Source organism: Pan paniscus, chromosome 1 (genome assembly GCF_029289425.2).
Source record: "Pan paniscus chromosome 1, NHGRI_mPanPan1-v2.0_pri, whole genome shotgun sequence".
NCBI lineage: Eukaryota > Metazoa > Chordata > Mammalia > Primates > Hominidae > Pan > Pan paniscus.
In genome coordinates, this window is record NC_073249.2 from 27,407,942 (window position 1) to 27,656,336 (window position 248,395).

Genomic DNA, 248,395 nt, shown 5'->3' on the forward strand with positions numbered 1-248,395 from the left:
CCTTTAGAATTAGCTACATGATTCCAGAATGAAAGGCATGAATAAGGGAGGAAGGGGAGTGAGAACCAAGAAGATGAAAGTGACTTTTTTCCCTTCTCTACTTAAACTATATATTTATAGGAAGCCTAAGTGTCAGGGGAAGGTGAGAGAATCCTGGGATTGTATATTTAAGTGGTTTCCCACATGAGCCAAGGCCACACATTTGCAGTCGCCATATGACATTGGTATTGGTGGCCAGTAATGCCTGCATAACTAGCAATTGCTGATAAGGTGAGCTCAGTGTTTCTGTTCCTATTGAATAACTTCTGATTCTCACAGAGAAGACCAGAAAGACAATGTCCTATTTAATAACAGTACTGGAAGGTTATTGTCAACATATTTTTACAACAGAGAAAACCAAGCCTCTCAGGGGGGCAAATAAATTGCTTGGGTCACTCAGCTGATCAGTGGCTAAACTAGAAATGAAAGTTAGCAGAGGTCGGCCCCCATGTCCATTCTTTCCTCACCATCAGTGGTTCTCAAAGTGTGGTCTCTGGACCAGCAGCCTTTATATCATCTGGGAATTTGTTAGAAAAGCAAAGTTGTGGGCTCTAACTCAGATTTAGAAATAGAACCTTGAGGATTGGGGTTCAGCGATCAGTTTCAACAAGCCTTCCAAAGGCTTCCGGTGCAAGCTTAAGTTGGAGAAGCACTACTCTCCACCATGGTGTCTTGGGAAGCAGGAACATCAGAATGGAGGTTAGCATGGATGAGGGTGGCAGGAAGAGGGGCAGGGATCAGCCTGGGCAGAACAGTGTGTCACCAGCAAAGAGAGGGCAGGTGCAGATGAGCCCCTTCCCTGCTATACTGTTGGAAACAGCAGCAACTAAAGAGCATCACAATGAAGGTGCAATGGAGGGCCCCTGAGGGAGCCCTGGTGGGAGGGCATTAAAATAGAGCAGTGGCAAAAACAACTTCCTTAATATTATGCTGACCAGCCCTGCAAATATCATAGAGGCTAATAGGAAGCAGAGAAAGGGGAAAGAATAAAAAAACAGAGGGAGGATTAAAGCAAAGCAGGGAAAGAAGAAAGAAAACATGGTATTGAGAGTAGCAAAATATTAATGGGTAACATAATGGGTAATCTGGAAGCCTCTTGTGGATCGAATGCTCCTGCCCTGCATGGAAGAGTTCTGGATTACTTTAACTTTCTGCTTCTAAACAAACTGGGGGTAGGCAGAGATGGCTTTGCTGATATTCTTTCACTGGTTCTCTCTGCTGCCTGGGGAGTCTCATGAATCAAAGTCTCAAAGAATTGAACTCTTTTTCCAAAGACTTACATCCAGACCTCTCAACAGAATTATTGAATTAGAACCTTCGTGTTTTAGGAACGGGTAGAGGAAAGGTCAACTATGTTTAGTTTAGCAAAGCTTTCAAAGTGATTCAACACCATCTTTCACTACCATTACACACAAACACACACCCTATATACATATATCACTACTATTTTTATCTTTAAAAACTAAACAAACCACAACTAGAAGCTCCCTGCCAAAAACCCAAGAAGACCTCTCACCCTTCAATTTATACTTCTGTAGAATCCCAGACCTGTGGGGGTAAGAGAGAAGAGAAGCACCCCATGCACCCTGGTGCTGAGCACCTGCAGACCCGATTCTCCACAGCACACCCAGGGCTTGGCCATCCCCTTTGGTCTGGAGGTGCTGCCTGGTGCTTTGTAGCCTCCCAGACTTTTTTCTACAATTGCTCTGAAACTCAGATATTTTTCACCAAAATTGGCTGGACCAATTTTTTTTTTTTCATTTTTGAGGGGCTTTTGGATGTTTTGTCCTGGGTTTCCAAGCTGGTGTGTGTGCATGTGTGTGTGTGTGTGGACATCTCTCAGAGAGCCCCTCCCCACACCCACCTGTTCATTGTCACAGTGCCGGTGGAATCTGTGCTCTCTAGGAGTGCTATTGCCAGATGAGGTGGAGGGCAGGTGGTAGGTGTTTAGAATGGGCTTCTCTGTTACCAAGACAAGAGCAAGACCTCTAAAACTGTTTTGTTCCTCTACCTTCCCTTTAACTTTCCCTATTACTTCTGGGAGAAAGAGTAGAATTAGATCATAACCAAGATAGTTAAAAGGTGGATCTTCTAGCTAACAGCTTTTGAGTACATGCTACTACATGATAAAAACCTTGTTGAGCACATTATACACATTCTTTGATTGAAACTTTTCATTGACCACCATCTGAGATAGGGGCTGTTATCCCATTGTACAGAGGAGAAAACTGAGGCTAAGTACATTAATTACCAACAGTCACACATCCAATAAATTGTGAAGTGTAGACTTGAACCCAACCTGGGCCTACTGGAAGCTTAGGCACTTTTTAATTAGCATGACACAATGATATAGTTTATAATTTCCAGGGCATTTTCTAATGCATTGTCTTTTTGGTTTTGAGGCAGTTTTTGACACTCAGATAGGCTTCTCTCTTACTGAAGAAGGGAAGACAGGAGGAAGGGAAAGAAATCAATATTTGCTGAGCCTGGGTCAGAAGATTTCATTTAAGTCTGTTCATTTAATTATCATGACAATCCTTTAAATTGAGTAATATTATTTCTATTTTTACAAAAGATGGTCCAGAATTTCAGGGGAGGTAAATTCTTAGCTTAAGTTTTCAAGGCAGATCTGTGGCAGAGTTGATCCTGAAACCCTGATCTGCCTCATCCAAAGCCCAGCAGCCCACGTTTCACTTTCATGTGATAAAGGTTTTTATGTAAGCACCGGACATTGATCATTTATCTCTTTGATGTGACATTTCCTGTGGTCCTAGACACTTCTTTGGGATTCTATAGGATGTCAATTCCTGGACCTAGGGAACTAAAATGTATGCCAAGGCAAGGTAAACAGAGGGTATTGTATTTTTGTTTTAAACTGTGAAGATACCACCAGGTATCCACTTGAAACACTGCTGTGGGCCTCAGTAAGAGTTCAGAGGATGGCTCAGGAATCAGGTTGTATTAATATCTCTTTTTTATCCAGACAAAAATGAAAGTCGAATCTGAGCATTCAGTCTCATCTGGAATGTTTTCTTCTTCTCTAAATGTTTTAAATCAGAAAGTTTCAAATTCTTTAGTTCATGATGCTATAGTCTCACACACACGTACATACACACACACCCCTACACACAGGGCCCTAAAAAGCAAGGTCATCTCAACGCAAATCCATACCGTCTTTAGAGATCCAATGTGACAGATGTCATGGTGACTCATACCCATGAATCACTTATCTCAGCTCATTGAGGAATGGCATGACACAGCCCACTTGACAGGGCCCATTTGTTCTTTTTGGTAAATCCCTAAAATTCTGAACAGCTGCTTTATTCCTTACATGTTCAATCATGATAATAGGAAGAAAAAAAAAGTGACTAGTGTGTATTTTGGCTGGTGGTTAAATAGTGCATCGTAGTCCTTTAGCCCTCCGTCCACTCTTAGAACATATCTTGCTTTTCCAGGTTCAGGGCTTGTTCCTCATCACCTCTTGCCTTTCCCTTGGGCAACATCAATGTCTGTGTGCATAACCCATCTAACACTGGGTTTCACAGGTATTTAAACTCCTCAACTCTGAAGTTCTTCAGCTCCATTTGTACCAGATAAGCAAACCCATAGCTACACCCTCAAAGCTGTCATGAACCAGAATGACTTAACTTCTGAGAGCTTAAAGTCTTTGATAATTTTCTGTTCATACAGCTCTCACATTCCCTTATTCCCTAAAATTATTCTTTGATTGAATCAAGACCTCCATTTTCTCGCTCAAAATAACACAGCCCTTTTCTTGTTTCTTCCTCCATGGTAGATACTATGCCCCATTAGTAATCAAAACTGCTCTTGTCAAGGCCATCTATGACCTCCATGTATCCAAACCCAAGGGTCGGTTTTTAGTTGCGACCATACTTGACTTTTGCTAGCATTTGTCACTACTGATCTCTCTCTCCTCTTGGAAATATTTTCTTGGTTTCACTTCTAAGACACCACACCTTCTTGATTATTTTCCTATTTACTCGTCAACATCTTTAGTCCCCTTTGCTGGATTTTCTTCTTCTCTCAACCTCTTAATGTCGGAGTGTCCTAGAATGCAGAGCCAGTCCCTCTTCTCTTCATTATCTGTACCCATTCCCTAGATGACAGCATCCAATCTGATGGCTTTAAAATCCATCTATATTCTGAGAACCCCTCAAGTGCAGCTACAGCCTGGATCTCAACCGTGAACTCCAGATTCTAACATCCAACTGCTTAGCCCACATCTCCAATTGGATGTCTGATAAACATCTTTAACTTAGTAAGTCCAGACTGTAATTCAAGACTTTTGCTAGTCAAAACAGACTCTAAAAAATAAATAGGCCACAATCTCAAGCCACAGATTGAGAAATATATTCGTAACACATATATCTGACAAATGATGTGCATTTAGAATATACAAATCACTCATAACTCAGTAATAAAAAGATTAAAATCCAATTAAAATGACAGGCATTCACAAAAGAATAAAACATGGCCAATAAGTAATGAAAAGTGCTCTACATCATTAATAATGAGGGAAATGCAAATATTTTCCCACAGCTGGTGTCTTGTCTCTTCGTTTTTTAAATAAGTGTTTCACACAGAGCAAGTTTTAAATTTTGATAAACTCTTGTTTATCTTTTTCAATGTTTTAACTATTTGGTTAGTATTTTTTGTATTCACCATTACACCTAAGAACCCACTTGCAGAATTTTTTGCTTCTTTTTCTGCTATTTGTGAGATCTGCTTGTTTGGAAGTTTTAGGACCTAGAGAGAAAATATTTCCACCAGGGGATACAACAATAATTCCAATAAATTGGAAGATGAGGTTGCCACGTGGCCACTTTAGGATCCTTGTGCCACTGAACCAACAGGCAGAAAAAGAGGTCATCCTACTGGCTGAAAGAACTGGTCCCAATTTACCAAGGGAAACAGGCCACTGCTCACAGCAGAGGCAAGGAGAATTCTCCTGGGTACCTTTTAATACCATTATGCACAGTAGTAAAGGTTAATGAAAAGCTATAGCAAAAAAAAAAAAAAAAAAAAAAAAAAAAAAAAAGGCAGAAAAAGCAGAACAACAAGTGAGCCCTTAAAGAATGAAGGTTTGGATCACTCTACCAGGTAAAGAACCCCAAACAGCTGAAGTTCTGACTGAGAAAGGTGAAAATATAAAATGGATTATGGAAAAAGAAAATCATAGATATCAATTGTGAATAGCATTTTAACCATAGATGTCAATTATGAATCGCATCTTAACCAATTATAGAAATGAAGACCGTGGTCACTTTGCATATTTATCTTATTGTATGTACAAGGGACTTCCAAATTCGTGGAAAACTAAAATTAACAAGTAAAAATATAAAATATAAACTTTATTTTTCAATATGAGTTCCGTTAAGTTCAAGTCACTTTTATAAACAATGACACCAGCCATTTGGTTCATTCATAAAGAACTGAGGGTCTTGGGAATTTAGCTATGTCAGTGCAATCTTTTTCATATTATCAACTGAAGAAAAATTTTTTTAAGATTGGGAAATCTTAAATAGCTATATAGTTTAACTTAAGGTAAAAAGTTTCTTAAGATTAGGAAACAAAAAGAAGTTAGAAGGAACCAAACCAGGACTATAAGGTGGAAGCCTAATGATTTCTCATGGAAAATCTCACAGAATTGCCCTTGTTTGATGAGAAAAATGAGTAGGAACATTGTCATGGTGAAGAAGGACTCTCTGGTGAAACTTTCCTGGGTGTTTTTCTGCTAAAGCTTTGACGGACTTTCTCAAAATACTCTCATAATTAGTAGATGTTATTGTTTTTTGGCCCTCCAGAAAGTCAACAAGTAAAACACCTTGAACATCACCAAAAAACTTTGCCATGACCTTTGCTCATTGCTCATCTGCTTTTGTTGTGACTTGACCATTTCCACCTCTTGGCAGTCATTGCTTTGATTATGCTTTGATTATGTCTTTGGGATCATATTGTAAAGTCATGTTTCATCTCCTGTTACAATTCTTCAAGGAACTGCTACAGGATCTTGATCCCACTTGTTTAAAATTTCAACTGAAAGTTCTGCTGTTATTTGCAGCTAACCTGGGTACAACAGTTTTGGCACTCATTGAGTGGAAAGTTTGCTCAATTTTAATTTTTCACTCAGAATTGTGTAAGGTGAACCAGCTGTCTACATTGTTGGCTATTGTCAGTGCTGTTAATTGTCAGTCTTCCTCCGTTAGGGCATGAACAAGATTACTTTTTTCCTTCCAAATTGATGTAGATGGTCTGCCGTTGCAGGCTTCATCTTCAACATCATCTTGTTTCTTCTTAAAATAAGTTATCCATTTTTAAACTGCTGATTCATTTGGGGTATTGTCCCAATAAACTTTTTATAAAGCATCACTAATTTCATCGTTCTTCTACCCAAACTTCATCATAAATTTGATGTTTGTTCTTGCTTCAATTTTAGCAGAATTCATGTTGCAATATAGGAGTCCTTTTCAAATGGATGCCTTATCCTTCTCAGTGCTTCAAATTAGATTCTGTTCAGGCATGTTATAACAAGTTAGCACGAGTTTACTTTTGTGCCGAAAATGTTTGAAATCCACACATCTATTTTTATATATATATAAAATACACATTTTCCGTGAACTTTTTGAAGACCCCTCATATAAGCTAACATTTTCTTATTATTTTTATTTTACATATAAGTTCTTAGGAGTTAATTTTACAAATTTATTTTTAGGTAACAGAGACTGTGACAGGATTTTAGAAATATTTAATATATAGCCAATGATGGAAATAATGACAACGGAGACTGTGCATCTCCTCATTGTAAAGCAAAGCTGAGGACTTCTTTACATTTTAAGACAGCTGTATCTTTTTAGGTGAAATATAGAGTTGTTTCACTGTTGCACAGAAGTGTAAATATGTATAGAAGGGTGTACGTAGAGATGGTGGAGCCAAATACTTTACTGTGCCAGTTGTCAGCTTATTTTCTTTCAGCTCCAACTCCATCCTTCATTCACTATTCTGTGGATAATGCAGCTGGACCCTGCAAATATTTCTTCTAAGTCAGGTGACATAATGTTAAGCTTTGTCAGTAGAAGGTATTGGTGGAATACTGCAGGAGGAAGGGGATTCTCTTTCTGATTCCAGTGTGTTTGTTTCATCAACCTCCTTCAGCATACCTGGTTTCTCCAGCACCCAGTTCTAGCAGCCCAGGAGCTTCTCCAGAACTTGGTTCCTACAATACAGGTAGCTTTTCTAGTATACAGATTTCACTGCAAATGGCAGCCAGCAGCACCTAGCAGCCAGCAGCTTTCCTTGACACCTCTTCAGGCAGCTTTGTAGCAAAGTATTGCCAGCAAGATGCATCCTGCAGACAGTTTCCTGAGTTTGGAATTCCCTACTCTTTACCTCCAAATATTCCTATCCTTTAATTCCCACCACAAAAGTCACCTCCACAAAGTCTTTCCTGATCCTTCCAGTTAGAGTTCATTCCCTTCTTTTCTGAATGGCCACAGCTTTTTCATGTATGTTCACTTTCTAGTCTATGTCATACTTATTTGTCTACTTATCTGCTTGAGCACAGTAAAAACTGAGAATTTAGCAGAATTATTTGGAAATGGCTGGCAACCACTAAATAGTGGTTAATGAATGAATCAGTTAATATGGAATGATGCTGTGTTGGCACAATAAAGGAGTAGCTCTGAATACAGAGGGACTTTTTCGAAATAGATATGTGAGGACTGGAATAATACAAGGAAGTTTTTCTGGCGGAAGGATATATGGGATTTGGGGAGGCAGAGGGGAGGGAGGGCTGGGATACGATCCCTGGTGTAGACACAGCATGAGCAAAGGCATGGAGGTGGTGTGGTAGAGAGTTGTCATGTGTTCCAGGGACAAGGAGGAGACTGGCTTAGCTGGAGTGAATGTTGGGGATAGTGAAAGTTTAGATATGGAGGAAGTGTACACCTTGGAGGATGATGTGGAATGTTTTATGAGCTGAATAATCCAAATCTTCCCTAGCTGCTCATATATTTTACCTGAAGTGTGCATTCTTTACATCACACACACACACACACACACACACGGAAGGAAAAGGAAGAAGGGATTGCCACTACTTTACCTACCATTCTCCCATTTCAGGGTAGGGAAAATTTCATAAAATGGATTATCTCTCAGGTTCTTCCAGATGGATGTGGTCAAAGGCAGATGCTGTGTTTACAGGTCTCACTGAATGATGATGCAAATGTCTTGGACCCTCTTGCAAAGGTCTTTATTCAGGGAGAGAGTTCAAGAATATTGGTTGTGGTCTTCAAACAAAATTTGTAAAATTTTTGCTTATTGTATGAGAAAAATATAACTGTAAAGCCATCCAAGCCAGTAACTGGGGTCACCTTTTTCCACGCATGCATGCAAAGCTGGCTCAAGACTGACCCACCTTGTCCTATGCTATGACATCAGGACGGTGGGGTCATCAGTTGGCTCATTCCCTAGTATCAGCAGATGGATAGGGGATGGAAGGTAATAACATTGTCTCATTTGCTTTATCTTATGTGAGATACACACAAATTGAAACAGATGTCTCCTAGGATCTTACAGGCCATAACAGACCCTTCTCTAATTGGTCATACGTTGTTTGTAAAATTATATTCAATATCTAACCCTGAACATAATGCCTGTGACTTCCTTTTATTTTCCAAGGGCAGATTCTTATAAGAAAATTCTGTGGAAAATCATCTCCCAACATTGGCAATACCTGCTTCCCCCCTTTCCTCACCCTCTCAAAATGTGAAAATCATAAACATCTTTAGGATATCCCTTTAGGGAGACTGCCTTTAGAAGTTGAGGAGTCCAGAATCAATTACTGGATCACTGGTTTTCAAATTTGTCAGATTACAGAGAACCTGAGAGTCATGTTAGTATTAGGGATTACTAATGTAGATACTTTTAGTTCCTTATGAAGTGTAAAAATTTTCTCAGCTGAAAATATGACTATAGTATTCATATATTTATCTAGTAGGAAACTATACACATATTTTTATTAACAAAATAAATAGCTATGATGACAGTGGCAAAAACCCCAAGCTGCCCAACTAGATATGATTAATGACTTCCGAGCTTTTCAATTAATTTCATATATATATATATATATATATATATATATATATATATATATATATATTCTTATAATGTTATCTGCCAGGAGCTGCCACCAATCAAACAATGGCAAGTGTAGAAGACTAAATAAATAAAAGTAGGAGAAAAGCCTAAAATTGAAAAGAAATTAGCCGTGAATTTAATTTTTCTATGATTTAGAAAAAGGCTACCATTACTTAATTTTATCAACAGAATACTTCTGCTTTGGGGAAGACAAACATTCCATGGGAGACAAATCTAAGAACCTCTGGAGTATGCAATAGTTATCACAATTTCTTCATTACACTAATTTCAGAATAAATGTGGTATATTAAAGACAGATTAATTTGGCAGCAGTGTTCAAGATGAATAGGAGTTGGTAGAGAAAAATAAGTCATGGTGCATAGGAAGCCATTGCAGTGTCTAAGTGTGAGGAAATAGCTTCTGGATGAGGTAGGTGACAGCCCAAGTGGGGGAAAATGTGTGTAAGAATCATCACAAAAACAGAAATGTGAGGACTTGAAGAGTCATTCAGTATAATAGATGATGAAAATGATGGTCAAGTTTCTAGTCTGAGTAAGCAAGAAATGAACTAAAAATACGTAATTTGGGAGAGGAAATTTGAGGAATTAAAGTGAATGCATTCAAAAATACTTTTTATTTGAAGTGATGGTGTTAAAACTAAATATAAAACTTTAAAAATATAGTAATGTTTAACAACCACATAAAAAGATGCTCAACATCACAAAGCATTAGGGAAATGCAGATCAAAACCACAGTGAGACTTCTTCATACTCATTAGGATTGCTACTATTAAAAAAAAAAAAGAAAGAAAGAAAAAGAAAACAAGTGCCGGCAGGGATGTAGAAAATAGGAACCCTTGCGCACTATTGGTGGAAATGCAAAATGGCACAGCTTCTACAGGAAAGAGTATGACCATTCCCCCAAACATTAAATGTTGAATTACCATATAATTCAGCAATTCCACTTCTGGGTATATACCCAAAATAATTGAAAGTAGGGTCTCAAAGAGATTAGTTTTATTTTTATTTTTTCAGTTAGGGTCTCATTGTGTCACCCAGGCTGGAGTGTAGTGGTGTGACCTCTTCTGGTCAAACTATCCTCCCACCTCAGCCTTCCTAGTAATTGCGATATGCCAACATGCCAAGCTATTTATTATTATTATTATTATTATTATTATTATTATTATTATTATTATTTGTAGAGATAGGGTCTCACTTTGTTGCCTAGGCTGGTCTCAAACTCCTGTGCTCAAGGAATCCTTCTGCCTCCCAAATTGCTAGGATTGCAGGTGTGAGCCACTGCACCTGGCTCTCAAAAGGTTTGTACACCTGTGTTCATAACAGCATTATTCGCAACAGTCAAAAGATGGAAGCAACCCAAATATCCAATGAAGATGAATGGATAAACAAAATGTGGTCTATGCATACAGACAGAATATTATTCAGCCTTAAAAAGGAAGGAAATTCTGACACATGCTACAACAAGAATCAACCTTAAGGACATTATGCTTAGTGAAATATGTCAGTTACAAAAAGACAAAAGTTATGTAAATTGGCTTACATGAGGTACCTAGAGTAGTCAAATTCATAGAAACAGAAAGTAGAATGGTGGTTGCCAAAGCCTTGGAGTTGGTGGGGGAGAATAGGAAATTGTTATTTTCTTAGTATGGAGTTTCAGATTTGCAACATGAAAAAGTTCTGGAGCTTGGTTGCTCACCAATGTAAATATACTTAACACTACTGAACTGCACACTTAAAAATGGTTAAGATGGGCCAGGCATGGTGACTCATGCCTGTAATCCCAGCACTTTGGGAGGCCGAGGCAGGAGGATCGCGAGGTCAAGAGATCGAGACCATCCTGGCCAACATGGTGAAACCCCATCTCTACTAAAAAATACAAAAATTAGCTGGGCATGGTGGCATGTGCCTATAGTTCCAGCTACTCAGGAGACTGAGGCAGGAGAATCGCTTGAACCTAGGAGGCAGAGGTTGCAGTGAGCTGAGATCACACCACTGCACTCCAGCCTGGTGACAGAGTGAGACTCCGTCTCAAAAAAAAAAAAAAAAAAAAAAAAAAAGATTAAGATGGTAAATTTTATGTTATGTGTAGTTTATCACAGTTAAAAAAGTAAAAATACAATACTGTAGTGTTGTGAAAGGAAGGAAAAATTATACTTAAGGTTAGCAAAGGGTTTTAGATGAAGGGATTAAAGGCTTATTGATACCTAGGGCTCTATTTTAGGAAGCAGCCACCTGGCGGCAGGAATTTTAGAAGGACTATCTCTAAACTTCATTAAAACCTTTTAAGGTAGGTATTATTTTACTCATTTTAAAAGATGGGACAGGTGACACTCAGAGAGACTTAATAACTTGACTAGAACCCACAGCTGGCCAATGATAACACCAAGCTTTGGGCTGCATAGGATATGGTGTCTCCGGGTACCATGTCTCTACTGAAGGAAAAAAAGAGCTGAAGCCTGAGCTCAGAAAAGCTACAAAAATGTATAGGCACAGGAGGGAGACAAAAGTCAGAAAATATTTAGCAGAAAAGTTAGGTTAGGGAGAGAGAGAGGCTGGGGAGCAGAAAAGTGCAAGGTAGTAGGAGTCTGAGAAAGAATTCTGGGGAAGCAATTTTGGTCTGTACCTGCCTATTTTCATGTAATTTCTTATCATACTACCTTTGTACTTAATTACTCCAATTTTGTTGAGAAAAGCAAGCTAGATGAGCCTCATTTGCTTTAATTCTGCTTTACTATGTTGTTCACTGTTTCAAAGGCATGTTTTAAAAAATCACTCTGTGCTGCTATTTAATTCTTTATTTGATTGTTTGATCCCACTGCAAATACTCACTGTAGGTGTCACTCAAAATATGTTCTCACTGAATTATCTGCTGGACTACCTTAGAAAAAAACAAATTTACCCAAGTTGGATTCTGCATCTCCCTTTCCCATGACCTGTCCCTTCCATTACCCAATAAGCGTATGTGCATATACTTAACCACCCACACTCCCAACCATACACACACACACACACACACACACACACACACACACACACGCCATGATGTATCAGATGTCTCCATGTCTATTACTCCTTAGTAATAAAGGACATCAATTCTTCCAAACCCTTGGCTTTCATTTAGAGATTTCAATTATTATATAGTAGATATTGAATAAGATGCCATCATCATCATAGGTGTCAGGCCTCTGAGCCCAAGCCAAGCCATCACATCCCCTGTGACTTGCACTTATACGCCCAGATGGTCTGAAGTAACTGAAGAATCACAAAAGAAGTGAATACGCCCTGTCCCCACCTTAACTGATGACATTCCACCACAAAAGAAGTGTAAATGGCCGGTCCTTGCCTTAACTGATGACATTACCTTGAAGTCCTTTTCCTGGCTCATCCTGGCTCAAAAAGCACCCCCACTGAGCTCCTTGCGACCCCCACTCCTGCCCGCCAGAGAACAAACCCCCTTTGACTATAATTTTCCTTTACCTACCCAAATCCTATAAAATGGCCCCACCCTTATCTCCCTTCATTGACTCTCTTTTCGGACTCAGCCCGCCTGCACCCAGGTGAAATAAACAGCCATGTTGCTCACACAAAGCCTATTTGGTGGTCTCTTCACACAGACGCACATGAAATTTGGTGCCGTGACTTGGATTGGGGGACCTCCCTTGGGAGATCAATCCCCTGTACTCCTGTTCTTTGCTCCTTGAGAAAGATCCACCTATGACCCTCAGGTCCTCAGACCGACTAGCCCAAGGAACATCTCACCAATTTTAAATCAGGTAAGCAGACTCTTCTTACTCTCTTCTCCAAGCTCTCTCACTGTCCCTCAACCACTTTATCCTTTCCACTCTTCAATCTTTCCCTTCTCTTAATTTCAATTCCTTTCATTTTCTGGGAGAGACAAAGGAGACACGTTTTATCCGTGGACCCAAAACTCCGGAACCGGTCACGGACTGGGAAGGCAGCCTTCCCTTGGTGTTTAATCATTGCAGGGACGCCTCTCTGATTATACACCCACGTTTCAAGGGTGTCAGAGCATGCAGGGACACCTGCCTTGGTCCTTCACCCTTAGTGGCAAGTCCCACTTTTCTGGGGAAGGGGCAAGTACCCCAGCCCCTTCTCTCCATGTCTCTACCCCTTCTCTGCTTTTCTGGGAGAGGGGCAAGTACCCCTCAACCCCTTCTCCTTCACCCTTAGCGGCAAGTCCCGCTTTTCTATGGGGCAAGAACCCCCAATCCTTTATTTCCATGCCCCAACCTCTTATCTCTGTGCCCCAATCCCTTATTCCCGTGCCCCAACCTATCTCTGCACCCCAATCCCTTATTTCCACGCCCCAACCTCTTATATCTTTGTACCCCAATCCCTTATTTCTGCACCCTGACCTCTTATCTCTGCACCCCAACCCCTTTTCCCATTTTTCTGGAAGGTAAGAACCCCCAAACCCCTTCCCTCCGTTTCTCTACTCTCTCTTTTCTCTAGGCTTGCTTCCTTCACTATGGGCAACCTTCCACCCTCCATTCCTCCTTCTACTCCCTTGGCCTGTATTCTCAAAAACTTAAAACCTCTTCAACTCACACCTGACCTAAAACCTAAATGCCTTATTCTTCTGCAATGCCGCTTGACCCCAATGCAAACTCGACAGTAGTTCCAAATAGCCAGATAATGGCACTTTGAATTTTTCCATCCTGCAAAATCTAAATAATTCTTGTAAAATAGGCAAATGGTCTGAGGTGCCTGACGTCCAGGCATTCTTTTAAACATCAGTCCCTTCCTAGTCTCTGTGCCCAGTGCAACTCATCCCAAATCTTCCTTCTTTCCCTCCCGCCTGCCCCCTCAGTACCAACCCCAAGCGTCACTGAGTCTTTCTAATCTTCCTTTTCTACAGACCCATCTGACCTCTCCCTTCCTCCCCAGGCTGCTCCTCACCAGGCCGAGCTAGGTCCCAATTCTTCCTCAGCCTCTGCTCCTCCACCCTATAATCTTTTTATCACCTCCCCTCCTCACACCTGGTCTGGCTTACAGTTTTGTTCCGTGAATAGCCCTCCCCCACCTGCCCAGCAATTTACTCTTAAAAATGTGACTGGAGCCAAAGGCATAGTCAACATTAATGCTCCTTTTTCTTTATCCCAAATCAAAAGCGTTTAGGCTCTTTTTCATCAAATATAAAAATCCAGCCCAGTTCATGGCTCGTTTGGCAGCAACCCTGAGATGCTTTACAGCCCTAGACCCTAAAAGGTCAAAAGGCCGTCTTATTCTCAATATACATTTTATTACCCAATCTGCTCCTGACATTAAATAAAACTCCAAAAATTGGAATCTGACCCTCAAACCCCACAACAGGACTTAATTAACCTCACCTTCAAGGTGTGCAATAACAGAAAAAAGTTGCAATTCCTTGCCTCCACTGTGAGACAAACCCCAGCCACATCTCCAGCACACAAGAACTTCCAAACGCCTGAACCGCAGCAGCCAGGCGTTCCTCCAGAACCTCCTCCCCTAGGAGCTTGCTACAAGTGCCAGAAATCTGGCCACTGGGCCAAGGAATGCCCGCAGCCCAGGATTCCTCCTAAGCCGCGTCCCATCTGTGCGGGACCCCACTGGAAATCGGACTGTTCAACTCACCTGGCAGCCACTCCCAGAGCCCCTGGAACTCTGGCCCAAGGCTTTCTGACTGACTCCTTCCCAGATCTTCTCGGCTTAGCGGCTGAAGACTGACACTGCCCAATCGCCTCGGAAACGCCGTAGACCATCACGGACGCCGAGCTTCAGGTAACTCTCACAGTGGAAGGTAAGCCCGTCCCCTTCTTAATCAATATGGAGGCTACCCACTCCACATTACCTTCTTTTCAAGGGCCTGTTTCCTTTGCCTTCATAACTGTTGTGGGTGTTGACAGCTAGGCTTCTAAACCTCTTAAAACTCCCCAACTCTGGTGCTAACTTTGACAATACTCTTTTAAGCACTCCTTTTTAGTTATCCCCACCTGCCCAGTTCTCTTATTAGGCTGAGACACTTTAACTAAATTATCTGCTTCCCTGACTATTCCTGGACTACAGCTATATCTCATTGCCGCCCTTCTTCCCAATCCAAAGCCTCCTTTGCGTCCTCCTCTTGTATCCCCCCACCTTAACCCACAAGTATAAGATACCTCTACTCCCTCCTTGGTGACCGATCATGCACCCCTTACCATCTCATTAAAACCTAATCACCCTTACCCCACTCAATGCCAATATCCTATCCCGCAGCAAGCTTTAAAAAGATTAACACCTGTTATCACTCGCCTGCTACAGCATGGCCTTTTAAAGCCTATAAACTCTCCTTACGATTCCCCCATTTTACCTGTCCTAAAACCAGAGAAGGCTTACAAGTTAGTTCAGGATCTGCGCCTTATCAACCAAATTGTTTTGCCTATCCCCCCTGTGGTGCCCAACCCCGTACACTCTTTTGTCCTCAATAACTTCCTCCACAACTCACTATTCCGTGCTTGATCTTAAAGATGCTTTTTTCACTATTCCCCTGCACCCCTTGTCCCAGCCTCTCTTTGCTTTCACTTAGACTGACCCTGAGACCCATTAGGCTCAGCAAATTACCTAGGCTGTACTGCTGCAAGGCTTCACAGACAGACCCCATTACTTTAGTCAAGCCCAAATTTCATCCTCATCTGTTACCTATTTTGGTATAATTCTCATAAAAACGTACATGCTTTCCCTGCTGATCGTGTCCGATTAATCTCCCAAACCTCAATCCTTACAAAACAACAACTCCTTTCCTTCCTAGGCATAGTTAGTGCGGTCAGAATTCTTACACAAGAGCCAGGACCACACCCTGTAGCCTTTCTGTCCAAACAACTTGACCTTACTCTTTTAGCCTAGCCCTCATGTCTGCGTGCAGTGGCTGCCACTGCTTTAATACTTTTAGAGGCCCTCAAAATCACAAACTATGCTCAACTCACTCTCTACAGTTCACATAACTTCCAAAATCTATTTTCTTCCTCATACCTGATGCATATACTTTCTGCTTCCCGGCTCCTTCAGCTATACTCACTCTTTGTTGAGTCTCCCACAATTACCATTGTTCCTGGCCCGGACTTCAATCCAGCCTCCCACATTATTCCTGATACCACACCTGACCCCCATGACTGTATCTCTCTGATCCACCTGACATTCACCCCATTTCCCCAAATTTCCTTCTTTCTTGTTCCTCACTCTGATCACGCTTGATTTATTGCTGGCAGTTCCACCAGGCCTAATCGCCACACACCAGCAAAGGCAGGCTATGCTATAGTACAAGCCACTAGCCCACCTCTTAGAACCTCTCATTTCCTTTCCATCATGGAAATCTGTCCTCAAGGAAATAACTTCTCAGTGTTCCATCTGCTATTCTACTACTCCTCAGGGATTATTCAGGCCCCCTCCCTTCACTACACATCAATCTCGAGGATTTGCCCCCACCCAGGACTGGCAAATTAGCTTTACTCAACATGCCTGAGTCAGGAAACTAAAATACCTCTTAGTCTAAATAGACACTTTCACTGAATAAGTAAAGGCCTTTCCTACAGGGTCTGAGAAGGCCACCACAGTCATTTCTTCCCTTCTGTCAGACATAATTTCTCAGTTTAGCCTTCCCACCTCAATACAGTCTGATAACAGATGAGTCTTTATTAGTCAAATCAGCCAAGCAGTTTTTCAGGCTCTTAGTATTCAGTGAAACCTTTATATCCCTTATGGTCCTCTGTCTTCAAGAAAAGTAGAATGGACTAAAGGTCTTTTAAAAACACACCTCACCGAGCTCAGCCACCAACTTAAAAAGGACTAGACAATACTTTTACCACTTCCCCTTCTCAGAATTCTGGCCTGTCCTTGGAATGCTACAGGGTACAGCCCATTTAAGCTCCTGTATAGACGCTCCTATTTATTAGGCCCCAGTCTCATTCCAGACACCAGACCAACTTAGACTGTGCCCCCCCGCAAAAAAAACTTGTCATCCCTACTATTTTCTGTCTAGTCATACTCCTATTCACCGTTCTCAGCTACTCATACATGCCCTGCTCTTGTTTACACTGCCGGTTTACACTGTTTTTCCAAGCCATCACAGCTGATATCTCCTGGTGCTATCCCCAAACTGCCACTCTTAACTCTTGAAGTAAATAAATAATCATTGCTGGCAGGACTATGACGAATCTCCTTAAGCACTCTCTAATCAGATATCCTGAGTCGCCCCAATTCTTAGACCTTTTATACCTGTTTTTCTCCTTGTCTTATTCCATTTAGTTTTTCAATTCATACAAAACCGTATCCAGGCCATCACCAATCATTCTATACGACAAATGTTTCTTCTAACATCCCCACAATATCACCCCTTACCACAAGACCTCCCTTCAGCTTAATCTCTCCCACTCTAGATTCCCACACCGCCCCTAATCCCGCTTGAAGCAGCCCTGAGAAACATCACCCATTCTCTCTCCATACCACCCCCCAAAAATTTTTGCCGCCCCAAAACTTCAACACTATTTTATTTTTCTTATTAATATAAGAAGGCAGGAATGTCAGGCCTCTGAGCCCAAGCCAAGCCATCACATCCCCTGTGACTTGCACTTATACGCCCAGATGTCCTGAAGTAACTGAAGAATCACAAAAGAAGTGAATATGCCCTGCCCCACCTTAACTGGTGACATTCCACCACAAAAGAAGTGTAAATGGCCCATCCTTGCCCTAACTGATGACATTACCTTGTGAAAGTCCTTTTCCTGGCTCAAAAAGCACCCCCACTGAGCACCTTGCAACCCCCACTCCTGCCCACCAGAGAACAAACCCCCTTTGACTGTAATTTTCCTTTACCTACCCAAATCCTATAAAACGGCCCCACCCTTATCTCCCTTCGCTGACTCTCTTTTCAGACTCAGCCCGCCTGTACCCAGGTGAAATAAACAGCCATGTTGCTCACACAAAGCCTGTTTGGTGGTCTCTTCACACAGATGCGCATGAAAATAGGTACTAGTAAAAATGAAAAGATGCTGCCAATTATAATTATGACATCATCAAGAGATGTTAAAATATAAGCACTTCGTATGTAAAGTCAGTGAAATATGCTTGTATAAAACTTTACTCTAATAACAAATATATTAAAATACGTTCACCAATTGCTTAATATAGATTCACAGATGGACTAAAAGATCCAACATTGTATTTTGCATTCAAAGATAGGAGCTCCAGTTTTGCTCTAGGCCACAAACCACCCCCTCTCTGCTCTCCTCTCCTCTCCAACCAATGCTTCCTGGCCCTCCACAAAAACTTGGAGAGGCCAGCTCTAGGTGGGAGACGATCTACAGGGTGTTGACGAAAAGAGTAGAACTCTGTAAAGTATTTGAAGAGGTTTATTCTGAGCCAAATATGAATGACCATGGACTGAGACACAGCCCTCAGGAGGTCCTGAGAACCTGTGCCCAAGGTAGTCTGGGCGCAGCTTGTTTGTATACATTTTAGAGAGGCATGAGACATCAATCAAATACATTTAAGAAATGCATTGGTTTGGTCCATCGAGGTGGAAGAGCTCAAAGGTGGGGGGCCTCCAGGCTATAGGTGAATTTAAATATTTTCTGGTTGAGGATTGAGTTTGTCTGAAGACCTGGGATAGATAGAAAGGGAATGTTCTGGTTAAGATAAAGACTGTGGAGACCAAAGTCTTTTTGAAGTGTTATAGTGGCTGTCCTTAGAGACAATAGGTGACAAATGTTTCCTATTCAGATTTTAGTTAATCTCTTTAGGATTGGGAGAGTCTGGAAGAAAAAGATGTAGCTATGTCAATAGAGATTCTTTACAGATGCAAATTTTCCCCTACAAAGAAAAGTTTTGCAGGGCCATTTCAAAATATGGCAAAGAAACATGTTTTGGGGTAAAATATTTTGATTTTATCTTTGTCTCCTAATGTTATGCCAGAGTCAGGTTGGAAAGTAAATCATTATATATGGGGTTAAATAAAACTCATCTAATGAGAATTTATGATTTGTAGGGCATGACTCCCCAGACCCCTTAGATAGGAATTCGGGCAAGATAAAAAAAAAAAAATCAGAGTTTAGTCCTCAAGGGCTAGAGATCACTTACCTTACTCTCACCATCCTGGTTTAGATCAGTGATTTCCAGCTACCCACGTGGATTTCCAGAAATATTTACTTAATTCTTCCATACCACCCTGAACATTTTAGCTCTTTTCTTGCCTGATCATAAACATTTCTGACCCCCTCATCCATGTTAATTTGTGTTGTTAATTTATTTTTCGCTTAAGAAGATAAATTTTACTTTAGAGTCAGATGTTTAATGGAGGCACAGAGCCCTGATACTCCCATTATAAGCCTTTTCTCATTTACAAATGACCTCATTTACAAGTTTCATTTATAAATTACAAGTTTTTATTTATAAATTTCCTCCTTTATAAGTTTCTTGCGCATCCATGTGAAGAGACCACCAAACAGGCTTTGTGTGAGCAACATGGCTGTTTATTTCACCTGGGTGCAGGCGGGCTGAGTCCGAAAAGAGTCAGCGAAGGGAGATAGGGGTGGGGCCGTTTTATAGGATTTGGGAAGGTAATGGAAAATTACAGTCAAAGGGGGTTTGTTCTCTGGTGGGCAGGGGCGGAGGTCACAAGCTGATCAGTGGGGGAGCTTCTGAGCCAGGAGAAGGAAATTCACAGGGTTAATCACTCAGTTAAGGTGGGGCAGGAACAAATCACAATGGTGGAATGTCATCAGTTAAGGCGGGGCAGGGCCTTTTCACTTCTTTTGTGATTCTTCAGTAACTTCAGGCCATCTGGGTGCATACGTGCAAGTCACAGGGGATGTGATGGCTTGGCTTGGGTTCAGAGGCCTGACATTCCTGCCTTCTTATATTAATAAGAAAAATAAAACAAAATAGTGTTGAAGTGTTGGGGCGGTGAAAATTTTGGGGGGGTGGTATGGAGAGAGAATGGGTGATGTTTCTCAGGGCTGCTTCAAGCAGGATTGGGGCGGCGTGGGAACTTAGAGTGGGAGAGATTAAGCTGAAGGGAGGTCTTGTGGTAAGGGGTGATATTGTGGGGTTGTTAGAAGAAACATTTGTCATATAGAGTGATGGGTGATGGCCTGGATACGGTTTTGTATGAATTGAAAAACTAAATGGAATAAGAGAAGGAGAAAAACAGGTATAAAAGGACTAAGAATTGGGAGGACCTAGGACATCTAATTAGAGAGTGCCTAAGGAGGTTCAGCATAGTCCTGCCAGCAAAGATTATTTATTTACTTCAAGAGTTAAGAGTGGCAGTTTGGGGATAGCACCAGGAGATATCAGCTGTGATGGCTTGGAGAAACAGTGTAAACCGGCAGTGTAAACAAGAGCAGGGCATGTATGAGTAGTTGAGAACAGTGAATAGGAGTATGACTAGATAGAAGATAGTATGGATGACAAGTTATTTGGGGGCACAGTCTAAGTTGGTCTGGTGTCTGGAATGAGACTGGGGCCTAATAAAAAGGAGCGTCTATACAGGAGCTTAAATGGGCTGTACCTTGTAGCATTCTGAGGACAGGTCTGACTTCTGAGAAGGGAAAGTGGTAAAAGTATTGTCCAGTTCTTTTTAAGTTGGTGGCTGAGCTTGGTGAGGTGTGTTTTTAATAGACCATTAGTCTGTCACTGAATACTAAGAGCCTGAGAAAATGCTTGGCTGATTTGACTAATAAAGGCTGGTCTGTTATCAGACTGTATAGAGGTGGGAAGGCTAAACTGAGGAATTATGTCTGACAGAAGGGAAGAAATGACTGTGGTGGCCTTCTCAGACCCTGTAGGAAAGGCCTCTACCTAACTAGTGAAACTGTCTACTTAGAATAAGAGGTATTTTAGTTTTTGTGACTCGGGGCATGTTGAGTAAAGCTAATTTGCCAGTCCTGGCTGGGGGCAAATCCTCGAGCTTGATGTGTAGAGAAGGTAGTGGGCCTGAATAATCATTGAGGAGTAGTAGAATAGCAGATGGAACACTGAGAAGTTATTTCCTTGAGGATAGATTTCTACAATGGAAAGGAAATGAAAGGTTCTAAGAGGCGGGCTAGTGGCTTGTACTATAGCATAGCCTGCCTTTGCTGGTGTGTGGTGATTAGGCCTGGTGGAACTGCCATCAATAAATCAAGCGTGATCAGGGTGAGAAACAGGGAAGAAGGAAATGTGGGGAAATGGGATGAACATCAGGTGGATCAGAGAGATGCAGTCATGAGGGTCAGGTGTGGTATCTAGAATACTGTGGGAGGCCGGATTGAAGTCTGGGCCAGGAACAATGGTAATTGTGGGACTTAACAAAATGTGAGTACAGCTGAAGGAGCCAGGGAGCAGAAAGTATATGCGTCAGGTATGAGGAAGAAAATAGATTTTGGAAGTTATGAGAACTGTAGAGAGTGAGTTGAGCATAGTCTGTGATTTTGAGGGCCTCTAAAATTATGAAAGCAGTGGCAGCTGCTGCACACAGACATGAGGGCTAGGCTAAAAGAGTAAGGTCAAGTTGTTTGGACAGAAAGCTACAGGGTGTGGTCCTGGCTCTTGTGTAAGAATTCTGACCGCACTAACCATGCCTAGGAAGGAAAGGAGTTGTTGTTTTGTAAGGGATTGAGGTTTGGGAGATTAATCGGACAAGATCAGCAGGGAGAGCAAGTGTGTTTTTACGAGAATTATGCCGAGATAGGTAACAGATGAGGATGAAATTTGGGCTTGATTGAAATGGGGTCTGTCTGTGAAGCCTTGCGGCAGTACAGCCCAGGTAATTGCTGAGCCTAATGGGTGTCAGGGTCAGTCTAAGTGAAAGCAAAGAGAGGCTGGGATGAAGGGTGCAAAGGAATAGTAAAGAAAGCATGTTTGAGATCCAGAACAGAATAATGGGTAGTGGAGGGAGGTATTGAGGATAGGAGAGTATATGGGTTTGGCACCACAGGGGGGATAGGCAAAACAATTTGGTTGATAAGGTGCAGATCCTGAACTAACTTTTAAGGTTTATCTGGTTTTAGGACAGGTAAAATGGGGGAATTGTAAGGAGAGTTTATAGGCTTTAAAAGGTCATGCTATAGCAGGCGAGTGATAACAGGTGTTAATCTTTTTAAAGCGTGCTGCGGGATGGGATATTGGCGTTGAGTGGGGTAAGGGTGATTAGGTTTTAATGAGATGGTAAGGGGTGCATGATCGGTCACCAAGGAGGGAGTAGAAGTATCTTATACTTGTGGGTTAAGGTGGGGGGACACAAGAGGAGGACGCAAAGGAGGCTTTGGATTGGGAAGAAGGGCGGCAATGAGATATAGCTGTAGTCCAGGAATAGTCAGGGAAGCAGATAATTTAAAGTGTCTCAGCCTAATAAGGGAACTGGGCAGGTGGGGGGATAACTAAAAAAGGAGTGCTTAAAAGAGTATTGTCTAAGTTGGCACCAGAGTTGGGGAGTTTTAAGAGGTTTAGAAGCCTGGCCGTCAATACCCACAACAGTAATGGAAGCAAGGGAAACAGGCCCTTGAAAAGAAGGTAATGTGGAGTGGGTAGCCTCCGTATTGATTAAGAAGGGGACGGGCTTACCTTCCACTGTGAGAGTTACCCGAAGCTCGGCATCCGTGATGGTCTACGGGGTTTCTGAGGCGATCGGGCAGTGTCATTCTTCAGCCTGTAAGCCAAGAAGGAGTCAGTCAGAGAGCCTTGGGCCAGAGTTCCAGGGGCTCTGGGAGTGGCTGCCAGGTGAGATGAACAGTCCGATTTCCAGTGGGGTCCCGCAGAGATGGGACACGGCTTAGCAAGAATCCTGGGCTCCAGGCATTCCTTGGCCTGGTGGTCAGATTTCTGGCACTTGTAGCAAACTCCTGGGGGAGGAGGTTTTGGAGGAACCCCTGGCCACTGCGGTTCAGGTGTTTGGAAGTTCTTGTGTGCTGGAGATGTGGCTGGGGTTTGTCTCACAGTGGAGGCAAGGAGTTGCAACTTTTTTCTGTTATTGTACACCTTGAAAGTGAGGTTAATTAAGTCCTGTTGTGGGGTTTGAGGGCCAGATTCCAATTTTTGGAGTTTTATTTAATGTCGGGAGCAGATTGGGTAATAAAATGTATACTGAGAATAAGACGGCCTTTTGACCTTTTAGGGTCTAGGGCTGTAAAGCATCTAAGGGTTCCTGCCGAATGAGCCATGAACTGGGCTCGGTTTTTATATTTGATGAAAAAGAGCCTAAATGCTTCTGATTTGGGATAAAGAAAAAGGAGCATTCACCTTGACTATGCCTTTGGCTCCAGCCACCTTTTTAAGAGTAAATTGCTGGGCAGGTGGGGGAGGGGTAGTCACTGAATGAAACTGTAAGCCGGACCAGGTGTGAGGAGGGGAGGTGATAAAAAGATTATAGGGTGGAAGAGCGGAGGCTTAGGAAGAATTGGGACCTAGCTCGGCCTGGCGAGGAGGGGAGAGGTCAGATGGGTCTGTAGAAAAGGAAGATTAGAAAGACTCAGCGATGCTTGGGGTTGGTACTGAGGGGACAGGCGGGAGGGAAAGAAGGAAGATTTGGGACGAGTTGCACTGGGCACAGAGACTAGGAAGGGACTGATGTGTAAAAGAATGCCTGGACATAAGGCACCTCAGACCATTTGCCCATTTTATGACAAGAATTATTTAGACCTTGTAGGATGGAAAAATTGAAAGTGCCATTTTCTGGCTATTTGTAACTACTGTCAAGTTTGTACTGGGGTCAAGTGGCATTGTGGAAGAAAATAAGATGCTTAGATTTTAGGTCAGGTGAGAGTTGAAGAGGTTTTAAGTTCTTAAGAATACAGGCTAAGGGAGAAGAAGGAGGAATGGAAGGTGGAAGCTTGCCCATAGTGAAGGAGGCAAGCCCAGAGAAAAGAGTAGAGACACAGAGAAGGGGTAGGGGTTTCTTGCTCTCCAGAAAAGCAGAGAAAGGGTTGGGGCATGGAAATAAGGGATTGGGGCACAGAGATAAGAGGTCAGGGTGCAGAAATAAGGGATTGGGGCACAGAGATAAGAGGTCAGGGTGTTGGAAGAAGGGATTGGGTGTTCTTGCCCCTTAGAAAAGTGGGACTTACCGCTAAGGGTGAAGGAGAATGGGTTGACGGGTACTTGCCCCTCCCCCAGAAAAGCGGGACTTGCTGCTAAGGGTGAAGGAGAAGGGGTTGAGGGGTTCTTGCCCCTGCCCCAGAAAATCAGAGAAGGGGTAGAGACATGGAGAGAAGGGGTTGGGGTACTTGCCCTTCCCCCAGAAAAGTGGGACTTGCCGCTAAGGGTGAAGGACCAAGGCAGGCGTCCCTGCATGGTCTGACACCTTTGAAACGTGGGTGAACAATCAGAGAGGCGTCCCTGCAATGATTAAACACTAAGGGAAGGCTGCCTTCCCAGTCCGTGACCGGTTCCGGAGTTTTGGGTCCACAGATAAAACGTGTCTCCTTTGTCTCTACCAGAAAATGAAAGGAATTGAAATTAACAGAAGGGAGAGATTGAAGTGTGGCACCAAGATTGAAAGGAGAAAGAGGTTGAGGGATAGTGAGGAAGGTTGGAGAACACAGTAAAAAGAGGCCGCTTACCAGATTTGAAATTGGTGAGATGTTTCTTGGGCTAGTCGGTCTGAGGACCTGAGGTCGTAGGTGGATCTTTCTCACGGAGCAAAGAGCAGGAGGACAGGGGATTGATTTCTTAAGGCAGGTCCCCCGATCCGAGTCACCGCACCAAATTTCATGCACATCTGTGTGAAGAGACCACCAAACAGGCTTTGTGTGAGCAACATGGCTGTTTATTTCACCTGGGTGCAGGCGGGCTGAGTCCGAAAAGAGAGTCAGCGAAGGGAGATAGAGGTGGGGCCGTTTTATAGGATTTGGGAAGGTAATGGAAAATTACAGTCAAAGGGGGTTGTTCTCTGGTGGGCTGGGGGGGGGAGTGGGGGCACAAGCTGCTCAGTGGGGGAGCTTCTGAGCCAGGAGAAGGAAATTCACAGGGTTAATCACTCAGTTAAGGTGGGGCAGGAACAAATCACAATGGTGGAATGTCATCAGTTAAGGTCGGGCAGGGTCTTTCCCTTCTTTTGTGATTATTCAGTTACTTCAGGCCATCTGGGCACAAGTCACAGGGGATGCGATGGCTTGGCTTGGGCTCAGAGGCCTGACAATAAGTTGTCTCATTGTAAAATAAGGTTAATAATAAATAATAATAATAATTCACATTGTAATTACAAGCATTCAATGAAATGGTACATATAAAGCGCTTAGCACAGTGCTAGGTGCATGTGGCTAACACTCAATTAGTGGTAGAGATGATTAATAATATTGTTACCCTGAAAGTAACAGAACTAAACAGAAAACTGGGGAAACATTTTCAGGGCGGTCATGCTTGTGATGTCTCCTTGACTTGTGTAAAATATGAAGACGTTTCCTCTGCGTTCCTGAACTGTTGGGGTTTTGTTTTCTGTGCCCCAATAGGAATATTGCCTATTTCTCAGTGTTGTGCAGATTTTAAAAGATAACACAGGCAAAGAGCCTGACAAAGAATAGGTGCTCAGAACACATTATTTTATCCTTATTTCCTCATTGGATTTGCCCTTTGAGCTGCCTGCTCAAATCATGGTATTGACAAAATGAGTCAAACTCTGTAAAATATTTCAAGAGTTTTATTCTGAGCCAAATATGAGTTTCCATGGCCCATGAAAGAGCCGTAAGAGATCTTGAGAACATGTACCAAAGGTAGTCAGGCTACAGTTTGGTTTTATACATTTTAGGGAGACACAATACATTAGATGTCGATCTAATTTATTAATTAATATACATTAGATGTCGATCACTACTTTTAAGATGACATGGGTTGCGTCTGGAAAGGTGGACAAATCAAAGGTGTGGGGGGACTTCCAGGTCTTAGGTGGATTCAAAGATTTTCTGATTGGCAATTGGTTGAGTTTATCAAAAGGCCTGGAATCAATAGAAGGGAGTGACTGAGTTAAGATAAGGGGTTGAGGAGACCAAGGTTTTTATTATGCAGATGAAACCTCTAGGTAGCAGGCTTCAGAGATAATAGTAAATGTTTCTTATAAGACTTAAAAAGGTGCCAGACTCTTAATTCTCTCCTGGATCAGGAAAAAGACCTGGAAAGGGAAGGGGATTCTCTATAGAATGTAGATTTTTCCCACAAGAAACAACTTTGCAGGGTCATTTCAAAATATGTCAAAGAAATATATTTTGGGATAAAATACTTCTATTTATTTCAGGGCCTGCCATCTGTCATGTTGATATCTTACTGCTACAAAGAGTCTGTTTTGTCAGTCTTAAAGTTGCTGTTTGAATGTAAATGCTGGTCAGATGTGCCTGAATTCCACAGGGAGGAAAGTGTAATGTGACATGCCTGACCACCTATTCCCATCATGGCCTGAACTAGTGTTTCAGGTTTAGTGTTTTAGAAGGCCCTTGGCTGAGAGAAGGGGGTCCATTCCGTTGGTTGAGGGACTTAGAATTTTGTATTTGGTTTAATGATGGCAATTTGATTTCTATGTCCTAATTTGTTCTCTGAGATGGGGTTTCCACTTGGCTTCTTAATAAGATTCATTTAGTAGTCTCTAATTTGGTTGGAGACATTTCTTTCATTTTAACTCTCAGGAGCATTCTTTCTAGACTATTGGGTATCTCAAATGGCTTAAAATGTCAGGTTTGGGCCACAGGAATGTATTCTCTGTTTTTTTATCAGAAAGTGGATGACACGTGTTTGCATGTCAGCAAACTCTCATTATTAAAAAGTTCCCTCTATCCTTTAGTCTTTGACTGTCATGAGCAAGGAGACCTTTGGCCAGGGTAATAAAGATGACTAATGATGGGGCTCAGGACATACTACCCCAAATACGCCTTTTTGGCCTAAGGATTATTTTGAGCTATTTTGGGAAATAGCAAACACAGAGAAGCTTTGAAAACAAATTAGTTTTGAAAACAGTTACGATTTCATAAGATAAATTTACATCTGTAAAGAAAACCTCCATTGTAAGGGTGTCTCCTTTCTGCATCAGAAAGAAAAGAAGAACTAATTCCCTAGAGAAGGCATCAACTTAAATCTAGTTATCAAATATTATGCTTCTTTAACGGTGCTTTTCCTGGCCAACTTTTCTTTTTCTTTTCTTTTTTTCTTTTTTGAGACAGAGTCTTACTGTGTCACCCAGGCCAGAATGCAGTGGCATGATCTTGGCCCACTGCAACCTCTGCCTCCTGGGTTCAAGCAATTCTCCTGCCTCAGCCTCCTGAATAGCTGGGATTACAGGCAACCACCACCACGCCTGGCTAATTTTTGTATTTTTAGTAGAGATGGAGTTTCAACATGTTGGCCAGACTGGTCTCGAACTCCTGACCTTGTGATCTGCCTGCCTCAGCCTCTCAAAGTGCCAGGATTACAGGTGTGAGCCACCATGCCCAGCCATGGCCAACATTTCTTAATTGCATCATTCCCCTCAGCCTTCTCTCTTTGTTTCAGAGAAGGATAGTACTTAATGGTGAGGACTAGGATAATTCTTTGAGATCTGCTGCAGAGATTTACTCATTTCTCTGGGTTGTCTGCCATAGGTACACATTTTATCAGAATTCTGTTTGTTTTTCTCTTGTTAATTTGTCTTTTTTACAGAGAAGCTCAGAAAAAACTCATCAAGGTGAAAGAGAAAATTTATTGTTTTCTCCCCTACACTTTCTGGAACTTGGGCTCTGAGGCTGCTCTGGCTTAATCAGTCAAGCATCTGGGTGCTGGGTCTGAGTTCAAATCCTGATCCTTCTTGCTGTGCAAGCTTGGGAGAACGATCTCACCAACCTTGCACAGGTACTGCCCATTTAAGATGTAGACCATAGTCCCTTTATTACAGGACCTTGTATGGATTAAATGAGTTACTGGGTGAAAAGCACTGAGAAGAGTGCCTGTCACAGAGTAACTGCTGTTATTGCAAGTAAAGAATCAGAACAATGCTAAATTCACAGTCAGCCTGGGAAAAATGTCAAAAGGAGTGCACATGAATGGTCAATGGACCAAAGACCCTTAGATTTGATAAAGATGTGAGCTTTGTGTCTTATTTCCTAATGTTAAGTAAAAATTATGAAAGGCTATTGTTTCGTATTAGGCCCCAACAGACCAGACTAAAAATCAAAATGGAGTCACCCATGCCAAAGTTCCATATCACCAAACTGAAAATAAGTTGTTATTTCATCTTCCCCAAAATCAGGACAGCAATAACAGCCAATGTTCCAAGCAGACCAGTTTCTGTCTTTAATGAGCAGGATAACGAAGTTCCCTCTGTTTTAATCCTTATAACAAAAGTAACCCGACATAACCTAATGCTAACAAATCTGTTATTTCTCTATTGTTCTGTTTCCTTGTTCTCACCTTGTAAGGGAGGTAACTTTCAAAGGACCAGTCCACATTTTGTTCTTTGCTTCTGGTTTCTTCAACCCCCTCTGTCTATAAAATGAATCCCCTCTGCTCAACTCTTGGGACACTTATTCTATTTTATGGAATGAGACATTGCCCAATCCTAGAATTGCAATAAAGCTAGTCGAGATCTTCAAACTAAACGTGTAATTTTGTCCTTTGGCAAATCTGGTGACCACAAAGGAAACTGAAGGAGACTGCTGAAAACCCTGAGACCTTCTGAGAAACATAGGAAAAATGCTGTAGTCCCTTTTGGAGGGGCGGGGGTGAAGGGGTTCCTCTGTCTTTCTCATGGAGCTCCAGGAGTCATAAGTAAGTTCCTCTCAGGTTGGAGCTCTGTTGTCTTTTGCATTTGAGCTCCCTAATATCTTTGGCCTTTGGGGTACAAAGGGTTAGTTTATATAGTGAAAGAGCACTTGACTGTGTGTTACCAAGGGTTGCTTTGTGCTGTGGCAGGGCACATGACCTTTCGGTTTGTGGTGACTGATGAGTCACTGGCAAAAAAGCTGCAGTTTTTAAGGTAACCGATGGCAGTTACAATAAGTAGTTATTACTGAAGGTGGGCTGTTTATTTTTTTCTCTTCTTATATGCTGAGGTCTTATAGCTAAAGCCATGTCAGCTCTAAGAGACCCAAGATCATACATAAAAATGGGATCCTTAATTTATAAATATCTGAGTACTTCGCCTTCTGGTGTACTTGCCTTTTTCATGTCTAGGAGCTATGACCTTGGAAGCTGCAAATATTTACGAAAGTGGCAAAATCTTACTAAAGATAATTCAGAATTACAGGGCCATTATACGGAACATTCCAGATGAATAAGGCTGTTCATTTAACAAGCATACTTGAATCTCAAGTCTCTCAAATTTAGCAGAGAGAATGTCATTCTAATTATTAATAGCATTCAGAAGCCTCAAAGAGACAGAATTCTAACATTTTTAAAAATTAATTGTGAAGAACTAATAAAAAGCTAAAAAGGCTGGGTGCAGTGGCTCATGCCTGTAATCCCAGCACTTTGGGAGGCCGAGGTGGGCGGATCACGAGGTCAGGAGTTTGAGACAAGCCTGGCCAATATGGTGAAACCCTGTCTCTACTAAAAATACAAAAATTAGCTGGGCATAGTGACATGCGCCTGTAGTCCCTGCTACTCAGGAGGCTGAGGCAGGAGAATCACTTGAACCCGGGAGGCAGAGGTTGCAGTGAGCCAAGATCGCACCACTTCACTCCTGCCTGGGCGACAGCGCGAGACGCCATCACACACATACAAAAAAGCTAAAAATGCAAGATATCATCCACATCAAGAACAGTAAAACTGACAGAATTCCTACTGCTCCTCTCTATCCCACTTTGCCTGAGTATTTAGTCTACTAACTCTCAGTCTGACTTGGCTTTCTTCTCTGAAAACAAAACAAAACAAAACAAAATAAAACCACAATTAAACAGTTTGCTTAAAGCCACTCAAAAATTCAGGAAATAATCCCAGAGTGACTTACACTCCCTAGGTGATAATAGAACTCAGCGCCATAGTTAAAAATTTTGCTAAATCTAGGGAAGGCCTTCAAAAGGTTTCTGAAGAATTCAAGGTCTTAATTGAAATTTATGACCTCAAGATATTTGATCTTTACCAATTAATTCACATACTGGTGAAAACTGGTGAAGCCCAGAAATGGATAAAAGAGGCAGAATGGTATTACCGGACAAGATCCTACCTGGTCCATGTATAGGCCTAACAAAACCTTAAAAATCACAATTGAGCATTTGAAAGCCATTTCCAATGTGTTTCAGCTCCATGCCAACCAACAACCTAGAATGGCCTTTGGGTCTACTCCAGAGAACTTCTTCAACAAGCAACCCCTAAAACAGCAGTTGCTATTGGCGCAAACAACCAGGACATTAGAAAAGAGGCTACTCCCAAAATTTCAAGGAAAGTCCCTAAAAACAGCCTTTTCACTCCCTGATAATTTCCATGTTAACTATCAGGATTGATGGGCCTTAGAGGGAGCTGCTCTAACCTTCTACCAGTTGTTATCCAATCTAGGTAGACACCAGAGCCACTATTTCCATTTTCAACCCCACTATTATAGGACAACCACTCCTTTGGATAAAGAAGAAAATTTATATTGTAGGGAATATGAAATCAAGTTCTATTCTTGAATCCAGGCATAGAAAATGCCTCTTTGCCATGTTAGTTAAAGGGCTTCATCCTGAAGTCAGTAATCTAACTAACAAGTAAGATAAATTGAAAAGACTACCTATCAACTATATGGTCAAAAAAATTCAACTTTTGACATTTGACTGGCTATTTTGAAACTTTTTGTAAAAGAGATTTATCTCTATAATGAAAACCTCCATTTGTAAGGGCCTGTCCCTCTATTCACCTAAACCCCTAAAAACTTTACAATGGTGAAGACATGGGTATAAAGTTTACATAATAAACCTTACCTTTAAGGTGATTTTCCTGGCCATTTTGTCTCAACTGGACCTATATCTATGCTGTTCTTTGTCTGAGCAAGTAATGGTGTTGAGATCTAAGTTCTGTGCCTTTGAGATGTAAATTTTCTACTTTGTTTTACCTAAGAGTCGTGTCTTCAAAAGTGCAAATTTAGGGTTGCCTAATTATTATTTAGGGGAATGAAACAGATGATTGGGAGATTTATAGTATAAAATGGTGAGAGAAACTATTTTAACATTGACAAATAAATAATCTTATAAAAGCTATAAGACCTGCTTCTGTCTGTGTGTCTGTATGTTCATATGCATTATGTGTATGTGATATTTCTCTTCGAAAATATATTAACGAGCTGTAATTAATAGCTTAAAGAAAAAAGTAAGCACTTTAAAATATTTTATCAGAAAAGTAGAAATTATCTCAGATGCCTTTTAGTGCATGTGACTTGGGTAAATCTGACTAGTTTAATACTTTTGCTTTAACAAAAACAGCTGTGTCTTCTGATCAACAAAATAGCCATGTATTTAACTTTAGGGCACTTGCTTAGGTGGCTACTGCCTAACATTTGCACACTGTAAAAATAGTTGACAGGGAAATAACTTGAGATGATGGCTAGTTTTCTTCAATGTCTCCTACAATTTTTATAAACAGTTCAAACATAAGTTTTAAAGATGAGTAAATTAGATGAATGTGAATGAGGTAAAAGTTTACATATAAGCTTTTTCAATGATTATGGGCGGGCTGTGATTGCACTTTGGGAGACCACAGCAGGAAGTTTGCTTGAGCCCAGGAGTTTGAGACCAGCCTGGGCAACATAGTGAGACCATTCTCTACAAAAAAATTAAAAATTATTTGGGCATGGTGGTGAACATCTGTGGTCCTAGTTACTTGAGAGGCTGAGATGGGAGGATCACTTAGGCCTGGGAGTTTGAGGCTGCAGTGAGCTGTGATCACCCCATTCAACTCCAGCCTAGGTAACATAGCAAGATCCCATCTCAGATTTAAAAAAAAAGGTCATGTTTTATAAAACTTCTCTCTTTAAAAATCGTCTTAAGAATCCCTTTTGTGGATAAATGAAATCTTAAATGTATGTTATATTGAATTAAGTAGTAAATATTCATTAAATGTCTGAGTCATTTCCAAAATAAGGTTAAATACTGAAACGTTAATTGTTAACAGAAGTTTATTTTTGGTTTCTTAAATTTATAAAACAACAAATTATATTTGAGCCTGATAGTAAATGTCACACATGTCTGTATAGAAGACCACCTAAAACAGGCTTTGTGTGAGCAACAAGGCTGTTTATCCACTTGAGTGCAAATGGGCTGAATCTGAAAAGAGAGTCAGCGAAGGGAGATACCAGAGGGACAGCTTTATAGGACTTGGGTAGGCAGTGGAAAGTTACAGTTGAAGGTGGTTATCTGTAGTCAGCAGGGGAGGGGGTCACAAGGTGCATGGTGGGGAGATCATGAAACCCATTGTCCAGGAGAAGAATGTCATAATGTCGATTCATCAGTTAGGGTAGAGCAGGAACAAGTCATAATGGTGGAATGTTATAGGGTTGGTTAATCAGCAAAGGCAGAAACTTGCTGTTTCACTTCTTTTGTGGTTTTTTGGCTGCTCCAGACTTCTTGGCTCCTGCAGGCCATCTGGATGTATATGTGTAGGTCACAGGGGTTACAGTGGCTTAACTCTGGCTCAAAGGGTTGACATTCTTGTCTTGTATTTATAAAATAAAAAGTCATAAGGAAAGATAATATAAGTTCCTTCTGGGTTTTTTTGGAGGGGGGTAGAGGCGATGTTTCTCAGGGCTGCTTCAGGCATGACCAGGGACTGCTTGTGGACACCTTAAAGAAAATTTAATTTTATAATGAGTTAGTCCAGTAGGTTTTGGGTCTAGAGCACATTTTTATGTGGCTACCAAGGTGCCAGTTAGCATATTTTTGAGGCTGGAACTGCCCTAATAAAATAAGTTCGCTAAAAACAGTAATCAGGCATATTAGCTATAATGTAGGTGGTGATAAGTTTTTAGGCCAGGGGAGGAAAAAGGTTTTTTTCTTTTTTTAATATATATATTATACTTTAAGTTCTATGGTACATGTGCACAATGTGCACATTTGTTACATAGGTATACATGCACCATGTTGGTTTGCTGTGCCATGTTGGTTTGCTGCACCCCGGGTCCAAGTGTTCTCATTGTTCAATTCCCACCTATGAGTGAGAACATGCGGTGTTTGGTTTTCTGTCCTTGTGATAGTTTGCTGAGAATGATGGTTTCCAGCTTCATCCATGTCCCTGCAAAGGACATGAACTCATCCTTTTTTATGGCTGCATAGTATTCCATGGTGTGTATATGTGCCACATTTTCTTAATCCAGTCTATCATTGATGGACATTTGGGTTGGTTCCAAGTTTTTGCTATTGTGAATAGTTCTTCAATAAACATGTGTGTGTATGTATCTTTACAGTAGCATGATTTATAATACTTTGTGCATATCCCCAGTAATGGGATTGCTGGGTCAAATGTTATTTCTAGTTCTAGATCCTTCAGGAATTGCGACACTGTCTTCCACAATGGTTGAACTAGTTTACCTCCCACCAACAGTGTAAAAGCGTTCCTATTTCTTCACATCCTCTCCACCATCTGTTGTTTCCTGATTTTTTAATGATCGCCATTCTAACTGGTGTGAGATGGTATCTCATTGTGGTTTTGATTTGCATTTCTTTGATGACCAGTGATGATGAGCATTTTTTCATGTGTCTGTTGGCTGCATAAATGTCTTCTTTTGAGAAGTGTCTGCTCATATCCTTTGCCCACTTTTTGATGGGGTTGTTTTTTTTTTTCTGGTAAATTTGTTTAAGTTATTTGTAGATTCTGGATATTAGCCCTTTGTCAGATGGGTAGATTGCAAAATTTTTCTCCCATTCTGTAGGTTTCCTGTTCACTCTGATGGTAGTTTCTTTCGCTGTGCAGAAGCTCTTTAGTTTAATTAGATTCCATTTGTCTATTTTGGCTTTTGTTGCCATTGCTTTTGGTGTTTTAGTCACGAAGTCCTTGCCCATGTCTGTGTCCTGATTGGTATTGCCTAGGTTTTCTTCTAGGGTTTTTATGGTTTTAGGTCTAACATTTAAGTCTTTAATCCATCTTGAATTAATTTTTGTATAAGGTGTAGGGAAGAGATCCAGTTTCAGCTTTCTACATATGGCTAGCCAGTTTTCCCAGCACCATTTATTAAATAGGGAATCCTTTCCTCATTTCTTGTTTTTGTCAGGTTTGTCAAAGATCAGATGGTGGTAGATGTGTAGTGTTATTTCTGAGGCCTCTCTTCTGTTCCATTGGTCTCTCTGTTTTGGTACAAGTACCATGCTGCTTTGGTTACTGTAGCCTTATAGTATAGTTTGAAGTCAGGTAGTGTGATGCCTCCAGCTTTGTTCGTTTTGCTTAGGATTATCTTGGCAATGTGGGCTCTTTTTTGGTTCCGTATGAACTTTAAAGTAGTTTTTTCCAATTCTGTGAAGAAAGTCTTTGGTAGCTTGATGGGGATGGCATTAAACCTATAAATTACCTTGGGCAGTATGGCCATTTTCATGATATTGATTCTTCCTATCCATGAGGATGGAATGTTTTTCCATTTGTTTTTGTTTTCTTTTATTTCATCGAGCAGTGGTTTGCAGTTCTCCTTGAAGAGGTCCTTCACATCCCTTGTAAGTTGGATTCCTAGGTATTTTATTCTCTTTGTAGCAACTGTGAATGGGAGTTCTCTCATGATTTGGCTCTCTGTTTGTCTGTTATTGGTGTATAAGAATGCTTGTGATTTTTGCACATTGATTTTGTATCCTGAGACTTTGCTGAAGTTGCTTATCAGCTTAAGGAGATTTCAGGTTGAGGCAATGGGGTTTTCTAAATATACAATCACATCATCTGCAAGCAGGGACAATTTGACTTCCTCTTTTCCTAATTGAATACCCTTTATTTCTTTTTCTTGCCTGATTGACCTGGCCAGAACTTCCAACAATATAGAAGTGGTGACAGAGGGCATCCCTGTCTTGTGCCAGTTTTCAAAGGGAATGCTTCCAGTTTTTGCCCATTCAGTATGATACTGGCTGTGGGTTTGTCATAAATAGCTCTTATTATTTTGAGATATGTTCCATCAATACCTAGTTTATTGAGAGTGTTTAGCATGAAGAGCTGTTGAATTTTGTCAAAGGCCTTTTCTGCATCTATTGAGATAATCATGTGTTTTTTTGTCATTGATTCTGTTTATGTGATGGATTAGGTTTATTGATGTGCATATGTTGAACCAGCCTTGCATCCCAGGGATGAAGCCGACTTGATCGTGGTAGATAAGCTTTTTGATGTGCTGCTGGATTCGGTTTGCCAGTATTTTATTGGGGATTTTTGCATCGATGTTCGTCAGGGCTATTGGTCTAAAATCCTCTTTTTTTGTTGTGTCTCTGCCAGGCTTTGGCATCAGGATGATGCTGGCCTCATAAAATGAGTTAGGGAGGATTCCCTCTTATTCTATTGATTGGAATAGTTTCAGAAGGAATGGTACCAGCTCCTCTTTTCACCTCTGGTAGAATTCGGCTCTGAATCTGTCTGGTCCTGGACTTTTTTTGGTTGGTAGGCTGTTAATTATTGCCTCAATTTCAGAACATGTTATTGGTCTATTCAGAGATTCAACTTCTTCCTGGTTTAGTCTTAGGAGGTTGTATGTGTCCAGGAATTTATCCATTTCTTCTAGGTTTTCCAGTTTATTTGCATAGAGGTGTTTCAAGTATTCTCTGATGGTAGTTTGTATTTCTGTGGGATTGGTGGTGATATCCCCTTTATCATTTTTTATTGCATCTATTTGATTCGTCTCTCTTTTCTTCTTTATTAGTCTGGCTAGTGGTCTATCAATTTTGTTGATCTTTTAAAAAAACAGCTCCTGGATTCATTGATTTTTTGAAGGTTTTTTTGTGTGTCTATCTCCTTCAGTTCTGCTCTGATCTTCAGTTCTCCTTGCGTTCTGCTAGTTTTTGAATTTGTTTGCTCTTGCTTCTCTAGTTGTTTTAGTTGTGATGTTAGGGCATCAGCTTTAGATATTTCCTGCTTTCTCTTGTGGGCATTTAGTGCTATAAATTTCCCTCTACACACTGCTTTAAATGTGTCCCAGAAATTCTGGTACATTGTGTCTTTGTTCTCATTGGTTTCAAATAACTTATTTATTGCTGCCTTCATTTCATTATTTACCCAGTAGTTCAGAAGCAGGTTGTTCAGTTTCCATGCAGTTGTGTGGTTTTGAGTGAGTTTCTTAATCCTGAGTTCCAATTTGATTGCACTGTGGCCTGAGAGAGAGTTTGTTGTGATTTCTGTTCTTTTACATTTGCTGAGGAGTACTTTACTTCCAACTGTGTGGTCGATTTTGGAATAAGTGTGATGTGGTCCTGAGAAGAATGTATATTCTGTTGATTTGGGATGGAGAGTTCTGTAGATGTCTATTAGGTCTGCTTGGTGCAGAGCTGAGTTCAAGTTCTGGATATCCTTGTTAACCTTCTGTCTTGTTGATCTGTCTAATATTGACTGCGGGGTGTTAAAGTCTCCCATTATTACTGTGTGGGAGTCTAAGTCTTTTTGTAGGTCTCTGAGGACTTGCTTTATGAATCTGGGTGCTCCTGTATTGGATGCATATATATTTAGGTAGTTAGCTCTTCTTGTTGAATTGATCCTTTTACCGTTATGTAATGTCCTTGTCTCTTTTGATCTTTGTTGGTTTAAAGTATGTTTATCAGAGACTAGGATTGCAACTCCTACTTTTTTATGCTTTCCATTTGCTTTGTAGATCTTCCTCCATCCCTTTATTTTGAGCCTATGTGTGTCTCTGAACGTGAAATCGATCTCCTGAATATAGCACACTGATGGGTCTTGACTCTTTATCCAATTTGCCAGTTTGTGTCTTTTAATTGGAGCATTTAGACCATTTACATTTAAGGTTAATATTGTTATGTGTGAATTCGATCCTGTCATTATGATGTTAGCTGGTTATTTTGCTCGTTAGCTGATGCAGTTTCTTCCTAGCATAGATGGTCTTTACAATTTGGCATGTGTTTGCAGTGGCTGGTACTGGTTGTTCCTTTCCATGTTTAGTACTTCCTTCAGGAGCTCCTGTAAGGCAGGCCTGGTGGTGACAAAATCTCTTAGCATGTGCTTGTCTGTAAAGGATTTTATTTCTCCTTCACTTATAAAGCTTAGTTTGGCTGGATATGAAATTCTGGGTTGAAAATTCTTTTCTTTAACAATGTTGAATATTGACCCTCTCTCTCTTCTGGCTTGTAGAGTTTCTGCCGAGAGATCAGCTGTTAGTCTGATGGGCTTCCCTTTGTGGGTAGCCCAACCTTTCTCTCTGGCTGTCCTTAACATTTTTTTCCTTCATTTCAACTTTGGTGAATCTGACAATTATGTGTCTTGGGGTTGTTCTTCTCGAGGAATATCTTTGTGGTGTTCTCTGTATTTCCTGAATTTGAATGTTGGCCTGCTTTGCTAGATTGGGGAAGTCCCCCTGGATAATATCCTAAAGAGTGTTTTCCAACTTGGTTCCATTCTCCCTGTCACTTTCAGGTACACCAATCAAATGCAGATTTGGTCTTTTCACATAGTCCCACATTTCTTGGAGGCTTTGTTCATTTCTTTTTACTCTTTTTTCTCTAAACCTCTCCTCTGGCTTTATTTCATTCATTTGATCTTCCATCACTGATACCCTTTCTTCCACTTGATCGAGTCAGCTATTGAAGCTTGTGCATGTATGACATAGTTCTCGTGCCATGGTTTTCAGCTCCATCAGTTCATTTAAGGTCTTCTCTATGCTGTTTATTCTAGTTAGCCATTCATCTAATCTTTTTTCAAGGTTTTTAACCTCCTTATGATGGGTTCGAACAAAACAGGAAGTTTGTTATTACCGACCTTCTGAAGCCTACTTCTGTCAGCTTGTCAAAGTCATTCTCTGTCCAGCTTTGTTCCATTGTTGGCAAGAAGCTGCGATCCTTTGGAGGAGAAGAGGCGCTCTGATTTTTAGAATTTTCAGCATTTCTGCTCTGGTTTCTACCCATCTTTGTGGTTTTATTTACCTTTGGTCTTTGATGTTGGTGACCTACAGAAGGGGTTTTGGTGTGGAAGTCCTTTTTGTTGATGTTGATGCTATTCCTTTCTGTTTGTTAGTTTTCCTTCTAAGAGTCAGGTCCCTCAGCTGCAGGTCTGTTGGAGTTTGCTGGAGGTCGACTCCAGACCCTGTTTGCCTGGGTATCACCAGTGGAGGCTCAGTTGGAAATGCAGAAATCACTGTCTTCTGTGTTGATTATGCTGGGAGCTGCAGACCGGAGCTGTTCCTGTCCAGCCATCTTAGGAATAATGTTTTACATACCAAAGCTTTGTGTCCCCATTTCCCATCATATGAATAGGATTTCCTGTTGTCAAGCCAATGATCTTTTATATCACCCTTTTCCCATAGGTTTGAGTGGCGGTCTGAATGGAGAAGTTCAATAGCTCTGATTGCAGATCCTATGCAGGAGAGATAATAAGTAAAATAATCTTTGTCTCCTGGATTAAGCTGTGGCTGGCAAAGGGAGAAATGTCCCAAGCCTTCTAACAACCAACGGCATACTCTATGTTGTCCTGGATGCTGGTCTGGTGGCTGAATATGTGGAACTGGCCCTGTATACCAATACTGTTGTCTATTTCTATAAGTGTAGGCTTGAGGACACCATGGGCAATAGTTACTGTTGGGGTTTCAATAAAGAGTGAATAGAGCTGGAGGAGCCGATGGGCAGAAAATAAGTGTGAAAGGTGCATGGAGGATATTAACACTTGAAGGTTTTGAGAACTGTAGAGGGTAAGTGGAGCATAGCTTGTGATTTTGAAGGCCTCTAGAAGTATTAAAGTGGCGGCTACCACCACTTGTAGATATAAGGGCCAGTCTAGAACTGTGAGGTCAAGTTGTTTGGATAGAAAAGCTATAGGTTTTGGGCCTGGCTCCTGTGTGAGAACTCCAGCAGCACAACCTTGTATTTCAGCTGTGTGTAAGGAAAAAGGTTGGGATGAGCTGGGGGAGCTGTTTCTAAGGCCTTTTTGAGAGAATGAATGAAAGAATGAGGAAAGGACTTAGGGTCTTTGGGATCAGCTAAATTGCCTTTAGTGAGCTTGTAAAGTGGTTTGGTTAGGATGGCAAAGCCTGGTATCCAGAGTTGGAAGTATCCAACAATGCCTAAGAAGGAAAGGAGTTGTTGCTTGGTGGTAGGGATTGGGGTCTGGGAGATTAACTGAACGTGGTCTGCAGGAAGAGCACATGTATGTTGATGGAGGACTATGCCAAGATATGTAACACTAGGGGAAGAAATTTGAGCCTTAGAGATGGATACTCAGTACCCCTTCAAGTAGAGATGCTGAAGAAGTAGGATAGTGTCCTGCTGGGAGGATTGGTAAGAGGGGCTGCAAAGAAGAAGGTCATCAACATATTGAATAAGGTGGGAGGTAGATGGGCAAAAAGAAAGTAAGTCATGAGAGAGAGCCTGACCAAAGTGGTATGGGCTGTCCCTAAAACCTTGGGGTAGGACAGTCCAGGTGAGTTGCTGGGACTGGTGGGTGTCAGGGTCAGTCCAAGTAAAGATGAAAAAAGGTTGGGAGGAGGGATGTAAAGGAATAGTAAAGAAGGTGTCTTAGAGGTCTATAACTGAATAATGAGTTGTGGAAGCAGGTATTGAAGACAGGAGAGTGTAAGGGTTTAGCACTATAGAATGGATGGGAATGACGATTTGATTAATAAGGTGAAGATCCTGAAACAACCTGTAAGACTTGTCTGGTTTTTGGACAGGTAGGATAGAGGAGTTGTAAGGAGGATTTGTAGGCTTTAAAAGGCCATGTTGTAGCAGGTGAGTGATAATAGGCTTCAGTCCTCTTAGAGCCTGCTGTGGGATGGGACTCTGGCAATGAGCAGGGTAAAGGTGATTAGGTTTTAATGGAATGGTAAGGGGTGCATAGTCAGTTGCCAAAGAAGGAGTAGAGGTATCCCATACTTGTGGATTAAGGTGGGGAGACACAAAGGGAGGATGCAAAAGAGGCCTTAAATTGGGCAAAAAGGCAGCAATGAAGTGTGGCTGTAGCCCAGGAATAATCAGGGAAGCAGATAATTTGGTTAAAATGTCTCAGCCTAATAAGAGAAGTAGGCAGGTGGGGATAATTTAAAAAGAGTATATAAAAGAATGTTGTCCAAGTTGACACCAGAGTGGGGGAGCTTTAAGAGGTTTAGAAGACTGGCTGTCAATAACCAAAACAGTTATGGGGGCAAGGGAAACAGGCCCTTGAAAAGAAGGTAATGCGAAGTGGGTAGCCCCCATATCGATTAAAAAGGGTTACCCTCCACTGTAAGAGCTACCTGAAGCTCAGTGTCCGTGATAGTCCAGGGGGCTTCCGAGGTGATCAGGCAGTGTCAGTGTTCAGCCACTAAGCTGAGGAGATCTGGGAAGGAGTCAGCCAGAGAACCTGAGGTTTTTGTTCCAGCATGTCTAGGAGAGGCTGTAATCCTAGTTGGACAGTCTGACTTCTAGTGGGGTCCCACACAGACAGGACAAGGCTTAGGAGGAATCCTAGGCTGCGGGCATTCCGAGGCCCTGTGGCTGAGTTTTTGGCATTTGAAGCAAGGTCCATGAGGAGATTTTAAAGAAGTGCCTGGAGACTGTGGTTTGGTAGTTCTGAAGTTTTTGTGTGCTGAAGGCATGGCCGGGGTTTGTCTTACAGTGGAGGCAAGCAGTTGCAGCTCTGAAATACATTGCTGCTTTGCTGACTCTTCTCTATTGTTGAACACCTTAAAGGCATGGTTAATTAAGTCTTGTTATGGGGTTTGAGGGCTGGAATCTAGTTTTTGGAGTTTTTTCCTAATGTCGGGAGCAGACTGGGTAATAAAATGCATATTAAGAATGAGACAGCCTTCTGGGCCTTCTGGGTCCAGCGCTGTAAAACGTCTAAGGGTAGCTGCCAAGTGGGCCATGAACTGGGCTGGGTTTTCATCCTTACCTTGGGTGGCTTCTTTAAGCTTGTCATAATTAACAGCTTTGTATGCTGCCTTTTTGAGCCCTTCAACTAGGCGACAGACCATACAATCTCACCTAGCTGTACCTCTGGAGCCTGTTTGGTATTCCCATTGGGGATCCTCTCAGGGAAATGCCCTGGTGCCTTCTTGGAGGCCTGGCTCATGACTCCAGCAGTTGTCAGCATAAGATTGGGCTAGGTTATAAACTCTTTCTCACTCATCTGGGAAGAGGGTAGAGGTCAGAATGATGTTTAAGTCACTCCAGATTAAATTGTAGGACTGAGTTAAATATTGGAATTCATGTATGTATTTAGCGGGGTCTGATGAGAAAGAGCCCAAATGCTGACTGATTTGGGAAAGGTCTGATAGAGAAAAAGGTACATGAACCCTTACTATGCCCTCAGATCCAGCCACCTCTCTAAGAGGAAATTGTTGGGCAGGTGGGCGAGAGCTAGTCATGGAATGAAACTGTAAGCTGAACTGAGTGTGAGGAGGGGAGATGATAGAAGAATTATAAGGTGGGGGAGCAGAGGCTGAGGAAGAATTGGAACTTGATTCAGCATGTTGAGGAGTGGCCTGGGGAGGGGGAGAAAGGTCAGAGGGTTCTGAAGAAAAGAAGAATTCAGAGGACTCTGAGGTTGGGGTAGAGACTGAAGAAATGGACAGGAGAGAAAGAAGAAAGATTTGGGGTGAGTCGCATTGGGGTCAGAGGTTAAGGAGGGAACAAAGTGTAAAAAACGCTTGGACGTAAGACATCTCAGACCATTTACCCAATTTTCAACAAAAATTATCTAGGTCTTACAGGATGGAGAAATCAAAAGTGCCATTTTCTGGGCATTTGAAACCATTGTTGAGTTTGTATTGGGGCCAAGCAGTATTGCAGAAGAAAAAAAGATGTTTGGGTTTTAGGTCAGGTGTTAGTTGAAGAGGTTTAAAATTTTTAAGAACACAGGCTAAGGGGGAAGAGAGAGGAATGGTGGGTGGAAGGTTGCCCATAGTGAAGGAGGTAAATTTGAAGAGAAAGGTAAAGACAGAGAAGGGGAGGTGGGCAGCTACCAGGCTTTCAGTAGGCGTCCCTGACTGAGTCCTAGGCTGCAATGTGGGTGAGCAACCAAAGCAGCTGTCCCTGCAATCGGCTTGCCACCAGGGGAGTGTGGGTGAATGATCAAGGCAGGCATCCCCACAGTGATCAGACACCAATGGAATGTGGGTCAGTGATCAAAGCAGTTGTCCCTGCAATGATCAGACACCAAGGGAAGACTGTCTTCCCGGGTCCGTGACTGACATTGGAGTTTTTGAATCCACAGACAAAATGTGTCTCCCTTGTCTCTACTAGAGAGGAAAAGGAGCTGAAATTGAAAGGAGAGAGAAATTGAAGGGTAGCAAGAGAGGCTGGAGAAGAGAGTAAAAAGGACCAGTTACCTGATTTGAAATTGGTGAGATGTTCCTTGGGCTGGTCTGAGGACCCGAGGTCATAGGTAGATCTCCTCATGGAGAGAGGGCAAGGACATGGGACAGGTCTCCTGAAGGAGTCCCCCTGTCCTCGGTTTTGGCACCAAGTGTCATGCATGTCCATATAGAAGACCACCTAAACAGGCTTTTTTGTGAGCAACAAGGCTGTTTATTCACTTGGGTGCAAGTGGGCTGAGTCCAAAAAGAGAGTCAGCGAAGGGAATATAGGAGAGGGACAGCTTTACAGGACTTGGGTAGGCAGTGGAAAGTTACAGTTGAAGGTGGTTATCTGTTGTCTAGCAGGGGAGGGGGTCATAAGGTGCATGGTGGGGAGATCATGAGACCCATTGTCCAGGAGAAGAATGTCATAACGTCGATTGATCAGTTAGGGTAGGGCAGGAACAAGTCATAATGGTGGAATGTTGTAGGTTTGGTTAATCAGTTAAGGCAGAAACTGGCTGTTTCACTTCTTTTGTGGTTTTTCGGCTGCTCCAGACTTGTTGCCTCCTGCAGGCCATCTGGATGTATACGTGCAGGTCACAGGGGTTACAATGGCTTAGCTCCGGCTTAGAGGCCTGACAGTAAATTTTGCTGTTTTACATTAATTAATTTTTCTGTGAGGAAGCATATATTACTAAAACCTACAAAATGTATTTTGCAAAATCTTGTAGATGACAGTTCAAAATCTTTTTAGATTTTCACTAAAAAGGCTACTAAGAGTTACAAATTTTAATTAATATATGTAATTCTGTATGCAAAGTACACAAAAAAGTAAGATATGTTTTGGTGATAAAAAATTTAAAAAAACTTAAAGATATATTTTTGTTGGAAAAAGTAATTTTAATTTTGAGGTTATTTAAAGGTTATTTCAAAATATAAATATAAGAAGGAAATAAAAAGGCACAAATAAACCAGTAAGTAGAAGAAAGAGATGCAAAAAGTTATGTATGAGGGTGTATTTTAGGAAAAAAATGAAAAGTGAAAGAGGGTAATTTTTTTGTATGAGAGAAGTTTGTGTGGTCAAAATAATAAGAAAAAAAGAGAAGCAAGTTTTTGTCCTAAGGTAGAATGATTTGTTGTCCCAATAGGATAAGAAAAAGAAATAGAGGACAAAACTGAAAGTCTAAGCAAATTGTAGAAAGTTTGTGAAGAATGAATCTTATAAAAAAAAATCTTGTGTGATTAAGTTGACTTAAATTAAGACAGATTCCCAAGGCCGAACAAGATGGCAAAGTAGAAGGCTCAACTGATTGTCCTTCCACAAGGACAAGTAAACAACTATCTATACAGAAAAAACACCTTCATTAGAATCAAAAGTCAAGTGAGCAGTATCACTGAAAGAGGCAACGAAGAGATAGAAAAAACAGTCAGTAATTGCCGACGTCACTCCCTTCCACCTGCAGCAGCAGTGTGGTGCGGAGAGCCTCTCAGGGTACTGGGAGAGGTAGGATACAACAATTGTGAGGCGTTGAACTCAGTTTCTGTCTTGTTAGAGCAGAAAGTAAAACTGGGCCAAACCTAGCTGACACCTCCCCATGGAGGGAACATTTAAGCCAGCTCTAGCCAAACTGGAATCATGGATCCCAGTGGTGAGAACTTGAGTGTCTGCAAACCTCACCACAGAGGGCTACAGCACTGGGTCTCCAAGTAAACTTGAAAGGCAACCTAGGCCATAAGGAAAGTAACCCTTAGGCAAGCCCTAGTGCTAAACTAGGCCCAGAGACAATGGACAAGGGGTGCACATGACATACTGAGACACCAGTTGGGGCAATCTAGGGACTGCTGGCCTCATCCCTCCCCTCCCCAAGGCTGCACAGCTCAAGGCTTCAAAAGAGACCCCTTCCTTTCACCTGAGGAGAGAAGAGGAAAGAGATGGGGAGGACTTTGCCTTACATCTTGGAAACCAGTTCAACCACAGCAGGGTAGGGCACCAGATAGAGTCATGAGGCCCCTGTTTTAGGGCCTTGCTGCCAGATGACATTTCTAGACACAACCTGGCCAGAGGGGACCTGCTGCCTTGAAGGAAAGTATCTAGTCCTGGCAGCAGCATTCATCACCTGCTAACTGAAGAGCCCTTGAGCCCTGAATAACCAGCAGCAATACCCAGGTACTACACCAAAATCCTTAAGTGAGCCTCTGAGACTTGCTGGCTTCAGGTGAGACTCAGCACATTCCCAGCTTTGGTGGCTACAGGGAAAAACCCCTTCTGCTTGAGAAAAGCAAAGGAAAATATAAAGGGGACTTTGTCTTGCACCTTAGGTACCATGATGGCCATGGGGGCAGAAAACCAAGCAAGATCTTAGGGTCCCCGATTCCAGAACTGGACTCTTGGATGGCATTTCTGGACCTGCTCTGGGATAGAAGGGAGACAACTGCCCTGAAGAATGAGTCCCATGCCAGGCAGCATTCACCACCAGCTGGCTGAAGAGCCCTTGGGCCTTACAGGAACATTGGCTGGTAGTCTGGTAGTACTCCTTGTGGCCTGGGGTGGCACTGGTTACAGGGTGCAACTCCTCTGCCTTCGGAAAGAAGCAGGAAGAGTGGGAAGGACTGCATCTTTTAGTATGAGTGCTGGCTCAGCCATAATAAAATAGAGCACCAGGTAGATTTCTAAGGTATTTGACTCTTGTCTCTAACTCTCAGACAGCACCTGTGAAACTACCTTGGGCCTGGGGGAACTTGCTGCCCTGAAGGTGAGGATACAGGCATGGCTGACATTGTCACCTGCTGATTGTAGGGCCTCAGGGCTTTGAGCAAACATAGGCAGTAGCCAGGGAATGGTTATAGCAGGCCTTGGGTTTCAGGTCTGACCTATTGCAGTCACAGTGGTGGTGGCCACAGGGGTGCTTGTGACACTTCACTCCCAGATTTATGTGGCTCAGAATAGAGAGAAGACTCCATTTGTTTGGGAGAAAGTAGGAGAAGAGAACAAGAGTCTCTATCTGGTAATACAGAGAATTCTTCCAGATCTGGTCTAAGACCATCAAGATGGTACCTCTACAAGCCTGGAAGAACCACAGTGATACTGGGCTTGGGGTGCCCCATAAAGCAGATACAGCTTAGATCACAATACCAAAGTCCTTTCAAATATCTGGAAAACCTTTGTAAGAAGGATGGCTACAAACAAGTGTAGATAGTAAGACTACAATAAATACCTAATTCCTGAATGCCCAGACACTAAAGAACATCTGTTAGCATCAACATCATCCACAAAAACATGACCTTACCAAATGAACTAAATAAGACACCAGGGACCAATCCTGGAGAAACAGATATGTGACCTTTCAGGTAGAGATTTCAAAATAGCTGTGTCAAGGTAATGCAAAGAAATTCAAGATCACACAAAGGAGTTCAGAATTCTATCAGATACATTTAACAAAGAGATTGAAATAATTAGAATCAGGCCAAAATTCTGGAGCTGAAAAATGCAATTGGCATACTGAAGAATACATCAGAATCCTTTTATAGGAGAATTGATCAAGGAGAAGAAAAGGATCCTAAAAGCAGCAAGAGAAAAAAACCAAATAATATACAATGGAACTCCAATAGTCTGGCTGCCAAAAGTCTGAGAGCAGATTTTTCAGTGGAAACCATACAGGCCAGGAGAGAATAGCCTGACATATTTAAAGTGCTAAAGAGAAAAACTTTTACCCTAGAATAATAGTATATCCAGTGAAAATGTCCTTCAAACATGAAGGATAAATATTTTCCCAGACAAACAAAAGCCGAAGGATTTCATCAACACCAGACCTGTTCTATTTTTCTCTGATATAAATATACTGACTTCTGCTCTTTTTTGGTTTCCATTGGCATGGAATATCTTTTTCCATCCCTTTATTTTCAGTCTATGTGTGTCTTTACAGGTGAAGTATGTTTCTTGTAGGCAACAAATCTATGGATCTTGTTTTTTCATCCATTCAGCCTATGTCTTTTGATTAGAGAGTTTAGTCCATTTACATTCAATGTTATTATTGATAAGTAGGAACTCACTCCTGCGATTTTGTTATTTGTTTTCTGGTTATTTCGTGGTCTTCTCTTCCTTCTTTCTTTCCTTTCTGTCTTCCTCTAGAGAAGGTGATTTTCTCTGGTGATATGATTTAACTTCTTGCTTATTATTTTTTTTGTGTGTCCATTGTATGGTTTTTGGTTTGAGGTTGCCATGAGGCTTACAAATACTCTTATAACCCATTATTTTAATATGATAACAACTTTACATTATTTGCATAAACAAACAAGCAAAAAGAAAATGAATAAAAACTCTACACCTTACTTTTGTCCCACTGCTTTTTAACTTTTTATTGTTTATATTTATATCTTGTTGTACTGATTAGGTCTTGACAAAATACACTGATGCAAAGTGACCAGTGATTGTATTTTAATCAAGCATTTTCAACCTTTGATATTTTTAACAAACTTCCCAAAATCAAATTCTAAAATTAAGAATTTTTTACCTCAAATTAACTATTAGACATTCTAGAAAACCCCCTAAATGTCCAAAAGAGAGACTTTAAGCCAATTAGGCTCCTTCAATTATGTTAAATTATATAGAAAATATTATCAAAGAAGAAATAACATTTATGCTTATTTGAGTTATATTTGTATGGCTGTTATTAATATGTTTTCCAAATTGTATATTTGTAGATATCAATTATGTTATCAATCTTGTTTGGTTATTATGTTAACATGTTGTATGCCACAGAACTAAACAAATTCCTTTGTCAATTGCATTATTATTATAACAAATTCTTATCAGGCTGTTAACCATGGCCAGTTGAAGTTATGTTGTCCTTAATTAATTGCTTTATTCCAGTGGCTTTCTGAAAGCTTTTTGCAAGTAATTCTAATTCTCAGATGTGTGCCTTTAAGGAGGTTTATAGAAAGAATGGAAAGAACACTAACAAGTACAGGTGTCTGATTGCTTTGAGATACCACTGGACTGAGTAACAATTTTGAGAACTTTAATGAAGAAACCAATGAATTTGTGAAACTGTTAACGAAGATCAAACACAGCAAGAATTAATTACATGAGACTGAATGAACTGATGAGGAAGAATTATGGGTTTTTACAACTTTTTAATTTAAAACATTGCTAGCTCTCTTAATGTTTTGCTTTCCAGACTTAAGGAAAGTATTGTATTTTTTCTTTTAAACTATCAATGGCTTACAGCAGTTTGGTAAATAATACTTTTCCAAATAAAAATGAGACATTTGCTTTTCTTTCTTACCCAATCCCTCCAATGTGCAATGGCATGATCTTGGCTCATTTCAACCACTGCCTCCCGGGTTAAAGCAATTCTCCTGACTCAGCCTCCCAAGTAGCTGGGATTACAGGCATGCACCACCACGCCCAACTAATTTTTTGTTATCTTTAGTAGAGACTGGGTTTCACCATGTTGGCCAGACTGGTCTCAAACTTCTGACCTCATGATCTGCCCACTTCAGCCTCCCAAAGTGCTGGGATTACAGGCATGAGCCACCATGTCTGGCCCCCTCAAAAATTTTTAAAATTATTTGTGAATGTTCTTATTATGATGGCAATATGGCTATTTATATAAGTTCACAAAAATTTCCTCTCTTTATAAGAGGATGCAATTGGAAACATTGGTTATATCATAGAGGCTTTGACTGGAATGTCATATTTGAAAATGTACATAAAATGCCTAGCTTTAAGTGTTCCCACCATTACAGTGAGTGAACAAAAAGTTGTCACTTTCTGGCAGGCCCAGGAACCTCAAGATATTAGATACTTCAGGCAAGGTCTGATCTGCTTTGGTTTGGCTTCCTAGTGTCAAGAGATTTTTAAAAGTCTAATTTGAGATTCCTTGTCAAAATTTCCAGCAAAGAAAATTTAAAAGGAAACTATGTGATTATGCATGCTGCAATTAGGTGAATAAATAGGCCAAGTTTAATGAAACTAAACTTAATTTGCAAACAAATTAGTCTTACTCTGATTATCTTTTATAGAAATGGTAGTGACTATAGAGAGAAAAATTACATTTTAGAAGAAAACTCTATTACATCTGTTATTCAATTGTAGCCAAGTTCATTGCTTTCAAGTTTTTATTTTCTGCCTGTAGACTGAATTTGATTCTGAATTCTAGTTTCCTCTAATATCTGGCTATGATTTTCCAACTAAGAACAAAAACTACTCTGTTCATAAAGCCCATAAGGCCAACTTAATAAATTTCAAGAGGCAAAGCTCATGCCTGATGTATGGGCCACACAAAGAATTCACCAAAATGCCTGATGCCATAATCAGAAACATACAAACTGCAAACCAGGAGAAGAAGTTGCTGACTTCATGCAGTGGAGAGCTTTTCCCAAGACTGTCAGAACAGGACTCCATGATATGAGACTTTTAACCCTCTTAATTTTCCCTTGTTTATGCCTATCTCTTTCAGTTGGCAGGATAATGCTGTAGTTAAACTTTGACAATCATTAGCTTCTACAGGTAACCTGCAAATTGCCCCTCCCTACTTTAACCAAGTCATGCAATGCTAGATAAAATAATTGATGCCTACTGGCTAGATAGGGAGAAATCTGTGCAATTGCTAACATTTCTTGTTGTACAGGAAAAAAATATATGGGGTAATTTTGAGACCCAATTACAAAAATTAACAAACAGGTTATTTGGTTAAAATGGGTCCACCCCTCATCTGGCTCATTCTTTGATCTATTCAATTTTAGTTGGTTTGATTTACTGGTACCCTAGCTAAGAAGCATATCTCAAAATCTTGATAGTATTCTCCAGATAGTCGTAATGCTAGTCTCCCTGGTGCATTGTGTCCTCTAAAAAATTTTTAAATGTTTGCACAGCCCATCAGTCAAACATCAGATGGCCTCTCTTCTATTGGAATGACAAAAACTCAAGGAAATACATGATCATGAGTACATCATAACCTATGAATGATGTGTTGAGACCAGAAACCTTGAATGATAGTAACTGAGAGTAGTGCTAATGCCTTTAGTTTTGTTCACACTGTCACGTAGGTGAAAGCTCGACCAGAAGGGGGAAATTGTTTGACACTATGCAGCTGTAGACTAGCTGGCTGCCTCCATCCACTGGAACAGAGTCTCTCGGTTTCAAGAAAACGTGGCAGATAGGGATGTTTGGGAACTATCAGACAGGAATGACTTGCCTCGGGAGTGATATGCTTCCTGAAGTTAGTGTTGCAGGTAAAACAGGGAGTGAATTGCCTCCTGAGGTTAGTGTTGCAGGTAAAACAGGGATGGAGGTTGTGGGTTCTCACACGTGCTTGCTCGGTAGTATGCGGTGCCTTGGCTCCAGGCAGATGACTAAGAGTTCAAGGGGTAAGTTTGCCCATGCTCTGCTACTGAGGTCCTGATTGTTCTTGGGTGGTGTTTTCTCTCATGGTTGACAAGATTGAGGGTCCCACTCCCTCTCTAATCAAGCCATTCATATTACATTAATTAATTAATTAATTAATTTTGAGACATGGCCTTGCTCTGTCACCTAGGAGTGCAGTGGTACAATCACAGCTCACTGCAGCCTTGACCTCCTGACCTCTTACCTCAGCCTCCTGAGTAGCTGGGGCAACGGGTGTGCAGCTGTGCTATGCCTGGCTAATTTTTGCATTTTTCATAGAGATGGGGTATTGCCATGTTGACCAGGCTGATCTCAAACTCCTGGACTCAAGCAATTCTCCTGCCTTGGCCTCCCAAAGCATTGGGACCATCAGTATGAGCCACTGCACCTGGCTACCATTCCTATTTAATAAAGAGGGATAGCATTTTCACTGGAATGTTGCTCAGAATTGAACCACATGCTGAAATTCATTTTGGGCTGGGCTTAGGGCGTGTGCTCAAAATATGTTTTAATTTAGGATGGGTCCTGCTCTGGAGAACCCCACATCTTCCAGCATCATGATTCTAACTGTAGGAATGCCAACTTCAGAAATACTGAGAACATATTTTGATTTCTGGCTAAATGTCATGATACTGAGGACTTGTGAGGAGTAAACCAAATAAACCACAAGTAGAAAGCTTGATATACTTCACTCTTTCCTTGGCCTTGCCCTTATTAAGCAATTAAATATGTGTTTATACACCTAGTCTATCAACGGACAGTGGGGAGCAACTCCAGAAGCCTGGAGAAAAAAAATATTGTTCGACCATTATATTAACATGACTTATTGACATCAGTTATCCGTAATAAGGCATATGGGATTTTGTGAGGATTGAAGGAGAATTTTTTCTTGTTATCTTCTTTAATCCTGTATTTTCCCTTGTATTATGCAGTCCTTATTTATTAAAGACTGTAGGAAGAGACTATGAGGAAATGTCATTGTTGAGATGAAGGGGCAAGTGTGTATTTTATAGATGGCGATGTGGTAAAGGAGATCTACTCATAAATAAAAGCAGTATTTTATGAAAAGAAAGTCATAGCAGTGTGCTGGCAGGCAGACTGTACAGATGGGGAGGGGACTGGGAACTGGACCAAGGCTAAGTGGCAATCTGGTTGACAACAGAGAAGAGTCTGGGGGGAAGCAACTAGCTCTCGTAGTGGTTTATGACATCAGTCACCACCAGCAGGGGCTGCCAGCTGGTGCAATACCAGGGACCCCAGCAGGTGGGTGAAGACAATAATGAGAAAGCATGCAGGAGACACTTGCAAATTCAGACCACAGGCTGGCAGCTCTTGGGTAGTGAAGCCTGCCCACTGGGTTGATATTCAGAACAAGAATTTAGAAGGTAGAATTAACACCTAAAACTGAAGCATGTGGAAGCATTTGGCGAAAGAATTGCTGTTTGAAAAGAGGCTAAACTGCAGCTGGAAACTTGGCATGGAAGCCCAAAAGCCCTGGGTCTCAAGTCTGTGTAACGTGGAGGTGGGCTGAGATGGTTTCAACACCTTCTGCTTCAAATTCCCATTTGCTGGTAACTAGGAAGGCTGTGCTATGGGAAGGTTGAAGAGGACAGCTGCAGGTGACAAGAGGTGGGGCCAGTACGGATTATGGTGGAAATCTATGTTTACCATTAAACAGAGGCTGGAACTAGTAAACTCTGAGGAAAAGTCAGGAAGTAACCACACACTTAGTCTGCATAGTTGCTGTGTTCAGATTGTTTTGGAGTGAACATAAGGCACCAAGATTTAGTGAATGAAAGATGAGACAAAGAGTCAAAATGCTGGAACTTAACAGACTCATTTCTATCAGTGGTCTTGGCATGGACAAGGCACTGAATCTCTCTAAGAGGCAGTGTCATTATCTATAAAAGTGTATCTGCCTTGTTGTCCTCAATTCCCCAAACATTAATCTGTGCCAAATGTGATGCTAGGGACAAAGATGAGGAATGAATGGCCCCTGCCTTGGGGAGGCCACAGTCTTCCAGTCTCCCAAGAGACAGCAGGAGAAATAGAAAAGGATGAGGCATTGACACGTACTGTGTTCCAGACTCGGTGCTTCACACATGTGATCTCATTTAAATATTTTATAAAGTGATTGGGCAGGTATTATTATTTCCTCTCTCAAGGATGAAGTGATGAAGTCTCAAAGAAGGATTCCAAGGTCATCATTTGGGTAAATGGGGAAGCCATGTCTCAAGCCCAGGTATGTCATCCCTTAAATCCCAGGGTTTTCCCAACATCCCCCACTGTTCAGGAGAGAGAGAGCTGGGTAAAAAACTCACCTTATATGTTTGAAGGCCAGCATTGATTGGAACCCAGGGAGGAGGCAGAAATGTTTTTTCTGAGTTTAAAAAATGTTGACATATGGGGGAGGATGAAAAAGGGCATTTAGGAAATTCAGGTAGTATGATTTGTGTGACAGTGGATTTTCTTCAGCTGCAGACAGAATCTGAGGGTGTGAAATTGCAAAGGTAACCTTCTCATCCTATATAGCCTTTCCCACTAAGGAGTCTGGGCACTTGCAAGCTGTGTGCAAAAGCATCATCTATCCCTGGGGAGATGAAAGGTTGGCCTTAATGGGACAGGAGGAAAATCAATAATGTATCACTTTGGAGCAAGGAGCTGGGTGACCAAGCACAAAATGTCAGCAGCCTGACAAGGCAAAGGCAGCCTTGGCCTGGGGCAACTGATATTGATTGTAATAAGCCCAAAACAATTAGCTTATGAATCTACCTCCCAACTACTTTGCCTTCCTTCTCAAAATATGTACTTTTAGATCCACAATGAACCATTGCCCCCTGGAAGGCTGGTTCTGCTATTTGGAAGGACATGAAGAGTCATGCCACATGGCTGTTAGCTCCTCATCACACAGGGTTTGGCAAAAGGAAGAAGGGGTTTTAGAATGTCTGAGGCCTACAGGATCACAGGCAGGGTCATACAAATGACAAACAACATCGTACTGGCATTGAACTTAAATTCTAGAGTCCTGAGTGTTAGTTCTAGAGAAGTCATTAATTTGACGTGTAACTTTGAGAAAGTCACTTTACCTCTCTGGGCCTGTTTCCTTGCCTTTAAAATGAAAGGAATAAGCTAAAAATGTTCTTTATATGGCTTGTTTTGGTAGATGCATACTTTTGGGGTGTGTTTGTGTGTCTGTGTGTTTGCATGTGTGTTCTCTCTGAGGGATCACAACTAAGAATTGTTGACTCTACCCTCCTTGGCTCATAGAATGTCCCTTGCACAATTTTGTGCGTAGGAATGTGCTGGATGCCTGAGATACAATATACACGTGATAGTTAATGTTATGTGCCAATTTGGTTGGGTGACAAGTGTGCAGATATTTGGTCAAACATTATTCTAAGTGTGTCTGTGAGGGTGTTTCTGGATGAGATTAGCACTGGAATCAGTAGATTGAGTGAAGTAGATGGGCTCCCTGTGTGGGTGGGCCACATCCAATCACTTTAAGGCCTGATGAGAACATAAAAGTTGACCCCTTTTTGAGTAAAAGGGAACTCCTACTTGACTGCCTTCTGGCTGGGACGTTATTTTTTTTTTCAGCCTTCGTACTGGCACTGCAACATTGAACATTCTAATTCTCAGACCTTCAAACTCAGACTGAAACTATACCATTGGCTTTTCTCCAGCTTGCTAACTGCAGATTTGGGGACTTTTCAGCCTCCAAAATCATGTGAGCCAACTGGTTATAGTAAATCACCTCTCTCTTTCTATGTGTATATAGATACACACACGTATATGTGTGTGTGTGTGTATGTGTCTGTATGTGCACATGTGTATTTTATTGGTTCTATTACTCTGGAGAACCCTGTTTAATACAATAAATAAGGCAACATGTCAAGAAGTGTGTTCCCTACTTGCTTCTTGGTCTGCTGCTCTCAGAAACTTCTGTGGAACAGGAGATGGAATTTTGCCATAAACAGTGGTTCCTAAACTTTGTTGCGCATAAGCGTCAGCTGGGGCGTTTAAAAAATCTCAATGCCAAGATTACACCCCAGATCAACGCAGTCAGAACGTCTGGGGTGGGGCCCAGGCATCAGTATAGTTTAAAGATTCCCAGGTCATTCAAATGTTCAACAAAGCTTGGGCACCACTGCCTTGAAATAAAATTTGAAGGTCTGATGCAACTTTTAATGATTTCAGATATACAATTGAACTTTGACTAAAATATCACGGGAAAAGCTTCATCCTTCCATATATTGAAGTGACTTCAAATAATGATAATTACCATGGATTGAGCACCTGTTATATGCCAGGCTTTAATGTAAGACTTTGAACACATTAGGCCCTTAGTACCATTTCATAGATGAGTTAACCGGGACTCAAGGAGATTAAATGACTTTTCTGAATCTACAAACATAGGAAGAATTGGGATTGGAACCAGGTCTGTCAGGAGTAAAAGGGTATGACCATAATCACCCACTGTGTCATAGTGTGCTAACCCTCCAGGTCAGGGACCCAGGCTTCACTTCACAGTTTCAGGAATAGAAATGCGGTATTGGGATCAGCTTAGTCCAGTTCCTCCATGAAGCATACCATTACTGCTGTGAAACTTAGATTTCTCCCTTCTCATCTTGAATCTACAAATTAGGTCTGATTCATATGTTTTATAATATTGGGTAATTATGTGATGTTGTCTTTACAGCAAGCTTGGGTCTTCCTTGGGATAGGGGACTGTCTCATTTTTCTCTGATATCCTCCTTTGATTCCTGGAATAGTGACGAATACATAGTAGGTGCTCACTAAATACTTGCGAATTAATTTATATATAAGCATATGGCGGGGAGTCTTCTCAACATTTAGCCATGGTGGGCAGGTAAAGTAGGCTTATGGGATTGGAAAAGGGAGGTGTAATGTGGTTGGGAAGAACAGTAATATTTGTGGACATGTTACTGCCTATTGCTGAGTTCCACTTTGCCATAGGCCTTCCAAGGTACCATCACTTGGGCTTTTTCCTAGCCCAACAGGGTCTCCATCCTCAGCTCTCCTGCAACTGAGGTATGTGTCCAGTTGTTGCAGTCTCTCTCTATCTCTCTCTCTCTCTCTCTCTCTCTCTAGAGATGAGGTCTTGCTCTCTAAACTAGGCTGGAGTGCTATGGCATGATCATATCTCACTGTTCCCCAGTTGTTGCTCTTAAGTATTTAGGGTGAATGACATTTAGGTTTGGCACCATAAAGATTTTCATACTTGGAGAACTGGTGACAGCCAGAAATATGTCATTGGGATGACAGATATTCCACCATTCTTTTTTAAAGGCAAAAATTCAGCATCATCTGATCATGGTTGGGACTCTTGTTTAGATCATTGTTCACCTGTTTTGCTTTTTACTTTTTTGGTAGGTGCATATATGGGGTACATGAAATATTTTGATACAGGCATACAAAGCATAAGAATTTCATCAGGGAAAATGGGGTATCCATCACCTTAAGCATTTATCCTTTCCTTATGTTACAGACATACCAGTTATACTCTTTTAGTTATTTTAAAATGTACAACAAATTATTGCTGGGTGTAGTCACCCTGTTGTGCTATCACAATGTAGATAATGTTTATACTATCTATATACTATACTATTTATTTATACTATACTATTTATACTATCTAACTATATACTATATTATATTTACACTACCTAACTATATTTTTGTACCCATTAACCATCCCCACTTTACCACCCTTTCACCCTTCCCAGCCTCTGGTAGCCATCATTCCCCTCTCTAGCTCCATGAGTTCAACTGTTTTAATTTTTAACTCCTACAAATGAGTGAGAACTTGTGAAGTTTGTCTTTCTGTGCCTGGCTTATTTCACTTAACATAATGACCTCCAATTCCAATCATGTTGTTGCAAATGACAGGACCTCATTCTTTTTCATGGCTGAATAGTAAGTACTCTGTTCTGTATATGTACCACATTTTTTAATCCATTCATCAGTTGATGGACACTTAGGTTGCTTCCAAATCTTGGCTACTGTGAATAGTGCTGCAATAAACATGAGACTGCAGATATCTCTTTGGAATACTGATTTCCTTTCTTTTGGGTATATACCTAGCAGTGGATTGTATGGTAGTTTTAGTTTTAGTTTTTTGGGGAACCTCCATACTGTTCTCCATAGTGGCTGTACTAATTTACATTCCCACCAGCAGTGTACAAGAGTTCTCTTTTCTATACATCCTTGCCAGCATTCTTTATTGCCTATCTTTTGGTTAAAAGCCAGTTTAATTGGGGTGAGGTGATATCTTATTATAGTTCTGCTTTGCATTTTTCCAATGATCAATAATGTTGAGCACACCTTTATATACCTGTTTGACATTTATGTCTTCTTTTAAGAGATATCCATTCAGATATTTTGCCCATTTAAAAAATGTTTTCCTATTGAGTTGTTTAAGCTCCTCATATACACTGGTTATTAGTCTTTTGTCAGATGGATAGCTTGCAAATATTTTCTCCTAATTTGTAGGTTGTCTCTTCACTTTATTAATTGTTTTCCTTTGCTGTGCAGAAGCTTTTTAACTTATGGTGAATCCATTTGTCCGTTTTTGCTTTGTCTGCCTGTGCTTGTGGGGTATTACTCAAGAAATCTTTGCCCAGACTAATATCCTGGAGAATTTCCCTAAGTTTTCTTTTAGTAGTTTTATAGTTCTAGATCTTAGATCTAAGTATTTAATTCATTTTGATTTGATTTTTGTATATGACAAGAGATAGGAATCTAGTTTCATTTTTCTGCATACGGATATCCAGTTTTCCCAACACCATTTATTAAAGAGGCTTTTTTCCCAGTGTATGTTCTTGACACCTTTGTCAAAAATGAGTTCACTGTGGGTATGTGGATTTGTTTCTGGGTTCTCTATTGTGTTCCAGTGTTCTATGTATCTGTTTTTATGCCAGTACCATGCTGTTTTGGTTAGTATAGCTCTGTAGTATAATTTAAAGCCAGGTAATGTGATTTCTCCAGTATTTATTTATTTATTTATTTATTTATTTATTTATGCTCAGAATGGCTTTGGCTTTTTTTGGGTCTGTTATGGTTTTATATAAATTTTAGGATTATTTTCTGTTTCTGTGGAGAATGTCATTGGTATTTTGAACAGGAATTGCATTGATTCTGTAGGTTGCTTTGGGTGGCACAGATATTTCCATCCATAACCGTGGAATACCTTTCCTTTTTTGTGTGTGTCCTCTCAATTTCTTGCCTCAATGTTTCATAGTTTTTATGTAGAGATCTTTCACTTCTTTGGTTAAGTTTATTTCTAGGTATCTCCTTTTATTTTATTTGTAGCTATTATAAATGGGATTACTTTATTGATTTCTTTTTCAGACTGCTTGCTGTTGCCACATGGAAATACACCTGATTTTTGTATGTTGATTTTGTATCCTGCAATACTACTAAATTTCTTTATCAGTTCTAATATTTTTTGGGTGGAGTCCAAATAAATGAGCATATCATCTGCAAACAAAGATAATTTGACTTCTTCCTTTTAAATTTGGTTGACCTCTATTTCTTTCTCTTGTCTGATAGCTCCAGCTAGGACTTCCAGTACTATGTTGAATAACAGTGTGAAAGCGGGCATCCTTGTTGTGTTCCAGATCTTAGAAGAAAGGATTTTAGTTTTACCTATTCAGTATGCTACTAACTGTGGGTCTGTAGTATATGACTTTTATTGTGTTAAGGCATGTTTCTTCTATACTCAGTTTTTGTTTTAGGGTTTTTATCATGTAGGGATGTAGAATTTTATCAGATACTTTTTCAGCATCAATTGAAATGATCATATGGTTTTTGTCTTTCATTCTTTTGGTATAATGCCTCACCTTGATTCACTTGCATATATTGAATCATCCTTGCATTCCTAGGATAAATCTTACTTGGTCATGATGGAATGATCTTTTTCATGTATTGCTGTATTCAGTTTGATAGTATTTTGTTGAGAATTTTTGCATCAATACTCATCAGAGATATTGACCTGTAGTTTTCTTTTTTTTTATGTTTTTATCTGGTTTTTGTATCAGGGCAATACTGAACTCGTAGAATGAATTTGGAAGTATTCCCTCCTTCTCTTATTTTCAGAATAGTTCAAGTAGGATTGGTATTAGTTTTTCTTTAAATATTTGGTAAAATTCATCAGGTCCCCAGCTTTTCTTTTACTTATAATTGGCCTATTCAAGTTTTGGATTTCTTCATGGTTCATTCTTGGTAGTTTTACATGTCTAGGAATTTATTCATTTCTTCTACAGGTTTTCCAGAGTCATGGCATATAGTTGTTCACATTAGCCTCTAATGAGCCTTTGAATTTCTGCAGTATCAGTTGTCGTGTCTTCTTTTTCATCTCTGATTTATTTGGGTCTTCTCTCTTTTTTCCTTAGACTTGCTAAAGATTTGTCAATTTTGCTTATCTTCTCAAAAACTAACTTTTCATTTTATTGATCTTTTGTATTTTTTGTTTCAGTCTCATTTCTGCTCTGATTTTTATTATTACCTTTCATCTAGTAATTTTGGATTTGGCTTGCTATTGCTTTTCTAGTTTTTTAAGATGCATCATTAGGTTGTTTACTTTTTTATTGTAAAATATTGTTTTTACTTTTTTATTGTAGGCACTTATTGTTATAAACTTTCCTCTTAGTACTGCTTTTCCTGCATCCTATAGATTTTGGTATTATATATATTATATATTGTGTTTCCATTTCCATTTGATTCAATAAAATTTTCTTTAATTATGAAAATCTATTTTTGAAAATTGTGACTAGAAGGTAAGGTACAATTGGGGATTTAAAAAAATATATTTTACTTTAAGTTCCAGGATACATGTGCCGAATGTGCAGGTTTGTTACGTAAGTATACATGCGCCATGGTGGTTTGCTGTACCTATTGACCTGTCCTCTAAGTTCTGTCCCTTCGACCCCACCCCCCAACAAGCCCTGGTGTGTGTTGTTCCCCTCCCTGTGTCTATGTGTTCTCATTGTTCAACTCCCAATTATGGATGAGAACATGCAGTGTTTGGTTTTATGTTCCTGAGTTAGTTTGCTGAGGATGATGGCTTCCAGTTTCATCCATGTCCCTCAAAGGACATGACCTCATTCCTTTTTATGTCTGCATAGTATTCCATGGTGTATATGTACCACATTTTCTTTATCCAGTCTATCATTGATGGGCATTGTTTCAATAAAATTTTCAATTTCTTTCTTAATGACTTCTTGACCCACTGGTCATTCAGGATCATATTGTGTAATTTCCATGTGTTACTATAGTTTCCAAAGTTTCTCTTGATATTGATTTCTAGTTTTACTTCATTGTGGTCACAGAAAGTATTTAATATAATTAATTTTTTTTTTGTTTTAAGGCTAGTTTTGTGGCCTAACATATGGTTTATCCTTTGCAGTGATTCATGTGCTGAGGAGAAGAATGTATATTCTGCAGCTCTTGGATGAAATATTCTGTAAATATCTGATAGGTCCATTTGGTCTATAGTACAGATTAAGTCTGATGTTTCTTTGTTGATTTTCTTTTTTTTTTTTTTTTTTTTTTGGAGACGGAGTTTCACTCTTGTAGCCTAGGCTGGAGTGCAATGGCATGATCTCGGCTCACTGCAACCTCCGCCTCCCGGGTTCAACCTCCACCTCCTGGGTTCAAGCGATTCTCCTGCCTCAGCCTCCCGAATAGCTGGGATTACAGGCTCGCGCCACCATGCCCGGCTAATTTTTGTATTTTTAGTACAGACGGGGTTTCACCATGTTGGCCAGGCTAGCCTCGAACTCCTGACCTCAGGCAATCCACCCGCCTCGGCCTCTCAAAGTGCTGGGATTACAGGCATGAGCCACCGCACCCGGCCTGTTGATTTTCTTTCAGAATGATCTGTCCAATACTGGAAGTAGAGTGTTGAAGTCTCTAGCTATTATTGTATTAGGGTCTATTTCTCTCTTTAGCTCTAATAACATTTGTTTTATATATCTGAGTGCTCCACTGTTGAGTGCATATATATTTACAATTATTATATCCTATTGCTGAATCGACCCTTTTACCACTATAAAATGACCTTTGTCTCTTTTTATGGGTTTTGTCCTGAAATCTGTTTTGTCTGACATAAGCAGAGCTAGTCTTGCTCCTTTTTGGTTTTCCATGGAATATCTTTCTCTATCTTTTTATTTTCACTCTATGTGTGCCTTTATAGTTGAAGTGTGTTTCTTGTAATTAACAGATCATCAATCCATTCTATGTCTTTTTATTGGAGAGTTTAGTCCCTTTACATTCAATGTTATTATTGATAAGTAGGGATTTACTCCTGCCCTTTGTTATTTGTTTTCTCATTGTCTTTCTCTTCCTTCTTTTCTTTCTTCTTGTCTTTTTTTAGTGCAGGTAATTTTATCTGGTGCTAAGTTTTAATTTTTTGCTTTTCGTTTTTTATATATTTGTAACAGGTTTTTTTTAAATTTGAGTTTTCCATGAGGATGGCAAATAACATCTTATCTTGCAAATAACAACATTATTTCAAATTGATGACAAGTTAACACTGATTGCAAAAGTGAAATAATAAGCAAAGGGAAAACTAACACAAACTCTACACTTTACTTTTTTCTCTCTGCTTTTTAACTTTTCGTTATTTCCATCTATATCTCGCTATACTATCTATTCCTTGAAAATTTGTTGTAGTTATTATTTTCAATAGGTTCATCTTTTAGTTTTTCTACTCAAGATATAAGTAGTTTGTACACCACAATTCTGGTGTTATAATAGTCTGTACTTGTCTCTGTACTTACAATTACCAATGAGTTTTGTACCTTCAGATAATTTCTTGTTGGTCATTAATGTCCTTTCCTTTCAGATTGAAGAACTCCCTTTGGCATTTCCTGTAGGACAGGTCTGGTATTGATGAAATTCCTCGGTTTTTGTTTGTCTGGGAAAGTATTTCTCCTTCATGTTTGAAGAATATTTTTGCTGGATATACTATTCTAGGATAAAAGTTTTATTCTTTCAGCACTTTAAATGTGTCACGCCACTCTCTTCTGGCCTGTAAAATTTCCACTGAGAAGTCTGCTGTTAGATGTATTGGAGCTCCATTTTGTGTTGCTTTTTCTCTCTTGCTGCTTTTTCAGATCCTTTCTTTATTCTTGACCTTTGAGAGTTTGATTATTGGATGTCTTGAGGTAGTCCTATTTGGATTAAGTCTGCTTGGTTTTCTATAGCCTTCGTGTAGCTGGATATTGATATCTTTCTCTAGGTTTGGGAAGTTATCTGTTATTATCCCTCCAAATAAAATTTCTACCCTTACTTCTCTCTTTACTTCTTCTTTATTGCCAATAACTCTTAGATTTGCCTTTCTGAGACTGTTTTCTAGATCATGTAAGCATGCTTCATTCTTTGTTTTGCTATTGTCTTCTCTGACTGTATTTTTTAATGGTGTGTCTTCATGTTCATTATTTCTTTTCTTTCATTAATTCTGCTGTTGAGAGACTCTGATGCATTCTTCCTCATGTCAATTGAATTTTTCAGCTCCACAATTTCTGATTAATTTTTAAAAATCACTTCAATCTCTTTGTTAAATTTATCTCATAGGATTCTGAATTCCTTCTCTGTGGTATCTTGAATTTCTCTGAGCTTCCTCAAAACAGCTATTTTGAATTCCCTGTCTGAAAGGTCACATATTTCTGTCATTCTGGGATTGGTTGCTAGTGCCTTATTTAGTACATTTTGTGAGGTCATGTTTTCCTGGATGGTCTTGATGCTTGTGGATGTTTGTCCATGTCTAGGCATTGAAGAGTTGGGTTTTTATTGTAGTCTTTACACTTCAGGCTTGTTTGTATCTGTCCTTTTTGGTAAAGCTTCCTAGGTATTCAAGGGGAATTGAGTGTTGTGATCTAAATCCTTGGTCATTGCTGCCCTATCTGCATTATGAGGCACCCCAAGCCTAGCAATGCTGTGACTCTTGCACACTTGTAGAGGTACCACCTTGGTGGTCTTGAGTAAGATCTGGAATAATTCTCTGGATTACTAGGCAAAGACTCTTGTTCTCCTCTTTTACTTTCCCCCAAATCAACAGAGTCTCTGTCTCCATACTAAGCTGCCTGGAGATGGCAGGGAGGATAACCAAGCACTTGTGTGGCCATCGCCACTGGGATTGTGCTGTGTCAAACCTGAAGTCAGCACAACACTGAGTCTCACCCAAGGCCTGTGGCAACCACTGCCTGGCTACTGCCAATGTTCATGCAAGGTCCAAGTGCTCTTCAGTCAGCAGGTGGCAAATCCATCCAATGTTGTGTCCTTCCCTTCAGGGTAGTATGCTCCCCTGTGGCCCAGGGCAGGTCCAGAAATGCTGCCCAGGAGCCTGGTCCTGGAGTGGGGAAACATGGGAGTCTATCTGGTGTTCTATTTTACTGTGACTTAGCTGGCACCCAAGACACAAGACAAAGTTGTTCCCACTCTTTCCTCACCTTTCCTCATGCAGAAGGAGTCTTTCCCCCAGGCCACCACCACCTCAGGCCCATGGCAAGTACTGTTTGGCACTGCCAATATTCACTCAATACCCGTGGGCTCTTCAGTCAGCTTGTGGTGAATGCTGTAAGTCTTGGGTCTTTTCCATAAGGGCAATGTGCTCCCTTCTGTCCCAGAGAAGGTCCATAAATGCCATCTAAAATGCAAGGCTTGGAATCATGGACTCCAGGAGCCCACTTGGTGCACTACCTCACTGTAGCTGCACTGGCGCCCAAGCTGCAAGACAAAGTCCCCTTTGCTCTTCCCTCTCCTTTTCTCAAGCAAAAGGAGTCTCTCCCTATGGCCACCACAGTGTAAAATGCACTGGATCACACCTGAAGCCTGCACGCCCCTGGGTCTCACCCAAGGCCTGACGCAAGTACTGCCTGGGTACCACTGATTCAAGGCACCCACTTATTCTTTAGTTAGCAGGTGATAAATCCTGCCAAAACTGGGTTCTTCCCTTCAATGCAGTAGGTTCCTTTCTGGCCCAGGGTATGTCTACAGGTGTTGTCTAGTGCCTGGAATAGGGACCCCAGGACTCTGCCTGGTACCCTATTCTGCTGTGGCTGAGCTGGCATTCAAATTACAAGACAAAGTGTTCTTTACCCTCTCCTCTCCTCAGCAGAAGGAAGGAGTCTCTCTGGGGCAGAAGCTCTGCTGCCTGGGGTTGGAGAAGGGGTGACAAAAGCACTCGCTTGGCCACTCCAGCTTGTGTTTCACTAGGTCATGTGCACCCCAGGTCCACTGCTTCCAGTCCAGCACAACACCAGGACTTGCCCAGAAATTGTAGCCCATGTGGCCTAGACTGCTTTTTAAGTTTATTTAGAACCCCAGAGTGCTTTAACACCCAGAGGTGGGGCTAGCCAGAACTCAGGTTCTTATCCCTGGGATGGATGATTCCTTTCTGGGTAGGGCTGGTCTAAATGCTCCCTCTTTGAGCACTGGCTAAATTTTGCCCTGTGTTGCTTTCTGCTGTGACAGGAAAGCATGAAGTTCCAAAGCAAAATTCCATAATCACTGCATTCTCTCTCCCCTAAGTACACAGATTATCTCACTGCACTGTGCAGCGGCTGCTGGGGGATGGGAAAGGAGGGGTGTCAGCAATTCAAGACTTTCTTTCCTATATCGTTCAGTGCCTCTTTCAGGGATATAAAGTTAAAACCATGTACTGTGATCACTCACCTGATTTTTGGTTCTTATGAAGGTGCTTCCTTGTGTGGATAGTTGTTCGATTTGGTGTTCCTGCAGTGGGGGATGATCACTGGAGGGTTCTATTTTCCCATCTTGCTTCACCTCCTCTATTGCATTCTCTTTTTTTATTGAGTGGTCCTTGGCTATATTCACAGTACCATTTGGCAAAAGGAGCCCCAGCACCTGGGAGACCAGAGGCCACTGCTCTTCTCTATCATCTGCATATGGCACTTGGCAGGGACCATTTTAGTGTTCACTGTCATAGCATCTGTACCTATAAAAGTCAAACAATCATGCTACATTGTATTAAGAAACCAACCAGTGTGATATCCCTGATTTTTCCAAACACATGTGTTATAGAAATCAAAGATGACATTAATATCTCTGTCAGAACAAGGTTTAGTTGTGCAGGCAAAGAAAGTGATCATCCTGGCGCAAGTGAATGCAAACCTGCTGCCCACCCACCCACTGCTGCAGCCTCCTTGGGGATCTTTTCCATTTTTGTTTCTATGAATCTTTAGGATGGTTGAGAAGATTTGCAGTAGAAAGAAAAAGGCTTTCAGGATTTGCAGTTCCAGCACTGAAACTCTTTCCCCACATTTAGATGTCTTCGATATTTCTTTTGTCAGGTAGGGAGTGTGTGAGGCTGTGTGTATTGGTGTGTATATATGAATTGGTGTGTGAGTGTGTGTGATGTGACGATGTGCATGATTGGGTGTGTGTGTCTATGTCCTGTGTGTGTATGTGTTTATGGATTTAGTTAAACATTCATGCCTCGTAACAAAGTGTCTCTTCCTTCACTTTCCACTTACTTGCTTCAGGCATGATGGGTTATTTAATAGATTAAATGATTTTACTTTGATTCTTATAAATGTATTCGATTATGTTTCAGCCCCCATGGGTTCAGAGTCCTTTCTTCATTCTAGTCATTTGCACCATTCCTGCATTTTTGGCTCACTTTACTGGAAAGAGCAGAGATATAATCACGGTAGTCAAGTTTAACTGCAAATTTGTTTCCCCTTGTACTTTGAGAGGAAAAGAGAGATAAAGATCCCTTGAGAGTGAGGGTCGGATTTACCAATCTTCATCTGTACTCTGCCTGTATCATGGAGAGCATCCATCTTGGCAGTAATAATGCATGCTGTTGTTCTTATTTGTCTAAATGCTGATGGGCCCCAAGGAAACAAGAACTCTGTACCATTGACTGGGCCAAGTTTAGCTGATACACGGTGAATACTCAGTAAATGTTGGCTAAATGAATGGAGTGGAGTGGAAGAGAGAGGGCTCCTTTGAAACAGTTTTATATATAATGTAAAAAATAAGCTCAAGAACCATTGTTTCATTCAACAAAAATGAAGACATTAAAACTAAAATATGGTCATTGTTATTTTTTCTAAAACTCCATTTTCTTTATATATTCCAAACTTCTTTAACAAAGAAGCTATAAAATAGCTTTGTCATGATACCATCATCTCATAAAAATAAAAACATGATTAGGTTAAATGGCATTTTTTTCTTTTTTTTCTTTTATGTTTTAAGCAAAACAAATGGCCTGGGCTCTGAAGGAGGGGGAGCTGCTCAGGGTCCACACTGTGTTGACAAACCTTCCTTCCTGGGCTTTGGAAACAGGAAGAGATGTGCTCTGTGCTCCTTCGGGTGCTGAGACTGGATCTTATACCAGCTTACCTAACCATCAGCTCTCAGTGCTAGAGAAAGGACAGTCAATGAGATTTGAAATAGTAGCAACAAGCACTCTTTTTTTTTTTTTTTTTCCGAGACAGGGTGACATCCTGTCACTCAGGATGCAATACAGTGGCACAATCAGAGCTCACTGCTACCTCCAACTTCTGGGCTCAAGAGATTCTCCCACCTCAGACTCCTGAGTAGCTAGACTACAGACATGTACCACCATGCCTGGATAATTTTTTAAACTTTTTGTAGAGATGAGGTCTCGCTATGTTGCTTAGGTTGGTCTTGGACTCCTGAACTCAAGCAATCCTTCTGTCTCAGCCTCTCAAAATGCTGGGATTACAGGAATGAGTCGCTTGCCCAGCCAATAACAAGCACTCTTGAGTGGGGCAGATCTATTCGCCCCAACTCAATTCATTGAGTGATTAATTTGTTGAATTAGGTCTTTGAGAGGAAATGAGAGATAAAGATTATTATTATTCATTGACTTACTGATTATGTTGTTTCTATTAACTACTTTATAATTCACAGTAGTTTTTTTGTTTTATCAGCATACAGTATATTTTAGGTTTTCCTGTTCTTTGGGCCTGCTGAGAATAACAATTTCCTGTGCCTTTTGAATTTTGAGCTGAATTCTATCATGAGATATATGATTAGGTGTTTTACAAATGGTAGAGTGGGTTTATTTCTTCTGTTGCATTTTCAACATACCTAACTGCCCTTTTAAATTTCCCTTAATTCACATAACTGCTTTTTTGAATGGGAAAAGAAAGAATGAAGTCACAGAGAATTTGTGGGGAGTTGTGTTTGGTTTGGGCCACATGTAGGTGTCTGTTGCCCATGGTATGTGTTGTGGTTCTCTGCCCACCCCCACCATACCCATGTGTGCACACACACAAACACATATACTCATATCCATGTATGTCAGTCCCTTCTCTATTCACATGTAAGTCCCTTCCAAAAAGCACATGATTTTCTTTGTGAATCCTGGAAATCAAACAATCTCAGCTTCTGGTTGATTTTCATGTGACAACTTAAATTTTTTTAAAAAAAGAAAGCCCATATATCTGCTTATAAGACATGGAACATTCAAAAATGGCTCAGATGTTAAAATTAAAACAAAACATAAGTAAAATTGACCTTCAACTTGGCTAGACTGGCAAAAACATGAATAAAAAAGAAGTGGTAGCAAAGAGCTAACTGGACTGAGAATGGTGAGTGTATTTTGGATTTGGTAGACAAGCCCTGAGATTCTTTATATACGACATTAATACCTCTGAATACTTGCATTTCCATTCTGAGGTTTTGAATGGATTTACCTTGTGCTGTAATTCAGATTTGAGGGGTACATGCCTAGAGCCTCACCATGTGCAAATGGCTAAGGTAGGCTAAGTTTGGAAATTGCTAAGCAAGTAGAAGTAGCAGCTTCTTCCTTCAGGGAGCCAGAAGCCAGTCACCTGCTTAAAGGGTGCAGTGGCTACTCTCATATTCAGAGTAAAAGGTAATGCTGGCTTAGGAAGGTGTGCATGATCCACAGCCTGCACCAATTCCTCGGTCTCTTCCTGTATGACACTCCCTTCTGCCTTGCATTCTCTGGCTGCCTGGCTTTTTCTCATCTCTCCAACAGGCCAGGTTCTTCCTACCTCATGACCTTACACTGGCTATTTCCCCCACTTGGAAAGCACTCACCCCAGATCTCTGCCAGGCTGCTCTTTCTTATCCTTCTGGCCTTAGGTTAACAGTCGCCTCTTCAAAACGAACTTCTTTGACCTCCAGCTCCTCACGAGCCCCTAACACTCTCTTTATTTTCATCATAGTACTCCTCCATGACATTAAAAATGGTTTTTAAGCTCAGTGACATCAGGGACCTCATCTCCCTGCTTAGCTGTATCCTTGCCACGTAGAAGAGTTCCTGACTCAGAGCAGCTCAATAAATGTTTCTTGCATGAATTATTGAAACCACACTTTATTCCTCAGAAGCACGGACATCTCATTTTTCTCAGCACTCTGTCAAAAGAGGCCGTGTTATATGTTTTATTAATTTATTTCTCTTTTAATTTGGGTTATAGTGAGTTTGCCACATAAACGTTTTGAATTCTTATGTATTCAAATTTAGCCTTCATGGTTTCTTGTTTTGGTGGCATGATGAGAAAATATTTCCATTTCAGAATTATAAAAATATCCACTTAAATTTTCTTCTAGTGTTTTCCTGTGCTTGATTTATATTTAAATATTTAATCCATCTGAATTTATTTTAGAATAAGATACATGGTAAGAATCTAAATTACATTTTATTCAAACTGCTAGCCAGTTGACCCAACATGATTTATTGTATAATTTAGCATTTTCCTACTGATTTAAAATCACAACTTAACCATACGCTAAATTCTTCTATCTGTGTCTGTCTCATGGATCTTCCAGTCTCGTTCTGCCCCAGAACCAGATTTCAGTTATTGTAGCTTCATTATAGCCCAGCTTCTTACGTGATAGAATAAGTGTCTCTTCTTCTAATCTCCACCATTATTGTCTTTTTATATATTTTTCCTGAGATTAACTTTAGAATTATTTTGTCATTTTAAAACAAAGTGTTAGTGAGATTTATCGGGATTGCCTTAATGGAATGTGTTATTATATATTATTATTTTTAGACTTGCTCATCTAAGAATTTGGCATGTTTCTTAATTTTTTTCAAACTTTTTGTGTGTTCATTATTTTTATTTTCTTCTTGTATTTGATGATCTCTGGAGAATAAAACACCTTTAAAATTTTCCACTCAGTCCTAGTTCCATATGTTTTCCATGGTTTGCTTTAAAGTGTGTCTCTCTTTCTAACCTACCCATTTTCTTTTGGAGTCAGGTAAAGTGAGAGTCACAGATAATGTTCTGAAGGTGTTGAGAGACTTCCTGTTTGAAAAAAATTACAAGAGTCTTCCATGATTGTCAACGTTGTGGAAAGCAAAGATGAGCTTGCCGTGACCCAGCCCTCAGGTCAACAATAATCCACAGAAGGTCAAGTGTTTATCATCTCCTCTCATTTTATTTAATTTTTTTTTTTTTTTTTATAGAGACAGGGTCTTGCTATGTTGCCTAGGCTGATCTTAAACTCCTGGCATCAAGTGATCCACCTTGGCCTCCCAAAGCATTGGGATTACAAGCTTATGTTAATTTTCTTGAAGCAGGTGATTTCTTTGTCACTCTTGAGTTTGCTAACATAAGAAAAACATTCATTTTGAACTCACCTTTCAGGCCAGGGCACGGTGGCTCATGCCTGTAATCCCAACACTTTGGGAGGCAGAGGCAGGTGGATCACTTGAGGTCAGGAGTTCAAGATCAGCCTGGCCAACATTTCTCTACTAAAAATACAAAACATAAAAAATAAAAATTAGCTGGGCCTGGTGGTATGCACCTATAATCTAAGCTACTCAGGAGGCTGAGGCAGGAGAATCTCCTGAACCTGGGAGATGGAGGTTGCAGTGAGCTGAGATCGTGCCACTGCACTCCAGCCTGGGCTATAGAGTAAGACTCTGTCAAAAAACAAAAAAAAAATGAATTCACTTTTCAGATGCACCAAAGGCTTGACTCTGGGGGACATAAATGATGTTGACACCTCATCAGAAAAGAGACATTTCAGTGAAAATATGGCATGGGGATAAACAAAAGCAAATGAGGTTAAGCTCTGTGGGTAAGAGCTCAGGCTCTGGACTTGTGGCCTGTCTTGTTGTTATTTCTGGCTCTGTCACTTACCAGCTTGTCCTGGGCCAGGTGCTTTACCTTTCTATCCCTCAGTGGCTTCACCTGTCAAAGGGGAACAATAATTGTCCTTCCTGCATGGTGTGCTGGGAAGATTACACGGGATATTCCCTGTAGGTGCTTAGAACCATGTCTCATTCCATTCATGATGATCAGCATTTGAGTCACTCATTCAGTTGTTATGCTAGCCTGGGAGATCCTTATGATCAAGGAGTATTCTCCTGCGTCTTATCAATGCCAATTTGGTTGGTGAGAAAACAAAATTGGTTCCTAGCCAGGGCCACTGTTTGTGTGGAGTTTGCACATTTTCCTGTGGCTTTGTGAGTTTCTTTGGGTACTCTGATTTCCTCCCACATCTCAGCACTGTGCCTGCTAAGTTCCTTGGGGTATCTCAGTGGTCCCAGTGTGAGTGAGCGTGGTTGCATGTGTGCCTGTGTTCTGTGATGGAATGGTGGCCTGGCCATGGTGGGTTTTTGCCTTGCATCCTGAGTGCTGGGATAGTCTCCAACCACCTGCAACCCTGAGCTGAAATAAGTGCATAAATGATTATCTTGTTTTCATTAATCTCTCTTTAATGTATGTATAGCTCACATTTATTTCAATGTTTAATATTAGAAGTGTTTTGGCCTTTATTTAGAAGTTTGGTGATGTTTTTGTGACAAGAAATATGCCTTAAGAACTGAACTCTTGTTTATATTAATTCTCCTATGGTAAAATTGGTTGTATTTTATGTTGTTCTATTTAAAGTAGCAGTTTCTAGGAGCCTATCTATGACATTAGTTGAGGATTTATTGTATTTACTCATGCATTGTTTATCAGTGACAGATCACTTTGTATCTTCTTCCTTTGGTCTTTAGTTTCTGTCTCTGCTGGCTCTTCCTACCTTCCTCCCTTGAATATTCTCCATAGCCATCACCCACTATGGACTGCACATTGTCCAGCTACCACCCTGTCTCGTTACTTCCCAGCTCCATGGACTCATAAACCCACTCCTGTCTGCTGTTATCCCTCTACACCATTGAATTTCCTTTTACTGAAGTCCCTAATAATTAATAAATGGTCAAACCCAATGGATCACTTTCAGTCCTTTCTTATCTTACTTCGTCTGTGTGAATTTACACTAGATCACAAACTCCATGAGGGAAAAGATATTGTCTTATTCACTGTTGAATTGCCAGTGCTTAGAATAGTCTCTGCCTATAATAGATACTCAATAAATGTTTGTTGAATGAGTAAGATTATAAATATTATTTACACTCGGTCAGCCATTCCCTTCTTAAAACATTCTTTCTGTCTTCGTCCATAGAAACATCATATTCTTACTTTCTTCTGGAAATTTCTTAGTTTCCTTCCTTTCTTTGTATATCCCTCAAATGTTAGTATTCTTCAGAGTTCAGCTCTTACCCCCCTCTCTTCTCTTAAAAGCTTCTTGGGGGACTTCTTATATCTATGTCTTCAAACATCATATATATACGTGTGTGTGTGTGTGAGTGTGTGTGTGCATTCTGATTACTTCCACATCTTCATCTCTACTCAAATTAATTTTAATATCTTTAGACAATGTAGTCAATTACCTGTAGAATGATTTGATATTTCTCTGGCGTTTAAAAATATATATCCAGGGCTGGGAGCGGTGGCTCACGCCTGTAATCCCAGCACTTGGGGAAGCCAAGGCAGGCAGATCACCTGAGGTCGGGAGTTCGAGACCAGCCTGACCAACATGGAGAAACCCCATCTCTACTAAAAATACAAAATTAGCTGGGCATGGTGGTGCATGCCTGTAGTCTCAACTGCTCAGGAGGCTGAGGCAGAAGAATCGCTTGAACCCGGGAGGCAGAGGTTGTGGTGAGCCGAGATCACGCCATTGTACTCCAGCCTGGGCAACAAGAGCAAAACTCTGACTCAAAAAAAAAAAAAAAAAAATATATATATATGTATCTCCAAAATGAAACTTTTATTTTTCTCAGAGCTTTATGTAGAAAATGTGAAATGAAAAATAATTAGTTGGAAGCCAAAATATCACCATAATTGCTTAGAAATGCTAAATTGGAGGGCACTATTTTGTGTGAGTGACAGATGAGCCCCAGAATTATACAGACCTACTTCTTCAGTTCTGAACCGAACAAGTTGAGCATGGAATATATTTAGTTGCAGAGAAACCACATTCTCTTTTTTACAGGTGTTATACAATCCTACACCAATATGACTGTGGAGCTGCTGAAGGTTAAGAAGCTGTCTCCACCGTGTGTTCTTAAGTAATCATGAACTAGCTTGAGAACATTTGGTGGTGGCTCATTCTTGAGTTTGAGAGCAAAACAACTAAACCCCAAGATTAGTTATGCCATCATTCTCTTCTTAAGGATATACAATGGAGTTTGGGGCAGCTAATACACTGTTGACAATTTTGACATTAACAATTTACTTCCCTAGTTTTCTGAGATACACGTGGATCTCAACTCTTTTGAAGTTTAAAAACAGCAAATATTGTGCCTTCCCTGAAGTCTAAAACAATGGCAGAAAGAAAATTTTATTTTTTCTATAATAGAATCCTTACCACAGCTGTGCTTACTAAGGACTCTGTGGCCTGCCAGCATCTGCTTAGTCTCTGCATGGGTCACACATGTGTACTTAGGCCATTTGCTAATTTAATGTCATGCTATAGCCACCAGCACCTCAAAAATCCTCTCCTGAGATGCCCATGCCTTTGCAGAGACCCTGTTCTTCTACACCTGTCCCTAGGAGCAGCCTCTGCTAATGCAGACAGAGCTGGAGGCTGAGAATTGTCTTTATGAATGATAAAGAATAATTTGGATAATATGACTTTTGTGTCAAAGGAGCTTGCAGGCACAACCTCAGAACTAGGAGAATTTACCTTGTGGATCAAGGCAGTGCCAGGCCACGGCAGGCCTTCCCACATGAAGGGGGTACCCAAGAGGAGAAGCACAGGTCCCTTGTTTACCACGTCAGGCTGGCTTTTTAAAGGAGAAGGATGGAGTTGCTGAGTTGGACACGCCTGGCTTATTTTCCCAAAACTATCCATAGGAAATTCACTCTACTTTTCTAGGCGAGGAGTAAGGGGTAAAGCAAGAGGCTTGGTATGTTTAGAATAAATCTCTCTGAAGCAAAATTAGGAGAGTGGGGAACAAGCATTTCCCTCTAACGCTGTGCTTCTTCTAAGACGTGGTTAAAGTATGACCATCCACTCAATCACCTGTGACCATCCACCTCAGCACTATAGCTGTGTCACTAAGCACTATAGCCATTAGGCACATGTGGCTACTGAGGTCTTAAAATGTGGCTACTACAAATTTAGCTATGTTATAATTGCAAAATATACCCTGGATTTTTATTACAAAAATGCAATATATCTCATATATATATATATATATATTTTTTTTTTTTTTTAGGTGGAGTCTGGCACTGTTGTCCTGGCTGGAATGCAGTGGTGCAAGCCGACTCACTGCAACCTCTGCCTCTTGGGTTCAAGTGATTCTCCTGCTTCAGCCTCCTGATTTGCTGGGATTGCAGGTACCCACCACCATGCTCGGCTAATTTTTTGTATTTTTAGTAGAGACTGGGTTTCACTCTGTTGGCTAGGCTGGTCTCGAACTCCTGATCTCACGATCTGGCTGTCTTGGCCTCCCAAAGTGTTGGGATTACAGGCGTGAGTCACTGCACCTGGCCTCATTAATATTTTTATATTGATTGCATGTTGAAATGTGTATTAGCCAGGGTTCTCTAGAGGAACAGAACTGATAGGATACATGTACATATGAAATGGAGTTTATTAAGGGTTATTGACTCACATGGTCACAAGGTGAAGTCCCACAATAGGCTTCTGCAAGCTGAGGAGCAAGGAAGCCAGTCTGAGTCCCAAAACCTCGAAAGTAGGGAAGCCAACAGTGCAGCCTTCAGTCTGCAGCCGAAGGCCTGAGAGCCTTTGGCAAACCACTTGTGTAAGTCCAAGAGTCCAAAAACTGAAGAACTTGGAGTCTGATGTTCAAGGGCAGGAAGCATCCAGCATGTGAGATAGATGAAGGCTGGAAGATTCGGTCAGTCTGGTCTTTCCACGTTCTTCTGCCTGCTTTTATCCTACTGCACTGGCAGCTCATTATATTGTGCCCACCCAGTTGAAGGTGGATCTGCCTCTCCCAGCCCACTGACTCAAATGTTCATCTCCTTTGGCAACACCGTCACAGACACACCCAGGAACAATACTTTGCATCCTTCAATCCAATCAAGTTGACACTCAATATTAACCATCACAAAATGAAAATACTTTGGATATATAAGGTTAAATAAAAAATAATATTAACATAAATGTCACCTATTACATACGTGGCTTGCATTGGACAGCACTGTAGTAAACCAATGGTTCTTCAACTAAAATGAGGAATCTATTGCAGATTGATACTTTCGTAAAATTCAAATTAAAATATCTTTCTATAAAACATTGTAAACCTTTACTCTGGATCCTGTACTTATTTTATTGCCCGCTGTTAAAAAAGAGTTTGGTTCTGACTCTCATCTGAAGAGCTTACTAAGAAGTATGAGTAGAAATAGTTCTAGATGTTTCTCCCTTTCATAGGACCCATAAGTAATAAAGTCCTATCAGTTCTTCCTCCTGTGTATCCTATGTGCATCCTCTCCTCTTCATTCCCATTGCATCTTCCTTGGAGAGACCTTTATTTCCTTCCAGGATTATTGTGAGTGACTAATAAAAAGTCTCATTGCCTGCACTCTCATAATCCCTTTATTTGAAACCCTGCAACTCCTCCTCATGCCTCCTGGTCAAAGTACAAAATTCTCCTGGGACCCTCAAGCCACAGATGAATTGACCCCTGCCTGCTGGTTCAGGCCACCTTTCCCCGATTCCACACTAGAGTAGCAGCCAGCAATTCCTGATCTCAACCATGTCATCCTCTATAGAAAACATGATCTCATGTAATCCTTGGAAGAACCTGAAATGCTGGCAATATTTTTCCTATGTTACCGATTTTTAAAACCAAAGATCAGTCTAGCAGAGTAAATTGTTCAAAAATACTCAGGTAGTAAGGAGCAGTGTTAGAATTTGAACTTGGGTCTGTCTAATTCAAAAGGCTATGTCCCTTCCACATGACGTGGTGCTGCTTGGAGTTCCTCTAGCCCCCTCTTGTTTCTGGCTTTAGCACATGCTATTCTCTCAGTTCTCCATCTTCTACTTCTGATCCATTTAGGCTTTTCTTGTAATACCTGAGCTAATCTTCAACCACCACCTGGTGCGTTTCTTGAGACCTCCTGACCCCCAAAGCCTAGCTTCTTCTGGGACCCTTTCAGCTCCTTCATAACACTAAACACACCACTTGGTAGTTGAAGGTCTTATTTATTTCCCCTTGTGATTCCTCCTGATGCAGAAACCATCCTCTATGCTTAGCACTATGTCTATTACGGGAGATGCTTAATAATTAATTCATTCATCTTTTCATGTATCCAACTAATAATTATTAAGACAGACAAAGGCCCTGTCTTCATGGAGCCTACCTTGTAGTGAAGGGAAATTGAAAGAATAAACTGAAAATTTAAAAATGCATGTGTGTGTGTGTGTGTGTGTCTGTGTGTGTGTGTGTTCTGCTTGCTTGTTCTTCCTCTAGGTGTTTTAGTGCACCACTTACCCTAATGATATTCACCAAGGGTGCTCAATTTGTACTGCTCCAGCCAGCTGCTGTGTGCCAGCGCAGCCATCTGCTTTCTCCCGTTGCCATCCCCAGGCGGGCAGCCTGTCAGACAGGGGCATGGTCGTTCCTTCTTTTCCCATTTGTTCAGTGTCTCTGGATTCAATTTTCTCCTTTTCATTTGGGGAATGTCTCAGGCGTGCCCAGGAAATGTCCTTCCAGCTCCTCTCCATCACCCTGTCATATGTCAGATGTGCTCAGCAAAATTGTCTGTGCTCTTGAGGACAGGCTGCTCAGTGGACCATGGAGCCTCAGCCTCATTCTCTGCATCAGCCAGACTTGGCATAAACCATGACCTGTTTCAGCCTCAGTTTTCTTGTCTGTAAAACGAGAAGATTAGACTATTCTAAAGTTGATGCTTGGCATGCTTTTCTCTTCCCAGGAGTCTTGTGTAAAAACTAAACAGATACAACAGATTTACTCATCCGTCAGCAATATTTACTGAACACCACTATGTTCCAGGCATTGTCTTGGGTGCTGATTATGAAGCAATGAACACAGCAGTCTTGATTCTCTTGAGGCTTATGCCCTGGCTGGAGGAAGCAGATGGACAAGTGAATGCATGGTTATGTCTGGTGGTGATGAGAATGTCAGAGTACTATACCCAAGGTAAAGTGGGTGGGGAGTGTCAATGGAGAAGTGGATGGAGGCTATTTCATGTAAAACAGATAAGGTGACCTTTGAGCAGAGACCTGAAGGAAATTAGCACTACTTGGAAATCTACCCCACTAGTCGTATAGAGTCCCCAACCATATGCCCTGCTACTCATGCCATACATCTCTCCCCTGTCAGTCTATTATTTCAAGCTTATGATATACATGGACATTCTTTTTCTCAGGAAAGCTCTCAGAATGACAGAAAAGTCCATCAGTTATGCTCAACACTCTTCAACATCCCCAACTCCACTGCACACCTGCTCTTTCTTTGTTCCTTGTCTTGCACAGAGAGGAGAATGACTGGTAACCAGGAGTAGCCCAAACTCATGTCACAGCCTGCTGGGACCAGGGGAAGGAGGTGCCTTCACACAGAACAACCCTTCTTGTAAACATTCTCCCCCACCATGAAGAACATTTGAGCAGTTGTTTTTAGGAGATAAATATTGACACAGAAGACTGCAGAGAAGATTTGCAACGTGCTTCATGGGGCAAATGGGTATGGTGGGCTGTCTGTCCCCTCAACCCTTCTCAGCTACGCCACCTACTCGGGGTGCTGTCTACTTCAGGAAAATCACTAAGTGACTCATGTGTCCTCATACTTACCTTTCAGACCATGTCCCACCCCTGAGGAGTTTTTCAGAGAAGGATGGTAAAGTGAATGGAACTTCTTATCATTGACTGTTTTCACTACTCCTTCTCATTAACCTATATGGAGCTTCACTGCCATTCATAATGTTCATGATGATCTTAGCACAGCCTTTCATTTGGTGAGGCTACTAGATATAGTTACCTTTTAATTCCTCAGTAGTTCAATGGCAGAGAGTTAAGCTTTGACAGGTTCCCCATCTGCTTCCTCTGTGTGCCCCCACACTAAGAACCCCAAATAAAACTGAGCAAGATAGAGCCATGTTAGGTAGAAAGAAACAGCCCGGAGTCTTTCATTCTTTTTGACAACTCTTTGACTAAACTAGTACTAGATCAATTTATTAGTTTAGCCACTAGTGGGCTTGGGGCACACAATTTACCTGCATTGAAGAGAAGCCACAGACTTAAGGCATTTTGGTCTCCCATAGGTAAAAAAAAACCATACACACACACACACACACACACACACACACATATTGAATGAGATTCTTTTGCCCACCCCCAACTCATTTTTCAGAGTAATTGTTTCAGGTCCATTTTATTTTCCTCTGCAGAGCAAACGAGTGAAAAAATGGCCTTCGCACTCCTGAGAGACCTTTCACCCGGCTTTCTACTTTTGAATTCTCTCCATAGCTGGTTTCCTCTTAGGCCCCGATAGAGCAGGTGAATATAAATGATTGTTCAGCTGAGGAGGGAGGGGACATTTCATTTTCCTGTTGTAACTGAGGAGAGGAGAGAAGAGGTGATGTGCAATGTAAAGAATCGGGTTTAAGCTAAGGTCCTTGAAAACAGTGGGAGCTAGAAATCAATTAAAGAAAGAAGCAAATAGTGACATTAGCTAATATTCGTTGGGTCCTTAGTGCATGCTGGGTATGCAGTAAGGATACTACATTTTAAATGTAAAATAGTGCACGTAAACCATGACCCATTCACAGGATACTGTGAACACTGTGCATGCACTATTCAATTTGCCCTCATCACAATTCTCTGAAGTAAAGACAACTGTTACCCCCAGTTTATAGATGAAGAAATGGAGACAGCAAGAGATTAAACACCTTGCACACAGTCATGTGCTTAGCAAGCAGAGCAGCTGGGGAGGAAACTAGCTGGTTCCAGGGCTCCTGTACCTCACCTCTGTATAGTACCTCTTTGCTGAATGATTTGCTATGTTTTGGGGATGCCTGCCAAAAAAGAACAGTTCCTGATGGCTCAATTTTCATTGCAGTCCCTGAATCACACAGGTATGCTGACTACGTCCTTTCCTGGTACAAACCATCATGTGGGAAACACACAGCAAGAAGCATCTTCAGGTCACAAGATAGGTAACACCATCTACCTGAATTTTTTCAAAAGCAGCAGAATATTTAGTTTTCTATTTCAGTGGCTTCTAACAGAGATCATTGTTTGCACAAGATTAAATGTCTGCAGTCGTTGTCTTATCTCAGTGTGTGATATGGGAAGATGGTATATGTGGCAAGCTTTGCTTAGGTCACCCTTGTAGAAAGTGGCCTCAGTATGATTCAGAGGTGATTGGAATCTGGGAAGGATCTTAGAGTAGGAGATGGATTTGTCTCCCCAGGTTTTATGGCTACAATGAGGCAATAAGTATATTTTGTTGGGGAGAGAAATAAAACAAGAAAACTTCCGGATTTATACATTAAAGCTGTGGGTTTTCAAAAATTCACTGTAAGCTCTGACATGAGGTTGACAATTTCCTGTTCTCTGTTGTTGGCTTTTTCTGTGATAAAAATTCAGGATTGGAAAAGGTATTACTAAATATTGGGGAGAGATATTAAAGAAATATCTTTAATAAAGATATAATATCTTTAATAAAGAAATAATATCTTTAATAAAGAAACCGATAAACGGTTGATACTTTCTGCAAGACTTGAAGAGATATTTTTTAAAAGCACAGATTTAACAAGAAGGTGAGCACCTAAGTACTGGGCATGTGTAGAAATAATGTGTGTCTTGGTTAAAAATCAAAGCCAGAGATTTCTGTAACCGTGATGGGTAAGAACTATAAAACCTACCATTTAAACTTAAAATCTATTTGATATATAATTAAAATTAAAAATGTTAATATTTATTTAGGGAAGATAGTCCCTTTGTTCTAGGACCAGTTGAAATACACCAGTTGGTTACCAATTGTTCCTCAAGTTTTGAGGCAAAGTTCAAGTGTCATTAATCTAAATCAAAATATTTAAGATTGAAAAATAAATGTCCTGCTTGGTAACATAGGTAGTGTAAATTATTGTGCATGGCTGGGTCAAAACTGTATTGATTTTCTTTCATGTTCTAGAATTTTTAAGAGGAAAGGAAATGGGGAGCATACAGTTTTGGGGGACTCTATGTGAGTTTAGAGTACCCTGTGCTGAAAACTATGGTGTGTCCTTACAGAGTCAGTTCTTACAGGTATTTTGGCTCGAGTAGTTACTTACAGGAACTGAGTATTGACACAGAAGACTTTAGAAAGGACTCACCAACATGCTGTTCTCCATTCACTGGTGTAGAGAACTGTCCTGAGTTCATCACAGCTATTCCCAATGGAACGGTTTTTGTCCTAATGGTAGGGTTATATCAGATAGAATGACCAAGCTTTTGGAAAGTGTACTGATGTTGTGATATCATATTCTGATATGATTGTTCTTCTGAGGCCAAAGAATGAGGCCACGCTTCTTGGGGGATTCCCTAGAAGGGTGTGTAGGGGTGGGAGACTCATCATCACTCATCCTGGGTGGAGGCAGATATCAAGGAAATAAGAACTTGAATGATGAAAATTACACAGTGAAGTGGACATTTTTCCTGCCTGGTGTAGGGGGGTCTCAAGAGGTAATGTGAAGCTGAGACACAGATATATTTAGTGGCCCTGTAAAAAGAGGATGATCTAGTCCTGCCATGCACTCATTTATCTTATTTTCAAGAGGTACACATGGAGTGATTACTACATGCCAGGTACAGGAAAACAACACTGAAAAAGTAGACACAGCTTCTATCCTTGGAAAGCTTATTGTCTAGGAGAGGGAGATAAGTATTAAATGGCTTTTTAAAAATCAATTTTATTTGTCTATTTATTATTTCTAATTGTGGTCAAATACACATAAGTTTTTACCATCTTAACCATTTTTACACGTCCAGAGTGGCATTAAGTACATTCACATGGTTGTGCAATCATCACCACCATCCATCTCCAGAGCTCTTTTCAGCTTGCTGAACTGAAACTCCATACCTGTCAAACAAGAACCCCCATCTTCCTGTCTTCACAGCACCTGACAGCCAGCATTCTACTTCCTATCTCTATGAATTTGACTACTCTACATATCTCATACAAGTAGAACTTCTATTTGTCCTTTTGTCATGAGCTTATTTCACTTAGCATAATGTCTTCAAAGTTAATCCAGGCTGTGCATGTGTCAAAATCCCCTTCCTTTCTAAGGCTGAGTAATATTCTGTTGTATGAATCCACCACATGTTATTTATTCATTTATTTGTTGATGGACACTTGGGTTGCTTCCACCTTCTGGCTATTGTGAATCATGCTGCTATGAACATACAGGTGTTCAAAGGTGTTTGAGTCCCTGATTCTACTTCTTTTGGGTGACAAATCGCTTTTTAAACATGAAAAATAAAAGCACAACTATGAAATGTGAAATGAAAGATCACTGAGCAGTGACGGTAACACAGGGTGCCTTGACCTGATTAGGCAGTGAGAGGCTTATTGGGGTACATTCCTGGAGGAAATGACACTTGAGACAAGGCCAAGATTGGTGTCGTGTGAACCAGGGGAAGGGGAAGAAGCAAGAGCCTTCTAGGTTTCTGCAGGAGCAAGCCAGAGACCTAAAAGAGCACACGACTCAGAACCTCGAGGAATTCTATGTGTGGATGGATCAGGAGGAAGGTTAAGACTCCTTAGGACCCGTGTCTGTGGGCTTTAGGAAAAGTAAAGAGTGCAAATATTTGTAAGTCTCAATTTGCCAGTCTATTTTCATTTCTTTATCTTTGACATTCAAAACAAAATCTTTTTTAAAAAGTGGACCTTGTCCCAGGTTTGCTGTGGAGAGCATTAAGGAAAGCACTTGCAGGGAGACAAGAGCCTCCAAATGAGCAGAGATGGAGACCAGACCAGTGGCAGTCCCACAGGGACCTTGGTGATGGAGGGGTAATGTGGTGCTTGACCTTGATGAAGGAGCCACTGCAGAAGAATCCTGAGGCCCCTGGGGGCCTCTGAGAATAACTTGAGTAGCCCTGGAAAAGCGCCCTCATTTTCCGTCATGGATTGATAACACTTGGCCAGTTGGTACATATGCACATTGCATCCCTTTCCAGGTTTATTCATTTATTATAGGGTGAGGGACATGCTTTTGTGGCCAACAGAAGGTGGAATTGCTCACATTCCATAATCTATAGCACTTAATACCAAAGGAAAACATATGTAACAGTTTGCTTCTCTTATTACAAATTTCAAGGCTATCAGTCCGTATATTCTAAATAGTGGACATATTCTCTTGGTTCTTAGCCCCAAGCAATTGACTTTTGGAACAATATGTTTTAAAAATCATTGGTTTGCAGCCTTAAAACACTGCCTCAGTAACAAAGCATGAGCCCCTTTGGCTTTGGCCACTGAGAAACTCAGAATCAAATTCAGTGACCATTTGCGGAAATCAGCCCCTCTCAGTTACAGGGGCTTTCTTTGCTTCTGTTTCCTTTCGGTTTCAGCTCTAACTTACAACTAACTCCTCGGATTTACATACATTGTGGACATTTCAAGTACTGTGGAAACAGATCAGGCTCACATAGCAAAATAATTCTTATCATCTGTACTAATAGAAAATTTCAGCTACTGACACTCATTGGATAGCCTAATATTTTCCCTAAATGTTTCAATTCTTCTCTTTAATTGGAAGCAGAAAATCTTAGCTGAGCCCTGGATGCCTGCAGGATCTAAGTAGGACATTTTTAGTAAAATTGGTATGCTAAGATTATAAACATAGAGAGAGAACATTTCTAGATTACCTCAAGAATCACAAAAACCAAGTTAATAGTATACCACCTTATAGATGGGAAAACACGGATCATATTTAAGTTTGGGGCTGTCAGAGGAGTCAACTATAGTGGTAGATCTATGGGTTTAACAGTCATATATGTTCATAGGAACGATGAGCTTAATTTTCTGCTGTTGGTAGTGTGTGTGTGTGTGTTATAGGTGCACAACATGCTCACACCCACATAATCAGTTATCACTTAATTAACTATTGGGGCAAGCTAGTCAAATTTAGTGGTATGCTGGAAGCAGCAGTAGTGGCAGCTGCATTTTGATCTGTGCATCCTCGCCCAAGGAAAGGAATTTACAGCCAATATTGGTGCATTAAAATCATCAGACACTGTAACATTAGTTGGCTTTGTGGTAACCTTATAAAGGAAAGGCAACCAGCACTAAAAAGGTTTTTAAAGTATCTATTTGCAGTCCCCCTCCACTTTCTTAACCATTACCTGGTAAAATCCCTTTTTCTGCTGACACTGTTTATCAGATTATGTATCCTATAAAAGTAAAACACTGCCCTTGCCTGGTGAGAATATATTCTGTTCATAATCCTGGTAAGTTTACATAAGTGGATGCATAAACTATGTTCTGCACACTACAAGTGATTTGAATGCATATGGGATGAGGTAAAGAAAGGCTTCGTTTTCCTACTTAACATACTATTGGGAATCTTGGAGTGGAGAGCAATGAAGCAAATTATTACATCCATGAATCTCAGAGAGGTCATGGGGACTCAAGGGAGTGAATCATCTCATTTATTCAGCAGTGCGGAGTTACAAACATCTCGATATCGCGATTGTTCACGTAACTGAAGGTCGTTTCTGTGAATGCCAAAACTTTCAAATTTCTTACCTTTCTGAAATAATTTCTAAAGGTATGCATTGCAGACCTCCTTATCTTCTTAAGTGTTTGCAGACATTTGTGACATTTTAGAAACTTATGATTATTGTTTGGGGTAAATGCCTACTGATATCACTTTTACGTATAGCAGCTGCTTCAGGGATGGACATGGGCTGCCGTATTTGCCCTGGGGTGCCATTTTCTCCAGTCACAACTGGTGGAACTAGAAATGTGTACCTGAATCAGTCCAATCCAACAAATTTTTTTTTTTTTTTGAGAATTCAGATTTGAGGTACAAAGACACTTAGGTAAGGAGATGCAAGGTGAAAACTGTGTTAACTCTTTCAAGTCTGCAGTCACACCAGGGCCAGACAATGCCATATGCAAGCTGAACAGAAAGCACGGGTAAGCAGAAGAGCAGATTATGTAGACAAGAGATGGTGCACAAACAAAGAGGCCGCCTTCAGGCAGGGTAACAGGGCCACATGACACAAAACTGAAGGACTTCCGTACAAAGAACTGCCTCTAGGGTTTTGTCTTGTTTTGTTTACCATCGAAGAGAATTGATGAAATTGTCAGGCACTTGGGAACTCCCTGACATCCACTTCATCTGCTACTTTATTTCAGGCTCCTTTCCTTCCCTGAAACTATTCACTGGGTTCCTAACACAGTCCCCACGTTCTCTAACTTGGCCTTTGTGTATGCTTGCTATTCCTTCTGCCTGAACATTTCTTTTCTTCCTCTTAGCATGTACCCTGTGTGCAATTCTACTAATGCTTCAAGACCCAGATAAAATAACATTTTCTTCAACAAGTCTTCCTTGGATCATCAAGCCAAGGGAAACTCTCCCTCTCTTGAAACAATAGCATTCTAGGTCAACCTCTGCCATCATTGCTGCCGCCCTCTATCTGGTATTAGAACAATCCACACACATTCATTTCCTCTGTTAATTCATTACTCTCCTCTGTGAACAAGATCTCTTTCTGATTGTCAATGGACTCTCCAATACTAGTGCCTTGCACAGAACACAGCACAAAGTAGCTGTCCATTAAATTATGTATTTTTTTAGGAGACAGGGTCTCACTATATTGCCCACACTAGACTCAAACTCCTGGGCTCTGGGGACCCTCCGGCCTCAGCCTCCAAGGTAGCTGGCACTATGGGCTCCTGCCACTATTTCTATTACAATGAATGAAAGAATGAAGATCTAATCAGCTACAAGAATTCAGGATTGGTGTTTTTGATTTATACTAAATCTTGCCATAATTGGATAAAATCATGTGCTCAGATATTCCTTTCTTTCCCACAGCTACCCATTTTTGAAATAAACTATATGTGTTTGTCAAGCCATAGGGGTAACCATTTTCCCTTTAATCTTATAATAAAAAATGAAAAAATCCTAGCATCATCTGATTTTTGAGCTGGAGCTGTCTTGCTGTCTCCAGGGTAATCAAGTGGGTCCCGAAGGAGCTGAACACATGGTTTAGAAGCTCCCCAGGGCTGGGGCTGAGTCCAGAGCAGGAACAGGTAATGACGAAAATCTGTGCTGGGTGACTTAGCAGTTATTTCCCATTGATCATTCAGAGCTCTGTTGATGAAAGGAGCCAAATAAAACACTTTTGAAGTGGTAGCATTGCAAAGAGGGGGTGAAGACTGAATAACTTTGATTTGCCCCGTCTCTTATTTGATTAAAAAAGCTGGAAAGGAGGGAACAGGAAAAAAGGAAAAAAAATAATTATCCCAAGCTCCCGAGCCAGTGACGTCCTTGCTCTCCCTGTGCACTAAGTGCAGCAAAGTGCATAGCGAATGCATAAGCAGAAATTTTTAATATGCGTGATATAATTAAGTGGTGTTGGTTCACTGATTTCCTAGCATTATTCTGCACATCTCTCTCAAAGGAGCTATCCCAGTGAAATGAGATTTTAATAAAAAGAATCTGTATGGTATATTGTTGAACATTCAGGACACTTCTGCCTTTCCTGGTGATGCTGGGCTGAGAACACAATCCTATTTGAAAATATGATGTTTACATACAAATATAATATGCCAGAGCAAAATAATATAATTTCTCCCCACAATCAACTGAACACATGCACTTTATTAAGCTGCCCTTTTGGAGGACATTTTTTCCCCTAGATGGGCCCTGTTTATTTGTTTGGGTTATTTTCTCCAGCTGTTGTATCGGAGCTTTGTGTAATTACCTTGTGCCCCCAAGGTGAATTGTTCTTGAAAACTTAGCATCAATAATTTAGTTGGTGCTATGGTTTGGATAGAGTTTGTATGGTCCCACCAAGTCTCATGTTGAAATTTATCCCCAGTGTTGGCGACGGGGCCTGGTGGGAGGTGTTGGGATCATGGGGGTAGATCCCTCATGACGGGCTTGGTGCTATCCTCAAGGTAATGAGTGAGTTCTCAGTCTATTCCCATGAGAGTGTTCCCTCAGTTGCTGGCTGTTAAAATGAGCCTGGATCCTTTCCTCTCTCTTGCTTCCTCTCTTGTCATGTGATCTATACACACCAGCTTCTCTTTGCCTTCTGCCATGAATGGAAGCAGCCTGAGGCCCTTACCAGAAGCAGATGCTAGCACCATGGTTCTTGTACAGCCTGCAAGCCTGCAAAACAAATCTCTTTTCTTTTCTTTTTTTTTTTTTTTTTTTTTTTTTTTTGAGACAATGTCTTGCCCTGTAACCCAGGTTGGAGTGTAGTGGTGTGATCATGGCTCACTGCAGACTCAACTTTCCAGCCTCAAGTTATCCTCCCACCCCAGCCAACTGAGTAGGTGGGACCACAGGTTTGTGCCATCACACCTGGCTAATTAAAAAAAATATTTTTTTGTGGAGACAGGGTCTCACTATGTTGCCCAGGATGGTCTTGAGCTTCTGGGCTCAAGCAACCCTCCCACCTTGGTCCCTAAAAGCACTGGGATTACAGGTGCAAGCGACCACGCCCAGCTAAACCTCTTTTTTTGATAAATTACCCATCCTCAAGTAATCTCTTATAGTAACATAAATGGACTAAGACAGCTGGATTCAGGGTAGTTCCCCGCAGCCTGCTCTTTGATGCTTGCAAATCTCCATGGATGCAGTTTTCACAAATTTAACTCACATACACTGCTATTGAAACCAATCTTATTCATTTGACATTAATATGGATCCTTACAGTGAGGCAGATATCAGAATGATTTTCAATTTCCACTCTCTTCCTTTCCTGACTAAAGGCCAAGACTAGAAATTCCTTGGCTGTAAGGATGTAAGCTGTTGCTAGTCTCCTTGTTAAGTAACACTGTGCAGTGTAATGCTGGTCTTTGAATAGCTCAGCAGTCTTTATAGATGTTATGTAGATTGATGCTCACCTAGATATTTGAGAGGGGCAAAAAAGCCAAATATCTTTCTGTTAAGCGAAAGTGCACTTGCTCCTCCCTCCAGCAGCCTCACCAAGATATGGAGGCCTTTGATGCATCAACTTCCATATGCCCAGCCCTCCCCATCCTAAACCAAGTCAAGAAACTCTGTGTATCTCTCTCTCTCTCTCTCTCTCTCTGTGTGGGTGTGTATTGAGAGAGAGATCGTAAAGACAAAGAGAGTGAATGACGTTTTTGCTTGAGAGCTCCAAAACAAGGAGGTTAGGTCACTGGTAAATTCTTACAAGCCATAAGCCATGTAGACTACTAAAAAGAGCTCAGAGCCTGGAGATTTGAATTTTAGTTCTTTTCTGTTTTCAATGCATTTAACTGTCAGGATTTTCCTTTACCTCTTTTTTACCTGTCCATGGGAATAAAGAGAGGATTTTTGTTGTTGTTATATATGGATGTGCTGGGTAGTAACAGGGAAAAGCTGGTTTAGGGAGAAAGAATACCTTCAGAGTGTGCTAAGCAGGGAAGTGGAAGCTTGGGAGGTGAGAGGGAGCACATTGGCGAGCGCAGAGAGTGGGGCTAGGGGAGACACAGGAGACAAGAAGAATGAGGGTGGACTCTGACGAGGGTGGAAACTGAAGCCAAGCGATGCTGAGTGATGAAAGAACACTGCCCAATATGTGTAGTAGATTTCAAAAGGGAATTGTTGGTCCTACCATGGAATTGTACATCCTTCCCTTGGGTTATGAATCTCCTTCTGAATGACTATTGTATTGGAGATGCTCCCGTCTCAGATCCCTAAAGACTGATAGGATCCAGAACCAGACCAAAGAGGGAGTGGAGCAGGGAGCTGTGATTAGAGCTAGTCAGGCCCCCTGGACTTGATAGTAGCTGTCTCTACTCACAGTGCAGGGAACAGCTAATGGGAGAGGATGATGGACATCCCAGCACAATTCCCAACATGTCTCATTGAGTGCATGGGTGAGGGATTTCACGTAACGAGATTCAGGGTAGGGCTCCAGCTGTCAGAAGTGGCTGAGGGTGATGGTGGCCAAAACACCAAGGCAGGCTCAGTGTTTGGAGGTGAGTGGTGAATATTAGAAATCAAGACCCGGGCAGAAATATAGTCTAGAAACTAGAGCCCCAGAGAGGCATGAAGGTGTGATTTGGAGAAATATAGTAGGTGAGTTTATTTAAATATTTTAGTATTATTATTATTGTGTTTATCATCTAAATCTCCCCACTAGAATATAAGTGCCACAAAGGCAGGGTTTTTTTGTGTGTTGTTAATTGCTATATTCCCAGTGACGGTGGCGGTGGGCCGTTTGGAGTGGCCACTGCCATTGCACCAGCTGCAGCAGGGAGGTGTGGGTGGTGGTGGCAGGAGTGACTGCAGGGGCAGCAATGACAGCAGTGGGTCCCCTGTGCCTTGCATCCCTGAGGCAGCCAACTGTGCCACCTGCTAGCAGGGGAGCACTGTGATTGGGCATGAAGGGGTGGGCAGAAAAGGGCCCAGCAAGGACCTAGAGCCCCCACTCCAGGCTATGAGGAAGTGTGGCCGGAGTGCACACTCCACAGAGCAGGTGGGACCCCTGCCCTCTCAGGTGCAGGACCCAGGCGTTCACTGCCCTCTGCACCCTCAGGGACTGAGGAAGGCCCCCTTACTTGCCCAACAGACTCAGGGGTGTCTGCTTCCACTTCTTGGCCTCTCCCAGCTCCCAGCACCTGCTCTGATCTTGGAGCAGGGTTGGAGTTGAGCCTGGGTGCTGTCACAGCCTGGCCAGATATGCGCACACGTGGGGCAGCACTTACACACCAGCCCCCTGTCGCCTTGGTCCCCTCCAGACTTTGGGTGCTAACAAGCTCAGTGGGGAAGCTGAGGGGGTGCTGACGGCAGCTCATCACTGGGCTGCAGGTGCCCCTTGGTACAAACAGCCTGGGCACCATGGGTGGTGGCAGGAGGCAGAGAGGCTCCTGGGCAGAAGGGGGAGGGTCCTCAGTGAGTCTCCACCTTCAGGCCACGGAGGGCCTGAAGGTTGGGGGCTGGGCTGCCAGTCCCATGGACCAGAGTGGGAACTTGTGGTGCCTTTTCTGGGCCCACCCATGGCTGCCTATTGACCAATCGGCACTCACTTCCTCCCAACTGAGGCCCATAAAAGCCCCAGGTTGAGCCAGAACTCGACAGAGGACAGGAAGACCAGCTGCAGAGAGGAGCCACCTTCTCTGCTAGGAGCTGAACACCTGATGGGACATCCTGGCTGCAGAAAGGAGCTGCCCCATGTGGGTCTTCTCTGAGCTGTTCTATCACTCAATAAAGCTCCTTTTCATCATGCTCACCCTCCTCTGTCTGTGTGCCTCATTCTTCTTGGTCATAAGACAAGAATTTGGGACCTGCAGAATGGTGAGGCTAAAAGAGCTGTAACCCAAACAGGGCTGAAACATGCTCCTTGCTCACCACATTGAAGGTGAGGAGAAGGGGAGATGAGCTGTGGCCCTTCAGAAAGCCCAGACCTGGGAGCTCCCCAAGCCAGGGCTGTGACTCCCTCACTGAGGCCCTGTGGTTCCTGGCATCTCCAAGCTTCCAGGTGTCACTGCATTCCCCAGAGTCAGCCAAGGAAGCTGCTTGCAGTGCACCTGGTCTAGCCACAGCCTCACAGAGAGCCGGTGCTCATGCCGGCACCTGGAGCTGCCTGCCCCCAGCAGCAGCCAGCATGTCTGACTGTGCAGTGGCCAGACCCCACAGTTGCTCATACACCCCTCACTGCTCCATGACTGACTTGCAGTCTCCCTTGGAGGCATGGGATCCAGGCTGGTAGCATGAGCTGAGCACAGCCTGCCAGGCCAAGTAGGTGGAATGAGCCCAGTGGGCCCGAGCAAAACTTGGGCAAAGGTACCATTGACCACAGGTTTCCGGCCAGAAAAGCAGCACCCCAAAGATCCCATAATACCAATACATGGAATGTGCCTGGCACCGAGGAGGTCCTCTATAAATATTTGTTGAATAACTGAATCCAGATTGTCCTGGGAGATGGGCATGGGTGTGTGGTATGTGGCAGGGGGGTGTCTGAGTGTTTTCATGAAGAACCATGGGCCTCTGTGGTGTGGGGTCCCTCAGTGGCTGGCACGCCATGTTGGAGTCATTCACACAACATTTTCAGCCATGGCATTACCCTTCATTAAATCAGTATCATTGGCCAGACGGAGGGTTGATGCATGGTCACTGTGGCTTACAGACAGGCCTTTGAATCAGTAACTGCTAAGCAAAAGCAGCCAAAATTCAGGTTAGAGGTCAAAGGAGTAATTTAGGGCCAAAAAGTTTTCATTTTAGTTTGCTTCCAGTTTTCTATCAGTGAGTAACATGGTAGCTTAATGTCAATAACCAGGAGGGAGAAGGGAGAGATGTAACTACAGCCTGGTGGTTTCCCACTCTGGATAATCTGCTTCTTAAATAGACCAGGAGATGAATGTGACGTACCCAGTTCCATTTTGTCTGTCTCCTCTTTAAGAGTGGGTGAAGGGTACTCATAGGGACAGCTTTGGGGCTAAGCTAATTAATTTTCTAGGTTCCAAAATCTTAAGACTCAAAAAGACCTTAGCAGACACTTAAGAGGAGGGTGGTTGCAGGAACCCTGGACCTAGACCCTGTCCTGACTCTTATTCCTAATCTACCCTGGGAGAGATCAGCTAAACTTGCCAGTCCTCCATTTTGTTGTCTTTAGAGTGGGGATAACCAGTTTCTCTTACAGTTTGTTGTGAGGATCAGAGGGGACAACTCCTGTGGAATTCTTATGGGATTGTGAAGGATTATCAATACTTATACATCCCAAGTTGAATTAATCAGCAGCAAATGTATTTAAATCAATATTTTTCTGGCTTTAGTATTGGGACTATGTATGCATGTGATGTAGATGAAGTAAACCCCCAAACTCTTTCACCTGAAACATTCAGATAATTGCATTATTAGCATTATGACTTGGTAGTGGGGTGAGGAAGGGGGAGGCGGTTTCGTGGACTGTATGTAGCCCCAGTGTGAGTACTGTATTCTGAGGCAGTGTCATGGATTCCTGAGGGAGGTCGGGGAGTTGTTCCTGGCCATCTCTTAAAGTTAGAATAACAGTGACTGTCACCTTCACAATATCAGTAATTGTTATTTCTATTTACTATTGAAGGCACTTTATGACTTTATTTTTAGTTTTGAGACAGGGTCTTGCTGTGTCAGCCAGGCTGGAGTACTGTGGTACAATCATGGCTCACTGCAGCCTCAGCCTCCCAGGCTCAAGCCATCCTCCTCTCTTGGCCTCCTGGCCTGCCTTGACCTACCAATGAGTGCCACCACACCTGGCTAGTTTTTAACTTTTTTGTAGAGATGAGGTCTCACTGTGTTGCCCAGGTGGGTCTCAAACTTCTGGTCTCAACTCATCTTCCTGCCTCAGCCTCCCAAAGTGCTGGGATTGGGTATGAGCCACTGTGCTTGGCCCAGCACTTTATTATTTATTTATTTATTTGAGATGGAGTTTCACTCTTGTTGCCCAGGCTGGAGTGCAATGGCTTGATCTAGGCTCACCACAACCTCCACCTCCTTGGTTCAAGCGATTCTCCTGCCTCAGCCTCCCGAGTAGCTGGGATTACAGGCGTGCACCACCATACCCAGCTAATTTTGTATTTTTAGTAGAGACGGGGTTTCTCCATGTTGGTCAGGCTGGTCTCAAACTCCTGACCTCAAGTGATCCACCTGCCTCGGCCTCCCAAAGTGCTGGGATTACAGGTGTGAACCACCGTGCCCGGCCCAACACTTTATTTTTTAAAGCAAAACTTACACCCTGAAGTTACTCTGGTAGATTCCCCAGAGAGAGATTTTCTCCTTACTGTGCAGTGAGACTCCCAAGGGGCCATGGAGCTCCCGCTTAATAGAAATCCACTTAATAGAGGCCCACAGTGATCAATTTATGAATGATCACCAACTCACCCTCCTCACACAAGAGGTTGGGCATGTCTCTGCTCCCAGCTGTTCTGCTGTGGCTATGAGCTGGAGTTCCCCACTCCTCCTGTGTCACACTATTTTTAAAGTTGTTACTATTTTGGGTAAGACTGTTGATATTTTCTTAGAAAAGTTACCATTTTTTTTTCTTTCCTTAAGTAAGGAAATACAGTACTCACAGTAGGGGTACACACTGTCCACAAAACCACCTCCCCTTTCCTCACTCCACTATCAAGTAATAATGCTAATAATGCAACTATCTGAATGTTTCAGGTGAAAGAGTTTGGCGGCATAATTTCTTTCCTTAAATAAGTGCCATTTAATTACAGTCAGGGTCCAGAACTTTCCCCAGGGTAACCTCTCCCTGAGAGTCACAAAGGAAATCAGTGGATAAACAAGATTTGTTTCTGTACTGTCCAAATGCCCCGAAGATGGATTCTTGCATCTTTTCTAATCTCTGTCCTGTGGCACATATTTAAAACCTAAATTTCTCCCTCTGCTTTCCTGTCACACACAAACATGTATGATCTCATGACAAGTTTTAGAGACAGGACAGGTATAGTCATAACCACTGGACACATGAGGGAACTGAGTCTCTAAGTGTCGAATGAACTTTTCCAAGTTACACAGCTAGTAAGCAAAGTGGGGGATTGAACTTCAGGTGTTATGGTTTGGTGGTGGTCATTGCGGCCTTTGCAGTGTGTATTTTGACTGCACCACATGATATCAGGAGGCGGCATAGCTAAGAAGTTACAACTGCAGGAATCTGGAGATGGCCTAGTTGTGACTTAGGGCATGTAATCAATCTCTCTGCCTCAGTTTCCTCACCTGTATGTGAGGATAATAATAGTCTAAAACAGGACACAACATGTAAAATGCCTAAAACAGGATAGAACACATTTAAAGCATGCAGCAATTATTAGTATTTCAATGTTTTCTCAATCTTTTCTCCCATTTAAATGTCTTTACTTTTAAATTAAATTTTTTATTTTATTTCATTTATATCTATTAAAGTTTTGATTTTGATTTTCTAAATTGTAATGGATTCATATGGATTGAAAATCCAAATTACCAAAATGTATACTCTGCAAATTTCCTCTTTTACTCCTGTTTTCTATCCTCCTAGCCTCAAAGCAGCAGCGACTGTTACTAATTTCTTTTTGTGTGTCCACCCAGGGATTTTCTTTGTATATACGCAGGGAAATATGAATTCTTATTCTCCGGACCCACAAACTTTTACATGAACTGTAGCATACTCTACATGTGGTTTTTTGTCTTTATTTTCTTTCTTAATACTAATCTTGAAGTTGTTTACATAGCCATATATGTAGAACTTTCTCATTCTTTTAATTTTGCAACTACATTGTGTTCCATTGTATGAATGGAGTATAATTTAACCAGTGCCTTCCTGATGGACAGGTACGCTATGCCAAATCTTTTACTATAACATACTGTGATGTAATTAATGAATTTGCATGTGTCATGTTGCATGAGTGTATCTGTAAGACAAATTGAGTGTCATTTTATTCAATGGCTGTGTTTACTTCTAATTTTGTTAGAAACCATTAACCAAATTGCCTTCTATAAGATTATATTAATTTATACTCCTGCCCACAATTAATAGAAGTACAAGAGTGGCTGTTCCCCATAGCTTCATCAACGCAGGGACAATTATGTATATTAGAATTTTAAATTAAATTAGGAAAACATATCTTGAATGGTGAGTTTTCTTAAAAACAAGGTTGAATACTCATTTTCATCTGTTTTTCTGTCACTAGGGAATGTTTTAAATGCCTTACATATACTTTACGTATGCTTTACATATACAAAGTGCTTACATGTTCCTTATATTTATTCCTAGAAACTTTACGACTTTTTGTTGCTAATGTAAATGGAATCTTCCATTATTTTCTCTAATTTGTTGGTGTTTGCATATACGAAAGCCATTGATTTCTACATATTAATTTTGTCCTCTGTAACCTCACTGACTTCTCTCATGTGTATAATGCTTTTTCAGTTGAATCTCTTAGAATTTTTAGATATAGAGTTACGCCTGAAAATAGTGATAATTTTACTTTCATCTTTCTATGTTTTACCCTTGACTTGTGTACTTTCATTGACTAGTAATTTATTTTTATTCCTGCATTAAAGGAAATATTCTAGTATTTTCCATTAAGCATGATGCTGGCCATTGGGCTCCCACTCTGCCTCCTGCTCTATATAAATACACACACACACACACACTCATGTACATACATGTATACACACACACACATTTTTCTGACACACGTGTATATGTATATGTCTTTTTCTGTTCCTATCTTGGTGACTTTTACCAATTCAATTTTTTGTGTAGTATTGAATATCTTTTCTGCATCTGAGATGATCATTTGGCTGTTCTCTTTAAATCTATGCTTATGGTAACTTTTATTAAAATATTTCCTAATTTTAAACTATCCTGGAACAAATTCCACTTGGTCATAGTATATGATCCTTTAATGTGGCACTTATTTCAGTTGGTGGTATTGTTAATATTGATGATTTTTGTATCAAATTAATAGTTATCACTTTTTGTGTACTGTTGGTTTTTGTTGTTAATGTTATGCTCAATTCTTTTAACGAATTTGGAAAGTTTAAAATTTATGTCAAATTCATTTACATAGAATTGAACAGGTAACTCTTTTGTGATTCCTTCATTTTCATCAGTTTCTGCAATTATTTCCCACATACTAATTTTGTATTCTGTTTTTATGAGCTGATTTTTTTCTTGATTAAGCAATCTATTGATAACTAGTTTTTGATGTTTGCTTTTTTTGGTATGTTGATTTTTTTCTAAGATCCAGCTTTTGGATTTATTTCTTGGTTCTGCTTTCTATCTCATTAATTTCTGCTTTTATCTTTATTAATTCCTCCCTTCTGTTTCCCTTCAGGGTATTTGTTTGTTCTTTTTCTAACTTCTTACGTTGAAGATGACATTTATTTTCATTCTTGCTTGCTTTCTTATATATTTAAAGGTAACATTTTATAATTTAAGGGTATACATTACATTTTACACAATTTAAGGATAAGAACATCCTCACTTTGAAGGCATAGCATGTTACACCAAACGTCTGTTCCCTGACCCTTTTCTCCTTAGCATCTTCTGCAGTGCCTGTCATGGTAACAGGCACACGTACATTCTCAATAATTATATGAATTGATAAACACACAGTAAACAGATCCATGACAGAGGTGCTCCCTCTCCTTGCCCTTCTCCCCTGCAGTACAAGTGTTGTTGCATCATATTTATTAGTATGCCCATAGGCTTTTGCGTTAGCAGAGGCATGAGAGTGCTTTAGCCAAAACGATTCCCTCCTCGGCCAAGAGTCCTGAAGATTTGCTGCTTGATTTTGCAAGGGAAATATATTTTGATAAATGATTTGAGTTGGCACCAGTGATTCCAGAGTCGTTGCTTAAGGCTACAGGGTTTAGATCCATCTGCAGATATGTGCAATCAAAACCACAGTGTGTGTTTACACAGGATCTATTTTGGTCCTTAGACAGACTATGTCTTTTGCTCTCTTATTCCAGAGAGGCAGTAGGAATAACATCAGGGACACAGGAAAAACCTGAAATTCAAAATTTCATGCCAAAAGTTTTTTATCTTCTGTCAGTGATGGAAAGGACCAAGTTGTGTGTAATCTGTAATCTTTTCCACATTGAATGCTTTCATTTTAAATAATGTGTGTATCTATGCATGTGTATGTATGTATGTGTGTGTAAAATCACCTCTGAGCATAATTTACATAAAATTCACCAATTTTCAGTGTACAATTCAATGAGATTTGACAACTACATACAGTTATGTCAGTGCCATGAGTATCATGGTGCAAAACATTTCCATCACCCCAAAGAGATCTGTTATGACCTTTGGAATCATACAATTCCCCATACCCTGGCAACCATTGAAACATCTTCCTTCTATCACTAAGGTTTGACTTTTGCAAAGAATCCCATATAAATGGAATCATATAGTATGGAACATTTTGTGGCTCTCTTCTTTCACTTAGCATAATTTTTTCGAGACTCATCCATGTTGTTGTATCTATCAGTAGTTTATTTTCATTTTTATTGCTAAGAAGTATTCCATTCTATGGAGATACCAGTTTATATAAACATTCACCAGTTGATGCATATTTGGAATCTTTATAGTTCTTGGAATTAAAAATAAAGCTACTATATAAATTCACATTAGAATCTTTTTGTGGACATATGTTTTAATTACTCTTGGGTAAATGTCTAGAAGTAGAGCTGTGGATCATATGTGTATATTAACGTCACAAAAAATTATTTTCTAAAGTGGCTGTACCATTTTATGTTACCACTGGCAAACAAAGGGTGTTCCAGTTCTTCTACATCCTCAACAATACTTAATATTTGCCTTTCTAGTGGGAATAAAATGGTATCTCCTTGTGGATTTAATTTGCCTTTCTTTTTTTTTTTTTTTTTTTTTTTGAGACGGAGTCTCGCTCTGTCGCCCAGGCTGGAGTGCAGTGGCGCGATCTCGGCTCACTGCAAGCTCCGCCTCCCGGGTTCACGCCATTCTCCTGCCTCAGCCTCCCGAGTAGCTGGGACTACAGGCGCCCGCTACCACGCCCGGCTAATTTTTTTGTATTTTTAGTAGAGACGGGGTTTCACCGTGTTAGCCAGGATGGTCTCGATCTCCTGACCTCGTGATCCGCCCGCCTCGGCCTCCCAAAGTGCTGGGATTACAGGCGTGAGCCACCGCGCCCGGCCGCCTTTCTTTAATAAATAATGGTGATGGGGATCTTTTTACATGCTTGCCGTTTGTATATCTTCCTTGGTGTAGTATGTCTTCAAATCTTTTGCCAATTTTTAAATTGGGTTGTTTGCCATATTATTATTGAATTGTAGGAATCCTTTTACATTCTGGGTATAAGCTTTTAATTAGATACATGTTTTGCAAATGTTTTCTCAATCTGTACCTTGCCTTTTCATTTCATTTTGTGTCTTTTAAAAAGCAAAAGATTTTGATTTTGACACAGTTTGATCTATGAATGTTTTATAGTGTACACTTTATGTATTTTATTTATGAAGTCTTTGACCAACCTAAGTACATGAAAATTTTCTCCTCTATTTTCTTCTAGAGGTTATATAGTTTCAACTTTATATTTAGGTTGTGATCCATTTTGAGTTAATTTTTGTATATTTTTGAGGTAAGGGTTAAGGTTCATCACTTCCATGTGTGGATATTTTAATTGTTCCAGCATCATTTGTTATAAAGAATATCCATTTGCACCCCTGTTGAAAATCAATAATTATATGTGTTGAATTTGTTTTGATTGCATAAATAATTATGTTGTCTACAATAGAGATACATTTTCTTCTTTATTTATAATCTTTATGTTTTTATTTATTTTTCTTGCCATATTAAACTGGCCAGGACTTCCAATACAAAGTTGCTTTTTGTTGACATCAGACGTTCTTGGCTTATTCCTAAATGTAAGGGGGAAACCTTCTTAACAAAGAATGAATTTGTTGTAAAACAATCACTACAGTGAAGCTAACTAACATATTAATTACCTTATCTAGATACTTTGTGTGTGTGTGTGTAGAACACTTGAGATCTACTCTCTCAGAAAATTTCGAGAGCGCAATACATTATTCTTAACCATAGTCACTCATGTCTTTTCTTATAAGTGTGCTAATCCCATCATGAGGGCTACTTCCTCATGGCCTAATCACCTCGCAAAGGCCCCCATCTTCTAATACCATCATATTTGAGATTAGCGTTTCAACATATGAATTTTGGGGAAACACAACTGGTCCATAGCCCTTCCTGCCAATGTGGTGAGAGGTAGCTTCAAAGCTAAAATAGCTTTTCCCAAACATGCTTCAGCCTTGGTTTTCCTTTTACTTTATATTTTTCTTTAAATAATTTCAACTTTCATTTTAGATTCAGAGTCTACATGTGCAGGTTTATTACATGAGTAAATTGCATGATGCAGAGGTTTGGGGTACCATTGATCACATCACCCAGGTAGTGAGCATAGTACCCAATAGTAATTCAGGCCCTGCTCCATTCCCTCCCTTCTCTCTCTAATAGTCCCCAGAGTCTGTTGTTGACATCTTTATGTCCATGAGTTTCCATTGTTCGGCTCCCGCTTATAAACGAGAACATGTGGTATTTGGTTTTCTGTTCCTGCATTCATTTGCTTAGGATAATGGCCTCCACCTGTACCCATGCTGCTGCAAAGGACATGATTTGCTTCTTTTTATGGCTGCACAGTATTTCATGGTGTATATGTACCACATTTTCTTTATGCAGTCCACCACTGATGGACACCTAGATTGATTCCATGTCTTTGCTATGGTGAATAGTGCTTGCAATGTACACATAAGTGCATATGTGTTTTTGGTAGAATGATTTTTTTTTTCTCTTGGATATATAGCCAGTAATGTGATTGCTGGGTTGAATGGTAGCTCTGTTTTAAGTTCTTTCAGAAATCTCCAAGTTGCTTTCCACGGTAGCTAAACTAGTTCCTATTCTACCAACAGTGTACAAGCATTCTCTTTTCTTCTTAGTCCTGCCAGCATCTGTTGTTTTTGACTTTTTAATCATAGCCATTCTGACTGATATGAGATGAAATCTCATTGTGGATTTAATTTGTATTTCTCTGGTAAGTGATGTTGAACATGTTTTCATATGCTTCTTGGCCACTTGTGTGTTTTCTTTTGAAAAATGTCTGTTCATGTCTTTTGCCCACTTTTAAATTTTTTTTTTGCTTGTAGAATTGTTTAAGTTCTTTATAGATTCTGAATATTAGGTCTTTGTTGGATGCATAGTTTGTGAATACTTTCTCCCATTCCGTAGGTTGTCTGTTTACTCTGTTACTTCCTTTTGCTGTGCAGAATCTCCTTAATGTAATTAGTTCTCAGTTGTCAATTTTTGTTTTTGCTACAATTGCTTTTGAGGACTTAGCCATACATTATTTCCCAAGATTAATGTCCAGAATGGTGTTTTCTAGGTTTTCTTCTGGATGCTTATAGTTTGAGGTCTTATATTTAAGTCTTTAATCCATCTGGAGTTAATTTTTATATATGATGAAAGGTAGGGGTCGAGTTTTATTCTTCTGCCTATGGCTAGCCAGCTGTCATAGAACCATTTATTGAATAGGGGAGTCCTTTCCTCATTGCTTATTTTTGTTGATGTCATCAAAGATCAGGCAAAGGTGTGCTGCAGGTGTGCAACTTTATTTCTGGGTTCTCTATTCTGTTCCATTGGTCTATGTGTTTTTTGTTTGTTTGTTTTGTTGTTTTTGCTTTTTTGAGATGGAGTCTCACTCTGTTGCCCAGGCTGGAGTGCAGCGGCACCATCTCGGCTCACTGTAAGCTCCATCCCCTGGGTTCAAGCGATTCTCCTGCCTCAGCCTCCCCAATAGCTGGGATTACAAGTGCCCACCATAACGCCTGGCTAATTTTTGTGTTTTTAGTGGAGATGGGGTTTCATCACATTGGCGGGGCTGGTCTCGAACTCCTGACCTCAAGCGATCTGCCCACCTTGGCCTCCCAAAGTGCGGGGATTAAAGGTGTGAGCCACCGCACCCAGCCTATAAGTTTGTTTTTGTACCAGTACCATGCTGTTTGGGTTATTATAGTCTTATAGGTTGAAATCAGATAATGTGATGCCTCCGGCTTTGTGTTTGTATAGGATTGCTTTGGCTATTTGGGCTCTTTTTCGGTTCCATATGAATTTTAGAATAGTTTTTTTTTTTTCTAATTCTGTGGAAAATGCCATTGGTAGTTTGACAGGAATAGCATTGAATCTGTAGATTGCTTTAGACAGTATAGCCATTTAATGATACTGATTCTTCCAATCCATGAGCATGGAATATTTTTCCATTTGTTCATGTCACGTATGATTTCTTTCATCAGTGTTTCGTAGTTCTCCTTGTGGAGATCTTTCACCTCCTTGGTTAGATGTATTCCTAGGTGTTTTAATTTTTTGTGGGTGTTGTAAATGGGATTGTGTCCTTGATTTGGCTCTCAACTTGGACATTATTGGTGTATAGAAATGCTACTGATTTTTGTACATTGATGTGTATCCTGAAACCTTCCTAAAGTTTATCAGTTCTAGGAGCCTTTTGGTGGTGTCTTTGGGGTTTTCTAGGTATAGAATCATATCAGCTGTGAAGAGAGAGAGTTTGACTCCCTGAAGAGGCATCCCTATTTGGATGCCTTTTATTTCTTTCTCTTGCCTGATTGCCCTGGCTAGCACTTCTAAATACTATGTTGAATAGGAGTGGTGAGAGTGGGCATCTGTGTCTTGCTTCAGTTCTCAAGAGAAATACTTTCAGCTTTTCCCATTCAGTATAGTGTTGGCAGTAGGTTTGCCATAGACAGCTCTGATTATTTTGAGGTATGCTCCTTCAGTGCCTAGTTTGTTGAGGGGATTTCCTTTTAGAAAACTCAGAAACAGGTCCTGAGGCTGAAATCTTTGTCCCAGAGGTTTCCCTCCACCCCACCCCTTCCTAATATCTTGTGACCCAAAGCTTCCTCACAGCTGGAACTAATGCTGCTATAAATGCCTAACTTCTGAGGCAGTTTAGATATCAAGAAATAATTTCACAGAAGTTACTAATGTGGAGGTTGTCACACTCCAGCTGAGAAGTCTCACACAACTGGAAATGTGTAGCTGATTCCCAGAGGCTTTGATACTGTTTGGGGCAGTCTCTAAGGCTAACCAGACCATTTGGATGTGCAGGATAAAATACCTCCTAGCTTAATAGAATGGACAGAACCTTGTTAGACTTCGGCAGGAATTTGGTCCTTCAACACGAGGAGCTTTCTCAGTTGGGCAGTGTGATGGTTAATTAGGAAGGCAGAGGTAATTACGGAGCTGACTTATTGGAATAGCAGCTGCTAAATGACAGATTTCTTGTACATCAAGCATCCTGAAGGTGGTGTCTTGGTATTTAGCTTCTTCTTATGTGGATAAACAGAGACTAATATCTGGGGACACTACCCTGCCCACAATCTTGTTCCATCCTTTTTGGGATCTTATTTAATGTACAATGTTCAGTGGTTTAAGGTGAGAGCAGATCCATTCACTGGGCCTCATATACTTGAAGTTGTATGATTGTCAAACTTTCTGTCTGCTGGCAAGGCAGAGAGGGATAAGAGAAAGCTGATGAAAATATCATAATTCTGATTCAATTAGTCAGTCAGCCTGGTCAACAGAAAGATGCCTACAGATTTTAATTGGCCTCGGGGGAGGAGAACAGAATGTTCTAAGATGTCCTTGTTCACCCTGATATTGCATTATCTGGGCCACAGGGCAGCTGCAATCTTTCCCCCAGGGCTCAGGATGTCTGCCTAGAAATAAACTTCAAATTTAGTGTTAACCTTTTTACCACCATGTTGCTTCAAAACAGATATTCTTCAGTGGAGTTAGCTTTAGAGATGTAAAATCTGTCCCATTTCTAAGTAGGTCAATATTATTCCTAGAATACTAACCCCAGAGGACACTGATGTTGGGGGATGAGCAGTTCTATCTAAGCAGGGGGGTCAGAAATTTGGGTCTGTGTTCTCCTGCTAATTTCACCCATAATTCCAGAAACCAGTGCTTTCACTTCTCCATGCCTTGGAATCTCTGTCAATAAAACAGGAATAGCTGTGCTCTCTTGAAAAAATAATCTGCTTTGAAGTCATAACATCCAAAGTACCAACCCTCACTTGTTCTAGGGGATGAAGGTGAAAAGGTTTCGTGATCAAATGACACTGTCATATTTTAAGAGCTTCTTTTCTACATACATTTTCAAATCATGAAATTCATATGCTGTGTTAGGGTAAGCTAAATTTTGCTGTGGCAATAAACTCCCAAATCCCAAAGGCTATTCCTCACTTTCCAAACAGTCTGATGCAGGTCAGGCTGCTCTCCTTGGTGGCTACCCTTCAACAGTGATGAGACATTTAGGCTGTTTCCATCTTGCACCTTTGCTGTTTCAGAGTTCTTTGTTTCCAGGCATAGTGGCAAGAGAGAGGGCATGTATGGAACTCACCACCCTTCTTTCCTACCTCAGACAGAAAGTGCCAAGCATTACTTTACTCACACACCTGCCTATGAACCAGAGTTAGTCACATAACCCCATCATAAATACAAGGGAGGCTGAGAAGCATGAGGGAGCTTGTGGAATATTTGGGGAGTGCTGGTGTTTGTGCTACATATTCTAGGAGTGTTATTATTGTTTTATGTCCAACCCAGGCAAGGATTCAAAATGAAGAAACATTATTCAACAAACTTACCAAGTACTACCAACTAGAGATATAAAGATAAATGAGACCCAGGTCCAGCCCAAATAATTCATAGCTGGGAGATGGGCATGGGGAAAGATGCAAACAAGGAAATTATTGGGAAATTCATAATTGATTAGAGGTAAAAATGAAATGTGTGGGAAGACAGAGTAGGTAAGGCTCTACAAAAGAACTGACTTGAAAGATGGTCCTTAGGTTCTGGAAGGAGGACTAGGAGTTTACCAGGTGGTGATGTTGGGGTGGATGGATTCCATAAGAAGGAAAAAGGAGCTTAGGGTCAGACTTCCTTTGTTTTCAAAGTCAACATGGGAGGCCCCTGCAGTCCACTGCACTAGGCCTGTGCTTCTTAAAAAAAAGTAAAAGTGAGTAGATGCTGAAGCCTCAATTTTACAGTTTCCAAATGAATAGTAAGAATAAAAAGGCTTGAAAAAGAAAGTAGATAAAATAAAGACTTTGGAAACAGTAAGAGAAAGGCCTCGCAAATCATTCCCTGCCAGGCTGGCTCAGTAAAATTTTGGGTGGCACAAGTGGCCCTATCTGCTATCAAATTCAATTATTTTGCCAGCAAAGCTCTAAGAATGGTGATAGCTGCTTTTGCTGGAGGGTTTCTCTTTTTTTTTTTTTTTTTTCATTTCATCAATAAATATTTATTTATTTATTTATTATTTTTTATTTTTTTTTCTTTTCTTTTTTTTTTATTATACTTTAAGTTTTAGGGTACATGTGCACATTGTGCAGGTTAGTTATATATGTATACATGTGCCATGCTGGTGCGCTGCACCCACTAACTCGTCATCTAGCATTAGGTATATCTCCCAATGCTATCCCTCCCCCCTCCCCCTACCCCACAACAATCCCCAGAGTATGATATTCCCCTTCCTGTGTCCATGTGATCTCATTGTTCAATTCCCACCTATGAGTGAGAATATGCGGTGTTTGGTTTTTTGTTCTTGCGATAGTTTACTGAGAATGATGGTTTCCAATTTCATCCATGTCCCTACAAAGGATATGAACTCATCATTTTTTATGGCTGCATAGTATTCCATGGTGTATATGTGACACATTTTCTTAATCCAGTCTATCATTGTTGGACATTTGGGTTGGTTCCAAGTCTTTGCTATTGTGAATAATGCCGCAATAAACATACGTGTGCATGTGTCTTTATAGCAGCATGATTTATAGTCATTTGGGTATATACCCAGTAATGGGATGGCTGGGTCAAATGGTATTTCTAGTTCTAGATCCCTGAGGAATCGCCACACTGACTTCCACAATGGTTGAACTAGTTTACAGTCCCACCAACAGTGTAAAAGTGTTCCTATTTCTCCACATCCTCTCCACCACCTGTTGTTTCCTGACTTTTTAATGATTGCCATTCTAACTGGTGTGAGATGATATCTCATAGTGGTTTTGATTTGCATTTCTCTGATGGCCAGTGATGACGAGCATTTTTTCATGTGTTTTTTGGCTGCATAAATGTCTTCTTTTGAGAAGTGCCTGTTCATGTCCTTCGCCCACTTTTTGATGGGGTTGTTTGTTTTTTTCTTGTAAATTTGTTTGAGTTCACTGTAGATTCTGGATATTAGCCCTTTGTCAGATGAGTAGGTTGCGAAAATTTTCTCCCATGTTGTAGGTTGCCTATTCACTCTGATGGTAGTTTCTTTTGCTGTGCAGAAGCTCTTTAGTTTAATTAGATCCCATTTGTCAATTTTGGCTTTTGTTGCCATTGCTTTTGGTGCTTTGGACATGAAGTCCTTGCCCACGCCTATGTCCTGAATGGTAATGCCTAGGTTTTCTTCTAGGGTTTTTATGGTTTTAGGTCTAACGTTTAAATCTTTAATCCATCTTGAATTGATTTTTGTATAAGGTGTAAGGAAGGGATCCAGTTTCAGCTTTCTACATATGGCTAGCCAGTTTTCCCAGCACCATTTATTAAATAGGGAATCCTTTCCCCATTGCTTGTTTTTCTCAGGTTTGTGAAAGATCAGATAGTTGTAGGTAAGCGGCGTTATTTCTGAGGGCTCTGTTCTGTTCCATTGATCTATATTTCTGTTTTGGTACCAGTACCATGCTGTTTTGGTTACTGTAGCTTTGTAGTATAGTTTGAAGTCAGGTAGTGTGATGCCTCCAGCTTTGTTCTTTTGGCTTAGGATTGACTTGGCGATGCGGGCTCTCTTTTGGTTCCATATGAACTTTAAAGTAGTTTTTTCCAATTCTGTGAAGAAAGTCATTGGTAGCTTGATGGGGATGGCATTGAATCTGTAAATTACCTTGGGCAGTATGGCCATTTTCACGATATTGATTCTTCCTACCCATGAGCAAGGAATGTTCTTCCATTTGTTTGTATCCTCTTTTATTTCCTTGAGCAGTGGTTTGTAGTTCTCCTTGAAGAGGTGCTTCACATCCCTTGTAAGTTGGATTCCTAGGTATTTTATTCTCTTTGAAGCAATTGTGAATGGGAGTTCACTCATGATTTGGCTCTCTGTTTGTCTGTTGTTGGTGTATAAGAATGCTTGTGATTTTTGTACATTGATTTTGTATCCTGAGACTTTGCTGAAGTTGCTTATCAGCTTAAGGAGATTTTGGGCTGAGACGATGGGGTTTTCTAGATAAACAATCATGTCATCTGCAAACAGGGACAATTTGACTTCCTCTTTTCCTAATTGAATACCCTTTATTTCCTTCTCCTGCCTGACTGCCCTGGCCAGAACTTCCAACACTATGTTGAATAGGAGCGGTGAGAGAGGGCATCCCTGTCTTGTGCCAGTTTTCAAAGGGAATGCTTCCAGTTTTTGCCCATTCAGTATGATATTGGCTGTGGGTTTGTCATAGATAGCTCTTATTATTTTGAAATATGTCCCATCAATACCTAATTTATTGAGAGTTTTTAGCATGAAGGGTTGTTGAATTTTGTCAAAGGCTTTTTCTGCATCTATTGAGATAATCATGTGGTTTTTGTCTTTGGCTCTGTTTATATGCTGGATTACATTTATTGATTTGCATATGTTGAACCAGCCTTGCATCCCAGGGATGAAGCCCACTTGATCATGGTGGATAAGCTTTTTGATGTGCTGCTGGATTCGGTTTGCCAGTATTTTATTGAGGATTTTTGCATCAATGTTCATCAAGGATATTGGTCTAAAATTCTCTTTTTTGGTTGTGTCTCTGCCAGGCTTTGGTATCAGAATGATGCTGCCCTCATAAAATGAGTTAGGGAGGATTCCCTCTTTTTCTATTGATTGGAATAGTTTCAGAAGGAATGGTACCAGTTCCTCCTTGTACCTCTGGTAGAATTTGGCTGTGAATCCATCTGGTCCTGGACTCTTTTTGGTTGGTAAACTATTGATTATTGCCACAATTTCAGATCCTGTTATTGGTCTATTCAGAGATTCAACTTCTTCCTGGTTTAGTCTTGGGAGAGTGTATGTGTCGAGGAATGTATCCATTTCTTCTAGATTTTCTAGTTTATTTGCGTAGAGGTGTTTGTAGTATTCTCTGATGGTAGTTTGTATTTCTGTGGGATCGGTGGTGATATCCCCTTTATCATTTTTTATTGCGTCTATTTGATTCTTCTCTCTTTTTTTCTTTATTAGTCTTGCTAGCGGTCTATCAATTTTGTTGATCCTTTCAAAAAACCAACTCCTGGATTCATTAATTTTTTGAAGGGTTTTTTGTGTCTCTATTTCCTTCAGTTCTGCTCTGATTTTAGTTATTTCTTGCCTTCTGCTAGCTTTTGAATGTGTTTGCTCTTGCTTTTCTAGTTCTTTTAATTGTGATGTTAGGGTGTCAATTTTGGATCTTTCCTGCTTTCTCTTGTGGGCATTTAGTGCTATAAATTTCCCTCTGCACACTGCTTTGAATGTGTCCCAGAGATTCTGGTATGTTGTGTCTTTGTTCTCGTTGGTTTCAAAGAACATCTTTATTTCTGCCTTCATTTCGTTATGTACCCAGCAGTCATTCAGGAGCAGGTTGTTCAGTTTCCATGTAGTTGAGCGGCTTTGAGTGAGATTCTTAATCCTGAGTTCTAGTTTGATTGCACTGTGGTCTGAGAGATAGTTTGTTATAATTTCTGTTCTTTTACATTTGCTGAGGAGAGCTTTACTTCCAACTATGTGGTCAATTTTGGAATAGGTGTGGTGTGGTGCTGAAAAAAATGTATATTCTGTTGATTTGGGGTGGAGAGTTCTGTAGATGTCTATTAGGTCCGCTTGGTGCAGAGCTGAGTTCAATTCCCGGGTATCCTTGTTGACTTTCTGTCTCGTTGATCTGTCTAATGTTGACAGTGGGGTGTTAAAGTCTCCCATTATTAATGTGTGAGAGTCTAAGTCTCTTTGTAGGTCACTCAGGACTTGCTTTATGAATCTGGGTGCTCCTGTATTGGGTGCATAAATATTTAGGATAGTTAGCTCCTCTTGTTGAATTGATCCCTTTACCATTATGTAATGGCCTTCTTTGTCTCTTTTGATCTTTGTTGGTTTAAAGTCTGTTTTATCAGAGACTAGGATTGCAACCCCTGCCTTTTTTTGTTTTCCATTTGCTTGGTAGATCTTCCTCCATCCTTTTATTTTGAGCCTATGTGTGTCTCCGCACATGAGATGGGTTTCCTGAATACAGCACACTGATGGGTCTTGACTCTTTATCCAATTTGCCAGTCTGTGTCTTTTAATTGGAGAATTTAGTCCATTTACATTTAAAGTTAATATTGTTATGTGTGAATTTGATCCTGTCATTATGATGTTAGCTGGTGATTTTGCTCGTTAGTTGATGCAGTTTCTTCCTAGTCTTGATGGTCTTTACATTTTGGCATGATTTTGCAGCGGCTGGTACCGGTTGTTCCTTTCCATGTTTAGCGCTTCCTTCAGGAGCTCTTTTAGGGCAGGCCTGGTGGTGACAAAATCGGTCAGCATTTGCTTGTCTGTAAAGTATTTTATTTCTCCTTCACTTATGAAGCTTAGTTTGGCTGGATATGAAATTCTGGGTTGAAAATTCTTTTCTTTAAGAATGTTGAATATTGGCCCCCACTCTCTTCTGGCTTGTAGGGTTTCTGCCGAGAGATCCGCTGTTAGTCTGATGGGCTTCCCTTTGAGGGTAACCCGACCTTTCTCTCTGGCTGCCCTTAACATTTTTTCCTTCATTTCAACTTTGGTGAATCTGACAATTATGTGTCTTGGAGTTGCTCTTCTCGAGGAGTATCTTTGTGGCGTTCTCTGTATTTCCTGAATCTGAACGTTGGCCTGCCTTGCTAGATTGGGGAAGTTCTCCTGGATAATATCCTGCAGAGTGTTTTCCAACTTGGTTTCATTCTCCGCATCACTTTCAGGTACACCAATCAGACGTAGATTTGGTCTTTTCACATAGTCCCATATTTCTTGGAGGCTTTGCTCATTTCTTTTTATTCTTTTTTCTCTAGACTTCCCTTCTCACTTCGTTTCATTCATTTCATCTTCCATTGCTGATACCCTTTCTTCCAGTTGATCGCATCGGCTCCTGAGGCTTCTGCATTCTTCACGTAGTTCTCGAGCCTTGGTTTTCAGCTCCATCAGCTCCTTTAAGCACTTCTCTGTATTGGTTATTCTAGTTATACATTCTTCTAAATTTTTTTCAAAGTTTTCAACTTCTTTGCCTTTGGTTTGAATGTCCTCCCGTAGCTCAGAGTAATTTGATCGTCTGAAGCCTTCTTCTCTCAGCTCGTCAAAATCATTCTCCATCCAGCTTTGTTCCGTTGCTGGTGAGGAACTGCGTTCCTTTGGAGGAGGAGAGGCGCTCTGCATTTTAGAGTTTCCCGTTTTTCTGTTCTGTTTTTTCCCCATCTTTGTGGTTTTATCTACTTTTGGTCTTTGATGATGGTGATGTACAGATGGGTTTTCGGTGTGGATGTCCTTTCTGTTTGTTAGTTTTCCTTCTAACAGACAGGACCCTCAGCTGCAGGTCTGTTGGAATACCCTGCCGTGTGAGGTGTCAGTGTGCCCCTGCTGGGGGGTGCCTCCCAGTTAGGCTGCTCGGGGGTCAGGGGTTAGGGACCCACTTGAGGAGGCAGTCTGCCCGTTCTCAGATCTCCAGCTGCGTGCTGGGAGAACCACTGCTCTCTTCAAAGCTGTCAGACAGGGACATTTAAGTCTGCAGAGGTTACTGCTGTCTTTTTGTTTGTCTGTGCCCTGCCCCCAGAGGTGGAGCCTACAGAGGCAGGCAGGCCTCCTTGAGCTGTGGTGGGCTCCACCCAGTTCGAGCTTCCCGGCTGCTTTGTTTACCTAATCAAGCCTGGGCAATGGCGGGCGCCCCTCCTCCAGCCTCGCTGCCGCCTTGCAGTTTGATCTCAGACTGCTGTGCTAGCAATCAGCGAGATTCCGAGGGCGTAGGACCCTCCAAGCCAGGTGTGGGATATAGTCTCGTGGTGCGCCGTTTTTTAAGCCGGTCTGAAACGCGCAATATTCGGGTGGGAGTGACCCGATTTTCCAGGTGCGTCCTTCACCCCTTTCTTTGACTCGGAAAGGGAACTCCCTGACCCCTTGCGCTTCCCAGGTGAGGCAATGCCTCGCCCTGCTTCGGCTCGCGCAAGGTGCGCGCACCCACTGGCCTGCGCCCACTGTCTGGCACTCCCTAGTGAGATGAACCCGGTACCTCAGATGGAAATGCAGAAATCACCGTCTTCTGCGTCGCTCACGCTGGGAGCCGGGAAACTTCTTCTTCCTCACTTCTTTTATTATTTCCTTCAACAAATATTTGATAAATGCAGAGGTAAATGTGCAGAGTTCCTGACTAAATGACTTATTTACATTACTGTAGAGCGGCCCTGAAAGGCATTAATTCATCTGTCTTGCCAGCACTAATGAAGGATATGTACTTTCTATGTAGTCCAACACTGCATGTTGACCTGTGCTTTACCTCTTTGCCTCCTCCTAAGCTGAGATTCTTGAGAGCATGGGCTGTGAGCACTGTGCTGAGTCACACTGGAGCACGATCACGAGGGCCCACAATAGTCCATCTGCAAGCTGAGGAGCAAGGAAACCAGTCTGAGTTCCAAAGCTGAAGAACTTAGAGTCCGATGTTTGAGGGCAGGAAGCATCCAGCATGGGAGAAAGATGTAGGCTGGGAGGGTAAGCCAGTCTCGGGTTTCTCTTATTCATTATTTACAACCCCATCATCCTGGAAAACTGATATTTTGGCCTAAAAAATTAGGATCCAAGGCCAAAAACATTATTTCCAGAAAATGACAGGACATATAGTAAAAACTTCTGGATGGTACAAGCTCCCCAAGGGCTTGGATGTCCACTTTTTGATATGGGGCCTTCTAGAAAAGGTTATTGGCCATAATACCTTACATTTGCATGGCATTTGAAAGATTGCAAAGCATTTTTAAGTATCCATTAAGTGAGTTAATTAAAAAAAAAAGAGAGAGACCAGTATTGAGAAGGGCATGGGAAATTGGTAGTTTTTTGCATTATTAGGAGAATAATGCATTATTAGGAGAATTGCTGCCCCCTTTTTGGAGAACATTTTGGCAATGCCTACTTTTTAACCTAGCAATCACACTTCTAGGATTTATCCTTGAACTATGCACTAAATCAAAAGCCCAACATGAGTTCATTTGCAGTATTTGAAATTTAAAAAGGTAGGGAGAAAACTTAATACCTATGAAGTGGAAATATCCAAATAATTCATTATGTACTAGAACTATAAAATGCTACGCATCTTGAAAAATGAGAAAAATCTGATGCCTTGACATGGAAAGATGTCCATGAGGGTGCTTAATAAAAGTTCCAAGCACGTGTGTGTGTGTGCTTGGCTTGCCCAAGCCCTGCACCTCCTAAATGACAGCACCGGATTCAAATCTAAATAATCTCAATTTAGGTCCTAGATGCTTTGCACTTTATTTCACTTCCAGCACCCATGGGGTAGGATCTGGACATGAATGAGACTTCCTACCAACCAGCTCCAGGAAGTTGGGAAAAAATAGAAAAATCCCGTGGAAATAACTCTTGGTTAAGAAGAACAAGATTTGGGCTTCAAGCTCTGCTCTTTCACTGTCAGCTGCGTGACATGCCACAATCTTTTTGCCTCTCTGGAAACCACCTTTCTTCACCTTCCTCATCCCTACCTCCTCCACTTCCCTCTGTGCTGTTCTATATGGGGGAGCTGGAGCCACAGGTGGTTCCTGAACCCTTGAAATGTGTCCAGGGTGACTGAAAATCTGAAAGTTTAATCTGATTTTCATTTGAATGAATTTAAAGTTTATTTAGCCACATAGGGCTATTGGGATGGTCCTGGGTAGTACAGGGCAGAGTGATTCTTAGGGGACACCCCAGCAACCCGAGAATCATTACGTAACAGGGAAGAGTTATTTGATCACACTGTGTGAAGGCAGATTTTTTAAACGTTGGTTGAGAAGCACTATGTGCAACATAAAGTTAAAACTATTCAGTGTGGCAATCACCAAGATGCCACATTTCTAGACCGGTTCCAGCCATACCAACATATTCATCAGGCTCCTAAGCCCATCCTCCTTCTCACACTGTTCCCTCTGCGTTAAATGCTGGCTCCCATCCTCCTTACCTGGATCCTACCCATCCTTCCAGGCACAGGTGAAGGTACCTTGTTGGTGAAACCCTCTTTGACCTCCACATTCACTCTTCAACTCGCCAGTGAGGTGAATCACCCTCTCCTAGCATGGGTTACATTCACCTCATTACAGCACGGTTGTGGATCCAGGTCTAACATGGAGACAGACAGTGTAACGCGGCATGCGGAATTCTCTGATGGAGACAGATCCAGGGTGCTCTGGAGACCCAGAGAAGGGGCTCGTCAAGCTAGGTTCGAGGGAGTGGGTTCTCAGAAAAACAGATGTGAAGACAGAATGTGTGCAAGAACATTTTGTTAGGGGAAACACCTGTGAGATAAAATAGCCCAGGAGCGTGGAGAGGCTGAAAGGGCCATCAGACCACATCACAAACGCATGATGGATTTTAGAGCCCCGTCTGTGCTGAGTTAATTATGGTCCCTGATGTTGCTCCCCGATGTCGGAGATCTGAGAAGTGCAATTATAGCCGCCACAGAGGGTGATGCTCTAAGTAGAAATACCTGTGAAATCACTTTGTGTGTGATCAAGCCTCTACAAATAACCGTTGTTTTTATCGTAGACCTCTAGGAACAATTATAATAGTAACATCAGGGGAATGCCTCAGAGTTAGCTAGAAGGCCAGCAGATGGAAATTAACCAATTAAACTATAGATGTTGTTGATGAAATGGTGTAAAATATGGTAACTTTAATTTTGCTATCAAAAACTCGATCTTGCTGAATTTAGTTCTTGGATTTGATGACTGGTGAGGTTGTGGAAATGCCTTTTCTTCCAGGTATTTAAGATTGAGAACAATCAAGTAACAAGTGTTAAGTATCCACATGTGCTTCTCAGAGAGTGCCATGAGGAATTAGAACTATAAGGGAAGCGAGTGCTTTTGAGGAATGTATTATGCTCTTGGAGAGATGAGACCAGTGTTTATAAACAACAGAAACATCAACAAACAATACTAGGTAGGTACAGCTTTGTAATCTGAAGAGATTATCCTGTTCAGGACAAAGGAAATAGAATCTTATTCTTGATGAGGAATCAGCCAGAACCCACCCTAAGACTCTGCTATATCACATCTCTATTCAGGGTTAAGTAATTGACCCACTCCAGAAATGATGAAAACAAAATAAAGGTGAGAGTGAAGTCAGTGAGATGAAATGAATGGAAATCTGAAATGAAAATGTGATCATTAGGTGGCTGAGTAGGATCTTCCTTGGGGTTCTGGAAGCAAAGCTCCACCTGTCACTCGAGCTTCTCAAATAAACTTATGTTTCAAGCTGAGTTCCTGAGCCACTGATCTGAGCATTACTCACTCTGTCCCTCATGTTTCCCAGGTGAGAGGTGGTTTCTATGCTCTCCCAACCATAGATGCGGCTAATCAACAGGCCCCATCTCCAGCCCCAGCCTCAGATTCCCTTTTTGGGCAGAGGGAGGCTTGGGCTGAGTCATCCCAGGGATAAACGCTGTAGTCACTCTAGGGAGGTGTCCCCGGCTGCCCCTGCTGGAGGGCAACCAAGTGAGTAACCCAGCCAGTGTCACATGGTCCTGGAATGGGGCTGGCTTGTGCCTCTGCCAGGTCCATGGCAATGAAGGAGTTTGCTCACAACACACACACACACCCTGACCCCTCTCTTGAGCGGGAGTGAAAGTCTGTGTGGGGGCGAGAGGTGTTGTAGATTTAACAACTGAACGTGCATAAGGAAAGCTTATGACCTAGTGGACAGGCAATGGATGCTGATCTAAGAGAATTCCTAGAGAAGAAAGTTCCTAGAGGAACGCTGCCTAGGAATCTCTCCCCAACCTACCCCTTCCCACACATTTCCTGGCCCTTGTCAACACAGCTCCTGTGGCCGACAGGAGATGCCAGCAGCTTGCTCACCCAGGACAGAGAAGGAGAGACAGACAAAGCAATCCTTAAGATGCAGGATGATGCAAAGGCTAAAAGCCACAGTCAGAATCCAAGTCAGGAACTCAGGTGGCCAAAATTCTTCCCCTTGGGATGAGTCAGAGTGGCTAAAGTTTTGGGTTGCTGCACAGCAGATGTAGCCTCCTGTGTGCAATCTTACCCCAAGGGAATTTTATTTCGGGCCCCTTGTACTAACAATGGTGAGATTTGGATATTTGTCGTGGGCTTTAGAATATTCCTTCAACTTGACCTTCCATGTCACTACTTTGAGTCTCAAATACGTATGTGAATCTCCTAAATTCTCATATTCTTTTTATTCCTCCCTCCTTCCCTCTCTTTCACACCCCCTTCTCCCCCTTTTTCTCTCCCCCTCTCTTTCCTTACCCCTTTTCCAGATTGACATCAGTCCCATTCATTCAGGCACTCCATTTCTTTAGGGTCATCATTTTAGGTGGTCTGCTTGTTCTTTCTCCCTCTGTCTACTCCACCTTCAGTGCACTGCTATTCTTCTTGGTCTGTTTAGGAGCTTGGGTCCAGGATGTGGGGTTGTCTAAGCAACAGCCCATCAGCAGTTGGTAGAAGGTGTGGAGGTTGCCTGTCTCAGTGGTCTGTGTGTAGAAGCATGCAGGTTGCCAGCTCCAATAGTAAGCCATTCTGTTGCCTAATGTTAGCTATAAAGGCTAATGCTCTCCCAATCTTGGAGGTAGGGAGAACACTACCAGTAGCTTCTGAATCTGAGAATGGTGATCAGTTCTAATAACTTGTGTATGTGTGAACTTTGACTTTCTGAACTCTCTCTTTCTTTCCTTTCTTTAGCCAATTTTTTTCAGCAATTTTTGTGTGCAAGACACTCCTATCTATTCTTGTAACAGCCTAGCAACATAGACCAACACAGGGAATACTCTGCTCATTTTATAGTTGGGCAGACTGAGCTCTAGGCAGTTAATTACCTAGATTCTTGGTAATGGAATATAATTTACAGATTTGATCTTTTGGTCCATCACCACCAGAGACTCTTCTAGAACAGGTAAGATATACAAAAGTTTATATATAACAAGGTGCATATATATATATACATATGCATATACATGAAGATATATGCATATATATACATATGCATATATATGAAGATATATGCATATATATACATATGCATATATATGAAGATATATGCAAATATATGCATATGTATATATATGTATATAAACTAGCACAGGGAATTCTGGTTTAGGTGCTAGAAAACCTGGGTTTCAAATTCAACTCAGCCCTAACTAATTCTAGGGCCTAACAATCATCTCATTTATGTGAGCATCAGCTTTGCAAAAAATAAAGTGATCAACTTAGATAATTCCCAGAGTGTCTCTAAACTCCATCTTTTCAAAAGTTAAAATTCCTAGAACTAAGAAAGTGGTTTCAGAATGAAGGTTCTGGGCCTCTCCATCTGGCCTGACTGTGGTATGACTTGGAGCACTCTCCTGCACAGCTGCTGGCTGGTAGTCCTGGTAAAGTAGCAGGACTATTTTTCCAGGTTGATCTCTCCAGGTAGATACAACAGAAACATCCTGAAGTGTCCTAAATTGAGCATGACCATGGGTCCCCAAATTTCCCACAAAACCTCTTCCCTGGCCTACAGAAGATCTTCTAGAGTGAAGAGGTCTTTTGGCATTGTGCTTGATGTTTTTACTACCTGGGATGTTGAGTTACTAGTGTTCCATGACTTGATGTTCACCTACCTGAGCAGGTCACTCATTAGCACTCATTAGAACATTGACACAAATCAATTAATGAAACTGGTGCAATGCCACCTATTTAAGTGAATACTTTTTCAGAGGAAATTGGACTCAAATAGTGGAGTGAAGAGGAAAAAGGCTAGAGGGGTGTGTGTAAAGAGACTCCGGCAAGCTATGTGGAGTGGGGTGGCTAAAGATAATGTGGGCCAGCAGAAAGGCTTCACTGCACTCATGCAGCCTGCAGGAGTTTGGATTGTGTCCAAGCAGATCAGTTTCAGTAGTGGCTAAAATCTTGGGCCTGGAGGAGATTCTTGGAAATTTCTTAGCTCAGTGCTCTTGTCCTAGACAAGAAGTTGCCTGTGTCATCTAGAAGAGAAAATTATGTTATCTGTCACTTATTGAGTGTCCGCTATGTGCCAGATATTATTTCTAAACCTCACAAGTATCCTGAAAAATAGGTATAATGTATTTGTTTTGTGTGAGAACCACAGGATCAGGGGGTGATACTTTCCCAAAGCCACTCAGCAGGGGTGAAGGTTTCTCAGACCTTGAAGTTGGTGTCTTTTCTGCTCTGCCAGAAGCCCATGGGTAGCCATGTTAGCCTTACAGACCTCCAAGGAATGGTGGTAATGTTTCCCACTGACTCTTCAGACAGCCAGTAATACTGATATCAAGGAAGAAACTTGCACTAGATTGAAAGCTCCTTCCTACCCCACGTAAGTTATTCCTTTTTCCTTTTTTTAAATTACATCCACAGTAAAGATAAAGCCCAACTGATTAGCATTCTTTCTGTGATTCCACTTCAAAAACATATTCTTCTAGGTCCTCGTTTTGTGGACATAGACCTTTGGCTTTAATTGATGGTAATTATGTTTCTGGTGCTGTTGTTGAACTGTGGGTTCTTGGGTGAATCTGGACAATGACAGTGAGTGGTCTCTCTTGGTGAAAGTCCAGCCCACCCATGGAGGCTCACCAGCGCCTCTACATTGTCTCCCCAATCTCTTCTGTCTCACATGCTGTTTCATACATATTTATTATAAGGCTTGCAATACTTTACTTTGTACCATAATGTGATGATTTATTTTGTGTCAATTTAAGTGGGCCATGAAGTACTCAGATTAAGCATTGTCTCTTGGTGCGTCTGTGAGGATGTGTCTAGATGAGATTTGCATTTCAATGAAAACATTTAGTAAAGTAGATGGATTTCCCAATGTGGTTGGGCATCGTGCAATTTGTTATGGACTTAAGTAGAACAAAAGGTAGATGGAAGAGGAATTCACCCCTTTTATTCCTGCCTCTGTGTTTGAGCTGGGACATTTCATATCCTCTTCTTTCACCGTGGGACTGTGATTTACATCATTGGCTCTCCTGGTCCTCAGGCCTTCTAAGACTGAATTACATCACCAGCTTTCCTGGGTCTCCAGCTTGCAGATGGCACACTGTGGGACTTCTTAGCCTGCAGAATCATGTAAGCCAATTCCCTAGTGCGTGTGTGTGTGTGTGTGTGTGTGTGTGTGTGTGTGTGTGTGTGTCCTGTTGGTTCTGTTCCTCTGGAGAATCCTAATACATATAGTAATTTATCTACTAGACTAATTGCCATTATTAGGTAGAGAATGAGTCTTCCTAATGTAACAAGGTAATTTGCAGCAAGATTAATGGTCTGTGTTGTTCTTGCTGATGTATGTTTTCCCCGCTTTACATTCTAAGAAGAGACCCAAACCTTTGTATGCATTGTCTTGACTGAGTAGTTATTAGTGGCTTTTGTGGTAGAAGGCCCAAAGCAGATGTTGCCAGACTCCCAGAAGATGACCTCTAAGGAGTTTTCTGACAGCAAATCTCATCTGTACAAATTAGAGGAAAATTTTTCAGAGCACAGGGGATCTAACATTTGAAATGAATAGAATATTCTTGCATGAGAAGGGAAGTGCTTTTCTTGAGAAGAGGTAGGGTTCTATAGTTTCTGTTAAGTAGTGGGACCTAGCACCTGGCTTCCATGAGAGATCCTGAAGGGAGGTCAGGCTCTCAGATGGAAATGGTTTCTTGGTCACTTTGGGAGGTTGGTCACTATCTGAGCAGACATTCCTGTTCCCTAATTTGGCAGATGACAGCAGAGCTATTCACCTTCAAAGGACAATAAACAGGTCATCAATAACCAGTGTGGACTAAAGGCCAAAGGCCCTTTCTAGAAACCTGGACTAGGTAAGGCCTCCAAGATTCTTACATGGCTCTAAAAGAAAAAACAGCCTTCCTAAACATGTCATGGTAAACATTATGCTTTTGCAGCTACCTTGACCAGTGAGAGTTTAAAAGCAGATGGAATTTTTCTTAAAACAAATAAGAGTTTTACTCTACCTTAGATGAGAGTAATAAAGTACAGTGTCATATCTAACACCCTCATCTTCCCTTATCCTACCTTGACCACCATACTGACTCTCTGGTTCATAATGGCTGCTTAATATATCTTTTGGGTTACTGTTTCAGGGATCCCAAGACCAACTTGAGTTCCATGATTCACTAGAAGGACTCATTATATTCACAGCTAAGGTTTATTATAGGAGCAGGAGAAGGATATGCATTGGGTAGAGTCTACAGAGGTCAGACATAGGCTTCTGAATCCTTGACCATGTGGGGCTACACAAAACATGCTTTTTCTCTAGAAATAAATTACAGGTGCATGTGCAGAGTGTCTCTGTCTAGGGAAGTCCATTCTAGTTTCAGGGACTGAGGCTTTTAGTGGGGGCTGGTCATGTAGGCACATACTTGTGTGTGACCAGTCATAGTAATCAAAACTCAGGACCCAAGGTGAAACCAGGTCCATCATAAAGCTTGGTAAACAACAATGACAAATCTTGACATGTACAGCATGCCCCCTTCTCCAGGCATACACAATATGAAAACGTTAGGGGCTAGCCAAGTGTGAATCATGGTTTTAGGCCCTCTAGGGACATGCAATGACTGAGCACCCAGTTCTTCTATGTTAATTCTTTCCTCATAGTTTCATAGTAAACATGTGAAATTTATAAAGATATATAAAGAGAATTATAAAATCACCAAATATTTAAATACCACAATCTCACTAGCTGTCTTTCTGTTCAAGGTCATTTTACATGCACAAACACATACACACATATACAATTTTTAAAATTACTTCATTGCATACCTATTAACCTTAGAGAACAACAGAGTTTCATTGAGATGTGTTGCTGACATCAAACATGCCACCTCAGTCCCTAGGGGACCCTCACAGCTGTATTTATTACCCTCCCAAGTGTGTTCTTGGAACTTTATACTTTTATCCTACATCTTAGCACTTTGCATAATCAGTGCCCACATATTGATGCTTCCCCTTATCCAGAAGGGGAGCTTCTTGACTACCTAGACTACATATTACTCGTAGATATAATCTCAGTGCCTGGCCTATGACCTGAGAGCTACTGGAAAGTCAACAAATGATTTTCAAATGAATGAATGAGTGAATGAATAAATTTTTGTCTGCCAACTTCCAACCTCCAATTAAGATTCCTTCCTCAGTAAAATGTCTTCTACCTATTATGCTACCTTTGCTTTTCAACCAGAACTGAATATTACATATAAAATCTCCAGGCTTTACTGCACTGTTATGTTGAAGCCTTCTCCCAGGCATTTTACAGTTGGTAGGAGAGATACTAGATCTTTGCATAGCATTAGGTCGGGAAGATTTAGTCTCAGCCACCTTTTCACATGACTGGAATGTGATAAGTCTGCATAAAATTCAGCCCCCAATTTCAAGCATAGTTCCCCACCACCCTATCTCCCCCACATTTTATCCTCACTTCAGTGGGCAGATGATGGCAAGGGTTTTGATACTTCCCTTCTCCCCACCCCATTTTTTATTTTTTTTGACTTTGGCTTTTTAAAACTTTGACTGTTTTCTAACATTCCTTTTTCCTGTTTCCTGTTTCATGTTTTTCCTGTTTCCTATAATGTAAATATTTTTTATTTTTCAGTGAAGCACCCATTGATTGCCCCTTACTCTAGGGATTTACAGCTTTGTGCTTGTCGTGGCCACTGCTCCCAAAGTGACTATAATCCAGAGGATCCCCACGACCCTTCAGAGCAGGCAAGACACCAGCACCAGAAACTCTGAAAACCTAAAAGTCAAGAACAATGCTTTTGCATTTTCCTGTCCCTTCTAAAATTTCATTTTTAAGTGGTGAGATCTCTTTAAGAAGAGGTTTCAAAAATAATGTAAAAAGTATTGCTTGCAAGATTTGAAAATAAGCCAATTCAACAAATCCAAAATAAAAAGCTAAAAAAAGAACAAGTTTCTTTTCTGTTCATTTGGCATGAGGGGGAGATAAGGCAATATACTTTTAGTCTCAGAGTATCATGAACTTGGCCCTATTTCATAGGCCCTGACTAAAATATATTCAAAGTATGCTTACAATTTGCCCCTAAAGTTCAAGGCAGAATAGAACAGTCTGTGGGTCTATTTTCATTTTTTTTAATTTTTTTTGGAAAAAAAAGAAGAAAGGACAACAGATAATGGAATCCATATTAACTTAAGAAGTTTATTTTGTAAATATATCTTCCCACCATCACCATCTCACCACACCCAAACCCCTAATATATTCCAACACATTGCATTCAAATCTCAGCCTTTCTAAGCCAACACCAGTTTTAATTGGGTAAACATATTTCTTTTTATTTTATCCAACATATAACCTTTCCTAAATGAAGATTCTTTACACATAATGATCTCATATTTTTTTCTGTCTAAATCTTGGACTTCCAAGAAATAGAATCACAAAGACTCCTCTTGCCTATTTTAACCTGCTCAATATACAGATATCCAGTGGAGTGGATCATAGTAGCCTTTCTTGCCAGAAAACTGCCTGAGTCATTATCATTTTATTATTTACGAAAAATTTACTTTGTGTCCAGCACGGACTGGAGGCAGCATAATGGAGTAGGTGGATGGCCATTTGAATCCCACAGATCTGGGTTTGTGTTCCAGTTTTGCAATTTACTAGTATTTTTAAAGTTGGCCAAGATACTTAGTTTCTATGAGCTCCAGCCTCTTTCTTTGTAAAATGGATACAATAATAATTATTTTACCGATTGAGGTAAGAATTAAAATAAGAAAATGTATGTAAACCTCTTAGCCCAGTTCCTGGCTCCACTAAGATTTAGTCAATAATTGTTATTACTATGATAAGGATGAAATGAATTTCAAGGGATGATGTATGATTCCCACTTTGAAAACACTATTCTCATCTCATTCAGGAGTTGAGACCAACATTCACAAAGCATGAAGAACACTAAAGGATAATACTGAAACAAATGCTAAGTTATTTGATTTGGTCTGTATGGATTAAAAGGTTTGTTAATAGGATTGGGGACTCAAGCATACCAATACTGAAGATTTTTGTGGACATGAAATACACAATTAGGCTAATTACATTAATTAAAAATAAACTTATTATAAACTACAAATTAAATACAAAAAGCTTTCATGTATTTTTTATTCTAGTTTGTGTATTTCTGAATTCTTGGACAGCTAACAAAAGGATGATAGCTTTATAGGGGGATGTTATTGTAAACAATCAGGGTGTTTCCCTGACTAGTGAATGTTCACTGCATATTTTGAGGTTACGTGTTGGTTAGTGCTGAGGGCATTGGCAGGTTGATGGACTAAAAAGTTGCTTTTTTGAACAGTTTTCTTGCTGGTCTAAGTCAGTGTTAACGCTGTTGGTCATAGCTTCCAAGGAAGGATCACAGAGAAGAGGCAAAAGTGCAAGCCAGCATGCAACCCGTAATCAAGACACATTCCTAAATTCAGGCTCTCTTTTCAAAGTGAATTTTTGTTGGGTGAGGATTCAGGGAACATATTCATCAAATGTTCCAAGCACAATGTCACCCTCCCCATAATTTTAGAGTAAACAAAACCTCAGTGAGTGGCAGGTATGAAATATTGTGGACAGGGTCAAGACCATTTCAGAGGCTGTCGCAGCCCCTCATGTACTCACCACGATAAGAGGAGTTGTGGCTGGCCCCTGCCTGACAGGCAGGTCACTGCCTTGAGACATGGGACCAAAGTTCAGGACAAGACTTAGTGATTGCAGCATGGTCAGGCACACAAGCTCTGCTCCCCTATCAGGCTTCGACTTGGACTTCAGTGGAGAGCTAAGCTGCTCTCCATCCCCCTACCCTATTATCTGACTATGAATTGGAACATAGATATTCACTGTCTCTGGGAAGAAATTTAGAGTTAGAGACTTTTGGGTTAGGAGACATCTTAAAGATGATCCAATCCAAGAAACTTTCTGAAGCTTGAGTTCCTTCTGTTCCATCTTCCCAAGCAGTTGATCAGCCTTTGTGTGAGAACAGCTGCTCATGGGAAACGGACCCTTCTCCAGAGGCAGACATTTCTTTTCAGGATTATTCTTGTAGATATTGATTCACTTTCAGATTAAAAAGTTCTTGGAGAGTGACTGTGCCCTATTTACCTTTGTCAGCCCAACATCTAGTATAGAATCTGGCATATAGTAAGTGCTTATTGAATGATAATAGCTAACAGTTATTGTGTGCTTAGTATATGCCAAACCCTATACCAATAGCCATCCCTGCATTGACTCATTTAATTCTCAAAATAGCCCTTTGTGATAAGTATTATTTTTATCTCTATTTTAACAGAATTGAACAAAAAGAGACTCAGAGACTAAGCAAATTGCCTAAGATCACATGCTAGCTAATGAAAATGTAGGGATTTAATGCAAGTATGTAGCTTTGAGCTTGCCTGCTTAATTGGTATTTTAGATAGATGAAAAAAATAAATTAATAAATGAGAAAAATCAGCACACTTGTAATTTCTGCCATTGATCTTTAGTTTCTCTTTGTGGCTAGCTGAGTCAAATTCTTCTTCCATATGACATGAGTCATGTTTAAAGACAGCCTCTGGTTATCTTTCCCTTCTTCCCTTTTTCAGGCTACACATCATTGTTCATATGTTCCTCATATGAATGGTTTCAGGTACCTTCATCCTCCAAATACCTTATATGGACTCAATAAATCAATTTCCTTAAAATTATTTTTTGGCTATTAATATTGCATCTTTTACTGGGGTAATAAAGTTCTGCCCTGATTACCTCCAGCACAAATGCCTGGCTTCTCTGCAGATGCTGTAGTAATGAGCCCCACTGCCCTCCCTCAACTCATGGCCCTGGACCCAGAGTTCTGTCTGGTCAGCATGGATTCTCATAGACAATTACATCTCTAATAACTCTCATATACTTTGTATACTCTCCACAGTGCATTTATATGTAGGTATGTGTATTTATATGTATTAGATGCTAATAAGATATAGATAGATAGATATATCAGTGTATAATTGATATCTCTCTCTCTATATATATATATATAGCCCAACATCTCTCTGTCTCTCTCTCTATATATACATATATATATAGATAACTCTAATAAGATAACTATATATATACTTATTTTATATTATAATATATCTTATTAGAGTTATCTTATTACAGCCTCTTCTAAGGTAGGTGGATATAAACATCCTAACTCAAGCTACATGACTTACATGGAGACACAACCAATCCATGACAGATCAGGAGCCTGAATGAGGACTGGCTCCCAGTTTCTGGCCCCTTGTTTAGGGCTCTTTCTGTTGCACCACACAGCTTTGTAATCTAGATGTCTAGAAAGCTACTTTCCACTCTTAGCCCTGCAGGCTACTCAGTTACTGATTTAACATGAAGGGACTCAGAGCTAAGTTATAAATAAGACTCATGATGGCCCCAGAAAGGAAGGAAGGAGATAAAGTGGTCTGCCAAACTGCCATTCCTCACGAGACCCCAGCCGGCACACCGCATCTTAACAGCCCCTGGTTTCTCAGGGTAGAGCTCTTCTTTCCCTTGCCCTCCTCTCTTCTTTCCTAATGGGTGCTGCAGTCAGGTACTTTTATATTTATATGGATGCATTTCTATTACTTTTATATTTACATTGATGCGTCTATACTGCCACATCTTTCTCATGCCGCCTAAATCTCCTATGAAGCTAAAAGGAGAAAGATGTCTGGAGAAAGCATGCTCTGCATATCCACAGCAGAGGCAAACATTTCAGTGAGCATTCACCAGTCAGGGAAACACCCTGATTGTTTACAATAACATCCCCCTATAAAGCTATCATCCATACAGCAGGCCCTGCGAGCTTCCATGCCGACAGAGTGGGTTAATGAATGGAGCAGACCGGGTGTAAGCAATGGATGGAGGAAGGTGGAGACTGTGCCACATTGAAAGATTCATGTCCCATCCCAGAGGCAGCTGTTCACTCCAGCTAGGTGTTGCTGCCAGACCTTCTGACTTGTCAAAAGCAGCCAGAAATCTAGGTTTCATAGAAAATTTCCCAAATGTTAAATGTCTGTCATGAATTCAATTAAACACAATAAATGCACCATGTGAGACATGTGAGTCTCCCAGCTCTCAGTCTGTAGCCTCTGCAATACAAAGAGACTCTTACTGACACAACAGAGGCTGCTATTCCATTGTACAGATGAAGAACTAAAGCCACAAGAGTTTAAGTGTGTTGCCCACTGGCACAATTGGTACGTAGCAGCACCAGCTTTTGTCTCACTGCAGATCCCAGCTCTTTCCACCAGGTTGTATTGATTCCCTCACAAAGAAGGGCATCAGAGGCCGGGCGCGGTGGCTCACACCTGTAATCCCAGCACTTTGAGAGGTCGAGGTGGGTGGATTGCAAGGTTAGGAGATTGAGACCATCCTGGCCAACATGGTGAACCCCCATCTGTACTACAAATACAAAAATTAGCTGGGCATGCTAGTGCGTGCCTGTAATCCCAGGTACTCAGGAGGCTGAGGCAGGAGAATCCCTTGAACCAGGGAGTCGGAGGTTGCAGTGAGTCGATGTCACGCCACTGCACTCAAGCCTGGTGACAGAGGCTTCAGTCTCAAAAAAAAAAAAAAAAAAAAAAAAAAAAAGGAGGGCATTGGAACAAGACACTCAACAAACCAAATGAGGTCTTGACACACAAGTCCTAAAAATAAGCGACATGTCCACAAGTAACTGCCTCCCAGAAATGCCTTGTTTTGGTTGGGCCTTGGTGTCCTCATTTGCTAAGCAAGGCAGCAGGACTATAGAATGGCAAAGACTTTTAGAACCAGATAGCAAGTCTTGGAGCAGAGGCTTTGCCTACTTTGTGAGGTACAGTGTCCCTGGAACCCAGCACAGTGTGTGGTATATAAAAGACCCTCAGAAAATACTTCCTGTCTGAATGACAATTTTATAAAATACATTATAAAGTACCCCCATTCCTTCATTTAAATCACAGGGAGGTATTGAGTACCTTATATGGATGTAGTAATGTTCTGTTGGCTCCATGAAACTGCTTAAATGAATCATACCTATGTAAAAAGGAGAAGAATAATAAGAGCTAAGCTTTGCGATGCTTATTTTGCATAACCCAGTACTATTCCAAGCAGGTTGCATACAGTAATTTAGTTAATCCTTATAATACCCTATTGAAGTAGGTGTGATTCTTTTCCCCATTTTATAGAGGAGAAGGCTGAGGTGAACAGAAGAAATGAATGTGAGGCCACATAGATATAGCAGTTTAGCAGAGCTGGATTTTAACCTAGACTGTCTCACTCCAGAGTCCACACTCCTAACCACAGTGCTACACACTAGTCAAGAAAGAAATGGTATTTATTAAATCCTCTGTGCACCAGGTACTGACCTAGCTAGGCTCATCTGTAAAACAGTAGCTATTTATTCCTTATAATAATCCAGTAGGCTAATACTTTTATCCTCATCTTCTTATCAAACAATATAAGCAACTTACTCAGAGTCACCGAGCTAGCAAACTGTAATAAGAGCTGGAAATGATGGCAGAGCATTTCCAGAAAAAAAAAAAAAAAAAAAAAAGCTGGGGGCAGGGAGGGGGACAGCAGAGCAGAGGGGCAAGGGCAGGGAGAGTTTCAGGAGGGAGATGGTGCTTCCAGATGGGAGAAAGAAAAGCCCGTTCTCTGCTCCCATTGTCACCTTCAGCTTCCTGTGGCCTCGGCCCATGGGCAGGGTCATTGTTGAAGGCTCGACCCTCTCTCTGTGGCCCAGAGGGCAGCAGTGGCCAGTTCTGTGTCCTGCACCTCAAGCCCCTTACTTGTTTGTGCTTCTAGTAGATTATCTGTGTCAGATTCAACATGGCTTATCAAAGGCTCATTTCAGAATTATCTGGCATTTCAGTGACAACACTGATGAGCTTGAATTCCTAACACAAGGGTGGATTTTCTGTGAGACACACTTCCATAGAACTTGAGGACTGCTGCTTCCTCAAGGGGGAGGAAGCGCCACAGGAGTCTGGTCTTTGAAGTCCTGCTGACTGCAGGTTTGGGGCAGAGAGGAAATGGAGTTCACCATCTTTGTGGCAGAGGAGTACATGGCCCAGGAGCCTGGCCTGGGCTTGTGCAGTCTTCGGTGTGGATGGTAAGTGGCAGTGGCAGGGCTGTCTCTCAGAATTAAGCTGTGTGAGTGCCCCAGAGGCTGTGGCTTGGGATGGGATGGCCCTTGGTCAGTAAATGAAACAGAAAGCATTGCTCTCTGTGTCCCTCTGACACTGTGACTTGGTTGATTTGTCCAGAAACAAATCCAAACTACTACCAAAACCTACATGCAAATGGTTATCTCAATCCTAATACTAAATGCAAAAGTCATTTTGTCTAAATACTGACCAGATGTGTGACAAACTTATTTTAATGAAGGGCCTTGTGACTCACAAAGCAATAATGCATGGGTTCTGCTGTTTTAAATTACCTTTTGATGGTTTGAAAAATCCATGTGTTGTTCTAGTGGGAAGCCCACAGTGGAACATTGGAATCTCAGTTCATGGTGTGATTTTTCAGACAGAGCTCTTCTGCCCTTAGAGACCACCACTCAGGGGCTTAGCAAGGCGACACTCTGCCCTACATTCTGTCCTTTTTTGTTTTCTTTTTCTTTTCTTTTTTTTTTTTGCAGTCCTCCTCATGTCCTATGCTTTCTGTCCACTCTTCCTACCACGAAACTGGTCCAGGCCTTGTCCTCGTGTACCTGCACCCTCAGGTTAACCTCCTAACGAGATTCCCTGCTCTCCATTTCACTGTCACTCCAAGAACTGCTGCCACGCAGCTCCTCCCTGCCTGCCTTCCTACCCTGCCTATGTCCTTCCATTCTGCCTTCCTGTTTCTTGTTTTTATTTTTATTTCTTCCTGATGGATGCCCCAAATTCTGTGCCAGATATTCTGTTGGGGTTTTCAAAATGAAGAAGAGTGAGTTTCTGCATCCAAAAGGCTTACAGAGAAAAGGGGAAGAAGGGCATGTAAACCACTAAGTGTGATGTAAACGCTGAAAATTCTGCTATATGCCAGAAATGTATGCAAGGTTAAGGTGGCAAACTCAGAGAAGAGAGTGGCTAGTTATATTTAGGGCAGATGGTCATGAGAGACTTTATGGTGGAGGTAGTATTTGAGTTGAGTCTTTACAAAGCTATATGGGTAAAAGAGAAGGCAGAAAAGGACATTCCATGCAGAGGAGGGCCTGAGATTTATAGGGACTTTTCACCTAACAGGACTTGAGGATAAGATGGTGAGAGATAGGACCAGAGAGTTAGAACAGGGCTAGATGATGTAGGATCTTATATGACATACTAAAGGCCTTTAGGCTTAGGCCTCGGGGTGCCAGAAAAGGATTTTATGAGGGGAAAGTATATGTCAGTTTTTATTTTGATAGATTACTACACCTATAGGTTGGAAGGTACCTGAAAAGAAAAAGGCAGACAGTGGATTTAAGACTATTAGTCCTGTACCCCAGTGGTCCATGTGAGAAATGACCAAGTCCTGAGTCAAGAACATAGCTGTGGATTTCGAGAGAAGGGATTGGATAAGGGAGGTGAAGAAAAGCAGAATCAGGCCGGGCGTGGTGGCTCATGCCTATAATCCCAGCATTTTGGGAGGTCGAGGTGGGCGGATCACCTGAGGTCAGGAGTTCAAGACCAGCCTGGTCAACATGGGGAAACCCCGTCTCTACTAAAAATACAAAAATTAGCCAGGCATGGTGGTGCAAGCCTGTAGTCCCAGCTACTCGGGAGGCTGAGGCAGGAAAATTGCTTGACCCCAGGAGGTGGAGGTTGCAGTGAGCCAAGATCACGCCACTGCACTCCTGCCTGGGTGACAGAGCAAGACTCTGTCTCCAAAAAAAAAAAAACCACCAGAATCAACAGAACCCAGGCTGTGATTGGCATTAATACATAAAGAAAAGAGAGGAACTGAGGTCAACTTCAAGGTTTCTGGTTTAATAAATGCCACCAGCATCCACTCAGCCATGGGAGGTAAACAAACAAGAGAGGAAAAACAGATTGAAGGAAAGAGAGTCATGGATGGATAGAACCCGAGGGCCTCAGCAGACACTGAGGCAGACATGTCCAGCAGGCAATTAGCAAAACAGAAAAGATACTCTGGTGAGCTCTGACCTCTAGCCATAGATTGAGAATCCTGGTCCAAAAGTTGTGTTGAAACAAGGAGAGTGATTGAGATCCCCAATGAAGAGCATAAAGAAAAGGTGAAAAGGGCCAAAGAAAACCTAAGGAATGCCACCCTTTGAAGAGGTAGTAGAGAAAGAGAAATCTGCAAATAAGACTGGGAGGAAAACCCAGAATGAACTCTGGCATGCAAGCAAACAGAGAGTTTTAATAATAATTGATGAAATCATCAAAAAATGTCACAAAACTGAGAAATCATGGAAAATGAAGGCAGATTTTTTTACACCCTCTGCTCTTACCATTTTCAAAGTTCTTAGAACACTTAGAACATCAGTCAAGGTCAATTATGATTGATACCGATTATATTGCCCAAAAGTATTCTTCAGTTTTTTCTTAGGCTGTTTTTCACAATGGTGCCTGACTCTTGGGGTCCTTACTCACCCTCCTCTCTTCTGATGAAATCCCAATCTTCTCTCAAAGTCCACTCAAAAATTATCTTTCTTGAAGTCACCCATGACTGAGACGTCTCCCCATCAGATCTTCAGTGACTCTTTTCAGAAATTGCCATTAGGCAAAGAACTGCCAGGATCTTTACTAGCAATGGTAGTTCTTCCTCCCAAAAATGTGGAAAGTCTTTGAGATAAAAGCACTTATCTTTACACCTGCAATGACTAGGACAAGAAAATGTCACTGCCAGCAGTTAATGCTTCACCAGCGTGTTGTAATATATGATGTGCGTTTTACATATGGACTCTCATTTAAATTCTTAAAACATATCTGTTAGGTCAGATAACATCATCTCACTTTGCACTGGAGGAAACCAAGTTCAGATAGGACATATACCATTGAATGACAAGAGGTTAATAAATATTGATGATGATAAAGAAAAATTATTTCTCAGCAGCAAGTACTAAAACTTTTTAACTGAGAAGATGTATTCCTTTTCTATTGCTGCTATAAAAAAATTTTTGGGCTGGGTGTGGTGGCTCACGCCTGTAATCCCAGCACTTTAGGAGGCTGAGGTGGGTGGATCACGTGAGGTCAGGAGATCAAGAGCAGCCTGGCCAACATGTGAAACCCCATCTCCACTAAAAATACAAAAAATTGGCCAGGAATGGTGGTGTGTGCCTGTAGTCCCAGCTACTCCAGAGGCTGAGGCAGGAGAATTGCTTGAACCCTGGAGGTGGAGGTTGCAGTGAGCCGAGTTCACACCACTGCACTCCAGCCTGGGCAACAAGAGCGAAACTCCAGCTAAAAAAAAAAAAAAAAAAAAAAAATATATATATATATATATATATATATATATATATATATTAGTGCAGACGCGGTGGTTTAAAACATGTATGGTAGATACACCTGACAGCAATCAGTTAACTTAGGCATCTACTGTATGGCAGGCACACCTGGTGGATGACAGACACACCTGATAGCAATAACTTAAGAAATGAGGGTTGCCACGTGGAGGTGGCCAGGGTAGGGTGCTAACTGAATGTGCTATATAAACCGCATTCTTTTTTGTAAGCAGCTTTGGTTCTACCATTCAGTTTGCCACCACTGGACTGTCCCTGTATGTAGGTTCCCCTAAATAAAACCCTATGTCTCGTTTGCTGGCTCCAGGTCTCTTCCTCAGCCTCTTGAAACTGTTGCCATCTCTATTAAAGTTAATAGGGATCTGGCCTGACAAACAACACAAATTTATCTTACAGTTGTTAGGTTAGAGGCCCGACACAGGTCTAGGTGGCAAACATCAAGTTGTCACAGGGCTGTGCCCCTTTCTGGAGGCTCTAGTGAAGAATCTGTCTCCTTACCTTTTCTGGCTCCTAGAGGCCACCTATATTCCTTGGCTCATGACTTTCTTCCTTCATCTTCAAGGCCAGCATTGTCACTGTTCTTTGAGCATTCCTCTGTAGTCATATCTGCCTGTGACCACAGCTGGGAAAGATTCTTTTTTTTTTTTTTTTTTTTTGAGACAGAGTCTCACTCTGTTGCCAGGCTGGAGTGCAGTGGCGAGATCTGGGCTTACTGCAACCTCCGCCTCCCGGGTTCAAGCGTTTCTCCTGCCTCAGCCTCCCAAGTAGCTGGGACTATAGGCACGCACCACCATGCCCAGCTAATTTTTGTATTTGTAGTAGAGATGGGGTTTCACCATGTTGGCCAGGATGGTCTCGATCTCCTGACCTCGTGATCCACCCACCTCGGCCTCCGTAAGTACTGGGAATACAGGCTTGAGCCACTGCACCTGGCCGTTTCTCTTCTTTTAAGGACCAGTGTGATTAGATCGTGCCGACCCAGGTAATCAAGTATAATCTCCTCATCTCCAGGTCTTTAACTCAATCACAATTCTAAAGTCCCTTTTCCTATGTAAGGAAATGTATTCACTGGTTCCAGAGATGAGGATATGGACATCTTTGGGAGGCTGTTATTCTGCCTACCACAGAAGACTTTTCCTGGGCTTTATTTAATTCTTAAGATTGAAAAAAAATGCAGGACAAAATAATGTCACTTTTTCCAGATCTCAGGTACCTTATATTAAGAAGTGAAATATTTTTATATTTTATATAGTTGTTTAGATACTTTTTAATGAAAGCTGGGAACCAGTGAGGACATTGTAACATTGTGCTCAAATGTCTCCCAAGTCTACAGGCCAGCTGTGACATATGGCTTGAGTGCCAGACCCATATTTCCAAATGTCTTCATCTGACTATGAGCTTGCGAATCCAAACTATGTTTAAAGAGCTGCACGTAAATCTCAAACACAGCAGGTCTAAAACCGAATGCATCATTCCCCGGTCCTATTCTCTTTCCCCATTTCCAAATCCCAGTTAGCAGTGTCATCATTCCCTCAGTCCTCTAAACATTATGATTAACCTTAGCTCCTATTCATCTCACACAGCTCATGGACCAATAAACCCTACCATTTCTACTTTAGGTCTGTATCTGGAATTTGGTGTTTCTCCCATTCCCAGTTATTATTAAAGATCTTCATTTTATACCTGAATTTTTTCAGTAGGATCCTAACTTATTTCTCTTCTCCAGTTTATTCTTTTTAGCCATGCCTTCCCTGTGCTACCAGCATTAACTTTCCAGAAAGATAAATCTTATCATATCTCCTGTCTTCTGAAGAACCTTCTGCAAGTCCTCATAACTTACACAAAAGTATATACAGAAAACAATTAAAAAGCATACTCCAAAGAAAATAGGGGAGGGGGAGAAAATGCCGCTCTTCTTTTCAACCCATGTATCTGTCACAAGTGCAGTGTGACTATAATCCCTGCAGATCTTTATGTCCTTGCCCAGAAAAAGACAAACTGTCTCATAATGGTAAGTCTGAAACTCGGACAAATGTGTCATTTTCTCCTAGCTCTTCTACAGGCACAGAGCCACACAGAATTGCAGACCCATAAACACCCCAGATTTTTGGATTACAAAAACAGCAAATATATGTATATCAGCAGTACCAAATTTCTACAGAGGGAATAACTCTCCCCTAGCCCTTACTTATGAGCCCACACAAGAAAAAGGAGGGCATCCCAGGGCTTGTTTATCCTGGCTCCCACATGCAAAGGAAGTATGCAAAGCCAATAATGACTAATGTCCTCAAATATTACTTATTACTCATATAGCATAATCACAATAAATACTCAGAGGCCCACACACTATTTGTTTGTTTTGCTGTTTGAACCACAATTTAATGTCTACTCAGTGTGGCATCTCCATAAAAGAACTATTAGCTTACTGAGCTAAACTATATTTAAAGAGCAGTCAATTCTATGGATTCTCTGCTCTTAATTTGCAGCTAAGTTCCAATTAAACCTGTGTTGTATTTAATCAAGTTAAATTGCAGAGACTGTTGAGTTAGAAATAAATTTAAAATGACTGTCTGGAAGCAGTTAGACGGTGACTTCACCGATCCTGATTAGAGAAGGATGTAGAGATACTTGTAATTATAGGGCATAAATCAATACTCTTTCCATGAGAAGGTACCACTATGTATGTCTAGACAACATGTATTTATTGAAGGCTCACTGCCTGGGCATTGTGGAAATCTCTAAAAATATATACGACACAGTTGATGCCAATAAGAATTGAGACTGAAGAGAGTACCCTTGCTGAGGGATATACCAATGATGCCAGAGACAGCTTAGGTAATTCCCATTGCCATAATGATCAGTTGCCTAAGAGTAAACCAGGTTGCTTGCTAATTGATCTTATTTCCATCATGTAAGAGATAACAACACTTGCCCCTTTTCACCTTTATAAGTCAGTTATACAATGGCTAACACCCATAGAATGCCAAATGTGTTCCAGCACTGTTTGAAAGACTATATACATATAAATGTATTTAGTCTTCACAACATCCCTCAAAAGTAGCTATTGTTATTCTCATTTTGCAGATGAAGAAACCAAGGTACAGATAGTTTAAGTTATATGTTTAAGGTCACACAGCACTTCCATTGGTGGAGATAGCTTTATGAACTGCCCATATCTTGTTATACAATGCTGATTATTAGAGAATTCTTCCTATGTTGAGTTCAAGTCTCCCTTTAACTTCTACCCAGCTGGTCATGGTTCTGTCCTCTAGATACAAACAAAATAGATGTAACTGTTTCTCTCTATGTCAGCCCTTCTATATTTGAAGACGGTGGTTGTATCTCCTCTCTAGTCTTCTTTATTCTAGACTAAGAAACCCCAATTCTTGAAACCATTTCAAATCTATCTAGTTTGGAGAGATCATCACTCTGCTATTATCTGAGTGATGGACACTTGGCTCTCGTTGTGCAAACAACCAGAAAGTAGCCCTAGTTAGCATTAAACAGACCATTCCCCACCTATAAAATGGAGGGCAAAAGGGTCATTTTTATAGATAACATTTCTTTCCCTACTTACCCCATTAGTTGAATTAGCGAGACCCATAAACACATTATCATATTTAATAAAAATAGTTAGTGTATATTATGGCTTATTACCTACCAGTCACTACTCTATGACTTATGTTTGAATTTACCTAATTATCACAACAAATATACGAATTAGATACTATTTTTATTTCTGTTCTGATGAAGAAACAGGGCATGGAGAAATTATGATTTGATACTATATTCTACCCCATATGACCACAATGAATAGCTATTCATAAGGGATAATACCGGAGAATTACCATAGTGACTTGAATAAGGACATATTTAAGGAACTAATAGAGTATGGTCTTTAATAGGCTCTTAAACTTTGCCTTCTGTGTCAAAGTGACATCTTGCTTCATGAATATCTCACAATTCTCGGATTTTAAGTTGTGCATAGCAAGAATGAAGCACCTCCTCAGACTCAGATGAGACCAACCACTCATGAGCCACTAGTCAATTTCCACCATCCTGGCTGATCAGAATCTTCCCCAGTGATGGGCCATGGTTCAGCTAGAGAATGAGCCCTAGGTCAGTGGGGAACAAGGTGTCAGCCAGGAACAGTATTGTAATGTGGGTATGAAATGTTTGCCTTTGCCTCTAGGCTTCCTCAAGTCTGTTTCACGATAGCAACAGTGGCATTTTGTTGCTGCAAGACATTCAATATCCTGGAAACAGTATGTATATATGTGTGTGCGTGTGTGTATAAAAGTCTGGCCTTTGTAGTTACAGTGTCTATTTCACCCACAATGATAGGCTTTTAAAGTGAAAACATTCCTGTAGGTTGGCACAATTCTGACCTCATAACATGATAGTGCAGGGAGAAAGAGGGAGACTAGAATTCTAAAGACAAGTCCTTGGAATAAAAAGTGAGCAAGGACAGTTTTGGAGGTGATTAAGAAAATGAAGTTAAGGGTAGGAGGAGTATGGAGAGAGAAGAGAAGGAGACGAAATTGAACAATCCTAGAACCATAGAAAAGGGTGGTTAAATAAAACCCAGGTCCTAAAAACACAAAATGTCAGGGTCCTAAACACACAGCAAAACTCCAGTGCCCACAAGGCATATGGCATGATCATGGGGTGGGTTAGATAAAAACTACAGATGACGGCAAACATACAACGTGGCTGAAAGAGGATGCAGAGATGACTCCCATGCCAGTAGAATGGTAAGCCCAGGATTCCAGCCTATTATCTCTATTGGTTTTAGGTGAAAGCCTGCTATTTAAACTAGTGGGGAAAGAAGTTTTCACATGGTATCAAGGAAGTGCCTGCCAGGTGACATGATGGGTTTTTTCAGGCAAGGTAGAACAGTAGTAACCATGTGTCCCAATGATTCCACTCCAATATGGCCTTTACCCCCAGGTGCATGCATCTTCCCATTTTCCTTTTTCTGTGGCTCTCATTGTTCTCTTCCCTGTCACCCAAGAAGAGATGCTCCTCGTGGGGATGTCACATCATAGACATTTTCATTGTCTACCAAAAATGGGAAAGCCACCCTTTCCTCCTGAACTGTGCCTCTTAGCATTATCTCCGTTGCTTATTCTAGATGGATGCCATTGGTGTTGGGTGACTCCAAATGCCATGGCAATACATTTCCAGGCAAGACAAGCATATCCCACTTTGCCTGGAGGCATCTGATCTTTCCATGCATCGAGCGCTCAGCAGAGCCTCACTATGCAAGAGGGAATTGCATCTGTTTCTTTTCATGGCCACACAAAGCCAGGCAATCATTCCATCTCAGGGCCCAAGCTGGCCAGCTGATAGGAGAATTGAGAATGAGCTGGGATCTGCTCCCTGAATCATCCTTCAGCTGTCTGCACAACCTCAGAGGCAGACCTGACCTGTTTTCATGACAAACCATGATGTTAGAAGGGAAATCCAGCTGGGTGAGTCAGTCCCAGGTGGGCTCCTTAGCAGCATCTGGAGGCTTCATCCTCTGGGCTGCACATGGAGCATGCTTGGTCTGGAAGTCATTAGGAGAACATAAGCCCAGAAAACTCTGATGTCATCTTTAAAAGTGCGAAAAGCTGACCCTAACACAACTCTCCCAAACTATACGCTTCTGGTTGACCCAAATTTTCCAGCCTATGCACTAATCTTTTCACCATGGCCATATTTGGAATCGTCTGTGTGGCACCAAAACACACTAATGAGATGCTGCTAAGCTCAACTCCAGCCATATCCAGCTGTTTGTTGTAGCCTCCAGGTAACCTTTACCAGCTTATTTCTATGTAAGCTGGGGTTACAGGGCCAGCTCTTTTCTACATCCTTGACACAAAATGGATGCTAACTATGGGCATCAAGAGAGGCCTCTGGGATGTGGTCAGCAGGTCCCCTCTATGTGTGGGCAGGAGCTACCGAGCATGTGCCCACACCTGAGTTCAGACTTGCTGCATGTTCCATCCATCTGCTGGCTCTTCCTTTTGGCAGGAGACTCACTGGAGCCTCAGCACTCTCCATGGGAGGCCCACTGGCCCATATGCCTTGGTGACATTGACCTTGCTGTATTGACCATCCCAGGGCTGAGGGACAAATAGAACCTGGCAATCATCCTTTCAAAGTTGGCAATTTGAAGTTACTGAGTAAATTCAAAGCAATGCTAGCAAGTTTGCTGCAAAGGGAAAGGGAAATCTGCTTTTTCTTTTCTTTTCTTCCTTCCTTTTGTTTAATACAGATTTTCAGGCTCTGTCTTTGCCCTACTGATTTAGTTTTAATAAATTCTTAACTATTTAGTTTTAATAAACAGATTAGTAACCACTGGTCTGAAATGGTCTGAAATGGTCTGAAATGTTTTTCTTAGTTTTGACCTAGTTGTAAGCTTATGAATATGATTGCAGGTACAAACTCGGGTCTGTAATTCTCTGATTGCTTTATTCCCTTGGCTGGGTTGAAATTCTTCTTTCCGTTTGCCTCTTTGTAATGATTCAGGCATGAGAAAAAGTTGTGCTTTCATTGCTGTTGCACTTTTGCAGGCTAAGCATGCATAGAGGAGGTGACCAGGTGTCTGCACTTGTGCTTTCTCATTTGTAAAAGCAAGCTCCTAGAGCTCACCTCAGACCATGATGTATCCACAGAAGTTTTCACTGAAACAGTGTAAGAGAAAATATTGGTGATCAGTAAGTTCCAGAAATTGAGAATTTATTAAGAATATTATGGCACATCCCTCAATGCAATAATTTGCAGCTTTAAAATTATATTTGTAAATTTTGCATACATAAGCTCTTTGCATGGTTAACATCTATAGTAGAATATTAGCTGAAAAATGGTGTACAACATTTTATGCATCGTATCTAAACTACTTAAAATATGCATGAAAATATATTGAAAATAGACTCACTAAAATATTAACAGTGGTTTTCTGTGAGCGGAAGGGATTTTTTTATATTTTAATATAATTTTTTAGATTAAAAAATTCTATAATGACTGTATTAGTAACTGATATTAAAGTGTCAAAGGCTATTCAACAAGTTTTACATGGATATTATGGGAATAAAATGAGATAAATGGAAAGCAGCTCAAAATATGTGGGTGAGCATTGTGGTTTTTGTGGCAATTCAACTTTAGGGAAAACAGTAAGGAAGTTTTAATTGAAAAGTTATCCAACAACAGATTACACTTTCTTCATTGATGGGTGATAGTTGCATGCCAAGTTTGCACATCACCCAGCTCTTCTTCAAACAATGATGTCAGTTCTTAGAGCACTTTAATATAGAATAATAATCTGTACCTCAGAGGTGAGGTATGCTATATCTCAAGGTCCTGACATCCATCGGTTTATTTCACATTGTCCAAAATCACTCCTAGGTAAGTGCACAGGTATTTTGCCCCATGAATGTGTACCATGGCCTGACTCACTCTCCCTCCTAGGTGCAGCCCTGACTTTGGTTATCACCCCTCAGCTCTTTGGGCAGTAGAGAAACTGGGTGTTGGATTAGCTGTGAGTGTCGCACAGTCCTCAGAGCTCTCCTCAGCACTGGTGTGAACCTGTCATGGGCACGGCCACTTTAGGAGATGACATTTGCCCAGGCCAGATGCTCAGGTCTAATCTCGCTTCCTCTTCTTTCATGTCTCTCAAGGAGTGTAATCCCACTCGCTAAATATAAACTGTATCATCTTAAAATACATATCCTCTTTAGCCAGCATTTTTATTTTTCTCCCAGATGATATTACCAAAGTTTCTATTAATAAAGATAAGGCCAAGTGGCTGAAGAAGGCTCTCTACCTCTCTACCAAAGGAGGCACCAGGCCTCAATGTGGGTAGATGTGAGCTGCCCCTTTACTTTTCTCTGGGAATGGCCCACGAGACTCTGTCAGGTGGCCCTAGCCATCTAAGACCACACATACCTGCTTCTTCTTCTTCTTGTATTGCAACCAGCCTTGACCCTCAGCACTGCCCCTGGAGAGAAGAATTCTTGAAAGACGTACTGAGCAAGGTGGGATGAGTAGGAACACCACAAACTTGGCTAGACCCCAGCTATCTAGCATAGCTGTTGGCTACAATTTCTGGTCTTTACCATCAAATGTCACACTAACCCTTCCTAACACCAAAAAATGCTGGAGCAACCTAATGGCCCATACTATCCTGTGTCCTCACTCTGGCAGTGGCCTAGGGAACACCAGGAAGAACTTGATACTCATCCTCACTGATCTCTGCCGACACCATCCAAGAACGTCTAATAAACCCTACTTACTCCAATCCTAATAATAGCCACATCACATTGAGAGCTTACTATGGGCCAGGCACTTCCAACACATATGACTAATTTTTCACAACAACCCATTAAGGTAGCCATTATTCTTTTTAACAGATTCAGAGACCAAGGCTCAGAGAGATGAAGTAACTAGCCCAAGTCTGTCGCTCAACAGGGTAGAATATGGATTCAAACACAAACCCACTAGAATCTAATTTTCCTAAGCCATTTCACTTTTTCCAAATTCCAGTGTACTGTTTGCAAGCATTTTAAAGACAATTTGATAACTTTCCATGTTCCAAGGGCAGAGGAGGCAGATCAAGGATGTGCTACACTTACTCAACCCAGGCTCACTCTACACGACCTTAGTGAGCAGGACTCAATTTGCAGTCATCCCTTATGAAATTGAGACGGAGCACAATGTTACCTGAGCTTCCCCAGTAAGGATTATCCTTTTTGGGACTTAGAATATTAAGCATATTTCTTATAAGGGGAATTGAGGCTGTCTAGTATCATTCTATACCAAGGTTTATGAAGTTTGAAGGAATTTGGTTCTAATATTAACGGCTCAAGGTACCTCTGGCCAGAAAGGATGACAAATATACAAATATCTTTCCTAAGACAACACATGGCCAAAGCATGTAAGTCTATAGAAAGAAAAGCCTCTACCAAAAGACTGAATAGTTGATGGCTCACAAAAACTGCACAAGAAATGGTAGAGCTGATTGTTATTCCAGGACTCGGGCCGCGGTTTGTCACTGCACTTCCGTTGCCCAAAAATGAAGTTTAATGGATGTGGAATTATCTTAGTCTAGTTACATAAAGTATGGGGGTTGGGGAAGCAATTGAGGTGACTTTGAGGGTATCAGTGTTGCGCTGAGCTCCCTCAGGACTCCGCCTGGTATCCTAACTGGTACTGCCATTTAGATTCAAATGGAAAGGCTGGAGTAGGAGGATCAAGTTAAGTGTGACGGGAGGGCTAGGAAGGGCTCAGGGTCACAGGTTCTCCTGGGTCCCTGTTTGTTCAGGACAATCTGATAAAGGCAGGTCTCTCTAGAAGCCCAAAGATGGTACTCCAAGCTGTTCTGCAGATCAGCAGCCAAGGAACTCAACTAGCAGCCTTGACTCTGCTTTCAGGAAAAGCATTTTTTACAACACCTGTCTTTCCCTTCCTCTATCCTTGTATGTTTTGATGTATGTTGTCCGAATACAACTCAAACAACATACTGTGAGTTGAGGCCTAAATATCAGGATAAAAATAAGAGGATTCAAAAGGATATAGTCCCTAAGCCCTGGAAAAGGTTACAATCTCAGGGCATAAGACAATTTTTTAGAGAAATAAAACAAAGTATGTGATGCGGCAAGGTTTCAAAAGAGGAAGAAGTAATATTCTTGCAGAAGTCTGATTCTTATAGATAATAACTCAATGTATGGTTAAAAAAACATTACAGTTCAATGGAAAAATGTGAGATTCTCCACTCTCCATATACAGTAGCATAAAAACTATAAGCATTTTGGAAAAAAAATAGTACAGACCTACAAAAAGTAAATTAGAACTGGAAAAAAGTGAATTAAATATTAAAAAGAAAACCACAGAAAAATGAGAAGATAATAGTAGAAATAAGTCATCTAAAACCTCGAGAGGTAAGAACTTTTTCAGAATAGAAGCAATGAAAGAAGTCTCAAAGCAATCTGGTCAATCACAGATTTGAGTCCTTTAACATTGAAAATTACTGTGTGCTTAAAATCTCCACTAAAACATAACCCAAATGAAAAGGGTTTCTCCAACTTCTTCAGAAAAAAACTGCAGCAAGGCAGACTGGCGAAGATTAATATCTTCATTCATCTACACAGCAATTTTACAGTCAAACCCTTTGAGGAGGGCTGGAATCACCGCAAATAAGGAATTTGGCATAGAGTAGCAAAGTAACTCACCAAGGAGAGAAAAGAGTTCGTGGGAGGGTAGGGGCCAGACTCACGGACTCCTTGCTCAGGCACTGGACTTTTCCTGCTTTTTCTACTTTTAATCATCTACCAGTAGCCCCACATGAGTTTCTTTCAGCTGGGAATGATAAACTATTCACCTTCTCCATATAAGAAGGAAGAACCATAGCTCAGGCGGAATTAAGTCTGAGAAAAACGTGAACATATTTTTAGAAAAGACTCGAATTTTAAAGAAGTGGTTATTTGTCCCGAAGAAAGTAGATCTCATTTATCAAGAAGAATTGAAAGAAGAAGCATAGACTGAAAAAATCCACATACAGCTATTCTTTTCCATGTGGGTATTCTAAAATACAATGCTTAAAAACAGGTAAATAAATGACTGATTAAAATCAGAGTGCTAATAATTGTAAAGCAGGAACTTTTATTTAAATCCTCAAAATGTGTTAGCATTTAGTTTGGATAATAAGAAAATGATTATAAAATTATTTATTTATTTATTTATTTATTCATTCATTCATTCATTTTTGAGACAGAGTCTTGCCCTGTCGCCCAGGCTGGAGTCCCCTGGCATGATCTTGGCTCACTGCAACCTCCGCCTCCCAGGTGCAAGCAATTCTCCTGTCTCAGCCTCCCGAGTAGCTGGGACTACAAGTTCCCGCCACCACGCCCAGATAATTTTTGTATTTTTAGTAGAGACAGGTTTTCACTGTATCAGTCAGGCTGGTCTCAAACTCCTGACCTCAGGTGATCCAGCTACCTCGGCCTCCCAAAGTGCAGGGATTACAGGAGTGAGCCACTGCAACTGGCCTATGGAAATATTTTGAAGTATTTCGAAGAAAGATACAATATATTCAAGGCATTATTATTTTTGTACATACACACATCTATATATAAATTTTGAGATAGAGTCTAGCTTTGTCACCCAAGCTGTAGTGCAGTGGCACAATCTCGGCTCACTGCAGCCTCCACCTCCCGGGTTCAAGTGACTCTCCTTCCTCAGCCTCCTGAATAGCTGGGACTACAGGCACGTGCCACTGCACCTAGCTAATTTTTGTATTTTTTGTAGAGATGGGGTTTTGCCATGTTGCCCTGGCTGGTCTATGAACTCCTGACCTCAGGTGAGCCACACCCCCTCAGCCTCCCGAAGTGCTGGGATTATAGGCGTGAGCCACTGCGGCGGGCCTACATACATATATGTGTGTGTGTGTGTGTGTGTGTGTATGTATATATATGTATATGTATCTATAAGTGTGTGTGTATGTATGTGTGTGTGTGTGTATATATATATATATATATATATATATATATATGTAACCTTAGTGCTAATGTTTTCCTATTCTGTGATTACTTTCAAGTTCCTAAATATTGGACTGAGGTTATTTGTGTTTTTAATGCCTGGGCTACATGTAGACACACGTAGGTCATAATAGTCTGTGATGTATGCATTATCCTGGGGGAAGAGTGCAGGGTAACGAGATGAGTTATACAATTCACAGTCTGGTAGATAATGACTGTCAGACAGAGAAAAAAATGTAGCATTCAAAATCAATAATTAGATCATTTCATATTTTTAGAGGGGTCATCTTTTACAGAAGAACAATATAAATTGTTTTCCAACTAACAAAGGACAAAAAAATGAGACCCTTGGGAAATGAATTCTTTACAATGCAGCTCTCTAATTGATCTGTTTGGAATTCTTTCTTGTACCATGTTGATGCATGCTAATTGGAAGGTGTTTTTAAGTAGAATCAGCTTGGATCACAATTGATTGGATGCGGTATAGCTGGCCTGCCAGATCTGGGAGGAAAGTGTGTATGAAAGCTCTAGCTTTACAAGTCCCACTAAGAGAGCATTCATTTGGATGAGGCAGAACACAAATCTAGAGCTCCAGGGATGACACAGCCCTTGGCAACCTTTCAGAAGTGACACACCATGTCTTCATTTACTCCCTCCTTACATCCTTACAGAATGGGGCAATGGATAGTGGTAGAACTTTGCCCACAAGCACTGCCCATCAGGAAGTGGCTTTTCTCAGCCCTATTTTCCATGTTCAAAATAGAAAGGTGGACTGAATAACCACTGATTTAACACACTAACTCCAGACAGCTGATGGTACACCTGCACCATTCTAGCTTTGTCCTGCTGGGCCATGATTTCTTTTTTCTTTTCTTCTCTTCCTTCTTTCCTTCCTTCCTTTTTAAAATTTGTAAAATTTTATTGATTTATGTATTTATTTTTTATAGAGACAGGGTCTTGCCATGTTGCCCAGGCTACTCTCAAACTCCTGGGCTCAAGCAATCTGCCTGCCTCAGCTTCCCAAAGTGCTGAGCTAACAGGCATGCACCACCATGCCCAGCCCCTTCTTTCTTTCCTTCTTCTTCCTCCCTCTCTTTTCGCTGCCTACCTCCCTCCCTCCCTCCCTTCCTTCCTTCCTTTTCTCCCTTCTCTCTTTCTTTCTTTCCCGTTTTAAGAAGTATGTAAAATTCAAAATGTTTCAGGAGGAGGGATTAGATGTACTGCACTTAAATTTATTTTATACCTTACAACAGTATTGCTAATTTGTAAGTACAAACATCCAGTTAAAAAAAAAGAATGTTTCTCAGGCCAGGCACCTGAAAATAGGGACTAAGAAGATCATCATAAAGGAGAAAAAGGAAAAAAGAGGAAAATGACCAGCCAGGCCACATTTTATAGGTCTTGTCTTTTTTCTTGGATAAAACAGAGGGCCAACCCCTGATTTGGAGGTACTAAGTGCTTTCTCTATTAGACTAACTATGCACCATTGTTGTCTACCATCTATATTTATTAACTGCAAAATAGATGTGCCATGAGGATAATTTTGTGTCCCCAGAAATTTAACTGCTGAATTTGGTAGCATCGTAGCCTCATATTAAACAGGCAGTATAGTGCACACCCTCTGCCCCCACCCCAACTCCCTTCTTTATCTGGTATTTTCTTCCAAAAACTATTATTTGGTAATATCCAAAGGACATGTCTTGATATTAAATGTAAATAAGTACTTTCAGAAGCATATAGTGTATTTAATGACATTTAATAAGTTCTGGAATAGAACATTTCTTTGGCATTGTGGCATCATTGAAATGAATGAATGGTGACAAACCATGACTCTGTGTATAACTGGGTAATTCAGTGTAGAATTGTCTATTTTTTTCCCCAGAGGAATGTGTCGCTTTTGAATCTAAAATTGACTTTAAATTTCCAGTTACTGAGAGTTTTGCTGAGAGACTAGGGTTATGCAGATATTGTGCAAAACAAGTTTACTATATAAAAAAGATAATTACCTGTTTACCAAGACCCATTTTGGATTATTTTCATGGGAATTCACTGATTCTTGGGTAGGAGAAGGTGAGATTGTTATAGTTTTAATTAAACTACACATTTACTTTTTCAACAGTTGTTTTTAACTGAACACCTACTATGTGCTGTACAAAGCATTGGAATCGTAGCATAAGTAGCAGAGGAATTTTCCCTCAAAGAACTTGCAAACTAGCAGGTGGCAGACAGTAATAAAAGCTGATACAGAGAAACAAGCAAAGCAGAAGGAGCAATTGCGTAAAGCTGAGTCCTGGAAGGCTGCCTGTAGGGGGCAGTATGTGGTCTGGCCTTAAGGACAAATGGAATTTTCACCGGAGAAGACTGTGGTGGGGGCTTTTCAGGAGGAATGAATAGGAAGAGTACAGGGGGCTGTATAGCAGCAGGTGGCTTTGTTTGGTTGGAAAACACTCCAAGTGAAAAGGCATTGTGAAGAATGGAAGAGCTACTGAGGAACCAGCCTATGGAGTTTGGCTGTCTCTCCTAGTCACAAATAAGGAGCTGTTATTGGTTTTTGTCAAAAGAACAGGATGATCACATCTGTGCCTTAGGACACTTTAGATGGGGCAGAACAGGTACAGGGGATGTGGTGGGGGAAGAAATGACTCAATTTCAAATAAATCAAATAAATTACTTTGATGTTTATATGGTGTCTTAGTTCATTTTTTGCTACTTGATACCTGATACTAGGTAACTTATAATGAAAAGAAATATATGGTCTCACAATTCTGGAGGCTGGGAAGTCCAAGTTTAAGGGGTCATCTTCTTGCTGTGTCATCCCATGATTGAAATTGTCATCCCATGATGGAAGGCAAATGGGCAAGAGGGAGCAGGATGGGGTGAAACTTGCCCTTTCATACAGCACCAGTCCCACCTCTGAAAGTGCAGCTCTCAGGGCTTAATCACCTTTTAAAGGTCCCACCTCTTAATACTGGTGCAATAGCAACTAAATTTCCACATGAGTTTTGGAGGAGACAAACATTCAAACCATAGCAGATGGATTCAATTCCAGCTTATTGAAGAGTACTGTATGGTGAAGAAATGCAAAAAAAAAAAAAAAAAAAAATTAAGAGGTCTGAGGTCTACCCCTAGCTTTGCTACTAATTCATTTTGTGTCAGGATGAGTCACTTTACGTCACTGATCCTTAATGTTCTCATCTGTTTAGGAAAGGGAGGTGTGTGGGTTACTCTATTACTAAGGTGATTTGAATGATCATGTATCATAACTACATCCATCATTTCCTTCTTTGGTATTTTTATCTCAAAATTTCCAAACTGATTTAAACAGGATATTTAGGGTTATTTTTTTTTTTTTTGGCCACATTCAAAAACAATCTGTCTTTCTTGAGATGGCTACAGAGCATTTACCTGGCAGATTTCTTCTCATTCCATCTTAAAATTTGTCACTTAAATATTTTATCAAGGAAAAAGAGAAGGCAATGATCTACTGCCATCATGTCTCTATAATTTATACTCTCTAAACTTTATAGTCTACATAAATCTATGTGCTGGGAAAGTGTTCTTAAGAATAACTAGTAGCTTTGGAAAGTGGAGAGGTGTGGCATGAGGGACACCTGGTCAAAAGTAGAAGAGTGAGATAACTTGTTTTTTTGTCCATGCCTTGCTTGGATAAGCCTCTGCCTACAATTTGATTTAATCATGGCTGTACTGTTAAAGGGCAATGCGCATTTTCTAAAAGAAGCCTTCAAGGACGCCTTTGATTGCTTTTTCAAGATGGAGAAATGTTACCATGATGAAAATTATGCAGGGCAAATATACATGAATAAAAGTGTTATAATGGAAGTGACTTCTATAAAATACTCAGTGCTTAGAAAGAAAGAAATGAGAGTTCTGTCAATCAACCAAGTGACTACATATTTGGAAATGTCTGTAGGAGATTCCATGTTTGTTTTTTTTAAAACTTTTTGTCCAGATGTTTATGTATGGTTTCTACATTTTATTATTTGATCTTCATTTTATGTTTATTTTATATAGAGGTCTTTTTTCACCAACTCATATAGTCTACTAAGAAAAGCAATCCTTTCTGGACTAGCGGGAATTTGACACAAAGACAGAGCCATTGAATGCAGTGATTCTCAACTTTTTATACTCTACCATCTTAACCAAGAGCTTGTCAGTGCAGTCTGTAACCATGCTTTTTCACAGTCAGATGTTTTCAATTTATCTTCCAATATGATGTTGACTCAAACATTTGGCAGATTTATAATTTCTCCATTCTCCCCTGCCACTCATTCTCAAGATTTAGATTTTCTCATTTAGCAGTTGTAAGAGCGCTTCACCCTTTCTATAAATCTTCATGAAGTTTCCAAACCCAGTGCCATGCAAATTGAGAATTACTACCTAACATTATCTTTTGAAGAACTGAGCATTACATTTTATAGTTCTGTGTTAATTAAGCCTCTGCCTGAGGGAATGAGCAGGTATGTTTCCACTTTTTTAACTTACAATGCACACAGACTAATTCTCCCACTGAGGAACTTAGTTGGGACAAGCAAGGTCTCCTCATCCCAAGTCTTGCCTGGGATCCCTGACTTTGGCCTGAAGGCAGGAGCAATAGCTCCTGGACATTCCATTTTTGCCTTCTTCCCATTCCTGTGGCTGTGGTATGGGTAGAACCCATTTCTGCCTCTGCCTCTGTGAGGGTAGAAGCTTCCTGGCTTGTCATCCTTACCCCTTCCATGACTTCTTCTCCATCCCCATTCAGCCACTGGGAACCTCACCTACCTCTGAGCTCCTCTAGCACAGATCAGTTCCTGTGCCCAGCATTTAATCATACTCTGCATTGTCCCTGCTTCATGAATGTTGGGTCTGATGTTGACTATTAAACTATCAAACTCCCAAAGATGGAGAGTATGTCCATATTATATTAGAGTTATTCCATTACGTATCTCAGCACTTTTTACAATGATGGTCACAGATAGATAAACCCTAAATACATGAATGTAGAATTGCTCAATAAATTAAAAAAAAAAACCAGGAATAACTTCACTATTCACACACCTGCTGCCAAATCCACCCTCTCTGGAACCGTTCCTAACACACCCAAATGGAGGGGTTTGGAGCTGTGTTCAAGTTCCTTGGAAGAGGCTCTTAATGTATGTGCGTGTGTCTGTGTGTATGTGTGTGCGCACGCGTGTGTGTCTGTGTGTGTGTGTGCATGTTTGAGGTTAGTCTTAGGGGTGTCTTTGCATAAGGTACATGCTTAGAAAAATGATCTGTGATTATCTGGCACATTATGTCTATATTTAGGGGATGTAGACTCCTTATGAGTCTTTTTGTAAAGAGAGGCCTGACAACCCTACAGCATCTCTCAAAGCAAAAGCATCCCTGTGGTTGGTCACCAACTATTATGTGACCTTGAGCACATTTCTGTCTCTTCAACTATGAAGAGACAAGTTCTCATCTGAAAGTTTAAAAAGTGGACCGAGTGACTCCATGTTTCCTTCTAAATTTGGGTCCTGAGTACTAGGTTGTTGCTACTGTTGTCTCCACCCTTCTTCAGAAATTTAGCAAAATGCACATGTCATGTTGGCAGCATTGCCCAAGTTCCACTCTGATGTCCAAGGGCAGAGTAGAGCAGCACACCCTGGAGCTGCCTAGGTGTTCTTGGCTGCCGCTTCCCCCTTTTTCCCTCCTTCTTCCTGCAGATAGAAGATGATAGTGCCGTTCTCTGTGTTCACACATTGCTTGTTGACCCCTGCTCCTCCTGTGTCATAAACATAAGCTTCAAAGCTGAACAGCCCTTACCCCATCGTGTCTCCTCGGGAACATGTACTGTCCAAGGAGGTGATGCAGGAGAGGCTTGTGTGTCCTGGTGGAATGGCAGGACCAGCTATGATCCTGAACCACAAGCACCTGGATGGGACCTTGGGTCTTGTTTCTGCCTTTCCTAAGCAGAAATTCAACTAACATTTAATGACGATCCTCAAATGTCGAAAGTTATACTTGGCAAGCACAGGAATATATGAGAAGCAAATCTATCTTACAGAAACCCACAACATGGTTACAGAGTGAGACAAGGCAATGTGAAAATGTGGGGTACATGGAGGTCTACACCGGACACTCACCTCTGGAGAACTGGCATCATGTTTGACAGACTCTGTGGGAGACCACAACATAGACTTTGAGACCAAAAATCAGGCCTATGAAAATGGGACTCAGATCCTTGAAAGAAGAAGATAGAAGATGACACTAATCTCAGATAATCACTAGGTAAGACAACTCACCTTGAAGCTGTCTCTGTGTAGGACCTGACATGGCTTTCAGCAAACAGACTGAAAGACTGGTTTTGGTTGGGACCCTGGTTGGTGCCATATGAATTATGAATTTAACCCATTTAACCCAGTCTAGAAAGCTTGTCCTGAGATCCCGAAGACAGATTTCTAAGAAGATGAGAGTGTGGCCACACTCTGGTGAACGTTTACCTGAATTATAACCTAGTCGGGAAATAGCCCTCTCCTGCATCAGCTATAATTTTGCAGGAGTGGAACTCAAGCAGAAGTCATTAATGCAGCTCATGATCACTGAGATAGGCAGTGGAGCAGAAATGGGTTTCACCAGTGAAAACTTCCCATGGTGTGGCAGAAACTCCAGTGCCCCAGGCTACATCCCTTACCCTTCCCACTTTCCCATTTTAGTGAATAAGGGACACTTTCCAACCATCAACCCTTGCCTGAGAGCTTTCTTTGTTTGTTTGTTTGTTTGTTTGTTTTGAGACAGAGTCTCATTCTGTCACCCAGGCTAGAATGCAGTGGTACAGTCTCAGCTCACTGCAACCTACGCCTCCCAGGTTCAAGCAATTCTTGTGCCTCAGCCTCCGGAGTGGCTGGGATTACAGGCATGTGCCACCACACCCAGCTAATTTTTGTATTTTCAGTAGAGACAGGATTTCACCACGTTGACCAGGCTGGTCATGAATTCCTGACCTCAGGTGATCTGCCTGCCTCAGCCTCCCAAAGTTCTGGGGTTACAGGCATAAGCCACCATGCCCAGCCTGTTTGAGAGCTTTTGACTGGTTTGTCCACTGGTGCAGCAGGCCAGAAATGCCAGGGAATTAATTTCTAGTTCACAAGAGCTCTCAACCCATGCTGATGGGGTTAGGGTGTCAATACCCTCCTTTCCCACCTCTCTGGTTGTGTCCTCTGAAATGTACGTTTCATGGAGTTCTCCTAGATTTCCCCAGAAGGACTAAACTTCAGTTGCACACAATGGTAATTTGCTTCTTGGTAATATATCTTTACTGACTGCCTTAGTTTCCTTGTCTCACATTCCATGTCCCCTACACCAGCATTTCCTGTGATTGTCTCCCAAATAAACTACTTGTACCCTAATCTTTGTCTCAGCATCCCCTGCAGCGAGTGGAAGAAACTCAAGACAAATCCTCAGTAAAAAGTTGTGAGATACCTGGAAGCAGGTGGGCACAAGAACGGATCATACCTTAAAGCCATGGGATGCCCAGTGATTGTGGGTTGGAGACTCCGCGCTGTAAATGACTTCTGTTACCGCCATGATTTTCACCTTTGTCACTGCTTCCCCTTCCATTGGAAGGCGTGACCTGGAGAAGCAAGGGTGCCAGAAAGTGTACACAGGTTATTATGGAACTGTCAGAGGGGATGAGGTAGGACAGGAAGAAGCAGCTATCTTGGTTGTATGCCTGCTGCATGCTTGGCTGGACTGGCTGGGGAGAGAAAGGGAGGTGGATTCTTAGTACAGTAGCATTTTTCTACTAGTATGTCCCTGTCACAGCTGTGATTTTTTTTTTTTTTTTTACCAGTATGGCAAACCTGTTTACAGGACAGGGTTGGCAGTTTCTTCCACCCCAGACTTTCCTAAAGCTTCCACATCCCTTTAGCTTTGAGGCTTCTGTCTGGAGATGTGGGTCCTCAGAGCCATGAACCCCCCTAGATAAAAATCTCGGCATTTGGCTTTCTCAGCTCTTCCTCTCCCAGTGTTCTCCTCTTGGGACTTTCAGTTCTGTACTTGGCTTGGATGTTTCTTATATGAGTTATGCTATAAAAATAAACTGGTGATGAAAACAATAAGAAACGCAGACTAAAAACATGGCAAAATCAAATTGGTCCACTTTTTCTGTTTAGAATTCTCCTAAATCTTAGGTAAGGAAAATTGTTAATAACCTTCTCTTCAGTAGCTTCCATGATGCCACGCCCCCAGGTCTCCTCACTAGCTGTGGGTAATCTCTCCTTCAGTTGGTTACTCTTTCATTCCTATAGGTCTTTGCTTTTCTTTCTAAGGCAGAAAACCCTGACAAGTGTGTTTGGGCAACTCCCCCCTGCCCCAGCCTGCTGGGGCTCTCGATTCCGCATGGCCTGCATGCCGCTCCTAAACCTGGTTGATTGTAGGCAGGATGTCTGAGTTCCAGTCATCACTCTGTGCTACCACCCTGGAAGGTTGGGCCTCATGTTCCATGTCAAATTACTGCCCTCACTGCCTGGCTACTGAGGACACAGCTTTCATATTCTGGTTAATTAGGGTTGAACGGAATTCATAAAACAGCAGGTATGGGGGCTGAAATCCAAGAAGAGCAAGGGAGGTCAGTCAAAATTGATGTATTAACACTGCTGCTTCCAAACAAAATAGGTTTCATCAGTACTACTTCCCAGATCTGCAGCCTTCAACAACAACTTGAGGTGGAAGGGTTAGCTGGCATTCTGCACCTGGCTTACCAACTGAAAATTGAACATAACTTTGTTTTAAAAAAAATAGAGGGAAAAAATGTTTATTTTTGAGCATTATCATTATCCTTAAAGATGTCAGAAATGTGGGCTTATCTAGCTCTTTTGTCTGCGACACCCTAGGATCATAACAACAGATAAGATCTCATGTTTTCTCATTCTGTCCTAAGGGAGGCAAAGAACTGTCTGATTAGGGTATTTTATAGGTGTGTTGCCAGTGGTGCAGAACAACCAAGCCACTCACCAATGTCACATAGCCAAGTTAGTAGTTCCACTGAGGGAAAATATAAACAAAGAATATTGTGAGACTTTTACATTTCCATGACTTAGATTCTTTGAGTACCATGCTTTTAGGGTCATTGAATTGGATTCTTCAGTTGTGAATAACAATTATTTTCTAGAGCAATGATAACCAATTAGAAATTTATATAGAGATTTAAAAATATTTTTACTGTCAATATTAATCCATTATTTTAAATAATATGTTATTTCTGGATTATGGTTATTAGTAAATTGCTGTTGTTTGAATGTTTGTGTCCCGCCTCCAGATTCATATGTTAAAATACTAACTTCTAAGGTGATGATATCAGGAAGTGGAGCCTTAGGAAGTAATTAGCTCATGAGGGGAGAGCCCTTGTGAATGGGATTGTGCTCTTACAAAAAAAAGACCCCAGAGAGACCCTTGTTATTTCCACCATGTGCAGACATAGCAAGATGACGTCATCTCTGAGGAATCAGGGCTCACCAGGCATTGACTCTGCCAGCATCTTGAATTTGGACTTCCAGCCTTTAGCACTGAGTGAAATAATTTTCTGTTGTTTATAAGCCACCCAATTTATGGCATTTTGTTATAGCAGCCCAAATGGACTAAGACAGTAATTATAAATATGTAAGAACATATTTGAACTTTTACAAGTGTATGTGAATTTCACTGACCTGGAATTGTATACCAAGGACCTAGGGCATTAATATAACAGTATCTTATGACTGTAGAATTTTTTCAAATGACAAAGTGCTTTTGCATACATTTCACATTAAAATACAATGTATTATTTTAATTGTGTAAAGACAAATAGTAAAGGATAGAGTGATAAAGCCAACCTGTTGGTAACAGGTAAAACCAGGTCTCTTTCTGTATCCCTCCTTCTGTATCTCATCACCCACTCTAGTACTTGACGTGAAGAAATTTCTCATTCAACCAACCTGAGGATTCTTCACACTCATAGAAACTGGATTCCTGTTATTTGCAATTGTTTCTAGGACCAGAAATGAGTACATATTTTAGTTGTTAAAGTTGGTCCAAATGTCTACCACTTATGCCTGGTTTACTTGTCTTCATACTAGTAAGGCTCATACAGAACTTGATAACTGTTAACAGCACTGTCTCCCAGCTTGGCAGTACTCTCTGAAATAATAAGGAAAAGAAATGTATTAAGGCTTTAGTTATCAAGCACCTGAAATCAGGCCCCAAACCAAACCAGCTGGTTTTTCAGTCAAAACATCACCACACCTGTCAGCAATTTTCAACACTTCGTATTTTCAAGGGTAAGAAAAATATATTTTCAACTCTCAGTCCAATAGTCACAGAGGTAGGCTGATGGAAGTATAGCAACATAATTAAACACTTGTGGTAGATGAGGTTAAAAATAGTCATTCATAATTTTTAGACCCTGACTCAAAATTCACACCCATTTATGACATCCTTCCGGATTAACTGTGTACATTCAGAACACATGTGTTTAGCCCTCTACTCTTGACTGGTGCTTTAATCCACATTATATTCCTTTGCCCTGGCTCATGATCTACTTCCAATTGTTCCAGAGTTATTTCACTCTCAGTCATCTCTTGGAAGGCTAGAATCACATCTTTAAATTTTTTTCAATCTTCCCTCCTCCCAGAAAAAGGAAATACTGAAAACAGATAAGCAGAAACTGCAGTTAGAAAATGTGGGTTAAAGTCCCAAGTTGACCATTCACTAGCACAGAGAAGGTGGGCTCTTGTTATTTAGCTTTTCTTTAAAAAGCCTTGTCTTTAAAATAAAAATAATAATAATACATTCCTCCCTTACAGCCTAGTTGTAAAGATTAAATGAGATGGTGTATGTAAAACACTCAATCTCATGCCCAGAACCTTACAGATCTCGTGTAAGGGTCATTTGTTTGTTGCAAGACTACTCATGTACCCTGCACTTGGTAGACACTTGGCACATAAATGTTCACCCCACATGTGCACCCTGGGCTTAGGCATCTGCAGACATGGTTTCTTGGTCACTTATGGCCTTTCTCTTAACTAAGGAAGAACTGCTTTGAACCACTTCAGAATAAGAGCCATCTTCCTTCTTGTAATTCAGTTGCTTTACAAGTGGGTCATCTGTCTACTGGCTTCTGAAGGCATTTCATCTTCTCAAGAGAATGTGATCATGTCAATGAAGTAAGAAAGAAGCCACTGCTGCCCAAATGGCAGCCCACCCAAGACTCCATCTTTTTAATTACTAGGTGGTTTGCTGGTATAATTGCCCAGTAATTGCCTGAACTTATTTAGCAACAAAATGTGTTTATAAGTTATCAGCCATGCAATAAATGCCCCACTCATTCACATTGGCCAGGGTTGTGAAGGTTTGAATGCCACTTGCCTTGATACAGGGCTAAAAGTGCTTGATACATTTATCTTCAGTGCCTCCTTGAAATATGTTTCTTCTTGTATTCTTTCTGTGGGCATTCTAATCATGGCCTAAAGTCATTTACTTGCTTCTCTGTTCTATAAATCCCAAGTAAGCTTTACTTCAGCAAGTATGTAAAACAGTTCGCTAACATACTGAGGTTTATTCATCTATTTCTTAATAGTGTATTCATTAGAATAGACCAAAGCTAAACAGAAAGAAGGGTAGACAGTGCTGAGTAGGCAATGCCTGCTTGTGTTTCTGTGACTTTAACATGACTGTATGTTAGAGACATTGTCGGGATGTATCATTAGGGCTAGACATAAGAAAGTTGTTAAGTAAAGACTAGTCAGAATGAAACATGTCAGAATTTTTCACTCTTTATGCACTTAAGTATGGTTGTTAGAATGACTTATTTCTGATAATAAATTGTTTTTCGCCAGTAGAAGCCATTGACGTTGGGGGCATCAAAATGTGTGTTTGAAATTGAACATTAACAGCACCTAGTCCTTATGATCAAGTTAAACTTTTGGGGATGTGAAATGTATAATGTAGTAGAAAGTTTGGAGAAATATTTTGAGTCTAGGCTCTCCCATTTGCAATTTCTGTGACAATTTACTTCAATTAATTATGTCCTAGCTTCTTCATCTAGGAAATGATGAGTTTGGAAAAGATTGGTGATTTCCATAGAAAAATATCTGTGAAGCCCTGGAGCTCACATTGGGCAAAGTTCTGGTCCCTCCCTATGGGTCTCAATAAGTAGAAAGGGACCTACTTTTATCTGTCTGGCATACTGGCTTTCAAATTCATTTTTTGTAAAGTATCTGCTAAGTTGTATTGAAGTACCACTGGACTAGATGATCACATTGTCACTCTGAGTTCTCACCTTCTTCAGAACTAAACTTTCACTCTAGAATGTTTAAGATTGTGAGACTCTTGGTTTGCTCCCTATATGCACCCTGAGAGAAGGCAGATTCATCCTTCCCTGGGTGCAGCTCCATCAAGGTCAGCTTGGGCATACTGGATGGTCTGGTTGCTGGAAGCCTTGAAGCTTAGCTTTCTGGTTGCTACCCTTGGTTCCTATATATCATGGTCAGGACCTAAAAACAGTCCTCAGGGGCTGAGTAACTTCAGCCTAATGCATGTGCACAAATGGCAGCAGAGTGGGCAACCACTGAGTTGTCTAGGAACCAAAGAAGCTGGAGGACCCATAGCCCTCCCCTCTGCCACAAGGTAGCATCATTTACTTAGATACCAGTTCTAACGATACCACCTCCCTCCCTGGAAGGGAGGAAGAAGGCAGAGCTATCTGAAAGCCCAGCATTTGCCCTCGGCTAAACATTCATTAAAGAGGCTGTATAAATGATTAGATGCAACTAGGCTTGAAATTGGTGGGGCTCTAAATTATTCCCCCACTCCAATCAGTCAGTGAACCCTCAGGAAAGAACCCATCATTTTTACAGACAAAACAAAGAGTGTGTTTCACGTGTGTGCACATTTGAGTCATGTTGAGAATTAAATTTGTGAGCTCACTGTATTTAGAAACTGTTAGAGCATTTTGCTGACGACCATCTATTCTCTGGAGTTTGAAGGACTCCTTTGAGTTGTTCAGGCCTATGCTTCCTGTGTGTCTTCACCTCCATAGCAGAAAGCACTTTCTCTTGCTTTTTCCCACTCTAGGAGTGAGATTGATTTTCAGCATGTATGTTTTATTTGGGTCCCTAAAGGGTAACATTACCCAAGAGGCTCCTTTTGCATGGATGTCGTTGTGCCTCCCTTATGCATGTGTATTGGCTGCATGGGGGATTTGCTCACTCTGGCCTGTGAACAAGACAGCAATGGGTCATTCTCCTCCAAGCAACAGCACAAACTAGACTGAGCATGACGGGTCATTCTCCTTCTTTGGGAACTGGATGTCCTGCCAAGAGCGGAAGAGAGCTCCCCACACACAGGTATCCCACCACACTGTGCCTGGCTCCCTGACCCCTCCCCTCTCCTCTTCCCAAGAACATGTCCACACTTACCTTGGTGCCAGCAGGGGCCTTGTTCTTCGACACAGCCATGGCGTTCCTCACCGGTTAATGTGATTGTAAACACTGAGTCACTGCCAGAGAGCTTAAATGCTGAAGGAACAGCAAGTGGTGAAAAGATGACCTCACAGCCTGTGGCTGCCAAGTGGAGGCATCAGACATTGCTTCTGGCAGGCAACACGGCAGAGAGACAAACGGTATAGAGGGGCTTTTGAACAATGATCTCCCCAAGAAAGAGCCACCCTCTCCTGTGTGCCCCAAATGGTTAGGCTGCAGGTGGTGGTCATGATGAAAGCCACAAGGGCCAGATCTCCACCCCAGGCGGGATGACTGCAGGGAGAACTGAATCCCCTCCTTGTCCTCTCTGAGTGTTTATACTTGGAGAGAAATTGCATTTGCTAAGTTGTGTTGCATTGGTGGGTGAGGGTGGGCAGGGAGCAAACTTTTGTAAAATGTACTCAGGGATTTCTTTGAAGTATCCTAAAGGACTGCCTTTAAAAAGATGCATGTGGTAAAACTAAATAAATAAATAAATAAAAAGGTAGTAAAAGATCTTGTCATGGAGTTTGCCTACTATCAGAGGAAGATAAAGCTTAGTGGTGATGTCTCTATTATTGTCTGTGCAATTACAAAGCGATTACATTACACACTAGGTGCTCAACCTGTGTCATGATGAGTAGAGGGCAGTAGACAGAAAGGCGAGACAGGGAGTACAAAGGGATTTTTGCCTTCAAGGTGCTCAGAATCTATAATAGTTCCAGAGAAGTAACTAGCTCATAAACAACCAAGTCACATGGTACGGTTCTCATTATCACACAGGCTGAAAACCCAGGAAGTGTTCAAAAAGGATGTGGAGGGATAAGAGCCGGATTTCAAAGAACGGCTGGATATATGTGTGTGTACATATGTACGTGTGTATGTGTGTGTGTGTCTGTGTATGCATAGTGTGTAATGCTTTCAGTGTGAACATGGTTAGCTATTTAGGATTGCTGGGGACACTGGCTCTGACCGGCTACAATCTAGCATAAGTGGAAGAAAGTATAATAAGCCAAATGTCATAAACAAAGTATAATTTAAAAGCTCTGTTTTTCAAATAAACAAAGTTCTCCAATCAAAGTTTTGAAAGCAGAAATACTTTCTTCCCATAACCTCTAAGTGCTTTGTTTTTATTATTATACTTACCTGGTTTATGATGAAGGGAAGATTTCTGCATTTGGGTCATGTCTTACATATTAGTAACTATAGCTTGGGCTTTTTTTTCCTGCAACCGGACTTAGAAAAAAATAAACAGGGGGAAAATATATACATCTGCTGGTTGGGAGGTTTTTCTCTTTCTTCTCCTTCTTCCTGAGCCCCAGGCTTCTCTCTCTACTCTCTCTTCCTCTGGAGGAGTTAGTGTGCAATTTAAAAAATCATCTAAACTACCTTCCTTTCTTCATTGGCTGGCTTTTCTTCCAGTGTCTCTGATCGTCCTGCCTCTCAGGCCCCAGGCCCCTCCAAGCTGCATGGCTGGGGGTTCCTGGAGTGCTCTACAGCCCAGGATCTATGCACAGTCTTTGTACTTACGCAGAAAAAAAGAAAAAGAATTGAGACCCACTGTCTTATGAGGTAGATGTGGTTAGGGATGGAGATGGGCAGAATCAAGGACCGTGCTTTGTGTGTGTGTGTGTGTGTGTGTGTGTGTGTGTGTGTGTGTGTGTGTGTAAATCTCCATTTCCTTTTCTCCCTCATCTCAAATCCAGAATTATTTCTTGCCCTTACTGAACCATATAATCCTAATTTTACAATAAAACTATTTGCCTTAAATAGTTGTCTCTTACTCTAGATTTAATCCCATCCCCAAAGTAGGGGAAAGTAGGGAAAATTGCTTTTCCTGCATAATTTGTAACTAGGAGCACACACACACACACACACACACACATTTTTTCAGATGTTTTAATACAGTGAATGCCACTGCCTATTGAGAATTCAGGGAATTTTTTTTATAATATCAGTCTAAAAGTAAAGTATTTTATTGGGTGATGAACTTCATTCTTAGGTCCAGCTTCCTTTATTCTCATTTCCCTGTTCGCTATCTCTTTCTCACTTTTTCCAGAATCATTGACATTGCAAGGAAGTAATGATATGTGGAACCCCCCAAAGAGCATACTCTTTTTTTTTTTTTTTTTAGACAGAGTCTTGCTCTGTCACCCAGGCTGGAGTGCAGTGGTGTGATCTCGGCTCACTGCAAGCTCCACTTCCCAGGTTCACGCCATTCTCCTGCCTCAGCCTCCTGAGTAGCTAGGACTACAGGCGCCTGCCACCACACACAGCTAATTTTTGTTGTATTTGTAGTAGAGATGGAGTTTCACCATGTTAGCCAGCATGGTCTTGATTTCCTGACCTCGTGATCTGCCTGCCTCTGCCTCCCAAAGTCCTGGGATTACAGGCGTGAGCCACTGCACCTGGCCGAGTACACTCTTATGACTGCAGAAACCCCTTACTTTTTATCTAACATAGAGTAAAATTAACAGAGGCATGAAACTAAGACTTGAAAGTAAAGAGTATTCTAAAAATCAATGTCTAATTTACTTTATGGATTGGTTTGTCTTTTATGCTCCTCAGTTTTTTTCCTCTTATAGTTGGATTGTGCATGTCAACTTGTCTCTCCAATACTATCACTTCAGTCATTGCCTAGAGTCTTTTATCGATTGTTGGTGTTGCTATGGGTATTGGTGTTGCTATGGGTATTGGTGTTGCTATTGTTATTAGTGTTGCTATTATTACTATTGTTATTATTATCCATTTAAAGATGGGAAGAACCAAGACTCAAACTTTAATTATTTTCTTACAACTTTTCTCACCTCAAATGGTGTTAAGAGGAAAAATGCCAGTGTAAGATAGAGAAAGAGAAAAAGACTAGATTAAGTCTAAAAAATATGGCAAGTAAATATATCCAGAATTATAGTACAAATACCAGGAATTCTGCTGTTGTGATTTTGCAGTTTGCAAAGTGTGCTGTAGCCCAGGAGCTTCTTGCCAGTGATGTTTAGCAGTGACCTTCTCTGCTTGGGGGAAAGAGACAGGGGTCTCCTAGAATTTTACCTGCTGTTAATCCTGGGAAGCATTAACTTGTCTCTAAAAATATTTTATTTTCTATGAAAACTGTTTTGCAATGTTTGCACACACTTTTTATTTAAATTTTTTCTTATGCAGACACACTGGTAACTGATACCAAGTATGGGTAATCTACGGCAAAGAAAGGAGAGACAGGTAACACCAGGAAAGGCACACTGTCTGGAGGGGGCTGGGGCAAACTTTATTTGCTAAAAAGATTTAAAAATGTTTTACATTAGTTTTCAAGCTATCAGAAAATTAAATGCAAATATAGATTTCAATGCATGCTTAATTGTTATATACAAACTTTTATGCGATAAAATGTTTTTCTTCTGAATTAGTTCTGGCAGGATTTGGAGAGCACAGGTTTCTAGCTTGACTTATAGTGAGGGATGTGTAAAAGACAGCAGAGGAGGTAAGGATGTAGGGACAAGAGGCGCCAGATGCAGGGAGCACTTCAGTGCCTGAGTAAAGAGATGGGACCTATGGGCTGCCTTTATGGAACATATAACTAAACGGCAGCAGGTCAAGTGTCATCAACAGAGATCCCTGTATCAGGGTCCTGTCTATACCACCAAGTCATTTCTGCAGAGTCAGACATCAATGGAACTTTTAGAGATGAAATATTTTAAGTACAAGAACACAATTCACTATTGAAAAGATTCCCTTGATAGAGAAAAGAATCCTTACTAAAACGATACTATCTCATTCAATGTACTGGCCCAAGAGGCTCAGATTTGTGAGTGTATCAGTGGAAGGCCCTTGTAGTCTTGAATAGACTTTCTAGAAACCATAAAACTGAGCTTGTGGGCTGGTGATTGACCATCATAGTCAATCCATCAATCTTCATGGTGCCAGCACTGTGCTCTGGGTGCTGAAGTTTCCTCAAATATGCCAGGCATCTGCCGGCCTTAGGCCTTGACTCTGACTTTCCTTTCTGCCTGGAACACTCTGCTTCTGGGTATTCACTCCTCACTCCCTTGACCCCCACCTTAAATCTTTTCCCTAGTCTGGTTGACTTGGATTAACTTATTTTAAATTGCAACCACCCTGTGGCCTGCAATCCAGATCCTTCTTACTCTGCTCTACTCCTTCCTCTTCCCAAAGCACTTAACATCCTCTAAAATACAACACACTTTACTCACTTACTATGCTTATTGTTTACTGTTGTCTCTTAGGAATCCGGGCTTTGTTTAGTTGGTTCATTGACATATCCTCAGCATTGGGGTCAGTGCCCAGCAGATTGTAGATCCTCAATAAATATTTCTGGAGTGGAGGAATCAATGCCTGGTTTCTAGAGTTTCTGCAGTTAACACAAAATCTTTATAATGTTTCATTTTTGAGCTCATCCTTTGGGTGCCACACCCATGATGCTGCATGATGGATGTGTGTCCATGACTTGCAGCTGCTCCCTCATGGGGTAGCATAAAGATGCATAGGACTTAGGGTCCAGTTCCAGCCTTGCCGACTGTGTGGTCTTGGGCCTCAGTTTCCTCATCACTACAATAAATTCCTTAGAGGGTTTCTGAGAGGAAGAATGAGGTGACATAAGTGAAAGTGTTTGTACACCATAAAATAGGATACAGCTGTTTTCCTGTCAAGAAATATACAGAACTTTGGGCTGCAGTTTTCACTGTTCATAAAATTTTCTGGCCTGGCTTGCTCATTCACTTCTCAGCTAGTTGTCAGTCATCATTGGAGTGGACCTCCACTGATGATCTGCTATGTGACTAGAACTCTCCTAGGCAATTACACATATTATCTCCTCACTTAACAAATCTACCTTTGTTACCACACTTTACAGGTGAAAGAGAGAAGACTCATGAATTGTCAAAGCCACCTGGGTAGTGAATGTCAGGGCTGAGACCCAGATCCTCGACTGTCTGACATGATCGTATTCTTTCGTACTGCCTGTTTCACTGCTCTCTCTCCATAGCAACGTGTCCCATCCCTCTCCCTACTCCAGTCTCCCACCCAGTCCCCCACTCTCTCACACTCACACACATATGTACATATACAGCTTGCCCCATGACCTGGAGCAATGTGTATCTTGAAGAATCAGCAACCCTCAGCACTCAGATCACTGCCCAGCCTCAGCATCTCAGCTCATCTTGTCTTTTGTTTGTTTGTTTGTTTTGTTTTTTCACTTTAACCTCATTAAGGGTCAGCAAAGGATCACTTAAATTTTGAGTTATGCTCTGTCACATATTATGGGGTAAAGGTTGCATCATAATAATATTTTGGAGCGTCTTAGAGACCTCTGGACTATCCCATGTGAATTATGAGGTCATAGTACGTATCCTGCAGGCTTTCAACCTTGACCGGAGGTTTTCATAATGAATGCAGCATCCCTGGGGAGTGATCTGAAGCTGGCGAGGCAATGAGGACACCCTGGCAGGGCAGCTGAGCTGGGTGGATCCTTGTTCTGTCACCAAGCCTTTAAGTCATATGCTGACATGTTACGGTCCTGCCTGGGACCCTGCCCACAAATACTTAAGATACACAGTGAGCTCACAGTCTGCTTGTCTGAGGTGGGAGAAATCATCTGTTCCATTCTTAAATTCCTCCTTTCTCTTTCTTTCCCCAGACTTTGGGAATCACCCGACTGATGGAAAGAACCAGGAAAGGGGTCAGGATCTGCACCTTGGCAAACTTTGAAGAACACCCAATTTGATGAATGGAAACTCCTCACTTGTGCTCTGGTGGTGTTTTAGGACAATGGGCCCCTCCTGGGTGATAGTTATTGATGCAGTCTCTATGAGTAACCACCCCAAGTTTGAGATCCTTTACAAGGGAAGGTCATATTTCCAAAACTGAAACCTTGACCAGGTATCCCAGAGAGATAGGACGGAGATACCACTCAAGTGTGTCATGGGCCTGTCCCAGGGCCTGGGAGTCAGCAGTTGGTGGCCTGGGATCCAAGGGTTAACAGCATGACCTGTTCTGGCTGGCACCAGTCACATGGTGTGCCCAACCTCACTGTTATTATCTGTTTCGGGTGAGTCACTGAGAACACAGACAGGAAAGACCCATGAACTTAGCTAGTTTCGTCCCAGGGTGTGAGACTCCACACAACTGAGTCTGGGCCGCTGGCAGTGACTCATGGCGGGCCTCATGGGATTGCTGACGCAAGGTTGGAAGGGCACGTGGTTCTTCCCCCCACCTCTGGGTAGAATCCCCGCCAAAACATCCAGGCTGGAAATCCATCTTGGTCCCTGGGGAGAGAGAAAATAAAAAAGAATCATTTCTGATACTATAGCAAAGTATACAGGTGGATTTGGCAGGTCCGACTGACGAGTCTTCCACATTCTGAAAGAATTGGCTTTCTCACAATGTTAGAGTCTCTAGGAGTACTGGGGAGTGCAAATTCAACTGTTATAACTGGCATATGCAGAGAAAATGGCCCTCCTATCTCTGTTCTATGACTTGTGAGGTCTTCCTCCTACTCCTGACCATCCTCTTTGGGCCCCTGGGGGTTCCTGGCTGATTTAGCCTCACCTGAGCTCTTGGTGTCACTAGAGACAATCAGTGTGGCTGTGAGTCCCATTCATTCACTTCCTGACCAGGCTATCACTCTGCCCTGTTCTACCCTTGCTGTTGGAGTTCAGGACAGGCTGCTCCAAAATATGGCCCCTTGGCATTTTAGAAAACAGCAGAAGCAGTAAGGACACTCTCTGACCTCCTCTTGCCCTTCTCCCCTAAAGCAGACTATAAAACCTAGACAGAATTTTCTGACCACCTGAAAGAGGCCATAAGATCCTCATTCAAGAGGTGCCTTCAGGCTGGGTGCAGTGGCTCATGCCTGTAATCCCAGCGCTTTGGGAAGCCGAGGTGGGCAGATCATGAGGTCAGGAGATCGAGACCATCCTGGCTAACAAGGTGAAACCCCTGTCTCTACTAAAAACATAAAAAATTAGCCAGGCATGGTGGCACACACCTGTAGTCCCAGCTACTTGGGAGGCTGAGGCAGGAGAATCACTTGAACCCGGGAGGCAGAGGTTGAAGTGAGCTGAGATCACACCACTGCACTCCAGCCTGGGTGACAGAAAGAGACTCAGTCTCAAAAAAAAAAAAAAAAAAAGGTGCCATCTCTATACCTAGAGGAAAGGAACATCCTTATCCTCAAAGACACAGAGGCCAGGAAGAATCTGAACAAGGAGGTCTTGCTAAGTTCCCCCAAGGTTGTTACCATCAGATCACACCTTTTTGTCCTCCAATCATATTTCTCCATGACTATCCACTCTTCATCAACCCAAGCATAAAAATAAACAAGCTTCTCTCTTTCTTTGGGTCTTCATTTCCAAAGGCTTCCATCCACATAAAACTTATATTAATACATTTGTATACCTTTCTCTTGTAAATCTGTCTTTTGTAAGGGGCACCTTACCCATGAACCTAGTGATGGATGTGCAAAGAAAAGGAACCTTTCCTCCCCTCCACTGGTGAGCTGGACTCTCAGCCACATTTAGGTCCTGACTCAGGCACACAGGGACCCAGGGCACCTCACAAGAGTTAAATCTCAAGAACTCCCATTCTGCTGCCCACCTGCTATACACAAATGGGGTCTCAAAATGGGGAACAAAGTCAAGAGCCACTATCTGCCCTTGGTGTTTCTTTTGTTTATCATCATTTTCTCTTCTTGATGAATTTCTATTGCCATTCATTCAAAAGACCTATTAAGTACCTGCTATTTGACAGGCTTAACTGTGACCTCATCCAGGAAGTTTTCCAAAAACTTCCTGAAATGTCTCTTCCTGCTCTGTCTTTCCAGGGCACTTTATTCCTACCTCCTATTCTGCCTCTCACATATATTGCAGGGATTTGTCACTCCCCTGTTCTGTAGACCTCCCATGTTCCTGCTCGAAAGGAGAACCAGTCTTATTCAGCTTCTCACCACCAGCGCTTGACACTCTGAATGTCTGTTGATAAAAAATGAATAACGAAAGGAAACAGAGGTGCAAACTTAAGTATAGAAGCTCTTCATACTCAGAGAGGCAGCATGGTTTTGTGGTTCAGGGCACAGGCTCTGAAGTCAGACCGCCTTGGTTTTAATCCTGGCTGTAAGATTTAGCAGGAGTATGAGCCTAGGCAAGTTATTTAACTGCCGTGTGCCTCACCTTCCACATTTGAAAAGTGGCAATAATAAGTACCTGCCTCATAGTGTGCTTGTGAGGATTAAATAAAATAATCTATAGTAAGCATTCAGAATACTGACAGGTATGTAGTAAATGCTCAGTAAATGTAAACTATTACTGTTTGTTCTTCCCCAGTGGATTTGAATCTTCATGGTGAAATGCGTATGCACTTAGAGGAACAAATGGATGGATTTAGGGTGTGATTTGAATTCCATTTTCAGTTAAAAACAGAGAGGAAAAGTCAATGGATTTTATGCTTTGCCGTCAGACTTCCCCAGGTAGATGGGAGATACATCTAATTTTTATTCTCTTTGCTTTACATGGAATCTGATGCAACAAGAAGGATGAAGGGGCATAGCAAAGTGTAGCTGTGTGTAACAAAGAAAATATAGTTGGAGGGCAAAATTTGTCATCAAAGAAGGAAAAAAGTATGCATTTTTCTTACTGAAAAAAATGCATAGTTTTTTCGTTGTTTGCTTCAGCAGTACATATGCTAAAATGGGAACGATACAGAGAAGATTAGCATTGGCCCCTGTGCAAGGATGACATGCAAATTAGTGAAGTGTTCCATATTTAAAAAAAATCATGAAGGTAGGATTTGGGACCAGTTCCACAATATGAACTGCTAAAAACCCATAAGATAAATGGTTACTTTTAGGGAGCTGGTGGCAATCCCTGGTCTGAAAACATATAATTTGAGACAATTTAGTTAATCTTCAATTTGAACAAGCTCCTCAATAAACTCTTTAAAAAATGTCAAATGAGCTTTCTCTAAGGATTCCCCCAACACTCACCTTTGGTCTGGTAGCTCTCACTGGTGTCTCACCTCTCTGTTCAATGTCACAGCTTTGCTAGAAAGTATAGTGGTCCCCCCTTATCCATGGGGAATATATTCTAAGACACCCCAGTGGATGCCTAAAACTGCTGAAAGTACCAAACTCTTTATGTGCTATGTGTTTTCCTATACATGTAAATATATGATAAAGTTTAATTTATAAATTAGGTGTACTAAGAGATTAACAACAATAAACTAGAATAGTTGTAACAATATACTGCAATAAAAGCTATGTAAATGTGGTCTTTCTCTCTCTCTCTTTCAAAATATCTTGTTGTACTATTCTGCAGGGTAGTTAAAACTGCAGAAAGCAAAACTGTGAATAAGGGAGGACTACTGTAGTCACAGACTCTTCCAGAAACAGTCAGATGAAGTCTTGAAAAAGTGCCCATGAACATGGGAACCACTTGTAGCAGATCATGAAGACCACAGAAAGAGTTAAAACACACAAAATGCTGCCTCCAGTTCCCAGAGCACTGAAAAGAAGAGTCTCATGCTAGGTTGGGGAGTTAGGGAAAACGTGCTAAGCAAAAGGAGGCAGGAAAACACACACACACACAAACACACACACACGGGAAGGTGACCAAAAGTGCAGGGCAGCATGAGGGGAATTTGGAGCACACCAGGGAAGTGAAGTACAGACTTGCTCACACTCCTGCAACTCCCTCACCCTCTTTTCCTGGATCTCTGGCTTTCCCTGGCTTTCCCGTAATAGGATCTTCCATTTTCACCTCTTCTTTTACTCCCCTTCACCCTCTGTCTCATTTACTTATGAACTGAAACTGGCCTTAACCGGCTGGAGACAAGAAAAATGTTTAGCCCAGTGGTTCTCAAGGTTTGCTGTGGGTGAGTCAGAGGCTGGGCAGTCTCCATTTGTCCCGCAGAGCCACTCACCGTTCTTCTCACCGTGCCCCATGCCCTAGGGGGCTGCCTCCTGTGTAGCAAAACAACAGGCTCTCTTGCCTCTGGCTTCTGGTTTGCAGAAGATTGGCAAAGTGAGGTTGGTGTGCTTATACCCCTATTGGGCCATCAAGCACTGGCTGAGTCCCTCCATGGCAAAATTCCAAGCACATCCTATCTTATGGCCCTTCCCACAGTCCCTCTGCTCCAGATTCCAGTAACCCATCTGCTGCGCGTGCCCCTGCATAGCTGCACCTAGGCTCTTAACAGCACACAGCACTTGTGACTTCTCCTTACCCCGACTACCTCTCTGAAATGGTCCCTTTATTAAACCCTCCTAAAATTATCCTAATTTGAGTGTGTCATCAGTTTCCTTCAGGGGCACTGACACAACAGGGAGCTTGTCTAAAATTCAGATTCCTGGGTATTGACTGCAGAAATTCTGAATAAATAGGAGGTCCTGAGGGGATCTACATTTTTAGCAAGTGCCTAATTCTGATGCTGGTGGTTCAGGGATGATTTTGAGAGAGATTTGCCTACACCTTAACTGTTACAGTGGACACAGTTCAGATTGAGTCAAATAGTGAGAATAACACAGCCCTCATAGTTCCCATTGTTCCATTGTCTCTCCTGAGAAGTCCAAATTTTTGGGTGGCATCATTGTGAGCCAAGTTGGGAAAGGCAGGGAGATTTCTGAACCAAGCCCTGGAATCTGTGGGAGGGCTCTGGTAGTCAGAAAAATAGAATTACAGAGCATCAGAGTATGTGACATAGAGTTTCTCAACACCTCATCGATTTATGCTGGCACAGTTTACCTACAGCCGAGGGCCCCTGAAGTTCATTTGTATTGATTGCAACATCACTCACAGGATGGGGAGATGTAATAGATGGCATATGCTCAAACATGAAGTTGAAGAGTGGGATCTATGCAAGCCAGCCATGCATGCCACTGGTCTCCCCAATGGTTGTTACTAATACAGTGTGAAAAGGAGGCACTTGGCCAAAGAGAAAAGAATCAGAAAATGAACTGGTGTTAGGGAAACAACAAGCACCAATCAGGCATGCAGAGAAAACCCAAAACCTCCTTGCATCTTGAAGTCCTATGGACAGAAGCCTGTCCTGTTTTGCAAGTATCAGGTGTATTCCTGGAAGATGACTATTTCAGGTATTTGGAGTAATACTTGTTTAGGTAACAGGGCAGACAGCAGAGGTGGTTGAAGAAGAACAATGCCTCTTCTGGGAACTGCAACCTCCTGCTGTTTGTCTGTTTCCCTTCTTAGCATAGTAACTCAGAAGGTAGAAGGGCCAGCTCAGATTCTCCTTCACAAGGACATGCTGCAGATGTCAGGCCCCACCACTAGTGCCTGCCTTGAAGGTCTTCAAGCAAGAATCTGGTCTAATTTAAATCCTCTGCTATTGCTAAATGATGTGCCAGAAGAGATTACCCAAATAAACTAATTTGCAATGACATGAATGAAGTACACGTTCCCCTGGCATTCTGCTTCCCACCATAGCACGCCTAGGTGTGATATGCTATTAATCCCTTGGTAGCTCTAGAAAAAGAAGATGGGCTGTAGTATCTAAACCCTGGATTCAAATCTTGGCTCTGTCAGAAGAGTTATTTAACGATTCTGATTATTCGTTTCTTAACAAAACTGAAAAAGTCTGGGAACCTCATAAGAAGATGAAATATTTAATCGTATTGATGTATCTAATCACAACACAGCAGCTGTTATAGAGGTGTCAAATGAGAGTGGTCATTCTTCTTATTCTTCTAGATGCTCTAGTGAAGCCCCATATCACCTTTTTCCTTCCTGTTTCCCATAGCTCCAGGTAAGAGACACTGTAGTCAAAATGACAATTTTGATTTCAATCTTGAAATGTGCAGCCTAAATATAAAGCTCATCTATTTGGTTTGAGGTTCAGAGACCCGAGCAATTCATTCTGAGAGATCCAAGTTCTAAAGTAACTTGATCCCTGCACAGGAAACAGTCTCAACAATGACCTTGTCATCTCCCATTCATTCTAATTTCCTGGGCACCAAAGACTTCTACTACCTCAGTGGAGAGTCAGATCAGAAGCTATAGACTCCATGCACTAAAACTCAATGGCCCTCTCCCAGCCTGCCCCCTGTCTCAGGTGAATCCAGGCAGCCTGTGAGAAGATGAAACTCCTCTGCATGAATTTTTTTGGTGAGAAGTTTTAAAATCACTAATTCAATCTATTTACTTGGGTGTTGTGCCATGTGTAACACTTAGAATCATCCCTGGTGCTCTCCTCTTATGTATTTCCTGCATGAATATGAAAACATCCTGAATCTACTTAACTTAATCCCTCAAACCTGCCATTTTACCAATTACCTACCCTAAATCACTAGCTGGGCCCATTCGACACTCATGAGCCTAGATTATTTTTCACCTAACTATACTAGCAAAGAACTTGTGTCCTGTGACTAGCTATTGGCATTGACATTCCTCCATCCATCCACAGTAATATACATATTATTGGGTTCACTAACACTACATGTTAGTGCCCTCTTAAATCTGGAAGTACTTGGGTGAGTATGAGGAAATTTGGTCTATTGAAAGAAGCATTGAAGTGTTGGATTGAGGATTAAGCACTTGACCTTGGTAGTCTATATCTGTCCCCAAATAGCCAATGTCCCTGTGGAAGGTAGACTCCATCCAACTCCAAACCAAGCCCCTGGAAATGCATCCCTTGTTCTTATTGGTGGTAACAGGCACCTCCTTGAACCTCTCCCCAGCCTGGCCTCTCAAAGCACCAAACAAACCTGAAATTGTCTCAGGGGAGCCCCTGTCTCTCTGACACCAGGGTATTAAGAAATTGGACAGAAGCCCCACTAAGCAGAGTCAAATGTAACTCTCAGCCTAAACCTGATAGTTTCTTTCTCCCCACCCAGATACAAGGTACCTTGACAACACTCCTTTAAAAATCAAATAAAGTCCCCCTTGTTCTGTGTTGATTTTTAAATTTTCATAGATTTCTCCTTTTGCTAAAGCCAAATGTAGCTGCACAACTGCTTTTAAGTTCTTTGCAAAAAAGCTATTATATTCAAAAGAAAATGAGAACTCTAGGCTGTGCTGCCCAGTGGCTCCTAATGTCTGCATTACACAGACAGAAAACTGGGATTGGATCCTGCCCATTTTTCCTAAGGGGATGATGGTATAGAATCTGTTTAGTCAAGAGCAGAGGGTAAGAGAGGATAACATTTTTCTCCAAACAAAGGAAGGGCATGTATCCCCCAAAGGTTCCTGCAGCCAGGCCTAGGAATATCACCAGTGACCTGGCTTGCTTCCAGTGGGCCTGTGTGGTTTTGTCCTAGCATAGAACATAAACAGCATCCCATAGTCTAGGACAGCCAGAGGCTAAAGTGTCTGAGAGATTCTCAACCCTTTCTGTAACTATACATTTATTTTAAGTTCACTCCATGGACATCCTCTAAACCCATAATTTTAACCTGAGTATCTTTTCTACTCGTTCTGTAGGTTTATATGTCACTGCTGTTTTATGCTACAAAGTTAATTTTCCTTTAACTCTCTTTATGTCATGATGAATTACTTACATTTAGGATCACTGTGTTTTTCTTTCTTTAGACAGAGACAGAACACCTTAAGCAGTTATTCATAACATTGGGACCTAACTTTGGTAGTTTTCCTTTCTGACATCACAACTTGGTTCAGATTAACAAAGCAGTGGTCCCTGCCTCAGAAAGATGATTAAATTCCCAATGACAGCGAAGTTCACACAAAGCAGGTCTAACAAGAAGCCACAGTGTCTAGCAGCAGCCTGCAGAGTTATATGTGACAGGAAGCAAGGAGAGGGCTGGAAACTCCAACTGGAGCAGTGCCTGACATGCCTTTACAGCCAGAAGTCTTTCATGTTTATTGATGCTAAGGAAACAATTATAATTAGTTATGGCTAACTAGGCAGCATGAAATACCTTTCCATTTATTCTTAATTCTGTTTCTGCTCTTACTACCACCACCACTACCATTGATAGAAACTCTATGGAAAGAGGAAGAAGGGAGAGTCTGTGGGTAGAGGGAGGGATGGAGGATATCGGGCAGGTTGGAGCTAATGAAGGTAGTCTGAGGAACATCACACTATCAACAGTCTGTTCAGAAGGGAAAGTGATGACAACAGTGAGGACCTTTGTGTAGTGCTTGCTCTATGCTGGGCACTGTTGTAGGTTCATTACCTGTATTATTTCACTGAATCTTCACTACAACACTATCAGGTAGGAACTATTATGATCCCTTAGAGTAAATGGATTGCTGCCACATTGCATGTAAAAGGGTGATGTTACATATACAAAGTAATATTGCATATAGATTGAAATCACATGTAAATTAAGATTGATATTGCATGTATGCAGATCATAGGTAGAAGGATGCATTGGAATCAAGGCTGTTTGTCAAGATGGCAGCACTCATTGGAAACTGTTCTTTCCTAGGGGTTACTATTTAAACCAGTGGCCTAGTTTAGAAAGTAACTTTGTGCCTCTTGGAAAAGGAGTTGGGAACAAAAGAAACTAGTTGCTCATAGGAAAAAAGCAAACACAGAGAGGTTCTGAGATCTGCTCAGAAGGGGATCTGAAATCAAGACTAAGTGTGTGGTCCTTCACGAAGCAGCAGGCAAGGCTCATCTTAGGAGGAAGAAGAGGAAGCTATCATCTATGTGTCACAGGTGCTGAGGTGTAGGAGACCCCAACCCTCCAATCATCTTCCCTATTTAATTTGCTAATAATGCGTCAACATAGTAGACCCTGGCACACATTAGGAACTCAATAAATGTTACTTTTCTTATTTATTTGGTAAGATCCAAGTGCTTTATCAGTGAAGTACACCTTTCTGTAAATTTAGTTATACTGTCCATTCTCAAGAATTGATTTTAGGGCTGGGCATGGTGGCTCATGCCTCTAATAACAGCATTTTGGGAAGCCAAGGCTAGGAGTTTGGGACCAGCCTGGGCAACATAGTGAGACCTCATCTCTAAAAATGTTTAAAAAGTAGCTGGGCGTGGTCGTGGGTGCCCATAGTCCTAGCTACTAGGGAGGCTGAGATGGGAGGATCCCTTGAGCCCAAGAGCTTGAGGCTGCAGTGAGTTATAATTGCAAAACTGCACTGCAGCCTGAGTGACAGACCAAGACTCCAACTCACACACACACAACAAAGTTTTTGCTAAACAGAAGAGAGATTTTGGGGATATCTGGCAATAAAAGGAGAAAATACTCCAGGGGAGATGGATATGGGAAGGACAGAGTGGGACACCTAAGAGAAGCCCTGCATGATTTTCCCAATATTGTCTGGGCAGCCCTAGGAGCTTAGGGATGGGACAAGGAGATACCAGCAGCCTGCAGAAAGCTGCAGAGCTGAACTTGCACACACACCATCCACGGACTCCTGAATGCAGCCCATGTTTATGCCATAGCATGTGCTCTCTCTTATAAGCCTCATGCACCCGCTATGTTCCTTTAGCAGGAAAGCCATAGATTATTTTTCCAATGAGTGGCCATTTGGAGGGAGATGTGCAGGTATTCAGTTTACAACCTCTCCCTGCTTGTTGCACAGCATAGGAAGGTGTGTAATGTATGATGGCACAAATAGTAGAAACTCCTCAAAATACTCTGAAACCTTCATCCTTTGCAAACCCAGAGGCTCCTTCCATCCTCCATTATCCTCTTTCAGAAGTCAATCATTTTAATCATAGCAAAGCTTTCTTGACCCCATATGTGTCCCAACAACCAAAGGACAGTCTCAACAACATTTACCTGTTAGCTATGGATTCTAGTCTAAAAGGACTCATGTTGCTTTCATCTTCCTAGATCCAGTGCCTGGCACAGTGAAATAATTCAAAAATGTTTATTGAACCCTTAGGTGATTTTACTATGTGCAGAAATGTATATCAAAATATTAATTGAAACATCTCAGACCTGGATCTAAGAGTGGGTTAGGTGTAGGAAGAAAGGGTAGTGTACCAAAAAAAAAAAAAAAAAAAAAGTAATATATGGTTTCTGTCTTCTAGAAGTTAAAAGCACATATTCAAAAGACAGGTAAGTAGCAACAGGCATGGTATGGTTAAACACTAAAATTAGTCATTTACATATAATCTGTTTTTCTCATACCCTCGCTGTGCATTAGAAGCTTTGTAAAACTACAGATGCCTGCAGTTCACACACAGAGATTCTGATTAGGTCTGTCTAGTCAGAGTCTACATTTTTAAACAGTCCACAGGCGATTCACATGCGTATCCAGGATATGAATCACTGTAACAAGTGCTAGAGAACAGAATTAAAACAGCTACCAGCAAGAACCAGAGTGGGGGGAGGAGTCTCACGGCACGATTGGAACCTCTTTTGAACCCTGAATCATACAGAGAATTTGGATGGTAGGGATGGAGAGGGGAGAGCCTTCTGGTTGGGAGGAAGAATTGAAGACATTGTGAACAAAGGAGGTTGAAAATTAGGGAGAATTAGGGAGCTATTGTTTAAAGGATACTGAATTCCAGATAGGAGGAATAAGTTTAAGAGATCTATTGTACAACGTGGTGGCTAACCACAATGTATTGTGTACTTGAAAATTACTGAGTAGGTTTTAAGTGTTTTCGCCACAGGAAATGATGTGTGTGAGGTAAAATGTATGTTAATTAGCTTCATTTCCCCGTTCTATAATGTATATATGTTGTACCCCATACATGTATATTGTTTTTTACTTGTCAATGAAAAAAGCAAATTAAAAATGCCAATGTTAATTTAAAAAAAAGAGCTGAAAGTCAAATGGATACCTATTTGCTTAGTGGCAACCACATCTCAGAGTAAGGTGCAGAAGTGCCCATGTGAAGATGGGCACTGGTTGAGGTAGCACCTGCCTACCTGATGGCAGAAAGAATATCCTTAATGACCAAAGGAAGGCCACAGAGGGAAGATAGGCTTTGGCCATGTAAAACCAAAGAAAATGGCTGAGGTGACTCAATCAATCTAGAGATTTATTCTGCCAAGGTTGAGGACGCGCCCAGGAAAAAGGAACACCTGTGATTTGTGCTTTTTCCAAAGAGGGTTTGGGGTCTTCAGTGTTTAAAGGGGAAAGAGTAAGCAGTTGGGGAAACAGGAAAGAAAAAATAAAAAGGGAAGATTAGATAAAAGAGGCAAGCAATGGCATTCTTTTGAAGCTAGATCGGTGTTCACTGAATCCATATTTTAAATGTGAAAAGAGGGGACAGAGGAATAGTAAACTATGCATTCGCTCCAGCTCAATGAATCTGCATTTTTAGGTAAAATAAAGTAAACATAGAGTAAAGGAAGCATTCAAATATGTATTTGTCTCAGGTGAGCAGAGGGATGACTTCTAATCCTGTCTTTGTTCTGTACCTATGAAGATAAGCTGTTGATTTACATTATCAGGGTGAAATTCAACAGAACTCTGTTTTAGGGTAAAGATCTTTGGGTGCACAGAGAATTTTCTTGTGAGTGAATTGTGAGGGAGGTCCCCTGGGGAGGCCTGTAACCTTCTACCTTTGTAGCTATCTATTTAGGAACAAAATGAAAGGCAGTTTTGAGTGACTCAAGCTTTTTTTTTCCCCTTTGGCATAGTGAGTTTGGGGTCCTGAAATTTCATCTTCTTTTCAAAGCCATAGCCTGGGAAGTAGGGCCCCTTTCTTTGTACCTGCAAAACAGCTGTGGATGGCTACAAAAATGGTCTTGAAAAAATGTTGAGATAGACAAAGAAACACATGTATTCCCAATCCCAGATTTCATTATTAAGACTCTATCTCAAGAAAGGTGCTTGAGTTTGAGGTCCCACATTCTTGGAATGGTGACTACTGGGAGCTTCACCTTAAGGGTTGAGGATGTGTTTCCTCGGCTTCCCTCAATTCCCAGATTATCAAGTTTCTTTCTTTCAGTGACTCAGTGGCAAAAGTCTTTTGCCTTTCTACTTCCTTTCTAGGGAGTAATAAAGAAGAGGGGTATGAGTGGGACTCAGGGATAAATGGAGGTAGAGAGGAGGTTCAAGAGATGAACCAAAAATATCTTAAATAAAAAATGCTCCCAGCAGAGGGTCAGGGTTGGATGTGCCTGATTCTGAATGCAAGTCAAATATGCATTTGTCTCAGGTGAGCAGAGGGATGACTTCTAGTTCTGTCTTTGTTCTGCACCTATGAAGATAAACTGTTGAATATAAGATGTTCCTACCTGTTCTAGGGCAAGACAAGATAGTTAAAAAAAAAAAAAAAAGAGGTAATGGTAGATGCTACCCCAAATGGAAAGGTGAGGGGTTATTGATGGCACACACCAAATTTAGTAAGCTCACTTATGACACCCAGTAAGGACTGTTTCATTGCATGAAGCACTTTTTGTGCAGGTGTAGGGACAGATCAGAAGATTCTGGAAAAGGCAGATCACCAAAGAACTCAAGATGTACTGATATTTTGCCAATTTCCTTCATCAACAGCTTGTCTTCTTTACCAACTAAGGGCAAACAAAGAGAACAAACTAAAAAAAAAAAAAAAAAGAAAAAAGAAAAGAATTAAATAATTAAACAAAGAACTTAAATAAGAAGGTAAGACCCCCCCAAATCTCCCAAGATAGTGAGAAATGTATTTGCGTCATGTCTGCCTAACAATGAGCTATTATTAGGATGGTAGAAAATAGCAGCAAGTAAGGACTACAGATTTCACCCAGAGGCAGAGCAGACAAAAGACACAACAGTTTCCTGGGAAAGGAAGATGATTCCAGTTTAATTCATCCAACAAAACTCTTCCAAGAATGAGACCAGAAACCCTAACTGCATCTTGGAGGGAGCTGGAGGCTTTCCCATCACAATGAGGCCAACTGCTACCATGGGTGCCAGTGCCAGAGCCACTGTCTGCAGGCACTATCATGTCTGCGTGGGCCAAGGAGCAATCTAAATTAAGATGATCGTCTGGGTCCTCAGGCCCTCAGGGTGAGTACATATTGCAGCAGTTTCAGCCTGTTTCATGCCCTCCATCTGCAAATCTACAATGTCTATAGCCAGATTCACTGACCCCCAACCCCTCAACTTCAGATCTCAATCCCCAGAACAATGTGGGCTTAAGACAGGGAATATTGAAGCGGGTTTAGCATTTCCTCCTCCTCCCCCAACAGCAGTGGCATCCTGGTGTTGAGTCATTCTCCAGATTAGGTTGAACCAGCTGACCACTGGGCTCCCTGTGTGTCACCTGAGTCACCCTCACTCTTGATTTGGCCTAGGGGTCCTCAGTGGGCTTCCGCCCTCACCCCTGGGTTGCAACTCTCTAGTTGAATAACATTCCCACTGTAATTACAAAACTCCTATACCCAAACTTCTTCCTAGGAAACAGTGAAGAGTGTTGCACTTTTCCTTCTTTCTTTCTCTCTTTCTTCCTTCCTCCCTCCCTCCCTCTCTTTTCTTTCTTTCTTTCTTTCTTTCTTTCTTTCTTTCTTTCTTTCTTTCTTTCTTTCCTTCTTTCTCTTTCTTTCTTTCTCTCTCTCTCTTTCTTTCTTTTCCTTTTTCCTTCCTTCCTTCTTTCTTTCTTTCTTTCTTTCTTTCTTTCTTTCTTTCTTTCTTTCTTTCTTTCTTCTTTCTTTCCTTCAAAATGGAGTTTCACTCTGTCACCCAGGCTTGAGTGCAATGGCGCCATCTCAGCTCACTGCAACCTCTGCCTCCCAGGTTGAAGCGATTCTCCTGCCTCAGCCTCCTGAGTAGCTGGGATTACAGGCATGCGCCACCATGCCCAGCTAATTTTTGTATTTTTAGTAGAGACAGGGTTTCACCATGTTGGTCAGTCTGGTCTCGAACTCTTGACCTTGTGATCCACCCGCCTCGGCCTCCCAAAGAGCTGGGATTACAGGCATGAGCCACCGCACCCAGCCATGTGTTGCACTTTTCGACCTTGGTTCTCATCTCATCCTTGGTTCAACCATCTTGTCTTGCTCTTGATTGTCCTGAAATGGGAGAGTTCCCTGACCCCCCTCACAGAACATGCAACAGGGGTGTGGCTTGTCTGTTCAGCTGCCTTACCTCCCTTATAGGAGTGGGAGCATGCAGATGGGCAGGTGCAAGAGCCAGGACAAGCACTTTTGGGCTCAGGCTCCATGGTAGCATCTAGGGGTGGGTGCCTGCAACTCCCAAAGCCCAAGTGGGTGTGTTACAGTGCTCTTTTAGCTCTGCTGTCTGCAGATGGCTTAAGTGTTAACCAGCTCAGTGCCCTCTTGGTACCTGAGTCCTTGTTCAGTATCCAGGTAGAATTAGGTCACATGGACGAATTGAAGGATGGCAAATGCAGGGGACTTTGTTGTCAGATGGAGATGGCTCTCAGCTGGAGGGATGGGGAGCTGAAGAGGGGATGAAGTAGGAAGAATGATCTTCACCTGGAGTTTGGCTGTCCTGCAGCCAGTCTCCTCTCCAACCATCCCCAGATGAACTCCTCTTGATGTTCAGATATTCCTTCTTTTCTCTCCTTCTCTGCCAGGCCCACTTTTCTGCCTCTGCTCATCTACTTGTGGAGCATGGGATTTGGGGTTTATATGGGTATGAGATAGTGGGGCATGGTGGGCCAGAAGGCAACATTTCACCACAAAAAGAGAAATGCCTGTTTCTATTTAGGGCCATGGGTTTCCAGGCTTGAGGGTGGGGCCTTTGCCAGGGAACTGCCTTCTTCTACCCAGTATTTCCCTGTCTCTTGTCCATATCAGTACCTCTCTCCTTATCTGAGGTTAAGATCAGGGGAGTCTTTAGCTCTGTATCTTAGTTTAATGTTGGTTCTGGATTTCTGGGGACAAATCTGCCAGAGGCTGGCAACCTGCCCTGAATTCCAAAAATTACCTGCCCCCAATTTTCAGTGGGCCCTGCTCATGTTTTGGCATAATTTGCAATTCCACTTGGAGCACCTGGTGCCAGCTACTTAGCTGAATCGCTATGTGGAAGGCTGAACGCCTTGCACCTGTGCCTTCTCCAACCTCTCCTGTTAGCTTGGCCTGTCCCACTCTGAAGGGCATGTCTAGTGCCAAGTCTCAGTCCCTTTCCTGCCTACAGTGTCCTGCTCCCAACAAACCTCCACACCTCCTGATAAATCCTGGCACAAGAGAAGCATGTATGGGAAAGTGTCAGCCTCAGAACTTGTTGGGAATTGAGAGTGAGGGAATTGCTGGGGAGGAGGGCTGGTCCCAGATCCTAACGCCCACCTTGCTTCTCCTTGAGGATTCTGGTTGATAAAAGATACACATATTGTTAAATGAGGATTGCAACATCAGTTCTGTTTGACTTTCTGTAACAATTAGAAGACTAGAGAATATAACTGGGTTTCTGACCTCCCACTCAGAATTATAGAGAGCCAAGTCTTCCCTACAAGGTGGACTTATCCACCCAGTCCAAGGCTGAGAAGCTGGAGATCAGTCCTCCCTGCTCTGAGGTGGTCCCACCAAGGGGTTGACCCACAGAGACTGACCCATTGCTCTGAAATGCTAGTTCAAGAAGAATCAGGAAATGGGGGAGCATGTAGGAGAAGTGAGTGACCTTGAGTTTTTACCCTGCCCAGTAGAGGAATAGCCAGTGATTATCAAGCTCTCATCAATGTGTCTGATAACCAAAGTCATTCTTCCCTCTTTGGAGTGGGAAAGGTATAGGAATGAGGTAGGTCCTGAAAATTCCCACTCCATCCCTTCCCCCAAATGAAGAAGGTGTTGATGGAAGCACCTTCCTTTCTGAGTTGTGGAGGAGATGATTCAGCTGAGCCAAATGACATGTAAACAACAGAAACAGTTCTACCTCCCATGAACTGTTGGCTTGCTGTCTTCCTCATGAGTCAGTTTTAGCAGAGTGTGGCCAAGAAAATCCCCATGATGGAGACTGGGTAAACAGTCAACCTCTGTGGGTCACCTCCCTTCCATCCTCTACTCAGTGCAAGTCAAAGCTGCCCATCACTGGGCACTGGGCAGTCAGGGGACTCCTGATGACTGACTCAGAGCAGAGTGACGTAGTGACAATCAGGCACAGAATATCAAGTTCCACAGAAGCCTGACAAATGAGCGCTTTTTTCTGCTCTCAAATCCTTTTCAGTGAGGAAGATTTCTCCAGCATTCAGGTGTCACCTAATGCTCCATCCTGAGACCACAGAGATAACTAAGATGTGCCAAAGTTTTTGAGGAGAAGGTGACATCGATGCTCTGTATCTCAGTTCAGAGGCTAACTGTATGTGTCACAAGTAGCATCTGTGGATAAGTGGTGGAGACCTTGGGAAAAGACAAACATCTTGGGAAAAGAAAACCCTTCCCTTGCAGCCACACACCAGAGACTATTCACAAGAGTCATCTTCAGTAGTGGGCAATTTCTCACACATCTGCACAGTTTATGGCTAACCTTGGAAATAAGCAACCAGGCTGGCTGAGTTCCAGTTCAAGAGCAATCGGGTAGGGCATACAGTCTCAAAGACAATTTCCTTTATGATCCTTGTCTTTATTCTTGATGAAATGGGAACTTTAAAAAAGCTACTATAGGTGTAAGGAGATCTGACTTCATTTTTTACCTTTGAGAAGTTATTTCCTGTAATCATCCAAAGCTTGCCTGGTATCTCTCATTCCTGGATGCCAGTTTCAGCTTTATGCAGTGGAGTGCTTCTTTCTACTTTCTGCCTCCTTCCTATGGTGTAGTCTTCAAAATGAATCTCTACTCTTCAGTGGTTTCTCTCGTCCCGTGGTTCTCACTCAAAGCGTGGTCCCTGGACCAGCAGCATCAGCATCACCTGAAAGTTTGCTAGAAATGCAAATTCTCAAGCCAACCCAAGACCTACTGAATCAGAAACTCTCGGGGTAGAGTTCAATAATCTGTGTTAACAAGCCCTCCAGGGGGATTCCAATGCATGCTAAATTTGAAAGCCACTCTTCTGGGGCAAATGATCCTTTTGATTAACTCCTACCACTGATATGCTGGGCCAGAGACCAAATGATGATCCAATTCTGTTAAATATTTAATCAATAAACAATTAATATTTAAGTTATTTTTGGAGGCTGCTCTGATCACTGGAATCCATGGCTAAAGCCAAGTTGTCTGAAAACTTATTTGTCACAAGCCCTCACAGTTACATTTTATCTTCTTCATGTACTCTAGATTCTATAAAGTAATTTGGTATCCTTGGCATAGTTTTCTTTGTCAAATAACTCTCTACTGCTATAATAAGATCTATTGAGAGATGCATCAAATGCTTTGTTAACGATCTATTCCATTCACACTAATGAAACCTCCATTGTCCACCAAAATTGGAATGGTGTCAAAGAGTCATCAAGTTTTCCTGAAAGGTTTTTTTGTTCCCCTTACGTGCTACCCAGGGCTTACCTATTTATACCCTATGAGCTCAGTTTGATTAGCTTTCAATGCATTGTCTCACAAGTGATATTAGATGAATGAAAGGGTTGTTTCCTTTAGGCTCCATCATCAATGAGTTTCTTCCTGTGTTAGAGACCTCAAGTAACTTTAATGTGTCTTCAGGCAAAAGATGTCAGGAAAAACCTGGCAGGAAGGGGAAAACTGTGCCTTGTCCCACACTTTTGTGTATCTTCCTACCTATACCTTCTGGTTCCTGACTTGGCTTGACTTGGAATTGCACTCCTTTTCCAAATGAAAACTGGTTATTAAAGCCCTTTTGCATGAATTTCTGTTAGCAGCCCACTTCCCAGGGTTGTCTCTCTCTCTCTGCCTCCAAATCTCAGATAAAATCTGATACCGTACTCACCTCATGATTCTATTTCAGCAAAATTTGATTATTCTGGCTTAGCTTTCTCAAACTTCAGTGTATATCTGAATCAACTGGAGGCCTTGCTACTACACAGATTGCTGGGCTCCACTCCCAGAGTTTCTAATTCAGTAGATGTTAGATGGGCCCAAGAATTTGCATTTCTAAAAAGTTCACAGGTCAGGCTAATGCTGCTGGTCCAAGGACCACAATTTGAGAACCCCTGCTGTACACTGGCACACGGCAATACCTGCATTCTTTCTGATTATTGCAGTCCTGATGCCCTTCCTTTCTCATTGCAGTGTTTCATGTCTTCCTCTGTTTCATTCATTCCCTTTACAGCATCGTATTTCTTGCAGGTTGCCAGGCAACTGTGATCTATTGCTTGGGCAAGAAAAGGTAATACAAACCTCACCATTTTCCCATAACTTTTATTTGGTACAGTGGAGTGACCTGGCTCCAGGAAAACAACTTACTTCTTTGCTAAAAGTAAAGTCCTTGGAGGGTGTTAAAGCCACACAGTATCTTTTAGAAACTTAATGCAACCCATGGTATTTACTGATAGACACCCAGACACATGTAATAGGATTATAGATCAGCCTCATTTAAGATAAAGTTTGCTGGGGGAGATCAAAATTACTCCCTGTGGGACCTAAATTAGGTACTAAGCAATTAACTTTAAGCAACCAAAAAATTGGTTCTATAAAAATTCCATTTCAAATCAGCTCTAAACTACAAGCTCATTACCAGGTACCTTCACTACATAAGAGACAAACAAGTCTCTGGAGATGGAAAATGCGAACTAAATTTTGAGACACCTCATTGAATATAAAAATTGATGAAGTCTTAGATCTAATCTCTTATAAGGGTGAGCTATTTCTACAGACTTTCTGACCTTTCAAATCACTTCCACACCCAGAAAGACAAATCTTCACATTCCTGAAAACAAATACGTTTATGTTTCAATTCCATTGATGGTTCAGTTGGTGCAATATTAAATACACTTGATTTCATTCCATTTCTTTTTGAGTGTGAGAATTTTAAACAACTTTTATTGAGAGCCAACACATCAGCTCAATAGACCTTTATTTTCACAGTGTGTTTCTTTGCTTGGCATATGGTAAGAACTTTATAAGTGTTTGTCAATTAAACATTAATAGATAATTAATTGTTGAATGAATAAATTAATGAAAGTTGTTGACTTAATATATGATTATGAAATTAATGTAAGTGCTTTAAAAATTGGAAAATACAGAAAAATAAAAAGAAATAAAATAATCATCCATAATTTCACAACCTGAAGCTAACTACTATTAATTTTTGAAACATTTTTCCCATCACATGTGCCTATGTGTGTATGTAGGTATATATAATTATTACCATATTGTATATAAAATGTCACATTTTGTGAAATTTACTTTTATACTAGAAATTTGTAGCAACATAGATGGAGCTGGAGGCCATTACTCTAAGAGACTTAATACAAGAACAGAAAACCAAATACTGCATGTTCTCACTTATAAGTGAAAGCTAAACATTGAGTGCACATGAACATAAAGAAGGGAACAACAGACACTGGGAATGGGACCGTTAGTTGGGGGAGGGAGGAAGGGGGTCATAGGCTGGAGAACCACCTGTGGGTACTATGCTTACTACCAGGGTAATGGGATCGTCGAGACCCCAAGCCTCACCATCATGCTATTTATCCATGTAACAAACCTGCATGGATATCCTTTAATCTACAATAAAAATGGAAAAAAATTTTAAGTCACATTTTGTTAATTTACTTTTTTTTTTTTTTTTTTTTTGAGGCAGAGATTTGCTCTTGTTGCCCAGACTGGAGTGCAATGGCACGATCTCGGGTCACTGCAACCTTTGCCTCCTGGGTTCAAGCAATTCTCCTGCCTCAGCCTCCCAAGTAGCTGGGATTACAGGTGCCCACTACCATGCCCAGCTAATTTTTGTATTTTTAGTAGAGATGGGGCTTCACCATGATGACCAGGCTGGTCTCAAACTCTTGACCTCAGGCGATCCACCCACCTCGGCCTCCCAAAGTGCTGGGATTACAGGCATGAGCCACCATGCCCAGCCTTGTTAATTTACTTCGATAATGAAAATTTCCTGAAATCATTAGCAATTCACTGAAAACATCATTTTGATGGTCATGTAATATTCCAGTGAGTGAATATTCTCAATTTAATACTTCTACTATTACTGGATATTAGGGTATATCTAATATTATTTCTATGTGCCTAGATAAATATGTTTCTAGAAAAATATTTTATGATTAGAATTTATTTCTTAAAATAAAATAATTGGATGAAAAGATAGAAATATTTTTAAAGCTCTTGATACGTATTGCCAAATTGTTTTTCAGAAAGGTTGTACCTGCCTACAAGATTATCAACACCATGTGAGAACATCCACTTTGCTGAACTCTTTCTCACATATCACCTTTAGAGATGTCACCTGGTATGTTTTTAATTATCATTTAATCCTTTGCTAGTTAGATTAAACATGGCAAGTTTCACTAACAATTAGTACTTCCTTTTTATGTGAAATGTCTGTTCATGTTCTTTGTCCATTTTTCAATAGCATCTTAGAATATTTATTGTTCACTTGCATATGCTCTTTGTACATTAAAGATATCAACCCGCCATATATCATCTCCTATTCTGTCAATTGACTTTTAACGTTGTTAATGATTTTTTAAATATATAAATAAAATTTGTTCTATATGTTTTTCCCATAGCTTTTAAACCTAGAATGTATTCCCTCAGCCATAGACTAGATAATGAAACTCTATTTTTAAATAAAGATTTCTAAATTGGTTTACATGTTAAAATTAGCATTTTAATTTTTCTAAGAAAATATTTGGCATAAGAAGTAAAAACTTTGCTTTCCCAAAGAGACTAAATAAAACAAACCACACTTCTCCATTTATGATTAATATATATTAAGTGTATATATGTATGTAATTTATATACAGATATATATAAATATGTGTGAATATGTGTACATATATACATGCATATATTCATATAATTGTACATCTATACACAACGTATGTATATATACACACATACGTACATACATATGTGTATATATTTATACACACACACATACTTCTAGTACGATGTTATCCCTTTTCACTGAATTATTTATCACCTTCTGCAATTGCATTACAGTTTTAATTATTATAGCTTTACAGTATGTTTTAATAACTAAAGCAAACACCCTCATTATGTCACTTTCTAAAGTATTCTTGGCTATGCTTATCTATTCATGTTTTCTCAGCTATTTTCAGACTGATTTAGTTGTTTTTCCTCAAAAATTTCAATAGAATTCCATTAAAATATGTTTTAAATATTCACATTTCATACTGGGGTATACAATAAATCTATCCATTTATTTAGAACTTCTTTTATATTTCTCAGTAAAGTTTCACAGCTTTTTAATATATATCTTATCTATTTCAGGAAATATGTATCCCTTGTTGCCTTATATTTTTATCCTTATTGAGAATAACATCTTTTCTCCTTGTAACCATTTAGTTGATTTTCAATGGCATAACAAAAAAACCATATTAATATTAATGTATTTACTTGGTATTCAGTGACTCCACTGAAGTTCTTTCTTAATTACACTTTTATCCAGTGATTTTCTTGCATTTTCTTTGCAAACATAGAAAAAAAGATATAATTAACACCATTATGCTCGCCAGCAAACTTTAGCAAGTCTTAACTTTTTTCCGTATTTGCCTCTAATGCTTTTTTTAATAAAACCATAGATGAAACATTATTGACATATTTGAAAACTCTGCATACCCCTCCCTAACAGTAGTCCCTTCTCCTTTTTTCTCAGAGATGTCTATGAGCCCAAAGTTACTTTCTAGGCTCATACCCCTCCCTTTTATGGGTTTGTACTTATTACTTACATGTTAGTAAAAACTATCTGATTATTATGTTTTAAAATATTATGAAATTATATTATAGCATATATATTATTTGCAGTTTTTCTCAATAAAATACTGTAATATTTATTCATGTTGATATAGTGGTTCTCTTTTAGTGATTTTCATAGTTGTATTGCATTTGATTGTGTGAATATGCAACAATGTGTTTATCCATTTTTCTTCTGATAGGCCTTTGCTATTGACAGTGCTTCCATTCCCACATGTGTGGCCTTATGCAAATGTGCAAGAGTTTCTTTAAGACGTATGTGGGTATGCTCACCTTCCACATTATTAAATATTGCCAACTTGCTCTCTGCAGTCTTTGTACCAATGCAAGCACCCTCCAGATAGCTATCTGAGCAAGCTCTCCTTCCATATCAAACCCTGCATGAGGTACAATAAGACTTTTATTTGTCAATCTGAAGGGTGTGGAGTGATATCTTATTTTGTTTTAATATGCTTTTACAACAGGCTTTTTTTGTTAAGGGCCAGGTTTGTTCTTTGAGTTTCTTTGGGTTTGTTGTTGTGTGTTTTTCAACCAACCATTCAAGAATGTAAAAACACGTTCCTTGCTCTCTGGCTCTGCCAAAACAACTTGTGGGTTAGATTTGGCCTGCAGGCCATAGTTTGCACACCCCTTTCTTTGTGAAAACCAGTGAAGATGAGCATCTTTTCAGAGGATTATTGACCATTTTCCTCTTTTTAATTGAAACACAAATTTTGCCCATTTTTGTATTGGGTGATTTGTCTTTTCTTATGGATTTGTGGGAGGTCTTTGCAAATTCTGAATATGAGTCTTTTCTCAGTTATATGTATTGTCAATATCTCTTCCATCCTTTGGCTTGGTTTTTCAATTACAGCACAATCTTCACTAGAAGTCATTTCTTGGGGTTTCTAAGTAGAATTTTGGCGCTCTACAAATAATATATCCTCTCCTTTTACATACACAGTCATTCCTCTTATTTTTATTTCAAGCCTCATTACATTGGCCACAATGTTCACAGCAATTTAAAATAGTGATGATTATCTATGGTTACCATGTTTTATTTTTGATATTTTAAAATATATGTTGATCATGTGAGTTAATATAGTTGTTTCTGAGTAAGAACAGAATCAGGCTTTTTGTGCCTTCCATTACAGTAGTCCTCAATCCTTTCAAGCCATGGACTCTCTCTCCATAGCAAAAGGCATTTTTGCATTTTCTGCTAAGCCAATGGGCATTTGTCATTATGTAAATAAAGTCCCTGTGCTTTATACTGGATGGTTAGCTCATCTTCAAGCTCAGTGGTGACGAGTCACTAGTAGAAAATGCAGTTTCTAAAGAAACACATTCTTGTAGGTCATGAGTGAATGAGTGAATGCATTAACACGTGAAATGAATAACAAGAAGACCTCAAACAGAGAACAGAGCACAGGCATACCTGGGAGATATTGCAGGCTCAGTTCCAGGACACAGCAATAAACTGAATCACAGAGATTTGGTTTCCCAGTGCATATAAAAGTTATGTTTACGCTATAGTGTAGTCTGTTAAGTGTGCAAAAGCATTATGTCTAAAAACAACTCACATAATATAACTAAAAATACTTATTGCTGAACAATACTAACAATTATCTCAGCCTTCAGCCAGTCATAACCTTTTTGCTGGTGGAGAGTATTGCCTCAATGTTGATGGATAGTGACAGATCAAAATGGTAGTTACTAAAAGTTGAAGTGGCTGTGGCAAATTATTAAAATACAGCAACAATGAAGTTTGGTACATTGATTGACTCTTCCTTTCAGGAAAAAACTTTCTGTAGCAGGTGATGCTGTTTGATAGCATTTTACTTACAGTGGAACTTCATTCAAAATTGAAGTCAATCCTCTCACACCCTGCTGCTGCTGCTTTAATAACCAAGTTAATTTAATATTCTAAATCCTTTATTGTCATTTTAACAACGTTCACAATGTCTTCTCTAGAAGTAGATTCCATATCAGGAGACCACTTTCTTTTGCTCATCCATAAGAAGCAACTCCTCGTCTGTTCAAGTGTGAGTTGAGATTGCAGCAATTCAATCTCCTCTTCAGGCTCTAGTTCTTCTAACTCTAGTTCTCTTGGTATTTCTACCATACCTATAGTCATTTTTCCATTAAAATCTTGGACTCCTTAAAGTCGTTCATGAAGATTGGAATCAAATTTTTCCAAACTCCTGTTAATCTATATATTTTTACCTCTTCCCATGAATTATGAATGTTCTTAATGGCATGTAGAATGGTGAATTCTTTCCAGAAGATTTTCAACTTACATTACTAGAGCCATCAGAGAAATCACTATCTATGGCAGCTATAGCCTTACAAAAATGTATTTCTTAAATAATAAGACTTGAAAGTCAGAATTACCCCTTGATCCATTGGCTGCAGATAGATGTTGTGTTAGCAGGCACGAAAACATTAATCTCCTTGTATATTTCCATCAGAACTCTTGCATGACTAGGTGTTTGTTAGTGAACAGTAATATTTTGAAAGGAATCTTTTTTTGTTCTGAGCAGTAGGTCTCAACAATAGGCTTAAATATTGAGTAAGCCATGCTATAAATACATATGCTGTCATCCAGCCTTTGTTGTTCCACTTATAGAGCACAGGCAGAGTAGACTTACCATAATTCTTAGGGCCCTACAATTTTTGGAGTGGTAAGTGAGCATTGGTTTCAAATTAAAATCATCAGCTGCATTAGCCTCTAATAAGAGAGCCAGCCTGTCCTTTGAAGCCAGGCATTGACTTTTCCTCTCTAGCTATGAAAGTCCTTGATGTCATCTTCTTCCAAAATAAGGCTGTTTTGTCCACACTGAAAATCTATTCTTTGGTGTAGCCACCTTCATCAATGATCTTAGCTGGATCTGAATAACTTGCTGCAGCTTCTCCATCAGCACTTGCTGCTTCACCTTGCACTTTTTTTGTTTTGTTTTGTTTTTGAGATGGAATCTTGCTCAGTCTCCCAGGCTGGCGTGTGATGGCATGACACCTTGCACTTTATGTTATGGAGATGGCTTCTTTCCTTAAACCTCAGGAAGCAAACTCTGCTGGCTTCCAACTTCTCTTTTCCAACCTTCCTCACCTCTCTCATAGAATTAAAGAGAGTTAGGGCTCATAGAATTGAAGGGAGTTAGGACTTTGCTCTGGAATAGGCTTTGGCTTAAGGAAATGTAGTAGCTGGTTTGCTCTATTCAGATTGCTTAAACTTTCTCCATAACAGCAATAAGGCTGTTTTGCTTTCTTATTTTCTTTGTGTGTTCACTGAAATAACACTTTTCATTTCCTTCAAGAACTTTTCTTTGCATTCACAACTTGGCTAACTGGCAAGGGCCTACCTTCAGGACTCTCTCAGCTTTTGACATGCCTTTCTCACTAAGCTTAATCATTTGTAGCTTTTCATTTAAAGTGAGGGACATGCCACTCTTCCTTCCACTTCTTTCCCTTTGCTTCCTTTCACTCTTCCTTTCACCTAGAGACCATTGTAGGGTTATTAATTACCCTAATTTCAATATTGTTGTCTGTGGGAATGGAAAGGCCAGAGGAGAAGGAATGACCAGTCAGTGGATAAGCAAGTATACATACAACATTTATGGATTAAGTTTGCCATTTTGTATGGACTCACTTCATGGTGTCCTGAAACAGTCAATAGTAACATGAAAGATCACTGATTACAGATCACTATAACAACAGATATAATAATGAAAAAGCTTGAAATATTGTAAGAATTACCAATATGTAACACATAGACACAAAGTGAGCATATACTGTTGGAAAAATGGCACGAATAGATGTGCTTAACTCAGGATTGCTACTAGCCTTCAATCTGTAAAAAAAAAAAAAAGCAATATCTACAAAGCACAATAAAGCAAAGCACAATGAATCAAAGCACAAACAAGGTACTACATTTAGAAGGAGGCTTATAGGGCTGAGGTTCATAAAACATGAAAGAATATTTTATAAAACCAAGTAAGTGATATACAATGATAAGTTATTATTTAAGTTAGCAGCAACCATGATCACCATACTGTCAATATCTCCATGGGAAACTTCTAGCTGCCAGGTATTTTAAAGCTCTCTTGAACTTCTCCATGGGTACAACTGTGAGAAAAATTGGGATCAGGTTGTTTATTGTTTTGCATGTGGCAGGTTTTCCAAAACTACTTGAGTCTGAGAACCATGTTATTCATCTTTATGTTTTTCATGTGAATTACATAAGAATGACCTGTGGTACTAGCTTGACAAATGTTTAGAAATTGAAATCATTGAAGTGGGAGAATTTCTAAAGAATCCTGGGCTCAAAAATGATTCACTCAGACAGGGAAATACAAAGGGAATCATGTTACTTCTTCAAACAGATAAGAGAGGCTCTACCAACAGATGCACTGTGCTACCTGTGTTTCCAGAATCTGTTGGTAAAGCCTCTCTTATCTGGGACCTAGAAAGAGTGAAGAAGGGGATAGTAGAACTCAAGTTGCAATTCCCAGAAACATACTTTACAAATCACAAACTGAAGAAGCAGACACCACTACTTACCGTATGGGGGCAGGTGGGGAAAAGTGTCCTTGTTTTTGAAAGGTGACTTCATTCCAACTTTATTACTTCTTGTAACTCTACTGTTTAATAAGAAATAATACAATGAATTATGATAGCTCTCTCTGGAGACTATCTTCAGCCTAAATATATTGCTACATTCTAATGACAGTCACTTGAGATCCATTCTGGAAAGACAAGACACACATCCAGTGCTCCTGTTCCTGCTCCTGCTCCCACCCCCACCCTCACCCCCATCACCTCATGAACACCTTTCCTGGAATCTACACAGAGACCTCGTCAAGATTTAACCACCTCATACACCTTTCCCCCGGACATTTTTTACCCCCTAAATGTTCCCAGAATGCTCTTTGAGTAGGCTTTCTCTGTCCTTTGTCTCTGCTTCTACCCTGATATTGATGAAAGGGACCACCTCGTAAGATGCATGTTGGCTGGACAGCTCCAGCTCCCTGGGAACCTCACAATGAAGAGAGGGTTTGACTCCATAATATTATTACAACTGTTATTCACCTGCAGGACACAGAAGCCAGGGAGGTGTGCTGGGACCTCAGGAGCTGGTGACAAGTAGGTAATCATGTCATTAGTTTAAGTTTCAAAAGCCTGAAGACACAAATATACTGCCTATCTGGTGGCTCAGGCCATCAGTGTCATAGCAGGCCTGTTACAGATAAAAGAAACTCGTGACACCATGTCTGTCAAGCTGGAGAAAATGGGTATAGAGGGACAGCTACACCAGATAAGGAAGCACGTGGAGGGGGGCACATAGCAATTTTTCTCCAGGGGGAGACTTTCCTAAGAAATACCGCCATAAGAGGAGAGAATATTGGAAAAGTGTGACATACAAAGCACCTGAAATGATTCCCAAAATATGGGACAAATGATAATGAAAAAAGAACAGAGTCATTATTCTCTGACCCTGGGACATAAAGCCCTGTGATTTTCCAACTCTGTCTGCTTTGGGAACCAGAAACTGGAGAGGCAATGGATTATACTGCGACATTCACCTCTTTCAAATATTCAAAACAAAATCCCCGCTTTTTCTTTCAGAGAACAGGCTGGGTCAGGGCATCTGTATTTGATTGTGTCCACCCTCTTCTCTGTTTAGGTGACCAATTGTCATTAACTTTAGATGTTTTTCCTGGAGAAGGAGAGTGTTCAGGAATGAGAAGAAAATACCATCAGAATCATGTGGACCCACATTCATCCCTTACTTCACCCCTTCTGGGAAGGAACCCAGCAGGCTCAAAGATATGGAAAAAGCCACCAGAAAAACAGTACCTGGGACAGAGGGTAGAGATTCCTATGGCAGGAATGAGACTACTTTTAATCTTTCTTCCGTCATCTCAGCTTTTAAATTTCTCCCTAGAGAACATTTGGGTAGTAAGATTCAGAGGTGCATGTTAGGGTGTCAGCTGTACCCTGTGTCCCGGAAGTAGATGGTACAGGCTCCTTTGTCTGGAGGCAAAGCGGGGCCAGAGTGGGCAGGGTCAGTTTCAAGGCTTTGGGAAAGCAGTGGTCTGGCAGTACTCTTCTGGCTCTTGGAAGCAGGAATGCAAACTTGATTCAGGCTGGGAGCAAACACCTGTTTCATCTTTCAGGAATATCAGGAGTGTAGCAGCAGGTGACAGGGTACTTTGCAGAACCTGCAGAGGGGTGTGCACCTCAGGGCACACCTCAGGGAGCCATAGTGTCCCAGTGTGGAGGCAGAAAGGTAGAAAGGGGTCATTGGAGTAGCTTAGAGTAACCTTGTGAGCTTTAGGCTTAAATCAGCTGACTGAGCAGGGTCTTCTCTTCCACTGTTCAGGATGAGGCTATGCCTGGGGTCAAAAAGAAAAAGCCTCCAACTATTTTACATTGGCAGCTATGAGGATGGAAAAAATAGTAGTGATGGTGTTTGTTTTTTCATTAACAGGTTAACCTGACCATTTTGGGAATGTCATTAAATATTTTTCTAAGATATACTTTTTACTGACTAATGCTTGTGCCATTACTTAAACCATTACCTTAAATTGTTTTCTAATATAAATAATTCTGAGATGAGCACCTATGAATATATATTTTCTCCCATCACTGAAGTGAGATTGCTGAATCAAACGATGGAAAGTTTTGAAGAATCTGGATAAAGTTTTCTAAGTTCCTTTCTAGAAAATTGTGTTAACAAACGCTCCCAAGAGCAAGGCAGAAGACTGATAAATTTGTTCTTGTGACTTTCTCAGGATGTGGACTTTGGAGAAGTAATACCTCCTGATCCTGGACTTCAGAGAATGGGTGTTTATGGGATAAGATGGGAAGGTTTTCCAGCCTCCTTTAGGGAGGTCATTACCTTCAAATGAAAAATTGAGGTCACACTAGATGTACATACACATAGAAAGTACAATGAGGAAATGAACTTCAAGTAGGAATCAAGCAGGAAATAAGTCAATGATGGACTAATCTCTCAAAGTAAGTTGTTCTGGGAGCTCTGAGAGAAGGCATAAGGGGTGTGTATCCAGCACCTGATGCCAAGACAAGCTTTGCTCAGATGAAGACAGCATACAGCCTTTCCACTCCTTTTGGGTTGATTGTGTCCCATTTCTTCATTATTCTTTTCTTCATTTAACATTAATTGAGCACATGGTGTCAAGCACTGTAAAACAAAAGGGGGTGCAAAAGTGAGGAGTTCTCAGTTCAGTGTGTCTTTGAGTAAAGACGGGACTAGGAGTAGATCCCAGATGTGCTAACGACAGTTCCAGTATGATACCGTATATCTGGAGATCGAAGCAATTATCCTAGCATAAATTTAGGAAAGACTTCTGAGATGAGGACACTTGAAAGCAGTGGAGGCCAAATCATCTTTGATCACAAGGAGAAAAAGAGAGAGGGCATTCCAGAATAGCACGTGCTAAAGCATGGAGAAGTCGATGAGTCCCACATGTTTGGGATTGTTGCAGCATAGATCATGGTAAAGGTGGGGGCAAGAGTACAAAAAAGGTCAGAGGCACAGTGACAAGAAGTGAGGCTGTAAAATGAGTCAGTTTCTATTGCAAAGTCTTTGTATTCCTTTCAAAGGGCTTCAGCCTGTCCTACAGGAATGAGGAAGCCAGGGAATGTCTTAATAGATGCCATTTATATAAACCCATATTTCTGGTATAACTGGTGGCAGAGGAAATGGGCTGGAAAAGATGAGAGCCTGGAATGGGAAATGACTAAAGTCATGACATAAAGACATCGACATGCATAGATTTTGTGGTTAAACACACTTTTTAAACAGAGGCAGAAAGAAGAAAGTGTATGGCAGAAATGACCAGAGACCGCAGATGAGCTCATGGTGGACAGTGATGAAGTCTGAAACCAGGGTAGCTGTCATTGCAGAGAATGAAACATGGCCAAGAACTTCCTAAATATTAGACTAATGTCATTATTGTTTCCTTACCTATGACAGCTGATGAGCCAGTGTGATCTATGATCTTTCTGGGTATTTTATTAAGTTTTCATCACTGTGCTGCCTTTGCAATCCACTTGCCTCAGGGAACATTTGAGACTTGAATTTGAAAATGACATTCACAAAATTAGATATTCTTCATGTGTGTGTGGTGTGTGTGTATGTGTGTGTGTGCGCGCGTATGTCCTTTTTTTTTCTTTTCCTAGCTCCAAACTGTCTTCAAAGGGTTATAAAGAATGGGGTCTTTGAGTCCTTTAACCTTTAGCTATGAGATAGCTAATTTTTGTTCCCCAAGCAAACATGTCAGAAATGACTCCCTGTTTCTTTATTATTTGCAAATATATGTTCTTTTATTCCACCCCCTTTCCCCTTGGGAATGAAGAGCCTCCTTGGATGGGCCTTAGGCCCAGGCTCTCAGAAAGTTAAGAAGGCTTTGGAGGGTGTTCTGAGGGCAGATAAATGGACAAAATAATGGTGCAAGGAGACCGTGTTGGAGAAAATTCAGTTAGGCAAGAAGCACCGAGGAGTTCGACCCGGGAGGAAACCCAGTGAGAGCTCTGGCAATGCGAAACCAGAAAGTGACCTTTAGTTAATCAAGTACCGAAGATGAGAAGGCAGACATAAGACTCAGACAAAAAAAAGTGATAAAAATCATTCTGAAAAGGGAAATTCTAGTTCTTTGTTCTCTCTTCTTATCATATGACTTCTCAGGCTATTCCTCTGTATCGCCGGAGGAACATGAAAAATTTAATTAATGACTTGAACATTTTCATGTAGGCAGAGGTTTGGTTTCCTGTAGATAAGACATCTGGTTAATTAAGTGAACTTTCTCCTTTTCATCCATGTTATGACACTTGTATATTATGTGGCCACATGGTATTTACTAGCTCACTTCCATCTCTATAATTTGCTTTGCTCCATGTTATTTGATCTGGACCAGCAACTTTAAGATATCATGTCTACCTCATCAGCTATGTCTGCTCCCAACCAAAACCAACTGTGGGCCTCTGACACCTTCATATTGTTCATAGCTTGAGACTCTAGCCCCTCCCTCTACCCAGCCTTATGCTTTCTTCCTGCTTTAAATTCCTGCTTTCAACCTTGTCCACAATTGGGATTTTGCTTTAGGTCACACTAAGACCACAACTCATGATGTGCTGTTCAATGAGCAGAGTTTCCTGTGGTCTCCCAGATGACACTTGAGCATGTCTCACCATGCCATGGATGATTTCCCAAATCCAAGTTGGGGACATTTCTAGAACCTCATGACAGGCAGACCCCCTACTGCTGGCTCTTCCAATTGTAAACATGTAAGTCATGCCACAACCCACTTAGCAAATATCTCAGTGGCCTCAGGGCTGTGCCCTTGAATGGATTACACTGCTCTTGGATGTTCCATAGGATAAAAAAATCACAAGAGAAAAAGAAAAAGTCTGGAGACTTGGAGAACAAAATGCCATAGAAACAAGAGTCTGTTCACATCAGGAGCTCTATAGCTGAAATCTGCTTCCTTCAACTCCCAACCCAATGCCCTATCCTCAGCTGCCAATCCAGCAAGAACACATTTGTACAAATGTGATGTGGGCTCACTCCTTGGGTGGAACTTGCTAGAAATCTCAAGCAGTGAACAGTTTCTGAAAGCTTAAGAATACCCATTTTAACTTTACCTCAAAAAGGTTAAATGATAGAGTAACACGGACAGAGAACAGCCTCTAGGAAATGTGCAAGAAGTAAGCTCTCTTTCTGTTTTATTCAGATATGAGTTTTCATTTCACCAGCCCCCAGTGGATCTGATCCAATGACCTAGAGATTCATGAGGCTGAAATTACCTTGGTGAACAACATGATCTTTCTAGGATTCCAGGCATTCCTGGTACTAAAAAGCCTCCTAAGCTATTGACAATTTTTTTTTTAATTGTGGGTAAAATACACACAACATACAACTCAACAATTTAACTATTTTTAAGTGTACAGTTCTGTGGCATTAAGTAATTTCACACTGTTGTGTGACCATCACTGTCATTCATTTCCAGAACTTTTCTATCTTCCCTCTAATTCTCCATTTCCTTCTCACCTCTCAGCCCCTGCCCACCATCCTGCTTTCTGTCTCTATCAGTTTGACTACTCTGGGTACCTCACAGAAATGGAATCATATAGAATTTGTCCTTTTGTGACTGGTTGATTTCACTGATAATTCTTAACTATTATAACATTTTCCTCAGTCAACTTGTTTTTATGTCACATAGATCCAGATATACTCTTGGTGTTACTGAGGGTCCAAACATCCCTTTTCAACAATGTAGTACATCAGTAAATAATCAAGTATTTATTGAATTCCTACTATATGTTTAGCCATAAAAAAAATAAGAATTTTGAAGAATAGTCATTATCCCTCCCCTTAAGAAAATTCTAATTTTGTAGATGTGGAGGCAAAGTGAATGCAATAAAATAGTAGTAAACAGCATATATGCACATGTATGCAGACAAACACACACCTATTCACATGTAGACATCTGACCTCATTACTTTTATGTGGTAATGATGATGATACAGAATTATCTCTGTACAGGCGACACAGAGATAATTCTAAAAAATCTAATCTATCTTGGGTAAGTCCAAGAGCATCTTGGGACACAATACTTAGCAAATTGGCTTTTAGGAATTCTTTACTTGGGCCAGTGGTTTGGGGGAAACCTTTCACTTATTTTGTAGGAGGTTAGTGGTCTCGCTGTATTATCCAAGTTGGTCTTAAACTCCTGGCCTCAAGAAATCCTCCCACCTCAGCCTCCCAAAGCACTGGGATTACAGGCATGAACCATCATGCCTGGAAAATTTTCATTAAAAAAAAATCTAAATAAATATTAACTATCCAGGGATTTTTTTTGAAAGAAATGGGAAGTAGGAACTTAGCTCACACATCTCTCTCTCGATGGGCCTATTCACTTTAGATATTTCACTGAATCCTGCTAAAAAGCAGTCAGCTATTTGCCATCTGTACAGAACAGCTGCAATTTCCTTCCTATCCAAGCACAACATTTTATTATAGAGAAATTGGCATATTGTTTTTGCCATGTGCTTTTTGCATATTCCTCCCCATGGCTAGACTAATCAGGGAAGAAGTATCTTCATGTCCCAGCTCCTAGCTAGGTCAGGTGAATACAAGTGACATCATGTGTATCCTCTTCACCAAGTTAGCATTAAGTTGCCTTGCCAAACCCTTGAAGCTTCTTATGTGAGACATCTGTGCCCAATGTTATTTATGAATAGGAGCAAAATGTATAAATATCCATGGGACTTCCTGTTAAATGTACCACATTGAATGCAAATATTTATCTCTGCTGCTTCTGAAATTTTATTAAAATGAGAGTAGAAAAAATAGAAGGATACAAATCAACAAGGAGGAAGAGAACAAGAAAGATGATCCCACCAAATAAGAAATGCCAACAAAATTTTGGAATCTGGAAATAGACGAATGACTGGTAATTATTTATCAGAGCCCAGAAAGAATATTGAGGAGAGAGGCACAAGAAATGAGTTAATGTGAATTTCAGAAGCCTGTAAACATTTAGAAATTTGGAGGCAGTAGGTACTCTGAAGTTAGAGGAAGTATGGGACTTAAAATAGGAGGATTCGTTAAAAAATCTGTGTAAAGAAGAGTTAGATTTCCAATCCTCTTTCTATCTCTGACCACCAGTCAATTAACCCTTCTTCACCTAGGCAGGAGAGTGGAGGCTCTTCTTCAGGGAAATTTAACCTGGAAGGCTCTACTTGAACACCTAGTCACGGAAGATAGTGGGGGAAATGCCAGGCTGGAAATAGGGACAATTAAGTGACAATTATGGTGAGCCCCCTGGTTCCCAGAATACTCGCTGCCAATCTTATACTCCCCCAGAAAATGATTAGAAGATTGCTCGTTGTAGAAAGAGATACATGGGCCCAGCATGCTTGCAGATACTGGTATGTGTGGTTCTCTCATAAAATGACTGTATCTATCTTGTCACTCTATGATAAAGCCAGCTGAACCAAAAATCCCCAACTCCCACCCTATAAACATTCTTAGAGATCTTAAATGCATTTTTACTCTCTGTCTCTCCTCAGAATTTGTTTTATTATACACAGAGTATTATGTTTATTTTAAGTAATCTGAAAATTATATAAAATCATGAAGAAGAAAATATCAACTGTATTTCCATCTTTTATAAACAATAATGGTTACATATATCATCTAGGTGTTTTCTATATATGTATATTTCATAAATATTTTCAATAGATCTCTATTTTGATACAATCTTCTATCACATTTTTTGACTTAATAATGTATCATTAACATCTTTACTTGTCACTAAATATATTGCAATAATATTTTTCCCTATAGCTGAAGAGTATTTCTTAGGTGGGTATAACTATAATTTATCCTGTTAGTCCCTTGATGTTAGACATTTGTATTGTGTCCATTCTTCAGTATCCTAAACAACACTGAAATAAACATAGATCTCTGCAAACATGATTATTTCTTTAAGATTATTAGAAGTAGAATTGCTGGCTCCAAGGGTACACTATTTTTCAAAGCTTCACTGAATGTAGCTTAATTGTTCTCCTGAACATCTTTCTCAATTTATAGTTCTATCAGCAATGTATGAGAGTATCCTTTTCCCACCCTTGCCAATATTTGGAATCATCACTAAAGAACACCCCCAAAAAACAGACAATCAAAAATCCTTAACAATTTGATGCTAAATATGACATCCTATTGTTTACATGTATATTTTATCACTATTTTAACATTTTGAAATGTTGCTAACTACTGATATTTTGAAAATTGGTTATCTATAGCATTTATTTATTTTTATTGGGACAGTTGTCCTTTCTTATTGATGTCTTCATGACTTTTAGATATGTAAACATGGACCATTACTGTATCATATATAAGAAATATTTTCTCTGGTAATTTTTCTTTTTAACTTTGTTTCTGGTTCTAATCTTATTTTTAGTGACTCACTCTTGAATATAAAGAGAGAACCAAGAATCATCAGACATGTGGAGAAATGATGTAACATGAAAAGTAATATCAAAACAAAGAAACAAAAAAAGGAAGAAATTGAGAAATGCAATGGACTGAATGTTTATCTCTCCCCAAATTCATATGTCAAAATCCTAACCCCAATATGATGGTGTTAGGAGGCGGGGCCTTTGGGAAGTAATTAGATCATGAGGGTAGATCCTTCATAAGTGGAATTAGTGCCCTTATAAAAGAAACCCCAGAGAGCTCTCTCCTCCTTTTTCTGCTATGTGAGGATACAAGAAGATGGCATTCTCCAACCCAGAAGAGGGTTCTTGCCAGAACCCGGCCATGCTGACAGATTGATCTAGGACTTTCACCTCCAGAACTATGAGAAATTAATTTCTGTTGTTTGTAAGCCACTTAGTGTATGCTACTTTGCTATAGCAGCCTGAACAAAGACAGAAAGAAACTAAGAAGATGAAAGACAGGAATAAAATCTCATGAAATTATGAAATTATGGGTCTCAGAGTGAAAAGATAGTGTATTAATGAAGAAAGAGATGCTATAAAAAACAGAGAATATGATATAGAGAAGATAAGAACATGAAAAATTCTATACCGTACATTCAAGAGAGCAGTTGAAAGATTATGCTAATAAAAGCATACCAGAAAGTGGAAGAAAAAGAAAAATAGAAGAGAAAAAGCAGAAAATTTAACTAATAGGAGTTCCAGAAAGAGAGAACAGAGAAGGCAGAGGGGAGTTAATTATCAAAGAAACACACACACACACAGAAATTTCATGAGATTGAAAGGCTTTGCCAAGAACTCTGACATAAGAAGCACACCTGTTTTTTGATTAAGTACATATTATCAGCTTTAAGACAACAGTCAGTAGATAAGTAATTGCTTTGCAATGGAAAAAATATCACTTTAGGCTAACGCCTGTTGAACCAACTACACTACTCCAGAGGCTGAGACAAGACGATTGCTTGAGTCCAGGAGTTCGAGGCTACAGTTAGCCATGAAAGTGCCACTGCACTCTAGCTGGGTGACACAGTAAGACCCTATCTCTAAATAAATAAAAATAAATCACTTGGTTTTTCTTAACTAGATTATGAAATTCTGTGTCTGGAAGCTGTGGAGTTAGGGGCTCAGAAGATAGGACAATGTTCTTCATTCATTGCCTTCATCTATATCAAACATTTCCTATTCTCTCTTTCTTCTCACATTGAGTCCCACCTTCATCCTAACTAATCCAATCATTGTATCTGAAGAACTATGTTTCTTACCAGTCGTGATAAAAAACAATGCTCCACAAGTTTAAAACAAAGACAACATGTGATTGGAAAAAATGATGAATTTCTTTTACTTCCTCTTTGTTTTGTTTTCATAGATTACTATTAATATAGAAAGCAAGGCTGGGCACCATGGTTTATGCCTATAATCCCAACACTTTGAGAGGCCAAGGCAGGCAGATCGCTTGAGCCTAAGAGTTCGAGACCAGCCTGAGCAACATGGCGAAACTCAGTGTCTACAAAAAATTAGCTGGGCATGGTGGCATGCACCAGTAGTCCCAGCTACTTGGGAGGTTGAGGTGGGAGGATCACCTGAGCCTAGGAGGTTGAGGCTTCAATGAACCATGATCTCACAGAGTGCACTCCAGCCTGGGTGACAAAGCAGGACTTTGTCTCAAAAAAAAAAAAAAAAAAATATATATATATATATATATACTATATTTTAATGTTACGAGCAAATAATGTGCATTCTTTTTACCCTAGGGATATAAAAAAGTGTAAAATAAGAGAAGCAAGTGATTAGCCAAGGGGAGTAGGTTTGTGTACATTTTTCAAGATAAATGGAATGCTGGTACACTAAATAGTATCTACAAACTATTGTAAACTGAAATGTTTATAGTATAATTTGTAAGATTAAGCAAACATTAGTTGAATACAAAAATAGCAAACAACAATTAGAACTGCTTTGAGAAATCTACTGCCAATAAACCTTTTTTTTTAAGTCTGTGGAATGGCAGATTGATAATGGGTTTATTTAGTGAGGACATATCAACCATGCTATGCTATTTTCCTTAGAAAAACCCATATCTGCTGAAGCTTATTAACTCATTCAATCATTGTGTATCACCTAATAATAGACAAACTGATTTGAAAGAAACTTGATGTAATTATGGCAATTTTTCTAGATCAAGAAATAGAAAAAATCAGCAGGGCACGGTGTCTCACACCTGTAATCACAGCACTTTGGGAGACTGAGGCAGGAGGATCGCTTGAGGCCAGGAGTTCGTGACCAGCCTGGCTGACATGGTGAAACCCCGTCTCTACTAAAAATACAAAAATTAGCCAGATGTGGTGGCACGTGCCTGTAATCTCAGCTACTCTGGAGGCTGAGGTAGGAAAATCACTTGAACACGGGAGGCGGAGGCTGCAGTGAGCTGAGATTGTGCCACTGTATTCCAGCCTGTCAAAAAAAAAAAAAAAACCCAAAAGAAATAGTCACTTAATGACACTTTACATGTCTAATAAACAATAAGACTTAGCTAATATTGCAGACACATTTCTTTAAATCTAAAGCACTAAATGGAATCACCACTGTATTGTTTGAGTATATCAATAGATCATTAAAAAACTGCTGGTATGCACATTTGGCCTTTATCATTGAAGATCAATAAAACCGCTGAAATGGCTTTCTTTCTTCTTTTTTTTTTGACCTTTTTAGCCAGACTGTAATTGGGCTTGTCACCTGACTCTCAGGTGAAAATAATCATAAATCAGATTCATCAAATAATGTTAAAGAATAGCTCACACCAACAGAGCTAGGAAAACCAGTCCCTGCCAGTCACCATCCAGCTCCTTGGGAATTTGAGGGCTGGTTATCTCAGAGATGTTATATCAACTGTTCTTTGCTTTTGTCCCCCATGGAGCCAGACCCGATAATGCTTTGAAAGAAGTGCAGAGAACACAGAAAAGAGTCAGTAGAAAGGAGATTACAGGGTGAGGGGAAAAGAATACAAGCAGCTTGTGTCTGTTAAAACAAATCACCCAAGTGAGTCATCTCTCCTGAATCACTTCTCCCTTCTGGGATGAGGCTCTGTGAGTACCTGGCTCCAGAACCCAGAGAGGATTTACAGCCAGGCAAATACTAACTGAGGCTATGTTGGAACCTGTGTCACCCAATCTCCTAATTACAGGTGTCTGTGGTTAAAATTTGGAGCTCACCAATTTGGAAGATGTTATGAGTCTAAGTTCTGTAATAGCTGAGTCAGGTTTGATACCAGGCAGCCCTACCACCTAAACACATTATATTCTGAATTCAAATGGACCCCATTTACTTTCCCCATGCCAACACCTTTTCCCCAGCCCCACCCTACTGCTACCTCCTGATGACTTCTGTCTTCTGTTCCTGCCCTCTATTTGGCCTAGTGAAGGGAGCATAGGTCTGTATACATTGTTAGCATTCCTTTAAGAAGCAAATCCCGAAAACAAGAAGAAATAAAGGGGTATGTCTATTTTCTTTAAACATTTGGATTGAGTAAAAGGGAAGCAAAGTTCTTAAGTTATTATAAACTTAAAATATTTGAACTCTGTGCTGGATGTTTTACTTTTACAATATATTTAATTAAAACAACCATGCTTCATAGCACGAATGCTAGCCCGGAAAACTGAGACTAAGGTAGGTTGAGCTGTGGCCCAAAGTCACAAAGCCCACTTGTGACTGAGAAGGAAATTGTGAATCCAGGTCTGCCTGCCTGAAAAGCTGGCCCACACAATCCCAGACTCTGAGCTTTAACAAACATGTGGCTGATGGGAGCCATGAGGACAAATTGCGTGGCTATTATTATGCGTCGTACACAATAAATGAGGTAATGCATTTGAAAGGGCTGTGTAACTATAAAGTACTCTACAAATGTTATTACCATTATTGTGGTTATATTTATTACCTTCTTTGCTGGGGGTGAGACTGCACACATTATAGAATAGATGACTATTCTGAATCACCAGTCCCCAGTGAAGCACAGTTAAGGTTGTGGTGAGCCACCTCTCAGCAGAACAGAGATACACTCCACAGTGCACAGTACAATTTCTTGAAGGTAAGTGTGAGCTTTGTGTAAATCAGCGGTCCTCAACCTTTTTTGCACCAGGAACCAGTTTTGTGGCAGACAATTTTTCCCTGGTGGGGCTGGTGAGGGATGGTTTTGGATGAAACTGTTTTCACCTCAGATCATCAGTCACTAGTTAGACTCTCTTAAGGAGTGTGCAACCTAGATCCCTCACGTGTGCAGTTCATAATAGGGTCCATGCTCCTATGAGAATCTAATGCCTCCGCTGATCTGACAAGAGGCAGAGCTCAGGCAGTAATGCTCTTGCTAGCCCGCAGTTCACCTCCTGGTGTGCAGCTGGGTTCCTAACTGACCACAGACAGATACTAGTCCACTAGCCTGGTGGTTGGGAACCCTGATGTAAACCACAATACTTATCTTTATCTCTTGCATCTTTGATTTTCTCTTCTGTCTCTTAGTTACAGGAGGGCCAGTGAATTTGATTCATAGTCTAGAGTAATTCATCAGCTTGAGGGCTGAGTGCCATCAAAGTATATGATAGTTTATGGTAAAATATTATTTTAAAAGTTTAATATTTTTACTCTAAAAGCAGCTTTTAAGTATCATTAAGAAAAATGAAACCATCTTAATAGATATATGATTTGGTAAATCAGTGTGGTGCTGTATACTATGAAATGCATATGTGCAGACACCAAAAATTATTCAGGATTTATTGACAAGTGGAAAAAATCTAATTGCAAAATTAAAAGTGTAGTATGATTTTATTATCATACTTTACAAATGTGAGTCTACAAATATGTTAAAAAAGGTGACTGGAAAGATGCACAGCACATTTTTAGGTATGGTTACCTTAGGAAGGGAGTAGAAATATAGGGAGAGAAAAGAAATACAACCTTTTCACTATATTTCTGTATGTTTGAATCATGCACAAGATCAATAAGTGTATTATTTGTAAAATAAAATATCAGCAGTGAATTAAGTCATACTGTGATTAGTTTTCAAAAATCTAATTAAAATAGATGCTGTTTTATTGTGAAAATTGGCAAAACATTTGCAAACAGAAGGAACTATATTATAAAAGAAACAATTTTGTTTAAAAAGTCCATAACTGGATGTGAGATTTTATAATAAAAATTTCCAAGCACCTAGCTTGAATGAATAAACAAATAAATAAATAAAATGCTTGAAGGCAGATCATAATGAAATTTCAAATTAACACCACCAATAAAGGGAAAATTCTAAAGCTTTCAGAGAGAGAAAAAGAAAAGGATAACACATCTGAGACCTGGAATTAAAATGGCATTGAACTACTTAAAGCAACACTAGAAGTTAAAAGACAGTGCAGCAATATCTTCAAAGTTCTAAAGGATTTCAACCTAAAATATTTTGCCCAGCCAAACTATACATCAACTGTGATGGTGATGGAAAAATAAAGACATTTTTAAGACGTGCCAAGCCTCAAAATTCTACTTGTCATTCTCCTTTCTTCATGAAGCTTTTGAAGAATGTGCTTCATTTAATGGAAGAGTGAACCAAAAGAGAGCAGGGCATGACAACTGGAAAAATAGGGGACACAGAACACAAGAGAGGTGAGGAGACTATCCAAGATTATTGCAATCATAAGTATCTGGACAATAGACGTAACCTGGTCCAGAAAGCAACCGGTGAAACTAGAACAGGATAATAAAAGGGCTCCAAGAAGGATGTCTTTATTAAAGTAAAATGTTGCATATGCAAAAAATTAAATTTAATCATAGCATACTACTTGTCTCAGCAGTAAGGAATATTTTTATAATCATGGTGCCAGTGTTGATTTTACCAAAAATTATAATTTTATTCTGGTGAGAGAATTATGAGAGGGTATATGGAAGTTGTTGGGATAGGCATGCTAAATCCTCATCCCCCATCATATGAAGTCACTAACATTGGTGACAAAACTGACAAAAATGAGAGTAAGTATATAAGCACATAATTTTGAAATATGGAAGAAAAGAGATAAACAAAGAGTTAAAAAATATCTGTCATTAGAAGTTGGGCCCTGAAGAAAAGAAGGAAGGGCAAGTATCTCCTGTCTTATCTCAAGAGATCTGTAGCTATCTTTTAACTTTTAAAATATGTACTAGCATTAGTTTGGTAAAAATAAATGTTTAAAATCAACTAGAATTGCAAGCAAACAAAGGTGTCTAACAATGAACTTTATCTCTTTGAATACAATAGGATATTAAATCATCTTTTAAAAAATCAGTGTTTAAATCATTTTTAATGACAAAAAATCCTCATGAGAATATAAATTTTTAAAAATTAGGGTACAAAATATATTTGGCACGTAATCCTATGCTAAAAAAACTAGAAATGCATATATAAGCTGTTGTTAGCTCTTGGGGTGGAATTATAAGTGGTTATTATTTTATTTTCTCTACTTTTCTATATTTCTAAGTTTTTACACAGTAAATATATATTACTTTTATGAAAGAAAAAGAGTTAACTATTTGTTTTAAGCACATGGTGTTTCATCATCAAGAAAATGCCTCTTCTTCTATAATTCTGCCAAGGACCAAACTAAAGAAATTAGTTTAAAGTGCAGGAGGGGAGATTCCAATTAAGTACATGTATACAAGTGTGTTATTAAATTGTGAAACTGACTACCTGGGGAAGTCACAGAAAATATTTTAAATCAAGATTAACCACCATCTTGGAATATTAGTACTTGAAGGAAACACCAAGATGACCAATTCCAAGGCAATTCTCCGCAGATGAGAAAATTGAACCTTGAAGAGTTTAGATAGCTGGCCTAAGGTCATAAAGCTATTAAGAGGAAAAGGCATGGTTGGAATGCCAGTCTCTTAATAGCTTTGTGACCAGTGCCATGTTTTTCCCACTCTTATGATGTGTCTGAACTCCATAAAGTGCTCAATATAATTTAAAGGTCTGGGATGGATTTACATAAACCCCAGTTCCTCAGGTCTGTTTCTTCTCTTGTTTCTACCCTAGTTCTTTTTATTCTTTCTCTTATGGCCTCTCTACAGAATATTATAAAATAAAAACATAAGATATCATCTAAGGTGTGCATATTTGCCTTATTGTATACCTATGTTTTGCAGAAATATATCTTCTCTGGTTAACATCTTTCCCAAACAACCACTGCAAGCCTCTGCAAGCAGATGGTCCTCAGCAAATACAGTTGACCAAGGTTCTCTTTATATGTACATCTCATGCTTCTTTGAAAAATCAAATTCAACTAAGCCAGTTTTAATTTTGTTTTGCTTTATTCTGTTTAGATAACTACATTTAGGCAAAATTTATACTGAGGTGTTTTCTATGTAAACTGTTATTTTGGTGGAACACAATCAGGTTTTTAGGTTTGGACACTGGCTTGGGTTTGGAAAAGAATGTTAAAACTGGTGACTGATAAAATGACATTTGATCCAACCAATGGTTGGGAGAATTCATGAACAAAGTGCCACATAAATGAATTTTCTTGATTTCAATCCATTAGTTTGATCTCTGGGAGTCCTACTCAAAGATTTGGACTGGTGTGGAAGTAGAAGAAGCAAGAGTTTCCTTAAAGGTGGCAGAGTAACATCACATTAAAATATAAATGCATTGGTTCCTGAAAAGCACACACCAAAAACTGCATGGCCCTTCCTCTTTCTCCCACTCCATCCTCCCTGTCTTCATCCATTAGTAAACAGCCATTTAGTTAATGTCTGCTATGCCAGACACAGTGATGGATTTTGGCAACAACAAAGCAAACACTGTGTATGCAGGAGGATGACTCCCTTGTTCTCAAGGTACCTACATTTCTTTAGTTCATGCCTACCTATAGTTGGTGCACAACAATGGTAAATTGTGATAATGGTTTCCTGCTTTTTAAATATATATGTATCTCTATATGCACAAGGGATCTTCAAAATGTTCATGGGAAATGTGTATTATGAAGAAACTATGCATGGATTTTAAGATTTTTTGTACCAAAGTGAACCTGTACAAACTTGTTATAACATGTCTGAATAGAATCCAATTTGAGGCACTAACAAGAATAAAACCTCAATTTGAAAAGAGCCCCTAACAGAGCAGCATGAATTCTGCTAAAATTTAAGCAAGAAAAAAAGATCAAATTGATGTTAAAACTTGGGTGGAAAAATAGTAAAATCACTGATGCTTTACAAAAAGCTTACAGAGGCATAAGTAGTTTACAAATAAATAACTTGTTTTAATAAAGGATGAGACAATGTTGAAGATAAAGCCCATAGCAGCAGACCATCCACATTGATTTGTGAGAAAAACATTAATCTTATTTGTGCCCTAATTGAAAAGGACCAATGATTAATAGCACAAATAGTCAACACCATAGATATCTCAATTGGTTCAGCTCACAGAATTTTGACTTAAAAATTAAAGCTGAGCAATCATTTTACTTGATGGGTGCCAAAGCTGTTGCACCAAGATCAGCTGCAGACAAGAGCAGAGCTTTGGATGCAAATTTTAAACAAGTGGGATCAAGATCCTGAAGCATTTCTTTGAAGAATTGTAACTGGAGATAGAACATGGCTTTATCAGTACGAGCCAGATGAGAAAGCACAATGAAAGCAATGGCTACCAAGAGGTGGAAGTGATCCAGTCAAAAGCTGACCAGTCAAGAGCAAAGCTTATAGCAAAAGTTTTGGGGGATGCTCGAGGCATTTTGCTTGTTGACTTTCTGGTGGGACAAAGAATGACAACATCTGCTTATTATGAGAGTGTTTTAAGAAGCCAGCCAAAGCTTTAGCAGAAAAATGCCCAGGAAAGTTTACTAGAGAGTCCTTCTTCACCACAACAATATTCCTGCTTGTTTCTCTCATCAAACAAGGACAATTTTGTGAAAGTTTCAACGGAAAATCATTAGGCATCCCACTTTCAGTTCTGATTTGGTTCCTTCTGACTTCTTTTTGTTTCCTAACCTTAGAAAATCTTTAAAGGGCACCCATTTTTCTCCAGTTAATAATGTAAAAAATACTGCATTGATGTGATTAAATTCCCAGGGCCCTCAGTTCTCTAGGGGTGGACTAAATGGCTGGTATCATCACTTACAATTATGTCTTGAATTTGATAGAATTTATGTTGAGAAATAAAGATCGTATATTTTATATTTATCTTTTAATTCCATTTTCCATGAACTTTTTCAAGTTCTCTCATATGTATATATATACGTGTATGTGTGACTACACATATATATAACTTTATATATATGTATGTATGTGTAACTATTCTATTAAAACACAAGCAAAAAGCCATACATATAAGAATAAAGTCATAACAATCAGGTGAACAGAGTGCAGTTGACAAGGCTTTTGGGAAGAGGGTTGGGGTCACAGAGTTAGTGGCAGGGAAGGGAGCAAGGGGGAGAGAGGGGTGTTTAAAGTGTCTCAATAATATTTTGACAAGGCAAAGGTGACTTAATAAAACATAATTTTTTTTCCGGGAAGTACAAAGAACCAAAATACAGTTTGTATAACTTTATTCTAAAAATGAATTTCTTTCTACTTTAACTTCTATAACAATGACAGTAGTTTTGATACGACAGACATCTTACATCAGGGACAATATGTTAGGGGAAGGATAGTACTGTGCCGTGCAGAGAATATGGGCATGGGGTCTGGGAGCTTGGGTTTGGGTCCTGACTCTGCCTTTCCAGCTGTGTGGCCCTAGGCAGGTTCCTCACATGTAACACGGGGTGGTTGTGAGGATTGAATGAGAGATGTGTGGTAAGGCAGCCAGCACACCACTTAGCACAGAAAAGTTCCCACTTAGTCACTATCTTCCTCTGGTCTCAAAGACTTCGCCCACACTGTCTCTATACCCTTTTGCTTCCATCCATAAGCTTCTAACAACTTCTTGGCATTGGTTTAGTCTCACAATGGACTGTCAGATTGGTTGTATATGTAATTTATACATTTTTTTCTGTCCTTGTGTTTTATTTCCTTGACATCCATTTCAACTTACGAGCCCCATTGTATTTAAACTTGTTCAATAGATAAAAATCATTTATTTATTCAGTTTTTACTCTGTGTAAGGCACTGTGGGAGATAAAAGATGGATTAAATATAAACTAACTCTGCCTTCAATGAGCTATTAGTACAGACCATTGTGTCCTCATTGGACCACTTTACAGGGATAAAACCTATCTGAATGCTCTAAAGATTCAGGGGAGGGAGACATCATTTCTGAACCATTAATCATAAAGAGGCTTCAGAGTCCAGACCATAGATGAGTGGGTCTGGAAGATTAGGTAAACAGGAGTATCAGATATTGCAGCTGAATTTTTTTAAAGTTTCAATGATAATTAACATGAGACATGTTTACAGAATATTCAAGGTCCACCATGGCCAGAATCTAGGATCCATATACAAGGATAGTGGGAGATGTGCTAGGAGCCACAAATGTGGCAAGAGAATGAGCTGTTTTCTATAGGTGAGTGGAAAGCTTATATGATGAGATTTTTCTTTACAACAATCAATTTACCCTTAGCAGGCAATTTGGGTTGAAAAGGGAAGCTCCAGGAGGGGTGGAAAGTATTTGGAAGACTACGCTAATAGTCTGGGATTACAGCAACAGGAGCTGAACTGGGGCACTAGCGGTGAAATGGAAAGGAAACAAAGGGATGGAGAATCCCAGACATCACTCAGGATGAACCAACAGAACTTGGCAACTGATTCATTTTGTAGAGCATGTATTTGTATCATCTGTGTAAGGGCACCCATTAACTTCCCCAGCAAAAGTCCCTTTAGCCTAGCCTGTGATTACTGAGAGGGCCTCAATTCAAGTCATCCCCTTCTCTCTCCACCAATATAATTGCATGTAATTAAGACTTGATGTAACATGGTTAGCCCAGAGCAGATGGGTTATTTCCCTGCCACCAGCATGACATCAGAATTTGGTTATGATAGTTTGGAACTCCCCACAAAGGAATCAGGTTAAACATTCTGAACAATGGCATTGTTCCCTTGAGCCAGGAGACTACAGTCTCCTGTGTAGGAGAGCGTTTGAATTGGTAGGCATGTTGTTGGGGGATGTGTATGTGTGTGTGTGTGTGTGTGTGTGTGTGTGTGTATGTGTAAAGGAAAGTTCAGTCACTTTTCTCAGGGGCAGGATAGAGCCAGTGCTCCAGCCTGGTACTTTCAGACATGGTTCCATGACAATTCCAAGAGAAAGCAGCCTCTTTTCACTGCTTTTGAGCTCTCTCCCCAAGAGGCAAGATCCTTTCTGGATCAAGTTAACACTGGAAAGGAGGCTTTGGAAATAGGGCAAGAAGAGTAGTGAGAGAGAGGAAAAAAGGAGGAGAATAGAAGCTAAGGCAGGCAGGAGGAGGGATAGAGAACTAGAGAGGAAGAGATGAAAGGAAAAAGAGAAGAGGGAGAGAGCACAGAGGTGGGAAAGGCAGAAAATGCCAGCTTGATCGGTAGAGGAACAGATACAGGCTTGAAGTGGAGAGAAGCTGCCCAGGAAATGCCTGAGACCTTATGAATGACAAGTGGTCACAGTCTACTACCTCTGCTCATGTGATCTCACCCCCTTGCTTTTATTTTTATTTCTTCACCCTGACTGCTTTGATCTCATCTTATTTCTCCCTCTTTCCCCATGCATTTTTCTTGTCTTATCTTCTTCCTTACCCATGATTTAGTCCTAGAAAATCCAGGCTCTTTCTGCTTGGTCTATGACTTGAGGTTTGGGCTAAAATTGCTGTTGAATACTGAGCCAATGATTGAGCCCAAAGAAACCTCCAAGTCCTAGTCTCCCTCCCTCCTCACCACATTGACCTTCTCCAAAGGCTGGCTCTGCTCTGTGCAGCTTGAGTCACGTGGCTCAGAGGTAACCTTCCTGTCAGCAGAGCTGCCTTGGCCTTACCAAGTGTACACAGGTGCACTCTCACCTGTCTCTGACGTCCAGGCAGCCCTAGGCATGGCTTTTCCCTTAGACATTCCAATATAGTCTCCCTTATTTCTATACCTTCTTCTGATATAGGGACTAATGCTCACAGTCTTTCAGGAAAAATAAATTATTCTGCCACCTTCATGGATCAGGCCAGTGGGCAGAAGTTACATGCCTCAGCCAGTGATGCCTGGGCTAGTGAGCAGCAGACTTGCAGACAGAGCATGTTCATCAATTTCATGTTCATTGCTAAGCCCATGTTTGTCCCACATAACAGGGACTCTTGTCAGATAATGTTAATGGGAGTGGGAGATAGGGAGGTTCATCCCAAGGAGAGCATGTGCTTTACTAATGGAAGCACCAATATACGCATGGCATGCATTTCTCTATTGGCCCATTCATTTGTCAAATAAACATCTACTGAGTATCTACCATGCACCAAAATATGTGTCAGACACACTGAATATAAAAATCAATTGACAGAGTTCCCCGCCTTCAAGAAATAACACAGTTTTATAGGATAGGCAGATGTGAAAACAAATTATTAAAACACAGTGGAGAAGAAAAGTGATGAATTATGAAGGCTAGATGATAGGTTAGCTCTTAGAGAAAGAGTGGCTTATTGCCTAGCATGAAGAAAGTGGACTCCAGGCAGAGAACATAACCTATAACATACCAGAAGATACAAGAGCCTGGGCTATTTACACGTGAAGGACAAACTTATTGTGGTTCTATCACAAGGGTATGTGTGTGGTTGATGGAAAATGTGTGTGGTTGATGGAGAAGAGGATAGAAATCTAGATAGGAACCAAGTTATGAAAGGCCTTGTATGCTGAATTCATTTGGGATTTGTACTGGAGACAATGGGTGTCACTGAAGAATTATGAAATATTAGATGATCACATAAGAAATCTCAAATGTGGAAATCACAACAGTCCAAGCAATGGAAATAGAAAATAAAGTAAGTTAGAGCATGAGTTGGTGATCTTTTTCTGTAAAGAGTCAGATAGTAAATATTCTAGGCTTCTTAGACCATTTGTTCCCTGTTATGACTATTCATCTCTGCCATTGTAGCATGAAGACAGCCAGAAGTAAGACATTTTTAAAAAGTGAGCATGGTTGTGTTCCAATAAAACTTTATTTATGAAAGCAGAGTGCAGGCTGGATTTGGTTTAAAGACCATAGTTTGCTGACTCCTGAGTAAGAAGAATGTGTAAGAATAGAAAAAAAAAAAGACTTATAGGTGTTTCCTTGTGCTGGTGAAGATGGCAGTACAGTGATTGAAGTTCTCCCCCGCACTAGGATGTGAGGTTATGCTATCATTTCATACGTAAGCCTGCCTTGCCAGGGCGAAAGGAACACATTTACTAGTGTTATGATCAAAGTTCCATGACCATGAAGCAGTCTGAAAACAATGGGCTGGAGTTGATTCAGGAAATAATTGAACTCATCAGCCAAAGCAATGGGACCAGCAACATGGTCTGCCCACAGAAAGAAACAAACTCAAATGAAAAACTGAGTTTCTAAAGAAGAGAGTTAAGGCTGCCACTCAATGACTGGGTCTTTTGCAAGCATTCGGAATGATATTTCTATACAGCCATGGTTTCTGAAAAGCATCTTTTTTGTTAAATTATTTTTTGTCTTTATTATAGAGATGGGGTTTTGTCGTGTTGCCCAGGTTGGTCTCAAACTCCTGGGCTCATGCAATCCACCCTCTTCAGCCTCCCAAAGTGATGGGATCACAGGCATGAGCCACCTCACCCAGCCTGAAAAGCACATCCCATAGTGCAGAGGAAACAGGAGGCAGGGCAATGTCTTATGTGTGCCTTATAGCTAGTCATAGCTTTTCACTGTAGCAGCAATCCCAGGTCACCAGAGCATCACTTTGCCAATACAAGTCCTGGGACTTTCAAGGCTGTTGATACCCCCAGGGCTGTCTGAGTGAGGCCAGCCCCATTGCTGGTGGGGACAGACTTCCGAGACCTATTGCTGTCCAGCTAGATCCTTCTGTGGTTGAGACCTCAGAGAAACAAGTAGGCAGCAAGTAGATAGCACAGGCTCCTGGGTCAAAAGGGTGCTTGTTTGGATCCAGTGTGGACTTAATGAGAGTTAACCCCTCTGGTCTTCAGGTACCTCATCTGTAAATTGAGGATTTTTTAAAGTGCCTTCCTTACATGGTGTACAGATTAAATGAGATCATATCCGAAAAGCATTTAACACAGAATCTTGCATATATTAAATGTTTAATAAATGTTAAGTAAGTAATTTGCATTCCTGTTTTTTTTTTTTTTCACTTCCATACTTCGTTTAAGAGATCCTTGGGCCATGAAGATAGAATGGGTTTTTTTCTTTTTTCCCTTTCAAGGACCATAAATGATTTCAGAGAGACACTGCATAGTTCACAGGGCCCAATATCAACATCAGGAAACTACCTGATTGAGTCAGTGCAGGGACCAGGTGCTTTCCGTATCATTTAATATGCAACAAAATCTGGAAAAAAATGAGTTTTTTTCCTCTTAATTTTGACTTACGGGAAACCAAGGTTGAGAAAGTTTGGAGAACTCTCTGGCAGAGACACAGCTCATCAAAGCTAGCCTAGGACCCAAACCTGGGTTGACACAGAACAAGTTCATTCTTTCTTCCTACCACATAATGCAGGTGTGCTTACTTATGTATATGGCTTAATACCACTACCTCCTATTGGTATTAAGCTGCTTCCAATAGATTGTAAGTTCCTCGTGGGCAGCGACCTTGTCATCATTCTGTATCTCTTATGATAGCTGATACAGTGTCTTGCACATGGTGGAGATTCCTATATTTTTTGAACGAATAAATTTGCATCACACCCATTTCTTCTTAGGCTCTTCCTCCCTCCACACAGGATATTCCCCCAGCTATGGGGATCCCTGAGGGGCCCACAGCATGGTCTGCTGAGGCATGGCAGCTAGAGCCTCCACGAGTCCATAAAGGTAGGGGGAGGGGCCCCTGCATGGTGGGGAGGCAGAGGAGTGAGGACTCACATCCAGGCCTCAGTCTCTGCCCCTGCATTCCCCTAGGCTGGGGGAGCAAAGTCCTAGTACCCAGCATAATGTGCTCTACTAATTGGGAGAAAGGCTTTCTGGAATTGCCAGAATTCCTTTTGCTCTAATTCCCTGACCTGACATGAAGTGGGTGAATGGCTATCACTGAAGAAAAATAGTATTTGTAGCAATGAGTGTCTGATGCCCTGTTCCTCATGACACAACCCCCAACCAAGTCACGTGGTGTCCTAATTAGGCCGTCAGATACAATTTGGACAAGCTCTGAACTTTTTTGTATGTTTATCCAGACCTCTGAACTATTAGATCTTTTCTCATTGCAACTTACAATGAAAAAAGCAATATAAGAATGTATAAGAAAGGTATTTTAACTGAAAAAATAAATTTGAATTAAATAGCTGTGACCTCCCTGAGCTCATCCTTCTAATTTTAAACTATCTTTGCTTGAATAGCAAGGAAACCATGTCCAGATTCAACCCCCTTACCCTCCTCCCCACATTTCCTCTGGTCATGTTGGGTCAGCTACTATCCAAGTGTCCTGGACAGAGCTCAAAAGATCAAAGATGAATGGACCTCCAATGATTCACCTTACAGTTTACCTGAGTCTGTGGTGACAGCCTCTCTACAACATAGGAGATACACAGGGTATTTTCAGAGACTTTGAAGGTGAGGCCTTAAATACTGACTTTACAACTAGGACTTCCTTTAGTTACAATATTTAGAGGTGCAAGGAGCCTTGGGGGTTCCCTCTATATATGTATGTCTAGGAGGTTGGGGCTACCACAAAGCAGCAGTGAAGGTACCATTAGGGTGTGAAGAGCTGAGCTCCTGGTGAGGCCTCTTACAAGCAGGTTGAAAGTCGAGGATCAACTACAGAGCCCAAAGATACTCTTCTGCAAAACACAGATATGAGGACAACTTTCACTACAACAGTTAACATTTTTTATTTTTGAGACAGTGTCTCACTCTGTCACCCCCGCTGGAGAGCAGTAGCACAATCATTGCTCACTGCAGCCTCACCCTCCCAGGCTCAAGCGATCCTCCTGCTTCAGCCTCCTGAGTAGCTGGGACCATAGGTTAGCTGGGACTGCAGGCATGCATCACCATGCCTGGCTATTTTTTAATATTTTTTGTAGAGATGAGGTCTCACTATGTTGCCCAGCCTGATCTCTAACTTCTGGGCTTAAGCAATCCTCCCACCTCCGCCTCGCAAAATGCTGGGATTACAGGCAGGCATGAGCCACCGTGCCCAGCCAGTTAACATTTTAACATGAGGAAAGTTGGGGCTTTTGTTTGTTCATTTGTTGTTTTTTGAGAGTAGTCCTGAGGGCTGGTTTGGGGTGCAAGGCAGGAGCTGGAGAGGGCAGTTGTGGGGTTGGAAGGCACAAGTTGGCTGTGCATCTGGGTCTGGAGGAATTTTTAATTTTCTCAACATGTAAACAATGAGCAACAGCTCATTTCACTCTCATTTCTGTGTTGTTGTTGTTTGTTTGTTTTTTGCCTTGTCAACTATTCTGGAGGCTCTTTGGGTTTTGATTCCTAGACCTCATACACAAGGAAGAAAATATAGCCACTGCTGCTGTCCCCTTGGTGTGTGCATAGATCCTGATAAATAAGTCTCAATTAACTCTCCTTTCCGTGACCCAAAGAAGCCCCTGCTGATCCTGGCTCTGTTAATAAAGCGTGTGCCTGTACTGGAAGTAATTAAATGGGTTGAGTACAATTGTCAGAGCTCCAAGGGCCGAAGTACTGTCTTTTGCCAGGACAAGAGTAATAGTGAACCTCCTTTGTTGGGAACATAATGAAAGAGACAGGCGGGAAGAAAGCCCATTGTCGGCAACACAGATAACTTTGGTGTACCTGGGATTTGTTATAAATGTATTTTGATGGCTTATTATGTCGGAAAGAATGTTTCCTTATCTTCAGGACTACTGAGCAGAACAGAGGAAATAATCCAAGTGTGACATTTATTTAGCTATATATGAGTCTCTAATAGAGACGATAGGGGGATTCTATGTAGACCAGGATGCTGAATTTACACCGTCTTCTTTATTAATCTCCTAGTCCTGCCTAAACAACCTATGCAGGTGGATAAATGGGCTGGCCACTGTTGGATGTTTTGCAGAGAGACAGACCTGAGAACAATTATCATAGACTAATTCTTTTCAGGACTGGGGCTTTTAAAATGATATTTCCTTCCATACAAAAGCAATTTTTCCTTTCTGCTTGGCAGTCGATGGCAGGTAAGTGGGGAGTAACTCTCGTAATCAACAAAACATCTGTGAAATCGTGTGTTTAACAAAGCTGAGAAGACTTCCTTGCTCTAGACCAGCTCGGAACCCTTGTATGCTGATGTGTGCTATCATTCTGCAAGGGGGTGACAGTGTGCATTAGGGAGGTTTTCCCAAATGTACTGGACCGTAGGCTGTTTTTAAGAGGAAGCTACTTGTAGGACTAGTGTTTTACAGGCTATCCTTTGAGAAATGATGTTTTTATAGCAACCTATTTTTTTCCATGAGTCTTTACAATTCTTTATCTTGGCCACAATTCTTTAAAAATTCATTTTAGGCCAAATGCGGTGGCTCATGTCTGTAATCCCAGCACTTTGTGAGGCCAAGGCAGGCAGATCACGAGGTCAGGCGTTCGAGACCAGCCCGGCCAACATGGTGAAACCCCATCTCTACTAAAAATACAAAAATTAGCTGGGCGTGGTGGCAGTTGCCTGTAATCCCAGCTACTTGGGAGGCTGAGGAAGGAGAATCGCTTGAACCCAGGAGGCAAAGTTTGCAGTGAGCCAAGATAGCACCATTGCACTCCAGCCTGAATGACAGAGCAAGACTCCATCTCAAAAAAAAAAAAAGTTTTAGAACTATTCAGACATGGCCAGATTGGTTATATTCCCATCTTCAAAAGATAACACCCTGGCTGTTGGCTAAAAATCAGTGACTGGATCATGTCAATCCCTCATCTCATCTTTCTTTCCTTACAACCCACCCAGGCTGTCAGATGATAGACCTGGCTTCACCCTGTGCATGTTATCATAGCTTGGCACTGGGGTCTCAGGATTCCTGTAACTGCCACTCTCAGAATGCTGGGAGATGCTCTTTATCACACTGGTTTGGGTTGGAAAGATAACAGACTTGGGGAAAACTTTCTCCCAGTCCCATTCTCTTTTTTCTTTTCCAATTTTTCCTTTTAAATATTTCTCCCTCTCTCCTTACATCAGGACAAGTATCATCCTTAATATCCAAAACTGTGGCCTATGTTTAGAGTACTGCCACTCTAGGAAAAATGCTCTCTTTAGGAATTTCGACTCCTTGAATTTTTTTCTTTTCGTTACATCCATGTGGGTTACATTTACATTTTAAAAGAAGACTAAAGGGAAGAGATAATGGTGTGCCCAATGGAATCAGTCCCTGATGTTGCCATATTAAGCACAGTAACAATCTGGTTAAGAGTCTCTGAGGAAATTCTTATCTCCTGATCATTTGTCAATTGAGGTGGATGGGCCCTTCCTCTGTCACTTGCGCATAAGGCAAATCCTGCATGTTTTACATCACTAAGCATCCGGACTACGTGACTATTTATGGCTGCATAATTAACCACCACCAAACTCCATAGCCTCACATGATAATAATGTATTATTTCTATTGTTTCTGTGGGTTTCTTGGCTCAGCTAGGTAGTGCTGCTCTGCATGGTGCTAGCTGGGGCACTCACGTGGCTGTACTTAGCTGGGAACTTGGCTGGGGCTGGAACATCCAAGATGGCCTCATTCATGCAGCTACAGTTGATGCTGGCCATTAACGTAGATGTTTCAATTCCCCTCACATGCCCAGTAGTCTAGACTGACTTCCTAAGAGCACCAAGGATGGGTTCCAAGAGGATAACAATTGAATTGCTTGCATCCCATTTTATCAGCCAAACAAGTCACAAGGCCAGCACAGATTCAAAGGGAGCAGAAATCGATTTCACGCTTTGATGAAAGCAGCAATGTGGCCAGAGGTGGGAGATGCATCTTTCAGGGTCTACCATGATGACTATCCTCGAACACTTGAGATAACCCAGAGACTAGCTCAGTAGAACAGTTCACATCTACCTACTGCTCCAACTTTGCAGAACTTCAGAGAAAAGATGCCAGGGCCGGGGTTTCATCATGTTAGCCGAGATGGTCTCGATCTCCTCACCTCGCTATCCGCCCACCTCGGCCTCCCAAAGTGCCGAGATTACAGACGTGAGTGGGCATGGTGGTGCATGCCTGTAGTCCCAGCTACTAGGAAGGCTGAGGCAGGAGAATTGCTTGAACTCGGGAGGTGGAGGTTGCAGTGAGCCAAGGTCGCACCACTGCACTCCAGCCTGGGAGACAGAGTGAGACTCTGTCAAAAAAAAAAGAAAGAAAAAAGAAAAAAGCAGGAAGGAAGGAAAGAAGGAAGGAAGGAAGGCAGGAAGGAAGGAAGAAAAGGAAAAGACTCCAGAGCTCAGATTCACAATTGTATTCTTTTATGAGAGTCCTGGCCTGTGGATATCTCTGAATGAGATTGATATTGCTCTAATTTTCATATCACAGAAAATGAAAAGGAGGCTCTCTGATATTGAGGCTAGGTCTACAGTTTACCATCCCCAAACTTTGTTCTGCCAAAGGAAAATGTGGCAACAAGCCCTGGTACCCAACATCGGAAAGCTCAGGGAATACTGACATTTGACAGATTTCTTCAATTACTCCCCAGATGTTCAGAGTATAGTAAGTCCTAGCCTCTAGCTCACTTTTGGCTTCTGCGGACAGACACAGGGAGTTTCCTAGCATTTTCCTGAAGACTTAGTGTAAATCGAAGTTTAGAAATCCTGATTAAAGGTATTAAGAACACCTTGGTTACAGGTATTGAGGCTTCCCTCTGCAAAAGCCTTACTCACTCAAATGCTACTCATTTACTTACAAAGCATTGTGGGTTTTAAAATGACAATATGAGTAAAAGAATGAATTCTAATATTACGGCCCCCAAGCCCATCCTTTTTGTATATCAGATGGCTTGCCAACTATCACAAAAAGGTAGATATGTGGCTAAGTGTTCAGAAATCAACAACAGCCATGATCCACTATCACTATGCTGTCACATGCACCGTAAATACAGCAAGAAAATCTATCCCAGTTATTGAAAAGGAGAATGCAGGTAGATACCAGGAAGACTGTTCCAGCTGTTAAGCTTTGGGACAGATGACCAAGGGCTATTTGACTCATTTATCAGAGCTTGAAGGATACATTAAGTAATAGCTACACAAGCTGTCTTGGTTGATGCCCTGGCAGAAGTTGAGGGAAAGTATTTTATGACCTTCTCAAATCATTTTTCACTCTCTGGGACTGTTTCTGCTCATAATTGTCGTATGTTTTCTTCCCACGACATTCATTAATCTGTAAGATACAAAGATGTTCATATTTATTTGCATTTAAATTGCTTTCCCCTTTGAATCTAGATAACACCTGAGGCTTTATTAGTGTGCTCATTAGGAGTCATTACCACGCAGAGATGAGGCTGGAATGAGAGGCAGGTCGCTCTGTGCACACGCAAAGCCTGTCCAAACTGTAGCCTGGAAGAGAGGACAGAATGGGTTCTGGGTCACTTTCTTCCCTGGAGTTTTCTCTGAGATAAGCCTGCTTGTCAAGCAATACGTCTGTGCCTGACCATGAAGGCTGCCCTGGTGCTGAATGAGAATACTCAAAAATGAAGAACATTCTGAATACTCAGTTCACTGAATTATCAAAGCTTCCTTGCAAACGAGAGCTTGGCTTCTACTTTTTCTGGCCAATTTAATCAAAACAGCTCCACTCATTTCTGCTTAATGATTTGGCTTGCAGGATGGCAGTTGTGAAGTTTGAATGGGCTTTTCAGCTCACCCATTTTTGTCAGGATTCAGGGCTGGCAAAGCCTACAAGTTGGTTGATTTGGGCAATCCATGTATATCTGGCTTTTAGAATACCTAGTCATTACTGCATGCTGGAGGACACGGGGACTTGTGAGGGTGCTATGGGTTGGTTCTGGGTCTGGGCTTCTGCATGGTTGATGATGCCGCTGCACTTCTGACCCTGGTTTGTGATCATTGCAACCCTACCACATCCACAAGGAAGCCTCTATTCAGCTTAGGTCACCGCAGTCCAAGGGAAAACCAGCCTGGCTTTGCCACAGCTGCTACCATAATAAAGGCCAAGTTCCTTGCTTCCCAGGCCTTTCTACGTGGCCCACATGGGACTATACAGGCAGTTCTCGGTTTTAAATGTTGAATAAAACCACATCCCTCTCAGACTCCTCCCTCTGCCTCTCCCGCTTCAAACCTGGGTGACCAAGTTCTCAAATTAAATTCCTTCTGTTTTAAATATTTAGAGTGAATTATCTTTCCCTGGTTGGACCCTGGCTTCTCTAGGTACCCTGGAAAGCTACCTACCTAGACTTGATCCCTGCCCCATGCTGTTCACCACTCTCCCTTTTGAATAGCTTTGCACAGATTATGCAGGTGAAGTTGGATAGTAGCTCTAATTCAGTCCAGGGATCAATGGCCAATTCAGCTGTGTGAACTTATAAAGTTTTTGCATCTATCTCTCCTGAGTCCACTTTTCATCCTAGATTGGATAATTCATTCATCATTCACTCATTCATTCTGCACATTTTAGAGAATCCCTCTGTCTGCAGAAATCATTTCCGGAGACCCAATTACAGAGAAGCAGGATGTGGGCTATGAAAAGCACAGAAGCCTCTTTGGAGTCTAATGTCAAAATTTCCCACCCCAGCTGTGTAGAGAGATGTGAGGTCTGCAGGACCTGGGTGCGGGGAAAGCATAACTAGAGCTCTCCTCTCCTCACCAGAGCTCCCATGCAATTGACTACAGGGGTCAATCGCTCTGCTTAGGGGCCTGGTAGATTGTTAAAAAAAAAATGCACTGTAGCACAGGGTAGGAAAAAAATAGCATTCCACATTCTGTCTGTTGCAAAATGATTCCACACTGTTATCAATGCAGGCAAAGCCCTCTTAAATCAATCAGTGTGACCTCCCTATACCTCTGCATAAAATAGGCAGAGGGAAAGTAAATTGTGGTGCACAACCAAAATCCACATTTCTAAAAATGAAATGGAAAGGAAAAAAAAGTACACTTCCCCACAGAAGTAGAATCTTCTTCATTTAACACTTAACAGTTGCTGCTATTCATCAAATACTCATCATAAAGCCAGAACCACACACGTGGTTTCACTGTGTCCCTGACAGCACAACAACCCTACACAGTAGGCTTTTGTTAATCCCCGTTTTACAGATGAGGAGTTTAAGCCCAGGTACATTTCTGTATTTCACCAAGAACATGTAGCTTGTAAGTGGCAGAGCCGGGAGCCACACCTAAGCCCATTGATTTCTCAAGCTCAGAGTCTTCCCATGATTCCTCACCAGCCTGCAATTTTCATGTTAGCGTCCTGGGTTTCTGGGTCACTTACCCATAATGGGTCTAGAAAGCAGGCTAGTTTCCTATCATGGTGCCAGAGACAAAAAGAAAAAAAAAAATGAGGAAAGGAAAAATCCATGCTGAGAAAAAAACAAAACAAAACAAAACAAGCCACAAGCAAAAGGACAATGCCATGGGGTTCTTAATGGTTCGGGAGCCACCTGACTTTTCTCCCTTCCTTTTGCAGGGCTAATGACACTGTTTTTCAAAGAGGAGTGGCTTGTGTGGCCTCTCAGAGGTTTCCTGGAATGTAGCTCCACATTTCTGGTGAACCTGTGCTGCTGGAAATCCTGAGCAACGGAGAGAACATAGGCACTGGAGAGGAAGAGCTGGGCTGAATACCAACTCTGTTGCTTACTAGCCAGCTGAATCTAGGTCAGTTACTGAAACTCTTGGAGCCTCAGTTTCCTTGCTTGTAAATGAGGATATCAGTCATTCTTCCATCATCAATTTGTTGTGAGAACTAAATGAGATAATAATCATACTTTACTTAGAACATTGCTTGCACCGTTAGTGCTATCTAAGTATTAGCTGCTACTCTTAACATTGTTTATCATGCTCTCAGGTGGTCAGAGAGCACAGATGCCCCGCTCTTGTAGACAAGATATGTTTCTTTCAAAAACGCCAATGAATCAATGTTGTGGCCAAGGTATGTTTGACCCCTGGACAGTGCTGCAGGACCTCAACAAATACTGGCCCCCACCAGAGAAGGTGTCCCCAAAGTTTTTTCCTGCAAAGTGGAATGGCCTTCAGGCCCAGCACCATATTGAGGACCACGCTGTCCTCAGGGCAGCTTCCAACTCTGAACTCAAAAATGGTATGTCATATAGTCTTGAGGTTTCATGGATATACTTGACACCTCACATTTCTCATTCAAATTCAGGGGGAGAAAGGAAAACCGGTTCTGGAGAAGAGGCTAGAGGTGGGGCAGGTTGGTGAGTACTCATGGTTCTCCCACCACTTACCCTGACTTCCACCCCCCAGGACAGCCACTGCCACACACAGGTCTCCTAGGCTTGCCCATGTCCATCTTGAATGGTCATCTTCCTTCCTTTCTGTGACTTGCCATCTTTTTGCAATAGCAGGCTGTATCTAGACCTTTCTCTGCTTCAATTTACCTCTTGCCTTACTATTATTTAACTACAGATTTCAGTCAGCTTAAGAGAGCATTTTTGCAGGAGGGAGAGAGAAGGAGCCCAAATGAGAAAGTGTCTTGTTACAAAATCCATTTTTCTGTAACGTTTGAGGCTTGGAGCTTCCATTTCAGGTTGACATTTTAAAATGTATCTGTGAGAACACCAGTAAGGGAACTGATGATGACACTGCATTTCTGAAGCCCTTTCACAAGATGGCTGGGGAGATGATTTATCATATTTATTTATTCCAATTTGGCAGCTAATGGTGGGGCCTGTATCAGGGCTGCACACACTGGTGCTTGGCTCTGGTTTCAATGCCTCTGCCTTGCTCGCCTTTACCCCCGGCTTCTCCTCCTTTCCCAGAGGGTCCAGCTGCATCAGGTGACAATCCCTCTGCAACTGTGCAACCTGGAGGGACAGGGCAGTTTGAAGTTGGGCAGCGGCCAGATGATATCATGCAGTTTCACTTCAGTTTCCCCAAAGTGAACTGGGTCAAGTGTATTGAGGCAAAAAGGCAATAAGTGGCTCAATACCAGACTGCATCCCTGGAAGCAGAAAGCATGACTCATGGGTAAGACAGAGACCCCACAGCAGGCTGGTCAACCAGTGTGCTGAGCCCTCACATACACCAAGCCTAGCAAGGCTCTGCATAAGTCCCAGTTTCCTCATCTGTGAAATGGACACAGGCCCTTTTGGAAAAGGCATTTGCCTTCTTACCTACAGAATGTATCTGCAAAGGGATTAACACTTAGAGCAAGCCTAGTCTATAGGGTTGTCTGTGTCCTGGGAACTTTACCCTTCTGAGTATCTTCTTAGTGCTAGTTTGAATTTGCCTCATTACACTGTTATTTCAGAACTCATAGAAAAGCCTGGCTTTTGTACTCACAGCAAGACGGAGTAATAGGAATGGAATAGAATTAGCAAGTACTAGCACAGTAATCACTAGCACATGATCGGGTGAGAGGTGATAGGGTTTGGGGGTCATCTTCCCTGAGTATAATGGGGTGTTCAATGGGTAGGTGGAGCACTGCCTTAAGGAAACTAGAGAAGCAGGTGTATTGGTTATCTATTCTCTGGTTCTGTTATCTGTTTGACAAGTAGCCCCTAAATTTTGTAACTTAAAATAATTATTCTCTCACGGTTTCTGTGAATTGGGAATTCAGGAGCAGCTTTGTTGGTGGTTCTGGCCCAAAGTCTCACATGAGGTCACAATCAAATGTCGGCCAGATACAGTCTTATGAAGGCTTGCCTGGACCCTGGGATCTGCTTCCAAGGTAGCTCCTGACCCTTCGTGGACAGCTCTGGTTCCTCCCCAGGGAACCTCCCACAAGGCTGCTGGGGCTGATGGCAAGGTGGCTGGTTTCCCCAGGGGGATGGGTCCAAGGGCACAAGACAGAAGCTGCGACATCTCCCATGACCTCACCTCAGAGGTTGTACATTGTCATGTCAGCTGCATGCTACTGTGGTCACACAGGTCACCCCGAGTGAATGTGAGAGCAAACTGCTCAAGGGTATGGCTTCAAGGTGAGGATGAGTGGGGACTACCTTGAAGCTGTCTACCATAGCGGAGAAGGTGCTATTTGGAAATGCAGGAAAACTGGATTTGAGGATGGGATTGTTGCAGGGGAAGGACAGGGAATAGCAGACAGATATCAAAACAGAAGCTTGGGGACCAAAGCCTAAACCATGGGCCAACTTACTCAAACTGGATCATGGATTATGAATCCATGCACAGGAGACTCATGACCTTAAGGAAACCTGCAAGGGAGGTGACATGACTCAGGCTGCAATACTAGCTTGACTCCTGTCACTTCACTGCAGAGGAATTTGTGAGCCAGGCAGGATCCTAATGTGCATCTCTGGGCCTGCTTTCTCCAGGCTGACTGATAGAAGCTGTGGCTTGATGCTGAGTTCACCATCAGGGCTGAGGCTGCTCAGGAGCTTCCTTTTCCAAGCCCAGATAGGTCTTAGAGGTAGGTAGAGTGGCCGTCCATGCAGGGAGAGCCCAGAGGCTGGAGAGCTAGCTAGGCTCTGGTTGAGTCTGTTTTGTGGCTAGGTGGTTGGTTTCGCCTTGTGTCCTTAGGAGGTCCAGGGCTGCCCACGGCCACCTTTGGTTTTCAACTGTGTGAACAGACACAATGCCCCAGACTAGGGAAGAGAACACTGCGAGTGTGCAAGCAAACTCATAACCAGCACCCCAATGTGCCTTTGTTTGCCCTCTCCCCCTTGGCACATAGAACCAATCTAAAAAATTGCTCCCTTACACTTCTATCAAAATCTCAAATTTTCAAAGTCCTATCAAGAATATTATCCCACAAGCCAAGGCTAGAGATGGGTTTTCGTAATAACTTCACCAGACAAAAGAGAAAACTGAAGCTACAAGAGGCAAGACCTACCCAGAACCATTTGGCTGAGCCCAGCACTCTACCCATGGTCCATGCACCCCTTGACCCTGACATCAGCAAAGCAGTCCCCATCACCAAAGTGCTATGTGCCATGTGCCCCTGGGAAGAAGAACCAATCTGAGATTGCAAACAATGGGAAAGGACCTCAACTCTTGTGAGGCAGCTCTAAGAACTTTCAGCCCTAGACCTGTACATTTTTTGTGATTTTTTAAAAATGTAACTCACCATGCTATCCACATCCTTAGCACACATCCCGTACACAAGCTCACTCTGCTCCTGGCATTGAGCACCCAGGGTCTCTTTAGGGGACTCCCTTTTTGTCCCCTGAACGGGCCACTCTTTACCATCAAAATGAATTGCCTATCATCTGTACTCGGCTTTTTAGCAGTCACAAATACAGGGTGGGGAATTTATTGGATACCAGGTGTCCTATTAGCCAAAGTCCTTTCCAGCTCATGCTGCTGAATGAGCCAGGTCATGACCCCAACCAGGCACTCTGGTTAGAGCTCAGTGTAGACAGACGTGCACACACTGCTGGGCACAGAAGGTTTGGGAGTGTAGACAGAGGAAGTGAGTCCTGTCAACTGGGGCGGCTCCTGCACTGAGCAGTGAGGGCTGAGAGTGAGAACTCTCTGATGCTTCCTCTCTATGTAAGGCCCATGAGCTTTATGACTTCCTTCTGGCTTGGTTGTAAGCGAAAATCACCTCAAAAGGGGCGTGGGTAAGAGCTACTAGCCTTCTTGGAATGCCTACTATGTGCCAGACATGAAAGCAGATGCTTTTTTCAAATACTTCTGTCGGATGAACTTTCTTATTATTGTGGTACAGATGAGGAGGCAAAATCATTTGTCTAAGACCCCACTGTTTCAGCTGCAAGCTTTCGTGGCTCCTCAGTTTGCATTTTTTCCTCACTGCAGTATCACTTTGTGAAGGAGGTCTGAAGTCTTCAAATGAAAATAGAGTTTTCTCCTTATGTAAGTATAGCAATCAAATGTTCTGGAAAGAACACTTTGCCCAGCCAAATTGCTCTAGATGTTCAGGGCAGGAGAGGGGCGGATATCCTGGTGGTGATGACCACATAACAAGAAGAGACAATGTGTGCTTAAGGTACCAGCATCTCAGGGTGGTCTAGTATTTCTCAGAGAATGGTCTGAGAGTTGGCCTCTCGTGGTATAGGTAAATTTTTAAGTATTTATGAAAATGCTTATATGTCTGGTTTCAGCCTGATTTAGTAATTTGCTTGTATAATCTCTATGTCTATTCTTGGTGGTCCAAAGGGCCCAGATTAAGAATTTTATGAACATCCTGCTGTGTTTAGTGTGTTATACCTCGGAATATCTATTTCGCTAACCCAGATGGTGCCGTTACCACACACATATCCTGCAAGGGGAGGGAATTGTATTAACAAGTATAACCAGCAAAACCACAGCATTTCACTTTAGCAAAAGGGGCCGAAACAGGAAGCAGGTAAATTCCCTGCTCCCACACATCTACCATTCTCTCCTCCCTTCTATGAACTTAGAGTCTCTGGTTTTGTGGCCACTGAACTTGTCTCCACCTCTAGGGGCCAAATTGGGCACTGGGGGGAATTCACAAGCTTTATATTTAGCTCAAAATCACCTGGGCTATATGTGGGCTCATCACTTCCTTAAAGGTGGAAGAAGTTATAATTTCTTTTTTCTCTCTTCTCTTTCTCTCTCTCCATCTTTTCTCTTCTTTTCCTCTGTCATTTTCCCCTTCTCCTTCCAAGCATTATAGTCTTCCTTGGACCACTTTTTCTGAATTGGCTTCCACCGGCCCATTCCAGAGTACAATTACTAGTACTGTGCTACATTTCCAATAGTCAATAAGAAAGCAGAAGTGGCCACATTGGCTTCCCCTAAAAGCAGCATCAAATTTCAAGTACTTTCTTATATTACCCCTGCTCATTCCACCACCCTCTATAAGCACACAACTCACTGCTGAGCACATCATAAATGCTAAAAAATAGTGAATAAATCAACGAATTAAATAATTCTTTTATTCTAATTTTTTTGTACAGCAAGCCATTGTGAATAAGATGGTTCTTTTATCCCCAAAGAGGTTGCCTCTTGACTGAAAGCCTAAGCACAGCTTCTGAGAGTCACAATGAGATCACATCTCTACTGTACTGAAAATCTTTTCAGGCACCAGAGAGAAAGGCCTGAGTGTGATTCTCCTTCCCTGGTTCTGAGTGAGAAGGTCATTAGCTCACTAGGTACTGGCAATTTCAAGAATTGCCAAAATGACAGTGATGTGATAAGAACAACTATCCTGTTGGGTCTTTGTGTAGTATTTTTCCTTTGAAAACAGCTTTATGCTAATTATCCCATATGAAACACAAAAAAAGGAAGTGTGAGGTCAATGTGGCTAAGATTTATGTCCATTTTGCAGACGTGGATCTGAGCTATCTCGTGATTTGCTGGTGGTTGCACAGGTAGTGGAAGAGCTGGGGTGGAAGGGTTTCTTCCTGAGCAGGTTGCTGTTCCTCCCAGAAGTCCTGCCTACCTGCCTTTCTCTTGCTGACAGCCATATCACCCACTTTGTTTAAGGGTCAAAACTGTCTCAGGTTGTTCTCACTGCTACACTCCCACTAGCGCCATGACAAATTACAGATGCCATGGCAACATCAGGAAGTTACCCTGTATGATCTAAAATGGGGAGGAACCCTCAGTTCTGGGAATTGTCCACCTCTTTCCTGGAAGACTTGTGAATAATCCATTCCTTGTTTAGCCTATAATCAAGAAACAACCATAAAAACGGGCAACCAGAAGCCCTCAGGGCTACTCTGCCTATGGAGTAGCCATTGTTTATTCCTTTACTTTCTTAACAAACTTGCTTTCACTTAAGAAAAAAAAAAAACTTTCTCCAGTAAAAATTTATGTTCACACCTAAAATTTGTAAACCAATGTGCATAGCATCTTTATTCATGATGGTTAAACACTGGAAACAATCCAGATGTCCATCAATAGACGAGTGGATAAGCAAAATGCATAATCCATGCAATGGAATATTATCGGGCTGTCAAAAGGTATGAAGAGCTGACACATGCTGCAACATGGCAAAACCCTGAAAACATTATTTTAAGTGAAAGAAGCCAGTCACAAAAGCCCACATTATGTATTATTCCATTTAGACAAAAAGCCAGATTAGGCAAATGTATATAGATGCAAAGTAGATTAGTGGTTGCCCAGCGTGGGGAGTTGATGAGGGTATTGGAAACTGATGGCTAATGGGTACGGATTTCTTTTAGGGGTGATAATAATGTTTTAAAATTTTTGATGGTGGCACAACCCTGTGAATATACAAAATCTCACTGGGTTGTATAATATAAAAGAGTGAATCATATATGTAAACTATATCTCAAGAAAGCTGTTATTTTTTTTTAAAGACTGACTCTCGGCTGTGGCTTTCATAATCTTCTTTGGCCATGGCTTTCCCCAGGGCTCCAAAGCTAGGCAGTGCCCAAAACTGTCTCCTCTAACTTTGTTTTACAGGGAGACATTCCTCCAACTCTGCCTGCTCAAATTTGTGGGGTGAAATCTGGTGCCTCTATATTTCCAAATACAAAGCGCTAGAGGTTAAGTTGTGTGCTTCTCAAATGTCAGTGTACATTCTGATCCCCTGGAGATCTTGCTAAAATGCAGATTCTTAACCTTTGAGTCTGGGACACAGACTGAGATTCTGCATTCTAAGAAGCTCCCAAGCAATGTCAGTGTAGCTGCCGTCCTCATTTTGGGAAGCCAAGGTGTCGACCACAGACCCAGAAGATGCAGCCTTTGACTCCTCAATGCCACCAATACAATTCAATCAAATATCAAGATTTTCAAAACATAGTCAATCGAATGTCTTTTTCCCACTCTCTATCCAATTATTAGGTGCATTTATAATGGAAGATTGTTAAACACGATTACCAACTTGGTGAAATCCTTTGGTACACAGTAATGTTTATGGAAAGCACCTAACAACTTGGTGGAGTATTTTTTCTTTGAACTGACTGAATTGGCCGTTTTTGGTTTGCATCATAGGGAAAACCCTGAGTTGCGCTAAGTCTGAGCTTCCTTAATTATTAACTATACATTTTAAAAGCACAAGATTAATTTCTGTGTTCCAAACACCAAACATGTTGTCATTTTGAGGAGTGGGCAGGTTCAGAGGACCTCCTTAGAAGGAGATAAAAGCCAAGAGATGATGAAGTTTTTATTTTTATTTCGTTTTATTTTATTTTATTTTATTTTATGGTAGAGATGGGGGTCTCACTATGTTGCCCAGGCTGGTCTTGAACTCCTGACCTCAAGCAATCCTCCCACCTTGGCCTCCCAAAGTTCTGAGATTACAGGTGTGAGCCACCACGCCCAGCCTGGATGGTGAACTTAACTTAGTTTTATAGCATCAGTGGATTGTGATAAGAGTTATGTACACAACTTAATTTTTGTTTAATAAGCATGTGGTGTGTATCTGTAACATAAAGAACACTATGCCTGTATCTCAGGAAGAGATATATAAAGATGAATAAGATGCTGTCTGTGCCCAAAGAGAGGCCTTTATTCCTAGTCAGGGAGAGAAACAAGCTCACCAAGAAAAGCAAGAAATAAAAGGGAGAAGGAGAGAGCTTTTTGCTTGTTCTTGCTGTTTGATTGGCTTAAATTTTATCTCCACAGATTTTGCTTTCTCCAGCTGCAAAGCTGAAGGCAAAGCTGAAGAATCCTGGACACTCTCCTTTGTTCAAATAAAAGTTCTATTTACACAGGATTTGCTAAAGGAGTACAAGGAAATGGCAGAGATAGCATTAAGCTCACACAGCAGTTCCGGAAAGCGCCCCTTCATTGTTCTCAGGCTTGTACCTGCAGTAACAGGGCCTACAGGCTTTGAACACAAGACAACTGAGTTCGGAACCTCAGAAGAATTCTGGATATGGTACAAAAAAATTCAGGTTCAAATTCCTGTTGTGCTCAAGTTTAGATATACGATGATCATTGCTTTTTAAACCTGCTGGGGCTTATTTTTTCATCTGCGATATAAAGATGATTATACTAATTTCTTCAAAGGATGACATGAGCAGGAAATGAGCTAATGTATGGAGACAGTTTCATGAACTGTCCAGCACTCTACAGATATAAGAGGTAATGACTGTTTTTCCTAGCCCATGTACTTCAGGTCTCGGCTGTCCCTCTCCTGCCCTCAGGTCTGGCAAACCCCACCTATCAACTAGCCATGGCTGCTGTGCTGTTTCAGGGCCCTGCTTGATGATCCAAGCGGATGTGGGGTCTTCCTAAAGACAATGCATTGTGATTGTGACCAGAAGGAAACTTAAGTCCAAGTCCTCAGTGAATTATCTGGGACTCAGTGTCTTCAGCTGTAAAATAAAGTTATTGACTACATTTTGAAATTCCGTTATAGAAATGCCTGCCCCATAAGCAGGCATGATTTATATTGGGGCACTGTATCTGTCTCCCATATGAAGAAAAAAGCTTATAGTTCATTCTTTTTCTTCCCTGGGTTTTTGAGTCTAAGCCCTTATTTTCCACAAGCTGGGAAACTGGAAGAAGGGAAACACCGCAATAAATCTGCTGAATTAGCCACCACCCCTTTTTCCTCATCCCCACCAGGCTTGGGAGCCTGAACCACCTACAGGCCTCCCCACCCTTCCTAAGGAGAACAGGAGCCACTTATCAGCTCCAGCTTTGGAGCTTTGCAAGCTAATCAACTGCAGATTTCCTAATTCCTGTTATCTCCATCTAAGTGATAAGCCAAACGTGGAACAAACTCTTATAGGAAGAATACTACTTTTAAATATGATTGACAAAATAATAGCTGAGCCAGCAGAACCTTTACTGATGAAGGCTAGTGAAGATTTCTATCAGAACTACTGTTGAAGAGGGTTTTTTTTTTAACTCAACCATAATTAATTCCATCCAAAACTTGCTACATAAATTCTTACCTCCGGAAGGTTATACAATATGCATGCATGTGTGTGTGTGTGTGTGTGTGTATACATATCTATATATCTATATCTATATATACATATATAGATATATATATGTACACATGTTAGGTAAGTTCTTTCCAAGGCTCACTTGATGGATATAGGGCAAAAATCCAAACTCTGGAGAATGAGATATTAATAATTACTTCTGTAGTGTTTGATATTTGCGAAGTGACTTGCAGTTATTTGTTACATAGTTATTTTACATTGAACAGTGTTCTTTCTGGGTAAGTAAGAGCAGGGAATGAAGAATGGGCTGCTATAAAGGTCTAGAAAGATGTCTTTGCCATCTTTTATGGTATATGTCCTGGGGGAGCCCAGGTTCTCCCTCTGAAGAAGCAGACCACTGTGTCCAGCCACTTCTCCCTTTGTGTCTCTGGCCAAATATCCATGGAACAGATAGAACAGGTGAAGGCTAAGTTTTCACTGTGTAGTTGTGATCAAAGTCCTCTTTCTTGACGTAAAGCTGTAACTACTCCCCCAGCCCCTTCTTTTCTATGAGGATGTCCTTAGTTTTGTTGGGAGAAGGCAGATAACAAAGGTTCAGCAGTGAGAGGGCCTAGGTTCTGGTCCCACTCCCTTTCTAACTAGCTGTGTGATTTTTCTTAAACAAATTCACTATTTGTGGTCTCTGCATTCTTCATTTGTCGTACTGGAATGACAGCATCTCATCTATTGGGTATAAAAAGGTTTGTTTGTTGTGAGAGTAAAATAATGAGAACAATGGCACTTTGAAGATATTCAAAGTTCTGTAAGGTTAGAATGATGTTATTATTACTGCTATTCACATAAACAGCTTCTATCCATCCCATCCAATCTGAAAATTGATATACCTTGGTCAACAGCCCCAATCTAGATTTTAACCACGCACTTTGCCTTGCTCCTAATTTATTTATGGTTGCAACTTTGTTTTCTTTATACTGAGAGGCCTGATAGCATAGTGATTGAGATGACTAATTCTGGTTTCAGATGGACAGGATTTAAATCCTGGCTTCATCAGGACGTCTATCTCTGGCCATGATGAAGCAACTATTACTGGACAAGCCTTCCTGCCATAAACAAATATAAAACTGTTACAACATGCGTGAGGCACTTTTTTAGTTATTGAACAATAGACTGCCCCTGACTATGATCCTTGAGAGAAGGAAAACACACAAGATGAAACTCACATTTGCTCCAGCTCTCTTCTCATGGAAAACAGATCCACATTATAGCAGAGAGAATTGGACGGAGCAAAGCAGAGCACAGGGGTGTCCCTTAGCCAAGGATTAGCATTGAGGCTGATAAAGGGGCTGGAATCTGTGGGGTAGGACATAGGAGAGAAGGGAGATGTGAAGAGAGGGCCACAAATCTATTTAGGGGTTCTCCAAGAGTTCTTGAATGGGACATAGTCTGTGTGTGCAGAGGAAGAAAAAAGGAGTCTTATGAAGTAGCAGCTGCTATGGGATTACAAGTGGAACAGAGATACTGGAGGTCGAGCAGTGCTGGGGATGTCGGAGAACCAGTGTAGGGTCTTGTTAGGGCCCCCAAATCCTGAGATCTGAGGAAAGTCATATACTAGACCTAAGGGGCATGCCCTCGAGTAAGACCTATTCTATAATCATCTTATCAAGCCCTCATACCAAGCTTTGACAAGATCTGCATGGAAAACAGAGTTAGGAATTTGAAACTCACCAAAATAAAAAGCCTTGGGCAATATCTTGGGCTTTTTGCAAATCTTCCCTGACTAAACCTAACATAAAGTCTAAACAAGTTCAAAGTGATTGGCCAGTAATTGAACTGTTTGCTAGAATATAGCCCAATGCACTTAAGAGACTGATAACAAAGTCCAGTGTCTCTAAAATGTATAATTTACAGTGTCCAGTGTACAATAGAAAATACTAATCACACACACACAAACACACTCATGAAAATATAATTTATGGTCAAGCAAAAGAAGTCAATAGAATTTGACCTCAGGGTGGCCCAGATGTTGAACTGTGCTGACAAATACTTTAAGGCATCTACCTAAAATATATCCAAGAATTAAAGAAAACAAGATCTCAATGAACATATTTTAATGGTCAACATATTTTAACATAGAAAATCTTAGCAGAGGGAACAAAACTGTAAAATAGAACCAAATGGACATTTTAGAACTAAAAAGTAAAATAATTAAAGTAAAAAATTTACTAGGAGGTCTTAACGGAAAATTTGAGCTAGAAGAATAAAAGGACTTAATGAGATTTTAAAGGGGCTTAAAGAAATATTGATATAAATTATCCAATTAGCAGAACAAAGGGGAAAAGGTGAAAGAAAAATAAATAGGGAGCTTCAGAAACATGTAGAGTAATTACATGCATTTAATTGGATTTTCAGGAGAGGAGGGTGAGAATGGAGAAGAAAAAAAAAATGTGTTGAGAAACAATGGTGGGCCAGGTATTGTGGCTCATGCCTGTAGTCCAAACACTTTGAGAGGCTGAAGTGGGAGAATGGCTTGAGTCCAGGAGTTCAAGGCCAGCCTGGGCAACATGGTGAAACCCTATCTTCATAAAAAATAACAGAAATTAGCCGGGCATGGTGGCACATGCCTGTAATCCCAACCACTCAGAGGGCTGAGGCATGAGAATCGCTTGAGCTCAGGAGACAGAGGTTGCAGTGAGCTGAGATTACACACTGCCCTCCAACCTGAGTGACAGAATGAGACTGTCTCAAAAAAACAAAAACAAACAAACAAACAAAAAACACAAAGAAATAGTGGCTGAAAAATTTCCAAATTTGAAGGAAAACATCACTTACAAATCTAAGAATTTGGGGAAATCTTAAGCAAAATTAATACAATGAAAACCACACCAGCCATATCATAGTCAAACTGTTGCAAGCCAGAACTAAACAGAAAAAGCTTTAAAAAGAAGAGGGGAATAACATAAAATAAAATAAATAGCTATCAAGCCATAAAACATATGGAGGAATCTTAAATGCATATTGCTTTGAGAAAGTAGCCATTGTGAAAAAGGTACATACAAGTTATATGACTTAAACTATATGACATTCTGGAAAAGACAAAGCTACAGAGACAGTGCACAGGAAAAGACAAAGCTACACAGACAGCTAAAAGATCAGTGGTTGCCAGGGGTTTGAGGGGAGAAGGAGAGAAATAAATAGACAAAACACAGGGGTTTTAAAGGCAGTAAAACGATTCTCTATGATACTATAATGGTGGATACATGACATGATTGTGCATTTCTAAAGCTGAACAACACAAAGAGTGAATCCTAATGTACACTGTGGACTTAGCTGAAAATAATGTATCAATATTGATTCATCAATTATAATAAATGTATCACACCAATGCGAGTTGTTTAGGGGAAACTTAGTGGGGGTGAGATGGGGAATATGGAAGCTCTCTGTACTATCTCTTCAATTTTCTGTAAACCTAAAACTGCTCTAAAGAATAATCTATCAATTATTTATCTATCATTTTTAAAAAAGGATATATACAAGAGGAAATGATAAGAGATTTTGACTACTTATCACTGAAAACAATGGAGGCCAGAAGACACTGAAGCAATGCCTTTAAAGTGATAAATGGGACAAAATCCTGCCAACCAAGCTTTCTACATCCCAAGGAAAAATGTCCTTCAACAATGAAGATAAAATAAATACCTTTTCAGTGAACAAAAGCTGAGAGATGCAACTAAGAAGACAATATAAGCAATAAAACACAATACCAGTATTATTCAATTAACTCAAAATAGGTTTTAAAAAAGAGCAGCAGAGGAACAAAAACATGAGGGACAAATGTAAAATAGACAGCAAGATGGTAGGTAAAATTCAACTACATAAATAATTTCATTATATGTAAATGAACTGAACACTACAATTAAAAGGAAGTAATTGTCAGACTGAATAAATAAAGCAATACTCAATTATGCTGTCTAAAAGAAGCACAATATAAATAGAAAGTAAAAGGTGGAAAGAAGTATAAAGTATGAATAATATGCACTTTAAAAATTGTGTGTTTACATTAATCAGACAAAGTAGACTTAAGTATTAACAACAAAGAGAAATACTGCATAATAATAAAACGGAAAAACATTAGGAAGATAAAGCAATCTAAATGTGAATGTAACTAATAACAGAACTTAAAGATATGTGAAGCAAAAGCTGACAGAACTGAAGGAAATAGACAAATCCATCCTAAAGGAGATTTTAACACCCCATGTCTGTGAGGAATCTCCAAAGAAATAGAATATATATTTTATATATAATCTACAGATTACATATTAAATATGTTATATATGCATATATTTATAGATGACTACATATCATATATGTAATCTCTAGGATATATATATATATAAAAAATCATAATAGATCCAGATATACACATAGAGGGAGATTTATTTCAAAAAATTGGCTCATGCTATTGTGGGGCTGTCAAGTCTGAAATCTGTAGGGCAGGCCAGCATGAAAGGAAGTGACAAAAGGAAAACTCAGACAGGAATTGATGTTGCAATCTTTCTCTTTGGTCTTTGAACTAATTGAATGAGGCCCACCCACATAATTAAGGTGAATTTCTTTCACTAATAGTCAACTGATCGTTGATGTTAACCACTTTTACAAAATAAATACCTTCACAGCAACACTTAGATTAGTGTTTGTTTAAGTAGCTGAATATATCAGATGTTAGAGAGATTACGGAGAAAAGCGAATGCTTATACACTAGTGGTGGGAATGTGAATTAGTTCAACCAGTCTGGAAAGCAGTTTGAACATTTCTCAAAGAACTGAAAACAGAACTACCATTCAACCCAGCAACCCCGTTACTAGGTAAATGCCCAAAGGAAAATAAATAATTCTACCAAAAAGACAACTGTACTCGTATATCTATCACAGCTCTATTCCCAAGAGCAAAGACGTGGAATCAATCTAGATGCCCATGAAAAGCAGATTGAATAAGGAAAATGTGGTATATATACACCTTGGAATACTATGCAGCCGTAACAAGGAATAAAATCCTATTTTCTGGAGCAACGTAGATGCAAAGTGAATTAATGCAGAAACAGAAAATCAAATACTGTGTGTTCCCACTTACAAGTGGGAGCTAAACAGTGGGTACACCTGGACGTAAAGATGGGAACAGTAGACACTGGGGATGCCAAAAGTGAAGAGGGAAGAAATGGGGCAAGGGCTGAAAACCTATGGGTACTATATTCACCATTTGGTGACAGAATCATTAGAAGCCCAAACTTCAGAATCACACAATATACCCATGTAAGAAATCTGCACATGTGCCCCCGAATCTAAAATTAAAAACAAACAAACAAAAAACTGGATGCTAAAGTCTATGCAAGTTGATACATAAAACTAACCACTCTCAGTAATTGATAGAATATATATATAGATATTCAGTGAAGATATAGAAGATGTGAAGACACCATCAATCAACTTGACCTAATTGACATCTGTAGAAACTACAGCAAATAACTTCAGAGTACACATTATTATTTATTATTATTATTATTATTACTATTTTGAGACAGAGTCTTGTTCTGTCACCAGACTGAATTGCAGTGGCGTGATCTCAGCTCACTGCAACCTCTGTCTTCCAGGTTCAAGTGATTCTCCTGCCTCAGCCTCCCGAGTAGCTGGGACTACAGGCATGCATCACACGCCTAGCTAATTTTGGTATTTTTAATAGAGACAGGGTTTCACTATGTTGGCCAGGATGGTCTCGATCTCTTGACCTCGTGATCCGCCCGCTTCAGCCTCCCAAAGTGCTGGGATTACCGGTGTGAGCCACCGTGCCTGGCCAGAGTACACATTATTTTTAAGTGCACATGGAGCACTTACAAGACAGACCACATGCTGGGCCATAAAATAAATCTCAGTAAATTCCAAAAGACCAAAGTTTGGCTTAACTGGTACCTAACGTATGATCATGGGCAAGTCAATAACGTTCTATAACTCAGTTTTCCTCATGTGAAAAATGGAAATGGTAATAAACTGCCATTGTTGTTGTGTTGAGATTTTTATGAGAATTCATTGAGTTAACTTATGAAAATCCCTTTGCAGAATGTCTAGTAAATATTCCATAATTATAGCATGATGATGATGGTGGTGATGATGATGATGATGATGGAAAAAGAGGAAGAGAAGGAAGAAATAAAAGGGGAGGAGGAAAAGGAGGGCTGTGAGTGGTGAAACAGGAGTAGGAGAGGCAGGAGGGGAAGGAAATGCGGAGACAGAGGGAGAAGACCTGGCCCAAAATAAGCATAAAATCAGTGAAATCCAACATATAATCATTTGTTAGTGGTAGTAAACATTCATTCATTCAACAAATACTGTTGAAACTTTAGTACATGCTAAGCTCTCTGCAGGAGAAAAACACTAGTGACAAAAACAGCTACTGTCCCTGCTTTCATGAAGTTTATCACCTGGTGGGGGAAATATATTAATCAGATAATCACTTTGAGATTAGTGATGTGAGGGAAAGGTTATAATTCTATGGCAGCATCTAAAAGGGAACCTGACACAGGTTGGGGAGAAGAGGGCTCCAGAGAGAGCAAAGAATGTGCAAAGGCCCATTTGATGTATGGAAAGACCAACGTGGCTAGATGGAACAGAGAGACTAGAGTACAGCGCATGAGGAAGCCACACTCCTGGACTGTAGACTGTGCCAGACACTGTGCAGAGCATCTCACAGACAGTATCTCATTTGCAACCATTCTGGAGTAAATAACTGACTAAAACAAATGGTTTGACTTATTGTTTTCAGTTATAGCTAATAATTTTTCTATAGTTAGGTTTAATTAATCATCTAATTTTTGTTGATCTTTTGGCACCAGTAATATCTTGAGAATCTCAAAGGTAGCAATTATTTCTCACACACACACACACACACACACACACACACACACACACACACACATGAACTTTAACAGGATGTTTGGTAATTGGATACCCATCCTGCCTTCCTAAAATGAAAACATCTGTTTGACCACTGTTCTAAGTTCAGAGTCTGCAACAAATGCTTCCATCTGAAATAAAACAACCAAAACTAGAACAATTTCCCAGTTTACACCTTAAATAATATTTCCACTATCCTCCCAGTGCAATTTGATTTTTTATCCTCATGAGAAGTGCAGAAAATGGAAGTGGACATTTCTTTTTCAACAAGGATGCTAGAAGTGCTGTATGTATATATATACACACACATACACAGACACCCACACAAACACAGACACACACTCCTACCAAGATTGGGGAGAAATACTATTGGTTAAAAAAATAAAGCATATTGCAGTTGGCAAATGAGGGGTTTCATAAGGTCCCCAAGCATCTGGTCTGGGGCTCAAGGTATGGCCATTGACCTAGCATTGAGGTCAGCTCTGGAGTTGGAGGCGGTTTTGTGGGGCTTGAAGCTTATACAATTTGGGGGAGTCCAGTGTAAGGAAAACAGTACCAAATTACATATACCAAATTTGATCCAAAAGTGATATTCATTTAGAATGAGAAGTCACAAAAAATTACATATGTGGCAAAGCTAGTGGTTCACAAATTCTACAAAATACAGAAAAATAGTGTAACAACACAACTTAATTACTCAACTTAATTTATGGCCTCCAGAACACAACTGCATGACTCACCTCTAAAGTATTTTTTTTTTCTTGTATATATTCACCACATATTCTTTGACCACCTTTTCATATATCACTGGTTTTGGAATATTATTTTCTGTACAGAGAGTATAAAGATAAATTGTCTTTTCTCTAACAAATCTTATTGAAAGTTTTTAAATAAACTTTATTTTTTAGAATAACTTTAGATTTACCAAAAAAAATTTGTAGAGTTAGTATAAACAGGCCCCATACACCCCATACCTAGTGTTTCCTGTAGATTCTCACATTAGTATGATACATTGATTATAATTAATAAAGCAATATTGATATTTTATTATTAAGGAAAGTTCATTCTTTAGGTAGATTTTCTTAGTTGTAAACAAATATCTTTTTTTTTTTGTCACTCCAGGATTCATAAAAGATACCACATTATGCTCAGTTGTAGTGTCTTCTTAGTCCCCTCTTGGCTGTGGTAGTTTCTCAGACTTTCCTTGTTTTTGAGGACCAGTTTTGAGGAATATTGGTCAGGTATTCTGTAGAAAGTCTTTCAATCAGTGTTTGTCTGATGTTTTTCTGATTAGACTGAAGTTACAGTCTTGGGGAGGAAGAAAACACAGAAGTAAAATACCATTTTCATCACATCATATCAAGAGTCTATGTTGCCAACATGACTTATTATTAATATCGATGTTGACCTTGGTCACCTGGCTGAGGTGGTGCTTCTTAGGTTTCTCTGCTGAACAGTTATTCTCTGCACCTTTCCCCTGCTGTACTCCTTTGCATGCTGTATTCCTTCAAAGGAAGTCATTCTGCACAACCTATACTCAAGGAGTGGTGAGTTATAGTCCACCTCCTTGAGAAAGAAATTCTACATAAATTAGTTGCAATGCTTCGGCATGAGAAATTTGTCTCTTCTCACCCACTTACCTATGTATTCAAACAGTTATGTATATCACTATGGACTTGTGGATATTTATGTTATATGTTGGGTTGTAATTAAATATTATTTATTTTTTGCTCAAATTATTCCTGCTTTAACCATTGGGAGCTCTTTCAGTTGGCTCTTGTGCCCCTTTAACATACCCCTGTACTTTTTTTTAAATACTTTCTTACTTTCTGACACTATAGGATGCTCCAGATTCATCTTGTATGTTTCCTCTCCCAGTTCAGAATAAATTATTTCTCCAAAGTGCTCTGTTTCCTTTTATTGGAGAATGGTATTAAAAATGAAGTTGTAAGTATTAGGTGTGCTCATTACTACTACAGTGTTATTGCTTGTGGGCCCTTGCCACTGACAAACCAAGGAAAAATAGGTGTATATACTAACTTGTGTATACATACATATCAGTAAATATTTCCATATGTAACTATCCATATCTATATGAAGCTAAACATCAGTTCATACTGATGTCTTTAACTCCAGTCCATTATCTTATGGCTCATTCTAGCTTCTTTCTTTTGCTTTTCTGGAACCTCCTACTCCAATAGTGAGAAACCTGGCTCTCACCATCCACCATCTATTTACTTAATTATTTAATTTCAGTATACATGCTACTATAGTTTGAATATGTCCTCCAAAATTCATGTCAAAACTTAATCCCCATTTTGATGGCATTAAGAGGTGGGACCGGGCCAGGCACGATGGCTTGTGCCTGTAATCCCAACACTTTGGGAGGCTGACGCGGGTGGATCACCTGAGGTCAGCAGTTTAAGACCAGCCTGGCCAACATGGTGGAACCCCATTTCTACTAAAAATACAACATTAGCCAGGTGTGGTGGTGCGCACCTCTAATCCCAGCTACACGGGAGGCTGAGGCAGAAGAATCACTTGAATCCGGGAGGTGGAGGTTGCAGTGAGCCGAGATTGCACCATTGCACTCCAGCCTGGGCAAAAAGAGCAAAATTCCATCTCAAAAAAAAAAAAAAAAAAAAAGAGTTGGGACCTTTGGGGAAGTAATTAAGTCATGAGGGCTCTACTGGAGAGAATTAGCTTAGGCCCTTCTTTGCTCTTACACTCTTCTGCCATGTGAGGACACAGTGTTCACTCCCTCTGGAGGATACAGCAACAAGGTGCCATCTTGGAAGGAGAGACTGGGCCCCTCACCAGAAACTGAATTTGCTGGCACCTTGACCTTGGACTTCCCAGACTCCAGAACTTTCAGTTCTTCATAAATTCCCCAGTCTTAGGTGTTTCGTTATAGCAGCACAAAATAACTAAGACAACTGGATAGTGATTTTGGAATTATTAACCCTTATGCCTGTGGGACACAACTTTATCAGATAGGGTATAGTGCTTATGCAGTGTCTGTTGCCTTGAGTCTTACAGATGCCACTCATTTCCAAAGGCTCTTCTCCTTATTCCCCATCCACTTCAGTAAGCTTGTTTCATAAATTTTTAATTCAGTTAGATTTTTATATCACACTCTGCATTCCATCCTAGGATCTCCTGACTTCCTAAATTTTTAAAAATTTGCATATATTAAGGTTCATCTAGTGTCATAAATCCACAATTATAGGAAATTTTTGTTTTCATTTTTTTTTAACTAATGATATTGAGTTGGTGCAGCAGTAATGGCAAAAACCGGAATTGCTTTTGCACCAACCCAATAATTTAGAGAAGTTTCTTTCAGATTTGTTATTCATTATTACCAATGCCAAATACATTTTCAGAATTGTTATTAAAGTTGGAAAAACTGTTGAAGTTTCATAAATGAGCTATAAGAGTTGGAAGAATTTTCTGTAAACTAGCACCTGGTGCCAAACATTTCAAACCTTGTTTCTCCTCCACAATCCACATATAATCCACATACTTCTGATGCCATGTCCCTGCATCTTTGTGTCACAACAGCAAGTCAGGTCATGCAATGAACAGTGGAAGTATTCCTGAAAATCAGTCTTGCTTGAGAATAACCAGTAGCAACTTAACTATACATGGAAGTGTCTGAGAAGTACATAAAACCCCCAATGATTTTAACCAATTGCAATTTAAATATGTCAGTTTTGACAATTTTTCAAAAATATGTGACCATGTGGACACAATGCTAGGGCCATTAGCAAGTAATAGACTCTTAAGCTTAAGTTTGTTAGCTTCATGGCAAATCTACCCCTGAGTTAGAGAGATCATTCTTTCACGCACCCAACAAATATGTACTGAGCACCTACATATGCAAAGGACTAAGTGTTCAATGATAAGTGAGATGAAGTCTCTGCCTTCAGGCCCTCATCAAAAACTCATTCTAACAGAAAGAAAAAAATACAGATTATCAGCCAGTAAACAAGTAATTTCAAAATGTTATCTGCTATGATGAAAATAAACAGGGTGCTATGACACAGAATAAGAAGAGGACTCAATTTAGAAAAATTCTTAGGGAAGTGGCATTTAAGCTCAGAACTGAAGGAAAAATGGAGCCAGATATGCAAAGAGCTGAGATAAGAGCCTTCCGGAGGGGAAATGACATACTCATATATGTTAAGGCTGGAAAGGAGTCCATTTACTCCAGGAACTGAGCGAGGCTGGAATTTAGTGAGGGAAGAAGAAAGGATATGAGATGAAACTGGGGATAGAAGTAGAGGCCAGACCCTCCAGGGCCTCCCAATACAAAGTGATTTTATTCTAAAAGCGGAGAGATAACAGTGTAGTGTTTCAAGCAGGAGACTGACCAATTCAGATTTTCGTCTTTTAAAGAATTATTCTGTAAGAGGAACAGATTAGAGAGACATAATAAAGAAGCAGAAAGACCAATTACCTGGATTGAGGGCTAGCTTTGACATTTCCAGGCTATGTGGCCTTGAGTAAGTTACATAACCTCTTTTAGCGTCCTCATCTGTGAAATGAAATAAATAGTTCTGATACTTCACAGGATGATTGTGAAGGTCGAATGAGGCTATGCAAATAAAATGTTTCCCACCATATCTGGCACACCGCTAACGCTCAAACAATGTTAGCTATTATTACTGTTGTTACTATTGTTAGGACCAAAGCAACGTGTGGTCTTAAGAGAGAAGGGAGAGTTAGAGCAAGGACTCAGAGATAAGTGGTCAAAGCCCAGTTTGAAGATTGTAACCTCTATGGGGAAAGGGCTGGAGAATGAAACCTGGAACCACATTCTAAGCAGCACAGAGGACCTGAGACATGGGCACTGGGATGCAGTCTCTCTCACCTATGGTCAGAATTGTGCTGGAACCTAGGGGCAGAGCTCAGAAGCTGAGCTGGGGTGGAACAGAAAGCTGGGCCTCTCCACCCACCTGCCATTTGTCTGCCCTGAGAGGCTCCCTGAAGAGACCTAGACCACCTACGAGTATAAAAAGCAACTGAAACTTGTAAAATAGATCAGGGTCCTGATCATCCACAACTGTTTTCTCTTACTGAGCAAAGCACACTGTTGAGTGAATACAAAACAGGAGGCTAAATCTCAAAATGAACTGAAGTTAAGGAGAATAAACACAACTTTTATTGATTTATCTTTGTTGTTGTGTTCATAGCAAGAGCAGGCAGGAAGGGGACTAACCACTTGTATATCTTCAATCATTATTTTAAAATCAAATGAATTTGAAGCCCATGCTTTCTGAAAAGACAGGAAGAGACCTGGGCTGCTTCCTATGCAGTCAGATATCTGGTCCAAAAGATTAAGCTAGACGCTGGGATACATGAGTGAGTAAAACTGGAGGAGTTGTTACTGTTCAGAGATTATAGTCTAGTGGTAAGAATTTATAAAATTATAAAATAAAAGAAAGACTGTAAGTTCTTGTAGTCAGAGGGAGCGAGCACACACTACTGTGGGGGTGATGAGAACCGGTTGGCAAAGTCTTTCCCTAAAATTTTCTTTCCTTAAAAGCTTAAAATATACCTTCTTCCTTTTACTCTTTCTTTATCTCCAATTTCTGCTTCTCCCTCCCTACAAACCTGTTCCAACATTATTTATCCTGCCTTTGCCTACATTTCCTCTAGTCCAACCCCATCCCTAATCTCTCCCTTGGAGCCTGTTTTCTTCTGATATCTGGCTTTCTCTTTACTTTTATTTGACTTGCCATCCACTGAAAATAATCATTTGTTTTTCTCCTGTCATATATATAAAAGATTTATTGAGCATTTGTAATAGGTACCAGGCTGTGAGCAACTTTTCACATTTAATGTTCACTTTTACCCTCTAAGAAAGGTTCTGGTATTTTCCCAGTTTTACAAATAAGAAAACTGAGTTGTAGAAAAATTAAATTACTTGCCCAAGGTTATACAAGAAGTAGAAGTTGCCAGACTTAACCTCCAGTCAGTTGATTCCAAAGCTCACACCATTAACCATAACGCCATCCTGTCTCCAAATGATGTTGATATACCTCACAACTGTGGATGACCTTTACACAGAGGGCATTTACAACTCAACAACGGTATGGAAACTCAGCTGCACCTGTCTATAAAGTGGGCAGCAACAGTGGCAGCAGCAGCAGCAGCGTTGTCGCCTAGTGGGAAGCAGAGTGCTGGGTTGTTAGCAGGAGCAGGGCCATAAGGTCTCCAATGTGGTCTCCACCCAGTAATGGATGGGGATGTACTTTCCAAGATGAGCGATCGAGGAAACTCCAACAGTGGGTAGACCTAAGTGGGGCCGCTTCTAGCATGAGGACAAAACATACTCTGAGGAAGCTTAGAAGATAGTCCCATGAAGAATGGTGGAAGATGGAGAGCCATGGTAGGAAGGATCTGATGCATCGGGCTGGAGGCCTGCTTGTTCATACTCCGCAAGAAGGAGATGGCAAAGTCCAGGCTGTCCTAGGTGGCAGCGACCACCTGTGCCGGTGAGGCAGGGACGGGATGGTTTGCAGCTGTGCAGCCACGCCCTTCACAGGAAGCAGCCCCAAGCAGGAGGAGCATCTGTGAAGATGGACACAAGTGAGGTGAGACAAGGTCAGGAATTCTTCTTAAACATCAATTTATTTATTCAGTCAGTAAATACTTACTGTGCACCTCCTATGTTCCAAGCCCTTGTCTAAGTATCAGACATTCAGGGTTGAACAAAACAGGCAAATATCCCTGCCCTTATGGAGGTTTAATTTATACACTTCTTGCAGCAAAGTGAATTAATCAGCAACCAAAACAAACCAGATGACGATGCGATATGGGTATGCCAGCCTGAAGATAAGCACAGTTAGAGCTGTCAAAAGAATTAATCAGGCAGCAAATATTTCCTGTAACAAGCTTCTTTGCTTCATACACAAAAAAAGTTTATTCTGGAGTCTTTTCAGAGATGCACCACAGAGATCCCTGAATACGTGCAAAACAGAATCTAAATAATCAAAAGTGAATTTATGCCAAACTTTTCAGAAATCCTCCTCATATAGAGGGCAGGATGTTCTAGTGAGCAGGTACTAATAAGGTGGCCTAATTCTGTGACTGACACTATAATACCTAGTGGAGTTACTAGTTCCACAAGTCTTTTCATAGTAAGATTATTTCAAACATGGAAATCACATGAAATAAGAAAGGCCTAGCAACAATAACCATAAATTAGAGTTGCTAGTATTGATTTTGTAACCAACCTCTCTTGTCACCTTGAAGAAGTCATTTCACTTTTGTAAGTTTCATTTGCCTTTCCTACAAAAAGAGGGAGAAGGTGCATTAAACAATTTGTAAATTCTCTTTCCATTATGACATAGTCTTTCTGTATGCTTCCATGGAGGAAATCTTTCTAGGGGAGTAGAATGGATGGAACGTGGCTAAATGCATGCTAGATACAGAGGAAAAGCTGTCAAATTAACCAGGGATCCCAGCTCTTAAAGCCTAGATCTGGGTATCCTCCTGTATCAGAAGCACTGGACAAATTATTATATAAACACTAGGTATCATTCCCTCAGGAGATATTTTGTTTTCTTCCCTGTGCCCTACCTGCATGTTGTATGTGGCCCTGTACACAAAGACTTGAGGTGTTTTAAAAGCAGCCATATGTGTATGTGGCCCCTTAGAGAACATGGTGCTCTACATGAGTAAATTCCCAGAAAATCTCGGCTTATTTCTGGAAGCATCAGCACTCCTTTCAGCAGCTTCTAACCTATTTTACTCAGAGCCAGTATGAGGAGCACCAACATTGTTCTGTGCTGAGCTACTGTGACTTGCTACAGCTTGTTCAGGAGTGCAGATCTGAACCCAGATAATGGAGCACTTTTTATTTTTAAAGTTTTGTTTGTTGTTTGTTTGCTTGCTTATTTTTTGTCTTTGTTCTTTCCTCTGCAGTCAGCTCTCTCATTGCCCTTGCCTTTTTGTTTTGTTGTGTATTTTTTTGTTTTATACCTCACTGCCTAGAAGAGGACATAAAGGCAACTCCATGCTTCCCCAAATGTACATCCACTGAGCCCTGTGACTCTTTGTTTCTCAGAATGAGGCTTGTTAAACTTCCTATCAGGATGATGGGGCTAAAAGGCTAATCTTCATAAGGTTATTTGGGTATGAAAATCTGTATTTAGAAATCAATAATTAATTCAAAAAATAATTATTTGCATTAATAAATGTGCTGTTTTAAATAGGGAAAGCCATGGGCACTGTGGGGCGAGCACTAAAGGGGAGATAAAATGTTGACAAATCAGGGCACGTTCTTGCTCTACGAAATGTGAAAGACTGCCTCTCTCCTTGAACTTCATGTTTTTTTAATCTGCAAAATGAGAATAGGAACATGTACCACAGAGTTGCTGTGGAGTTCAAATGAGGTAAAATGTATAAAAGCACTTTGCAAAGACAATTGTTATGACATAGCATTGAATTATAATTATTTGTAAGCATACCTCATCATCTAAACTATAAGCTATTTCAAAACAGGAAGTTTGCCTTACCAGGTGATATTCAAAATTATTAGATTCAAAATATTTAACAACTGGTAGGGCATCAACCAATCAGACTGGACATTGGCCTAATCAAAGCAGACACTGGCTATGAACACCCAGAATGCCTAAGCCCATGCTCACAACAGCCCTGTGCATGCCCATGGGAATATTCCAAAGGGACTAGTACAGTGCCTTGCATATAAGGGATGCTCAGTGAATTAATTCAAAACATTATCTGCTTTGTGAAACTTTATTTTGCTCACAAGATTTTTAGAAGAACTTCCAGTATAAAATGAGCTACATCGCTCTCTATTTCCCCAAGATTTCTTAGGGGCATGTGATCTATTCTTGCCCTACTTGACTCCCCAACAGAATTTTTTCTTTCCCAAACTCAGTTCCAGGTACTAGTCCCTGAACACTTGAAGCCTCTTTTCTTTTACCTAAGTTACAGATTCATTAACCCAGACTTTTAAAAAATGTTATTATTAGAAGTTTAATCACCCATGTCCTCCTTTTAAGTTCTTTCTAAAATTACTTTCTGGCAATAATAATTATGTCAATCAGGGGCCAGCCAAATATAGCTGTGGCCCTTGGGCCAAATCAAGACGGGAGTTTCCAGCCATAATCTATTATTTAGCTCCAAATGGTTGTGCTAGTTTCCCCACCCCCACTCCCTCTCTGTCCTACCTACCATTCCTTTGGCATAAAGTGACAGCCTAGCAGGTGAAGTTCTAAAGACCAGGATAGAATGTCAGAACTGGGCCTGTTTTACTCTCTTTGCTACATTGGTGTCTGTGGCCAAATTTTGCAAGTTGTATCTTATAGGAATGCAAAGACAAAAATTAAATGGTAAGTCAAGGACAAAAGCCAAAATGGTGGTGGTGTTTGTGGTGATGGGGGAGGGGGATGGAAATATTAGGGATGGAAGAGAGAGAAGCCAGGGAAACCTAGAAATGAAGAGTAGCAGACAAAGTGTGTGGATGGTAAGATTCTCATTTTGAAAGATGATCTCAGCCACAGCTGATTTTGATGTAATCCAGGAATGCTTTCATGAATGTACCAGATTCAGTGAAGGAAGCCACAACCAATAGATGCATTTCAGTAGTGGCTCTCCTGCCTTTCAGCTTCCACAGTACTCCACATCCATTGTTGGGGTTCTATGACTTTCTCTATAGGCTCTGGGATCTGAGAACCCCTTGACCATAATTAGGCAGCATTTAATGACACCACTTTCATCAGCTCTGCTCAGTATGAGATCAACCAAGTTATCCGTTGGCTTCATGTATTCATTCAACAAACATGTACTGGATGCCTACTATTTTCCAGGCACTGTTCTGGGTGATTGGAATGACAAAATGTCTATTCTTAGTGGTAAGGAACTACGAGGCAACAGAAATATAGGCCAAAAATCTTACATGAAGGAAACAACATGCATAAAACCTCAGAGACCAAGGAAAGGGCAGATTCCAGTTGTTCAAAATGCCAGGCTTATGGAGAGTTAACTGTGCCATGCCTGGTGTTTACGTGGGCTATAAGGAACAAGTGAAGGGCCAACCAGTGGAGTAAAGTGTTTAGATTTGGACTTTTGACAGCTCACTGGAGCAGCAGAGTAGAGAAAGGCTTGCTTGGATTTGCCTGGCAATATCCAGGCAAAATTTCAAGGTGGCCTAGACTAGATTAGTGGTAATGAGGATAGAGAGAAGAGGGTGGATTTGAGAGCTATGTAGGGGAGAATATCAACTAGGCTGGTGAATGATTAGTCAAGGCAGGTGAAGAAGAATACTCCTCCATATTTCTGGCTTGATGCCTTGGCGATGGAAGGCACCAACTCACCGAGGAAGAGTAAACAAACAGAAGAAAGTATAGGAAGTAAGGCGATGAGTTCAGGTTGGTTAGAGATGTCTCTGGAGTATTGAGATTGATATGTCAGTAGGAAATTGTGTGGATCAGTGTTTCCTGAAAGTACCTGCTCTGGACACTGTGATGACAAACAGAGTGCTGCCAGAAGGTAAATTAATGCTGTGCTTCTTTCAAAGAGAAGAAGAAAATCAGTTGTTTGCTTGCATTCCAACACAAGCTTCTTCTCTGAATTTGAGCCAGCAACAAATAATCTGTAGTCCTGCACTGGCCCAAGGGACCCCGACTTTGAGAAGCTCAGGTCTAGGGTAGGAGCTCAGGAAAGTTGGGACTAGATGTTCAGGTAGACCATCCCCATATGATGCCATCTTCACTCTCCATAGCTGGTCTTGTCTCCTTCTTCACCTCTTCAACTGACCTTCTCTCCTCTCAACATATAGCTAAATATTTATTCACATTTCCATTTCATGTCAGAAGCAAAGGTGCCTCCTCAATTTTGAAGGCTAATAAATGCCCCTGGCCAGGTGTGGTGGCTCACGCCTGTAATCCCAGCACTTTGAGAAGCCAAAGCAGGTGGATCACTTGAGATCAGGAGTTTGAGACCAGCCTGGCCAACATGGTGAAACCTGTCTCTACTAAAAATACAAAATTAGCCAGGTGTGGTGGCATGCACCTGTAATCCCAACTACTCGGGAGACTGGGACAGGAGAATTACTCGAACCTGGGAGGTGAAGGTTGCAGTGAGCTGAGACTGAGCCACTGCACTCCAGCCTGGGTGACAGAGCAAGACTCCATCTCAAAAAATAAAAATAAAAAATAGAATAATTGCCCCCGGTCCTGCTGACCCATTCATTCATTCTCCTTCATTCAGGACATGGTGCTGACAACTGTCTCCCCCTTGTACTTTCCACGTCTTGAAAGGAGTTCATTTCCATGAACTCCTCAACACAGACTCCAATACACTCAAATCCTCCATTCCGAAAAAAATAAACAGGAAATCTCCTGGGTACCCCTGGCTACTGCATCTAGCTCCTTAGCTCTCTCCTTTCCTTTATCACACACCGTTTTGAAAGAGGAGTCTTTGTCAGTCTGTCTCTACTTCCTCACCTCCACTGTCCCTCAGGGGACAACTCCCTCCCTTTCTGCAACCTGCTTTCAGTGAGATTCTCAGTTGTTATGGCCACATCTTTTTTCCATCTTCCACCTACTAAAATTCTTCACAATGTTTGACATTTAGTCAAACATCAGTTACTCTTCTTGAAACTTCCTCATTTCTAAGGTCCTTGTTCTCCCAGTTCTTCCCTCACTTATTGTTTTTTTGTTTTGTTTTGTTTTGTTTTGTTTTGTTTTTGAGACGGAGTCTCGCTCTGTCACCCAGGCTGGAGTGCAGTGGCACGATCTTGGCTCACTGTAAGCTCTGCCTCCCAGGTTCACACCATTCTCCTGCCTCAGCCTCCTGTGTAGCTAGGACTACAGGCGCCTGCCACCTCGCCTGGCTCATTTTTTGTATTTTTTATTAGAGATGAGGTTTCACCGTGTTAGCCAGGATGGTCTCGATCTCCTGACCTCGTGATCCGCCCGCCTCGGCCTCCCAAAGTGCTGGGATTACAGGCATGAGCCACCGCGCCCGGCCTCTTCCCTCACTTCTTTGACCACTTGGCCACAAATTCTTCTCCTTCCACAAATGCCTAGCAGATATGACTAATTTCTGAAATAGTTTTTGAAAGTAGTTTGAAAATAGTTTCTTTTCTGAAACTATTATTGAAAGTATGTTCCTGCGTAAGTTTCTTATGCAAATAGAAACTATTAATGAAAGTATGTTCCTGGAATAGTTTCTTTTGAAAATAGTTTCTTTCCTGAAACTACTATTGAAAGTATGTTTCTGGGTAAGTCACTCCAACTTTGTCTTTTTTCTTCCACAAAATGAGCAGGGTTGTGTTGTGACACTTCCAAAGTCTATTCCAGGTAGAGTTTGATTCAAGAAACATTTATTGCATGTTTTATATGTGCCAAGAATAGATTTAGAAAATATACTCAAGAAGTGTGAGTTACATCAGGAGTCAAAATTCACCTACAATCTGCCATGCAAAAATAACCTAACCAGCTACTGTAAATATGATTAGGGTGCTCGTTGTTTTAGCCATCCAAAAACCATCCATTGAGCACCTGGTCTCTGTGTCAGACATTATGCTAAGTACACAAATAGAATCATTATTTCTAATCCTCACAATACTCAGGAAGGCAGTGTTATTATTCCCATTTTACCAAAAAATAAACTGAGGCTCAGAAAGAGTAAGGAATTTTTATACAAGACAAAAGAGAAGTTGGGGTTGTGTTCTTTAATTATATATTTATTAATGTGCCTTCTGGTTTAATGTCCATTTTCTCTTCTAAACAGTAGGCTCTTTAAAGCAGAGAAAATGTTCATTTTGTTCATTACTGAATCCCTAGCACTTAAGAGGTAGGTACAGAGTAGGTTACTGAATGATCTAATCAATCAGTTGATCAAGTTAAACTCCAGGGTCACTTGATTCTAAAGCCCATGCCATGTTTCCTAGGAGACTTGGTCCTTTATAAATGCAATGTTTGTGTCACAAAGTTTTTTGGGAACAAAGGAGAGCCCCATTAATGAATTTTTGAGAGATCTTTCATGTCATTTTTGGTTATATCTTGCTAGAAGGTGTATATCCTGACAGATAGCACCCTAGATGGCCAAGTAGTGTTGGGAGCAACCGTGAAGGGTCCTAGAGGAGGAATGCAGAAATAAATCATTCCACAGCAGCTCCAAAGAGCAGAGGAGATAGATTAAGAGATGGATCGAGTACCTGGTGAAAAATGACCAAAGGAACAGAGAAGTTACTCTCCCTCACAGTCTCCCCAAGTCCAGCTCTGTTGATCTAGAGGAGCACTATCGAAAAGAAATATAATGTAAGTGGCAATTGCAAACAACATAAGTAATTTGAAATCTTCTAGTAACTGCATGTTTAAACATAACAAGAAACAGGTGAAATTAATTTTAGTACTGTTTTTATTTAACCTAATATATCTAAAATGTTATTTTAACATGTAATCAATAAAAAATTATGAATGAAATATTTTGTCCATTTTTTCCTACTGAATCTTGGAAATCTGGTATGCATTTTATACTTAGATTAGATCTTAATTCAGACAAGCCACAATTCAAGGGCTCAAATAGCCACATGTGGCTAGTGGCTACTGTATTGGAGGGTGTGGATTTAGACAAGCATAGTGTGATATGTAGTCCAGTTGCTTCAGAATTGCTGGAAAGCATGCAAGGAAATGTACAATTTCCAGTCCCATCCCAAACCTACTGAACCAAGCCCCCCAAGGGATCTGTGTGCCTTTAGAGTTGGAGCAATGCTGTTCTGGCTAACAGGCAGGGGGTTTCCAGTCTACTAGAAATGAGGGAGAATGAAATGGAGAACTACATATTCACAGTCAAGCACTCTACATATCTCTGATACAGAGCCAGGGAAACAAAAAACATAAGGCAGCTGCAAAAATGGCATGCATTTTTATCTCTGATTTGCTTTCGTGAACTGTGAACTCTTCTTGAGAAATCCACTCCTTAGGCTCTTAGCTGAGATTTTATAATTCAACCATATGTCGATTAACTTGGGAAAGCAGAAGTAACAAATAAATAACCTCAACAAGATGTCAACATTAATACTGAGATTTAAAATGGCTTTCTTAATAAATGGTATAAAATTGGGAAATCAGTCTGTTCTTACTATGGAAACTCCTGACAGTCTCAAAATTCAGGATGTTTAGAAAAAGATTAAATATGCATTTGGGGGAAAGTAAAAATATTCATATATTTCTTCCTTCAGGCTGAATGGACACAAATCAGAGGCTCAGAAACTGTATCTTAGCTTTATTTTTATCATTCCAATCTCCAGATTTCTTTAGAATCCCAAAGCCAGAAACTTCAACTGGGATTTTCTATTTTTCCCTAATAAATTATAGGGGGGAGATTTGTTTTTCTTTGGCATCAATAATTGTATCTTAGATCTATTAAGTGTATCCTTATCACCTTTTTAGGGTAGTTTTAAACTCATAGAAATTATGTTACTCAAAGATGAAGATGAACCCAATTCAGTACATTTTTAGTAATACAGGACAGGATTGCCGGACACTTGGTACAATTCTCATCTTTTAGGCTATGCTTTGCTCTGTCCACCAAAGGGGAAAAAGGGTGTATTAGGATTCTCTAGAGAAACAGAACCAACAGGATGTGTATGTGTATATATGGAGATTTATTCTAAGGAATTGGCTCATGCAATATGGAGGCTGGCAAGTTCAAAATCTGCAGGGTGGGCAAATGGGCTGGAGAGCCAGGAAAGATCCAATGTTGCAGTTAAAGTCTGAAGGCTGACTGGCAGAATTCCCATTGCTCAGGGGAAGTCAGTCTTTTGTTCCATTCAGGCCTTCCACTGACTGGATGAAGCCCACCCAAATTATGGAGGGTAATCTGCTTTACTTAAAGTCCACCCCTTTACATGTTAATCTCATTCAAAAACACCCTCACAGAAACAAACACCTTCACAGAAACAAGCAGAATAACACTTGACCACACATCCCATGATCCAGTCAAGTTGGCCACAGAATTAACCATCAGAAAGGAAGATTGCACTAGCTTAAACATACAAAGCGGAAGTTCTGCATCCACACAGAGAGAGACACAAACTACTCCTTATACCATGGGACTAGCGGAACTTGTCTTTGAGGTTCTCCTGGGTTTAAAGAGAGGGGCCCCAGGTGTGTGCTTGACATCCCTCAACTGTACAAAAGCAGCTGGTGCCTGTCTAAGCCAGTGCAGCCTTCCTTAACATGCACCAACACAGACAGCCCTATTCTTTCTTTTCTATCCCAGGAGGTGGTGGGGCCCAGTGTCTACTGAAGTCAATCAGAGTGAGTTTTAGTAATATCACATTTTTTTTTTTGCCAGCAAACATTCAACAACCCCTCTGTAACCAGATCCTATTCTATTTAATAGCTTGTGAAATTGTAAACTTCTGGAAATAGCAAAATACCCTCTACTTGTCTGCTCCTTGCCTTCTTTCTGCCCAAAGTTACCCTTCCCAACTCTGGAGTCAAAATACAAACTAAAATTTAAAACAAAAGCAAACAAAACAAAACAAAAAACCCAGTCAGCCCACTGTTCTTTTTGCCTGCCTGCCTGCCTTATTTCTTTCAGTCCTTCTTTAACATGCTGGGCAAGTTTGATGAGTTAAAATGTCTGCCTTTAACTCCTCTAATCCATATTCGGGAGGACTCATGTATTACATGAAGATTAGGACTGTGTTGAAAAGGGAGTCCAAATCTATTGGCATTTCTATTCTGCAGAATATAGAAAAGACACTTCATTGGACTGTTTGCTATTATTGATCCAATTTAAGGTTTAGAATGGCGGTTCATAGAGTTGCTTCAGTTTTCCTAATTACTGGGAATAGGAATTGCAAACTGAAGCATGAAGGAGCTAAGAGTCCTTGTGAATTATACGTCTTAGTTTACTACTGTAGAAAAATGACACAGTTTTTCTGTCACCATACCTGCGATGGTGAGCACTGGCAGATGAATAAAGCACAGCGCCAGCTCTCTGGCTACTTTCTGATCCAATCTATTTATCTTTCTTGCATTCTAAATTTTTGTGACCTGCAAGTTAATGGCAAAAATAACATTTGCTTCTTTTCTAACATTTCTACTTGAACTAAAATTTTAGCCATTTCCAATAAGGATTTTTCTCTTACCTGTTGAATAACTCGAATTGAGTAGACCTGACCTGATTTGGATTAATTTGAATACCCCTACTATATGCCTGAGTGGTTCTGTGGGCTCAGTATTTAGCATAGCATAGACACTTAAATTCACCCAGAAAGGGCTTCATCCACCATGTTTGTACATTCTTGGCCCTTGCTGGTCATGAGTATAATTACAAAGTGTTTGCTTTATTTACCAGCTAGACCAGGGAAAACACTGAACCCTCCCCCTGGGTGTGAAATCCAGGTGGACTTGGGCCCATTCACAGAGCATTAGAAACAGGACTTCTCGGGGTGCTGCTCCCCACCTAACCCAGAATCAGTAGTGGCATTTCCTTTCAGAGCACAACCACCAGGAAGACGAAGAACTCACTGATGTCCAGGCTCAGGTCCTTGATTAAATGCCTTTCTGAAGAAAGCTATTTATTGGCATCAGTCACATGCTAGAGAAAATAAACACTGGACAATCCGTCTGTCAGGGAGATAAACACCAGGAAATGCATGCCTTTGAGAATTACAAGAAGGAAGACGTTGAACGAGAAAAGGAAGATACCTTCATCCTCCTGAAACTCAGTGAACAAGAAGAGGAATTTTTTCTAAGCATTGAAGACAATCGTAATTGCAAAGAGCATTGACCAAAACAAAAATCAAGTACGGTATGGAGTATAATGAGATGGATTATAATGAGAAAGATGTTGATATTTTCTAAATTCTATGGGAAATAAATGGAGTTAAACTGTAAAGAGGGAAATATGATCACGACAAAACAAAACAAGTGATGTGTAAACAATGTAGCTCCCCAGAGATAGACACTTGGTTAATATCTGCATAAATAATTCAAAAGAGTAGTGAATTTAGGGACTTTGGAGGTTTCTAAGTTTCCAGCTATTACAGAAGGCCAAACCAGTAGCTAGAAAGCTATCATCAGATGGACCAGGGTATGCCTCTAGAAAAATGAATAATTCAAAGGTACATTCTTGCTACAACCTGAATATTTGTGTCCCCCTAAAATTCATATGTTGAAATCCTAAGGCCCAAGGTGATAATGGGGGCAGAACCCTCATGAATGGGATTAGTGCTCTTATAAAAG

General features: G+C 40.9%; 3 long non-coding RNA genes and 1 other non-coding gene across 5 annotated transcripts; 2 read left to right on the top strand and 2 right to left on the bottom strand.

The window, feature by feature from the left end:
- Positions 1 to 6,365: 6,365 nt before the first annotated feature.
- LOC130541036 (uncharacterized) lies at positions 6,366 to 24,859 on the bottom strand. The gene is made up of 3 exons (XR_008955077.2): positions 24,767 to 24,859; positions 8,163 to 8,306; positions 6,366 to 6,569 (listed from the first exon to the last, which is right to left on the bottom strand). It is a non-coding gene; the product is annotated as an uncharacterized LOC130541036 (long non-coding RNA).
- LOC130541216 (uncharacterized) lies at positions 21,842 to 160,879 on the top strand. The gene is made up of 5 exons (XR_008955260.2): positions 21,842 to 21,975; positions 72,456 to 72,576; positions 76,615 to 76,723; positions 77,286 to 77,382; positions 157,257 to 160,879. It is a non-coding gene; the product is annotated as an uncharacterized LOC130541216 (long non-coding RNA).
- On the bottom strand, positions 72,822 to 151,648 carry LOC134729126 (uncharacterized). 2 transcript variants are annotated; one of them, XR_010110001.1, is made up of 3 exons: positions 151,568 to 151,648; positions 145,629 to 145,746; positions 72,822 to 75,079 (listed from the first exon to the last, which is right to left on the bottom strand). It is a non-coding gene; the product is annotated as an uncharacterized LOC134729126 (long non-coding RNA). The 2 variants fall into 2 exon arrangements; XR_010110010.1 differs by having other exon boundaries at positions 72,822 to 75,292.
- On the top strand, positions 160,276 to 160,381 carry LOC112438282 (U6 spliceosomal RNA). Its single transcript, XR_003026738.1, has one exon. It is a non-coding gene; the product is annotated as a U6 spliceosomal RNA (small nuclear RNA).
- Positions 160,880 to 248,395: the final 87,516 nt, after the last annotated feature.